The following is a 281,614-nucleotide window of genomic DNA, read 5'->3' as shown; positions in this document are numbered from 1 at the left end:
ATTGAGCAGGGCCCTCAACCCCTCTGTTCCTGTGTTTCGAACAAATACGTGTCTGTTAGTCCACCCATTGTACAGTGCTACAGAACTTGTTGGCACTTTATAAATAATAATAATAATAATAATAATAACATCACCGAGAGCCACCAAACATGAAGACGAAAGATGAGAAATATATATTATAAGGTGTCATTTTTTTTTTACAGTTATTTTCCACATACCCAACAGAGGCCCCAATTTAATATTGTTGGATAACCTTTTCAAATGATTTCATAACTTTGGATAAACTTTTTATATAGTTGGTTTTTTTTCAAAACATTAAAATGTAACAAATATATCATATATAACAATTTAAGCTATATATATATATATAATCAAAATATTACAATATTGAAACATATTTAAAAAAAAATATTAAATCATTTGAAAAGCTTATCCACAATCATTAAATCTGGGCCAGAATTATCACGGTACATGCACCGTTGGTCAGTCATTGACTGCTAATCCTTGGGTCAGTTTAAAGTCTCATTTGAAGTTGCCAGATGTACCATTTCAAAAGTCAAATATACCAGCATATTTCAAGAGCCATTCAATTATTTATAGTAAGGTGTGCAGATAGACCAACCCCGTATTATCATAATATAGGCAGTACAGTAAAATACGAATCATAGTTTTACCCATTCTCCTTTAATGAGTTAACCCCTTAAAACTAAAATGTATAGTATCAACAACATGGAAAAAAGATGATGGTAATAAATTGCAAGCCAGTAAGTGATCATAATTAATTTACATTAAGCCACGATATAACATTTAAGAAAAGAAATACATTTTAACTTCTTCAGAGTCAATCCCTTTTTATCACACAGTCCTGAAGAGTTATTGGTATTGAAAATGTTAAAAGGTATGTTTTCTGGGAAGCTGACCGGCACATGTTTTTTCAAAGAAGCACCAATATATAGAAAGGGTCATGGGCGTCCGCAGGAATTTTTCCAGGGGGGGCATAATTGTAATGCATCTATGCTTGGCCCCTTTTTGACAGTGTCATGAAGGGGAGGAGCATAGTGATTATCACATAAAGCCAGGGTGAATAGCGTTTTCACAACTATGGTGTCAGGAATACATGTTTGTATTCATGACACTATAGTGTTCCTTTGAGCAAATTAAAGGAACATTCTGGTCACCATAACAACTTCATCTAAATTAAAATGCTATGATGCCAGGAAGCTCTTTCCTTTAAGGGGTTAAACCGCTCTCAAATGGTTTGACCCCATAGGCTTCCTCCAGCTCCAGGTCCCTCAGTGGTATTCGGCATCTGAAACGGAGTGTCAGGAAGTGCAGATTAACGTCAGGCATGGGTGCCGCTGATTGGCAAGAGTTGACAGTTGACGCTCTAAGCCAATCGCTAGTTCCCGGTTCATAATTATTTTTAACTTTTTTATGAATGGGGAGCTACTGATTGGCTTAGAGTGCCAGCTGACCGCTCTAGCCAATCAGCAACACCCCTACCCAGCGGCACTCTGTGCTTCCTGACACTCAGTAAATAAAAGTGAACACATTAACACTGATATTTTTTTTTACCTGGGGAGATGAGAAGGTCCAGAGTTTCCTACCAGGCCCAGGTACCAAAGCCTTATGATGTGGTGTCCAGAATAAAGTAGAGGGTTCACTTAATTTGTCCTTCCTGCTCCAATCTCCTTTTCTTCTCCTTTATTTGACAGTCTTCTTTTTCTTCTGACACTGTCTTCTATATTTGGCTCCTTCTGCTCCTTTACGCTTATTTTGCGCCCTTCTGCTCCTTTCTCATTCTGATTCCTTTCTGCTCCTTGCAGACCCTTTCTGCTCCTTCTCCTACTTTAGCTTTGTGCTCCTTGCTGTCCCTTTCTGCTCCTTCTTCAACTTTACCTTTGTGCTCCTTCTGATTCTTTCTGCTCCTTTACCTTTGTGCTCCTTCTGTCCCTTTCTGCTCCTTGCAGACCCTTCCTGCCCCTGCTCCTTGCATACCCTTCCTGCTCCTTGCTGCCCCTGTTTCTTGCAGACCCTTCCTGCTCCTTGCTGCCCCTGCTCCTTGCTGACTCTTCATTTAGCCCCTTCTCCCCATGCCTCACTTGCCTAATCTATAGGCTGCCCCTCCATGCCTCACTTGCTTAATCTTTAGGCTGCCCCCCCATGCCTCACTCCCCTAATATATAGGCTGCCCCCACATCCCTCACTGCCCTAATATATAGGCTGCCCCCCCATCCCTCCCCTAATATATAGGCTGCCCTCCCATCCCTCACTCCACTAATATATAGGCTGCCCCCCCATCCCTCACTGCCCTAATATATAGGCTGCCCCCCCATCCCTCACTGCCCTAATATATAGGCTGCCCCCCCCATCCCTCACTCCCCTAATATATAGGCTGCCCCCCCATCCCTCACTCCCCTAATATATAGGCTGCCCCCCCATCCCTCACTCCCCTAATATATAGGCTGCCCCCCCATCCCTCACTCCCCTAATATATAGGCTGCCCCCCCCATCCCTCCCCTAATATATAGGCTGCCCTCCCATCCCTCACTGCCCTAATATATAGGCTGCCCCCCCATCCCTCACTGCCCTAATATATAGGCTTCCCCCCCATCCCTCACTGCCCTAATATATAGGCTGCCCCCCATCCCTCACTCCCCTAATATATAGGCTGCCCCCCCATCCCTCACTCCCCTAATATATAGGCTGCCCCCCATCCCTCACTCCCCTAATATATAGGCTGCCCCCCCCCCCCCATCCCTCACTGCCCTAATATATAGGCTATTTTAAACCCCTCCACTCCATGCCTCACTTACCTGATCTGTAGGCTGTCTCTGGCTGCATCTGTTGCTCCCCTGCGGTTTCAATCAGCAGAGAGAAGCAGGGATAAGATGCAGCTTCCTGTCCCTGTCTCTCTCCATACACAGCGCCACCTACTGGCCGGCGCCTGTATTGCAGTTCATTTTAAATCACACCACAAATAGCAGAACAAGCTGAAAAATCCAGGGGGGGCAAGTGCCCCCCCCCCCCCCCCCCCTTGCCCCCTCCTGCGGACGCCCATGGAAAGGGTAGTGTTTTTCTAAAACAGCACACCAGGTAAATTTGTTGAGCGTAATACAATAAACATATCACAATAATTGTATTTTTTTAAAGTGTTTGAAATGCTCCCTTGATTTCACGTAGGCAATTTAATTATGCATTTTCCCTCCGGTTTATGATAGAATGTTTCAAATATATATACAGTTATTTCGACCATTTCCCTATGGTTTTATTCTGTCCTCTCTCACTTTCATTCTGACCTGTATTCTAACAAACTTTCTCTCACAAACTTTTTTTTAATTTGTGCAAGCATTTTATAGATAATAAAAGCTGTCTAGAGATTGTATTAAAAACAAATATAAAAGCAACATCATGTTTAAGTCATTAGGTGTTAAAGACTGAGGGGTTGTGTCACTAAACAGCAAGTTATCTGACTGATGTACATGGATGTAAAAATCTTTAACTGCACTGCATTACAATACTTTTTCAAAATGTATCCATTTGTTTGATTAAAGAAACACAATAGGATCAGGAACAAAAACATGTATTCCTGATCCTACATTGTTAAAGACACCATCTGGCCCCTCCCCCCTAAATATAGTAAAATCATACATTTGTTGCAGTCTGCTGCAGCTGCTGGCTCTGCCCCTGATCTGCTTGCTTTGCTGACATCATCAGAAGTGTTGATCAAAGTCGATCACAATGCTTTTCCATAGGAAAGCATTGAATTGGCTTAGACTGTTAAGGAGGCAGATCAGGGCAGAGCCAGGACAAGCCAAACACAGCCCTGGCCAATCAGCATCTCCTCAAAGAGATGCATTAAATCAATGTATCTCTGTGAGGAAAGTTCAGTGTCTGCATGCAGAGGGAGGAAACACTGAATGTAAGTCACACTGTGCAGCACTGCCATAGGAAGCACCTCTAGCAGCCATCTGCAGAGTGGCCAGTGAAGTTATCACTAGGCTGTAATGTAAACACTGCATTTTCTCTGAAAAGACAGTGTTTACAGCAAAAAGCCTGAAGGGAATGATTCTACTCACCAGAACAAATCCAATAAGCTGTAGTTATTCTGGTGACTATAGTGTCCCTTTAAAGATTTGTGCAAAACTAATACGATTTGGGCCTCACAAGTAAAGAGAAACTCCAGGCACCATAACAACTTAAATGTAATGAGGTTGTTGTGGTACCAGGAGGTCCCTGGCACCAGCTTACCTTTAGAGGTTTAAGGTGGTTTACACTATAGTTTCCCTTTACGAAAAGCACAGAATTGTTCTCGCCAGTTTTTATGTCTATATCAAGCCTTGGTTTCAGTGTGTTGAAAAGTCTTTTTTTGTACATTGAATAAACATCCATGGCACCTTTACACAGTGTAGCTGAGCTCGTTATTGCTTACAATCAGAGAGAATACGCTCAAGTACCTGTACAAGGAATACCATATATTTAAATAGTGACTGTCTTCCCAGTACTTACAATTATCACACACAGAATTTTACGGCTACAACACATCAAATTTGTTTAAATATAAAATTAGCCTTTTTCTATATTTTCATTTAATAAGCTGCTGCCTGAAGAACCACAGTTGTTATCTTTATCGATTATTTGTGTCCATTTTCACTCACTCATTTACAAATGCCTTTAAATCTGACCACACCTCAGACATATCGCTGGCGAGAGTTCTCTCCGAGGAAGATATGCACTATGTTTGGCATTGGACTCGAGATCTCTGATGTGAGGCGTGAAAGGGATCAATCACACTTCATATTAAGACATCTTGCTTCACTCAGTGCTCCAAGAATTTTGTAGAAATGCCAAGAATGCAAGACTGACCTTATTGGCATTATATGGTTGTCGTAAGTCTAAGTTTCCTCATGTGAATGTGAAGTGCAACAAAGTGTCCATGTGAATGTATGTCTGTGCTTCTTCTCTGCATCCATGCAGTATGGCAACCTTTCTATTTGCTAAAAAATATAATCTACCAGTCGCACAAATCTTTTCAGGTGACTGAGAGCAGTGCCAATAGCCAAAAAATTAGGATGTCTGTCAATCATCATAGAGCTAGAGGGTCTTACAGCCAATATTGGACCAATAGAAAGCCATGATCATCATGCTTCTCAGAATTACAAGGGAAGAAACATATTGAATCATTAAAGGCAGATACCGGTTGGGTGGAGAGAACATATCTTCTGATGGTACATTACATATTACAATTTGATAAGCAAAGGAAAATTCACAAAGAGGCCTAATGGGATATACAATGGTTTCAGGTGATGTTGAAGTAGCATTTTTCACAGATACTAATACTCTTTGTAAATATATCACTAACCCATTGTCAGGGCCGGATTTAGATGAAAAGAGGCCCTAGGCTATTCCGCTTATGAGGCCCTTTCACCTCCCATTTTTAAGTTTGTAAATTACATGAGAGACAATAAAATACATAATTACTGTGATATATATCAATATGTTAAATGAAACATGTTGTGATTGGTACTAACCTTTATAAAAAATGTGGAAGGGATAATAAATAAAAAAAAAAGTCAAGTTGAGGAGAGGAGGGGGGGGGGTGATTGTGAGAGGGAGGGGGGTGATGAGGAGAGGGGGGGTGACTAAACAAATTACCTTAAATCCCTGGTGGTCCAGTGGGGGCTGCCTGGTGGTCCAGTGGGGTCCCTGGTGGTCCGGTGGCCGTCATTTCCGGTCTGCAGCTCTGCAGAGCTGCAGACCATGGATCTCGCGAGACCCAATCAGAGCGTTGCCGTGGTAATCCGCGGCAATGCTCTGATTGGGCAGTGCACACGAGATCCATGGTCTGCAGCTCTGCACATTGTGGAGCTGCAGACCGCTGATCTCTGCGATCGCGGCAGGAGGGGCATTGCAGTCTGCCCCGGGCACCCCCCTAGTAAGTGGCACCCAGGGCGGACCGCCCCCCCTTAGTACGCCACTGGTCATATCATATGCGTAGAATTTCTCCTTATTTTCGGTTCAGTGTTTTAGTGCTCACTGTTTTTAGAATAGTGTAATTTTAATTTTGCTAACAATTTGAATGTAGGCCCCGCTTGATCTTGAGGCCCTAGGCTGAAGCCTAGTTAGCCTACAGGAAAATCCGGCCCTGCCCATCGGTTGTTCTCTCAGCACCATGCCAGAACTGAAAGGGCTGTTCAAGTTAATTCATAGTCTTTCATTAGTGAGCAAATCACGTGCATGTATGATACAAACACATTTGATCATGGCTTCTTCATTGACATGAAATGATGAACTCGATAGTGAATTAATTTGACTGGTGCCGATCACCTAGTGGCATCTTACACCTGGTCTCACAAGGCCTAGCAATAATGCCAAAAACATATTCTTTATTATGTCCTTAAAACTGCAATACTATTTAGTAACTCACAAATGACCTTGAGGTTGCTATGTTTTCATATGTAAAGATTTCACGCCAGTTGAAATTCTTATTTTATTTTAGTTTCACCACGTTATGCCGGTTAGTTGAAACCATGCTGGTATCATTTTGTGGCAATGCAAAAGGAAGAAACACCCCAGCTGTGGCATAATTCTGATGTCATGCATATACGGTTGTATCCAAGTCTTTAAGAAATAATTAAAAAACAAATCAGCTTTGTACCCAGTAATTCAAAATGGCAGGCTGCTAAAACGTGGCACAAGTCTATGAAAAACAAATGTTAACATTGCTGCCACATTTTCTTGTCTATCTTGATAAACACCCATATCAAGTCGAAATAAAAAAACAAAACAGCTCAGCAACTATTATTTGTGAGAAACCGAGGCTCAATCCATGTTCAGATGAGGCTGTAACAAAATATATACTTTATTCTCCATTAAATGATTGGATAATGGATCTTGTCACAGTGACTGGTAGACTTGTAGAATGCATGTTAAGAAGGACAGGGAGCTTTACATGTGCGTTTGTGCATTATCATTAGGCGGTGCGTTATAATCATCAAGGGTTGTATCGAAGTCTCTTATCCTGGTGGACTTCCAAAGTAATAACATATTCTGCAGGGAAACAGAGTTAAGACCTTTGTTGTTTAGTTTATAACCGAGTTGAATGTTGCGTAACATTTTTAATTACAAATGTTTTGTTTGATTTCACATATCGCCTTCTTTCTTTTCATCACTAAACTCTACAATATCAGTTTCTTTGGCATCTATATGCTTTAGTAAATTTATCATTTCCTCTGCAGTAGGTTGACTTGGGTCTGGACTGGAGTCTCTCTGAGCAGCAGGCTTTATATTCTCCATAGTCAATAAGAGAGGAATGTTTAGTAATGACTTCCTTTTTGGTTGCGAACTTGTTACAGAACTTTGTGAATGATATACTGAGTCGCTCCATCTATGGAATCTCCTTGGATGGTCTTTTCTGTCAAGGTGGCGCTTCTCATCATCTGTGGTCAACTGTTTTTCTACCTGACTTACCTCTTGGACATCTTGTTCAGCCACTGTTTTCTCAGGCATAATATCGTGAACAGTTTGGTGGTTTTCTGTATTGTCTGATGTCTCCGTGGTGGTAAGTGAATTTGATTGCACAGGAATAGAACACTGTGAGATTGGTCTTGTCTCATCAGAAGTAGTTATTACGACTTCAGGTACACTTCCAACAGAGTTAGGTGAAATATTACCCTCAGTGGATGTTTTTCTGTCTGACGTGTCAGATCTGCTGGCCTCACGAATTGTTGATAGATCTCCTAATGGGCTGATGGGCACTGAGGTCTTGTCTGATGATACTCGTCTTTTAGAATGCATAAAATGAGATCTTCCCCGAGATGGCACCTCGTGGTAGTTACCAGTATAATTTGCTTCAGGACTGGGGAAAAACATATTAGAGGCATCACTTCCTTGTCGACTGAATGCAGCTCTACTCGGAGAGTCAGGATGCTCATGAACACTCAAGAATCGTTTGACTCTTCTTAGAACAGAATTCTGTCTTCGATGTTTCTCCTCCTCCAACATCCAATCCTCACGTAAAAATACAGAATCCGGAAGCCTGCAATAGACATAAAAAAATCACTGATTATTATTATTATTTATAAAATGCCAACAAATTCCATAGGGCTGTACAATAGGTGGACTAACAGACATGTATTTGCAACAAGACAAGCTGGACACACAGGAGCAGATGGTGCTGAGTTCCCTGCTCAAACAAGCTTACATTCTAGAGGGAGTGGGGTAAAGTGGTACAAGAGGTAAGGGTAGGATGTATTTCATATATGGAAAAAAGTAGGTTGCTAGAACAGTGAAGTGTTGGTTTTTGGATGACACGGTTGAAGGAGTAGAAGTAGGGTGGGTAACCAAGGTGTGGGGAGTGAAAGCTATTAACGGTTAATTGATATACTTTCTTAAAGAAGTGAGTTTAATCATATTTGAATAAACTGAGACTGGATGAAAGTCTAGCAGAGCAGGGAATGGAGTTCCATTGGAATGTTGCAGCTCTAGAGAAGTCTTAAGGGCGGGAGTCAGAGGTGCGAGTATGAACAGGTAATAGACGCAGATAAAAGATATACGTGCTCATGAATACTGCAGATTTGAAAAATACTAAACCAGTGTTGGACAGTCATGATATTTACCCCATGTGAACAGTTGATCCCAAAAATGAAGGAATACAGTAATCAGCAGCGGCAAGTGTATAGGGTGGTCGTGGATCTGAATCATTCCAGTAAATGTCTTTACTCATCTTTGGTAGATGCATATGCATTTCATCTACAGCCATAAGTGAAACCTAGACACAATTCAATGCAACAAATCATTAATAACATATCATGTATACACAATTTGCTGGATTTAGGGCTTAATGGGCTTATAGTGGAACAATTTGATGGGCCTAATGGGAGAAGATACATTTCCATTTCTATTATTGCAGTCCGTATGTGACATACAGTTAGTCTACTGCTAGGCCACATGGTGCCTCTCTGAGACTGCAATATCACATATCTGTGCTTTAATCTGCACACACGGCATGACACTCAGCCTCCACGCAACATACAGGCAATAAATTAAAGAGACAATTTGATACAAGTGGAGAGGTTGCAGCCTATTGCATAATAGGACAATGAGAAAATAAACATAACTTTTATATCCTGGACACTTCATTGTACATAATCGTTCTACTAAATATTTGCTTTATTTGAAATGTATATTAGAAAGATTTAGCAATTGGCATCAGAAACCATTTTAGACTATTCACAGTCACTTCACACATTGCATCAGAGGAGGATAAAGAGAAACATCGGGAAAAAGTTATCAATGATCAATTTGATAGTCTTTTCCAATAATTATTATTGATTTTTCCGTAATTTTATTTTCATTTTACTTATTAATACATAAGCATATTATTGCATCAAAAAAGCAATCTGTTTCTGGTTTTGTCTTATATCACCTTTCTATTGGCACTTGCTTGAGTAATATTCCCGCAATAGAGTACATGCAATTTAGATGCCAGGATGGATAGTAAGAGAACCCCCTGTAGGAGGTCTATGCTGACTCTATGCATAGACATTTTTGTGTAGTTGTATTTAAAAGGACATAATGTGCACCATAACAACTTAATTTGAATGAAGTTGTTATGGTACAAGGATGTCCCAGCTTAATTGAAGCCTATCAGCGTTGCTCAGTCCGAGGCTACCTGAGTGAAACAACAGACAGGGAGTTCACAAACAGACCAAGTTGGTGCCAGATTAAGCCAGCACCCGGGACCTCCTCGCAGGATAACAACTTCATTCTGACAGAGTTGTTATGGTGCTCAGGGTGATCCTTTAACATTAAGGTGTTGTGATATTTAAACACTATACTGTAATGATTTCCCCCTCACATTCCCCACAAAAAACGTATCTAGTCTGCTTTCTTCTCCCATAATTCCCACTATAGAACTTACTGCACAGTTTCACAATATCTAAGACAAAAAGAGAATGCACAGTTAAATATTCCAGTTATTTTAATCAATGTGGCTCAATGCAAATGCACATTGATATAGAATTACACAAATGGTTTTTTTTTTTACAAAAATGGTTTATCAGTGTACAAAGAAAAATATTTGTGTGCACTATATTTTAAGAAAGAAAATAACGACAAAACTGACCTGTAGGTTTCTGTCTATACACCAATTAGTTTCAAAATCATCATCATCTTCACCAAAGGGGTTGATTAGTTGCTCAGCAACCTGTATAGGGAAATGATTGATTTTGAGACATTGTTGCAAATTTAATGTGTTGGCAATATTTACGTGAATATTTTACATAACAACAGAAATCGGCATTTTTTAAATTAACCATATTTATACCTCTTGGTTTTCAAGTAGACAATGGGTCCTGTTACTTCCTGGTTTGTTTTGCTAATCTCAAGAGGCAGGCAATTGCTCAGAGCACCTGCCTTGCAAAGACTTCTCATTGAACTGCATTGGAAAGTCTGTGATTGGACAGCCACAGAAAGTCTGGGCGGGGTTAGAAGGGGAGGGATTGCAAAGGTTCAGACAATAGATCTGCAGCTTTTGCAAGCTGTTTTTAGATATATCCCCAATGAAAAAAATGCATAATTAAATGTATGCATGTTTTCATTTGGGGCATATCTACTTTTTCATTTGGGCAGTGGAGTGTCTTTCTAATATCACACATGTTCTGTCCACTAAAGATTTTTTTATGACCATGATAAAAATAAATATAGAGTTCGCATTTAATATATTATAAAGAAATATAGGAAAAATAGAACACCCTATTTATTAAACAGATTACATTTACCTTTAGCCAACCTGCATAGAAAAAGAACTGCAGGAGAGTGAAAACTGGAATGTATAGGTCGAGGTCATGGCCAGCATATGATTGACTGGGGTCTAAGAACTGGCGTCCAATTAAACAAGCAAAGAAGAAAGTATATACTGCTAGTGTAACTACCTGAAAAAAACAAACATATTGTTATATGAAGACAATGACAAAACCAAATGCTACAAGTTATCTTATTATACAATTTATACAATATATCTTTGCATACCTGTGTGTATACCAGTGGAATACCGACCCAGTCATAGCCAAAAAGGAGACCACACCAGGATCGGTAGCGATTCATTTCCTGAAATAAGACAGTAACAGAAAATGCACAAGTGGTTCCAGCCTGTGAGTATACAATACATATACACAAGCATTGTATGCCTACAATGTTTAATGGTACATGTTTTAGGACATCAGAAAATAATTAATGACTAAAACTAAAATCCTGGACGAGTCCAAGCCTGTACACGTGCCTTCGTTCTCTTTTTATTACTTTACAGAGAGGGTAGTGGACCAGCTGACGTGGTAGAGGTTAACACAGTGAGGGAGTTTACGCATTCGTGTGATAGGCATAAGGCTATCCTAGACTTAAGATAAGGCCAGGGACTAATGAAAGTGATTAGAAAACTGCTCCCAAAACAAGTATTGTAGTTTGCACTCAGGGGTAAACCACTATGATCCACAGAAAAAATATACAGATTAAAATACGGAAAAGGTGCACATTTATTTGATATGAAAAAATAGATTGAGCACCTTAGATACGTTTCGCACTTCCCTCGAGGTGAGGTAGGTGCGAAACGCATCCAGGGTACTCACTTTAATTTTTCTGGGAGGCGGTGTAGGTGGTCTCCCTCTTGTCTGGCAGTAGCAGGTATTGCAACTATTTCGACATTGCATCAAGTGTTCCTATTTTTGCAAGTTTGTTTCCTTCTCCTGGATACTTGTACTATTTTGGACAAATTCATACTGTTTGCATTATTCATTACACCTGCTTGAATATTCAGTATACACGAGTGCTGCCATGATAATTTAATGCCATACATTGTTGCTATTTTTTCATATCAAATAAATGGGCACTTTTTCAGTGTTATTATCTGTACATTTTTTCTGTGGATCATAGGGGTTAACCCCTGGGTGCGGACTACAATACTTGTTTTGGGAGATGTTTTCTACGTTTGGGTAAAGTCCAGCACCAGGATTCAACCCCATCACCCATTTAACTTTAGGATTATTCAATCCATCTGACAATTAAGACATTCTAACTTGGAGTTGCGGCATCAGCTGTGGGTAGGATCCTATATCTCATCCACATTTTCTTTGTTTCATTATTTAGAAAATTGGTAAGACTAGATGGGCCGAATGGTTCTTATCTGCCGTCACATTCTATGTTTCTATAAAAAGATAATACTTAGAGAACACGAAAAAAGCATCTTAAATGCAACTTATCATGCGTTTCCATTAAGTTTTTTCTCCCTCCCCTTGCTGGATTATTGTATGAATAATTGTGTATTTTAATAAATTAATTTAATTAATTATTTATTTTTTAACGACTTCAACTAACATATTAATTTACTTTAACAGCATGCATTTTAGTTCACTACAGTTGTCTGTTCACCGAATGAGTCCCTGTAAAAAGTAACAGAGCTTGTAATAATTAATAAACACATTAAATTAAAGGAACTCCCCGACCAACATAACAACTTAATCTCTGACTCTCCGTCACAAGTTCAAAACTTCTGCACTGAGGGGAGGAGACAGAGGAGGAAGGAAGCCATACGGAGCAATTTGTGATGAGATAGTTCATAAATAGTTTAATCTTTACAATAAGATGGTGCGCAGGACCTCTGGGCACCATCACAACTACAGTGTTCCTTTCACTCTTTCTTGCTTACATTCATCATTATTTGTAGATCTACGCTGTCACGGATTCGCCCTTCGGCTCTTGACTTTGATGCCAAATTTCCGAACCAGATTACTGGAACCCAGTATTTAAGATGTGGCGACTGAAGATTATCAAATACTTTTCTTTCATCCGCTGTCATAAATCCTGTGTAAAAATAACCCCCATATATACATTAACAGAGTACAAAGGCATCATAACAAATAAACTTTCTATGTCGGGGAGGTATAGTTATATTTGGACAGTCTAAAGGATTATCAATGTTATTTATCAGCTGGGGCATTTCACAGCTTAACATTAGAGTAAAAAAAGAACATACAATATAACAAATGATACATTTACTGCTGCGTTAAGAGCAAAACACTGGCAAATTGCTTCTTTACATTCTATAGGAACATGCCTGTGTTGTGCTCAATTGGGTTCCCTAGTTAGATCACATAACGAAGCTCCTGTACTCAGACTGAGTACCTCTGTTTGGTCAACTTCATCGCCAATATCAGGGGACTCTAAAGCGCTGACCCAGTCGCCAAAATTGGACCTTTTCTACTGGAAGGGTTACAGTGGTTATAGTTATTTTCTCTTGATGCCTTCTATACTGTACAGCAGCAGTGATTATAGCCTTTTCCTCCACACATTAGCTGAGACTGAATAGCCTGCTAAATCCTCTCCATGAAACTCAATCTGACGCTGGGGAGGGAAACCGACAACCTCCTCTTCCCTGAGTCCAGGATCAAGTTAGAATTTTCTAAGTTCATGTGACTCTACATTTATCATTAACCCTGACTATAATCTTAACTGTAGGGTATTGTGTATGCCACTAGAGGTGTTTAATGGAATCCTCCATTACCTTGGTAGATGGAGAGGACTGCAGGTCAGCCTCCTTCCCACTAACTATGGGCCCTGGCCTGGAATGGGATTCTGCTTTTCCCCCTGGCTTGGGTTTGCAAGGTTGGGATATCCTTGTTTTAAAAGGGGTTTCTCCAGGCTCTCCTTTGCTTTGTGTTGTTTGGCACTGAAAAATGCATTGTTGGCATAATCACAATATGCAAATTAGGATATTGTAAAAATTGATAAGTTGCATCTAGATATATATATTTTTCCCATAGTTTTGAAAGTTGTAATTATGTTACATATTTGAGGCAATATTATGTTGCTTGTACTTCACATTATGTATGTTGTTTATACTTTTATGGTGTTCACTACATGCTTAAGGACTAGTAAGCAAAGACTAGTCCTAGTTCAAAAATAAAGCACTGTATGTTAGCTGCTTTTGGAAGAGAGATGCCACCTGGTCGGGTGGAAGAGTTCCTGAGACCCCAGTCAAGCTTCTGCGACTGAGTCTGAAGTGCTCTATGGTCCCATGAAGCGGACTTAGTGGAGGTACTTGGTTGGAGTACAAGAGCTGTATCACAAGGTGTTTCTTGGCAGTATTGTATTTCTCTGAAAAGGCAGTGTTTACATTAAAACGCCTGCAGGGACAGGCTGTAGACACCAGAACAAATACATTAAGCTGCAGTGGTTCTGGTAACTACGTTGTCCCTTTAACATTATTTTTCTTGATGGACTTGCTGAGAAATCGACTTTAGCCACTGTGCATGTGGGTTCTTATGCCATCAAGTAACCTCTATGGGGAACAGGCTTGAGCATGCCACCTGTCTGAATAGTAAACCTTGCAGAACATTACCCCACCTCACCCTCATCTGCTAAAAAAAGTATAATATCAGCTGGCAGGGAAACAGAACTATGAAAGGGTGGCCTTCTGTTCTCCATAAATAGGATGTTTATCGAACTCAACATCAACTATTGTTTATCCGGTATACAAGTTCTGATCTAATATAATTATAATATAATTATTAAAACCATTCCATTAGAGCCCCAACTAAGCTATTATAACTATATACCTGCTTCTACAACATGGTCCATGGTTGGAAATCTTTTGTAAACAGCAGTACTGACAGAGCGGAAGATCAGTAAAGATGTTAGGTTCACATAGCGCATAAGTGTCCGCCGGATCAGGCGTCCGTATTCATCTCTTCCATGTACATTACTGGAGATTAATAACATAAGTCTGTCAGGCCATGGAAGATTCACAAATTGGTTCCACCATCTGTTTACGACTAGAGTGACATAAAAACCTGTATAATTGAAAGAAAGGAGAATTTTGTTCACGACACAAAAGGGGACTCATTGGTTTGGGTCATATTTTATTTAGCTTGTCTACGGTTGTCATGACATACATTCTTAAATACCAAGTAAGGTGAAACTTCTGCTGGCTACCATAGTGCGATGTTGGCTGGGACATAACAAACGGATCTGTATGTTCTATCTGGGTGTTCCAGCTTTGTTGCGATGCCAGTACTGGACAGTATAGTTTTATGCTGAAATACCTACTTTGTTCAGCTAATGAAAGGGACACTCTATATACCAAGACAACATATATTAAATCAAAGCCAAAGTCAATAATAATATATTGAAATGCTTTAATTTTATAATTGGTGTTTCACCCTCGAGTCGTATTAATGGAGAAGTTTTTTCTAGCATAAGAACAAACAGTATTAAGTTTACAGTTGTGGACCAATCGCATGAGACCTCCACCTCTTGGCCTACAACTGCAATATTTAATTAAATAAATTAAATTAATGAAATTCATCACAACTGAACTGAAAAATGTACGAGATAATTTAGAATAAGAATAAGTATCGTCAAGATCAGAACTGACCAGCAAGTGAAGAAACAAAGTCAGAATTATCACGTACAAGTTTAGTAGATTTCTTTAGGAAAACAGAAGTCAAATCATTTTTTTTTCAGCTAATTTTGTCTATTAATGTTGCATTACATTATGCATCGTCACCTGTTTGTTGATTTTGTACAAACAAATCACATTGTACTTTGACATTGGCTGTATGATATTAGTTACAAACATTGAAGTACAATAATGTCATTTTATTTGTTTTCACATGCCAAAATAGATTCAACGCTGGATGCATACATTCCACCCTGCGTGTTTCACATGATCATGTATGTTAACATATCTGGGGTAACATATTTAAAGTTTCTGTAAGCGATGTGTACATTTAGCCAATGCATACACTGTCTCTGCAAATTAAAATTTTAATTATAAAATAGTAGATTGTAGCACATTGAAGTCCTAGTGGTAACATTTAGGCAAACACAGCAGAAAATTCTACAACTGAGCTATAGACAAAGCTTGGCTATTTTTGTTTGAATTTTGCCATTTGGATTCCAGCTCAGCATGATGTCAGATTTAGTATACAATTAGTTTTTTTCATCTTGATCAAATAATCCAGAAACCTTGAGTGAATGGGATTTCTCCATGAGCCATTATAGTGGCTCTGTCATCTACTGAATATTTTCTTAACTACTCGTTGGGAATAAACAGCTCCTATTTATCAATGGTGTTAAGATCCAGAGTATACTGTTGATTCTCTTATATATGTCCTCTAAACTCAAATTGCTAATATTTTGGGAAGGGGTATAATTTGATCTGTCTAACGTAAAGTTAATACACAGTGTCTGAGTGGTGTCTCTTTTGGGGCTCAAAAGGACAACACTATCAAAAAAGTAAAGAAGGGTCAAGGCACTCCAAGACTTAGATAGGCATATTTATTGAACCTAAATGTCCAGCAGCAACGTTTCGATCCAAGGGTCTTTTTCTATCTTGAAAAAGATCTTTTGGTCAAAACATTGCTGCTGGACATTTTGGTTCCAATAAATATGTCTATCTAAGTTTTGGAGTGCCTGAACCCTTTTTCCTTACAAACTACTGTTTGGGACTTGGTGCTGGTCCTTGGTTCAGTTGCACCCAGGTCTATACATGAAGGAGTGCAGTTCCTCGATTGGCTGGCTTTTGAAACACTAACAAAAAGTCTTCTCTTACTGGCTAGTTTATGCCTCTCTTGCCCATCTTCAGCATAGGAAACTGACCAGTGCAGTGCAAATAAAATATCCACAGGACGAAAACCATGAATTCTAAACATGCACAAAACACACAAATGCTATTGTCTTCATGTTATCTTTAGGCCACTTCACATTATCTTTATGTGTAATTGATTTACAAGTTTGTATTGTGTACAGTTACCTACTCACGACTTTCTAGACAGATTCTTTAATACAGGTATAATTGTGTATTTATATAAAAAAAGATGTGTATATTTACTGAAGGCAATTTTAATGCAAATTTACCTTTTGATAATATCTCAGTTTGTTTTTGTAATACAGGCCAAGTTGGATTTACTATAAAAAAAAAAGCAAATTGCAATGGATATTCTTGCAATTCCAGGCTTTGCATGCTCTTTATAGAGTTATATTCTACATTACCATAACCATCAAATAAATATCCCCTCAATGAAGTCAGTTTAGTAATTGGTATAAAATTGGTGTAAAATCCAAGTAGCAAGAAAATAAAATATATTTAATTATTATATGTAAAAGGTCAGAAAAAAAATCTTTGTTGTTATGTTTAGTATCACAATTCGTGTCTGTTTGCTAGCACAAGTCTCTGACTGCCAAGCCTAAGTTAAGTCTTCCAGACATAAGTACAAAGTTTGCATGATGCAAGCAGACAACCTGGCAAAAGTGGTTAATTATAGCTGCATCAGCAAAAATCTTTGTAATCTTGTATTAAATGATGAAGATCTCTCTCTTTCAAACTCATAATGATACAGTGTGATGCAAGTTTATCTTAAAATCGAGCTGTTCGCTGTTCAGGAGATAATACTATTTTGAACAACCAAAATTATGGTGACATGGTATATGCATCTGTGCCACAAATTCCCAGATTTTACTAGTAACATGACGTAAAGTCAAGATTTTATTAAAGACACGGAGGCGAGTATTATGCATAACTCTTTCTTTATTTCCTCAGCAGCAAAGATAGAGGAATATAAATATTATCAAAAACGAAAGAAAAAACTGTACAGGCACAACAGGCAGCCAATCACATAATAGAGGAAGTAGCTATATAAGTCCTGTGTCTCCCACAATCCCCCTCTTTCTTGCGAAAACCGAAGACCAGGTAAGATTAACGATGTCCCACTTGATCCAAACAGGAAACGGGAAACAATGCGAAAACTTCAAGCTAAAAAAGATAGAAAAATATGGTAATTTCCAAACTCAAAACTGTAGACTTACCAAACATAACCGTGAGGAGTCCTACATGAAACTGGATTCTGGAATAGAAAATATATAAAATTAGAAACCAATATAAAACTGTCAAAATCATCTAAACATGATAAAATTACATGATATAGATACATGATCCAAATACAGACCTAATTGACAACATACCTGCATAGTCTCGAAGCATCTCCTATCCCAAATCCACACCGGGAGGGTGGGAGGGAATAATACTCGCCTTCGTGTCTTTAATAAAATCATGACTTTACGTCATGTTACTAGTAAAATCTGGGAATTTTATTAAAGACACGGAGGCTCATATTATGCAAGTTCAAAGCTGTGCTATCACCTGAGATGCGATGTGCTCAATTGGTCTGAAATAGAAGTCCCTGAAGGTTGATTCTCGGGACCAGTCCGCTGCGCGCATGATGTCTTCCAGACGGCAACCAACTGTGGATGCCTTCGAGGCCATAGCACCTCGTACAGAATGAGGTGTAAAGATAGACGTGTCTATACCCGCTAGGGATAAAAGCCAACGAATCCAACGCGCTAGCGTCGGTGTCGAGACTGGGCGATGAGGAGCCTTAAACGAAATGAATAGGGGATGTCGGTCAGACGAACGCAACGGTCGCGTAGCATCCAGATAGGCCTTCAAACAATCCACCGGACAGAGTGCTGGTCATAACGAGAATCTAGGATATATGAAGGATTTGGATGCCGACTTAGTCCTCCTAGATATGTTGAAAGTAACGCCTTCAGGAGTAAACACAAAGGCACCCCAGTCAAGGGCCCTGACATCGGAGACTCTCTTACAAGAGATCAGGCAAAACAGCATAACCATCTTGGAGGATAGTTGTTTAAGAGTCAAGTCATGGTTAGGATACCACTCCGACAGGAACCGCAACATTATGTTGACGTCCCAAAAGGCCGAAAAACGCGACCTAGGTGGACGGACGAGGCGAATACCCTTGAGAAGACGGCATACAAAAGGATGTTTACCGACGGGTAAACCTTCCAAGCCTCCGTGACCGGCAGATATGGCCGAGCGAAAAACATTGATAGTTCTGTACGCCTTGCCCAAGTCGAACAGGGCTGTGAGAAACTCCAGGATCAAATGGAGAGGGGCAGATACGGGATCCATTGCCCGTTCCATGCACCAATCAGACCAAGACTTCCATGCAGCTCGGTAAGCTGATCGCATGCCCGGAGCCCAGGCGTTATCGAGGAGCAAGAGAGTTGTCTGTGGAACGTCAGGGACAACCCAGCGTCCCCTGAAAGGAACCACGCTACCAGGGGCAACTGGTGCCGTAGCACCAATTTGTGCGAGTTCCCATCCGGATCCAGAAGGAGGTTCTGAAAGTTCGGTAATAGACGAGGGAAGTCTATGGACAACTCCATCAGTCGAGGGAACCACGGACGGGATCTCCACAGAGGGGTGATCAGAGCCAGACAGCAGTCGTGACGAACCAGCTTTGAGATCGTACGAGCAATCATGTTGAATGGAGGAAAGGCATACAGGCGGCCCTGTGGCCATTCCTGAAGAAAGGCATCCGTCGCCACAGCCGCCGGGTCGGGTCTCCAACTGTAGAACTTCGGCAATTGAGTGTTCAGGCGAGAGGCGAATAGGTCCATCTCGAATCGTCCCCACAACCCGGTTAGGCTTTGGAAGAGCGAGGCGTGCAAGCGCCAGTCTCCCGAGTCTCTTAAATGCCTGGAGTTCCAATCCGCACCTGAATTGTCCAGACCCGGAATATGTTCCGCCGTCACCGAAACGTTGTTGAAAAGGCAGAATTTCCAAAAATCCTTCGCCAAGAGAGCCAACATCCTGGACTTGGTGCCGCCCAGGTGATTTATGTATCGGACCGCCGATACGTTGTCCAACTTGAGGAGAACACAACAGTTCGCCCTTCCAGGGGTAAGGCTGCGAATCGCAAAGGCTCCTGCCAGAAGTTCTAGGCAGTTGATGTGTAACGACTTCTCTGCGTCGGACCATCTGCCTCCTGTGGAAATGTTGCCACAACGAGCCCCCCAGCCGTGCAAGCTGGCATCTGATTCTATGATCACGTCCGGAATGGAACCGAAAATCGCCCTTCCGTTCCAGGCTTCCATGTGTGCTAGCCACCCTACCAGCTCGTCTCTGGATTCCTCATCCAGACATATCCGAGATTCGTAGGAGTGACCCGAACGTAGGTGCGACCCCTTGAGCCGTTGGAGAGCCCGGTAATGCAGAGGTCCTGGGAATATCGCCTGAATGGAGGAGGCCAGTAGGCCGATGATCCTTGCCAACTGTCGAACCGATAAGTCCAAAGCACGAAGAGCTCGACGAAGCTCCTTCTGGATGGCTTTTATCTTGGATTCCGGCAAGTACAGGAACTGCCGTACGGAATCCACCTGGAACCCCAAAAACTCCATAGACTGGGCGGGGTTCAGGACCGACTTGTCCCAGTTGATCAGAAAACCTAGGTTCTGTAAGAGATTGACTGTCCAGTCCAAATGCAGTCTCAGGCATTCCAACGATTGGGACATGATTAGGATGTCGTCCAGGTAAATAATCAGTCGAACCCCTCGGGTACGGAGGTACGACACCACCGGCTTCATTACCTTGGTGAAACACCAAGGGGCCGAGGAGAGACCGAACGGCAGGCATGTAAAACGCCAACGCCGTCCGTGCCAGGTGAAGTGTAAGTAGTCCCTGGACTCTACTGCTATTGGAACCGTGAAGTACGCATCCTTCAGGTCCAACTTGGCCATCCAATCCGACTGTCTCAGAAGGTCTCTGAGACAATGAATGCCTTCCATCTGAAAATGTTGGTAGCGTAGGAAGGCGTTGAGAGGGCGAAGATTTATCACTGGGCGGACACCGCCCCCTTTCTTGGGCACTAGGAAGAGATTGCTCGTAAAGCCTGGAGTGGCGAACGGCAATTCCTCGATGGCGCCTTTGAGAACATCTCCTCGACTTCCCCAGAGATCATCGCGTCCTGCTCCTGTGGGAGAGACAATTCCCTGGGGGCATACATTTGAACAGGCAGGGAGACGAAATCTAGTTGATAACCCCTTACGCATTGCAGAACCCAAGCATCTGAGGTTATATCTGCCCACCTTAGGTAGAATAAAGCCAGCCTCCCCGCCACCCGAACCTGATCGAGAGGGAAGAAGGGGTACTCACCATAAGGGCGTCTGCCCGAAGACCCACCACGGGGGTATCTGGAGCCCCACGATCTCCCTCGTGCTGGGAAGAAGGGAGGCGTTTTCGGATCTTGAAAACTTCGGGAGGGAAAAAAGGAACCTCTGGTGGCACGGAACGAGCCTCGGAAACCACGGCCGGGTGGACGGTTCCTGCTACGCCCGGCCCCACCGAAAACCTTAGGCGCGAATACGCGCTTCATATTTGCCTGCGCATTGTCAATCGCCGTAAAGGTCTTGACGTAAGATCCCATATCTTTCACGAAGGATGTGCCAAACAACATCCCCTCATCGGCTGAATCAGGCTCCGCCACGGTCATAGCGGACAGCTTAGGGTCAATTTTCAAAAGAATAGCCTTACGTCTCTCTGAAGACATAGCCGTGTTAGCGTTCCCAAGAAGGCAGATAGCCCGCTGGACCCACCCGATGGCCACATCGACATCTAACACAGAGTCGCCAGTTCTAGCGTTGTCAAGAAGCTCATACAGCTTCGACAGGGGGCCCAACGTATCAAGGATCTTGTCTTGACACCCTTTCAGGGAGTGGTCGAGACCCTTCTTAGGCTTCCAGCCAGATTTATTTAAAAATTGGGCAATTTGGGGATCAACGTCTGGGGTCTTACAGGCAGCGCCAGGGAGGGAAGGCCGTGGGCACTCGGCGCGCAGCTTATTGCGGCCTTCTTTGGATAGGGGTGTGCGTATCCGTTTAGCCACATATTGGGCGATATGGTCCGGAGGGACCCATTCAGCGGACCGCGGGTGACGGAGGTCGTCCGGGTCAAACAGGGGGTTACCCTGTGGATCTACAAGTGCTACATTATCCCCAGCGGGGTCTGGCACTTTCCCTCGGGGGTTGGCAGAGGACCCAGAAGGGGTGATACCCGTAGGGGGTACGTCCTCGCCTGACTCGCCCTCAACAAAGGAGTCATACTCCATAATATCGGAATCATCTTCCACACTCCGGTCGGTGTCCGACCCATCATCCAGGGCTCTAGCCCGTTTCCACAATCTAGCCTTTTTAGCCCGGCCAGGGGCTCTTGTGCGCGTGGGAGGCGCGCTATCTGCGACCGCCAGAGGCGTGTCAGTCATGGCAGGCAAAACCTGCATCGAGGAGTGGGAGCCGATATGGCGAGATTTTGCCTTCGCCTTACGGGCGCCAGGCACAGTTTGGGCAGGGGAAGGGGACCCCACGCCCAGGGCGGCAGGGGTAGCCATGGAGGGCAAAAACACAGAGTGCAGTGACTGGGTGAAGGATGAGGAAACAGCCCCCATCGCTGAGGCAATAGCCTTTTGAAGGGAGGAAGCCATAGTGGCCTCTAATAAGGTATGGAACTCTTGAGAGGCCAAAGCACTCTCAGGGTTATCAATTGGCAAATCCCCAGAGGGATCAGTAGGCCCATCCACCCTATCCTGCATAATGGCAGAGTCACAATAGAAAAACGGCACTAAGTGAACAGTAAATAAGTACTAATTAAAGTGGGTTGATTAACCCAGCAAGAACACAAAAAGCAGTATGACCTGATCGTTGGTGTAGCAGGGGGGACCCGGAGAAAAAAGTGACTGACCGCACGGCAGGACAGTGAGCGATGCAAATGATCGCCCAAGATGGCCGCCGCACGTGTAAGAGTGCGGACAGGCTCCCGGCGGGGGAGGGGGCGCGTGCACCCACCCACGCAGGCAGCCCGCGAGCGAGGAGAGAGCACACTCAGCCGCGGTCGCAGGGAGAGAGGACCGCCGCGGCAGAGGGTAGCGCTGGGAAGCGCACGAAAGCAAACCGGGTCGGGAGGGAAGGGAAACAGAGCCCGCGGCCGCGGGCAAAGTTCCAGGGGAACACCCAGGCCCACCAACGATACAGGTGACAAGTAAATATCAAAACAATAAGAAGTAAATCACAGCAATAAGCAAACAACAATAATCACAAGTAAATATCACAAATAAAATGCAATGAGTAGAGAGCTCAAGTAAGATACTTAGCTGTCTGAGGAAGCAGCAAAGAAAGAGGGGGATTGTGGGAGACACAGGACTTATATAGCTACTTCCTCTATTATGTGATTGGCTGCCTGTTGTGCCTGTACAGTTTTTTCTTTCGTTTTTGATAATATTTATATTCCTCTATCTTTGCTGCTGAGGAAATAAAGAAAGAGTTATGCATAATATGAGCCTCCGTGTCTTTAATAAAATCATCTTTGTTAGTACAATTTGTTATGCTCCTTTATTGTGCAATTTCAATACATTGCTCATCTTTGTTATATGTTGAAACATCTAAACTAGCTCACACTTACAGGGTCAGTCTAGATACCATAACCTCTACAGCATGCCTGGAGTCCTGTGGTGCCATTACCCATTATAGAATGGCAGGCATATGTGATCCGTCTTCCTTTTCTGATATATTGAAAGTGGAAGTTCCTCTTCTGCATTACTTACTGTATATCAATTTCACATCTGTCTGGAGTGAATCCATTGGCTTTGAGCATGAGCTCATTCTACCAGCCTAAGAATTCTGTCCAAACGTGGGTGGACTTGATGTTTCTAACATGAAAGTATACATTTATACTTTGGAGATATCTGAAGAGGGAGCAGGACTTGGGGACCTAGGTTAACGTCAAAGAATTCAACAACAGGACTCTTATCCTAGGGATGGTGCCAGGCACTATTGCCGCGAAATAGTGATTATGGTGTCCAGACTAATCCTTTAGATAAAGACATACTCTTTACTTGTCTAGTGTGGTCATATGCATGCTCACCAGTTTGCCGAGTGTGTCTAGGCACACCCTAATGCAGCCGGAGTGCTGGATGCCGAACAAGCTGGCAGATAGATTAAAAGGTCTCCCCACCCGCGCCCGAAAAGTAAAGCCACATCTTCCACTACTGCTCCTATCCTCCACTACTGCCCTAACTCTCCACTATAGCATCTAAACCCCACAATGGCCCTACCTCACCACTATTGCCTTTATACCCCACCACAGCACCTATCCCCACTACTGCACCTAACACAGCTCAAGGTCTGGGCCCCCGGGTGCCTGCCTCCAAACCCCGCCCACAGGAATACACACAACCAGACACAAACACAGACAAAAAAAGAGACAGACACACATACAGAAAAATACACACATACTAACAGACATACACACATACAGGCATACTGACACACACATACGCATAAGGAGATACAGATACACACATATATGCTGACATACAGACACACACTGACATACATACTCACATACACAGATACTGACACACATACATACTGACATGCATACATACATAATGACATACATACTGTTATATACATACATACATACAGTCACGGTTCTCACCGTGGCAGACAGACACGTTGGAGTTCCCAACAGGGGACTTGATCCTCCTGGCATGTCTACTACACTGGGGGCTGCACCTTGACTTGGCTGTGCTTCACCTGACCCTGATCAGACATCAGCAGGGTATTTAAACTCAGCCTCGCCCTGTGCTCAGTGTCAAGTCTTTGATCCTGTTGTGTATTTTGTACCAGTGTTCCTGTCATTTAATCTGCTTCTTATTATTGACCCCGGCTTCTGACTACGTTTACTCTGACCTCTGGCATCCCTTGACTTCGGCTACTCCTCGTTGTTCCTGTCCTCTGGCATCCTTTGACCTCGGCTATCCCTCGACTATCCTGCTGGTTGAGTCCTTGCCTGTCCTGCGACTTGGTACTTCATCCTGCACAGCCCCCGTGCACAGACCCACAGGCCAGGTGAATTCTTACCTGACCACCTTGGTCTGTGGCTATCTGCAAGGGTGAGCAACATATCTGAGCTACAGACTCCCAACTCAGGTAAGACCCTGACACATACATACTGACATACATTCACACATACTGACATATATACATACACACATACATACTGACACACACACACAGACATACATGCATACTGACATACATACACACATACATACTGACATATATACATACACACATACTGACATGCAGACACATATACACATACTGGCATACATACACATACATTCTGATATACATACAGACTGATATACACATATATACATACACACATATTGACATACAGACACATATACACATACATACATACATACTGACAAACAGACATACATACTGACATACATACACATACATACTGACATACAGACACGTATACACATACTAGCATGCATACATACATACTGACATACACAGACATACATGCATACTGACATACATACTGAATACTCACATACATATAAACATACACCTCATTTTTCAGCCACCCTCCTCTTCCTTACCTTTTTGTTGCAGGAGGGTGGCGTGGGATGATGGGAGTCGACTGCCTCTCCTGTCCTAGTGGCCTTCAAGCTGTCTCTCCTCCTTCCCGCTCGGAGTAAGCCGGGAGGAAGTGACCGGCCTTCACTTCCTCCCAGCAGCACTTGCGGAGCAGCTGCAATTTTTTAAAGGAGCCTGATCGTGCTATTACAGTGCTGACCGGGCCCCTGAAGATTTAGGACTCATCGGGTGGCCCTAAATGCTTGGACCACCCAATGGGCCCCATCAGTGTGTGGTCCCCAGTGCAGATGCACTGGCAGCAATTCCGCCGTTCCACGTGGGGTCCAGGCGGCCGGGCCCCCCAGGGCCGCCGGGCCCATGACAACCATCATGGTTGTCACCCCCTGATGGCGGCCCTGTGTGTGTGACTATCAGTGTGTCTGTCAATCAGTGTGTGTCTGTCAGTGTGTGTGTGTCTGTCAATGAATGAGTGTGTGTCAGATCAGTGAGTCTGTGTCTGTCAGTAACGTCTGTGTGTTTGTCATTGAGTGTGTGTGACTGTTAGTGTGTATACACCACTGAGTGTAGCATGGCGGAGCGGAGCGTGGTACAGGAGCTTCTGTTTCCTGTACCCGGCCAGACTGACAGGAGGTGCTCACTGAGAGAGCACTTCCTGTCAGTCCAGCGGGTAAAGAAAACTGAAGCTCCTGTAGAGGATCTGCTCGGCAATGCTACAAGAGAGGTAGGAGGCACACCAGGAAGGGGAGTGTGACCACTAAGGGGGTGGGGTGTGCACCAAGGGACAGGGAGGGGAGAGAAACACCAAGGGACAGGGAAAAGAGGGGGAGGGGAGAGGAACACTAAGGGACAGGGAAGGTAGGGGACCACTAATGGACGGGGAGGGGAGAGGGGCTGGTTAAGAGGCACATAGGTGAAGATGTTATTTTTTGGGGGGTGGAAAAATGCCTCTTCGCCTACGTATTCAAAAATCCTTGCACTGGCCCTGCCCCTAAATCTCACTACAGCCCCTAGCCCCCACTACTGCTTCTATTCTTCATTCCAGTCCCTATCCCCTCACTACAGCCCCCCTTGCCTATAACTGCCTTAAGCATCCTACTACAGCACCTAACCCCCCACTAGTTATATTGGGCTGAGGGGCAGCTAACTTGAATCTCCCTTTCCTATTTTTACTACATGGACATTCCACCAATTCCAACATGTATTTATTATCATATGTCTGTATGTTTCACTGTGTATCTGTATTTCTAAGAGTGTATATCTATGTGTATGTGTCCCTGAGTGTGCATTTGAATATGTTTGTATAACTGTGAGTGTGTGTATGTTTGTGTGTATCTGTGAGTGCATCTTCAGGTATGGCTGTGTGTGTCACTATGCCTGTTACTGTTTGAGTGGTTAGTTATGGGAGTGAATAAGTGACTAGTTTGTTTACTAGCAAAGAAATTAGCTTTTAAAGAACATCTGTAGGTCATTGTCTCCTTGAGGAGGGAGGAACTTACTCAATGTGTAAAAAAAGAAATATATATATATATATATATATATATATATGTGCATTTGAAGTAGTGACTAAATTTCAGCCTGGCTAGTAGCCCAGGACCTGAAAATGTTGAACCTTGCCTATATGTATCTATGAATGTGTTTGCATGTATGACTGAATGTGTATCTGTGTATATGTATGTTTGTACTTGTATATGTCTCTGTGAGTGTGTATTTATGTGTGTATCTGTAAGTATGTCTGCATGCATGTGCATATTTCTATGTGTCTTCATAGGCGTGCACAGCCTATTGCATTAGGGTGTGCACCCTAAAGCACAAACACACCCCGTGTGTATGTGTGTGTGTGTGTATATATATGTATATATATACACACACATACATACACTGCTGTGTGTGAGGGTGCCGTTAGTGTGATGTGTGTGTGAGGGTGCTGGTAGTGTGCTATGTGGGTGAGGGTGTTTGTGTGTGTGTGTGTGTGAGGGTGCTGTTTGTGTGTGAGGGTGCAGGTAGTGTGCTGTGTGTGTTTGAGGGTGTTTGTGTGTGTGTTTGTTAGGGTCCTGTTAGTGTGCTGTGTGAGGGTGCTGTGTGTGTGAGGGTGATGTGTGTGAAGGTGCTGTGTGTGTGAGGGTGCTGTGTGTGTGAGGGTGCTGTGTGTGTGTGAGGGTGCTGTGTGTGTGTCAGGGTGCTGTTTGTGTGGTGTGTGTGAGGGTGCTGTGTGTGTGCTGTTAGTGTACTGTGTGTGTGAGGGTGCTGTATGTGTGCTGTATGTATGTAAGTGCTGTTTGTGTGCTGTATGTGGGTAGGTGTTTGTGTGCTGTATGTGTGTGGGTGCTGTATGTGTGTGGGTGCTGTATGTGTGCTGTATGTTTGGAGGGATTGCGGGGGTGGAGGTGGGGGCAAGGAGGGGGATCCTTGCTGCCATGTGCCATTCCTGGTGGTCCAGTGGAGAGTGAACTCTAGCCTGCGGGGCTAGAGTTCACTCTCACGAGATCTGAGCAATGCCGCGGCAACGCTCAGATCTCGCGAGAGGAACCCAGTGGAGCTGCTGGCTGGAGCTCCCCGGATCCTGCCTCCGTCCATGCTGCTGTCGGCCGGTGAGGTAGATCTTTGATCTCCCCACCGGCCCATGGAGGCTTAGAGCAGAGCCGGTGCTTGGATAGCACCAGCTCTGCATGAGCCGACAGGGGAGATCCTGAGATCTCCCCTGCCGGTCTCAATCCATGTCTCTCTAAATGAACATTTCAGTGACTGATTGCAGTCTCTATATATGTATATTTGTTTTAGTGAGGTTGTCTTATTTATATTATTGAAATCTTAAAGAGAAAAAGTTGCATTTCTAAAATGTGAAAATACACCACTACTATGTCATAAAACGTCTAGAACTATTTTATCTCCCATGTCAGCCTTGAAGATACTCGTACTCAGCCACAAACATCACTCCAAGCTACCCACACACAGTAATGCACATTAATTACAGCAATACACACATCACACTTTGTCATTACATATACCACTCACAGCTACCCACACGTAGCCACACATCACTCACAACTATACTCACACTACACTCAGAAAGCCACTTTACACCTACACAAGACACACATCTACACTACGTATCCACTCAAAATTTAAATTAAAAAGACACTGTAGTCACCTAAACAACTTTAGCTTAATGAAGCTGTTTTAGTGTATAGATCATTCCTCTCAGGTTTCACCGCTCAATTCACTAACATTTAAGAATTAAATAACTTTGTTTCTGTTTATGCAGCCATTGCCACACCTCCCCTGGCTCTGATTGAAAAAAAACTGGTTTCACTTTCAATCAGATATACTTTACCTTAAACAATTGTATCTCTTTTTCTGTAAATTGAACTTTAATCACATACAAGAGGCTCTTGCAGGGTCTAGCAAGCTATTAACATAGCAGGGGATAAGAAAATCTAAATTAAACAGAACTTGCAATGAAGGAAGGATAAACATTAGATGACTCTTTACAGGAAGTGTTTATGAAGGCTAAGCAAGTCACATGCAGGAAGGTGTGACTAGGGTTCATAAACAAAGTGATTTAGCTCCTAAATGGCAGATAATTGAGCAATGAGACTGCAGGGGCATGATCTATACACCAAAACTGTTTCATTAAGCGAAAGTTGTTTTGGTGACTATAGTGTCCCTTTAATATGGACATTACATAACGTTAAAATATAACATTGGGGAAGAATTTCCCGTTGCACAACCTAACGAAATGGGCTGCGCATTTCTATGAGCCTGGTAGACATATTTAGAACATTTCTATACTACTTGAGAAGAATACTCACTCCATCTGTCCAGCTGTGCACATCACCTCTAACCTACCGTTCACTGTAAGGAACGTAAGGAACGTTTCCTCATTACAAAAAGGAAATAAATCAAATAGCTTTCTCCAAAAGAATTTGCACAGTCTCCCACCACTCTGTAATATTCTAAAATATTTCAATCCCTATATCTACAATTAAACCTAACTTGTAATGAAGTTTACCTATTTGTTTTTGTTCTACATATAATCTTGTAACCATATTTTATTGTTTGCACTCCCTAGTGCAGGGATAGGCAACCTTCGGCACTCCAGATGTTGTGGACTACATCACCCATAATGCTCTTACACACACAATGCTGACAAAGCATCATGGGAGGTGTAGTCCAAAACATTTGCAGTGCCGAAGGTTGTCTATGCCTGCGCCTAGTGCATATTCAAAAATGAGAGAAATATTAATATATCTTCTTCCAGGGTAAAAATCTTAAAATATATAAACATGCCACTGTCACCAACAGCCCAATTTACCCTGTACGGCTTTTATATTTAATGTGGCCAGAGAGGGGGAAAAAAACCAAACGAATAACTCTTTACTGCTAACCTTGCACCATGTTGCTCAAAGCAGGGTTAAATCCAAATACATAAAATAAAGAAATGAAGGCAACGCAGCTAGATACCATTTTTGCACGGCGAGTTCTACATACAGTTTATTTGAGGGACCAAACAGAAAAAAACATTTTGGGTTTCCCCTTTGTAAATTCTAGAATGTCCTTATCAAGTAGGGATGTAAGGAAATGTTGGCATTGACAAAGGGGAAACCCAAAACATTTTTTTTTCCATTTTGTCCTTCAAATAAACTGTGTGTAGCACTACCTTTACACAATTGGCATCTAATTCCACTTGCTTTGGTTTCTGTATTTTCTGTACTTGGCTTTTATTTAAAGATGTTTTTAAAAAAAATGAGACGAAGCTTGGTTTTGAGGTACCACCATGTCAATCTGCTGGAATTGCCCAAAAGACAGAAATCAATTCGTTCGACCCTCGTCACAAGTGTCTTTCGTCCAGGGAAAAGGGTTTCCATTTTTGGAATGGCTTTCTTGCACACACTGTTTACTTTAGATGTTGGAGTAATATTCAAACGAGAGAAACAATTACAAAGTGTACCACTCAGCCACTTGAAAAAAATAGCTCTGCTTTAAGCGTTAAGTACGCTGCTGGACTGCTCGTTTTAAGTTTCAGCCATTTGTCCAAGGAGCAATGTTATATGACAGCGGCTATCAGTGCAATGGAATGGTCTTTAAATTAAAATTGCTGAGCTTATTGCATTTAAAATTAAAAGGCCGTCTTTGCTGAAAAACTAAAATACATATCGGAAAGGTTAGTAAAGCTATCGAGAGAAATAATAAAAATAAACCAAAATATTTTGTGTGACAGTTTGCATACGATTAAAGTGACTCTAAAATATACTTTCTGAGTATGTCATAAATATAAAATCTTTATAAAATACTTATATTGACCTAGTAAAAATTGAATTGAAATTCTAATGCAATCAAAAGATACCATAAGACATTCTGAAGTTTATCTATAGTTCTATACCGAAACATGTCTTTTTCTGTCACTCTGCACATAGAACTATGACCCTGAAACATTTCTACTTAGTTATAAAAAGTGCAGCAACTCTGACATTTTATGATACTTCTTACTGTTGTTTCTGTCATTTGAGAAATGTCTATGTAACCATGCTTTGTTACTCAATGCACTACAAAAATAAAGAACTAAAAAAAAAAAAAAGATACCATAAGACAAAGCAGGGACTACTTTGTCTATCAAATATTGACAAAGCGGGCATCATCTTGCACATATCGCGAGAGTTAAACTACGGAGGATTCTGCTTTCTCATTGGTTCCTCCATAAACCTCTGCGTTGTATTCTTGCGCACGTGCAAGAGTACTGCAGTGGAGGAAGCATGGAGGAAGCATGGAGAACTGAAGAAGGAAGATGGCAGAGTCTGTGACGGACGAGAGTCCTAGCTAAGTATATTTGCCTTTAACTTCACTGCTTATCCGTCAACCAGGGATGTCACCTTCGGGCATCAATACAATAAGTGCAAAGACCCCGAAAAGGTGACAGGGCCTCTTTGAGCAGCATATCAATTGTTTTTCTCATAGCACTAAAGTAAAGCAAGGTTTTTATTCTGGGAACAGAAACCACTTCAGTTTCTAGGATACATTGTGTAACTTAGACACATTGGTGCTGCTCAAAAAATGTAGCAATCAGCAAGTCAAAGTATTACAGTGTGTGACAAACAGTATTAGTAATCTGGATTCAAGGGTAGGCTGGCTAAAGCCTTCAGGGAGAATATTAACTGCTCACTACAATACGGTAAGCTATAGCTGCTTATTTGCTTGCAATTATAAAATAATCCTCGCCTATGTGGGCATGGAACTCTGTTGCATAAGATTAATTGACAGAAGAATACGAGCCAGCCTGCCCCTGATGTATGATATTCCTCCACGGAGGGGATACATGCAAAATGGGATAGGTCTTCTCAATGTAAGCAGTATGTGGCATGGACTGCACATGCAGGCAGTACTTACCTAACACAAATGTTACTGGGATTTGCTCAGCATATTTGTCACAATAAAGTGCGAGTTTTTCAAAGTAACGTTTGTGACTTTCTGTAAGAAGGAATCTGTAGCAGAGATAAAATAAATTCACAATTTCTACAATTATTTTTTTAAATTAAAAAAACAAAACAAAAAACATGCCCAGGGCCCCATGGGATCTTAATCCTTCTCTGGAACTTTTTTTTTCTTTGCGGTGAACAATAAATTATAATAGATTTTGCACAGTATTTGTCACTCCCATTCTCTGATGGCCAACCTTAGTGACAGCAATGTTCCCGTCTGAAGAGTGACATAAAAAATAATCGTTTAATGTTACATTTGGGAAATAATAATCAGTGTATTTCTATATCTAAAGGCAGGATGACTTTGCACCTGACAAATATGTAAAACAGAGGCTCTTACATTTTTTGTCTGGGACTCAAATTACATTTATGACATTAGCTTGGCGACCCATTTTTCTATCTGAATTTTACTCAGTGACCCATTGTCCAACTGTGATAAAAACTGACATTGACATTTACAATTAAGTTTCTTTACTTTCATGACTATTAGACATGGGCATTCTTTTTTGGGTGAATTAAAATCAGAATTTTCTTTCATATATTCGTTTATCCGTCCGAATTAATAAGGAACTTAATGGCACATCGATGAAATAAACTAAAAATTAATCATGACTTTAATCAATCCATTAGATGTGTTCATTCTTTTCTCAATGTCATTAGACCCTTCCCTCTATCAAAGTATTTTTCAGAACACTGGGGTGCACAATTCTGTTACAAAGCTGTGACAGTAACCAGTTTATTGTGACAGTTGCCTGGGTCCTGATAAATATGCAGTGCCTCTTTTTATTAATGGGGATCCCATTTTAAGGTCCTGACCTAGAAGCTAGGAACTGCTGATACCGAACAACTAATACAAAGTAACCCACTATCTCAATCTAGATAATATTAACACTTAGCTTGTGGCGACCATGGACTATGGACACTGTATTTCAATTATAGTTGTGTGATTCAGTTTTAGTTACTGCCCATTAATGGCCATTAGACATGATCATTCTTTATTGGGTGAATCAAAATCTAAAAGTCTGAATTTTCTTTAATTAGTTGATACGTCCAAGTTAATAATTGGCGCACTACTAAAAGGCGCAACAATGGAATAAACTAAAAATGTATCATGAATTTAATTAATCAATTCATTAAATGTGTGCTTTTATTTTTCGCTGTAAAGGGGGGGAGGGGAGGGAAACTGGTTTTCTCTTTGCAAATAAATACATTAGATTGCAATAAAGTACATGTGATCCTTTCATTTTTCCAGTGTCCCCTGTCCAAACCTGACACAGTATAGCCATGATTGATGTTGATGTAAATGTTGATATTATCACACAGGCTTGAACAGTCATGTTAAGCTTTAGGGAGGTGGAAGCGTGTTACACAGGATATATTTTAAAACATCCGTGGAAATAGGATGAAGGATGGAATTTTGGAGGAGAGAGGAAGGATGTCCTAAAACATCCACTGTATATACAAAAAAAAAAAAGAATATGGGGAAAGTTACAGGCCTTCATCTCCCACAAAATTGCCCTCTTCCAAGAGGTCTGGGAGCCATGCACAAGATTCATGTCCAAACCCAACACTGATATGTAGACACCACAACTAGGCACTTCTTCATCTCTCCTCACCTCTTCTCAAACTAGACCTCTTCTTCTTTCTCACTACCCTGCGCTACAACATACATACTCAAACCTTAAGTTCAGATACAGATGATTGCTGGCCACTAGCCAATGGGATACGTTATCCACTACCCACTACTGGTCGTCTAATGACCTCAGCGCCTTAATAACTGACCATAAGAATGGTATGAGCACCATAGTACAAGCTGGGACTATAATGCCCCACTACCGAATACCTAGCCCCCACCTAGCTGAGAACCTGGAACTCGAGTAGCCTTTAATGCTAACAGATTATTGCCAAACCATCTCCATACATGCGAAAATAACGAACGCAACCAGGGTACACTCTGCTACGGGCAACACAAAACAAAACATGCTTGTACAAGAAAAACCCTTGGGAAACTGATACAGACACAGACACCTTAAGAGCCGAGTAATTACAGAGGAAATCCAATTTCACTATACTACGAAGTGTCTCTGCTACCTTATCTACTACGTGAGTTGCATAACGCCCCTGTACTGTATGACGAATCTTGTATAACTGACTTTTGTATTTCACTGTACAACTGAATTTTCAAAAATAAATAAAACTATTTAAAAAAAAAAAAGAATGGGGGGGTGGTGGGGGGTAGGGGGAAGGGCCTGGCAGTCAAGATGGTCCAATGTGTTTTCAGCTCAGCTCCTGCACAAGTAGGTTGAAAAAAAGCTATTTTTTGCCTGCTAACAAGCTACAAATAGCCTTGCCTGAGCACCAATCTACAGCAACACCAACTGGCAGCTCCAGCAATCGTGATACACACTGCACAGCCGCGCCATCGCGCCGTCTGGTCATGAGGTCTGGAGGGAGTGACGGCCTGGCAGACGGGGGAGGCAGCGGATCTCCCAGCGCCGGGTGTGCATCGTTCAGCAGCAGCGCTGGTGCCCCGCAACCCCCCCCCCCACTGAACCCATGGGCTCAGGTCGACATGCTTAGGGAGAGATGAGTGTGTTGACCCCCGCCAAAAGTTAGAGACTTTCAGGCAATCCCACCACATATGTGCGTATGTTCCCTTAGACCCTGAGATCCGTGGGGGTCTTTTCATATGGTAAAGTTTTACTGGGGTGGTGTACCATCTAAACATAGTTTTATAAGAGTGTCCTTGCATTATGAAACAAATAGATGTTTTTGAATTCGCTTCCCATATATCCTGCCAGTCCACCCCTTACAGAGACTCACCGAGTTCAGACTCCCATTTATCTATGTAGTGGAGGTCGCCCCAATATTTGGCACTGGAGCAGAGGTGAGAGTAGAGTCTATTGATTATGCCCTTTTGGTAGGTTTCAGCATTACATTTGCGTTTAAAAAATGTTGGTTTGGTGTGTGCTGCCGTTTTGACGGCGGATTAGCCTGCAAAGTCACAAAATTGGAGGTATCGAAAGAAATCTGAAGGGTTCAGAATAGTTCTAGATTGCAGCTCTGAAAAGGGAACTATGGATCCCACTTGGTATAGGTGGCATACCCTCTGTAGCCTCGCTGCTTCCATGCCCCTAAAGTTTCTGGCCCTCATGTCTGAGATAAAGGCCCTTTTTCGATATATAGGGGTAAGCGGTGAAGTAGAGGAGATCAGCCTGTATTTACTTGCTGCCTTATACCATATCTGAATAGAGTTAGTTACCGAAGGGCAAGCAGTCCTCAGGAGCACTCTTTGGTCTCTGGGAGTCCAAATATAGAATTGTGTGAGGTCTGATCCCATCAAGAGGGATTCCAGGTCCACCCAGCGTCCGCTGTTGTGGGGGGGTGGGGGGAATGCCAGAGGGCTATTTGCGTCAGTTGGGCCGCTAGTTAGTAAAAATGGAGGTGGGGGTAGACCCAGTCCCCCTCTGTCTTTTGGTCTATAGAGGGTGTTGCGAGAGACTCTATGTCTTTTGTCGTGCCATATGAAATGGCCTATGGCTTTCTGAAGGGGAGCCAGGTCTTGTTTCAAAATAGGGAGAGGCAGGGCCTGAAAAAGAAAAAGTACTCTAGAAAGTATATTCATCTTGATGGAGTGAATCCGGTCCATCCAATATATAGGTTTGTCTGCCCAGGTCTCCATATCTGAGATCAATGTGTTTATCATGGGTATATAATGTAATTGGTGGAGTTGAGAGAGGTCTGCCGGGAGGCTGATCCCGAGATATTTAATGAAGGTGTCTGATATTTGGATACGATAAGAACTTTCAATTTATGCGATGTCCATCGCTGAGAAGGTTAGGGGGAGAGCACTAGATTTACTCATGTTCACTTTGTAGCCTGAAATGGCCCCATAAGAGGAGAGAAGGGGAATGAGGGCCTGTATTGATGCCACCGGGTTGGTCAGCGTGAGGAGCACGTAATCCACGTATCCCGATATAAGGAACTGTTGGTTCTGTATGACCGCTCCCTGGATATGGGGATGTTCATGGATCGCCTGGAGTAAGGGTTTAGGTGTGACGATAAACAACAAGGTGGGCGGGGGGCAGCCCTGACGGGTGCCATTTCGGAGAGTGAGGGGTTGTGAGGGAGCGCCTGCTATATTGACTTGTGCTGTGACATCAGTGTATAAGGCTCGTATTGCCGTAATAAAGGGGGGAGAGAAACCTAGATGGCTTAGGAGTTCGAACACATATGGCCACTTGACACGATCAAATGCCTTTTTGGCGTTGAGTGATAACACTAAGGAGGGAGTTTGCTTTGATGCTAGGTTCCAGATGACATCTATGTTACGGCGGGTATTTCCGAAAAAGCTGTCTTCCAGGTATAAAGCCTACCTGATCTGCATGGGCTAAATGGGTTAGTAAAGGGTTCAATCTCCCCGCAAGTATCTTGGCCAAGATTTTGCTATCGTGGTTGATTAAGGAGATGAGTCATGTCTCTGTCAGGCGGTTTTCCGGCTATTAGGTCATTAAAGAGGGATTCCAAGTGTGGAATCAGTTCGTCACGGAAGACTTTGTAATAGCCTCCCTCGAACCCGTCTGGACCCGGGGCTTTATCCCTTTAGGGCTGAGATGGTCAGATTTATCTCATCTTGGGTGATAGGAGCCCCCAGTGCATCGATTGCTTGAGTATAGAGTTTGGGTAATTTAATGGAGGAGAGAAAGTCTTTGATCCACAGGAGTTGGGGATCCTCTCGGGTGTCATGATCTGTGGAATGGTTATACAAAGTTTTATAGAAGGCCTCGAAGACCTGGGCAATATTGTCTGGGGATGTGTGTAATGTCGGGTGCTTTAATGGACGGATATGGAGGTGTCTGGGCCTTGGCCTCAGGGTGCATGCCAGCATAGTATCCATTTTATTGGATTTCTCATAATAGGTCCTTTTGGACCACAGAATGGAGCGCGCTGTGTTATCGATCAGGAGTTCCCAAATACAATGTCGCAATGTCTGGAGTTGTGTTAGGAGTTTGGGGGTTGGATTGGTTTTGTGCCTTTGTTCCGTTTTCTGCAGAGTTCAGGAGCTTTGTGAGTTTTAAAGATTTTTGCTTCTTTTTATCTTTAATGAGAGTGCCTATCACTGCTTTATGAGTGGCCCAAACTGTGGCTATGGAAACATCGGGTGTCAAGTTCTCCTGGAAGTATGTGGAGATTTGGTGGGGAACGGTTTCTACGATGGCCGTATCTTTGAGTAGTGAGGTTTTTAGTTTCCATGTCCATGGGGAGGAGGTGTGTAATCCTTCAAGATATATTGCCACGTCTGCGTGGTCGACCATGCTATCGCACCTATTTACGTTTTCGATACTTTGGTTGGTGAGAAAGAGGTCAATGCGTGAATATATGTCATGGGGAAAGAATAGAATGTAAAATCTCAGCCCTCTGGGGGTTGAGCCCTCCATGCATCTATGAGCCCTGTTCTCTGGATGAAGCGATGTAGGAGTTTATCCTGTCCACCCATGCCATGCGATCGTGTGATGCCTTGGCGAACGCTTCTATCGGCAGCCGGAATAGGTGCCGCATTGAAGTCATCCCCAACAGCAAAACACCCGGTGAAAGGGATTCAACCAATTCGGCTATTCAATCCCAGAAGTCTGGTGAAGGGGTGTTGGGTGCATATACATTAGTGAGGTGTTTAGTGCGCGAGTGGATCCGTCCTATAATTAGAATGAAACGGCCCTCAGGGTTAGAGGTTTGATGGGTGATGAGTAGTGGGCATCTTTTTTGTATTAATATAGCCACTCCGCTGTGTTTGTGGTAGGCCCAAGCCTCTATGGTGACTGTATAGGTGTAATCCCGAATGGAGACCTGGGCAGATTTTGGGAGGTGGGTCTCCAGAATGAATGCAATGTCTGAGTCTAGATGTTTGAGTTCCTGCATAAGTGTGCGGCGTTTATGAGGGGCATTTAGGCATTTGGCATTAAGTGCAGAGCAATGGCTGGGGATCACTGAGAGCCACTATTAGCGTTGGTAAAAATTGCAGGTGGTAAACATGGTAAACTATTTGGTGGCTCCCTCCCACCACTGCTCCAATACTTCAGAGCCCCATGTAGAGGCGTAAGGGGATACGTCGGCTGAGGCGAGGGGGATAGAAGATGAAAGGAGTGAAGAGAAAGGAGGCAACCAAGCAGAGTAGAAAGAGAAGAGGAAACAATGTAAACCATCACAAAGTGAGTCTGGTCTTAGACAGGGATGTATTTACCACAAGGCAAACAAGGCATTTGCCTAGGGCGGCACTTTCAGGGGTGGCGCCAAAAAATGCCACCCCAAGCGCCCAGACAAATGCCTTGTTTGCCTCGTGTTCTGGGGCTGTCCACCTTACTGTGAGTGAGTGTAGCTGTCAGTGTGTGTATGTGAGTGAGAATGGGTGTGCCTGTGAGTGTGTGTCAGTGTGTGTATGTCATTTTATGTGTATCTGAGAGTGTGTGCCTGTCAGTGAGTGGGTGTGCCAATGACTGTGTATCTGTCAGTGAGTGTATATCAGTGCATGTATCAATGAGGGCATGTGTCTGTCAGTCAAAAAAATAGCCTTGACACGAATTGGGGGGGCAAATTTAGATTTTGGGGGTGCCCAAATTTAGTCGTGCCTAGGGCAGCACAAATCCAAAATACACCACTGGTCTTAGACATTGCCAGACTGTGGCGGGGGAGGGGGGGTGCATGAATCTTGCCCTCTGGAAAGAGAGGGGCATGGACCGGCACACCGAGAGGATCCTCCTAATACATATATAGGTATATCATAAAACATAATGTTATACAAATAAATCAGCAGTATAGTATTTCGCCCAAGAACCATGGGGTTTAACAGACTAGACCCTATGTAATCTCTCAGGGAGACTGACCACAGTGGTATACCGGAACTAGATTTGGGGCAGTTGGCCTGTTCCCTGTTCCCGGTTGGGGAGAGGGGAGGGGGGTATGAAGGGCAGGGATATGAGGGGGGCGAGAGTCTCCTGTGTATTCATTCTAGTTAGGAGAGAGACTGGGCCCCCTGAACCATGCGTGCCTGGTTATTGGGTAAGGATGGACCACTACCTATGTGAGATGGAACCTTAATTATTTTGTAACGCAGTGTAATATGGGAGTAATATGGTCCACCCAGTTAACCCAGCTAACATTGCAACCGTAACTATTGTCCCCCAGGTGCAAGGGTCCCAAAACTAACAAGGATTTGAGTAACATATAGACTTCCACAGCATGTCCTGGCATCCAGAGTCACACCACTGCACCCTGCCAGGCTAAGAAGCTGGAGGTGAGTTGAGGTGCGGGGGGCCAAGCCCGGGAGGACCAGTTCTGCGTCAGAGCCAGGTAGATGAAGGCACCAGTCCACATCCCATCAACCCACCCCAGGGGTAGGTGGGAATCCCTGCGGGACATAGGTAGATGGTGGTGGGGGAGATCCAAAATCCTGGTGTCTGCTGGCGGAAAGTAGGGCGGAATATAGGAAGGAGAAAAATACCAGACCATGTGTGGACCCTTAGATCACTTGGAAGGGTCAGCAGCGCCACGGTCATCTGTTTCAGCATGATGAAAGACCATAAGTTTAAAAGGGTGGCCCCATGCATACTTGAGCCCATAGAATCTCAGTAATGGGCTTCTACTCTCTCCTTTTCTGCAGAGTGGAAGGTGCGAGGTCTTGATAAAATGCGAGCTCATGGCCTTGATACGTTATAGGGCCTTCCCGACTCCACTTCAGCACTGCCTCCTTGGTCTGGAAGTGGAGGAAGTGCACGGTTATGTCATGGGGTTATAGGTTATCTTCTCTCCATGCCGGAGAGCCCTATGGACCCGTTCCACCAGCCACTGGTTAGGAGGTATGTCTGGAAGTAAAGGCCACAGGATGGATAGAACGGACTCCAGTCAGGTGGTTAGATTGGTAACATGGTCTACGGCCGTATTGTGGGCCATAGACTTTGTGTCTAGGCATTGTTCCAGGGCCACCGTCCGTGCGCCCAGGGAGTGTATCTCTGCCATCACGGCCTTGGAGGACCGCTCGATCTCCCGGGCTAGGAAGGTCCTTACGTCCGCCAATTTTGCCAATAACTGCGGTGCTTCCTCAGATAGGGTGCCTGGGGGTTGGGGGGCTATGGCGCCTACAGGGGAGTGCAGCACAAGGAAGTTGATTTTGCTGCCATCTGGTGCCTCATGGCGCGAAGCGTGGGAGGCCGCAAACAGGACTGTGCACCCCTATCTGAAGGTTTTTTGGGTGGTTTGCGAGGAGTACGTTTGTCCATGGTACCTCAGGAGCTGGTAACCTGGAGAGTAGGTGCCTTAGGTAAGCTTAAGTGAGTTTTTTATGAGGAGGTCGGAGTGGAGCTCTAGGCTTACACGTCCAGCTCGGTACTCGGTCAAGCCACGCCCCCCCCAACAACAGTTTTTAATTCAGATTTTTTAACTAAATATAGTTTTGTGTTTTTTTTGGACCAATGGCAAGGTGTACTGTGTAGAGCAAAAGAGTTCACAACATATCTGATTGCACAAGTGCAGATGACGATTGCTCAACTCCAACTGAGTACCTCTGCCCAATCTGCTTCCTAACCGTTGAGAAGGGAGCCTGGAACGCTTCAGCCCCAGTCGCCATAGCTTGACTGGGGTCTCTCCTGAACTCTTCCACCTGACCAAACTGTTCTTCCAGGCAGGTATTATCCCCTCTGCCTATCCCTCTGCAGCATCCTTCCAGGCAGGTATAGTCCCCTTTCCAGCTCTGCTTATAGTGATTGCTATTGCCTTCACAAAGGCACTTGCAGCTATCAGGCCTAGTTTTCTTGATTTATCCCAGGGCTAGAGGGACCGTGCAGCCAGCCAACAGGTCCAAAGACTGTTATTGGGAACCATAGAAATCCACACAGAACACTCAGTTCCAATAGGAACTAACGTGCAACGCTTTATTTTAATTTGGGGCTAGCCCATATGCTTATTACATTAAGTATTAATAAAATACAAATAACCAAAACATGTCATTCACCAGTACTACATTCAGCACTGGCTTGAAGACAAACAAGCATTGATGTCTCTGCTTCACTACAAACCAATCAGAGAGCTTTGAAAGTCAAGTTTAACTTCTCTTGAGCCTTGAGTGAGAATATCAAATCAGCGATGCTTTCAGCTCTATATTGGATTAAAATTGGAACTTCACTTGGCATTCCTAAAATGTTTACTAAAAACTATCAGTGTTATGCACTAAAGGGGGAATTATTGAAAATTCTAAATGTATTAAAAGTGAATTTCAAATTTAAGGTGAAAATGGCTGAAATTGAAAGATTGTTAAAGTCAGCTATGCTTTTAAGGTTGGCTACGTTGGCCTTAACTTTAAAACTGACTTTGCAATAATTAGGAATTATTAGACACAGATAGTCATATTAGGGGCTCATAAACCCCAATAACGCCTAATAATGCAGAGTGTGGAGGCACATTATAAGTGCTAAAAACAGGCGCCCCTAGTGGACAGGTGTCTACTCTGCCTATAGGGAAATCTGGCCCTGAGTACAAGGCACATCATAACAGCAAGGTAGAGAGGAACAGATGGGACATACCAAGTACGATGGGATGGCATAGTATAGAGTATGAACTCTGCAGGAAGCACTTTACATCGCAATATATATGCCAAGAACGCGTATCCTAAAAATGTAGGTTTTCACTCTACAGCAGTTAGTTAAAATAATTAGACTGAGAAGAGAAACAGACCATTACAGCATGTTTGGTATAAAGTTTGTTTGTATCTCCAATCATACCATAAATTGCATGGACCATGATCATACTGCATACTTTGTAATATGAGATTATTTTTGTCTGATTACCTTTTGCTGAACACCCTCAAAGTGCTGTTTTAGAAGGGGACAACGAGGTATTTTTGCACAAAGGAGAAAAATAGCAACTGAATTACGTCAACACATTAGTAAGTGATATATGACTATCTCTGCTTACGTAGGGTCCAATTTCCACAGTCACCATAGCTGACATTGCAACGGAATTCTATGCACCAGCCTGAAACTCTATACGTGTTAGTGTACATTCTGAACCTGTACTCATTGCCACCAGGCACACAATGTAGAATCCTTCTCAAGAGATATACAAATGACTGAATTATAATAAATCAAAGAATGGACCAGCACCAAAAAAAGCAATAGAATACACATTCATAGATTTGCTTGTTTTAGGATTAAAACTGCTGAATTTGTGAGGTGGGGTGCATAGTGTGTGGGGTGCTTTCAGTGCAATGCTCCAAGGTTCCTCATGTTTGAAGGTGGATTACTCTGTCTGAAACTTCCGTGGATTCTCTATTCAATTACACACTCTATTAGCTTGCTAACAATATTAGTGGCAGTAATGTGAACTCGCCCAATCTCTCTCACAGCCACCATTGAGTTGCATTAACCTGCCATGCACTTCATAAGAGATTGGGAGTATGTGACAAACTGTTACCCAGACACATTCACCAATCCACACGCATACACCCTGTCACATACCCCCATACATCATATACAGACACACATATAGTCAATCACCCCACCAACTGAATTGTATCTCCCTATTGCCACACTTGACCACTCTCTTAAATATTACCCATAATCCATTTCCCTCTTCACATAGTCTGACTGTCCTAGTGACCTACACCTACCAACCCACCAAGTCAAGTACCACCCCACACCCAAGATTATACATTTATTTACCAACACAGACAAATATAGCAGCCTTCTCACCAGCCATTTCCTTATTACTTTATGTACAGGCCCTCAAACACACGTTATACAAAGGTGCGCAAACGTACACTGTCACAAGAAATCTGAATGTTTACATTGGTTTAGAATAATGGGAATGGGAAGTGTGTTCCACCAAACTTTACAGTGTTACTAGTGACCACGATTCCGTAGATTTTTTAGGGCTGTGGCCTCAATTTAATTATAGCGATCGTGTTTATCGGCTTTCGACAAGCGATTTAACGTTTCGGATTGATTAAATTATCGCTGTTAAAGACTGGTGGCAATTTTACTAAATATGAAAGTCAAATTGAAACACCATAGGCTTTTAAAAAAAAATATATATATTTTTTTTATTAAGTAAAAGGGATAGTCACTGAAAAAGGCAGATACATCTGTGTCCCAGGTACATTTATCTGCGATTTTATTTTGAGCTGCTGATTGCTGATCCATTTATTGGGTTAATCTGCTTAAATTCTGTCTGGCATTAAATCTAGCAATTTAAAAATTAAAAAAATTACCAAAAACAATTAATAACTATATATTGATTTTCTGAGGTAATATCAAGAGGACGCTGCTGTGTACCCACAAGTAGGAGATATGTTCTTCTTTTCTCTTAAACTTGTGAGGGCATTATACACAAACTCTATTTATGTTGAATTCAGTACTAGTCTGTGTACATTTTACTTTTTTTGTAGATTGTTGATTATTGAATGGTTTATACCGATAAAATGAAAATGTTTCTTATAATGCACCTTTTTATGAAAGTGGTGGGTAATATAAAAGGAGAAGACATATAAAGGGAGGAGAACTTTGCACTGGAAACCCTTGGCTGACACTTGACATGCAACCTTGTTTGTATTATATCATTTGCATATTTGGATATGCAAATTAGTCATATTGCTCTGACTCTGAGAAACAAAACCTCTGCAACCCATTTTCACAGCATTTTCAGCCTAATGTTTGACATTCTACTATAGACGATCACTCTCCTGTTAGGTGAGAAGGAGGCAAGGAGCCATCCTGTAGGCATCATGGGGGTCCCGTGTTTCATTTAATATTTTAAATGGTTTGACCAAAACTGGGGTTATGACACCCAAAGACTCTTTGCACCATAACCATTACAATGTTATTTCCAATCCCATTTTGACATACCTGTATATGACGCTCAGTGCAGTATATAAGCTGATGAACATAAAGAACTCTCTATATAGCAGTTTGTAGATGCTGCCCCTCCATTTCACGAGCAGCCTGTGGAACCCAAAGAACGTGGCGTTGGCAACTTTGCTAGAGTAAGTGACAGTCATTTTCAGTATACGCTGTTTCTGGAAGAGAACACAATACCAAATGGCTAAATTTGCAGCAGACAAAAAGTGACATGTCATCTGAAAACATCAGGGTGAATTGTTGACGTACCCATGTCAAGTCATTATTAGGTTTATTATATATAAAGCCAGAAATTTTACAATAAATAAGACAATTACAAATGTTACAACAAGAGGCCATAGGCTGTTCTGATGAGATGGGTTTAGAGGGACTTCTTAAATGATTGAAGACTAGGGGAGAATCTGATGGGCGTAGGCGGCTGTTCCAGAGGAGAGGACCAGCTCAGTAGTAGTCCTACAAGTGTGAGTTAGCAGTAAAGGTAAGAGCAACAGACAGCTATTAAGGGGAGAGTGTCAGTCACGACTTGAGAGCTATATTAGCTGCATACGTTGTTTATTTATTTTTATGGACGTTGTTTGATGAGTCTTTAAGAGCTATGCGTAACCCCGTAATGACAATACTTTAGGAAAATGCAATTGTATCATGGTGGATGTGCAATCTGTCATGACGGCCAGGGCTGATCTCAGGTTTTCAGGTGCTCTGTGCAAAATGTAGAAGTGGGGCCCCCAATGTTATCCGTCATTAGCCCTTAACGTACGGTAATAGTAGTAAAAGCCACTTATGGCATATAACAGTCAATCTCTCTTAGACACATTTAAAGAAACTCTATAGTGTTAGAAATACAAACATGTTTTCCTAACACTATAGGGCTGGAGTGGCTGTTTAGGTATCCAGCACCCTCAGACTGCAGTTACAAAGTAGTTCTACTAACCTTTTCTCCATCACAACACTGGTCCCGCCTCAGCTGGCCCCGCTTCCATGGTTGAGATCATCATTCTTGATGACCTTAGCCAATCCAAAATGCAGTGCTGCGCCAATCAGAATCTTCTCACAGAGATGCATTGAATCAATGCATCTCTATTGGGAGCGTTCAGCGTCTCCACGTTGAGCATGAAGACGCTGAACATCACTGTAAACTGTGCTGCACTGGACTACAAAGTACCTATAGTGGCTGTATGAGTAACTGAGGTGTTACTAGACAGCCTCTGAAAAGGTAGCGTTTACAATAAAAAGCCTGCAAGGATAGGCTATAAGCTGTGGTGGTTCTGCTGACGATAGTATCCCTTTAAGATTGTCTGAGTGATACTGTTAATGTCATAAGTGACTTTGAATTACCAGGAAAGTTTCAAGGAACTGAACATGTATAGGTTAACACAGTAAAGGAGTTTACGCATGCATGGGATAGGCATAAGGCTATCCTAGCTATAAGATAAGGCCAGGGACTAATGAGTATTTATAAAACTGGGCAGACTAGATGGGCCGAATGGTTCTTATCTGCCGTCACATTCTATGATTCTATGAATAAATAAATAATTTAGTTTTCACAATCTGTGCAAATGAGAGTTTTTGTGTCCAACCATTGTGAATACATGTGACTGTATCTTTGAGTGCAATATAACTGTGTACAGTCTATGCAGTATCAATATGTGTCAGAGATTCTGTGTGGGAATTGTCAGTAGATGTCAGTGATCTTGTATGTGCATTGTCAGCATGTGTGTAAATATCAGTGTTTCTGTGTGTCGAGAAAATAATGAGTGTCTGTCGCCGTTACCTGGTGTGTGCTTGCAATGTGCATATGTTGTTCCTGTGCTTAAGTGTGAAGAATGTCAATATAAGTTAATAATCTAATAGCAATTCCCAAGATGCTAAGCCAGCCTTAAGGGTTAACTGTCATGGTAATTGCATATCACATACATGTTTTAAATACAACTTTAGGTATCCATTGATCTCTCCTTAGCCCACCCTTGCATTTTCTCTTATAAGCCCCCTCTCCCCCCCCCATATGCATCTCTCTCCTTAGTCCTCACTTATATTGCATATCTCTCTTCCAAACACCCCATAGTACTTTCTCTTTGTCCTACCATAACTTTCTTTATATGGCTATACTGTTGTAAGTTCAGGGCCGGTGCCAGGATTTTTGGGTACATAGGCGAAGATGCATTTTTCCGCCCCCCCTCTAAAATTAACATCTTCACCTATGTGCCTCCTAACCAGCCCCTCCCTCTTCCCCGTCCCTTAGTGTTCCTCTCCCCTCCCCCCTCCTTTCCCTGTCCCTTGGTTTTTCTCTCCCCTCCCCTCTCTGTCCCTTGGTGCACCCCCCACCCTCTTAGCGGTCACACTCCCCTTCCTGGTATGCCTCCTACCTGTCTTGTAGCGTTGCGGAGCAGACCCTCTACAGGAGCTTCAGTTTTCTGTAGCTGGCTGGACTGACAGGAAGTGCTCTCTCAGTGACCAGGTACAGGAAACAGAAGCTCCTGTACTGCGCTCCGCTCCGCCACGCTACACTCACTAACAGCCACACACACTCAATGACAAACACACAGACGTCACTGACACACACTCATTCATTGACAGGCACACACTCAATCACAAACATAATCTCACTGATTTGACAGACACTCACAAACACACACTCATACACTGACAGACACACACATTCATACAATCATTCACAGACACACATACACACACACTCACAGACAAACACATACACAGACACACACACACACACAGAAACACTCACAGACAAACACATACACAGACATACACTCACAGACAAACACATACACACACAGACACATACACACACTCACACATACACAGACACACACACTCACAGACAAACACATACAGACACACATATACAGACACACACTCACAGACAAACACACACACAGACACATACACACACTCACACATACACAGACACACACTCACAGACAAACACATACAGACACACATATACAGACACACACTCACAGACAAACACATACACACACATACACACACTCACACATACACAGACACACACTCACAGACAAACACATACAGACACACATATACAGACACACACTCACAGACAAACACATACACACACAGACACATACACACACTCACACATACACAAACACATACAGACACACATATACAGACACACATATAGAGACACACACTCACAGACAAAAACAAATACACACACAAAGACAAACACATACACACACACACACACACTGACAAACACATACACACACACACTCACAGACACATACACACACACTCACAGACAAACACACACTCACACATACACTTTCAGACACACACACACACACTCACAGACACACACATACACAGCCACACACACACACACACTCACACATACACGTTCAGACACACACAAATTAATAATAAATATCCACCCAGCCTCCCTACCTGGAGAGAGCTGGTGTGGATGTGTCCCTGGGGTCCAGTGGGGCTTCAGTGCAGCGAGCGGCAGCAGTTCTAATGAGAGGCGGCGAGGGAGCTCTAACCTGTCTGCTCTGCTCCCTCGCGGGCTGTCTGCTGATGCCGGGAGCCGGAATATGACGTCATATTCCGGCTCCCACAGAATCAGCAAACAGCGCGCGAGGGAGCAGAGCAGACAGGTTAGAGCTCCCTCGCCGCCTCTCATTAGAACTGCTGCCGCCCGCCGGGGGTCCAGGAGGTGACCTGGCAGGAGGGAGCGCTTCCCTCCTGCCGGTCACCGAAATCTTGCGCCCCCAGAGCCGGTGCGCCCTAAGGCGGCCGCCTGTGCCGCCTTATGGACGCGCCGGCCCTGTGTAAGTTACAGAGAATGTGTGTTTTGATAATGGGACAGAGCAGTGGCAGATCAGAAACGCTACAACAGATAACATGCAGATGGACTGGAGCCAGTGGGTTTGGTAGCCAGACAAAGCAAGGACGCATCCTGTTTGTTGGTCTGTTCTCTCAACTCCACAACAGCCTATTGCTAGCAATATGGCTGCATCTTTTATCTGTGTGTGCGCCCTATACAGTTGCACAAGTCCTACCTAAGCCTAGCCTGGCACAGATGTAATAGTTAAATTGTGTTTGTAATTAAAAATAGAAATATCCCAGCTTGGTTGAAGTATAAACAAAAATGGGACAAAGAATACTATTACATACATTTCCAATAATTGCACATTAAAGGGACACTAAAGTCCCCAAAACAACTTTAGCTTAATAAAGCAGTTTTGGTGTATAGATCATGCCCCTGCACTCTCATTTCTCAATTCTATGCCATGAATGAGTGAAATCACTTTGTTTATGCAGCCTTAGCCACTCCTCCCAGTATGTAACCTGCACAGCATTCCTATGCACTTCCTGTAAAATATGAGATAATGTTTACACTTCCTTTATTGCCCAGTAAGGTTATTTATAATTTCTTATCTCCTGCACTGTTAATAGCCTTCTACGACTTGCAGAAGCCTCCTGCGTGTGATTAAACTTCAACTTACAGAGCAGGAAAGTAAGTTAACATCTGATTGAAAATGAAACCATTTTTTTTTTCATGCAGGCTGTTTAAGTCACGGCCAGAGGAGGTGTGTCTAGAGCTGCATGTACAGAAGCAAAAGTGATTTAACTCCTAAATGGCAGGGAATTTAACAGTGAGACTGCAGAGGCATACTCTATAAACAAAAAACGCTTCAGCTAAAGTATATGTGTCCCTTTAACTATTGCTCTAAATTGCAAACTGCATGCTATTTGTTGTAATACTTAAAGTGAAAAATGAAATTGCAAAAATAATAAAAAATAAATAAATACTTAGAGATATGCGCACAAACTAAAGTTAAACCACACCTTTAATACAAACAGCATGTAGCTTTTAATACAATCTTATCTAAATTACACACTAGCCATAGACAAACTAACTACACATTTGGTTGAAGCTGCGGCTGCATGTCCCTCTGTTTACAGTAACAAACCGTGTGACCTGCTGTAATGCTTTACATGCACCATCATAGAATGTTTGACTAAGCATTGTGGGAGCAGACCTAGTGCTGCTATTTTTGTGGCCATATTGGTAGAGGTGCAATAAATCTATGAGCATGTATCATGCTTAATCTACCTAACCTGGCAATTCTGTTTCCACAATCTATGGATTGTATATTAATGTTTTACTAGAAGTTGTGCCTTGACATTCACACATGTAGTGGATAATATTTCCACTTTAACATACTATAAATATCTGATGTTTATTCACTCGTAAAACTCATGATGATTGGTCTGTAGAGAAAAAACATTTAATATATTGAGCAACAATGTTAAAGAGATCGTAAACCCCTATTTTCTTACAGTTAAATGAAGAAAATTATGACTCAGAATATTTTTAATTCATTTAAGTTTATCACCACAATTCCATTTTGAAAAAAACAAACTCTACATTGTTACATACCTCACACATCGCCCATTTACCTCCTGATACATTTTAAACTGATATATTTTTGCAATAGCAAAACATGTCTGAGCTTTTACATTCTACCTATATCTTTATCTAGGTGGCCAAACTAGTAGAGCATTCATGCCATCATTTAAAAAAAAAAAAATACCACTAAAACTGTTTAGAGTTTTTATTATTATGAGGTTTTTTTTATGTTGCTCTCTTTTATCAATATATTTATTTTAAATAGCAATTTTCTTTTTAAATTTTAGAAATAGTTCGTACACCCCCTTCATCATCTCCTTAAAAAGACACTGTAGGCACCAAGACCACTTAATTTCAAGTGCCTCCAGATATAACCCTGCAGCATAAAACATTGCCTTTCTGCAGAATGCCAATGTTTTCATTGCAGCGATTAAATGCTTCTAGTGGCTGCCATTAAGACAGCCACTACAGGCACTTCTGATGGAATAGCAGAGCAAATTTCTACTATTTCTATCAGATGGAATCAGAGAAACGTTTGCCGCACATGCGCACTAGTCACCCAATGCTTTCCTATAGGTAAGCATTGGATTAGCTGAGATCAGCGAAGATCGGCACTGCAAGGGAGAAATGGTAAGATATTTTTTTTTTAATGCCTGCATGCGGTGACCTGTGACCCAAACAGCCAACAGGGCATTTTATTCCAAACACTATAGTGTTCCTTTAACTGTTTATGATTTTTTTCACATTTGCAAAAACTAAAAATTCTTGTGTCATTTGTGAATCCTCATACATGTACCTCCAACAGGAACTGCATTTTGGCCATACATTTGTTTTGTTAACTCGATTATATGTACTATAAAGCTTTACATCCCAATAACATTATGCAGGAGGTCAAATGTAAGCTATCAAGGTTACAGGTGGCATTAGCAAGTGACTTTTTGGAAAACAAGATTGCCCAATATAAGCTACATGACTTTATCTTAGAGCCTAGCCTGAAATTTCCCTGAACTTGCAAAGCCTCACAAAAATGAGCCATCATTACAAACTACTAGCCAACAAAATATGCTCAAAACCTGTTAATTTATAGTACATCCATTTATAGTAGCACTATCATTAATCTTGCAGTTAATATCGTCATAGTATTCTGTACGCTTCTATTCTTTATGGCTGTCCATATTGCCAAATACATAAAATCATTTTATAATTCTGAAAATGTTGGCCAGTATTAACTATAACTACAAAAAAATGAAATGTCAACCGTCATATTTTTCCAAAACAACAAAAAAGCGCTCAAAGATATCATTATATTATTCTCAAACTCACTTGGTAGAATCTTTTGGTTGGTAAAAACACCTGGACTTCACAATGTTGCTTGTACACCCTCTGACTGCTGGTAATCGAGGCTTTCTAAACAGATCTAAAGACTTTCCTTGGCGAAGAGGCTGTCAAGCACCAGGGGACAAACGTCTTTTCTACTTGTAGCCTGTTTGAGCCAACATACACTCTGTCAGTTACATCAGAAACTGTTCTAGGGGATACAAACAGGCAACAGCTGCTGCCCGTGCTCTGTCTTATTCTATATTTATATATCCATCTGCCCTCCAAAGAATACCTTTGGCTAAAGACCTTTGACTCTAGATGTCAGTAAAACCTTTCTAGTGATTACACAACATTCTATATTCCCGAAAAAAATTATATTTCTACTTTAAATCTAGACGTTTTTGTAATGTCTCATTGTGTGAGATGATTGTTGATACCAATGCACGTAGAAGTATATTTACTAAACAACTTTGATATGTTGACAGTCGAATCACATCATTTAGGCCAAAATAGCTCATTTGGGAAAAGACGCACCGGCGGGCACAGTATAATGCATCGCACTTGCCAAGTAGGACTGCATGCAATTAGAAGAACCAACAAATGCCAACATCTGTCATTGCTGATAGAAGTGAAACGATGAAGACTGAACATAATTAAATGACTATAGGTAGATACAGTGGGTTGCCATAGGGATTTCACCATGATAACTTTATAATTGATTAATCTCAACAACAATATCATTTCTAATACATAGTATCCATGACACATTAGGACGTTGGCAGGTTGCGACTTTTAAATGACTATTTCTCTTGTTTGTTGATTACGATACGATACGATATACCTCTGCCCACACAGTAAGAATAAGTAATAACAATAATGCTTATTTAAAATGGCATTGCTCTTAAATCTTTTTTAGATTGCCATTAAGCTATTTTTGTCAGTTCACAAACAGAGCCCTGGAATAAACATTTCATAATAGTCCCCGTTTAAAAGAACAGTCAAATTGCTCTTGTTGTAGACGTATCACTGGCTGTATAGCAGCTAGAGTCTGGTTATCAAGAAGTGGTAGTGACCCAACAAGAAAGACGTGAATCCAAACACTGTCCTACAAGAACAGGTAACACAGGATAGATATGTATTACCGTTTCTTGTGGTTCTGATGACTATAGTGTCCCTTTAACATAGTGCGCACAGAGTGGCAGGTCAGGAAGCCAAGGCGTGCCAAGTGTGATGGAAAAAATTAGAGCAAATTGGGACAAATACCAAAAGATATGCAGCACAAAGAACACGCTACTGGGAATTCCACTAAGCCATAAGAGAGCAATGACTATAACATCTGATGGGTTTATATAGATGTCTATCATTCCTGCTTTCTGGAACACATGAGTTTGTTGGTGAGCAGAAAAGTTGTAAAATTCGCCCACTTTCTGTTAGGAAAAAAAGGGGCAGCGTAACTTTGTCTTGCACAAGAATGGTCAGAAAGACGTAATACAGAGAATCCAGCATGGCGGTGCACATAGCAGGCAGCCACCGGTAAGGCCAGATTCAGACTACGAAAGTTTTCTGCTAGTGTTCACTTTTTATCTGGAATATATATGTAAATGTATTATTTATCAAGTTACACTATGGATAATGTTTTTGCTTGTTTTCAATACATGGGGCTATGGAGAATATAAAGAACACGGCCCAACAGAATCATTCAATTTAAATTGTCTGCATACATATATGAAGCTAGATGTCATTACATCTCAATTTATCCTGTTTATTAACGGGTTAGGAATATCATCTTGAAAGCTAATACCCCATTAAACTAAGCCGTTTACACCCCGTCTTCCCAACTTCCAAAACTTAAGCCCCAACTTTAAATCTAAAACTGGCAAAGGCAACCTAACCAATCTGACAAATTTCAATAAAAAAAATCAAGCCTTATATTTGACCCTGTAACTTTCACAAACACTATAAAACCTCTACATGTGGGGTACTGTTATACTCAGGAGACTTCGCTGAACACAAATATTAGTGTATCAGAACAGTAAAATATATCACAGCAATAATATCCTCAGTGAAAGAGCTGTTTGTGTGTGAAAAATGCAAAAAACTTCACTTTCACTGACAATATCATCGCTGTGATATGTTTTACTGTTTTGAAACACTAATATTTGTGTTCAGCGAAGTCTCCCGAGTAAAACAGTACCCCCATGTACAGGATTTAGGGTGTCATAGAAAGTTACAGGGTTAAGCACAGTGCTAGCAAATTAAATTATCTGGACTTTTGGCCTGGGTTGGCAGGCAGGTCCCTCAAATTGCAATCATTAAAATTACTTAATTAGGTAAAAATATTACATAAATATGCACGTAGAATTTTAATATATATACATATTTATATATTTGACGTCTACGTGTATATTTATGAAATTATTAATGTAATTTTGTATGTGGACATATGTATATTTCGTATTATTTTTATTTATTTATTTATACATAGATATATATATCATTACATTCTAAGTGTATTTTGATATAAATATATATATATCAATATCAAAATACTGTTAGAATAAAATTGAATATATATATAATTTTTTTTTAATTATTAAAAATTATTTTTATTTTTTGTTATTTATTTTTATTAACATATTATTTGTATTTTATAATAATATATATACCATATATATAGTTATTATATATATTGTATATATTCGTGTGTAATTTAAATATAAGTGTATTTTTATATTAATATACGTATATATAAATATAAAAATACACTTAGTGTGACATTATATATATGATACATATACATATATTATATATATAGATATAATACATGTATATATATCATATATATATACACATATTATAATTTTTTTTACACTGATTGTTTTTTTTTTTAACTTTATTTTATGATTTTACACTTGCAGGGAGACTGCCTGTCAGCACAGACAGTCCCCCTGCAGGCAGATACAAAGACCCCTATTGCGGTCATGTGATCGAGTGATCACATGGCCGTGGGGTCCTGATCTGCCGAGGGGGGACTGCCCGGGCAGACAGGCAGTCCCCCTGGACCGGGAGGAGAGCTGATCGCCGCCGTGGGACCGACGGCGATCAGGTAAGTAGCCCAAAACCGTTATGACGGTTCAGGACCGTCAGCGGTCCAAACGCACGTTTTACCGCTGACGGTCCTGAACCGTCAGCGGTCCTGAAGGGGTTAATAACAGAGCGTCATCGCAGCATCGTTCAAATGATACCCGACCTTTAAATATATCTATATATATATAATTATATCTATAATAATAGTATATGCATGACTCTCAGAGAGCAATAATATTCATCTAATAAACAGCTCGTTATCATTCTGCTCTCTATAAAGCTGCTTTGTGCTCACATCATTCTCCTGGAATTTTTAGTCACTCCTGAGTTCCAGTAAATATTTTACATGAACACAAAAATTGTCATTACAGACATTCTGTCTTCGGATCATTCTGTCAACAGCGTCACAATTCTGGTATGTAGTCCTCTCCGCGTCCTTAAAAGTCTAGTGCTTTAATAGAAAATACAATATGGAAATGTGCATTGTACAGCACTTCAAAGTAACTGCTCTCAGCGAGATTATTTTCAGACATTCACTGCAAATCCAGCATGCAGCCTTCCAGAAAAGCTTTCTTGTACTTGTGAATGTTTTAGTTACTCTTTGGTTACTTTTTGTACATGACCAACACCTTTTTTTTATTCTACATTTTGCTGTTAGTTAAAACTCCTGGCTCATTTCATATCTCCTTCTTGATCAGCGTCTCAAATTTAACCTGTACAGTGCTCTACACTCAAGAAAGCAAGCTATAGGTTAAAATGCATTTAACACAGTTAATGTCCTGTCAATTTGGATGTTTCAGTCTAGAAATTAGATGGAAGGTCAACAGCAAACTAACCCTTTCTCTGCCGGTAATGTCAACAGATCACATTAAGGGCTGATTTTGCCCCCTAGTTACATTTACAGTTGGTTCCAATAGATCCCTGTATCTGCCATAACACCATAACATGTAAACAACAGTATAGTAGAATAGATAACAAGCCGAGGTCAATGAATATACAGAAATACACTCAAACAAGAAACGGCCAAGGATTTCAGAATTTAGAAAAATCGAATAACAGAGCTAAGTCAATACCAGGAAAACCATCAAGCAGTAAGAGTACAGTATTGGGTAAACTAAGATCACAACAGGGCACTGAACAGAATGTAGACGGTCTTAAATAGTTCAGATAGAATCCTATTGGATGATGTCAGAATTGGGATTCCAGAGCATTCGTAACTAAAGTTTGTAGAATGATGCCACTTGCTGCAGCTCTGAAATATGGTGCATCCTGGCGATAAGGTGTGTCAAGAGGGGGGTGGTCCACACCAGAATCGACATGGGAATGACGTATGGTGTCATTATGTATTACATGGCAGCGCCCAAATGGGGCAGGAGACATGACAACATGACCCACTAACAAAAACTCAAAATACCCTATTAGTTAAATGCAGATGATGATCAAAGAAAGAAGTTTGCAAAACCCTATAACACCCAACATAGTCACAATCATATATAAGTTGATGGAGGAATTAACAAAATTAGTTCATGATATTTCAAATTGAGGTCCATGGCTCGCCCACCATCATCTTCCTTATTTGTCTCCAGTGCCCTAATAACTACTTGCCCTTTTTTTTTATCTCTCTTTCCTTTTTTTCTCTTCTTCCTCCCGTGGTCAACCTTTTCTCCATGAGACCTTATCCAGGCCTCCAACCCTTCTGTATAAATGAATAACCTTTAGTTTCTATTATGGTTGACTCCCATTTTAATCCATTAATAGCCAACCTTGCTGAGTCATCTACTTGCTGCCCCTGGATTTATGATTAATTCTGGAGCAGTTTGACAAAAGTTCTCATTGGTACTAGACATGTGCAATTCGTTTCGGTCCGAATATTTATTCGGATTAATTTTGGGCAATTAGGAGATTCGGGTACTTCCGAATGTCCGAATTGCCGAAGTGCCGAATTGCCGAGGTCCTGAAGTTCCGAAATTACCCAATTTCCGAAGTGTCAAAGTGTTGAAGAGCCGAAGTGCTGAAGTTCCGAAGTTCCGAAGTGTCAAAGTGCCGAAGTTCCGAAGCACAGTATTGCCTAAGTACTAATATACTTACCCAGTGAAAGAAGAAAAATGTTACATTGTATACAATTTTAAATAAAAAGTATACAAACATAGACAGGATTCAGCTGTAAGCATTTGCAACACTTACAACAATCAAGTAACATACATTCATATAAAATGTAAGTTACTTGGCCAGTCAATGTAATTACAGGAATGAATAAGTAGATAACTCCCTAATTCCCACGGCATTAGGGAGCTATCTACTAAAAGGCTGAAAGACCTAAATTGGTCTTTCAGACAAATTTACTAAAACTAAGTAAAGATTACTTAGCATTATTAAATTATGCCCCTACTCGCTATTTCGCGAGTAGGGGCATGTCTATTAAACAGTGAGCAGCCTGTGGCAGCCTTGGTTACTTAATCCACCAATCAGAGAGTTATCAGAGAGTCAAATAACACAGCGTGGGAAAATTCCAAAGAACTTTTCAATTTCAAACCAACCAATCCTGTCAGTTACCTGTCAGTCTCTTCATTTACCTGTCAGAACACTCTGATTGGATGGCTTAAACCCACCAATCAGAGTGCTCTGAGCCTAATTGCAGGGCGTGGCAAGGCTTTATAAGCCTTCCCCCGCCCTGCAGAGCTCAGTCTGCGCGGAGCCCTCCATGGGTGAAGAAGGATTTTTTTTATTTTGCGCTCTTTTTTTTTTTTTTAATTGCGTCGGTTATTATGGTTTTTTATTTGGCCTTTTTTGGGGCTGAAAAAAGAAGATTTTAGAAGAAAGAAAACATTGAATGATAAGTTATTTTTTTTTACAGGTTCTTAGTTAAATGTCCCCCCTCATTATTTTTAGGGTGAGGGGGGTAAGTAGGGGGATCATTTTTTGGGGGAGACAATAGGTCCGCTCAGGGGTGGGGGCCGGGGGGAGGACAATAGGTCCCCCCTATTGGTATTTAGGGCCCCCACCCGCCGCTCAGGGGTGGGGGCCGGGGGGAGGACAATAGGTCCCCCCCTATTGGTATTAGGGCCCCCACCCGCCGCTCAGGGGTGGGAGCCAGGGGGGAGGACCTTAGGTCCCCCCTTTTAGGATTTAGGGCCCCCAACCGCCGCTCAGGGGTGGGGGCCAGGGGGGAGGACCTTAAGTCCCCCCCCCCTTTTAGGATTTAGGGCCCCCACCTGCCGCTTAGGGGTGGGGGCCAGAGGGGAGGACATTAGGTCCCCCCCTTATACCAATTTAGGGCCCCCATCCGCCGCTCAGGGGTGGGGGCCGGGGGGGACAATAGGTCCCCCCCATCGTTTTACTTTAGGGCAGCCTGTTTTTTTTAAACAGTGAGCAGCCACAGGCTGCTCACTGTTTACTAGACATGCCCCTACTCGCAGTATAGCGAGTAGGGGCAAAATTTACTAATACTAAGTGATTTTTACTTAGTATTAGTAAATTTGTCTGAAAGACCAATTTAGGTCTTTCAGCCTTTTGGTAGACAACTCCCTAATACCGTGGGAATTAGGGAGTTATCTACTAAGCGGCTGCAATAGAAGTGCCGAAGTTCCGAAATGCCGAAGTTCCGAAATGCCGAAGTTCCGAAATGCCGAAGTTCCGAAGTGTTGAAGTTCCGAAGTTGCCGAAGTTCCAAAGTGCCGAAGTTCCGAAGTTGCCGAATTTCCGAAGTGTCGAACTGCCGAAGTGCCGAAGTTCCGAAGTGCTGAAGTGCCGAAGTTGCCGAAGTTCCGAAGTGCCGAATTGCCGAAGTCCCGAATTACGAAAATTCCGAATTTCGGAATGCTGAACCGAACTGAAAATTTTCCCCATGCACATGTCTAATTGGTACCAACGCCCACTACTACAGCCGCACAAATAATGCAGAAATTACACTTTTCATGAACAAGTATGATCACATACAATCTTGGATGGCAATGATAAGCTAAACGCTTTGGGGCTCCTAAACATCCCTGGGGTCTTTGCACTTAGCCCGTTTGAAAGAATAAACTGAGAAGTCTCTGAGCTACCCATATCACACGATAACACATCATTAGACCTGTTGATAAGTTTATTACTTTAAGCCTTCTAACGAGATGAGAATATTCAGCACCTAACCATTATACTGGTACATCGAGTAGTACTCTGGTAAATACACTTCAACAGCAGCCTTGAATGGAGACATCTAGTTCTCTAGAAAGTCGTTGCATTATGTGAGGTTTGTTTTGGTAAACTGTTGAGGGACCGTAACATTTCAAAGACAGACTTTTCAGACTTCCCAGTCTTTGTTCAATAGAGGAATTACAGCACATTATGCAAGATAATATATTTTAGGTTATAGAGACCGAATGCATATGACATTTATTTATATATTTTTAAACAAATTCACAAAGTGATCTGTGCTAAACAGGCGCTTAAAACAATTTCCAAAAAGGTTCTCTTAATGCAGCAGCTCACACACAAAAATAGGAACCCTCCAATCCTATTGAAATACAGTCAAACAGGTGCACTATATACATAGACAGTATGTAACAGTGACAGTGCGTAGCGCTCAATAATAATCACTTACTCCCCAGCTGTTTTCTTTGGGGTTTGTAAGGTATATGGGTGTTCTTTATTCCAAATGCAGTATATTCCTCAAAAGAAACAAAGGGAAAACAGGGAAAACTCGCCCTGGTGTTGAAATCCTTATGATAATATTTATACAAATAAAGGTGAAGAATGCCTCTCACCTGGATCAGAGCCTGTGACCTGGCTCTGAGTATGTTAGCTTTTGAGTCCTTTTAATGGGATGACTCCTTCCCTCTTTAGCAGGATAGAAGATGTACCAGGTGTATGTTTAAGTGGTCAATTGATAAAGCCGGGAGGAATCGGCGAAACGCGTCTTGGACTGAAACTTGGACTGATACCAGTGCTATGTATGTATTTTATGATTTTATTAATTTGTAAAATAAAAGTTTGACCACTTAAACATACACCTGGTACATCTTCTATCCTGCTAAAGAGGGAAGGAGTCATCCCATTAAAAGGACTCAAAAGCTAACATACTCAGAGCCAGGTCACAGGCTCTGATCCAGGTGAGAGGCATTCTTCACCTTTATTTGTATACATATTATCATAAGGATTTCAACACCAGGGCGAGTTTTCCCTGTTTTCCCTTTGTTTCTTTTGAGGAATATACTGCATTTGGAATAAAGAACACCCATATACTTTATATATTTTTAAACATGCCAAACCTTCTGTTTTGTTTTTTAACTGGAAAGGTTACCAGTGCAATATGAAAAATAAAAATTTAAAAAAAATGTTGTTTTATTATTTTTCTTGGGGGATCAGGACAAAGATAATATAAAGCGCAACAAATATGTTTTTTTTTTAAAACTGCCATTCCATCCAAAGTGACATCTTTTCAATGCTTCAACTAACTCGTCTCTCTCTCTCTTAATAACGGTGCTTGACTTTCTCTGTAGACTTAATTGTTAGCTCCCTGTGCTTTGTTCTGTTCTATCTACAGTGCGCATTGCAATTTCCTTGTCACGTATTCTGAATCCCAGTATTTTAGCTGGCCCTTAGCTCTGGAGGATATTTCAGTAAAAGCTAGGAATGTTCAGTATAGATCTCTTTGTGCCACAGACAAACTTCTATCTTACAATTCAAAGCTCGTATGTAAGCAAAATGGCTTCTCTTCTAGCTAGCTAGAAATTCATTGGGCACACATGGAGTTTTCGTAAGGATACACTCTGCCATCTAAATGTTTGTATGGCACGTGTGCACAGAATATGAAATATTAGGTCTAAGATTAACCAAACAATCAGGCCAAAGTTAGAGAGAACTAAGTAATTGTGAGCTTAGTCAGTACATGGTATACCGGAACACTGGAACATGGGACAAGGCGTAGACAGAGGCAAGAACAAACTGGGTCTGTTACACAGAGAAACAGGAATAGCAATCAAGTTCAGAACAATGTGCTTAAGGGCCTAGAGATCACGAAAGGACACTGTCTACAAGTCTGAAGGGGTTTCTTTAAGGCTAGACACCTAAGTCATAATTGTGACAGTTTTAAAAGTGTGCATTGCACTAGGTACGATGCCAAACAATGAAGGCTAAAGGTGCAAAGATCATGGCTTGCCTCACTTTAGGATAGACGGTGGCAAGAATGATGCAAGTGTGATCTAGTAATAGATTGAAACAGTTTGACCTGAATTTGGCGCAGATACCAATTTGAGAGCCCAGTCTATGACTTTGACGCAAGTGTCCAGTGTGCTGAGAGTGAGATGTCACTGGTGCGTCGTTGTTGGTAAGCACCCTCATATTGGGACACAGATATGTGGAATGTTGATTAATTCTTGGTTTTGCCATGAGTACATCAACAATGGAATAGGAACTATCATTACTAAGTTTAAACTGAGATGCGTCCTTATTGGACGTGGATCTTACACACTCATCCTAAGTGATAAATGGAACTGCTATAGTTAGCTGAACTTTATATCTCAGTCACAACTGAGGATTGAGATAGAGAAAATATATCTGGGACGGCAAGACATGTTACCCAAATCTGGAGTCTATGACCAGATCCAGAACATGCAAGAGTAAAAGTACATTATAAGAACTGTTTCTAACTATTGCTGTACGTGACAAATATTAACATAATATAATCCTTAAAGCCACTGACTGGCATGGCACACTGCTATAGTCACATCCGATTTTCTACCTGTCCTCCCAACCACCCAACATTCGGTGTTGGGTGGACTGTGGGAATGTGCATCCCACTAGCAGTTAAGGCCACCTCTAGTGCATGTCACTCAGAGAGCCACCAGAGGCTCTTCCTGTTAAGGTCCTGCAATCTTTGCAAGACTGGCGTTTGGCATCTTCAAGCTTTGCATGAAGATACTCCCCATAGAGATGCATTGGTATAATTTCTTAACCATTTTGGCTGTTTACCCTGGGAGAACGCCATGGTACCCCTGGCATCTTAACCACTACAGTGAACTGAAATAGTTGTGGTGCTTTGAAGTGTTTCTTTAAAGGATACAGGATCCACACACAAAAAGCACTTCAGCTTGAATAGAAATCTGCACTTTTATCAGTGGGGTAGAAACAGCTTCCTGGCTGTCAATTAAATAGCAATCAAGGTTTTCTTTTGCATCCATTAGCTCCACACAGCTAACAGATCCAGAACATGCACTAATCAAAGCACATTAAAAAACTGAGCTAACGGAAGCGTCAGACATGCTGCAGGGCTAACATGCGCCTGGCTTTCCCCTTGTCAATGAGCTATACTACAGTTGACTGAGAGGCATTGGAAAGTCGAGATCGAGGGTGTGTGCGATTGTGGTGCCAGAAAGTCTGTGCTGGGGAAATAGAGGAGGACTTGCCAAGGCTGCAGACAGCAGGTCTGCAACATTTGAAAGCTGTTTTTAAATAAACTTCCAAAGAATAAAATGCTGAATTAAATACATGATTTTTTTTCATTGTAAGTATATCTCTAAATATTTTTTTTTTGCAGTCAAGTGTTTTTTTTAAAGGAGAACTCCAACCACCATTATCACTACAGTGTGCTGTAATGGTTATGGTGCCGAACTACCTACGCAATCATTGGAGGGCTGGCTACAAAAGGCCTAGGGCCTAGGGGTTGAGGGGGCAACAACAAACAAATAGCAATGTGACCAGCAAACATGAAATGTTTTATACCACTTGAAGAGAGGTCGTAGCCTCCTTATCTATACTTTCCCAAAATCTGTTTATTGTACTGCCAGACTCTGAAATATCTCCGTTGCCCCATAGGTCAGGGAACCCATAGATAGGTCCGGAAAATTAAAAGGGCACCGATCGCTCCAACTAATACTTCATCCTACTCGAAGATAGCCTACGACTAGTCATTACTTATGAAATATTGTGCCTATCATTGACATGTACGTATACGATGTACCGTTAAATTTCAGTATGTCACTTTGTTCTGTTGATGTACGCATAACACCCGCAAAAATAAAGAATTTAAAAAATAAAAAATAAATGTTTTATATCAATACAGCAAAAAGTGTAAATCAATAACAACATTTAATATTGTGCTGTGAGGCAGCAGCCCACAAACTTCTCTGGGCTAGTGGCCTGGGGAGCAATGTAAGGAGTCAATACACATTTATTACTGTATGGCTCCATCATTGTGTCTTTTTATTATTATGTTTTTCTCATTGACATGTCAGACAGTGCACACAGTCTGTCACTGGTCCTTGTCATGGCCTCAGTCAGTGTCAGCATCCTGACATGATGGCCACGGGGTGCCAGTAAGCAGGCAGCCTCTAGCCAGCACTGACGTCACGCACATCAGCGGCTGACCCCCCCCCACAGCCCTCCGAGCCCTGGACGCAGGTGCGCGCCGCCTCCTCGCTCGCTGATTGGTGGCTACGGCCTAAGTGACGTCAGCGAGCCGGACTCCACCCAGAATCGCCGTGCCTGTTGTCTCCTTTGCCTTTGTGCACCTGCCCGTGCACGGGACCGCGCAGCGCGGGCACGCACCCTATCCCCGTTTGTTCTGTGGACTCGGGAGAGCCGTGCGGCACAGACAGGTGAGAGAGGCCGGGTGGGTTTCCGGGTGTGGGGCGTGCGGGGTTCCTAGGGGCCCCTGGGGCTGTCATTCTCAGTCACCGCTCTGTGATGGCTCCTGCCAGGGCTCTGTGAACGCGATGCTGTCATTGTGTACACCGGCCCCGGGATCTGGGACACTTCCTGGTTTACTCTCATTCCCAGGCAGGGCTTGGGGTCAGTGGGAGGATGCCACATGCCCTCTCCACCCCATGCAAACAGGTCCCCCTGGGTCTAAAGTCAGGTAACCCCCCACCCCCCTGCAAGTCCACCAGACTGCCATAACTCAGTGCTGCTTGTTGGGGGCCCCAGGCTGGACTCTGTGTGCCAGCTAGGTATGTCAAATGTCACCATGGGATATTCTGGACACATAATTCTTCATGCTGTTGGGCAGTGCATGAAAAGTGCTGCCCTACACTATGTGGTGTTCATGGGCTGCAAGAGGATTCCTTTGGGATTCCTCCTTGATAAATTAATTTACCTTCCAGGCTCATTAAAAAAATGTGACCTACAACAGGGCAGCACTCTTCATGTGATGGACATTCATGGGCTGCAAGAGAGGACAGTTTCTGTAAGGTTCTTCCTGGATAAATGAATGGATTGTCTTCCTGGCTCATGTGAAGTTCACATAATGCAGGGCAGCACCCTTCATGTGATTCCCATATCAGTGTAAAATTGACTGCACAGGAAAACAGGTGGATGTAGAAACCCTAGTTTCAGTAGAAATCACCTTAAAAAGTATTGCTTTTAGCACTGATGTTGGTAAATTGAAAATCTCCAATGCACCCATTCATAATATGCAGGAAATGTACCATGAAATTCTAATGAGAGAATTTGAGACATTTCAGCATTGCGTTGCCATGGCATTATGCACACAGGTTTAGTGTAGGGGGCCATGTTTAAGGCTGTTCTCCAAAGCATTTACATATTTATTTGTAGACATGTGAATTGCTGGGAATTCAAAATGAATTCAGTTTGAATATCAAATTTTTGTCCAGTGAACCTAAACAAACAGCATCATTTGGAGAGTTTTCCAGTAATTAGACTTAATATTTCATTTTAAAAAGTTTGCTTTGAATTCCTAACAATTGACTCTATAAGAACAACTTTATTAGCGAAAAATCCTCTCATTGTGGCTATGGGTCTGCTTGGAGATATGTTTGGGCTGTACCAATAATATTGCTGAATCACTTCTATATACTTAGAGACTGCGTTTTGTAGGTAATTTACAATTCATAATGTTACAGATGCAATATAAACAGTATGGAACTAAGTCAAAACAATGTGTGACATTGCAGTGTAGCCAAGGTTGTTCTCCGTGACTAGCAATATAATTTGTATCGGAATTTGAAAATATGTGCATAATTTTCAAATTAGATGAACAATATCCAAATTGGATATTTACTAATGGCAATTTTTTATACCGTAGTACCTGGTTCCTTGTCTTGCGTGTGATTTGGTGCAATCCATAAGATCAAATTTCGTAAAAACTACTTCAACTTTGTCACTTCAAGGAAAAATGGAAAGATTTGAGTTTGAAAATTTTACACAAGCATTCTAATTACCAGTAGAGAACGAAAGTTGGGCCCATCCTCCTACAGGCTATGAACAAGGGGTGCAGGGTTCATAAAGCTTGCACAGGTCCCCAGTTTCTCTTGCAATGGCATAAGTGACTATATTGTGGAACTCTCTGTTCCCCGTTAGAGCTAGGTAGGAGTGCTCAATAAAACAAAATAAGTGCAAGGTCAAAACTGATGTATTTTCAGGAGCCACATAGTGCTACAATATGGGTGTAGTATGATGGTAAAGGGGACACTGTGGGCACTGTAACTGCTTAATTGAAGTGGTTATTGTATCTGGAGTTCTCTCACGCCAACCTTTTGATCAGAGTTAAACTGTTTTTAATATTAAACAAGAGCCACCGCATTCCATTAAGTAATCATTAATCTGAGCAGCAATGGGTGGCAGTGTTTGTCTGAGAGTGTCAAGTAACCACTTTCAGACTATCACAGCACCCTTTACTCATATGAATTTAATAGGGTAATCTTTTCTTAAGTCATGCCTCCAGGGTGGGCAGCCAGGGACCCTCAGTCTGTGATAAACTGCTTGAAAATTATTTTACACTAAATGGCGGGGACAGCACCAGGGTACCAAACGCACTAAAACCACTTCAATGAGCTTTAACAAATCTGAGTCTGTATGTTTCCCTTTCACAGATTGCATTGTGCTGTGGTGTCTTTAGTTATTGAGTGTAGGCTCGCATGGATGCACCCTCTGATTATGTACTCAACCAGCATGATGGGTGAGGATTCAAAGTAAACCTGTCATGGGCTCGCCCTCCAATCCAGTGTCGCCATGTCCTCGCAGGGGTGGTGTTATACTTTTGTAACACCCACCTCTAGTCAACCCGAACTCAATCTGCAATCTCCAAGCAGGACTAGCCTCCTTTGTGAAGCTGACTTCATTGCCAGTATGCAGGCGTCTGAACGAAGTGACGTCAGTTACTCTGGTCCTATTCTCTATAGTCAGCGCATGCAGTGTGGTTGCTGTGCTTGGAGAACAGAATAACCACTTGTGGGAGATCTCTTCTATTCTGCCTGTCACTCAATTCTTCGGCATAGTCTATAATGAAGAATTGATTGACAGAAGGGAGACCAATTTTTTCAATGCAGAGTTGGAATTTTATGCTCTTTTAAAAAAACACAAGTTATAATAGGAATGACAAGTAACCTCAAAACACAAGAGAAGCTGATTTTAAATTTATATATGTGTATATATAATATAAATTATACAGGAAAGTAGATTGGTGGACATTTGGAAATTTCCATGTCTGGACAGAAAAATTACCTGGCCAGAAAGCTTAACTGTGTATCAGCGGAAGTGCTACGTCCACCATCACGTGAGACTGTATGTATACTATACAGAGGCACATGGTTATTCTCATTTATCTTAAACATGCTATTGGGGAAATATTTTTTGCCTATATTCAATATATTTTTTTTTTTTGGCCAGCCAGACCTTTTAAGGTATTGCTCTGCCTGTATGAATTACGGTACATTGTGCTGTACAGAACCAATAATCTGTTTTGGTTTATATTGTGTATTAGTTCTGGTAGTATTGTAAAATATATTTTGTATGGATAGAGTTTTATCCTTTGATTTTGCAATGCTAGTTTACCTTGTTATCCTACATTGTTTTTTGGTGTGTATAATATGGAACATGTTGCCAGTAAAAAAAATATTATTTCTCTTTAACTGCATCATCCTGAAATGGACCACAGATATTTGTGTAAGGTTCAAAACAACAAATGAGGTGCTATTAAGTTAATATGTTTGATGTGACTTTATTCTTTATCTAGGGAACATTTAGTAATAATATAAATATATACGAAGAATGTGTACATTGTATCGAATCAGCTTGACCAACATGTGGATGCAGTTTTTCCATATTTTTTTTTTTTCTTTCGTATTTAATTGACCTTGGTATTTACTTCTGTTTGTGTGTATCAGAATTGTCCATTTGAATTGCCTTGTAATAACGAACTGAAGTATTTCTGGAATTGCAGATTGAACTTGTGTTACTGTACCAGCAAGTGTCCTTGGACAAGACACTGAACAATACATACCTACCTTCCTCAAATCCTCACAGATTGCAAGCTTGTTTGAGCAGAACCTTCTTCACTTCCAAATATCCCCCTTCAATATTTGTAAAGTGGCATGGTGGTGCAGTGTTGGCAATATAGACATGCTAATAACAAATACAATTCTTAGAACAGACTGACATTCAATATTAAGTCTACAGAGAAAAATACATTGGATAAGTACAGAATTAAAGGACCAGTAAAATACCCAGACAACATTATCTCAATAAAGTGGTCCATTAGTTGTTTAGTAGATACAGTAATGCTTACATTTTATAGTTAAATATGCTTTTAATGGCTCTATAACTGACACTTTTTGCTGTTAGAACTGAACCAAAGTTGGTTCCCACAGCAATAGGAGCCCATCACAACTGCGCATGCACTTTAAGTCCACAATGCTTCTCAATAAGGAGCACTGGATTGGACTTTAGAAGCATTGGCGTGATGACGCAAGAGGCAGATTGAGTGCCTGCCAGGACACTGTTTTGGCACTGGAGAAAAGGTACATAGAACAATTTCTTTTTTTTTTTTTAAATGTTATTTTTGAATTAAGGGGAGCCCTAAACTGAATCTAAATATAGAGAACAACTGTAGCTTTAGGAATACAGGCTTATTTTCCGTTCCTAACAGTATAGTGTTCCTTTAAATAATCACTATAGTGTCAGGAAAACAAACTTGTTTTCCTGACACTATATAACTCTTGGGTTCACCCCCCCCCCACCCTCAGGGCCCCCTCCTTTGGCGTTGAAGGGGTTAAAACCCCTTCAGTTACTTACTTTAATCCAGCGTCGGGCTCCCTCAGCGCTGGTGACCTCTCCTCCCACTCCGACGTCTGCTCCCGAGTGAAGCGGAATGCGCATGCGTGGCCAGAGCCGCGCGCACATTAAAAACGCCCATAGGAAAGCATTTCTTAATTCTCTGAAACTGCTATGTTTACATCTGAAGGGTTAAAACCAGGGGGACCTGGTACCAAGACCACTTCATTGAACTGAACTGGTCTGGGTGACTATAGTGGTACTTTAAGTTAATTTTGTAGAACCAAAATCCATGTAGATGCAGCATTCCATTACTAGCCAAATCCATCTTGGTTATTCAGTTAGTCATGAATTGTCAGGCAAATAAAATCTCCAACTTTGGTACGTTTTCAGTTCAACTGTTTTTGCCTTCAGCCTGAAATTTCCTGGTTAATCTTCACAATTCACATTCTTGTGAATAGCCCTGCATTCACTGCTTACACTTAAAACTTCTAAAGGTGTGGACTATTGTTTTATTTTGCAAATACACTCCTGAGGGAGAACTGTACTTTGTTTCTGGAATGATTATCTACATTTATAGTCTTCCCCAGCTATAGTAGGAAGTCCAGGATTTATGTTGATGGATGGCTGTGCATTTGGTATTGGTGGCAAGGGGTTATGGAAATCTGTGTATACATGTGTGCTCAGCAGTGGTGTCACCTGGATGCACACAGCAAAACAGCTGAACGCCCAGGAGCCATTTAAATCACAAGGGAAAAGGCAGTCACTTAGTGACTCTGTAAGAGGAATAGAGGCTGCATCGGTGTTGTTCTTTCACAGTACAATGGATGGATGCAGTAGGAAGTGACAACAGCCCCTAAACACAAAAATAATGGTTTGCTTGCTTAGTAAATATAGGAAAACTACATAATACATCCTGTTGCTATCTCCAGCCAGCCGCCCCAGGTGTATGTCTGTCTCTGTAGCTACTATTTAAGCATCAAGCACCCAAAGCAAAACGGATCATAGTCTGCTGAGCTCACTATTAGTGCCCCAAATAGATGTGGTATTATAGGATGATAACTGATGTGAAAATGTCATCACCCTATAGTACAACATCTACACACCTTTCTTCATGGGAGGAAGCCATTTTCTTTGTGCATTTAGGACGAATAATAGCACAATGGGAAATATAGACGTTTCGGGAAAGAATTAAACTATAAAATATTACCCAAATTTCTTTGCATTTGATTCTGTGTTTGGTTTGTCACCAGTAGATAAGGGAGACTGATTTTATTAAATGTCTAGATTCTGAAAATCTGTTGACTTAAACCAGACATAGGGGAAATAGAATACATGGTTTTATTTTGGATCATGGATGCAAGTAACCTTTTGAATGTGACCATGAAGCCCCTTTGGTAGAGAAACATGATATTCTCTCTGAGACTTGGCTAGAATGTTTAGTAGTTTTCCTCCTGTGCGTTTTGAAAAGCAGCTTTGACAATAGCACTACTTAAAGTGTCAACAGGTATTTTACATTTAGAATATTGCCCTTAAAAACGGCATATTTGAATGTCAACATTTATAGTGGCGCAGTAATATTGCTTTGTTCTTAAGAACGTATCAGCATTACATTCCAGCCAATAAAACTGCTAACAATGGCAGTCATGGTTTTGGGGTTCTCAAGCCGTGGTGACTTTATGCTGGGATTAGTTCAGAGTTTAGAACACATTGTGTGTGTTGTCAAAGAACTGCAAGTCATGCTTTTTTATTTTTAACTTTAAAGCCCCAAAAGGCAGTTAATAATCGTGGCAAAATATAGCTCTCCCCTTTCTTGAACTGTACCCATAGTACACATCCAGGTATTTGTCAGATTTAAATGTCTATAATTTCATGTACGTTTACTAAACAATCTACCTTTGTGGTCTGGTAAACATTGTAGTAATCTGTTTTGTAAATTTAACTTTGAACACAGTTGGTTGTATTATTAGTATAGCTGAGATTCTTTGTTGCATGTATTAAATTCAGGTTATAATCATGACACGTTTTAGAAACAACAAGGTTTAAAATCAATTATTGATTTGTTTGCATTTTGTATGTGGACTTTTCTCTTGTATATTTGTATAACTGGAAAAGTTTCAATGTCGTACTGTTTTGCTTAGGCAAAGTACATTAGTCGTCTCTGTTCCACATTATTCTGAATGTACAAATAAGGATTTATTCACTAATAAAAAGTCAAAAATGAAAACCCACATCTAACTTTTAGTTGGCTATTTACTCTTGTACCATATTTTATATCAAGAGCCTCATTCATTGCCATTGATAGGTGAGCCAAAGGTTTGTGTCATCTGCTTTCCGATTTTAATTTTTATTATTTTTCTTCAGTGCCTGTGTGTGTGTGTGTGTAGTTACAGTAGTCCTACCTCTTAGTGTCATTGCAGTAACACAAAATAAGACACACATATTGATTTGCATTCATAGACACACTTACATGTTCACACAAACACCTGCATCCATAACAAGTGCATGTGCAAAAACACATTCATTGACATACAGTCAGACACACGTACAAGTATACACTCAGTCTAAAACTCTTCATAGGCACACAGATACAGAGACACAGTCGGAAGCACATAGGTGGGCAATCATTCCTGTCCTACCTTTACCTCTGCAGCCCCCTTAAGTAAACGGCACCGTGTGTATTCCATTGACACTGCCTATGGCATGTCTGGGTCTGCTGAATTTCCTTTCCCTTCACTCAGAGCTTCAGTGACCTCACACAGCTGACCGGAATGGAAGTGCTGTTGGATGAGAAGCTGTCTGTTTGGGAATGAAATCTGGTGGTCTCCAGATATGGGTCTGCGCTGTAGTTACTGCACCTTTCTGGACATACACAACTTGCCTTACCAAAATGAGAAGGCCTTGGAAAGGATGGGTATTGAGGGCGGTCACCTGATAGTGGGTGCACCACTGTTACTGTTTTAAGAACTATTTACATGTAGTGGAGTTTGGAATCCTGGAACTTTTCATTCCTTTCAGAATCTGTAGGAGCCACATTGTCAGCTGAGGCACATGCACCACTTTAGCTCACTCCTGTTACCATTAATCACAAGATGGAACCTTCATCTGTGTGTTCTGACATAACCTTCTGTTTAAGTCATGTATTTCATATAATAAATGAAATGCATGACTTTATTAGAAGCTTGTGTGTGTGTGTATATATATATTTTTTAACTGCAACTGATTGTTGTTCAATTTGTAGTAATGTTTGTTGCATGCCCTCCTCCCTTAACTGAATAAATAATATTTATAAACCGTGCTCATTTTTTCTTTTTTTGTTACAGCCCGATGCTTTATTTCTCAAACTTACTGTAGCTTACGTCTATTAGATTTAAAACGTACATCCTTGTGGTCATTAATCAAGCTTCCTGCATTACCCAGTGTTAATCCAATTATCCCTGCATTTAACCTATCTTGTTCCTTGCATTACTTCATGGAGTAAATTCAATTTCTACATCCCTACATCTTATATTTTTAGGTGCACACCCTAAATAGGAGTGATTACTGTGACTGTTTCTCTTCAATGCTGTACATGCGTGTGTGTAATATATAACAAATTTAAATTTTACTCTTTAGTCATAAAAAGTATAAAAACCCACCAGTGACAGGATGCTTAGCAGACCAAATTCGTTCAGTCATTACAGCAAGCTGCCACTGGACATGGGGGTGGGGGTTTAAAGTAATTTAATACTTTTAATGAAGGGGGATGAGTGTGAGAGTTAAGTGAATTTGACAGGGCATGTGGCAGGGTGAAGGGTGGCGAGTGTGACAAGGTATGGGTTGAGTGTGATAGAGCAGGTATAGCCTATCGTCTGATGCCCGTAGCACACAATTCTGGGCAGATTATTTTTTTTTTTTTACCCTTTAGCCCTTTTGCGGGCAAGTAACAGGGCTGATACAGGACCAGGGACTGTGTGAATAGAACCTCCATCAGGGCAAAGCACAGTAATCACTCCCTCCCAGTGCTGCACTCCCGAATCAGCACTGCAATGTGAGGGAGCTATTACTGTGGTTTGCACCCAAACTTATGCGGGGAATTGAGCTATATGTATATATAAACATTTGCTCCTTCTTAATTACCTCATGGGCAGGAAGGGGGGCAAAAATACATTCCCTGATGGTATGGTTGATTCCTGATGCAGCTGCAGTTTTTGTGGTCTGGCGCTATGTGAGGAAGTCAGAGTTCCCGACCCCGCACTGTGAAGAACCATGGACCACCACGGTAGGATTAAAAAAAAAAAAAAAGCTTTATTTAAAAGATAGGAAATTTTGTGTTACTAAGTGCCAAGATACAAAAAAAAACACGTTCATAAATTCCCAGAATTGTGAAAAATGAGAACAATAAAATAGAACAATCAAAATGACGAGATTAAATCATTGTCGACGGATCATTACACATTAGCATCTAGACAGGCACTAAAAGGTGTGCGTAACTGAAATCTTTGCCACATTGTAACTGTCTTTTTTGCTACACGTTGGTAAACACCGAGCACGGAAGGGTTTCTAAAGGGCTGTGTAGTGAGATCTTTTGATCTCCCTGCTTGCTAAATGGTGGCCCTATCAGAACTGTTTTCTGAGCCTGGCCACTAAGTGTTGGCCTTGGGTAACTCCGCTATGGTGGCGGCGGCCCTCTTCATCTAGGTCACATGCACCAACAACCCCCCCTCCTTGATTCGCAGATGGTCCTTGTCCTATTGCAAAATGCATCAGATGCAAAGTTAATTGATCTATTTTCATTCTTAATGTATAATTGCAGGCAATTGTCTCCTGGGTGCCTACTATGAAAGCTATGTTGCTCATGTTCTAAGTCCATTCTTCTCTTTGGCAGCTGTTGTGTATTGTAGCTGTTGTCTTTTGGTATTGAGTCTTTGGCTTGCTGAAACCTTGCACTAAATATTCATTAAACATGTATAAGAAGCCTCTCATCTTTGCTTTATTTCAAAACTGGGTAATTCTAGCCTTGCTTTTAGACCGATTTGCTCTTCTCCCCAGGGACGATAACTCTCAATTGCAGTTGCTTGAAACAGGATCAATTCGTAGAGTTTGCTGTCGATTAGAAAGTTAATATTTGTCACATCCAGCAGAAATTGCTCTATAGTGGCAAATATTTCAACTACTTTAATTAAAAGTATATTTTTAATAATTTGTTGGAAAATTTGCTGTAGAAATTTGATTTAGAAAAAATATATATAAATTTGAATATTTTTTTTGGTATGACACAACTTTTGAGTTTATTATGAATTAATGGGAGCAAATCTGAAATGTTCTGATTGCCATTTCCAAACTGATTAACTCCATTTTGGTCCCATATCTCATTTAAGACATTTTAGTAGGCACCAATTCACATTCCCTTCATAAACATGTACGTATTTGTAAACCAGACATCATAGGATAATTCACATTGGATGTTTCGATTCCATAAATATAACTTATTTACCGCCGTCTTTCAAATTTATTTAAAAAAGTCCCCTCCTGTATATCTATGTATCCATTTTTTGTGAATTTACACTGCCAAACATTTCGTTTTTAGATTTGGAATTCAACATTGTTTCTAGCATACCAACCGACCAATTCAAATTATCAGTAGAAATATACTGTATACAGTTTTGGAAAATATTGACACCAAAATGTTTACATGGGCTGTTGTATTACTTTTTCATGGAGTCATTTTGCTACCATGATTTGTGTTAATAGTGGCTTTGTATTTCAATGACAAAACTGTATGTCGTCTGCTACAGACGAATCACAAATGAGATCCTAATATATGAAACATCCCACTGTTCTTTTGTTTACGGCAAATATGCCATTTCCACAGTGGCCAGGAAGTGGCTAAATTTTTATTTATCAACATACTATTTTTTTTAAATGGACTCTGCATATCTAATAGACATTTTCCAAGCAGTTGCTAGTTTCTCAATTTTTGTAAAAATAAATAAATATATATATATATATATATATATATATATATATATATATACACACCTATGTCTGCCCTTCAAAATGTTTTTTTTGAAAACTTGTTTGTGAATGCTTTCAACAGTATCTAAACGCTAATGTTCTTTCCCAACAAAATACCAGTGTAATCTTGACTGCTACTATGTACTGTGTCCATATCAAGTGTTTTTTTCTGTTTGGTGTATTTAGGAGGTTACCAGCTGAGTTTGTCCTTGAAAAGTCTGTTTGTCAATGGCTTGTAGTTTTTTTTTTCTTATTTTCATTTGTAGTTCATCTTTAGCTTATGGAGCGAATTAAGCGCTTAACTAGAAATCATACACATTAACAGTTTGGATTGGAATTTTTTATTTTTATTTTTTTTTTAATTAGAATTGTTATACTAAAGCAGTTTAATATTTTCGTCTAATTCCATTTTACCACCAAACCACTATATTTGTGGAATTCTGTTTGCAAATAGAATATGCAATTTATTTAAATCGCTGAACAATTAATAAGTAACTAGTTTAACTCCATCTAGTAGAAGTTAATAAATTATTAATTGTAAATGGCTGACCTGAAAACACCTTTTACAATCTATTTTTATTTATTTTTACCCTTACTGTACTCCATCTCCCCCTTCCTCTCCCCCCCCCCCCCCCACGACTCCCCAGTTTACAGGTGCAATTGCGCCAATTTGAATAAAGCTTTTAGGCCAACACTTCGTACTGTTTCTTACACGTGACATAATTAATATACTTGTGAAGAAAATAGACTTATGTTTGGTATTTTCTTCTTTCATTCATGACTTTCTGCTGTATTTCGTTTTTTTATTTTTTTATTTATTGGTTCGGTAGATTAAACTACCGAACACCGACCACCCTCCTGGTTCATTATCTTCAAAGGGAACAGTCTATTAAGCGCTCTCTGGGCGGCCGCCGTTCGTATAGTCGAATGCCACGTGGAAGAGAAAACGGCGGCCATCTTGTTTGCACAAAAGGAGGCAGCGGGACTTGGTCGTAGAGTGTCTGGAACTCAAATCAGACACTCAACGTACCGAACACCGCTGAAACATACGAATGCCTGCTTCCTTTTGTTGCCGAAGAGCTAGGAGAGTGCCATTTGGTAGTTTGATTCATACGAACACTGGGAACAATCGTTCCTATGAGCCAGGAGGTGCTTTTATTCGTTTTTATGCTGTTTTCTGAATTGACCGACCGCACACACTAAATTCGTGGAACTGTTTTGGGCAGGAGCCTCGTGTGCGGTTGGTGAACTAAGACTAACACACTTTTTGTGAACCCCTGAACCGATCTGGGTGAAATTTGAATATGTTGGTCTCCCAGATCGGGGCTATCAGGGGACATGTCATTTGTGGGGATACCTTGTGTATAAATGGGTGTTCCAAGTTTTGGGGAAATTGTGTGCCCTTTGCCTGGAGATAATTGGGTTATTCCTTAACTTATCTCATTATCTCCCAGGCAGAGGAAGGGAGGGTTTTAATGTAAATCTGTATTATGGTTGGTTGTTCCTTTTGTTTATTGTGGAAGGTCCTCTTGCATAAGGATTTCCATAAAAGCCAGTGTGGCATCAATAAAACATTATTCCTGTTGTACCCTTCATAAAGTCTAGGGTAACCTTTTATTTGCTGGGAAGATTCGTCTTCGAAGATGCATTCATCTACACTATTCCTCTACACCCTAACTGCAACTGTAATCACTTATGCTCCGCTATTGGGAAAGGAATAGAAGAACTCAGTACCATAACCACTGAGGTTCTTAACAATACTGTAAATGTATCTGTCTGTCAATTTACAAGATGTGTAAACTGTGCACGCTTTTTCTTAGGGTATACATATAACACTGTTCATGCATCCATTTTCTACTATATTCTGTGTGGTCTATGGTAATCCTTTTTATTTATTTATTTGTGCTCCAAGAAATAACAGTAAAGCAATATGTGTGTGTTTTCTTCATATTTGTTTATAGTAGTGGATGTATACAAGTGCAAAATACAATCAATTTAATTAAAGAAGATTTTCTGGATACTCGGAGAGCTGTTGGCGAGCAGTCTTTATTGATTCAAAGCAACGTTTTGGCTTTATAATGCTTAATAAAGGCTCTAGCATAGAGCCGAAACATTGCTTTGAATCAGTAAAGACTTGTGTGTCATTTAGCAGCCCACAGTCTTTATTTTTTTAGTGTGCACAACCCCTGACAGATCACTTGAGACATTTAAAGAGTTTATATAATGTAATTTTTCTGCCAGTCATGTATGTATCCACACTATCATACTTCCCTGCGGCTGCTGCCTACAATCCTCAAATTTATAAAACAACTTATTTCAACTGCAGGTGTGTAACGAACTACAACTAGATTCGTAAACCATATCTTTAAAATAAATTTTATAAAATTATATGTGTGTATACATACAACTTCCTGGTCGTATGAACTGCATGGAAAAAAATATATATATTACACCAAACTAACAGGAGTCAAGGTCAACACACTTAAAAAGGCCCACTAAAACATTAGAGCCCTACAATGTATTTTCATTAAATGATCACTATAGGGCCAGGAACACAAACATGTATTCCTGACCCTATGGTGTTAAAACCACCATCTAGCCCCTCATGCCTCCATAAATATAGCAAAAACTTACTGTATTCAAGCCTGAAGCTGTAGATCGGCATGCTGTTTGCCTCAGAAAAACAAGCAGCCTGCTTACATCATCAGAAGGGTAGCCTGATCCAATCACAGTCCTTCCCCATTGGATTGGCTGAGACTGACAAGGAGGCAGATCAGGGGCAGAGCTAGCATGATTCAAACACAGCCCTGGCCAATCCGCATCTCCTCATAGAGATGAATTGAATCAATGAATCTCTATGAGGAAAGTTCAGTGTCTGCATGCAGAGGGAGAAGATACTGAATGTTTTGATGCATTTTAGGCAGCCATGACCCAGGAAGGATCTCTAACAGCCATCTAAGGAGTGGCCAGTGAAGTTATCACTAGGCTGTAATGTAAACACTGCATTTTCTCTGAAAAGACAGTGTTTACAGCAAAAAGCCTGAAGGTAATGATTCTACTCACCAGAACAAATTCAATAATCTGTAGTTGTTCTCGTGAATATAGTGTCCCTTTAACCCCTTAAGGACACATGACGTATTCCAGAAGTTTGGTCCTTAAGGGGTTAAACATAATTTATTCATAAACATGTATTCCTGACCCCATAGTGCAAAACCCAATATTTAGGTGATTGCCCTCCCTCCCCCTTAAAAGTGAATAAAAACCACCTTATTTCCAGCGCCGCACGGTTCCGCCGGCACTGGCGCCGCTTACTTGGTGACATCATCAGAATTGACGATTTTTAGCCAATCCAATGCTTTCCCATGGGAAAAGCATTGGTTTGAATAAAATTGGCAAGGAGGCAGGGCCAAATGCCATTTTGGCCAATCAGCACCTCCTCACAGAGATGCATTGAATCAATGGATCTCTATGAGGAAAATTCAGCATCCTTATTAAAGAGTAGAGACGCTGAACGGCAGGGCTGCTTACTGTGCAGCACTGAGCCAGAAAGCACCTCCAGTGGCCATCTGAGTGGCGGCCACTTGGAGGTGTCCCTAGGGGCAATGTAAACACTGCCTCTGAAAAAGGCAGTGTTTGCATTAAAATGCCTGCATACAATGATTTTACTCACCAGAACAACTACATTAAGCTGTAGTTGTTCTGGTGACTATAGTGTCCCTTTAGCTACTGCACAAGAACAAAGAGAAGAGGAGATCTCAAAATATATTAACGAAAGTAATGTTATGGGTATCCATCTTTTCTGGGATATTCTATGGATGACGAGGGGGACGGGTTAGCCTTTACATACATTAAATGCATTATACCTAGTGATTTATCTATTACAGGTGTCTGGATGATGTGTTTACTATGGCCAGCGACCCTCTGGAAGGCTTTCACGAAGTGAATCTTGCATCCCCTACGACTCCAGATCTTGGCGTGAATGATATTAAGCCTCAGGAACCAACTACCTCACCCAATGTAATTTACAGACCCCATTTAAGTGTAAACGCAAGTACTATTCAGCCGAATACTCTAAATGCATCAGACCTACCTACACAACCTGTGTACTCCTCTCCAAGGCATCTCAACTGTGGGGACACTTCTGGGAAAAGGTAGGACATTGTGCTACTAAACTAATAAGGAACAACTTCAGAAAGAACAGAATGTCTTTGTTCCAGAAATATGCCAACTATTCCATAAGCGGATTTGCATTTGGTAGCAGGTTTATGTAGCACTCTTAAGAATCCACTAACACTAAGAAGCTCAGAATTAACTCTTGTGTTTCCTGCTTGGAAGCAGGAAGCTGTTATTTTTGTTGGCCTTCACGCAGCTTTTTGGGAAATGTTTTATCCATTGGCTTTTAAATGACCCCAGTGTTATTCACTAAATTCATAATATGAGCAAACGGAAATCCGAATGGCAATATTTAACGCTATAATAGCCAAACTGTCTGTGACTATAAGATATAATGCGTTCTCCAAAATATTTATGCATATTTTTGCACATTGAGCAACAGATGCTCATTGCTTACTCAAACAAAGCTCTTTGTAAGTTACTCCTACCCCTAGTGAGATCTAAGATTCTAAGATTTTTAATTCTCAGGCTTGTGTAGTAGAACATTTTGTTTGTGTGCGTTTTGTATGCCATAAGGGAGGAAGGAGATGGGTGAGTAGTTTTCGCCCGACCATTATGGGTGCCACCATAGAGGGGACGTGTGGTACAGAGGTGGATACTTCTCAATAAATGCAAACACCACAACTGGTCAGTCAACTTTAATTAAGAGATGGCAGCCATTTTTATAAAATTAAGGAATATCACATGCTGCCCAGTTAAAGTTTGTGGCTTTAATTTTGTTTGGGAACACTCTAGTTAAAAAATAAATCCAGTAAAATATTCTACTGCCTTAGTAGGCAGAATTTTCTTCAAGTAAACCGTTTCTGACTAATCTGTGTACGGCACTGCACTGTGCATGTGACAATTACAGTAACGAAATATCCTACAGGGAAGCAAAGCTAAAGTTGTTTACATGACTACCAATCAGTTTTGTTTTTCTTAATTTTGTTTGTAGCACCATACTAACGGATACATGTTCTACCTCTGGATGCCAGACATGCTCTCCCAAACACAGCAGAAGAAAGGACAGCAACCGCGCAGAGAGAGAGTTTCTGCAAGGTGCTACGGTGACCGATGTTGTGGATGGGACAGATGATGTGCTCGGATGGAGTACCGACAGCCTGTCCCACCTACGGAGTCCTTCTGTCTTGGAAGTGCGAGAGAAAGGATATGAACGGCTAAAAGAAGAGCTGGCCAAAGCTCAGAGAGTAATTATACTGGCTACATTTATATGGGGATGCTCCAGTTTCACTGACGTAGAACATCTTGAAACTTTCCATTGAATAGCTTATTCAGTTCCTTAATTATATAGGCAAAACGAAATTACAAAAATGATAGTATGCAGAACAAAATTGTTGTTTTCCCCTAAATATTTTGTATTTAATCAGAATTACCATTTATTTATTTATATATTTTTCGGCCTTTATTGTAATATTTTATACAACCATGAATTTTCTAATTCCTTCTCTTTTCTGCATCCTACAATTTCCCGACTTTATTTATGTAACCTATTAATCAGCTTATTTTTATATATGTCAATTAGCAGCTTATTTAATGTTCTAGAACACTGTGGTAGAAATCTGTAGCAAACCAGAATGTGATGCAAATTTTTAAGTGGAGCAATCCCATGAACACAAATAAAATGTTCAGGCTGATTCAATTTCTTTCCATGGTGATTGCTTCACTAGAATTTCAAACAAGCTGTTTTAAAAAATGATCTCCCTTTGAATTGCATTGGGGGGGACGGTGGTATATTGAAGAAAAATTATTTTTATTTATTTTTTGTTTGTTTTTTTACTTTTTCTGTTCTAGTAATGATGCTGTGGCCATGTATGAATGGAAGCCCTTTTATTTTCTACTTGATCCTTTACTACAAGGATAATGTTAGAAGCATCTTCTGGAAGAGATATACTCAAAGGCAACTGGTCTGGGCTGCACAATCTGACATCTTTCTATTCTTGATTGCCCCTAGGAGCTGAAATTAAAAGATGAAGAATGCGAACGACTTTCAAAAGTGCGTGACCAACTCGGTCAGGAGCTCGAGGAGCTTACAGCAAGTCTATTTGAGGTAAGATTCTGATTGTACTATAAGAAGTGCAAGTAGTTCATACGATCAAAGTTTGTGTCAAGGTGAATGCCTAGCTACACCCTCTAGACCATGATTGGACTACAGGACGTTCTGCAGCTATTGGTGAACTTGCAGTGATCCTCAGTCATCTAAAAGCAAGTACATTCCATTTCCCATAGCCATAGATTGTAGATCACTAGCAGTGAGAGCTACAAATGAGATTTTCTTGACCTTGACGAAATGCTTATGTACACAAAGCTTAGCAGTAACTTGCCAGTGTGCGTATAATCTTCATATTTGATAAGTTAACTATGTAGAGGTTATTTTAGAGGTATGATGACAAGTTTTTGATAACAGACTATGATCGAAACAACGCAGTGAGGGTGAGTGCTTCTTTTTCCAATTTTATTTATAAATAGGTTCTTGTTTTACAGTTAGAACTTTTATGGTAATGTTGAACACTGCTTTATTTGTCTGTGTAATAACTACATTCGGAATATATTTGAGCAGTCTTTCTGTATAGGCTAAGTGCTATTAGTTATTAAATAGTGTCCACTCTTTTATTGTAATATGCATTGAATTTATAAAGTAAGGTAATTGGGGTTATTCACTAAAGTGTGAATTGTCAAGAATCCAAAGTGAATTTCAAAATGTAAGCCAAAAATGTGAAACTGGAAAAAATCTTCAAAGTGCTGTGGTTTCAGTTCGGCTGTTTCTGGTCTAAAATGTCACTTCTATGAGTTTGCATTGAATTCCTGATAGTTATTGAATAACGCTGAATATAATAAGAATTATGATGAATTGGCAAACAAATTGCATTTGCTCTCTTATTGTATTTGACTTTTTTTTAATGTAATGGACTATTTCCATGTTGAATTTATGCCATAATCATTATCAGCATTTTCCTTCGGTGTTGGGGATGAGTTTATGTCCTCTGCCCCACATCCAGTATAAGAGGATGAGAGCGAGCGGAGCTTGTTTTTACCACTTAATGTACCTCCAGCTAGTTAGACCGTAGAGGGACGTTATTGCCTGCCCCGTGCAAACCTAGTGCCTGCTTTAACCAGGCATTCGCCAAACTTTCAGACAGCTGAAATTAAGCTCCTCCAAGAGCAAGGGAGACAAAGGGCTTCATTACAAATTAAGTCAGTGTATGGTAATTGCATGACATTAAATGGGAACAGGGAACCATTTTAATTTTGAATGATTTAGATACCAGGGTTACTTATATTTATCTATATTTGAAATGCAATCTTCCCTAATAGTGGCAAAGTCCACATGGCACCCCTCTTTATGTGTGCGTTCCCACTTTCAAATGAAGGGTTCCATAATTCCCTCTGCATTTAAATGCATTAGCTTCCCATTCATAAAAAACAAGTTGTGTGTGTGTGTGTGTGTGTGCGCATGTATGTACCGTATTTTTCGGACCATAAGGCGCACTTCAAATCCTTTCATTTTCTCAAAAATAGACGGTGCGCCTTATAATGCGGTGCGCCTAATGTATGGTTGTGCTCTCTGTCCTAGAACCGATTTTATGTGGTACACTGCGCTCAAAAATCTCATGTCAAAAAGTCAACATGTTTTAGCACGGCCTTGGTAAGCTACGAAGCTGCACTGCTTGCAGGGCCGGACTGGCCCACCAGGATACCGGGAAATTTCCCGGTGGGCCGCATTAAGCTGGGACTGGGCTGTCAGCCCTAATGATTATTATAATAAATCCTCCCCTCGGACTGTGCCAGCCTTTCAGTCCGAGGGGAGGGAGGAGCTGGGGGCTGGTGTGGCTGCCAGCAGCTGCAGGGAGACCTGTCAGTCTCCCTGCACAGTCTCCAATAATTTTGTTTTGTTTCATTTAATGCGTGCGCCTTATAACCCGGTGCGCCTTATGTATGAAAATAAACCCGTTAGCAGTCGATCAATGATATTGCGCCTTATAACCCGGTGCGTCTTATGGTCCGAAAAATACGGTATACACACTGCTGAAATATATCCCATAAACTCCATAATAGTATCTGCAGATAGGAAAAAGAGGTGCATTCAGGTGTTTATTTTTGTATATATTTTTTTCTCTCTATTTTTGATCCCTTTTCTGAGATCATATTGCGTTCTGATGCACAGCTAGGTATTGGCACAGACGTTGAACGTGTGCTGTTCCAGGAATCCCTGTGTTTAGCTGAAAACTGCCAGCACACCCTGAGGTCTAAGTGGATTTACTTTGGATAATGTGTGAATCATGACAGTTGTAGTTTTAAAAATATTTAATCTTCCTAATCAGCTTAGCTGAGGTTGCTTTGTTTCTAAGCGCCCATTTAGATATATCTGTTCGGGTGCCAAAAATGATTATGTACATAGTCCATAACACTCTACATTTGTACAGTGTAGATAAGAAACAAGTGATCGACAGACAAAATAATGTTGACTGTTAAAAAGAGTGACGAGATCTGTTCATACAAGACTACAATCTTCTCCCCATCCTTTAAGGGCAATGGAACAATTTTGGTTATCTTAAAAATGTATTCTGGTCCTGTTTTCCATGTTGTTCAGTGTTTAGAATGTTTATGCTTATTGAGTTCAGTGTGCCACTCAGCCATCTTAAAGCTCTCTCTAGTGTCCTTTTACTGTTGGTAGTATAAATAATAGTGTTGTATGAGATTCATTTGCTGAGGTTACATTGCATGTTTACTTTTGTTAATTTCTTGGCTATAAACATTCTGCAATACTGTCATTTCATATTGTTAAAATCTAGATGCATTAGAAGTACAGTATGCAAATAGATTTATACCATACGTAGAAAACCGGGTGAGTTGCTGATTCATCGCTTTTAGGCAAACAATCACTTTATAATGGTAAGACAACTACTTTAAGTAAACCACAGACTTAAGGTGTTGTCGACATGCAAGTTAATCGTAGGGAATGAAAGAGAAACTGCCATTTGTGTGTGTGTATTTTTTCACTTTAAATCCTTATAGTAAAATGCATTTAAGTGCTGCCTTGTAGGCAAGTAAACGAACACTTACCTTAGGAAAATAAACCTTATAAGCGAGTTCTACCTTTCTAATTCTTCTTTTATTATTCCTAAATGGCAGTTTTGTGCAATTTTAAACTTATTGAGTTCATGAATTGGGTCTGCTTTGATGTAGACTTCCTACATATTTAATTATTAAAATTGACGTTGTATATTCTTGCTCATGCTGACATTTTCAAAACTTGCTGATCACATTTTTTAAAATTATTTTTCCACCCAGGAAGCACACAAAATGGTCCGAGAGGCAAATGTTAAGCAGGCAGCAGCTGAGAAACAGTTGAAGGAAGCACAGGGGAAGGTATGTAGTAAAATCTACAGGTTACGGTATTTTGATATATTGTGATTTTATTTGTAACCAGAGTAAATCTAGTAGGTTTCCCGTATTAATTACAATAAGTTAACAGGAGCAGGAAAATGAATCGCAGTGTTTGTTAAACAGCATTAACAGCTATTGACACATTTCCTTTTCTTCTTTCCATTTATCGGAACTAGCACTCCTCCTCCACTTATAGTGACAACACAATGGCATATACCATTTTGCACATTGCACTTACATTTCCAATCCATTGTAACTCCACAGGACACCAAACAAGTTTTACAGTTGTTAACGTGAAATTTCCTCTTTATATCTGGACGAGGCAGGTGTGAGTTGTACGGTCTTGCATACAAACCAGGTGTTACTTCATTACCAGTATTTATCATCTTCTAATAGCTATATAAAGTCCACCTGCTCAGTCATTGAATGTCATTAAAGGATGGAAAGTGGAACTTTCAGCAAGGGTGGTGATTGGGCTAGGGCTGTTGGTGTCTCATTATTTTAGTCAACCCTTTTCAAATGCATTGTTCTAGAATCTGGTTTGGTACCTGCATATTAATGACATAACGACTACGTCCCCAAGTCATTTTTTGATTTTGCGAACTTTCAGGTTTGAGACTAAAATCTAAATAGGCCTTTCACGGTTTTTGCAGGTCTGTAAGCGTGAGTTGTGTTGTGTTTTTTTAATTCATTAATTAATTTTAAATTTATTTTATTTTTTTTCTAACATTTTTCCGTTTGTTTTCTAGATTGATGTGTTACAGGCTGAGGTAGCAGCGCTAAAAACTCTTCTGTCCACCTCCCCAACATCTCCTTCAAAAGATTCTCAGCCAGGTGGAAAGATTCCATTCAAGAAGGGCCATGCAAGGAACAAAAGTACAAGCAGTGCGATGGGGGCTTCCTCCTTGGACCTCAGTGTAGTGCAGCCAATTGTCAAGAAAAGCAAGGAGGTAATTGAAAAAGTGTATGCTGACCCTTCACAAGCGACCTTGATCATTTAACAAACAAAAAAATTACTTTACAGTAAAAGAGTGTATTAATTGTATTATTTCATGAATGTATATTATTTTTCTATTTTAGGAAGAGAAGTCTTGGTTAGCGAACTTTGCTTTTGAGAAACATTAACATAGATTGTTATAAATCGGTATCTATCTATTTTGCCATCTGTCTAAGCTATCCTCTCTTATTTTGACCCAAGATGGGTATAATTTATTCTTTAATATTTTCCAGAAAAAAAAATTTCATGCAGGATGTCGTCTATTTTTTCCCCCTCTCTCTGTATCCTGTACAGCAGTATACGGACTTGGCTCAGCTCTGACATTAAAGAAACACTATATCGTTAGGAATACAAACCTGTCTTTGTCCATAGTGGTATTAAGCTCCACCACCATTTACCATAATATTTTTAAAAAATAAGGGGTTTCTTTTTTTGCTCACATCTGCGCCTCCCGCAATGTCACAGAGGAGGCATGGGGTCACAGGAGAGCATTGGGGACTTAAAGCACCATGCCTGTCGTGTGCACATTCAATCTTCCCCATAGGACAGCATTGAATCATTGCTTTTCTATGAGGTTATTCACATCACGTGACAGAGTTTTACTTGGCCAGTGCAGCAGAGGCGACTCTCTAGTAGCTGTCAGTATGACACACTAGAGGTGAACTTAACCCTAGAATGTAAACATTGCAGTTTTTAAAAAGACATGGTCTGTTGAGCTGAAGTTGTCTGGATGACTATAGTGACCCTTTTAAAAAGCTGAGTAAGTCCTGAACCAGCTGCAAAATGCACTGTGCTTGTTTGTTCCCACCTATTTTTTGTATCCATTGTTGAAATTAGGAAAACATTTTAAAAAGATGAGTCTAATTTCATCTAATTTCTAGCTTTTCTGATGTTTGTTCTCAAAGGTTGTCTGAATATTACTCCGTACAAGGCAAGCAGACAAACTGCGTCCATCATCACGTTAAATATTTAAGGCTTTATTTATTTAAGCCAATTATTATGTCATACCTCCTATTTTCTTTGTTAGATTGATCCAACATTATATAATGAATTCAAAGCATGGAGAGAAGATCCTTTGATGGCCAGAACTTGTCCGTTTTTAGAAAGGATATATCAGGAGGACATCTGTCCATGTTTGGCTTTCCCCAAACGTGAGGTAAAGCATTTTAATGTTTTTTTTTCTCTCTTGCATCACATTACAGTTGGGACATAGTTTTGAAATCCCCAAGTTTTATCACCCACCCCTTCACATAAGCAAAGAAGATGCTTAATGAGAACCAGGTATACAGTATCTCCACATCTCATCAAGGTTCCAAGTAGTCATTCAAAATATCTCTTTACACCACAGGTCATGTTAACACTCCGATGTAGTGATTCCCCTCCAGATCTTTACTGCATACTTAACTACCAACAAAGTACCCTTATTAAATCAGATAACAAATTAACTACTATTTAGAAGCAAAATATTTTTGAATGGGATTCGTAGGCAAACTTCACATCAGTGTTAATTTTGCTGACAAATTTAAATTTAGTTTTAGTCAGTCTTTTGACTAAAAAGCCAATTTAGTTTGTCATATTTTAGTCATCTGAATTGTTTGTTTTAGTCGACTAAATCTAAAAATGTTGTCAACTAAAATTGTTAGTCGACAAAATTAACACTGCTTCACATAGCATGCATTTTATCTCAGATGGAGTCCTAGTAAATACACAGACAATGTAAAGTATAATTTGATCTATTACAAGATAAAGTACTCTAACAGAAGAACACAAAGTGCCCAACAATACTTTTGACATGTGAAGAGGAATTTCACGGTATATATCCCTCCAAAGGGAAAATCCGCATCTAACAGATGGTGTGGATATAATATATTCTTGTAGTGTTCGGACGGCTTACTATTTTAGTAAAACGCAAATGACCTCAAAGAGCTAAACATGCCTTTACAATGTCTTGGTTTATTTCACAAGCATTATATCAATCAAATATAGCTTGACCATCTTCAGTTTGTTCCTGGCATTGTGATTTATTCTTAAATATTAACTGGTTAAAAAGACCAAAGCAGGTCTTTGGTCTTAAAGTTTCACGTTATTATGACAACAATGTCCATGTGTGATGTCCTATTTATTTGGTGTTGGACGGTTTCCATAAGGCTGCTAATATTAAATATGCAGATCATTTCCTGCATGATCCAAATTCCGATAGTTGGAATGTAAGTGGTATAAAACTATTGGCAAACTGACTCTCTCTTTTTAGAGTTCTTTGAAAGTGCATTTTAACAGGTATTTGATTAGAGAATGAAGAAAAAAATAAAATAAAAATCGGTTATCTGAATTTTCCTGGTAGTTGAAAAATTTATATCGGACCATGACCAAGTGAATCCAAATCCATTCACATAGGTAATGTTGGTTACCAATAGGGGGCATAGATAGGGCAGGGCCAGACTTGTTTTGTAACAAGTTAAAAAAAAAAAAAAAAAAAAAAAACGTATCAAGTACTGAAACAATATCATTCTATATCAAATAAGCTTTTCATAATGATGCTTTAATGTTGCGCTAGTAGATATATAGTAGAGGAGAGGCTACACAGAGGCTAGCAAATTTTATAAAAGGCATGGATGTAACCATCATTGCCGTCGGTCTATCCCTAGAGATAATTTCATTGCTCTGAAAGCACATAATGCAGTGCAGTCCTCCACAGGTTTGAGAGGATTTATATATTTTAGCTTATCTAATGCAGTTGAAATCAGGTGATGGACTTGAGCCCAGAAGGGGGTTAGTTTAGGACAGTACCACCAGGATAGACTGGAAGATCACATCATTCCACATCCCTTCCACACAAAAAATAATCAGGAGACCAATATATTTTAAATAAGCAACCAGGCTTTCAGTATCTTCTGCAGTATGATTTTGACAGCTTGCTTTATAAGGAAGTAAGAAAATTATTTTCAATGGTACAGACCCTTGTATATGATACACTAGAATTCCATCGACTTCAATTTAGAGATCTCTGCTTTTACCTAAACCTTATTGATTACAGCGCTGGGGGAGCCCCAAATGTACGATACCACACACACACGATTGGTTCACAAAGAACTGCCTAAGATTTTAGTACGTAGCAACATAAAAAAATTGTATTCATGTCTGGGGGCGCGATGTAACTTTGTACCAATCAAAGGTTAACATATTTTCAAAGTACTACATTTTGCTGGGAAAACAAAGTATGAACAATGTCCGGGAAATGTTAGTAAAGCATAAATCAAAGAAAGGGGCTATCGCCTAAACATGGTTATATCAAAAGGTAAAATAAATCAATTCCATCACTTACTTACCTTTTAAAACCAATTTGGATATTCTCAAAAAGCAAATTTGACCGCACTTCCATTTGACCACCATTTAGTTAGCAGTTAAATCAGTCAGCTTGTTACGCAAGTTTACTAATTTTGTCTTTTGAAATTGTTGAGTACTGGGTATGCATTTTTTTCCGTTCTCTTTTCTTTCTTGTAAAAGGAATATGTGGCTGCAATTTGTTTTAAAATTCAGGTGAAATTCTGCTGGACCTATTTTAAATGAATCTCATCGCTGCAATGAGGTCATTTTGCCAACAGCAATTACTTATTTGGCTCTGTTTGGTTGACAGTGACTAAAATAGCAGACATATAGCTTCCACAATGAAGGCCATTGAGCCGTATGAAAGTGACAAAATATGCTATAATGTTTTGTAAATATCTTTTTACTCAAGATTATTATTATTTTTTTGGCATACATAGAATAGGTAGGTGTATGGCGAGACACCCAGGTCTTGAATATGATGCATAACGTTTGACATAATGAGACACGCAGATCTCCAACTGAACCATTACAAATGTGACTCGCTGGTAGCAAAATAAGTGTGGGAGCGGTTTCATTTAGAATTCAGTACACTCACATTCTACTAAACTCAATATTAACGTGCATATTGTCCCTTAGATTGCTGCATGACATACTCTAAAATAAATACCGCTGTGTTTAATCCAGTGACCTAGGGTGTTGGTCATCATGTTATTTGTGAATGCGTGAAGTCTATTCAAATCCAAAGCGTGAGAGATAGTTGCATAGAGTTTGGGTAATAATATTTGCGAATTAGCCGTTTGTGTTGTCTTTTTATTGTTTTCGTTTTGAAAGTAAGGTCGGTGGGGATCTTTAGAGTAGAACTAAATGTCCCGTAGGTCTAAGAGTACTGAAAGGTGTACCTTTGGGATTGTAGGGGAAGATATTGCAACTATACGAAATCTGATACAAGCTCTACATTAGGACTGAGACAGATATTTCATCGCTGGCTAGTGTCCCGGATATATGCTATTATCTAAGTACTTCGTAGAATACCCTACAGAGTGAAATTAAACTAAAAAATATCTTCCCATTCGTTCCTTCCTCATCAATGCTCAAGCAGAATTGTTTTGATGATTGTTCCTTCAAGAGGAAACTTAATATCCTGGCTTTTCGCAGTGTGGAGTCTTTATAAAAAGGGAGGTTTGGCTTCACAGTCTGTGTGGAAGCACAGAAAGGTATCTGGAAAGTTTCATGTGTCATGCAAATAACTGTAGATTGCGCTGTACCCGCCAAGGTTACGAGACATAAAATAAATACCCGCCTCCTCTCCTCTGCTGGTGGTGTTAAATGTTTTGTATTCCCTCAGTTGGCAGACGCTGTCCTGGAGGCCGTGGAGAATAATACACTGAGCATTGAACCTGCTGGTCTGCAACCTGCTCGATTCGTGAAGGCATCAGCTGTTGAATGTGGTGGATCAAAGTAAGCAAGGGACAGATGTTTATATGCAGTTTGGTCAGCAAATGTAACATGTTTTAGATGCACAGTGAAGTTGGGACAAGACAAGTTAATCACATGGCTACATTTCTAACTTTCTATTAGTTGGTGTGCACTCTATTAACCCTTTAAGGCAGTTTGCTGGTTTTGTACTTAAAGGAACACTGCAGTGTTAGGAATACTTATCTGTATTGCTAACGCTTCATGATCAATTAGGTTCCTCCTCCCGTTTAAAATAATAGAAAAAAAAATAGACTAATCACTCCCTTTCCTCCAGCACCGAGTCTCCCTCGTCTCAAACTGCAAACTCTTCCTCTGATTGCGTTGTGATGACGGGCAAGGAGTATTGGGGAAAGTGGGCGCATGCACGCCGCTCGACACAATGCGCTTGCGTTTCTTCCATGGAGGATCAATTTATTTAATGAATCTCAAAGACTGACCGTAACTGCATTTGTGCATGACATCACATTGGAAAGTAAGTTTCCCGGCTCTCAAACCCCAAGAGTTTATTGGGTAGTATGGAGGGGCAGGACTGCAGACACTATACTATATTTACATTTTTTTTTCTAAAAGTGCAAAGCTTTAATGTTATGTGATTTCAGAATTTGGTATGTTTTTGTCTAAGTTTAATAGCCGTCACAGAAAATTGCCACAAAAATTTACAATTATATAAAGTACACATCACGCGTTATTTAGCCAAGGGTATTTTGACACTTTATTTACAAAGCCATTTAACTGCCGATCTCTGTCAAATACTGTAGTAAATTTTCAGATTTTTAACAAGGTATTTTTAATGTGCATTTCATAAACCCGATGTGTGCTACTCCTATACAAAACACCTCTTGTGTCCCGCTACATCGTCTGAGTATAACAGTACCTGCAATGTATGTATTTGCCTCTATCCTAGTGCCATATAGGAGACCTGACCATTTCAGTTTCTATAGTTGGTGTTTGAGCCTGTGTCTCATTTTGTGGCATTATAGCAGTTTGACTGTTCAAATTACCCTATAAAGGCCTACTGTTTGTGAAAGTAGACACTCCAGGGTATCTCTTATGGTTACTGTAGTGTTTCTTAATGTGCTGCCATTTTTTTTTTTATCCCCAAAAGTTTTTTTTCTTTTTTTTCTTTTTGCAGTCCCCCCCTTCCCCCCCCCACCCCAAAAAGAATAAATAAATCTGATATGTGCTATTGTGAAACCGTCCCTGGTGGTTAAAGTTTAATTAGGCTTAATAATTCCATCATGCATCCTTAATGGCAGGAATTATGCTTCCCATATCTCATATCAGTGAGTTTTCGTATGTCAGGCACGTTGAGGGACTCTAAAGTATTTTTTTATTAATATTTTGTTATTTTTTAGGAAATGTGCTCTCAGCGGACAAACAAAAAACTGTAAACACCGAATCAAGCTTGGAGACTCCAGCAATTATTATTATATTTCCCCATGTTGTAGATATAGGGTGAGTAATAGAATCTTTCAATGCTTTGTCCTTGTCTTTTACGTTGTGTTTACATTTAATGACGGCATTTCACTGTGTGTGTTCTGCAGATTACCTCTGTTTGTAATTTCTTCACGTATATCCGATATATCCATCAAGGACTTGTAAAGCAACAGGACGGTAAGTGTAAGGAGATCATGTTGTTTGGTTCTTTTGCACTTTTTTTGTGTCTTCCTAAATACTATTTAAATATTTTCAGTGTCAGATTTATATTATTAATAATCTGCTAAATTATCTAATTTATCAATCTGCTCCAAGATCCATTAGGCAGTTTGGTGCCGGTAACTTACATTCATCATGCCAGGTAATATTGGGTAAGATGAAGGTAATCTTCTTGCGCATAGTGCAAGTAGTACTGTGGATAATTCTGCCATTTAATGGGATCCCTCCGTAAAACTCTGTGCTCTAGCACACGCTAGCAGAAGATGCCCATAGATCCAATGGAGGTGCATGCGACCGTTCAGGTAAGTATATGTTATGTTCGATTCTTACCCTGGGCTGCTGCATACCAAGTGGAGGTGTTACCTTCAAGAATCTTCGCAACATATGCAGGTTTTCTAAAAACTGCAAAAAATTCTGTTCCATTTAAAGTTTTTTTTTTTGTGTACATTATTTAAAGAAACGGAAATTGTAAATTAACCCCTTAAGTACCAAACTTCTGGAATAAAAGGGAATCATGACATGTCATGTGTCCTTAAGGGGTTAAAGGGACACTTTAGTCACCCAGACCTCTTCAGCTCAATGAAGGGGTCTGGGTGCCAGGTCCCTCAGATTTTAACCCTTCACATGTAAGCATAACAGTTTCAGAGAAACTGCTATGTTTACATTTGGCGTTAATCCAGCCTCTAGTGGCTGTGACGCTGGAGTCGAATTTCCCCTCCATCGCGCACAGCGTCCATAGGAAAGCATTGAGAAATCGCGCATGCACATTCAGCTCCAGTGACGTCGGACAGGAAGAGAGGTCACCAGCGCTGAGGGAGCCCGGCGCTGGATTAAGGTAAGTGGCTGAAGGGGTTTTAACCCCTTCAGCACCACGGAGGGGGGCCCTGGGGGGGTGTGACCCTTTAGGATTGAAACCTACCAAAAATAGTGGGACGTGGACCGGTCTGAAGGTGAGGCTATAATTATATAAGGAGGTGGGAGTTATTGTTGTCTCCTACCCATTGGCGATGGGTGCATAATTTGCATAATGTTCGACAGTGAAAGCTTTGATTTTAATACGAACACCAACTGCATCTGGGTGATTGCTGCAGGTTCACGCGAGCCGATCATATTTGGCTTTAGCAAATGAGGATTGACATTTCACTTGAATTCAGTTGTTTACACACAAAATCTGGTGTTTAGTGAATATCCCTGTATGATTTTCTCCTGCCTGTGACTAGCCTACTGCTGTGAGAAACAAAGCACTTTCTTTTAACAACAAATATTCTATTTCTTTTTCTGTTTAACTGATTAATATTACAGGCTATATGGCGCATGCATTTCTATTTTTTTAAATTTAATAAATAAAAAAAATGAGTATGTAGGCAGTATTGTGAAAACAGAGTCATTGAGTATGTACATTGAGTTAACATTTTTCTTTTTTCTTTCTTTTTATATTTTTTTTCTTTAGTTGAACAGATGTTCTGGGAGATTATGCAACTAAGAAAAGAAATGTCGCGGGCAAAACTTGGCTTTTTCAAAGATGACCTTTAATAAACACAAAAGAATGAAATACACCTGGAATTCAATTTTCTTACTCTAGGCCAGTGGAAGGCACATTACAGCACAGTGTGTGTGTGTGTGTGCGTGTGTTACATGTCCCTGCCAGTGAAGTGACTCTGTATTGAAAACATTTTTATTTTTAATTTTTTTCTCTGTACTTTGCAAATTGCACTACTGAGAAATAATGTGATATCTTATGAAAATCCTATGTGCGCTTGCAAGAGACTATTTGCTGCTCAGATACTGACCATCAGCTGCAGGCGTCCTCATCTGTAAACTGTTGCAAATTCTAAGAAATAAATGGTAGTTTGAAGGACACTGTGAGTTTATTTATTTTACTTTTAAGCTGTGTTTGTCTGTTTAATGACACTGCGCTGGTGTGTATGTAAAGGCTGTTCTAATTCTTAATCAGATTCTTAGAGGTGATTGAAGAAAAATAATTTGAATTTTTGAAGACTGTATCATACTTATGATGCCTACGTTTTTAGTTCATTGAGAGCGAGATTCAATCACTATTTCTTATCTATTCAGTACTTCTCTGTTTTAGCTTATATGTACAAAATGAGTCAAGTTAAATTCAAAGAATATTAAAATAGAAAGTTTATGAAGTCTGCGCAGGAAATTGAAGAATAGAAGTGGTAAATGATGAATAACTATATTGTTGGTAGAAAATAGAACATGTAAAAAATTACCAGCTCTGCTTCTTGTGTTACAATTCTATATTTTATAGATCATTAATCATTGTAGAGTGCAATATACAATGGTAATGTAATCTCGATTTTTTTTATTTTTATTTTTTTTTTGCAAACACTTACAAAAGAAAAAGATTTGTTTCCTTTACACGTTTCTTAAAATTACATAACCAAATTCAAAGGATTGTACATTGTCCTTTGTCTTGTATTTCAGATAATGTCGTGATCACACTTGGGGGGGAAAAAAAGACCATACTTTTATTATTTAATCTTTATTAACGTACAAGCAATATAAATGAATAAATCATTTCTGTTGTATGTAAGCAAGAAAAATGAAAATACCTAAGTACAGTACACAAGATATTTACTTGCATTTTCCATTTTTGCACTTGGCAGCCATTCCTTTATCAAAGATAAAAAAAAAAATTGGGAATGCAAAGTGGACAGAAGCTATGGTGCAGTAGCTATCACCTTGCCAATAACGCTGTTTTTATAAAAAAAATTTGTTTGTTTCGCAGTATAAGTGCAGATTGCGAACTGGTTCATAATAAGGCAAGTGGTTGCCCACGCAGGGGCTTAAGCAGTAACATTCAGTAAGATGAACAGTCGCCTGCGCATAGGCTTAATTGTCAGCATATAGGGCGAAATGCAGATTATCGCCTGCGCAGAAGCATATTGGATCAAAACATATAGGCGTATTCGAACTTTGCATGAATATACTTACAAGCATTACAGCAAAAATTGCAAAGATTATGCTTGTGCGATTACATATATCTAACGCAGTAATAAGCGTATGAGTAATAGTTGTGGAGCGCAGTTTATGCGAGGCTGTAAATGGTGCGTTGCACTAAAAACCATATCTAAACTCATAATAACAATTTCAATGCTGGTGGTAAACATAGCACTTTAACGTTCGCTTAGCCCGGGTAGTAGTCGCATCAGGTCTGCATGAAAGTCAAGCCGTATACAGTTTATCATTACAGTATTATTGAAGGCAGTCATAATGCTGGTAAGAGCAAGTATTCAAAAATTTGCCTACACAGAGGCTCATTACGCTAGCGTATGACCACCATTTTTGCGAATTGAATGGAAACCTTAAATAACATTCATTAAGATCAAATAATATAAACTTAACGATATCTAATGTAGTCACCACGTAAACCCGTCTTTTATCATATTCAGTTTTAGGCCAAGGTGCACGCACCTATGCAGATGTTCAGTATATAATGCCTCAATCCGGTGTATACTCTTGCCAAATACACTGTAAATGTGAAAAGCTAAAACACGCCCAGACCACATTAGTTGCGCACGGGCTCAAATAATTGCTTAAACGTATGGTGTGGTAAGCATATGTGGCAAGGGTATTGCTCCAGTCAGGCAATAGTAAATCATGCTGTGTGTGTCTGAGGGTGCTGGGTGCTGTGTGTGTCTGGGGTGCTGTGTGTGTCTGGGGGTGCTGTGTGTGTCTGGGGGTGCTGTGTGTGTCTGGGGGTGCTGTGTGTGTCTGGGGGTGCTGTGTGTGTCTGGGTGCTGTGTGTGTCTGGGGGTGCTGTGTGTGTGGGTGTGAATGTATTTTTATTTAAATATATATTTTTTTAGTAATAAAAAAAAAATGTTTTATACCCCACCCCCTCCCTTCTTACCTTTAGCCTGGGAGCCGTTCTGCCTGGGAGGGGGGGGGGGGGGGGAGCCGTTCTGCCTGGGGGGGGACCATGCTTCTTTCCCTGGTGATCCAGTGGTGAGAGTGAACTCTAACCTGCAGGCTAGAGTTCACTCTCGCGAGATCTGAGCGTTGCCGTGGTTACCGCGGCAACGCTCAGAATCCCGCGAGAGGACCCGGCGGAGCTGCTGGATAGAGCTCCGCCGGTCCTCTCCTCCCTCCCTCCCTCACACCCCAGCTGGCGGCCGCATGTAACAAGGTCTCTGGGCCGGTGAGGGAGATCTTTGACACAACAGGGCCGGCGCTCGGATAGCGCTGGCCCCGCAGCGGCCGGCCGGGGAGATCCTGTGATCTCCCCTGCCGGCCTCGGCCCCACGGCCATTGCGGCCCACCGGGCATTTGCCCGGTATGCCCGATGGCCAGTCCGGGCATGAACAAGAGCATGGACCAGCACCTTTGCCTAATGTGTTACACCAAACCACCAGCTTTAGCTGAAAGACTCCTGGCAAAGCTTAGTGTAAACAACACAGGTGACCGTTTTTGGTGTGCATTGTTAGTATCCCTCGATTGTGGACGATTTATTTTAAGTAGTTTGACCATCCAAATTGTTATACTGTTAGAATGCAAAACAAACGCTATCTGTTCTGGTCATATGGACCAGTAGATGGCAGTATGACATCTGCTCTAAACCTTGAAGATCATGTCTGCTTTACTTGTAGAAACAAAATTAACAACATATTAATTAAAATGTGTGCGTGTGTGTATATATTATCTATCTATCTAAATCTATGTATAAATAAAATATCCTCCTATCTGACTTGAATACTTCAGAAAATTAAAAATGCCATCAATAACCTTACCTGTAATCTAGCACAAAGATAGACTCATCTTCTAAGCCCGATACTCCTTTAAAGTAGTCCTCCACATTGATGACTTTTGTCTAAAATGATGCTTCATAGACAACCATTGCAAGTTGATGGTGCGTGCACAGCAATTGTTGCAATCTGCTAATCTAATGCTTCTCTAGTTAGGGACAGCATCTATGCCCCAAAATTCCTTAAGATGTAGACTTTGGAGAGTATCCCTTATTTTTCTTAAATGACTCGAAATCGTGACAACATTTGTCAATGCTTTACTGTACATGGTAAAGCTGAGAGATGATAGGACCATGTGTCACTGTATGAGCATCAGTCAACAAGATCTTATATAACCATGGTTTGTGGTAAGACACATTTGAAGAGGATTTGTCATCAAAAATAATATCTGCAATATCATATAGCTTTTTAAAAAAACTAAATTTGAAAAAAAAAAGCATAGGTGACTGTTAAAAAATAGCAAGAAGCGCCTCTAGTGGCTGTCGGGTAGACTACCGCTGGAGGCAGTCTTAACCCTGCAATATAAACCCTGCTGTTTCTCTAAAACTGCAATGTTTTACAGGACAGGAACACTGCACCCAGACCACTTTAATGAGATGAAGTGCTCTGGGTGCCTATAGTGTCCCTTTAATAATTTCAAAGTATTTTTGGACACTTATAAAGTGACTTCAAACAGCCTTTAATAAGACTGAGCAGGTGAGTTTCTAGGACTTGTAAACATCAGAGTATCCAGAAGAGCTAAAGTGCATTCCATGCCATGCAGGTAATCTGTAAGGAATGTAGCCTTGGAGCTATCAGCCAATGTGTGACCTTATTTACGTGTGAGATAAAAAGTAATTGAAGTCAACATAGTCATATATCAAAGTAAAGCACAGTAAACTATATTTGTCACTTCACATTACAATTTGAATATGTGGTGGCATTGAGAGTGAATATTGCGGTAGATTCCATGTGTGAATTGTCATCATTTGTGATATTGATCCAGATTCTGTGAAGCATACTCATTTAAATGTTCCTCCTCTTGTGACTTATTAGACGCGATGTGGCCTGTGATATGTGCAGCAGCCAGGACTTATGTTCCTTATATTACTTTCCTAGTGGGAGCAGTAGGATATCAGATTGAATGGTTCATTCGTAGGACCCCAAAACAGATTGAGGAAGAACAAAGTATCTTGGAAAGGAGAGAAGATATATAATATTTTTTCCAAGTTTACATTTCGGCCTTTATACACAATTCTTAGTTTTCCTAAAAACAAACTTGTTATTAACATGTAAGTTAAGAAAAGCACAATCACACACATTCATTAAAATGTTAGCTATGGCTTGAATTAATAAAAAACATACAATACTGCTGAGAAAGGTTAGGTTAAAATCTAATAACACCAGGGGGGCGGGGCCTGGGCTTCATGGCGGCTGGACGTGCATCGTGGGAGCTCCGAGCTCAATTTGCTTATCGAGACGAATTAAAAGCACTCCAGCCAGCCTGAACACACAGAAACACAAGAAGACTGAATCGACTTACCCCAGAAGCCAGCCGAGGTGCCCCGGGTCTGCCGCCCGTGGGTGCACGGGACGACTGGAGTGAGGCCTAGTAGTATCGCCGGACGGGTGAGGCGGCCGATCCCCTGCTCTGCGCGACCTAGTGCCCTCCCAAACGTACAACACAGCCCTGCTCCCCCCCTCGGACCGGTGGGGGAGATCCCGGTCCGCCCCAGCTTGTACCAAAACCGGTGGGGGTTAACCCGGTCCCCACTGAACTGACCTGCCCCTATTGCAAGCGCCAAACGCCCGATCGGCGAACAACGCACCCCACAAGATGGCGGACGAAAATGCCACTAAGGTGCAGGGCCGACAATGGACCCAAGGCAAGCAACCACACCGCATTGAGCAACAGCCTGAAGAAAACTATCGGTGCCCCATAGAGCGATTCCTGCAGAGGTTTGATGAGCACCTCCAGCACTTCTGGGAAGCTCTTGAAAATCACAGAGCCAGATCGCCACCCCAAACAACGGTGGACGTACAGAGGGGTGAGAGTCGGGGGAAGAAGGGAGCCCCCTCGGGCCTAGCCAATACCCGCACATCGACACCTCCTACAGGCCTACCCGGGCTGAGGGCCATCAGGGGTGTAACCCCAAGACATCGGCCACACCGACGGAGGGCACCCCGCCGCAGGCGGCGGAACACCATCAGAGCCCCCCGCCATAGGCGGCGGAACACCATCAGAGCCCCCCGCCACTCCCGTTCCAGGGGGGGCCCGGCCCATCAAGGTTCCCGGGTCCGTGGACCGGAGATGTCGGCCCATATGCAGGCCCGGGGCTACAGGGAGCAACCTCACCGCCCCCAATGTGCCACCACCTCTGACTGTTACCGGGCAGAAGAAACCACGGAGCCCAGAGAGAGCATGATGCTACTCGGAACCATGTACAGTAGGCGCAGCGGAACACCCTCTGGAGGACCCAACAGATACTCCCAGGTGGTACCCAGACGGGGGGTAGGGTGAAGAGCCTCAGCAAAAGAAACAGCCTGTATACCTGCCGCCGACCGCCTGCTACCCCAAGGGACTACCAGAAACCAACTGATACCCAAGCCCTAGAGGAGGCAACCCAAGACCCACTAGGACTATCTCATGTACTTTCGAGCATATCCTGACTAATGATACATGTTGCATACTACTTGCCTGCTTAATCCTACTCAGTAGTCAGTTGTACACAGCGACTAGGTCATATAGTGACTACCTAACATGTTCCAATATGTTGTCTTGAACGAGTACCTGTGACCAACGTACTGCCAGGACTTGGGCAAATGCAGTTGACCGTTGCATAGTTAAGCTTACTTTATTTACAGTTAATCCTTGGAAATATTGATGAGCCTTTCGCCATTGTTTGTAGTGTACAGTCGATCACCCAGGGACACTCATACACGTTTACCACTCAGCCATCCATCAGTTAATCATACAATAATGTAAAGCCTAGCCAGCTACCAAGCTTAGTCAGCATGCATACTACAGGGTCTAGCGAATATGTCACTGCTGATCTGTACGTCCTGTTAACTCATCTAAACCAAACGAGAACATAAGCTGTCGAAATATCGATCCTATTACTTTAAATATGTAGCTGATAACACTGTTAAGCTGGAATGTACCTACATATTTAGATTTAATTAATTCTCATAACTAGTCTAGCAACGACAAGCAACGGTATTTTTCTTTGTTTTACATTTGTTTTCAACTGGTTTAACTCATTTAACTCTTGATGATACAATCGCTTAGTTAAAACTACCTTGATAACTGTTTCTCTATGCGTGCTATTAACCTATTGAAAAGTTTGCATAATATAAAATATAAAATGAGGCTGTCATTAGAAGGAGATGTACTACTGTGTTAAAGCAATCCCACTCTGTACAAAGCTGTGCATCCCCTCCTCTTTATTCTGTACCCCATTTAACTCCTGCCTCAATAAAAGAAAGATTGACCAAAAAAAAAAAAAAAAAATCTAATAACACCAAAACCTTGTTTCCCAATGTGGGCAGGGCTTTATTGCTTATAGGAAGTAAGGTAATATATCACAGATATTTATCCCATACATATTTATACTGGTGTTACTATAGGTCAGCTTAACATGTTCCTATTTTTACAGGTGATGTAGAGTAGGGCATCATTTAATGTGTAAAAAGGGACACCTCAAATTCAATAACATTCCATTACTGTTGGGGTTATGGTGCCAGGAAGCTATGGGTACAGTCTGTGTTTTCAGGGTTCAGAGCCTGTCTAAACAAAAAAACTAAATGTACACAATCGGGATCCTATTAAGGAGGACACCCCTCCCACAAGTGCGAGATATACTAGGGCAGGGGGGAGCAGTGCAAACAGTGGTGGAACTCTTCCTCAATAAGATCCACACGCTACTCAGCTCACTGACAAGAATGCAGATCACTCATTACGTTTCATCACAGAAACCTTGTATAACCAGGGACATGACAGACTTTGAAAATATGTGCCTACAAGATTCAATGGATCCCAAACGCATTTCAGCAAACTATAACATGTTAGTGACGATTCCACATCTCCTGAATGCAATTGGTAATGCCAATTTACTAGCGGCAAACACGCAAACCTCCGCTTAGACCTGGGGTAGGCAACCTTTGGCACTTCAGATGTTGTGGACTACATCCCCCATAATGCTCTTACACCCATAATGCTGGCAAAGAATCCTGGGAGGTGAAAAACATCCAAAACATCTGCAGTGACGAAGGTTGCATATGCCTTACTTAGACAATGGATAGACAAGGTGGAGGACATCAGAATATATAAGGACCTGAAAGCAACTTCTGTCTGTTATAGAGAGAGATATACCAAGCGATGGTACTACTGGCTAGAGTTTATGTCCTTGGCTGACTTCACTAATTTCCTAACTGATTAACAAGTGGATGGCTTCCCCATCCTGGACTCCTTCCCCCTGCCTACCTGCCTCTCCCCCCACTTTTATTCTCCTGTTCTCTTTCTCTGTGTACTTGTCCTCTTGCTAACTCCCCACCCCTCCCCCTTCATCCCCACACCTTGAGTTGCGCGGCCAACTCCTGATGTATCTTTGGATTGGCACGCCCACAACCCCTGTTTGGGGCAGTTTGAGATGGTTGTAGTGAAGTATAAAACACCACCTTCTGACTACTTGACTCTAAAATGACTGGACACTAAATCAGTCCATTTCCAGTCTGAAGTCTTTTGGGAGATTGGTGTAGGCGGAACGGGGAGAGAAAACTACTGAATTTGCAAGCAAAACAGTATATCTGATCTTCCTACTTATTTGGGAAGTGTTCCATGCTAATAGTTTACTATGGTGTTTCATATACCCAAATAGCTCACTGTTCAGGGCTATTATACTCCTGTTTCCTATTATTGCTAGATTGCAAGGATAAGTTAATGTCTCTTTGCCATAGTGATCCTTAGCCATAACGAGTTGAGATGGAGTTTTTGTTTCTAAATTTACAGATTTTGTTGGGTTTTGAAGCTATGTATTCTTTCTTTTACCTATCCCATAGTTTTGTATGGGATAGAAAATCCCCTGAAGGTGCTTTCTATTAGTGAGGGTGAGGATGTTCAATTGTATGTCAAGAAATGGTTTGAGGTTGCTAACTCTGTTTTACTGGACAGTTTTTCCTAGTAATGATGGTCATCGTAGCACATTTGCCATTGACCATGTATAATCTCTCGGATTCCATCTGCTGATACAATATTGCTGCCTCATGTCATGTGTGCATGATAATTTATTGATATGTGATTTGTATTCCTTATTTAAAAAAAAAAAAAAAAAAAAAACATCATCAATCTCTTGGCTAGCAGTTTTTGTTTTTTCTTAGCAACCGAGTTAAGTTCTCATGAAGTTCCTCAGTTATTAAAGAACAAAAACAAATAAAAAAAATCCCTACTTATTTTCTACAGAACAATATGTAATGGCTGTAAGGATTTCATCAATATCCACGTACATTACATTTGATGGACTTTCCAAGAGACATTTGTTGTTTTGCGTAAAAATATAAGACATTTTATGACGTTTCAGTTATCCTTGCGGAGGCGTAGAAACACATATGCATACATGGTAAAAAATATATTTTCTGCATGGAAGGACAAATGTTAGATAAGAAATTCATGTTTATTACTTTAGTGTCTACGCATGAGCTGTGAGGATCACAGAGACCAAAGGTCCTTAGAACCAGGAAGGGATGGCCAATTCAGGATTTTCTACTTTCAGTGATACAAAAAATTCTGTATTTTAAACAAATATATAAAAAAAAAACGATGCTCCCAATATCAAAGTAAAAGGATGATCGTCAAGCAGTGAATGGTTTATTAAGAAGACAGGACTTTGGAAGCGTTATCTGCCCAGCTGTATAGCAGTACAAGTATGCATCACGGATGTTCAACTGAGAAACATGAGCTAGCAATCATGGAACTGTAGCTAAAACTTGCAATTTCAGATTTTCTTTCCGAAGACCACTAGAAAAATTTGTCATGGATCGGTTGGATGTAATAGGGGAAAATGAAGCCTTACAACAATTCTTTGAAGGTATGTATTCAGTATTTTACGCCTTTTGAGCTAGTTATAGTTTATAACATGTTTAAGAAGTCTTCTCTTCTGATATGTTATCTATATGAATTTTTTTTTTAAAGTGTACTTATGTTAAAATTAGATTATTACATATATTTAAACAAAACATTTGTATGCATGGGGTTTTGGGAAAACATGAGACAAGTCTACTAGGATGCTTGGGTTTTAAGAGACTTACCATCAGTAAGTAACTGTATAAATGTAAAAATAGATTATTAACGAATAGTAAAAAGCACGCTTCAAACTGTTTTATTTTAAATTAAGGCACAAAAATATAAGAAGAGAGAAAATCTTTTTTTTTTTTTTTTTAGTAGTCTTGAAAAACAAAAACTTCATGTTATGTGATAATTTTGGAGTGCGGTATTCTATTATTTTAAATAAGACAATTACCATGGTGCATAGCTGGCCTAAAAGGGCACTGACAAAAAAACACCATAACATCTGCTCATTGCACTTGTTATGGTAAAAAAAAGTCTAACTTTTTAATTCCTTTCTCCTTGCACACAGAAAAAATAATTTACAAGACTGCCCCTTCCATTTCTGATATCACAGGAAGAATGCATACTTCCTTCTTTGCCACTTTCTTGTACAAACTGTGCATGCCAAATGTGTTCATGCAAGTCCCTATTGCCTCTCCTATTTCTGGTTCTTGACCGTAATAGGCTGCTAGTTTATTTAGTAGATCTACTCTTACTATATAATGAATGAAAACGTTTGGCTGGACATGAACTACATATCCTATAAACGCCAACCTTTTTACTGCTTTAACTTGCCTGTGACTGCAGCATTTAGAGGAAGTTACCAAGTTTCTTTTAATATTTTATGTTTTTTTTTCTAAATGTCTACATTAATACAACATCTATATATTTTATAATATTTAATACATAACATATATATACAGCACCAATAATGCATTAATAAATGATGCACATAGCTTCCATCTTGGAGTGTCCCTTTAAAAGACTGGATACATCTATAAATTATTGGCTTACTTGTGCCGCAATCAAACCATTTATATTTTTATTTGTTGCTTAGCTTGCATTTCAGTTAACCCTAAAATAACATTTTATACATAATATATTTTGTGGAGGCTTTTAAATATTATTAATTATCCCCCCAAAACATACCCTTAAATGTTTTCCCCTAATACATTATATATTGTTGATCTGTTTGAGACTAGTTAATTATTTTATTACTAGACCAGTGCAAAATGTTGTGTGAGTCAGTTCGTCCGAATCATATTTCCTTTTAATCGACACACGAATGAATCGACCCATATGGCATTGAATAAGACTCCACAGGTAAATCCCAGATGAATCGATTCATTCGGGGTGTAAAAGGAAATTGATTTGCACAAACCATCCCAAAGAGATTTTTGCACACTTCTATTTATTATCATTATCCTACATGGAATAACTCATCATATTGTTTCATATATGCTATTAAGGGGGGAATGTGACTTAGAGTTCACATGTAGATTGGTTACTTTTTCCTTTTTTCAATAGAATTTTATTTTTGCATTATATGCAACGGGGTAAAGAAAGGAAGAGGGGGGACATACAATTGGGAGTAAACCACACAAATTACAATTTACAGTCTGCAGATGATGTGGGGGTAGGTACATTCTTAATTGCATTAAAGATATACAATTAATCCGTTTCATTATTTATCTTGAATCAGTTCGTAGAAATATGGTCACTAAAAGATAGTTGTTTTTTTACATTTATTTATCTTTTATTATACCTGATGTGTCTTTCACCAAATTGAGGTAGCCTGAAATCAGTATCCCAAGAGAAGGAGGGACGTGGGGGAGGGGTAGGGTACAAACTAGGGAGGAGAGGAAAGAATCAAAAGTAAAAATAAAGTGAACTAACAGAGGATGTCCATTGGACTTGTGACATGTATGAGGATAGTACAGTAATAGTTAAGGGTGACCGTGTCCACTAAATAAAGCGGAAAATACCAGAATGAACTTGGTGTGTATATGGTGATCTTGTCACCAAACTACTACTTTTTCAACTGACTGTACTGACAGCTTGTTGGATAACCCGCACTTAGAGATCTCTGAACTAATGATCTCGCTTTACACCATAGGGATTAACGATATAGGACTAAGGACATAGGAGCTGGTTTGCTGACAGAGCTCTCCTCTAAAACTCTGTCTAGATTCAGCGTTTTCCACACTGCTTTGTTTCTTCTACCCCTCATCTCTCTGTCCTTTCGATTTATCTCCTTTTGGCAATATTAGACATATTAGCTTTTTCACAACTGGAAGCTGATTATTGATTGCACCATAGGAACTTTTTGGAGTTATTAGGGGTAACTTGGGTCCTGTTTTTCCCTGGGTTGCCTATTAGGGGAAGGCATATATGATTTTGCTGTCTTCTGGCTATAACAAATTACAGATAGGCTGATTATCCTTGGGGGATTTTTTCTCTGCAATCACTTCTTTAGCATCTGCAACTATGATCAGATGTTTAATATAAACCATATACTAGTTGCATTTGTGTGATACATTGTTGCAGTTTCCTCTACATAAGGATTATGCCTTACTGTTTTGCCAGTTTAACTTACAGTCCTTTTTCTCTTTTTTAATCCTCACGATTTGGGGTGACAGTGTATGTTTTATGTATTTAGAAAATATATTCTTGTTTCATTAAAGTTTTCTTATTTTTTAGTTTTAACTGTTTGATATTTGTCCTGGGGGTAGTGGGTGTGAGGTGAAGTACCCCGTATCTACGAGGAGCTTCCCTCATCACCTTTCTTTTTGACTGTAAATGGAATGAGTTGGAGCAAGGCAGAGAACATGTCTCCACTAAGAAGATTCCATGTTCCCAAGCCAACAAAATATGTCTAAATGTATGGCTCATTGGTGATCATCTCCAACCCCACCTTGAGGTATAAACGTTATGTTGTTACATCTCTACAGATGATGGTTTGGAGAGGTAGACAATGTCCTGTGACTCATTTATGTTTGCATCCCTGTAGTCCAACCAAGGCTGCCAAGACTCTAAAACTTGTAAGGAACAAGTCACTGTGTCAGAAGACATTTGTTTGTAAATATAGTATTGGTGGATTTTGTTAATGAGTTCTGTGTGTGGGACAGGCAATCTGCTTCCAAGACGAAGCAGTAAGGTTGCAGGCTGTGAGTATGATATGAGACGCCAATTGTTTAGAGGCGAACGGTGATAAGAAGGGAACAGGAGAAAGAGGTATGTGATAATGGAGACTGGGATGTCTAGGATGTGCAATTTTTGAAAGAGTGAATGGACCACTCTGGTGGCATAGCCACCAGAAATGAGTCATGTTACCTTCTTCTATGCCACATCGTCCAAAACATTTTGGTTACCCCGTGTATATTTAATGTAGACGATTAGGTGTAAGGTACCATCAATATATTAGTTTTTTATGTGCCACAATGTGGGAGTAGCAGGATGTTAAGCCTTTAAGTGCAGTGAGCGTTTTATGCCACTATGTACTATCAAGAATTGGTGTACATTCTGCTGCACATTGTGACATAAATTTGAAGTCTTTCTTTGACACGGCATCTACGAGAGCATTGTAGTTTAGTGATAGGGTTTTGGGCTTTAACTGCGTTTTTTTGGATCTTTTATATAGCAGTAGTGGGTTGCTCTTAGGAGCGGATACCAAGTCTCCTGGGAAGTGTACCCAGCTAGATAATATGCTCTTCAATTTTATGTAAGAAAAGACATATCCCTTGTCATATAGGTCTCCTATGTGGGAGATGCCTTATTTGCCCACAGGTTAATCATTTTGTGTAATCCTTGGGTAATCTCAATTGATCCGATATGTGTATTGTTTCTTGCGTAGTAATGATAGAGAGCTCTGTCATTCTCCATATCCACCCATTGTAAGGTGCCTATGGGTGCCACCTCCAAAAGGAAGGCTTTGTAATAACCCATCACATTAGGCAGATCAAGGCCGCCTTCTTTAGTTCGGACTTGTAAGAGGGAGGCAGATAGTTGCTGTATCTGAAGGAAGGCAAGATAGATTGTATTTGTTTTCATAAAGAGGGAGAGATAGATAGTGGTAGCATTCTTAAAATATATAGGATTTTTGGGATGGTCATCATCTTTACTGTGTTAATTTTCCCAAGCCAACTAAACTAAACATTTTTAGGTAGGGAGGGAAGAAATAATACAGGCACAATTACCACTACAGTTCTGTGTAGTGGTTATGGTGCCAGGAGTGCCTGGACCCCCTCTTAGAGTAAGTAGTCAAACCATTTAAAAACAGTGTGACAACTTACCTGGGGTCTTCTTGGATATGGGGATGTAGTAGGGCATAGGAGCAGTGGCATGTGTGTGAGTGGTGTGAATGGTGCAGTGTGAGTGTGTGAGGGGCCAGTGTATGTCAATGGTGGTGCAGTGTATGTGTGATGGGTGCAGTTTGTGTGTGTGAGGGGTGCAGTGTGTGTGTATGGGGGGAGTGTGTGTGGGGCAGTGTTTGCATGAGTCGTGTAGTGTGTGTATGGGGGGAAGGGTGTGGGTGGGGCAGTTTGTGTGTATGAGGGGTAGTGTTTGTTGAAGCATTGGTGGCAGACTAATGCACATGTGCAGCAATTGCTATACTGTGTCAATCAGCATCTGCACAGGCAGAATGCATCTCTATGGGAAACTTTTGGCGTCTTCATGCTGAATATGAAGATGTCGAATGCTGTTCCTGCTAAGATTGCAGAAACACACCAAGAAGCCTCTCTTCTGGCTGGCTGAGTGACAGCCAATAGAATTGGCCATAGGAAGCAATGTAAACGTTGCCTTTTCTCAGAAAATGCAGCATTTGCATTGCTGAGACTGCAGGGGCAGTCTCTTTTCACCAGAACTATCTCATTAAGCTGTAGAAGTTCTTGTGCACAGAGTGTACCTTTTTATCTCTTATAATTATTTTATGAGAGGTCATTGCAGATACAGCTCCTAGAATTTTTTGTAAGAAATTATTATTATTGTTACATATAAAGTGCAAACAAATTCGGCAGCACTGTTCAATAGGTCGACTAACAAATAGTAAGACATGTTAGATGTACAGGAACAGTAGGTGATGAGGACCCTGCTCAAACAAGCTTACATTCTAAGGGGAATGGGGTGAAATGATACCAGGGTAATGTGTATTTTACTTTGCTAGAAGAGTTTCCCCATTCGGAAAGCATTTAATTGGCTTAAATCGGCACAAGGGCGGGGCCAAATGCCATTTCGGCCAATCAGGACCTCCTCATAGAGATGCATTGAATCAATGCATCTCTATGAGGAAAATTCAGCGTCTCCATGCAGAGCGTGGGGACGCTGAACGGCAGTGCTGCTTACTGTGCAGCCCTGAGCAAGGAAGCTCCTCCAGTGACCACCTTAGGAGTGGCCACTTGTAGGTGTCCCTAGGGGCAATGTAAACACTGTCTTTTCTCTGAAAAGGCAGTGTTTGCATGAAAATGCCTGAATGGAGATATTATACTCATCCGGAACAACTTCATTAAGCTGTAGTTGTTCTGGTGACTATAGTGTCCCTTTAATAATCATGCTGTTTGTTCTCAACTGGCATTTTTTTTTTTGTGCCAAAAATAATGTAATATATGTGGATAAGTTACCTAACACATATTTCTGGCATGAAATCTTGTGAATTAAATAAGAAAATAAATAAATATGTATTTTTAATTTTTTTTATTTTTGTGTGTTTACCCCAGATTGGTGCGTAGCAAATGTTTTCCTCGGTTGTGTAGAGGCAAGCAGGAAAAGAAACTCTATTTGTTCAGGATCCATTAACTTGAGTAAAGATGTGTTTTCGCAATTAGCAGTGTTATGCAAATGGACATAGCTTGATATACGCCACTTACTGCAATAACTGTGATTATTTTGTAATAACACTAATAATCCCATATGTCCGACATCACATGGAGCAGTTATACAACTGAACAGATGTGTTTGCTGTTGTGGACTTCATTTCCCTCTGATGACCATCTAGCCATAACAGATATGAATGATGGCTATTCTTTGTGACTTTATTTCTGTTGATGCCCAGTAAACCTAATGGCGGGCTGCCGTAGCATTATGGTATAGAAACTCCACATTAATTACAATCACAAATATATGCAGAAGCCACATAATTAAAGCATATGTGTTTTTCTGTTGCTGGTGTGTGTACCTTTTCCCCTACTTCCTCCACTTCTGTGTGACGTTGACATGGGAACGCTCAGATAAACAAATTCTAGTTACCAGGCCCAATTTATGTGTCGCCATGGTGACTTGGCTTAGCTGTGCTCTAAAATCTCTGTTTATCTATATCTCCAAGCATTTGATCCAAACAAGCACCTGAGCATCTCAGATATAAAGCATGCTATAACAAGTTTTACTTTAGGCCCGGTTAAACCCAATGACTGTGGTTGTACTGCATTGAGGGCTTGTTATAATACTGTGGAGACATTACATGGCCATTCAAATGTGTTGGGGACTTTCACAAGGAGTGGGCTGAGGCTGGAGTCAGTGCATCAAGAGCCACCACACACAGACGGATCCTGGACCTGGGCTTCAGATGTCGTATTCCTCTTGTCAAGCCGCTCCTGAACAACAAACAATTTGCTTAGCTGTGCTCTAAAATCTCTGTTTATCTATATCTCCAAGCATTTGATCCAAACAAGCACCTGAGCATCTCAGATATAAAGCATGCTATAACAAGTTTTACTTTAGGCCCGGTTAAACCCAATGACTGTGGTTGTACTGCATTGAGGGCTTGTTATAATACTGTGGAGACATTACATAATTTGGTACAATACATAATATTCTATGGAGGACAGGCAATGTGAAGAATAAAAATGGTTTCATTGGTGCCAATGATTTGTAGAACTGTTTTTTTTTTTTTTTTAAACCAGTATTGTGTTTCCCATGCCTGCATATAGTTTGTCCTTCTACATAAATTTCAACTATTGATTGATAGGGTATTGAAATATTGACATGCGGCCATTGCAATACACTAAACCATTTAAAAGTAAGACATGGCATAGGATAGCATAGCTAGTTAAGGGTTGGGGTAGTATTGGAAGGACATGATGATAGGGCTTTGCCAAGTTCAGAATCAAACCCACACACCTTGAATGTAGGTACCCCCTAACTCCACGTCCCAAGTAGACATTAGCTCCACTAATACTAAACCCCAATACTCCCTTGTTCTAAGTCCCAGTACTGTACTCCACACATCCTTTTAGTGCTACATATGGATTTCAACAGTCTAATAACATGGAAACCATGGCATCATTATTGCATGTGCCTGTGTGTGAGTTTACTGCACACCAATAGGAGGAGGAGGTGGGCGACATGGGATGAATCTCCCTTTATTAAGAGGTTTGAAGTTCAGTTTAACTTTAGGCCCTGACAAAGGTGCATGTATAGGGCTCTGAAATTCGTGTCATTGCTTTAGCAATTTGCACTTTAGCATGGAGCACTTACATAACTGCAGACTAGCGCCCGGTGCCATCAACCTCAACCCGCAAAGATCAGAGAGCCACCTCCCCCCTAACACCTCTCATAAGCCGGTGTCAGCGCACAGGCGCATCTTACGACTGCTCCTGCCCCTTCCCCTGTACTTGGGGGTCAGGTGGGTGGGAGGATAGTGAAGGGCAGAGCTGAGAGGGAGTCAAGGAAGTCAGGCACAGTCTACAAGCCTGTGACCCACAGAGAGCTAACATCAAATGAAGGCAAGAGGGGAACTTAATAGTGTGTGTGTGTGTGTGTATGTGTATGTGTGTGTGATTCAAACAATGTGTATCAGCCTGCTTCAGTTAGTATGTTTATGTGTGCTTGGGTCAGTGTGTGTGTGTCTGTGTGGATCAGTGTGTGTGTATGTCTGATTGGGTCAATGTGTGTGTCTGCTGGGATCATGTGTGTGTGTGTATGTCTGCATGGGTCAGTTTGTGTGGGTATGTGTCTGCATGGGTCAGTTTGTGTGGGTATGTGTCTGCTTGGGCCAGTGTGTGTGTGTCTGCTTAGGTCAGTGTGTGTGTGTCTGCTTGAGTCAGTTTGTGTCTGCTAGGGTCAGTGTGTGGGTATGTGTCTGCTTGGGCCAGTGTGTGTGTGTCTGCATGGGTCAGTTTGTGTGGGTATGTGTCTGCTTGGGCCAGTGTGTGTGTGTCTGCTTAGGTCAGTGTGTGTGTGTCTGCTTGAGTCAGTGTGTGTCTGCTAGGATCAGTGTGTGTGTGTGTGTGTCTGCATGGGTCAGTGCGTGTTAGTCTGCATCAGTCAGTGTGTGTGTGTCTGCTTGGGCCAGTGTGTGTGTCACTCTGCATGAGTCAGCAAATTTGTGTGTGCATTGGTCACTGATTGTGATTGTGTGGACCATTGAGTGTGAGTGAGTGAGAGAAAGAGTGTTCGTGAGTGTGTGTATGTACAGGTGATACTCAAAAAATTAGAATATTGTGCAAAAGTTCATTTTTTTCAGTAATGCAATGTAAAAGGGCAAACTAATATATGAGATGGATGCATTACATGCAAAGCAAGATAGTTCAAGCCATGATTTGTCATAAGTGCGATGTTTATGGCTTACAGCTCATGAAAACCCCAAATCCACAATCTCAGTAAATTAGAATATTGTGAAAAGGTGCAATATTCTAGGCTCACAGTGTCCCACTCTAATCAGCTAAGTAAGCCATGACATCTGCAAAGGGTTTCTTAGCCTTTAAATGGTCTCTCAGTCTGGTTCAGTAGGAATCACAATCATGGGGAAGACTGCTGACCCGACAGTTGTGCAGAAAACCATCATTGACACCCTCCATAAGGAGGCAAAGCCTCAAAAGGTAATTGCAAAGGAAGTTGGATGTTCCAAAAGTGCTGTATCAAAGCACATTGATAGAAAATTATGTGGAAGGGAAAAGTGTGGAAGAAAAAGGTGCACAAGCAGCAGGGTTGACCGCAGCCTTGATAGGATTGACAGGAAAAGGCCATTCAAATGTGTTGGGGACTTTCACAAGGAGTGGGCTGAGGCTGGAGTCAGTGCATCAATAGCCACCACACACAGACGGATCCTGGACCTGGGCTTCAGATGTCATATTCCTCTTGTCAAGCCGCTCCTGAACAACAAACAACGTCAGAAGCGTCTTATCCGGGCTAAAGAAAAACAGACCTGGTCTGTTGCTCAGCGGGCCAAAGTCCTCTTTTCTGATGAGAGCATCTTTTGCATCTCATTTGGAAACCAAGGACCCAGAGTCTGGAGGAAGAATGGAGAGGCACACACTGCAAGATGCGTGAAGTCCAGTGTGAAGTTTCCACAGTCTGTGTTGATTTGGGGAGCCATGTCATCTGCTGGTGTTGGTCCACTGTGCTTCATTAAGTCCAGGGTCAACACAGCCGTCTGCTAGGAGATCTTGGAGCACTTCATGCTTCCTTCCGCAGACGAGCTTTATGGGGATGCTGACTTCATTTTCCAGCAGGACTTGGCACCTGCCCACACTGCCTAAAGCATCAAAGCCTGGTTCAATGACCGTGGGATTACTGTGCTTGATTGGCCAGCAAACTCGCCTGACCTGAACCCCATAGAGAATCTATGGGGCATTGCCAAGAGAAAGATGAGAGACATGAGACTGAACAATGCAGAAGAGTTGAAGGCCGCTATTGAAGCATCCTGGTCTTCAATAACACCTCAGCAGTGCCACAGGCTGATAGCTTCCATTCCACGCCACATTGAGGGAGTAATTGCTGCAAAAGGGGCCAAAACCAAGTACTGAGTCCATATGCATGCTTATACTTTTCAGAGGTCCGATATTGTTCTATGTACACTCCTTGTTTTATTGATTGCATGTAATATTCTAATTTACTGAGATTGTGGATTTGGGGTTTTCATGAGCTGTAAGTCATAATCATCGCACTTATGACAAATCACGGCTTTAACTATCTTGCTTTGCATGTAATGCGTCTATCTCATATATTAGTTTCCCCTTTTACGTTGCATTACTGAAATAAATGAACTTTTGCACGATATTCTAATTTTTCGAGTATCACCTGTATGTATCAGTAATTGCATTTAGGCAAAATGGACCATTTTAATAAATAAAAAAAATAGGAACAATGCTTTTAAAAGAACACTATAGTGTTAGAATTATAAACCTGTATTTCAAATACTGTAGTGTATCTGCCCCTACATAGATTTATGCCTCCCTCTGCACTGCTTGCCTCCTTACCTCGCTCAATGTCACTGATGGGGCAACGCTGGTCCAATCTAATGTTCCTCATGAAGGAGCATTGGGGACCTCATGCGCATCAGTGGCAAGTGCTATGCACTTCCAAAGCTTCTCATAGTTAAACATTACATTGTAGCAGAGGCGCCTCTAGTGGCTGTCAGTGTGACAGCTTCTAAAGGCTTGTTTAAACCTTTAAAGGGACACTCCAGGCACCCAGACCACTTCTGCCCATTGGGGTGGTCTAGGTGCCAACTCCCACTACCCTAAACCCTGCAACTGTAACTATTGCAGTTTTCATAAACTGCAATAATTACCTTGCACGGTTTACTCCTCTTCTAGTGACTGTTTACTAGACAGCCACTAGAGGGCACTTCCTGCTCCATAGCACAGTTTTCTCTGCTAGAGCGTTGCTGAACATCCTCACGCTGTGTGAGGACCTCCAGCGTCTCTCAATTCCCCATAGGAAAGCATTGAAAAGCATTTTCATTGATTTCCTATCGAGAGCTCTAATGCGCATTAGGTCTCCTCAGCCGGCGGGCGGGATCAGTCTCCCTCGCCGGCTGACGTGATGAAGGGGAGGAGCTGCGGCGATCCGAAACCACCGACGACGGACATCGGCGGGGGTCTCAGGTAAGTCACTGAAGGGGTTTTCACCCCTTCAGCAACCGGGGATGGGTGGTGGGAGGGAGAGGGGACCTGCAGTGCCAGGAAAACTGATTGTTTTCCTGGTTCTGGAGAGTCCCTTTAAGGCAATGTTTTATCTTGTGGGGTTAAACTTACAGGAGCCCTGTGGAGCGAATGGTGCAGCAATTTTTTTTTTGCCTAGGGCGGCAAAAATCCGACCTATTTATAAACATAGACTTATTTCCCGACAATGTAAGGCATCGTGTATGATGTCTGGATTCATGTGTACAATCAACATATGCACATTGCCAATAACAAACTGACTATACAGTTATCCGCCCACTTATTAAATATCTCAAATCTCTTTATCGATTTAATATTTCAATGTAGAGATCCTGAAATAAGTTGTAGGTTTGTAACTATAAAGACATCTAGCTGTTGTCCCTAAACTGTATGAAATGTGTACTTCAAGAACATTCCCATTCATTATTTTTAAATGATTGTGGCAGTATTGCTCCAGAATGAGCAGTTTTTGTCTTCCATATTGGAACGGAGGATTGGCTATTTATGCGATCTGTCCAAGTTTCTTGTCAGGACCTGCAGCATTGGCATTGAGAAACCAGGGAGCTTTAAGGCAATCTGCATAATTTATATTATTCATTTTTTTTTAAAGGATAACTTAAAGAATGCATATAATTGCTGGTAAAATATTTTACAATGAGATATAATATGGATCTATGCTTTCTCTTGATTTTTTTTCGTCATCATATTGAGTGGATTAGCCCGTTGGCCAGCGTGTTTTCATATATCACTCCTGAATGCTTGGCTTTAATTCACATTTAACATATAAACATACATTATTCTATATTCAGTTAGTTTTATTTTTTGTCCTCCTTAAATATGCAAAACCACGAAAATTAATATCCCTAATACTGTCTGTAGTGGTTATGGTGCATAGAATGCTCCTTAGGTATACTTTCCCTCCAAGCATCACTATGCAAGAAGATTGGTCACCGACACCTGGGGTTTATTTAAAAAAAAGAAGCAGGACAGAGGACACTACTTTCTTGCGGATTTCCCCAACTCTTCCTACATACCTGACATAATCTTAGAATATCCTATCAGATGTCACTAAACCAATAACACCCTCTCCGTGTAGAAACAGATTAAGCAAATAATAAGTTATTGCACAACAACGTAACCCTTCTGTCTGTTTTTCACAAAGAGCTACAACCTCCCAGTAATCAGTTAATAAACCTTCAAGAGACTGACTTAATCTTTGCTTTTCAATCACTTTCCAGACACACCCTCTAGGACTAGGTTAAACCTTGTTTTTTTATTAATAGGAAGTTTTTAATAAATTATTTTTTTGTACGAAAAAGAGAGAAAAAACATGGCCTGCATAACATGTAAATTTATGGTCTACACTAAAATGAATTGAGACATGAATGGGTCCCTAATTGCTAGTGTAGCGTGAGCTCATAGGTTAAAGTATCTGAAAATAATGTAAATTTAGGGGATTGGATATTACATGCAATTCTATGACTTATGCCCTTTGCATATGCTCTTTCTCAGAGGTAAGTGTATTTTTACTTATACCTGCTGCATATTTAGTAGTTACATAACTTATGACTTATTTACTTTTTGTGTCAATCATAATTTAATTCTTTTTGAACGGTTCATTACAAAAAGGCAAAGGCATTTAAGACAGTTAGCGTTTTACAACATAGTACATTACACGTCATTGCAAAGGCGGAGAGGCACATTGTGTTTGTTTCATATGGGTATTGCAACATGTTTAATCGACATGTTGTGTTTGTTCCCCAGGTGGGTAGGAGCCCCATAGTGTACCTGTGTTGCGTGTATCGTGTCCCCAGGTTCTATGGTTCAACGATGGATATGTTTGCTCTCGAGCGGTGCTGATGTGTGGGGAATGTAGGATGGGGACTATGGCAGACTTAAGGCTTAGTATATGTGACATCTGTCTTGCGTAATCGTGGGGGCCTAGTCCTTCTCCAATCCTAAGGCTAGGAGACTTCAGAACCTGACAGGGTGTGGGTATAAAGTTGCGTATAGCCTGGGGGTGCCCCGGCGGGCCAGGTTGAAAATAGGAAGCTCATAGTGTGTGACCTGGTGTGCTATCTATGTGTTCAGGGCCTCATGCGTGAAGGGGATCCCCAAGTAAAAGTGATCCGGCATTCGAACCTCCTGGGAGTGTAATGTGGCACCTCAAGTGGTCGAACCCCCATCTGTTGTTGAGGTGTGCGGTAGTTGGGATCGTTGCTGGTCGACAATGCTTGCGATCTTACATCTGGTGCCCTTGTCCAGGACTATCTGTGGGTTATCGTCCCGGGTCTGTCTGGTGTGTATGGGTGTGGATATACTGTTAGTCCGTTAGTTTTGCAACAGGGAGGGGAGGTGAAGGTTCTGGGGATTGATGGGGGCTAGGGGGGCAGGATAGAGATAGCAAGGAGGGAAAGGAAGAGGGGTGGGTGGGAACGAGAGTCCTCGGCTGGTCGCCCAGCCCTGAACAGGGCGCCCGTACCTCTCTGCATGATTGTCTGTCCCAGGTGTGTGTCTGCAGTCCCATTTTTGGCTACGCTGTCCCTCCAGATATATAAGCCCTCCATGTCAAGGCACATTTGTCTGAGCTTTCCCGGAGGGAGGCAGTCATCATCTCCATGCCATAGATATCTTCAACTTTGTCCACCCAGTGCCTGAAGATAGGCGCTGCCAGGTGTTTCCAGTGTAGGGTGAGGAGGTCCATAGCTGCAGGGAGTAGGTGTACGGTGAGGGATTTTTTGTATGTCTGTAGGGGGATGGGTGTGTGGTGTAGTAGCATCGTCAGGGGCTATAGTGGTAGGCCCGTGATTTCCTTGATCTTTGTGTTAATCATCTGCCAGAATGGTGTTATGAGGGGGCACGACCACCAGATATGCAGGCTGGTCCCTACCACCGCTCTGCATCTCCAGCAGTCACCTGTGATGGAGTTGTGTATATGTCTGAGAATGTCTGGGGTCCTGTACCAGTGTGCCAACAGTTTGTAGCTTGTTTCCTGGTACTTCAAGCTTATTGAGCACTTGTATGTTATCCCATTCTTGGTCTGTGAGCTGTATCCCGGTCTCCCTCTCCCATTTTATCCCAGGCTTGGTCTATGAGCTGTATCCCGGTCTCCCTCTCCCATTTTATCCCAGTCTTGGTATATAAGCTGTATCCCGGTCTCCCTCTCCCATTTTTCTGTGAAACCCAATGGGCAACTATCCCCTCTGGTCAGAAAAGCGGCATATAGGTATGATACGCCGTGTGCTGTGTGTCATCTGGTCGTGCATAATTGTTCAAAGTCTGTCAGTGTCCTATGGAGATGGTCTTTACCTCTCAAGTTTGTGTGGTACGTCCTCACTTGGTGGTATGGGATTCAACTAGTTGGGTTGGTTGTCGGTCCGTGAGTATGTCTGCAAGTGGTTTGAGTGCTCCCGTGGAGCACCATAGATGCGTGTATATCCAGTCTGTTGCCTGGAAGTTTTTTAGTGCAGCGGGGGGCAGGCCCCCCCCAGGTCCAGGTTGTGCATAATTGGGGTAAGCGGGTTCGGTGAAGTGGTGAGCTGTCGGGCGTAACGGAGACTCTGAGGGTGGCGTCAATCATGGGATTGCCATTCTTAGTTCCGAGTCGGGAGGCAATTGTGCCCTGAGATTGCTGACCTACCATGGTCAGCCATCTTTTAGGGCTCGGGCGGGCATGCCAATCCGCTATTCTGTGCAGGTGTGTCGCTTGGTAGTACATTATCATGGACGGCAGCCCCATGCCCCCTACTGACTTTGGCCGTTCCAATATCGACCTGCGGTCGTTGGTTCCACATGAACTGGCGAATGGCTGTCGATAAGGTCCAGAAGAATGCCTGCGGGACTGTTGTAGGTAGCATCATGACGGGATACAGCAGTCGCGGCAGTACATTCATCTTGACCACGTTAATGCGGCCGAACCAGGTGATGTATTGCGCTGACCAGCGCTGGAGGTCCTTTTGTAAGGTTGTGAGGAGGGGGAGGAAGTTCATCTGGTAGGGTTGTGTGAGGTCGTTTGGCAGCCACATGCCTAGGTAGCATAATTTCATGGTGCACCAGGTAAAGGCGAATTGGGTGCTGAGACGGTTGGCAAGCTCTTCACTCTTCATTATCGGCATGGCCTCGGACTTGTCTAGGTTAAGTCTCAGGTTGGATACTTGGTGGTAGTCCTTAAACGCATGTAATAGGTTGGGCACCGAGATCAGTGGTTGTTCCAGAAAAAAGAGCATATCGTCCGCATAGGCCACCACCTGGTGATCTTCGGTGCCCATGTGTACCCCAGTTATGCCCTTGTCCTGTCTGACCACCTCCAGAAATGGCTCGAGAGAAAGAGCAAACAGGAGAGGAGACAGGCGACATCCCTGCCGCCCCGAAGTCCTACGCCGTGAATGAGGTTAAGTGCTCATATGGTATCGTCTCGGTTAGGTTAGGATGTATGAGGCCTGGCAGGATCTGAGAGATCCTCTGAGACAAGGCCTTGGTGAACAACTTCAGGTCTGCATTCAACAACGAGATTGGTTGGTAGCTGGAGCAGTTGGCTGGATCTTTGTCTTCTTTGGGGATAACCGTGCCTATGGCTGCGAGGAAGTCCGCTGGTAATTGTCCACCTGCCTGTATTGAGTTCAGGTCCATGAGGAGTCTCGGCAAGAGGGCATCTCGGCATGTACAGAGATTGGTAAGGGGCAGGCCACCCGGACCCGGGCCCCGGTGTGGTTTCAAGTTTTTCAATGCGCCGGCAAGCTCCTCCAGTGTCAAGGGTCGCTCTTCTGCTACTTCTGCGAGCTCTGGTTTGAGTTTCTGGGAGACATACTGTGCCAGGTAATCTGTCACCTTTTGTCGGTGTGTCTGTGTTGCGACTCCTTGTTTGGCTTGCGCCTGGTTGTAAAGGTCCATGTAATAAGCCCGGAAGTCCTCCTGTATACCCTCTGGCATTCGAGTGCTCCTTCGGTCCCGGGTATTGATCTTGTGGATATGCTGGGTCCTCCTTTTCTCCTTTTTTGCCAGGAGTCGACCACTCTTGTTAGAGTGTTCAAAGAAGAACCTGGCAGATTTCCTCAGGGTGTGTAGGAGCCCCTGGGATAGATGGTCCCTGAGTTCCCTGCGAGTTTCCATCAGTTGTAGGTACGTGTAATCGTCCAGGGTCAGTTTGTGAGTGTGTTCTAACTCAGGTCGTCAGTTATGAGCACCTCCTATAAAACGACCTACAAATCCATTTCTCTATTATCCTGTGCTGGCCATTATGAAGTTTCATTGTCAATTTGTCACTAAATAACTTTGCTTTGCATCAGTTTAATTTATTTCTTCTGAATTCTGTATTTTTGCAGGTAGAAGGATAGCTTGAAGTCTTTTTCTTGTGCCTCTAATAAAACAAATAAAATAGTCATTCCATGTTATGAAATAGATACTATTCTAAGCTGCAGACTCAAGGGCAATGAACTTTTCTCTGTTGCTAAGATTACACCAATGAATGATCCACTTTTCAATGCTTTTATGTCTGCCTTATACAGGATTTTTTATGTTTAACTCAGCAGGACAGATTGAAACACAATAAGGGAAATGGGACGGTTCATAAAACACTTGAACTGGCACACCTAGCGACTAATGCAGCCTGTTTAAAGACAGTTAAATATTACCCATTCAGTCCGTTAATGCTCTCTGCACACAGTACACATCCCTTTAATGTCAAGGCTTAAAAAAACTTTCATTAATCCATCATATTCTCTTTATGTACACTGATTACAATATATCGAATAGGTTAAATCAACAAAGAACCATCACTTTGTGTAGGTTCATCTCAACAATCTGTTTCAAAGGAAAGGCTGAATTATTATTATTATTATTATTATATTTATATAGCGCCAACAAATTCCGTAGCACTTTACAATGGTGGACTAACAAACATGTAATTGTAACCACACAAGTTTGACGCACAGGAACAGAGGGGTTGAGGGCCCTGCTCAATGAGCTTACATGCTAGAGCATGGGTCGTCAACTTGGTCCCTACCGCCCGCTAGTGGGCGTTTCAGGATTCCAGGTAGGTGGTAGGGATTTCCTGATTTTGAGAGATTGTGTGGGTGGGCGGGCGGGTGCGAGCCGGCGGTATTCCTGCGACCGGGTACTGCCGTCCAAGGGGTCCATCGGGTGGCCCATGCTGTCAGGGTCACCTGATGGATGTGGTTTGTAAGGGGGCCCTGTCAGCGCTGGGCGCTTTAACAGCGCGACCGGGCCCCTGTGATGACATCACAGAGCTGGGAGGAAGTGACTGCACGTCACTCCTCCCAGCTAACACACAGACTGCGCGGGAGGAAGCAGAGGGAGTCAGAGTGGGAACTTTGACTCCCATCCACCTGAGCCGCCACTGGACCCCAGGAAAAGTCACCCTCCTGCACCTAAAAGGTAGGAAACAGGAGGGTGACTAAAATATTTTTGTGTGTTTGTTTGTGTGTAAGTGTCTTTGTATGTATGTCTTGTGTGTGTGTCTTTGTATGTATGTGTGCGTCTTTGTATGTATTTCTTGTGTGTGTCTGTCTGTCTGTATGTATGTATGTGTCAATATGTGTCTTTGTATGTATGTGTCTTTGTATGTATGTGTGTGTCTTTGTATGTATGTCTTGTGTGTGTGTGTGTCTGTCTGTCTGTATATATGTGTGTATGTATGTGTGTCTTGTCTTTGTATGTATGTGTTGTGTGTGTATGTGTCTTTGTATGTATGTGTGTCTTATGTATGTGTGTATGTATGTGTGTCTTGTGTCTGTCTGTATGTGTGTATGTGTCTTTGTATGTATGTCTTATGTGTGTGTCTTTGTATGTGTGTCTGTATGTGTGTATGTGTGCCTGTCTGTGTGTCTGTCTGTTTGTATGTATGTGTCTTTGTATGGGTGTATGTGTGTCTTGTGTGTGTGTATGTGTGTCTTGTGTGTATGTATGTATGTATGTGTGTGTGCCTGTCTGTTATAGTGGGCTATAGTAAGTAGTAGTAAGTGGGCTACCTAGCTCAGCCTTACTACTGGGCATTGCTATAAGGAAGGTTAAAAAATAGAAAAAAGGGAAAAAAAAGTGGGGAGGGGAATTGAGGAGGGAGAGGAGGGGAGCTGACGCACAGTTGAGAAATCATATTATACGCAAACAGAGAAATCGTCTGAATATCACCGAAACAGGAGACCTTCGTTTGTTCCTTATGAAAATCGAACCAGATATCAAATATTTAGTCTCGCAGCATCAACCTCAAGGATCTTATTAATCACTAGTAAAGGTAATTTCAATTTACTTTATTTTCTCATTAAACTTTATAAAGTTAAAAACATTATAAACGGGGGCGGGGCCTGACTGCCATGCTGAGCAGACGTGTCTCGCTAGAGCTCCTGAATCTCCAGCATTGAAATGAGAATTTATGCCAAAATAAGAACGGGATAATAATTAAAAAGGCAGCTTATCATCACAAGCGGTAACGGGGACCAGCATAGGCAGTCTAATCAAAACCACAAGCGAATAAAACCCCGGAAAGCAGGATGCCTGTCCTGCAGCCTAGTGAGGCATGGAGATGCGGCTGACCTCGCAATGGGGAACTCTCCGAACGTAGCGAACAACGCCATCCTGTGCCCCACTGCCCCCCCCCCCTATGGACCGGCGTGGGATATCCCGGTCCGAGAGGCAACCCAGCGGTGAACAGCCTCACCACAAGGCGGCCTCTATAAGCGGAAAACAAATCGACATCTCCAACATGGCGGGCCCCACGAGTGCAACGTATAACAACAATACAACCCGAACCTCGCCATCAACTGGGATTGATAGAGCTTTTGAGGTCTTCTGGGCAAAGCTCAACCAGGTAATGCAAGCACCCAACCTGCACAGGCCAAGTCAAGGCGCTCCACTCCAGCAGGTGAGGCTCCAGGCCAGCGGCGTCTTCCAGAACAACCTCATGCCGCGAAACATGGCAAAGCCACGGCGGGTGAAACGACACTTAGACGGAGGAGTGGTCAGACAAAAGCAACAGGCTCTCAGCCTTACACCACCATGCCCACGGACAGAGAAACCCCCAGACAGCGCGAAACAAAACGCACCAAACCAGCGTCATCCTCCCGATGCCCTCCAGCCGAAGCAGGGGCAAAGCGACTCCATGAAAAGCACCTGAGGGGACACTCACAGCCCAGCGGCACCCAGTCCGAACCGCACAAGACGACTCACAAGAGGGCGCCGCAGCAGGCTATTTGTGGAACTGTCACAGCACCGGAGGTACCCGGGGCAGCCCCTCTAGAATACAGGGCAAAGGCTCAACTTGGGGGCCTACTTGACTCACACTACTGGCACCACAAAGGTAGCAGAAGAGGCATAGGGTGAAATACGGGCCATAGAGGGACTTGCCCACTCGCTCAGGGAGAGGACTCCTGCGGATTGGGGCCCACCCCATACTGGACTGTCTGTTTTACTGCATATACAATACCATAGGGATACATTTACTTAAGCGCGCAGGATATACCATAGGCTTCGCTACATATATTATGCCACTAGCCTAGCCCAGTTATTTTAGCCATGGAATGTACAAATTGTTCTTGTGTCATCTCCATTAGATGTTGCCTGCTGTCTACCATCTATTTGTTTATTTGTTTTTTTTTGTTTAAACTGCTAAATAGACATGTACCTTACATATTAGCTTGCTGAACATTGTATACTGTTACCTTTTTTAGAATATCAGCCTGTCAATCCTAATATTAGGCTCTCAAAGGCATTTATGTTATATCGCTAGCAAGTCACACGTTTATAACCTTAAGCGCCACCAGCATACCTATAAGCGACTTTACCTAAGCAGGTTATTCTATATTAGCAAACTGTTAAGCATTTTCTAGGCACATATGCACAAGTTACGAGTTGTCTCTAGCATTTTAAAACTGCAATACTTGTATTATTATTATTTAGTTATGAACCTAGCTCACGCACTAACTAATCCTCCTTGCAGGCTATACTTACATTTAAAATCGTAGATCCAACGTTACACTACTTAAGCATGATAAAATAATAAAAACTGTGCCAGTCAATCATATACCCCACATGTTACGCGAGGGAAAAGCCAGAGGACTGCTTTCGGGGCACCTCAGGCCTGCCTGTATCGTTTACGTGCACTACAAAAATAAAGAAAAAAAAACATTATAAACATGCATTAAGTAGAAAAAAAAAGAGAAATGTACGTACATTTATTTTTTTTAAAACACCCTCCTTTCTAAAAAATATTCTGCACTTGCGCGAAAACTGGTGGGCGGTAAGGAAATGTTTCCATCAAGAAAGAGTATGGAGGAGAAATGGCCAAAGGGCAGTGGGTCCTATAGGACAGACCAGGGGTTAACCCTAAATGGTGAAGGTATTGAAAGAAAAGAACACAGTCTGTCCACACGTGTATGCATACATACATCAATATCAAAGCAACAGTCGAAAAAGAATAATAATAACTTTATTAAGTAACACAAAAACTGAACTATGTACAAAAAAGTGGGGGAATGGGAGAGAGACAGAAATATGTCTGATGCGAAAGCACCTGGGTGGTTAAAAATATATATAGATATAGAGCTATATATATGTACAAAAGGTTTCTTAAATGATAGAAACCGCTAGCTGGGGCACTCCAATAGAGACAAGGGCTACTATTGTAAGGGGTACCCACACACTATGCAAAAGGGCTGCGTGCAATCTCTGATGGCCGAGCACACGAGAGTGTTTAAACGAGTGGTGCACTCAAGGTGCCTAAACCGAAGTCACAACTCTAGATCTCCTTAATACCGTGAGAGGTTTGCCGAGTAATACAGAAATAATACTGTGTGACTGGGCAGGGTAAGCAGCTATATGCAGGACCACTATGATGAAAGGTATATAGCCAAAGTTAGCTTACTCATCGGTACACTGGATTCTTACCGAGAGAGAGAGGGTTAATAGGCTCTGTAATAGGTCTAAGCCAACTCAAGAAAATATATAGCTCCTCGGTACAATAGGTTCTTGCCGAGAGAGAGAAAGTGAATCGCCTCTATCAGGGTGATGCATACATCAATAAGTGGAACCTGGCTGCAGATACCCTTTTAGTCTCCTAGGTTGTCAGTGATTCTAACGGAGTGAGACAGTGGTAGTTACACAGGATTACTTGTAAAGATAGTAGTTTCTGAAATATACGTTGGGGCAATATAGCTCCGGTTTTCCCCAAAATCCTCCTCGGAGCAATAAAATTCTTGCCGAGAGAGAAAGGAGAAAAATAATATACAGATTAACTGAGCGGTTCACATAATGTCTGTGAGCTCAGTAACTACGGTTGTCCCCACGGTTCTCCTCGGGAAAGTAAGGTTTCTTACCGAGAGAGAGAGGGGGGATAAATGTAAAAGTAGGCTGAGCGGATAACAAAGTAATTAGACTGTGAACTACAGGGGATACAATGTCCCAGTCCTCCAGAATGTAACACTCCGTGCAGTGGGCCTAGTCAGTTAGATATCAGTCTTTAGACTCATTCCTGATCGTTGCCAACCTGACGAGGATCACTCAATGGGGAAGAGTGTGTCCGTTAATACACCTCCACTCGACACCATACTACTTTGGTCATACACTGAGCCCGGAATAATGTAGAATAAGGACTAGGGTATCGTATGTAGCCGTATGGTAGTGAATGGTGTGATAAGGGGCCAAAATCACTCCTCGTCATGTAATGAAGTGTAAAATACAGTGGTGGAGGAAAAAGAAAGGTACCTTCTTGGGTACCCGGTATAGTAAAGAGGAGAAAATGGAGGACACAGATAAAGTGTGTCCTAAGTCTTTAGCAATCGTGCCCATGTAGTGCTCAACAGTACTGTATGTTATGCCTTGGTCGGCAACAGAATCCTGTGAGTGAGTGCTAGCTTGTATGGGATCGGGTATTTGGTCTATCCGATCAAGATAGGTGTTTAAATAACACAAGCCCAACTTTAGTAGTAGTGGGGCGAAAGGTCTGGACACCCAAAAGCAGGTGTCAGACGGTAACGTTTAGGTAGGATCTCTCCAGCGTCTTGCCCAAGGTCTGAACACCCAAAAGCAGGTGTCAGACGGTAACGTTTAGGTAGGATCTCTCCAGCGTCTTGCCCATCAAGAAAGATGCACTAGTGGGCGGTAGGTAGAAAAAGGTTGACTACCACTGTGCTAGAGGGAGTGGGGTAAAGTGATACAAAAGGTAAGGGAAGTATTAGGGAAGTAGATTGGTAGAATAGTATTCAGTGAAGACTTTGTGTTTTTTTTTTTTTTGGAGCCATTAACAGTTTAAATACGCTTTTGTGAAAAAGTGAGTTTTTAATGATTTTTTGAAGGAGTGGAGTCTGGGTGAGCATCTAACGGAAAAGGGAAGGGAGTTGCACAAGATTGGCGCAGCCCTAGAGAAGCCTTGAAGGCGAGCATCAGAGGTGGGAGTACGAACAGAGGATAGACGCAGGTCTTCGGCAGAGCATAGGGGCCTAGACGGGACATATTTGTGTATTAGGGAGGATAGATAGGTGGGAGTAGTATTATGTAGAGATTTGAAAGCAAGAACCAGAATTTTTTTTTTTTAAATTCTTTATTTTTGTTGTGCATATAGGAAAGAATACAGGCAAGCTTACTGTATGCCACATCAGCGTGAGCAAGCGTCAATAAACACGTTCAATGCATTGAATGACATATGAGGAACATGCACATTTTTGTAATTTATGGTTAAACAAGCTTCAACATTCTATGTGTCTGAGAGGGGTTACAAGATAGGATGGGGTATTAGGGCACGTGTAATATTATAGTGTAGCTGCTTTAAACTAGGTTGTGGAGGGTTCCTGGGTTAATGAAGCATGTATACAGGCTTAACAAACAACCCTAATACTGCAGCACTCGATATTGAGGGTGGGTCGAGGTTTAGGGACCCAGTGGAGGTTGTGGGCGCATGCAGTGGACTTAAATCATAATAGCACTGGGGCACATTTAAAAGTAACAAGCTCTAAATAAAATGAACTGCGGGCATTTTGGACTGAACCTGCTTCAGTATATTGTGGAGCGTGATTAATCCTTGTGATAGTTCATGTGAGTCACCCCACGCCAACTCTGGAGGCTTGGTGCAGGAGCCCTGTGTGTGGGCCATGGATGGGCCATTGCTGACCTCTGTCCCTGTGTGAGACCACCCTTGTGAGACCGCCGTTGTTCCGATCATCCCTGGAGGAGATCTGAGATGGGGCGGTATGTTGTGGGCTTTGAATCCTGGGTCCCGCCGGGTGGAGCAGGTGAGTATGTCGGGTTTTGCTTCTCTTCTGTGCCATGTGCCTCCGGTGCCGTCTCATGCGGTGTTCCTGCCTCTTCTGCAGCTTGGTCCGCCACCATGGTGGTGAGGCCTGTCCTGCGGGTGAGACCTTCGGAGCGTTCCTCCGAGTTGGAGGCAGCCGTTTTGTCGTTTGGCTGTGTGGCTGTTGTGAGGTAGGAGGCTGTGTTCTACCCTCTATCTTGAGCCAGAAGCTGGCGAATAGTGCGTCAAGCTTCTGTTCGAGTCCGTGGCTTGTCCCCGTTGGACCGGGAAAGCGCGTGGCGGCCGCCATGATGGGTGTCACGCTTGGTAGTTTGCAGTTTGGAGTGGCTTCGCCCTGCGCACTCACCGATCCGGGTTTGCTTCTCTGAGTTGGACCGCGATCACCCCCGACGGTCCAGGGGGGGGAGTAGTGGGGCTGTTGCTCATTGTGCAGCTTCACCATGCGGTTCCTGACCGGGAGGTCGGCCGCCCCTCCCGGCTGGCGCGCGCTAGGCCCTGCGTCTTGAGGAGTACGGCAAGCAGGCTTCAGGCGGGTCACGGACCACTCCATCGGTCCCCATCCCCATCGTGGGTCAGGGAAGTAGAAGTTGGGCTTCATTTATAGGCTTTATGTAGCTGTAAGTGCCGTTAGTCACCCCGTTTGCTGAGGAGCTCTGCCTAAGCACGTCTGTCCTCCATGCTCAGAACCAGAATTTTATAGTGAGCCCTATATCTTACGGGAAGCCAATGCAGGGACTGACAGAGGGGTGAGGCATGGGAGGCGCGGGCGGACAGGAAGATGAGCCTCATACCCGCATTCTTTATAGACTGCAGTGGGGCAAGTTGGAAACATGTAAGACCACTAAAATGCGGATTGCAATAGTCAAGGCGAAAGAGGACAGTGGCATGGACCACATCTGGCGTTAAGTAGCGGCGGATGCGCGCAATGTTTTTGAGATGGAAGCGGCAGGATTTGGCGATTGAATGGACATGAGGGATGAAGGAGAGGTCGAAGTCAAGGAGAACACCTAGGCAGTGAGCCTGCATGGTGGAGCTGATGGTAGCACCATTAACGTGGAGGGAGACAGAAACGGGGGTAGCAACACTTGAGGGAGGAAAGGCCAGAAGATCTGTTTTGGACAAGTTGAGCTTAAGGAAGTGGGAAACCATCCAGTTAGAAATAGCAGAGAGGCAGTCAGAGACACCAGTCAAGAGGGGCTGGGAGAGATCAGGGGAGGAGAGATAGCTTTCTGTGTCATCTGCATAGAAGTGATATTGGAAGCCAAAGGAGCTGATGAGTTTACCAAGGGAGGCAGTATAGATCGAGAACAGTAGGGGACCAAGGACTGAACCTTTGGGGACACCATATTGCCTGTGTTATGCTTGCAATATGGTGACAAGCATTCCACTGGCACATCACCATTATCACAAAAGTGTAAAAATATATCAGCACTAGCTGAGGGAGTTCTACTTGTAGTGGTTTCATATAGAGAGGGGGGCTTTGGGTGACAGGCAGGACTCAGGAACTTTCAATTCCTCTTTATTCACTTTTTTATGGGACAGGGAGGATGAGGAAACAATATAATACTAGATCTATTTATTTAGCTTCCCTTTACATAACACAGGCTATTACATTTTATTGCAAATACAAAATGGATAAATCACACCTTTTTTACAATCATAACACAGGGACTTCACACCATATCAGTGCCGGACTGGGGATAAAAAAACAGCCCTGGTCACTAACACCCACCCCCATTAGACAACCCCTGTGATGACCCTCACATATGTTCTTATTCTTCCCGGACCCCATACCTACGGCTACATACCTGTACGGACTTGAGACAACCTGACACTGACACTAGTAATGCTAACTGCACACAGGCCCGCTGCCTGAGAACCACACGCACAGTTACAGACGTAAGATCTGCACCCAGACACGACCTGGTACCCGAAAAATGAACCTCTGTGACCGGCATGACTAAAATAGAGCTCCCAAACATACTACCCTCAGACAGAAGACCAGCTACTATTTTGCAATCAAGCCGGTCCACGCTCACCATCTGACTTAAAATTCATTTCCCTGGCCATATGCAGCCGGATGACCAAACAATCCTCCCGAGGTACTGACCTCCTCACCCCTTCCACGGAACGTCTCAACCGCTAGCAGAGGAAAGCTCATATGCGCCCCGTTAGGTAGGGACGCCCCAATTCCCCTTTACCCTGTACGATTACTGTCACCCATATTTGAAAGGTGGTGAACCCAGTTACAAGTTTTAAATTTATTTGGATGTTACCGTACACAAACAACATGTAACTCGTTGAATCTGTTATCCTGAAATCACTGTTGGACGCTTCACCTAACCATTCTGTTTTCTTTGACTATTGATATGTGTACAATTGTATCATCCTTTCGACATATGTCATATATAAAACGAAAATAAAGATTGTCAAAAAAAAAAAAAAACAGCCCTGGAAATAAACGCAAGCCTATAGCATTGCGTCATTATGCCAGCCCCATCTTATAACACTATATTCTTGTTCACAAAAGGGTAACCATGTATTTTAAAGTACCGTACATTTGAAGAGTGTATTATTATTTATAGATACGACTGATATATAACCTTGTACGTGATGAGCATGTGTGTGATTATTTTGTGCTGTCAATGTGTGATGGGAACTACTTGTGTTTGTGATGGTTTTGGGCTGGCTGTGTATGGTGCTACTGTGTTTATCTTAGTAATAACCTGATGAGTAGATAGAATAATGTAACTGGCTATCTGTGCTGTCTGTGACCTGTATGAAAGTTGGTGAATCTTTGTCAGGATCGGGACAGGGATCCAACACGCAGAGTACAAAGAGTAGATAGATACATATACCGGACCTTAGAATGGCCGGACTAACGTAAGAACTACGATTAGAATGGTCAGAGACAAGCCGAGGTCGAGGGAACGAGAGGACAGGTAAGCGAGAGACAAGCCGGGTCAAAGGAACACAGAGAGACAGAGTAGTAACAACAAGCCGGGTCAGAACCAAAAGATAATCAGAATACAAAAGCACTGTGCGACTAGACTAGCTAGAACCACGACAGGGCAATGAGCAAATACTGAAAGCTCCATTAAATACCCTGTTTAGGTGAGTAATCACGCCTCCGCCGAGTGCTGATTCGTCTCCGGAGTTTGATTGACATGTCGGACTGGATTTGCGTCATGACGTCGACTATTGAACGTCACGTCACAAAACGGCGTCCTCCCGTCGCGGCCGGCATGTAAACAAGCGGAGGGACCGCGAGGAACGAAGGGAACATGCTGTCTGCAGGGAAAAACGTCTAAGTCTCTGTCTCTCTCAGAGACAGAGACCGCAGGTACCCTGACAGTACCCCCCCTCTCAGAAACGCCCACCGGGCGGAAGGAACCGGGATGAGATGGAAAGCGGGAGTGAAAAGCCCTGCGAAGACGAGGAGCATGAACATCCTCCTGAGGTACCCAAGTCCTCTCCTCAGGACCATATCCTTTCCAGTCCACCAGGTATTGAACCCTCCCGCGAGAGATACGAGAGTTGACGATGGAGTTGACCTCGTACTCCTCCTGGCCCTCAACCTGAACAGAGCGAGGAGATGAGACCTTGGAGGAGAATCTGTTACAGATTAACGGTTTCAACAATGAAACATGAAAAGAATTAGGGATACGCAAAGCAGAGGGAAGCGCTAAGCGATACGCCACAGGATTAATTCGAGTCAGGATCCTGTAGGGACCAATGTAGCGAGGAGCGAATTTCATAGAAGGTACCTTCAAACGAATGTTTCTAGTGCTCAGCCATACCCTATCCCCAGGCACAAAACTTGGAGCCGCCCTTCTGCGTTTATCAGCGTGTTTTTTGTACAGTACGGAATTATGTAGAAGAATGTGTCGAGTCTGATCCCACAACTTCCTCAGATTGGCAACATGAACATCAACCGACGGTAACCCTTGGGAAGAGGGGACCGAAGGAAGAATGGAAGGATGAAAGCCATAATTCATGAAGAAGGGGCTAGAATGAGTTGAATCGCAAACGAGATTATTGTGTGCGAACTCTGCCCAAGGAATCAGACCGACCCAATCGTCCTGATGTTCAGACACAAAACAACGCAGATATTGCTCAATTTTTTGATTGGTACGTTCAGCAGCTCCGTTAGACTGAGGATGATAGGCAGAAGAAAAATTAAATTTGATGCCTAATTGAGAACAGAATGATCTCCAGAAACGTGAAACAAATTGGGAGCCTCTATCAGAAGTAATTTCAGAAGGTATCCCATGTAAGCGAAAAATTTCTCTTGCAAATATTTCCGCCAATTCAGGAGAAGTCGGAAGTTTAGGTAAAGGTACGAAATGTGCCATCTTGGTAAACCTATCAACCACAGTGAGGATAACAGTCTGTCTCTTAGAAGCAGGCAAATCCACAATAAAGTCCATAGCCAAACAGGTCCAAGGTTTCTCTGGAATCTCCAAGGGATGTAAAAGACCATATGGAAGCGAATGAGGTAGTTTGGTCTTAGTACAGACCTCACAAGCTCCGATGAAATCCTTAACATCCCTCCGTAAAGAAGGCCACCAGAAATCCTTAGAGACCAAGGAATATGTTTTGCGAATACCCGGATGACCAGCTACCTTACTCTCGTGAAGACACTGTAAGAGCTCCAGTTGGAGTTCAGGAGGAACGAAGTGTCTTGACGCAGGAGTCAGTCTGGGTGCCAGATGCTGCAACTTCATGATTTTGGCAAGCAGCGGAGAATGGATTTTGAGAGTTGTGTTAGCGATAATATTACACTTGGGTACTATAGAAGACAAAACCGGCTCCGATACAGCAGCAGGTTCATATTGGCGAGACAAGGCATCGGCTTTAGAATTCTTAGAACCAGGTCTATATGTGAGTATGTAATTGAAGTGAGTAAGAAATATAGACCAACGAGCCTGCCTAGAGGATAATCGCTTAGCCTCCCCAATATAGGACAAGTTCTTATGATCCGTTAAGATAGTAACAGGATGCAAGGTCCCTTCCAATAAATGTCTCCACTCCTTCAAGGCCATGATAACCGCTAGAAGTTCCCTGTCACCAATGTCATATCTGCTCTCAGTACCGGACAATTTTTTGGAAAAACACCCACATGGATGTAATGGTTTATCCACACCTAACCTTTGGGACAGGACAGCACCTATCCCCATCTCAGATGCGTCAACTTCGAGTAGGAAGGGTAGAGTAGTATCAGGGTGAACTAAAATTGGTGCGGAAGCAAACAATTCCTTGAGAGTCTTGAAAGCAAGAAGTGCTTCAGTAGACCAATTCTTAGTGTCAGCCCCCTGTCTGGTCATATTGGTGATAGGAGCAATAATAGAAGAGTATCCCTTAATGAAACGTCTATAGTAGTTGGAGAAACCAATAAACCTCTGAATGGCCTTGAGACCCTTAGGTAAAGGCCAATCTAAAATGGATTGGAGTTTCTCCGGATCCATCTTAAACCCCTCCCCAGAAATTACGTAACCAAGAAAGTTTGTCTGGGATTGGTCAAAGCTACATTTCTCCAATTTGCAGTACAAGCCGTGTTGAAGGAGTTTGTGCAAAACCCTTCTGACTTGTCCGTGGTGAGTCTCAATCTCTCTAGAATGTATAAGTATATCATCGAGGTATACAATAACACAGTCCTGTTGAAACTCCCTGAGAACTTCATTAATTAGGTCCTGAAACACTGCCGGTGCATTACAGAGACCAAAGGGCATCACAGTATACTCATAGTGCCCATAACGAGTATTGAACGCAGTCATCCACTCGTGTCCCTGCTGAATTCTGACCAAGTTATATGCCCCTCTGAGATCTAACTTAGTGAAGATCTTGGAACCCTTTAATCGATCAAAGAGCTCGGTGATCAATGGAATCGGATAGGCATTCCTAATGGTTATCTTGTTCAAACCTCGGTAGTCAATGCAAGGTCTTAAAGAACCATCCTTCTTTTTAACAAAAAAGAATCCAGCCCCAGCAGGGGAGGAGGATCTCCTAATGAAACCTTTGTCTAGGTTTTCACGAATATACTCCTCTAAGACTAAGTTCTCATTCACAGACAAAGGGTAAACATGACCCCTGGGAGGCATAGTACCAGGAAGTAAATTAATTTTACAATCAAAGGACCTGTGTGGAGGTAAAGAGTCGGCTTTTCTTTTGTCAAACACTGCCTTTAGATCCAGGTACACGGGCGGTATCTGTACCTGAGTAGGATCGGTAGAGTTAGTAAGTGTGTTAACTAGACCAAGCGATGACACTCTCTTTAAACACCTCTCCTGACAATTCTGACCCCACGAGATTATCTCCCCTAACTCCCAATCAAAACTAGGGTTGTGTCTCCTCAGCCACGAGTATCCCTGGACTATGGGAACAGAGGGAGACGAAATGAGTAGTAGAGTTATCTCCTCCTCATGTAGGATACCAGTAGTTAAGTTGAGAGGTGTGGTTTCACGAAAAATCACAGGCTCAATTAAAGGTCTACCATCTATGGCCTCAACGGCCAGGGGTGTCTTCCTTAACTGGGATGGGATAGCGTGTTTAGTGACAAAAACCTGGTCGATAAAACTCTCAGCAGCCCCGGAGTCTATCAATGCCATAGTCTCTAGAGTTCCCTTCTCCCAAGTTAAATAAACGGGTAATAGAAGCCTGTGATCTTTGTAATTATGAATAGAGGACAAAATAGAAACACCCAAGGCCTGTCCTCTAGAGAAACTTAGGTGCGAGCGTTTCCCGGGCGATTGGGACAATTCAACAGTAAATGACCTCTGGCTCCACAGTACATACACAGTCCCTCCCTTCTCCTGTACTGCTTCTCCTGCTCTGAGAGGCGAGCATGGCCTATCTGCATAGGTTCCGGAAACAGTGGAGTTTTGGTCTCAGGACTTTGGAATGATGGAGCTAGTCTAAAGGGAGATCTACAAGTTCTATCTCGAGTGTTCTGCCTTTCTCTTAGACGTTCGTCAATGCGGGAGATAAAAGAAATTAAATCCTCTAAATTCTCCGGAAGCTCTCTAGTCGCTACCTCGTCAAGTATTACATCGGATAATCCGTTTAGAAATACATCTATATAAGCCTGTTCATTCCACTTAACCTCTGCCGCCAAAGACCTGAACTCTAGTGCGTAATCCACAAGTGTTCGGTTATCTTGTCTAAGGCGCAACAGTAATCTAGCTGCATTGGCCTTCCTGCCAGGAGGGTCAAAAGTTCTTTTAAAAGCAGCTACAAAGGCATTATAATTATATACTAACGGGTTATCATTCTCCCAGAGCGGATTAGCCCATCTCAGGGCTTTCTCAACGAGTAGGGTGATAATAAATCCCACCTTTGCCCTATCAGTAGGATAGGAACGAGGCTGTAACTCGAAATGGATACTGATTTGGTTTAAAAAACCACGACACCTTTCAGGAGAACCAGCATAGCGTACAGGTGGAGTAATTCGGGAAGAAGCACCTACAGTAGCTACCTCAAGACCAGAAGTCACCGAAGGAATAGAAGGATTACGCATCTCCTCTGGTGGATTATTAGGACGGGATAATAACGCCTGTAGTGCTAGCGCCATCTGATCCATTCTGTGATCCATGGCGTCAAACCTAGAATCAGAAGAACCAATCTGACTGTTTGTACCTGCAGGATCCATTGGCCCAGTCATAATGTCAGGATCGGGACAGGGATCCAACACGCAGAGTACAAAGAGTAGATAGATACGTATACCGGACCTTAGAATGGCCGGACTAACGTAAGAACTACGATTAGAATGGTCAGAGACAAGCCGAGGTCGAGGGAACAAGAGGACAGGTAAGCGAGAGACAAGCCGGGTCAAAGGAACACAGAGAGACAGAGTAGTAACAACAAGCCGGGTCAGAACCAAAAGATAATCAGAATACAAAAGCACTGTGCGACTAGACTAGCTAGAACCACGACAGGGCAATGAGCAAATACTGAAAGCTCCATTAAATACCCTGTTTAGGTGAGTAATCACGCCTCCGCCGAGTGCTGATTCGTCTCCGGAGTTTGATTGACATGTCGGACTGGATTTGCGTCATGACGTCGACTATTGAACGTCACGTCACAAAACGGCGTCCTCCCGTCGCGGCCGGCGTGTAAACAAGCGGAGGGACCGTGAGGAACGAAGGGAACATGCTGTCTGCAGGGAAAAACGTCTAAGTCTCTGTCTCTCTCAGAGACAGAGACCGCAGGTACCCTGACAATCTTAGAGCGAAACAAACAAAAATTACGTTTTTCATTCTCATACAATATGTAACCCCGGGTACATACATTTCATCTATCTAAAAGCTGCACTTTAAGTTACTTACTGTCTCCCCCCCACTTCCATGTCTCTCCCCCACTTCCATATCTCGCTCCACCCGTCATCCATATCTAGCTCCCTCCTTCATCCATCCATGTCTCTTCCCAAATTCCATCTCTCTGTTCCTCTTCCATGTCTCTCCTTCCTTCCATGTCCCTCCCATTTCATTCATATCTCGCTTCCATCCATATCTCTCCCCCATGTCCCACTGCATGTCTCTCTCCTTCCCATGTCCTCCTCTTATCCATGTATATACATATATTGGTAGAAAATACGTATATGTTTACCCTAGCAGGAAACAAAAATAATACAGTAACATAAGGATAAAATAAGTCACATTTATTGTAATATAATAAAATATCTTACACGCAAGAGAAAAAAAAACCTGGTGCTTTCCAAATCACATCCACAGATAAAATGAAGTCCCAAATGCACAACAAGGAAGATGCAGATTGTTGTTGAAACGATTGTGTATAGTGTGTCTATATGTGGGAATTCTAATAATATATTGTTTTCTGTACACAGCCGAACTGTGCTATGTTATTGTATGGTTTTTTTCCCCTCCTACTCGTTTAACCATCTGGAAGGTACATGTATGTGTATTTTTTGTTTATTTAGTCTGCGCTGTTCACTTTAGTTTGTTTCGGTGTGTTTTTGTAATTTGTGAGATTTTAGTGATGGATTTCAAGGGAGATTTTAGCAGCACTCATTATTATTCACTCTCACTGTTTATTTATTGCTATAGATCGGAGGAAGAGAGGAAAACTCTCGAAAGCTTATCTTTTTTTTTTATAAATTCTTTATTTTTTGTCGTGCACAAGTTTAACAAAACAGCCTTGGTCCGCCACAACAGTGGTATCAAGGTATGCATAAGTACGTTACATAACATAGGTTGTGACATTCGTTAGACAGGCACGTTTTTAAGTTGAGCATAGTGACATTGTAAAATTACACCGCTAATTTTAAACTGAGTTGGTGATTAATTGCCCGCTCCCAGCTTAGTTTTAGCAATAGCTGCCAAAATATCAGCACTTGCGTACCATTGGTTAGCATGCCTGGTATGGGGTAACCTGGGTTGACACATTAAGAGTAGGTCTGAGCTATTATCGCAGCAGTCTCCTGCAGGATAACCCGGTGTGTGCAGGGTAACCTTTTCTCGTTTAGTTTGCTAATTCGCTGCAGAAATATTAATGTCAGCGCATCACTGGTCTTTATAGCTATGAGGTAACATATATAAACAGTAGGGGTAGGTAAAGAAGATTATTTCAGCATCCTCTAAACAGATAGCTAGGTAGGAGCAGATTAAATTGTACTGTGAACAATATGGGTTCAGGCAACATGAGGTTATGGAGCCCCAGGATGGTAGCCCTCACCCAGCTCTCCTTGTGGGATCTGTGCGAGGGGTAAGTATTGAGTGTTCCCAGATAACCGGGAAAGGGCACCATGCCCGACGCATACTAGACCGGACACAAGGTCCCATCCCCGGCAGTCCGGTTGCGTTCTGGCCATGCTGGGAGGCACGCAATTACTCAGTCACGCTTGATTAGCTAGAAAGATGTTACATATTAAGCATTTGCACAATACGGCATTTGAGTAATGGTACATTTGTGGGTAAATGGTTATTCAGCGTTCATACAGTACTGTACAGGTGAGTGATGAGTATATAGTACAACATTTTTGGCTATAGATGCACGGGGATTAGACAGTGGAAAAACCCAAACCTAGTGTGTAGAACAGGCGTTGTGTGTAACGTGGATGGAACGGTTCCAGAGCAGTCAAGTGTCGGTTGGCCTTCCTTTCAAGAGGGCACTGCACTAGTGTGGCATAATTGCTAGAAGATGTGCGGGATAGCGTGCCTATGTATTAGGGCGCTGTGAGGGTCGCATCGATTGGCCCGTTCCTGTGCACTGCTCTGGCGGTCTGTTTAATAGAGGGGCCCAGTCGGGGTCTATACCCTTGTGGGTCTGTCAAAAGCGTCCGGTGAGGTTAACTGGGGGAGTGTATGGAGCCAGTTGGTTCCATGAGCACTTGTCAGTGTGTGATGCCTTAGGTGTGGGTCTCGGGTGAGATCTTAGTGGTTGCTTGTTTGATCAGGTGATACCTCGCTGTTGGCATACGGGTGTACGTGTCAGGTGGGCCTTTGCGGCCGCAGGGAGATGACGGCCTCCAGCTGGTCGTGTGTGCAAGTGAGTGATTGACGGTATGGGGGTAAAAATGGGGTCGCTCAGTGTTGGCGTTGCAGTATTATGGCCAACAGTTTTCTGGGCCTTGGAGTCGCTATGGCCATTACAGAGTGGTCGTGTACGTGGTGCTAAATTGCATAGCTGAGGCAGTGGTGGAACAGGTAGCTGAAGACCGGGAGAAAAAAAAAAAAAAAAAAAAAAAAAAAGGGAGGGGGGGGGGGGGGGAGGGTTGAAGTAACGACTGTACGCAGCCGTGGTAACAGGAGAGAGACCCCGGTAAACCAATATGATATATAACATTTGTGTTGAACATCAAAAACAGGCGTCTCAGTAAAATTAAGGAACCATATAAGCGAAGATAACCTGTTAGTCCTTTTGTCCTACGTGCGGTTATCAGATTGTCCTTATTTTTCTAGCACTGTAGGCCAGAGCGTTGTCTTGTCTCTGCTACTAGAGGCTTTAGGACTATACCTCTGTGTTTCTCCGGTTTGTGAGTATTCTATCAGTCCGTGTCCAACTGAAGGGATGGAGTCCAGGGGTGCTTGGGGCCATGTGTTGGTAGGGGTCATCCCGGTTTCGCCGGGTCGGCCCTCAGCATGATCAGGTTGCGGCCTCAGCTTGGGAGGTGTGGGCCTGGACCCTGGGTACAAAGTCCCGCGTGGCCTCGGGATTCCAGCCGTGAGGGTTTATTGGGCGTAGCAAGTCCAGTGGCAACCCCAGCGCCTGCAGGTGATTTGTTGCATCTGGCAGGTCTCGAATGGTGATGACTGTTTCTCCGTGAGGTATTAGAAGTGACCGGGCTTGGCTCCAGCGATAGCTGATGTTCTTCGTGCGTAGTTGAGAGGTAAGGGGTCGAAAAGACCGTCTCCAAGCGAGGGTTCCCCCGGATAAATCAGCGAAAAAGGTCAGGGCCATCCCCTCGAAGTTATATGGGGTTTGTCCCCTGAGGGCCGCCAGCACGGCTGCCTTGTCCTTAAGGTTGTGGAACTGCAGCACTAGGTCTCCCGGTGCTCCGGGTGGTGCCTTGGCAGGTAGTGGTAGTCGGAATATTCCCACTAGTTGCGTTGCTTTGGCTTGCTTTGGCGTAAGTATGGCTGTCAGGAGGCGCCTGGCAAAATGCGGGAGTTCCTCTGGCGGTACCGACATCCCAACTCCCCTGAGTTTTAGGTTTGTCTGCCTCCGCTTATCTTCGAGTGTGTCAAATTTGTTTTCATACTTGCGGCTCTGTAGTGTGAGCTCTTCTACTTTCTGCTGTAGTTCGGTGATTTGTTTTGTGTGGGTCTGAGTGGTGTGTTCCATCTCACCGAGACGGCCTGTCAGTCCCCGCAGGTCTTTACGAAGCAAGGCCACATCCGCCGAGATTTTCGTTTGGAAATCCGCCATGATCTCCCTGATGGCCGCTAGTGTCACTGGGGCGGCATCGGGTGTCCTGTGCGGGGGCTCCGGTTTCGCTGCTGGCTGCCTTACAGTTGCCAGTATGTGGTCTCCGTCTTCCTCTTCCGACACTCCGTCGGAGAAGTCGGAGCAGCCTCCATGAAGGGACGCCATTGCGGCCTCCTGGGCGCCGCGTGCCTGCTGCCAGAGGTCCCCGATGCTTCGCCCTTGTTGGGGCCGGTCGGGTTTGAGCCTTTTCGTTTTCTTGCCCATTAAATCTGTAGTAGGGGCTATTTGAGTGCCCTTTGCCTCGATTTTTAGGGGTTTTTAGGGTTTTTTGCTGATCGTTTGGTCGGAGCTCAGAGGCCATGCGACTATCCGCTCCTGTGGTTAGGCCACGCCCCCCCCGAAAGCTTATCTTTTAAGTATTATGTCCGATAAAAAAAAAGGTATCATTGCATACTGTAATACTCCTGTATTTTGGGATCTTGTCTACTGGACTATAACCGCTAATCCTATCTATCTATCTATATATCTATCTATCTATCTATCTATCTATCTATCTTTCTATCTTTCTATCTCTCTCTATCTCTCTATCTATCTATCTATCTTTCTATCTCTCTCTATCTATCTATCTATCTATCTATCTAGCTAGCTAGCTAGCTATCTATCTATCTTTCTTTCTTTCTATCTCTCTCTCTCTCTATCTATCTCTCTATCTATCTTTCTATCTATCTCTCTATCTCTACCTGTTACTAAACAGTAAAATTTGTTGAATCAACATTCAGGCATTGGGGATAGGAAAGTCAGATGCTGTGATTACTATGTGTGTAACAATATCTGGATTGTGAATTTACGGGTGTAGTTAAGATAATAATAGCTGGTGAGGTTAGTTGTACATGTGAGGTGTCCTTTTAAATGTACTGAAGAGGGCCTCTCGCAAAAGAAGGGCTGCATAAAATGTTTCTGATTAGTTATGTTGTGTGCTTTAGGATTTGGAGATTGTTCCAGATTCCTTTAGCTCTTGCTTATTAATCTGCTTGATTCTTGAATATTTTTTTTTGGATTGCTATCTTTATTGTCTTTTTTTTAGATTTTGGTAAAATTGCCAAACCTCACTAGCCAAATCACAACTTTGCAACTCTACTCCCTAGGTTGACCTTCTTGCATAATTTGAACCCCCTCCACAAAACAAAAAAATAATACGTTTTACAAATACTTCAGAACTGATATTGATATTAATTTTCTGCTACATTGCTAAAGTATATATTATTACTCTGATAATTACATAATTGTCTTAGGGTATCATTTAGCATGAAATAGTTTCTGCAACACAGGCCATTTACAAAATCCTTTCCACAAAGACTTTGTAAAGGTAAAAGTGAACATTTCATAGGGGCTTTTTATTCTCGATGGGGCATTGGTTACCAACCCTGCCCTCAACAAATATCATCAATCCATGTTTTGCCAGTATACCTATAGGAACAAAATTGGAAAATGTCTAAATCCTGGACTGTTGGTGTGTCTCGAGGACTGGCTTAGGTCCTTCTGAGATAGAGGACCAATAAAAAAGCCTATAAATAAATGTAGATAATGTCACAAACAACAATGCAGCATTTAAATCATCTTGTAAAAAATAATAGTAGGCCTCTATGAGTTTGCTTTGTTAATTAAAGGTTTATTTAAAAGCTTGTTAACTTTTTATTCTATTATTCTGATTAAATCTCTATTCAGCCTAATGCATTAAAATAAAATGTGATAATTCTATTTTTTTACAGGACAGGATATGCACAAAGCACTGGAGAACCCCATGGTGGATACAAGCATGTTAGAAGAGTATATCAGCAGTGACTTTGCATTTGGAGCCTTGTAAGAGGGCACTATTGAGATTATATATAGATATATATCATTTTAATGTATATTTAATGTTATCTTAAAAGGGAACTGTCACTTTAACATTATGCTTAACTATTCCCTGTACTTAACAAATATATATTTGTGAAATCCGAAAAATAAAATTTAACGTACAAATTCATACCACTTTAACCTGCCAATTGCTCCAAAACTAGAAATAATGATTTTTGTTCCTTCTACTCGGATGCACTGTATGTCTGGATGTGTTATATATTAACATATACAAGGAAAAGTAAATCAATGTTCTTCAATAGCAACATTGCAACATGTTCTATGAAGTGACTGGGTCCTTTCAATTGTGGTGTGCCTTGCATTTTTCCGTGTGATTTAAAATTACGTAATTTAGAAAACAAAATCCCAAAACATATTTTTTTATATTACCAAAAGATATCAGCACATAAAGGTCTATGTGGTGTAAAATTGGAGTTTATCTTTGTAATACATCCTGCTTTGCAGTGACAACTATCTGGCAGCTGATCAGGCGACTGGCACACACATTTAACTGTGGACCCTTTAACTGTGGGTCCCAGCTTCAGTCAGGCAATTCATATTTTTTTTTTGTTTTAATTAATTTTTACTCTAAGTGGCTTACAAAGCATCACAAATGAGGAAGCATAAGGTAACAGTAGGCAAATGTTACAAGGGACCTAGTTAGGGTCTCCTCCAACGATAAAAACATGTCACTTCCAAAACAGACACACTTCTGGGGAGAAGTTGACTGTAAACCACAGAGTAACATCTTTGCATACCAGCCATTCATTTTCCAGTTTTACTGAGGCATTTAACTGTGAAATACAGGTAATTTATATGACAGTGCTTAGATGTGCCGCCACAATGTCAAAATTCCGAGTAGGGTTTCAGGAGTAAATAATTTATTTTTTAAATTAATGAACCAACTTTTATGATATTACATACAATGAATGCTCAATGTATGGAGATTTAGTTGACTAGATACGGAAGATGACATCTTTTAAATGTGCTCCATTTTCCACCTCAAGTCCGGCTCTTTCGATTGCATTGTTTATAATACCAGCTCATGTTTGAGGCTTTAGCGCTTACATTTATGCTCGATAACTTGCTGCGAGGTCACCCCATACCAGACTGTGCATTTGGTAGGGTGCAAGTGGCGCTGATGAATTGTCTGTGGATTTTCTATACCCCAGAAATGACAGTTTTGTTTTTTGACTATACCATTTCAATGAAAATCAGCATCAGAAAAAAATGATGAGGTCATGAATAAATTAACTGTTTTCTCTAGCTAATTCATTGTACGTTCGTGAAATTTACCCAAGACTCAGTTATAATATGTACGAGCAACAAAAAAAATGAACTACTTACAAGTAAGTTACTTACCTGTCAAATCCTACTTTTGTCAAATCCTGGATTTTGTCCCACAGACAATGCATTAAAAAACACCCACTAATTTTGTATATTTTAAACAGAATATTTACAATTTATATTCAGACAGCGTGAGTCTTTGAGTGATGGAGGTTGACAGGGAGAGTGACTGGTACCTACTGACATGGAGTTCAAATGGGCTTGGAGTGGATTGTGTAAAATGGCCGACAAGAGTAAAGAGATTGGCACTGAAAGAAGAGAGGGGAAGGGCAGAAAGGGCAGCAGGGGAGTATGGATTACTCAGAGGAGGTAACGGGGAGTAAGTTATGATGGCTGGAGGAGCAATGCCCACACAGGTACCTTCCAGACAAACATATGGATAAAAGCCTCACAGAGGAGTAGTGGCTTAGAGGAATACACAGGAGAGCAAAAAGGTCACACAGGCCGCTCAGATAATGACAGAATCAGGGCAGTCATATTTATCCCTGAAGGAAAATGTGGTACTGAAGAACATGGGGAAATTAAACTGCTCTTTGGAGGGGACAAATGCTGTTAGAAAATGGAGGCGGAAGATTGCCAACAACATGAGAGAAAGTAGACACAGTCAAATAGAGACTTTCATGAAGATTCTATCTTTATGAAAATGTTCAAAACTGACAGAACTGCTATAAATCCAAATAATAATTGAGTGCAGAAAAAAAAATAAAACATGAATGTGTATTACTACTTATTATGCACAAAACAAGCATATAATAAACAAAAATATAGTTGCACACTTTCCTTTTACTTGACCTCTTGTAGTAAGGAAGAAAGTAAATGGAATAGATTAATTAGTGTGACACTTTTGTTCCGAAGTGTTATCCCCTTAACCCCTTAAGGACCAAACTTCTGGAATAAAAGGGAATCATGACATGTCACACATGTCATGTGTCCTTAAGGGGTTAAAAACAACACTATATTCACCCAGACCACTTCATCTCAATGAAGTGGTCTTGGTACAGTGTTCATTTTAACCCTGCAATGTAAAACATAGCATTTTTTTTTAAAAAAAACAGCAAGGTTAAGGCCATCTCTAGTGGCTGTCAGTAACTATATTAACAGTGTTAAGTATTTGTGAAAAGTTTAGTAAATGCATACCATTTTTTTGAAATATTAGATATAAGCATTAAAATTTTTAAAATATCATTTGTGGTATGTTTGATGAAATGGGAGACTGTATTCCAAGATAGTGCAGTTTTTAAAGGACCACTACACACTTATGTAGCACTTCAGCTTCAGCATTTCAATATCCCATTTAAAAGGCACTTTATACAAGTGCTGATTTCCAGAAGAAATCAATCAAACAGACAGAGACGATTACTTCCTGCTTCTGTTAGCTCCCCATAGCTCATTAAAGGGGCAATTACACTGTACCTGAGGGCGCCTGCTCGGACCTCAGATCAGACCAGTGTTCATTGCGAGCGGTGCGCTTCCCAACTCTAGCTTTTTGCAATTTGCAGTGTGAAGTGTTCCTTTAAGTCTTACTATTCCTGTCCAGGTCACTGTGCTAATATTAATGGTTATTGCTATAATTACAGCTATAAAATGTTAACAATAAATGGGTAATGTTTAATACAGTTAGTAATTAAGCTAATTAAGATATTATTGGTTTCTTTAATATGAAAGGTTACCCGACTCTCCACCTGATTCTGGATCAGAACCGTGCTCCCCGCCACAAATAAATGGTAGGTAAAGTCCATTACCATTACACCTACTTCTAGGAAGGAACAGTCATAAAATGTTGTAATTCTGAATAAATGATAGGACTAAGAATGTCTTCCTGTACCTTGACCTGGTCGCTTGCGGTGGCATTGGATATAACGACAGCTTATATCGTTTTTCTAGTATGTGGTGAATATAATTGTTCTTCTAAACAATCCATAACATAAAGAATACTCAAAAAAACTTTCAGTTTCGTCAATATTGGCATATGCAAACAATTCTCACTGATGTTCCAGCCATAAAAACAAAGCTAGCTTAAAGGTTATTAGAAGTTCATGTGGAAATGATTTATCAAGAACTAAAAGCATAGAAAAAAAGGTAAACAATGTCGGTTTGCTGCCATTATAGCTTACACGCAAAATAAAATTTTTAATGCCCGAGTTAAATCATTATATCAAGAGGTGTTACGGTGAGGTGACAATTAAAATTCCATGTAAAGGCCAAAATAGACAATTTTGACAAACAATATCAACTTTGCTAAGCTGATTTTTTTTTTGTTTCATGTATTTTGAACCCTTTTATTGAACCACTACATAATTTTTTGTGCTGTGTCTAATAAGGATCAAATGAGCAAATTGCTTTTTATTTCTGTTTAATTATGTTCTTTACAAATGTAACATATTCACAATGTTTTAACTAAGCAAAAAGAGTACTGTTTCTTTCCGTACCTGAATACCTGCTACCACCTTGTCAGTAACCATGTTTCTTTCTTTAGCTAATAATCTAGGACAGGAAAAAACAGTGAGAGCTAAATTTTTGTATTTTGTTTCATTTATGTATGATCACCATTCCACTTTTCCTATATTTGTAAAATAATATTTGTAGTTTTATTTTTTTAGAATTCTTTATTTTTCATGCAAGCATGTAAAAGTCATACGTGTAGAGCCACGACAGCAATAACACGTTACAGAATAGCATATCATAGGTAATACAAGGCGTCATGGTGGTACAATTTGCACATTTTTTAATAAAATGGACTGATAAGTTATAGTGAGAGATTAAGGAGAGTATAGTCCACTCGTCTGTGTAGCCGGTGAGATAAAGAGGGGCTATATATTGTGTCCTGGTGTTGCAGGTGTTCCTTGACCTTACAGGATTAGTGGCAAGTGAGTTCTATGTCGTTTGAGTTTTGTAAGTCTAGTCTGTATCAGGACGTAGTATCATGTGTCGGTGGAGGTTCATGTTCGGTTACCAGGTCTCTGGACAGTAGAGGCTACTGGGTTTGGCTTAGTGGATGTTCCTTTGGTTTATGGTGTGCTGTTTCCTAGAGAGTGATGCCTACATTAAACTGGGCTAGGACAGGCTGTGAGGTGTAATCTGTTTGTGGAATACTACAAGTGGAAGTCTAGTTGAGTAAACGGTTGAGTGGGTCGCACGGCCTAGATGAGCCATGGTATCACTATTTATTTGTTTAGTGCAGGCTCCTATGGGGTTGAGCTCCTATGTAAGTAGTACCCTGTAACCATGAGGTGATGGTGGGCGGGGGGTTATGTCAACTGGGAATTGGTTCAGGTCGTGGCTCCTCTCTTCTCTCTGGGTCTGAAGCTAGCTGTAGTGCCTGTGGTTTGTGGTTGAGGGTTAGGCAGTAGCATAGAGTCCTCATTTTGTTGGGGGAGTCCCAATGGTGCCAGTAGTACTGGGCCGTCTTTTGGGTCTGTAGCTTTGTAGTGTTGTCTCTCTTTTGTCACCTAAAGTGTCCAAGGTGTCACCCATCTGTAAGCGATTCCTGATGCTTGTAGTGGTTTGGTTAGCGATTGCATATTTTTGCGCCACATTAGCATAGCCCTGCTTAAAGGACCACTCTAGGCACCCAGACCACTTCAGCTTAATGAAGTGGTATGGGTGCCAGGTCCAGCTAGGGTTAACTAATTTTTTTATAAACATAGCAGTTTCAGAGAAACTGCTATGTTTATCAATTAGTTAAGCCTTCCCCTTTTTCCTCTAGTGGCTGTCTCACTGACAGCCGCTAGAGGCGCTTGCGTGCTTCTCACTGTGAAAATCACAGTGAGAGCACGCAAGCGTCCATAGGAAAGCATTATGAATGCTTTCCTATGCGACCGGCTGAATGCGCGCGCAGCTCTTGCCGCGCGTGCGCATTCAGCCGACGGGGAGGAACGGAGGCGGAGAGGAGGAGGAGAGCTCTCCGCCCAGCGCTGGAAAAAGGTAAGTTTTAACCCTTTTCCCCTTTCCAGAGCCGGGCGGGAGGGGGTCCCTGAGGGTGGGGGCACCCTCAGGGCACTCTAATGCCAGGAAAACGAGTATGCTTTCCTGGCACTAGAGTGGTCCTTTAAGTCCTGAAAAAATGAGAGTTGACACATTTCATATTCAAAGGGTGTTTTTCTCTTTAATGCAGCCAGCAGTCCCAGTTTGTCTGTCATCGATTGGCACCCCAATATAAGGCCCCGTGGAGCTGTGTTAGGGGTTTGTGGGGATTAAGAGATCCTGTAGACTCAGTTGAATGAGAAGGTTTTGGCCTGTCTCATTGGTAACACTAGGCGTCTGATAAAGTGATGTAGCTAGCGGTATTCAGTCTCTGACCCCTCTAATCTTGATGTTCTTGCATCTGCCCCTATCATCAAGTATGTTTACTTGTCTGACCATGGTTGCCTGTGTGGATTGCAGTAGCCGTACGCTTTCCCCCAATGTGTGGAGGTCCTGTCTCAGGTCTTTTACTTCTTCCTCGGTCGTGTGGCTGCGTGCGGTCACCGCTTGCACTTTGGTAGTAAGTACCGCCAGATCTGCTTCCCACATCTGCCTGTCAGCATGGCTTGTATGTCACTTTTTAAAGCTTGTGTGCAGTCCTGTGTGTCCTGTGTAAGCTCTTGAGGTCGGGAGCTCGGTAGAGGGCTGTCATGTGGGTCCCCATCTTCCGATGGTGGTGGGGAGGCCTTTTGGGGGGGTTGGAGCCTGTGTTACATTAAGCGTTTGTAGCATTTGGCCTATATCACGCTGTGGCTTCGGGGTGAGTGGGGGCGGTTTTAGCGATCTGCGTCCCATCTCACCTTGGTTATGTGTCCCGGGTGTCTGGTCCTCCGAACTTAAGATATTCCATAGCCAGAGCCCTCCGGCGATGTCTCCTTGTTGTCTGCCCATGAGGTAGGCCTTGCTTCCTGGGCGTCTATTTTTGAGCCTGGGGACTGAGAGAACGGAATCTGCAGTATCCGCAAGATGTTCTGTAGGTGATTGCGTGTCAGGTTGCCAGTTATTCAGCAAGATGTGCTTAATTTTTCACAGATTAGGGTACAAATTCTCGGAGCTCAGAGAAATGACGTCTGCTCCGGTGTGGTGTTAGGTTTCGCCCCCCCATATTTGTAGTTTTTGTGTCAGTGTTGAACATTCTGCATTATCATTATCAGACAAATTAGAATTGTCATGAAGTCAATTTGATTTAAAAATTTAGCCCAAAAAAGATGAATTAGAACAATTCTCGGGCATGCTGGCCACCATCCCGCGAGACATACTTAGCTTGCGTTCTAAGAGAAAAGCAGAATTTTATGTCTATTAAAGGAGTTTTTTTATGATTCTATTTCCTGGTTTTGAAGTTAATTGTATTCCTCTGTAAAGTTAAGGGCTTGAAGATATTTCCGATCACTTTTGGAAGATTTCTCTCTGGACAGACTTGCTGCCTACGTTGTGACATAGGTGTAAACGAGGTGGACAATATTTCCACCCACGGTTTTCCTGCAATCATCGCTGGCGTTTCCCATTTGGGACTTTTTCATAAGCATATGATTGTACAATGTATCATTCTTTCTAACCTTCAGCTTACTTATGGCAGCTGGGCAGGAGCCATAAGGCACAAGGAAGGCCTATACAGCTTCAATATTGCTTCCTATTTGCCTTCTACCTCCCATACTCTGCATTTTTTGACCAGATGAAGCTCTGGTCCACTTAACAAGAGCAAGTAAGGTATTCTCAGACACATCTACAGTCCCAGCAACTTGACGTGAGTCAGCGACGGCAGAGGGCCTCAAGGGTAACTTATCCGAGACAAAGCTACGGCCCCTATTATTCCTCATGTGAGGAGCTACCATTGTCAGTACTCTCTACACTGCCATTACCCCAGAGGCGACAATAGAATGTGGAGAAACAAACTGGCACATTATCACCACTTTCTATCACATCATCAATCTTGGTCATATATGGGGACAGTTCAGGTTTTAGGATTGTCCGGACTGGTCGGCATTGTGTACCTGCTCGTTTATCTGTTTGGGAGATGGTTGGTAAATATCCTTGCTTGTACAGTAGTGTCACTTTGCAGTTGATCCTTTTTTCCTTTATAATTCAGCTTTCCAGCTGGTAATTGGTTAAAAAGCCAGCAGCTCTACATACGCCTGTTTCCAAATCTACTGGCAGGTCCTACTACTCTAGGCATATGCCTCTTACCGTTTAATATTGATTCACATATTTACTGTTCTTTTGTTTTTCATTTGCACACTTGTGCTGTTTCATATGGGTACCAGCATCGTTCTTTTAATGGGCATTTATATTTTATTATTATTATTTATAAAGCGCCTCTGCATATATATGCTTATTATATTTCTCTAGCTTTATAAGTTAGGTATTGCTCATTCTTGCGCACTTGAAAAATTTACAATATTGCTAAGACTTATCTTGCAATGTCTACTTTATCTGTTATGCATTTGCTTCAATAAAAAATAAAAGTCAATTGTGTTTTGAGTTTGGCTATTTTCGGCCTTAAATTTGAAATTCACTTTGAATTTGCTTTGATAATCCATTGATTTTGACTTTTCTAAATAACCCAGTAAGTGTTCCCAGCTGTCAAATTAAAAGCAATAGTGGCTTGTCTCAGATAAACAGAGATTTGATTACATATCGCTGCTGATAGAGTCCTCTCTAATGAAAAGTGACCCAGTATGCTCTATACGCCACCCATAGGCGTGCGCAGCCTATTGCATTAGGGTGTGCACCCTAAAGCACAAACACACGCCGCATGTGTGTGTATACATATGTGTATATATATATATACATACATTTTAAACATACCAAGCCCAGCATAGAACTCAGAGCTCCATCAGCTGTTCCATGGCCATTTGAAACAGGTAGCCTTCTGGAAGACTCACATTTCATTCTATATCTACATAACCTGTTAATTTTGTTGAATGTGTAATGTTTTTATATTTCGTGACTATTATTTAGTTTTATTATTTTCAATGTATACATTTTCATGTCTTTGTAACTATAGCCTGTGCTAATCATGCAAAGTATTTTATCACCTTTGTCTTTGTCCATCATGTTAAGTTAGTTTAACCAGCTCAGGCCCATATATCTTTCTTGTTCCTTGTTTAATGGTTTTATTTCCCTACTTAAATACCTCTGTCTTATCTCTGTAATTCTCAATCTTGCTTTTGATTTTCCTTAAATGACCTTAAATCAAATGTCCATCTATGTACCCCCCCCCCACTCTCTTAGCCCATCTGACCCTAATATACATCTCTCTCCCACAGTCTGATTTTTAAACATACCAAGCCCAGCATAGAACTCAGAGCTCCATCAGCTGTTCCATGGCCATTTGAAACAGGTAGCCTTCTGGAAGACTTGGGCCCCTCCCACCCTACCCCTCGCCCACCCACCCCATGCTTAATTCTACATTTATAGATAGTCTCCCACATAACTTTCAACCTCTTGAAATTGACAGGTGCAAACACTGATCATCACACCCTTCCATGCTTTTAACTCTATAGAACACATACCCTCTCTCCCTACAAATAGATATCTCACACACTAATACTATATACTTTTTGTTTAATTTTTGTTTTTCACAATTTCTGTTTTTCATTTTCAACTACACACCTCATACCACTAACATGAATCCAAATATAACCATACTGATATTCTTAATAACCCTTTTTTCAATTCAATTTTGTTCACACCACTACCAGCATAAGCACACACCTCAAATTGGAAAACAAATTATCATACACCATGGCATGCTTTGTTCCTGTAACTTATCTGCTGAGTGCTGGTGGAGAGTTCTAAAAAATAGCCCTCCTACCCCCACCTCACAAAATTATAAAGTATCCCATTCACTATGTGCCCAAACAAAAATTATGTCCAAATTCCTATTCCTTATGTTACTCGCCCTTGCAAATGATGTGGAGTCTAACCCAGGTCCCCCAGCTAATTCTAGTCCTAATCTCCCCACTAAAAAAGGCCTCTCTTTTGTGCACTGCAACATCCGTAGTTTACTCCCTAAACTGGATGCACTGCAAGCCTGGTGTTCCCATTACAAACCACAAATCATTGTGCTCTCAGAATCTTGGCTAACAACTAAAATACCAGACACCGCTATTGCAATACAGGGGTATTCATGTTTTAGAAATGAAAGAGCAAAGAGAGGAGGAGGCATTGTTATTTATGTTGACAATTCCATAAAATTTACCCCTTTACAAAAGCTTAATCCTCCTGCAACCTTTGATTTCCTCTCTGGCACAATTGAGATCCCGTGCAGTAAATCAATCATTGTTGCAGGAATCTACCGCCCACCTAGCTCCCCTGTGCATACTCTTTCTGACATAGCCCATCTCCTTAGTGAAACCATTGCTCAAAACCCTAAAAGTGAACTGTTGGTCTTTGGAGATTTTAATATTGATTGGCTGAATCCTAAAAATAATAGTTCGTGCACCCTTTTTAAGACTTTGCAGCTAACACAATTAATCTCCTCCCCAACTCGCATAAACATTAAAAGCCTTAACCATACCCTGCTAGATTGGATTCTCTCTACTGCTCCTGATAGAATCCAGGAGGCCGGTGTTCTCCCAAACACTTTCAGTGATCACTGTTTAGTGTACTGTGTGCGCAAAATTAAGGCTATTAAATCCGCTCCCAAGGTTAAAATAACAAGGTCCTTCAAAAAATTTAATCTTGAATCCTTTCTAAAGGACATCAAGAACCTCCCATGGCACAGATTAAACATTATCCCGGATCTAGACTGTGCTGTTGAATTCTTTCAGTCTGAACTCCTACAAATTTGGAATCTGCATGCCCCGCTGCGTAAGGTGAGAGTAAAAGGAGCACATATGAACTGGATCACAGCTGACCTCATCCAAATGTACCAGTTTCGGGATTCTATGTGGTCAAAGTTTAAGCGTACTGGCTCTATGAATGATCACTGTGCATATAGACAATGGCGAAATATATGCACAAAACAAACAAAATTGGCCAAAGCCCAATATTTCTATGACAATCTGAACAATAACATCTCAAACCCTAGAAACTTTTGGAAAGTCATAAATAAACTACAAACTCCCCCAATCCACTCCCAACCCTCCACTGTCAAAGTGGATAACCAAACCCTGAAACTTCCCTTAGATGTAGCAAATGCCTTTAACAATTATTTTGTCGGATGCTCTACTGCCCTGATTGCCAAGCTAATAAATGGCACGCATCCTGAAACTACAAATGTGGATCAGGTCTCACTAAATTTGCAAACGCCCAATATAGACAAGTTCACTTTTAGACCTGTACCTGTTAGTGTCATTGAAAAACATCTTAATAATCTAAAAATGAAAAACCAGTCCGGACCTGACCAAATCCCAGCAATGCTGTTGAAGCTCAGTGCACCGGCAATTGCTAAACCCGTCGCAACTCTAATTAATGAATCCTTGGTGTCTGGATACTTACCCAAACTTTGGAAGACTGCAAGAGTAGTGCCTATCCATAAAAGTGGTGACACTACCTTGGTTTCTAACTATCGCCCTATATCATTGCTCCCGGTATTGTCAAAAATCTTAGAAAAATGTGTCCATACGCAACTATGTGAGTATTACCAACAATCAAACTATCTGACCCCTGATCAATCGGGCTTTCGCCAGAATCACTCCACTACAACTGCCCTCTTAAAAGTTTGTGTAACGGATCACCTGGCACCCCGACTTGGTACCTCCGTTAATGGATGCTCCTAGTGCTTCCTGAGGACTCCAAGCACTCTGGCAGACACCACAATCACCGAATCCGAGAAACCTTTTAAATTCTCCCAAGCATATGAATGCTGTAGACCATTGAATAGGAACCATACGAATAGGCTTGTACTCCTAGCAGTCAACTGGAACAGCATACAATAAATCCTTCCCCCAATAATGAGACGACACATCACTTTGAGGTTAAAACAGGAACTCTGGACTGTCTCATCCAGCCTGGCTTTTATTACAATAATACGCATACAGGCCACACCCAGGGGGAGGCATAAAATAACCAATCACATACATGGTTCAGCCCACACATCCCCTCCCCTCAGATAACATTAAACCCAATTATCCGGTACACTTTTTCAGCCAAGTTCTGGATGTACCCCAAAACCCGGGGGTACACCTTTAAATCCAGCATCGCTGGATAGCCCTTATTCAGGGGGACAACATATCCAAAATTCAAGTAATTCGGATGAATGGTTCGTGAGATATGGGGTTCCAAAGATTTGACCGACCGCATGGGTAAAGTATCCGAAAACAGTTCCATGCATTTTGGCCCTGCGGTCGGTCACAAACAAGGGAATGAAAACAGGCGAATTGCCTGTGTTATAGAGCCTGGAGAGGGTTTGAATTAATTCCCTTGTTTGTGGGGTTCTTTCTACCGAACGGCGGGTCATTCGGTAGTTTCCATACGAATTTCTGGAAGTATGGAGGTCTCAGCGGTGTTTGCCTAGTCAAGTGTCCGATTTTAGTTCCAGACACTCGACGGCAAAACACCGCTGTTCGGTAGTTTAAGATGGCCGCCGCCACGTGTTTGTTTCCCGAATGGCGGCCACCCAGAGGACAAAGAATACATTACACTGATTGCCAATTACCCGTTTGCAACATTGTTGCAAACTGTAATTGGAGGCACACTTATTCCTGGGTGGTCTGGTTGTTCGGTAGTTTCACTCAATATAATAAATGGAGTGATTCTACCGAACAATCAGATGAATGCTGCATACATATCACCCAGGTTAAACTTAACACACATATAATATTACAGGCAGTACACTAGCATATGTATCACAGTCTTAAAGGGACAGTAGTCCCAAAAGTCCCAATATGTCCATAGATGCTGTTAAAAGGGCCAGTAGCAGCAATATACAGTACAATATGCCCCAAATAACCCAGGGGCCATAGTCAGCAGGTAGGAGGCTAGCAAACAGGCTTCTCCAGGGCCCAGTGGCGAGGTTGGTTTCGCCACAGTTTGCAATGACATCCAAACTGGCATGGAACAAGGAGACCTAACTGGAGCTATTTTCCTTGATTTTGCTAAGGCCTTTGACACAGTAGACCACGACATTCTACTGCACAAACTCAAAAACTCAGGTATTGGTGATCATTCGCTAAACTGGTTTCGATCGTATGTATCGGAACGCTCGCAATATGTGTCCATTTCTGACAGCGACTCCCTCCCTCTCCCAGTCACGTGTGGTGTTCCCCAAGGTTCCATTCTCGGCCCCCTACTATTTTCATTATTTATAAATGATCTGCCTAATGTCTGCAAATCCTCAAATGTACACATGTACGCAGATGACACGGTAATCTATGCGAGCAATTCCAATCTACCGCAGCTTGAGGCTGTGCTCCAAGACCAGTTTACAGAGGTTGAAAAGTGGATCGCAAAAAACAAACTGTTCCTGAACACTGACAAAACTGTCACAATGATCTTTGGAACAGTACCTAAATTACACAAATTACACAATTCTCACCTATCCATCAAAACAATTTCAAATGGCACACTGACCGCAGTCCACTCTTTCAAATACTTGGGTATGATGTTAGACCCCAATCTATCTTTTGGCCTGCACATAGAAAAGCTTGCATCTAAACTTTATCCAAAACTAGGTGCCCTGTACAGAAACAAATCCTGCCTAAGCCCTTCAGTAAAGGAAAAGATTGTACAGCAAATGCTGATGCCAATCATTGATTATGGGGATGTAGTATATGCATCTGCATCGCAATCCCACATTAATAAACTCAACACATTGTATAACTCGTTCTGCCGATTTGTGCTACAATGTAATTACAGGACCCACCATTGTGACATGCTAAAAGAACTAAACTGGCTGTCGCTGGAATCCAGACGCACCCTTCATCTTTCTAGCCTTGTGTTTAAGAGCTTTTCTGGGAAACTCCCACCCTACCTGAACGCAATGCTTTCCCCGGCTGTTCCCACTTCCTACAACCTCCGATCCAGTACCAACACTTTACTTAGTCTACCTCAATATAAAAAGAAAGCAGCCCGATCCTCCTTCTCCTACAGAGCACCGCATTTGTGGAACGACCTCTCGCACAAATTAAAATCTTCCCTAAGTTTAAAGTCCTTTAAGAGATCCATCTCTACATACCTCAAAACAGAATGTACCTGTCATGGTTGATTATATTTTTCCTACCTGTTCTATGTTAAATGTTGTATATATTGTATATTAATTTTGTATTTTATTGTACACTAACTGTAACAATGCAATGATTTGTGGACCCAGGACATACTTGAAAACGAGAGAAATCTCAATGTATCTTTCCTGGTAAAATATTTTATAAATAAATAAATAAATAAATAAATATATACATACATACACACATACATATACTGCTGTTTGTGTGTGCGTGTGCTGTTAGTGCGCTGTGTGAGGGTGCTGTGTGTGTGTGGGTGCTGTTACTGTGATGTGTGTGTGAGGGTGTTGATAGTGTGCTATGTGGGTGAGGGTGCTGTTTGTGTGCTGTGTGTGAGGGTGCTGGTAGTGTGCGGTGTGTGAGGGTGCTAGTAGTGTGCGGTGTGTGATGGTGTTTGTGTATGTGTGTTAGGGTCCTGTTAGTGTGCTGTGTGTGTGTGAGGGTGCTGTTTGTGTGATGTGTGTGAGGTTGCTGTTTGTGTTGTGTATTTGTGAGGGTGCTGTTAGTGTGCTGTGTGTGAGTGTGCTGTTTGTGTGAGGGTGCTGTTAGTGTGCTGTGTTTGCAAGGGTGCTGTGTGTGTGTTTGTGAGGGTGCTGTTAGTGTACTGTGTGTGTGTGTGCTGTATGTGTGCTGTGTGTGAGGGTGCTGTTTGTGTGCTGTGTGTGAGGGTGCTGTTTGTATGCTGTGTGTGAGGGTGCTGTTTGTGTGCTGTGTGTGTGAGGGTGCTGTGTGTGCATGCTGTTTGTGTTAGGGTGCTGTATGTGTGTAGGTGCTGTGTGTGTGTGCGTGCTGTATGTTTGTGTTGTATGTTTGGAGGGATTGTGAAGGTGGGGGCAGATTAGTAAATAACACCCTCCCTTCTTACCTTATGACCCCTACTAAAAGGGAGGGAGAGTTCACTCTGCGGGGCTACGCTCAGATCTCGCGAGAGGAACCTGGCGGAGCTTCTGTCTAGAGCTCCCCGGGTCCTCTCCTGCCTCCCTCCATGCTGCTGTGGGCTGGTGAGGTAGATCTTTGATCTCGCCGCCAGCCCATGGAGGCTTAGAGCAGAGCCGGCACTCAGATAACGCCAGCTCTGCCTGAGCCGACAGGGGAGATCCGGAGATCTCCCCTGCCGGCAGGGGTCAAGTCCTGGGGAATAAAGTGTGGGAACTCTCCCAATATTCCCACCCCCCAAAAACAAAAATATACACTCGTGTGTATATATATATATATATATATATATATATATATACACATATATATATATACACACGTGTACACACACATACACTCACACACACATATATTCACAGACACACATACACACACACACACACACACTTACAGACACATACATTCACAGACACACACACATACATTCACAGACACACACACACTTAAAGAAACACACACATACATTCACAGACACACATACACACTTACAAACACATACACTCACAGACACACATACATTCACAGACACACACACTTACAGACACACATACATTCACAGACACACACACACACTCACACACAGACACACACACATTCACAAATTATTATTTTTTAATTAAAAATTGTCCACCCAGCCTCCCTACCTGGAGAGCTGGCGTGGACTTGTCCCTGTGGTCCAGTGGGTCGGGCACCTATCTCCATACAACAAGCGGTGAGGGAGCTGTGTGCCCTCTGCTTCCTCTCACCGCGCGGGCTGTCTGCTGTAGCTGGGAGCCGGAATATGACGTCATATTCCGGCTCCCGGCATTAGCAAACGGCGCGCGGAGGGAGGAAGCAGAGAGCACACAGCTCCCTCACCGCTTGTTGTATGGAGATAGGCGCCCGACGGGGGGGTGTCCATCAACTCTTACTCCCCCCCCATGACAGGGGGAACACGGGGGGGAGGAGCAGGGCATTTGGGGGCGGCAGAGTGCCTGCAGGAACAGCGGGAACGCGTTCCTGCAGGACTCACAGGCGTGCCGCGGGGATTAGGGTGTACCCAGGCACACCCGGCACACCCCGTGCGCACGCCTATGACGCCACCATACAATTTAAATGGTCTTTTGACTGACCCTTTAATATGTCTTTTTGTCTTTATACAACATGCTATAGAGAACTGTACCTTTTAGGAGATTTTACTAGTAACAGGCCGTTATCTAAATATTGGAGGAGTGACATTTCAGGCAGTACCAGAAAGTTAGACCTATAAATAGTGATACATATATTATTTAATTGGTATGACTCTTCAAAGAAATCACATTTACAAAGTGTAATGTTTTTAAAAAGTTCAAAAAGTCAAGTTTTCATTCAGTCTATATTTAATTTCTAACTTTTACTTGACTCACATTGCGGTTTGGTCTTGTTTACCACTTCCTATATATATAATTTTTCGCATATATATATATATATATTATATATATATATATATATATATTACGCTTATTGATAGTTTAAATGGGTTTTGACTCTTTCCTTCCACTGTTATTCAGGATCCTGCCGTTATATTGAGAGATCTGTCGATAACGTATCTGGGGCTCATCCCTTCATTGCCTCCCAGGAGAGCTGCATGAAAATCAATAGCCCCGGAATATCATGGCAAAGTTCTACTCCACCAAGCTGCATGAACTATAGTTACCCATACTCTCAGCAAAGGCCATCAGAGAATTCCAGGTAAGGTGATCCAATTATTGGAAATAGGTGGGCTGTAAACGTTAGATATGTTTTATGTTTTTGACTCTTGCTTTATGTGCTACATGTCGTACATGTCGTCCAATTTAATATAACACACTCATTCAAATATATCTGAATATAAAAAAAAGAATTCAGGGCTTGGATATTTACTGATGTAGTCAAATTGAAGATTATACTAGCTTTAGTGTACTAATAATCTTAATTTTAGTAATGACAGGAGGCGAATATTTGCATATCTTTCTTTACTGAAAACTCCAGCAGCATAGAAACAGTAACAACCAATCAGAGAAAAGATATGGTGCCCATAAAAGGCCCTGTCTATGACATCACTTCCTCTTTCTTTGAAGCGAAACAATAAATAGCAACAATAAACATAATCATATTACGTCAACAGTTCCACAACATATTAGAATAATCAACTCCAGTAGTTCCGTGATGTAGAGTTATGGGAGGTGAGTCTTTGTCTTGAGGAGAAAACGTTCATGCTGTAAGAAAAAGAAAAAGGTGAAAGGACTCTGGCGTGATAACTTGTCCGCATACAATAAACATTAAGAATCTGATATACCAATGGATACTAGAATGAGTAACATATCAATATATATTAATTCTAAAGCAATGATATTTAAGAATCTATAAACACAACATAATTCAAGGTACATGTCTAATTATTCAACCTATACAAGTCTCTCAAGCCACATATCTAAGTAGCAAACATACAACCATAACGTACTTACCTTCCTGAACATAAAGTGTATATTCTGTTCAATACGAGAAAACATGGGAGGGATCCTATAGGGTGGGAAATATTCGCCTCCTGTCATTACTAAAATTAAGATTATTAGTACACTAAAGCTAGTATAATCTTCAATTTTACCACATGACAGGAGGCTTCATATTTGCATTTTTAAAGCTTAGAATTGACCAGTGTGAAGGAAGTATGAGATGTTTGCCGAAATAGAGCGGTCTAAACGTACCCTCTCGTGCTCAAACTGCGCATCGTGTAGTGTCGGTTAGGGAGGCGTCGGCCGAAAAAGACTTGTGGGGCCACCGCTCCCTTGACCGAGTGGGCTCCGAAACAAGGGCTCCGAAACAAAACACGCCCGCCAGATGCAATAGCCAGCGGCTCCATCTGGCCAGTGTAGCGGTAGACACCTCTCCATGAGGTTCCACGTAAGAAGTCAGGGGTAGACCCGTCGCATGAATACAAAGGGGGAATGATTTCGGTATACTCCATTAGCGTTCCGACCACACCTAGTTTGGTGTCTGACACAAAGTATGGGTATGACACCGAAGATGAACTGGACTTAGTTTGTCTCGATATGGTAAAGGTAATCCCATCTGGTGTAATAGAGAAAAACATTAATATCGAAAGCCCTAACGTCCGTCCCCCGTCTAAATAAGACGAGGCATAACAAGAGGGCTAGTTTGGCTGAAAGTTGTTTCCGTGACAAACAAGGATTGTCCTGCTATTCCCTCAAGGAATCACAGCACCACATCCACCTGCCAGAGGTGTGAACACTTGGGTGCCGAGTCTCGATAATTCGGCACCCCGTAGTAGTCGACAACCCCGTGGATCTTGACCTACTGGTCCGCCCTGGACCGGAACGTGCGCCACCGATATGGCGGATCCGATCACGTTGAGGGATCGATATGACCGCCCCAACGAGACCGGGTGTGACAGATAGTTAAGGATCGGTGGGGCAGGTGCGGTAAAGGGATCGGAATCCCTTTCCACCCTAAAAACACTCCAGGCCGGTCAAGCAGAAAAATAGCATTTCCTGGTGCCAGGGACCTGAGTCCCATCAGAGGTCTTAGTTGATGCAATAGGTCGTGGACATTTCGGGAGGCCCTGAAATCGTCCAGTCCACTAGTGCCAGTCGTCCTTCCCTGACAAAGGAGTGGGCTTCCCCTGAGGTCCCGTCAAAAGCAGAGGGAAGGTAGGAAGTGGTAGAGGGTCTTCGCGAGACGTCCCCAGGCAATCCGGGAAATCACGGTTGGCATTGTCCGAGGGGTGTCATGAGCATGAGCGATATCCAGTGTGTGTGTGTGTATCGAAGCACCCTTTCCATTGTGGAGAGCGGTTGGGTCCGTTTGCATGGGTTCATCCGCCACTACGTATCCGGAGGAAGAGTTGGATCCAGTGGTCGCATGAGTGACCAGCGTGTATGTATCTAGCCAGCAGTCATTGCATGGCCCCGTAGTGTAGTGGGCCAGGGAATATCGATTGTATGGAGGAGGAGAGGAGGAGAGGGATCCCACCATCCGGTGAGTATTCTGAGAGGAATTGTATCCAACCTTAGAGCGTGTCCGACATCCATCCATATAGGGGTGATCTTGTCGGGGACCGACGCGGAACGTAGTTCTCCAAGCCGATGTCGAAACGAGGAATTGACCCGACACAGATGGGGGAGCGATTTGTCTGCGTACTACCAAAAACCCGTGGAGTCCAGAACGTGGACGTCACTTTGACTGCAAACGTAGCCTGGATTCGCAGAGGGTCAGCAAGTCTTCCAGGTACCCGAGACATCGCACGTCCAAATTCACGGATGTGAGCCCTCACCGGCTTCAGTAGCTTTGTGGGTACCACGGAGTCGTAAACTGCTGTGTTAGTCCTCATCACTGGGATCGGAGGAAAAATAGGTAGTGTAGGGTAGTGGATATTGACAAGTATGTGTCCTCGGGGTCCAGATGTGTAAACCAGTCGTTATCGTTCAGGAGATCTAGTAGAAGGTTGATTTTCTCTATCCTGAAGCGCTTGTATACCACGTAGGAGTTCCCTTGATGATAGGATGGCTCACTAGTAGATGAACCAACCAGTCTTCCCAAAAAACACCTTACCCCAAAGGGGTGTGGAGGATTTGCTTCAGCAAGGGTTGGACTAAAGTTAGTGTGGTGGGTAAGTTCCCACTGTCAAATAGTAGGTCTTGTGCTTCTGGGCCGAATATTAGTCGTTCTTACGTTCCACTTCCTCAGAAGTTGTCTTTGTGTGAGTGATCTATTATTGTCCAACGTGCGTGGTGGATTCTTCTTTGTCGGAAGATTGTGGTGGACCGGGTCGCGAATTCCCGGTGTTCCGTCTACTTGGTCTGTTCAATGGGCGACTTGCCTTAGACCTTAGTGGCAGGGTTGGAGCCCTTCTCTTGCCGTTTTTACATGAAGGCTCGTGGGGCTGGGATTCGAACCCTCGCCTCCAGAGAGACTGGAGCCTAAAACCAGCGCCTTAGACCATTCGGCCACGCTACCTTGCTGCTGAGGTCTCCAGCAAGCAGTTTGGGGCAGAGCTCATAACAAGAAAAACCTTCTCCACTGAGGCCGCTACTGCGTCGTTTATCAATGCCCAGAAGTCCTAGGGGTTGAGAGTGTTCTTCATGACCCGTTCTCGTCCTGTTGGGAGATAGTGATAGTCAGTGGGAGTAGAGTTTGAGGGTCCGCACGTAGGGGTGCTAGACTCCTGGTAGCACTGGGGATCACCCAGGTAAAGCGGCTTGAATTGCCTGCATCAGATTGTCAGAGTGTATGAAATACTCGTGTCAAGTGTAGAGGGGTAACCTCCATTAAATTAATCTGGCTATTGGGAGCTGTGGCGTAGGCGCGATTGACCGGTAGTGCTGGTCTGGTTAGCCGGGTTCACCATAAATGCACGCCAGAGCTGTATGCACGGATGTAACTATACAGGCTTATTATAGAAGCCCGTGGGACCTGTTTCCATAAAGTCTGCAGTCGCAGGGCCCACGTGTATTCGACTGGGGTCATCCCAGGTGGTGTGCCATGGTAAACCCAGAGGACACCCACATTATAATTGTTGGCACTTTACAAGCATTGCATGCATGTCTGGGGGTCACCCCAGGCAGTGTGTCATGAGAATCTACTCAGAGGACACCCACGTTCAATATGTACGCCAGGTACAGTAAATGTACAGATATGTATACCTGTGATAAAGTTGAGGCGTAGGACTTCGTGAATTTCATCGGGGTTCACCCCGGGTGGCGTGCCGTGGTAATCCAGAGGACACCCACATCAACGTAATGGTCTATGAATGACCTTGCGTGCATATCTGGGGGGTCACCCCAGGTGGTGTGCCATGAAAAATACCCAGAGGGCACCCACATCAATGTAATGGTCTATGAATGACCTTGCATGCATATCTGGGGGACACCCCAGGTGGTGTGCCATGAAAAATACCCAGAGGGCACCCACATCAATGTAATGGTCTATGAATGACCTTGCATGCATATCTGGGGGGTCACCCCAGGTGGATTGCCATGAAAAAATACCCAGAGGACAACCACATAAATTTGCACCGTCAGGTACAGTAATATAATATGACCCTTTGTAGGGTACAATAATATAATATAATATGCCCTTTGTAGGGTACAGTAATACAAAATGCCCTTTGTGGGGTATATAGATGATCTTGTAATAGGTACAGTATATGTTTTGTATAACAACTGTGATGTTGTATGGCTTCACAATAATACCTAAATTGTGTGCGTGCTCAACATATAGTCATCCAGTGTAAAGCACCATGAGAGATATATCCATGAGAATACAAATTATAATTGTATCAATAAATGAATGTGCCCAGGGAGGGGAACCCCTGAAGGGGTTAATCCAGATGCAGGGCGCGGTGATCGGGTGATTCCTGTAGGGAATAGTAATACAGTATGACCCTGGATAGAGTATAGTAATATAGAGTGACCCTGAGTAAGGTACAAAGACATAAAGATCCTGGGGTATAGGAAAAACATTGTGTCTCCTTTAATGCCTGCCTGTAAGTATTTGTTCGGCAGAGACTGTTGGCAGGCACTGTGGTAAAAAATCGCCACAGGGAAATGTTAAAGAAAAATCAGCACACATGATCCTCTAGCCAGTGTGTAATTCCACAGCAGATTGAACTCTTGCTGTACAGGGGAGTTGAACTCATGGAGGAGAATGCCCAGTGCAAGCCTGTAACCACTGAGCCACCATACAATATGTCATGTCCTGCATGTCCTCTCCCATAGCACACCTGTCATGTGGGTAACATTTCATAGTAAATTATCAAACTCAATCATATAGATGTCAAAATACTGCATGTCACTAGCATGATATACAAAGAGAGGCAAATGTATGACACGTAAAGGGGGAAGTTGTAATCTCTGATTTAACAGATTTCGTTTTCTTTGCTTTAATCAGTGGTAGGTGAATGGTTAATTAAGCCAGACATTGCATTGTGTTGAAAAAATGTGTTTGTCTCTTTAAATGCATGCGTGTATTGTTTTGTGGGTCTGGAGACATGAATGTTGTAAAATATATGTAGCCCATGGATCAGCGCAGCTAAGAGGAATAGGCCTTGACAGAGCCAGGAGGTAGGCATAGCAACCACAGGAAGTGAGTGACAGCTAGCATGCTGGGTAGGGCGGAGCCATAAGGGGAATATTTACACAAGCCATTATATGAAGTGGCCATTTTAACTGAACCTAAGCTTACCTGTCAGTTGTCCCTCCCACCCTCCCTGTATTTGGTTAGGTTAGTTGATTTCCCGTTTTTTCACAGCGGCGGGGAATGGCCTGGTTAAAACGGAGGGTAGATGGAGGAGAAAGAGGGCATCCTGAGATTTAGTGTGGATTGGGCAGTGTTGCACGTGGTTGGTAGGTTCGAGCCCGTCGGTGGCTCCGAACCTGGGGGTGTGGTGGTGTCTTGGTACACCCTACACTGGAACTGATGGGTAGCGGTGTCTTGGTACACCCCTACAATGGATATGGTGGGTAGCGGTGTCTTGGTACACCCCTACAATCGATATGGTGGGTAGCGGTGTCTCGGTACACCCCTACAATTTAACCTGGTGGAAATGTGGTCATATTGGACAGCCAGTTTCTGTATTAACATGTTTTTTAGATTGTTATCTATTGTTATTATTGTGGGGTCATTGCTAGGGGTATGTTATGTATATGGGGGGATGTTAACTTTAATAAGATTTGTTGGCAATGACCCCATTTGTTATTCCTTAATTATTTTATTAATAATTTAATAAAGCTGTGGACTAATTATTTCCAACAGTATAACCTGTGTCCGTGTTTTAATGGGGGTTTGGGTAAGGTTAGCGCATATGCCGGCAAATCCGACTGTGCGCCTGTCATGTCTCTTTAAATGCATGCATGTATTATGAATTCAAGGCAGAATATACATAAAGGTAGGAGAAATGTAAATCAAAATATAGAAACACCAAACTAATTACAATAAGAATTGCCAGAGAGGCAAAATACTCTGACCTGATGTTGGCTGGAGCAGCAAAGAAAGAGGAAGTGATGTCATAGACAGGGCCTTTTATGGGCACCATATCTTTTCTCTGATTGGTTGTTACTGTTTCTATGCTGCTGGAGTTTTCAGTAAAGAAAGATATGCAAATATGAAGCCTCCTGTCATGTGGTAAAATTGGGAGCTCATCAACCAAGTCCAGCGTCTCTCTATTCCAGATGAACAAACAACAGGTAAATCAGAGGAGGAGGTGCAATGCCTTGAGTGTCCTTAATAATTTGTGAAACAACAAAAAGGAGAGATCGAAAGCTTTATGGTGAAATGCATTAGTGTATTATTGAACATTGTTTTTATATTATCCTTTTTTTATAAATAAAGTACTTTTTTAATCCAGACCTTACTACTACTGTTGCTTCCTGATCTTTATATCCCTTGTGGGAATATAAACCACATATGTGTCAGGGTACCTGTAGTCTCTACCTCAGAGGAGGTGAGAGACTTAGACGTTTATCCTCCCAGAGGGGAAGTTTCTTCCGTTCCTCGCGTTTCCCTCGGCCATTTACAAGCCGACCGCGAGGGATCCACTTCCTTATATGACGCGACGCTCAATAGTCGACGTCATGACGCCAACCCGGGACGACCTGTCAGTCAACTCCCGAGCACTAATCAGGACTCGTCGGGGGCGTGATTACCCTCTAGAACCAGGTATAAAGTAAGGCTTTCGGCATCTGCTCATTGCCCTGTCGTGGTTCTAGCCTGTCTAGTCACTCAGTGCTCTTGTATTCTAGTTGTCTCTTTGGTTCTGACCCGGCTTGTTTGTACTACTCTGTTTATCTCTGTTACCCCTTGACTCGGCTTGTCTCTCGCTTACCTGTCCTCTCGTTCCCTCGACCTCGGCTTGTTCCTAGACTATTCTCTGCTTACTCCTTACGTTAAGTCCGGCCATTCTAAGGTCCGGTATACGTACCTACCACCTGTTTGTACTCTGCGTGTTGGATCCCTGTCCCGATCCTGACAATATGCACTTAGTATTGAGCAATCTAAAATTGCTCTATTCCATGCAAGTAAGTTTTAATTTGCTTCTATATTTTTATATCACGGTGTACACTATATATTTTTTGTTCTCTTTTATACCTGCACGGAGAGGATTTGCACTACCTATATTTCCCATAGTGGGGAACATACCACTCCACGCTTTACCCTAGGAGCCATTGCTGGGCTCCAACACATGTGAGCGTAAACATATATACTTTTTACCTCTGGAATTTTATCCTATATACAACACTATAATCTTTTATCTTGTTCTCATTTTATGCACAAGGGACCTCTTATAAGGAATAACTACTAGATACACAAGACCACACTATATCCTCAGGCGGGGATCATATCGCCCAAAAACTGAAGTGGGAGCTGAATTCTAGCTCCTGAAAGTGTAAGTGCAGATCTTATTCCTTATTTATCACTAAAAAAAGAGACTTACTACACTATCAGCCTTTGCTCTCTCCTTTTTTGTGTGTCATAGAATCACTAAGGAGTAAGGACACTCAAGGCGCTCCACCTCCTCTTCTGATTTACCTGTCATTAAAATATATAACTGACGTCCAAATGCTCTATTATTGATACCGGAGAAACTGACGGAAGCGAAGCACAGAGAGATGGACACAGGTTTCTTCAGGAAGGAAGAGATTCTTTATTGGATCACCGATCGGGACTCAGAGGGACTAACGTCACCAAAATACAGCAAGTTCTGAGCCCCGGACAATAGTGCAGGCTCCTTATATAGGCACATAACTCCTCCCATATTAAGCTCCACCCGCACATTCTCTTGACCAATCAATACAAATAAGAATTAACTTCCTGCTTGACCGCATGGCTTGTCCAGCACAGTGGAGGAGGGGAATACTACATCCTGTATTCTTGCACATGCTCCGTACACTACTGATCGTATCTTGCCTCGTGCAACCAACTGATCGATACGTCAGCATATGCACGTACACATGCCACGTGGTAATCTCGGCCTACTAAATTTATTTTTACCGAGATTCCACCACATTCCCCCCTTTGATGCCTCTTGATATTTCACAATTACTTGAGGCATCACTTAACCTTAGTTTGCATACACCGCAAGTTACCTTGAACCAGACCAGACTTTACTTATGATGTGAATCTTCAACACTCATCTTCCTGCATTGGTTCTCCCTGATCTAGAGCCTCATATTTATAAATTGCCATTATCTGTGCAGCAGCCTTCCTCTCTGCTATATTTTCTATCAGGCTTTGCACAGACCTAACTACTAAGGGTATAAGACACGGCAGGAGTAGACACAACATTAAAATCAGTAGGACTCCACCTACCACTGCCTTAAGCCCTCCAAACCACTCATACCAGCTACCAAACCAACTACTTGGATTGTACCCTTTCCATACCTGAGTAGGCACATGCGCTAGTTTAACCATATGGCTAGTAAGCTCAGCTATTGCTTGCCCTTCGTCATCTATTTGAAGACAGCAATTGCTCAGGTTAAACTTCCCACATACACCTCCCTCTACTGCCAAAAGGTAATCCAAGGCTAATCTATTTTGGTAGACTGCTGTCCTCATCCTGGTATTATGCTTCGCTAGAAGATTGAGCGCTTGTGATGTCTCGTTAGTAATTATCTCAACCACCGCCTGTAATCTTATAATACGGTTGAGCATATAAATAGGGGTTCTATAACCAAAGGTACCATCTTCTGCCCACGTAGCTGGCCCATAATAATCTATAATACGCTGGGGAGGCCATTCATTATCTTCCCAGGCGCCTATCTCTATGGGTCCCCTTTTCTTCCTATGATTCACATCATATACTTTAACACCTAAAGTCTCACCTGTTTCAATAGGTAACAAGAAGAAGGATGGTTTGAGCATACCCAAGACACATGCCCCTTCCCAGTCCTGTGGCAACTCCGAATAGGCTTTCTTACCACAGATCCAGTACAAATTTGCTGGGGCTCTCCAGGTAGATGTGATGGATAAATCAAACCACACATCCTTTAAATTGGCGTATCTAGCAAACGGGTTAGATGGTTCTGAGACATTTGAAGCCGACCACCAAGTTGTATTCTTTGTATCATCATCATAAGCTTTTTGCCCTAGACAAGTTAATTCTCCTACAGAAGTATTATACATCATTCCTTTCCTTGCTATGCAAACATAACCTATGATGGAGGTCTTTAATCTCCACTCAGATTTACCTCTAACACTCATATGATAATCGGCTTGTGTAGATATTAATTGGTCAACTGCCTCAGAACCGGACATTACCTCCTTTGCTTCCCAAGGCCATTGGTCTCCCATGTTAGTACCTCCACACACATAGCAGTTGGTAACATTAAGACTACCGGCAATACTTTCGGCTAAATCAATGAACAGGTTTTTAGCATTATGGGGGATCTTATTATCTATACTCATCTCTTCATAAAAGGAATCGTATACTTGATGAGTTTGGGAGGATACCGTATCAGTCTCTATCCCTATAAACAATACTGTCCCAGGATCTAAACCCGTCCCGTATATTTGAAACCCAAATAAATTACCATATTTGTCTAAGAACTTGTCGGGGTTATTTATAAGTATATGGACTGGATTGCATTCCATAGACTTACAATATGGGCTGGTAGGCAACTTAGTCACTATCATGTCTTTGTCTACTGTCTGTCCCCAAGTTGCCCACCCCACACAAGACCAATATGGGCAAAAGTTATAATCTCTATTTGGGCATCTAGGACTCACATATTTATTTTTACTACTGGGACAAATATATTTATCGTTAGACCCATACGTCCTCTCCCATCTAAGATCCCCACATACATTCCACGGCTTTCTACCACTTGATATCGCCTTACATGCATCAAATAGCAGAACACCCGAAGAATGTACGGATTCTAACACCGTCTTATTAATTAGGGTCCCCTGAGGATCTCCATTCCTGAGAGTCAACCAAATTGTACGAGGTTGATACTCTGGACTGAAGCACTTAGGTTCTCCTACTCCTAAATGGCACACACTATATTCTATATTTAGGTATCTACATCTTGATACATCTCCTTTACACTCGTATTGTGAATGCCAAATTAGGGTTTGGGAAATATGGTTACCTGTTCTTGTAGTCTTAATGCATACCTCACAGCTAGGAGTGTCGGTACCTCTACCTTCCTGAATATAAAAATACACATAAATAAACATTATCAAGAACACATCTTTCGTCGTCATCCTCAGTCTTCGTCCGTGCGAAGGCACCTCAGCTTCCAGGATGTAAGGGCTGCAGGGAATGGAGTTCTGCTCGTCTTCACAGGAGTCCCTTCGAGACTTTCCCTGGCTTATATACTATACGTCGGTGGGCGGACAGGCTTTATTATGGCCTTCTCACTCACGCACCAAATCCCTAAAATAATAAAATTTTGTAATCCACACAAGTTCCTCGTTACTCCGACTGAGTAGTGCGTTTTAACCGGATCTTGCAGGGATTCTCTGGATCTGCTGTAACTTGCCAAGAATCGACTGCTGCTGGTTTAACCCTGGAGTGATGTATCCACGGAGTCACTTCGGCTACTTTTATCGCTGTAGGGGTAGACAAAAGAACAACATAAGGACCTCTCCACTTGGGCCCTAACGGTACATTATTCCACTCTTTAATCCACACTTGGTCTCCTGGATGGTAACTATGAACAGGGGGATAAATATTCACAGGTAATCTATCTTGTACCCATTTCTGTACCTCCTCCATAGTCTTACCCAACTCTACAACCTGCTGCCGGGTAATTCCTTCTCCCAACTGACTCAAGTCCCCCCTTAAGTTACCAAGTACGGGAGGTGGTCGCCCATACATGATTTCAAAAGGAGAGAGGCCCATCCTTCTGGTAGGGGTACTGCGGATTCGCAATAGAGCTATGGGTAAGAGAACGTTCCACTTAAGTTGGGTTTCCTGACACATTTTAGCCAACTGATTCTTAATAGTTCTATTCATTCTCTCTACCTTACCAGAACTCTGGGGTCTATATGCCGTATGAAGCCTCCACTTTATACCAAGCATATGAGTCAGTTGTTGTAGGCACTGATGAACAAAAGCTGGACCATTGTCCGATCCTATAGAACAGGGTAGTCCATATCGGGGTATTATTTCTCGTAGCAGGAATCTCACAACTTCTCCTGCTTTCTCTGTACGAGTAGGACATGCTTCTACCCAGCCTGAATAGGTGCACACAATTACCAGCAGGTAACGATGTCCACCCGATTTAGGCATTACTGTATAGTCAATTTGTAAATCGGACATGGGGAGTCCCCCCATAAACTGGACTCCTGGTGGCTTTACTGGTCCTTGTCTTGCATTATTTTTAGCACACGTTACACATCTTCGTACAATGGCCTGAGTCAAGTTGGACAATCTTGGTATGTAGAAATGTTTTCTGAGAGATTCTTCTGTGCTGTCTCTCCCAGAATGTGTCCCGTTGTGATAATTTTGGACAATTTCTACCGCTAGTGATGCTGGAATGACTATTCTTCCATCTTCTAACTGATACCATTTGTTCTCCAAATACTTTCCAGGTTCAGTCTTTAACCACTCCTCTTCTTGAGCTGTATAAACTGGAGTCCATTGAGACAGTGGAGTTGGTATAAGGGCAGCTATATGCCCCACATATTCCTGTCTTCCCGATTCAGCGGCACGCTTAGCTGCACTATCTGCCATCCGATTTCCTTTGGTTACATCACCATCTCCTCTCAGATGCGCTCGACAATGTATGATACCGACTTCTTTCGGCTCCCACACTGCTTCCAATAGTTGTAGGATTTCAGCTGCATATTTGATTTCTTTGCCTTCTGAATTCAGTAGTCCTCTTTCTTTATACAAAGCTCCGTGGGCATGAGTGGTTAAAAACGCATATTTGGAGTCCGTGTAGATGTTCACTCTTAAACCTTCAGCCATTTGTAACGCTCGTGTCAGTGCTATCAATTCTGCCTTTTGTGCTGATGTTCCTTTCGCCAGTGGCCGAGCTTCTATCACCTTGTCTATTGTTGTTACTGCATATCCTGCATAGCGGATCCCTTCTTTCACATAACTACTGCCGTCGGTATAATATTGAACATCGGGGTTCTGGATGGGAAAATCACGAAGATCTGGTCTACTTGAAAATACTTCATCCATTACTTCCAAACAATCATGTTGACTTTCAGTAGGTTGTGGCAAAAGGGTAGCTGGATTTAAGGTGTTTACAGTCTCTAAATGCACTCTTGGGTTTTCACACAACATTGCTTGATACTTAGTCATACGGCTGTTACTAAACCAATGATTTCCTTTGTAATCCAACAACGTCTGTACTGCATGTGGGACTCGTACATAAAGTTCTTGACCCAGAGTGAGTTTATCGGCTTCAGCTACTAGCAGGGCGGCTGCAGCTACGGCTCTTAGACAAGGTGGAAGTCCGCTGGCCACTGCATCCAGTTGCTTAGACATATAGGCAACAGGTCTTTGCCATGATCCCAAGTACTGTGTCAATACTCCCACAGCCATTCTTCTTTGCTCATGTACATACAGGTAGAATGGTCGTGTGTGATCAGGTAGACCTAATGCTGGGGCACTCATCAAAGCCTTCTTCACATCTTCAAATGCCGTTTGCTGTTCTTGAGTCCATAAGAAGGGGTCGTGCTCTGTACCTTTGATAGCTGCATACAGAGGTTTTGCCAGTATCGCGTAGCTGGGAATCCATATCCTACAGAAGCCTGCTGCCCCCAAGAATTCTCGCACTTGTCTTCTATTCTTGGGTATCTGTATTTGGCACACAGCTTCTTTTCTCTCTGGCCCCATAATTCTTTGACCTTCAGAGATATGGAATCCCAGATATTTGACAGTTGGCAAACACAACTGAGCCTTCTTTCTAGACACCTTGTATCCTGCCTTCCAGAGAATGTGTAGTAGATCGTGCGTTGCTTGCTGACATATTTCCTTTGTAACTGCTGCTATCAACAAGTCATCTACATATTGTAACAATACACACTCTCCTGGGATGGACTCGAAATCCAGTAGATCTTGACTTAGAGCTGAACCAAATAGGGTAGGTGAATTTTTAAACCCTTGGGGCAGTCTTGTCCAGGTCATTTGGCGTTTTGAGCCCGTTACAGCGTTCTCCCATTGGAAAGCGAAAATACATTGACTTTCTGCGGCAATTCGGAGGCAAAAGAAGGCATCTTTGAGGTCTAAGACTGTAAAGTAAGTAGCCCCGCCCGGAATTAAAGCAAGCAGGTTATATGGATTGGGCACAACTGGATGTATACTAACAACCGCATCATTGACTGCTCTCAAGTCCTGCACAGGTCGATACTCATCTGTACTGGGCTTTTGAACAGGCAGCAATGGGGTGTTCCAGGGGGAAGTACAGAATTTTAGGATACCATACCGTATGAACTTATCCAGATAAGATTGGATATTCTTCTGCGGGATGTGGTATTGTCTTAGGCTTACTGGATAAACCCCAAGTTTTAGTTCAATTTTAATAGGTGGAATATTGCGGGCCAGTCCTGGTGGGTTGTTCTCTGCCCAAACTCCTGGTATGTTGAATAAGGACTCATCACTCCTAGGGTTTTGGCTAGTCATCGCTGTATTAAGTCGCCACTCTTCTTCCTTTGGTACGGATAATGTCATAATACCTGAGGGTCCATTAAACTTTAAGGATGTTGTTCCATTTGGTAGGAACGTAATCTGCGCTTGTAATTTAGATAGCATATCACGTCCCAGCAATTGGACTGGACATTCAGGCATATAAAGGAATTGATGTTTTACTACGTGGCCTCCCAATGTACAGAGTCGACTTTTAAGAACCGGTTTTTCAGCACTTCTTCCAGTTGCTCCTATTACAGTAATAGTCCTTCCAGATGGAGGAGCAACTAGATTAGTCACCACTGAATGTTCAGCACCAGTGTCGATCATGAACGCACTCCTTTTTCCCCCTATTGATACATCGACCATAGGCTCCGCTCGACCAAGGGGGATGGAGCCCGGTCGGTATCAATAGTCCTCCATGACCGTGTCAGCCAATCCTACAAAGTCCCTGCCTTCTCTATCGCGGGACCTTTGCGCTGCTGGTAAATACCTATCTTCCCTAACACTTCCTCTGTTCCCATTGCTCCCTCTATTACCATTACTCCCTCCGGGGCCTCCTCTACCTCTCGCTCTGCCTCTAAAGTTTCCATAACCTGCCCTGGGTTGGTCTCTCTCGTACTGCTCTCTTTGTGGACATTCGTTCCTCCAATCAGGGGAGGGCTGGCAGCCTTAGGCCTGGGGGGCAATACCAGTCAAGTGGCCCATTGCGCCACCCCCCCATGTGACATCACAATGCCCCACCCATATGATCTGCCATATGAACTAACGCCAGTGCTGCACACAGTGTGTGTTTACATTAAAAAGCCTGCAGGGACCAGCTATAGACACCAGAACCACTTCATTAAGCTATAGTGTCCCTTTAATGTGAGGTAAATTATAGATTAGTGTCACTAATAATATACTAGATTGCCTACTTACAATTGGATGAGGATGATGATGGGCTGCAGTTTGGCTCCACTGGTCTGGTGTAGAACAAAATTCAACGTTCTGGGAGAATTGGAAGCAGCTCCATTTTTTGGGGGCCTCTTACACAGCTCAAGGTCTGGGCTCCAGTGCCTGACGGTGAGTATGCCCATAAGGCCCACTCATAAGTCCACTTATATGTTCCACCCACCCATGAGCTCGCTCACAGGGAGTGGAGTGTGTAGGGGATGTGTTATGTGTTATCTAATATGTGTGCTTATGGTATGTAGTGTATAGGGATACCAGTTTGTGCAGGTGATGCAGTGTGTTTGTGTGTAGTGGAACAGTGTGTATTTGTGTATAAGGGATGTATTATGTGTTTCTGGTTGTGTGTGAGGGATGCATTGTGTGAATCTGTGTTTGTATGCATAAGGGATGCAAGGTGTGTGTCTGTATGTGTGTGCATTGAGTGTAAGAGATGCATTGTGTTTCTGTGTGTATGTAAGAAAAACAGTGTGTGTGTTTGCATGTGTGTGTAAGGGTTTGCAGTGTATGTTTCTGTGTATGTGTGCAAATGATGCATTGTCTTTGTGTGTAAGGGTTGCATTGTGTGTGTGTGTAATGGATGCATTGTGTGTTTCTCTGTGTGTAAGGGAAGCCTGTTCTGTTTCTGTGTATGTATAGGGATGCATTGTGTGTTTCTGTGTATGTATCGGGATGCATTGTGTGTTTCTGTGTATGTATAGGGATGCATTGTGTGTGTGTGTGTGTGTGCGCGCGGAGTGTTAAAGACCTCCCTGTCTTGCCCCCTGTCCTATAGAGCTGTCCCTTCTGTCCCTTAGAGCTCTCCCCTGCCCCTTAGTGGTCTCTCCTCTCCCCCACCCTCCCCTAGCGGTCTCTTCTCACACTCACCCACCCTCCCTGTGCTCTTCTCATCCCCCCTCCACCCTCCCTGTGTTCTTCTCACTCCTCCCTCTGTGTGTTCTCACCCCCCCCCCTGTGTTCTTCTTACCATCCCTCCTCCCTGTGTTCTTCTTACTCCCCCCCTTGTTCTTCTTACCCCCTTCTTCTTATTACTCCCTTCTTCTTCTTACCCCCCTTCTTCTTCTTACCCCCTTCTTCTTTTTACTCCCCCCTCTTCTTCTTACTCCCCCCTCTTCTTCTTACTCCCCCTTCTTCTTCTTACCCCCTCTTCTAATTACTCCCCACTCTTGTTCTTACTCCCCCCTTCTTCTTCTTACCCCCCTCTTTTTCTTATCTCCCCTTCTTCTTACTCCCCCCTCGTATTATCCCCCCTCCCCTCTTCTTACTCTCTCTCTTCCCTCTTCTTACTCCCTCTCTTCCCTCTTCTTACTCCCCCCGCCCCTCTTACTCCCCCCGCCCCTCTTACTCCCCCCTCCCCTCTTCTTACTCCCCCCTCCCCTCTTCTTACTCCCCCCTTCTTCTTACTCTCCCCCCTCCCTCCCCTCTTCTTACTCTCCCCCCCCTCCCCTCTTTTTACTCTCCCCCCCTCCCTCCCCTCTTTTTACTCTCCCCCCCTCCCGTCTTTTTACTCTCCCCCCCTCCCCTCTTTTTACTCTCCCCCCTCCCCTCTTTTTACTCTCCCCCTCCCCCCCCTTCTTCTTACCCCCTCCCCTGTAGGTGGCCGAGCTGCACTCCGGTCCGCGGTCCCGGCCGGAGTGATAGGAAGGTGCTCAGTGTGCACCTTCCTGTCAGTCCGGCCGGGTACAGGAAACAGAAACTCCTGTTCCGCGCGGAACAGGAGTTTCTGTTTCCTGTACCCGGCCGGACTGACAGGAAGTGCACACTCAGTGTGCACCTTCCCATCACTCCGGCCGGGACCGCGGTCCGGAGTGCAGCTCGGCCACCTACAGGGGAGGGGAGGGAGGGAAAAGCTGCTGCTCGGCGGCTGCAGCATTTAAAGGGCCGGCCCGCCGCGGCCGGTCCTAAAAGAATTTCGGGCGGCCTGGGGGGCAATTGCCTCCCTGCCCCCCGGCCCAGCCCGCCCCTGCCTCCAATGCCCTTCTTCCTTGCAATACGCGCACTGATTCCTACTCAAGGCTCCCTACTCCATCTACTATCGCCTCTATCTGGGCCCCGTCTATCTACGCCTGCGATCGCTACCGCTAGCATATCTGCCTTTTTACGCATCTTGCGCTCTTCCTCTTTCTTATTTTCTGTTTCCCTATTCATATACACCTTATTCGCTACCTCCATTAGTTGGGTGATGGACATACCTGCAAACCCTTCTAACTTCTGTAGCTTGCGCTTAATATCTCCGTAAGCTTGGCTGACAAAGGCGGAGTTCACCATTCGGGAATTATCTGCGTCTTCCGGATTAAAGGGGGTATACAAGCGGTATGCCTCCAATAATCGGTCATAAAAGACACTGGGCGCTTCATCACTTTTCTGAATCACCTCAACTGTCTTCGACATATTAATGGCTTTCTTTCCTCTGGCTTTCATGCCAGCAATTATAGCGTCTCTATAGGCTCTGAGTTGAACCATATCAGCACCATTTACATTCCAATCGGGATCGGTGTTGGGATAATGTGTTGCGGCCCATGCTGATGGATTGGCTTGATTCAAAGTACGGGCTTTATCCTCTAGCGCTTTAATGGCCGCTTGATTAATTCTTGTCCTTTCCTCATTGTTAAACAAAGTCATTAATAACTGCTGGCAATCAGCCCATGTCGGGTTATGTGTCTGTACTATTGAGGTGAACAGATCAGTCATAGCTTGTGGTTTCTCAGTATACGAGGAATTGTGGGTCTTCCAATTTAAGAGATCGGTTGTCGTGAACGGGACATATACGAAGACTGGGTCAGCATGTGCCATTTGGCCTGCGGCATCGATATAGGCTGACCCGGGATTCAGACGAAGAGGCATCTGATAATGTTTTAATTGTTGGGTACCGGTCAGTTGTCGGGTTTGTATGGGGCTACGTAGAGGGGCGTCAGTTATGGGTTCCAGTCGGGGAGAAATAGGGCATGAGGATGTGGGAGCTTGGTTTTGGGAAGAGGTAGTAAATAAAACACTTCGAGCCGAGCTAGAAGAAGCTTGACCGGAAGTCTGAAGTGGCGCCAAATCAGGATATTCGGATCTAATGGGGATTGGCTCTGGTTCCGGAAGGGGAGATTTAGTACGAGAGGGGGTGGATTCTGTACTGGAGGAGGAAGCGGAAGTGGATGAGGGCAATGAGGGAAGGGTTGCAGGACTTCCTGCATTTGCGTCACTTCCTCTTAACGGAAAGTAAGGGGGCGGCAAAGGGATCTCGGACTCAGGGGGCGTGTCCAAAATGGGCCTAACACCAGTCCTAGTGGACAAACAAGTCCTAGCCACCATGAGGCGACATTGCTCCTCGTGGCATGTCTGAATCCATTTTGGCGAGTCATTTACGGCCTGTCTCCAACAATCAATATAAGGAAACTGGCCGTAAAGTTCAGGCCTACCCGATACAGCCACGTGTAAGCGCTGTACCAGAGTTGGATCCAAACTGCCACGTGGCGGCCATGCCGCAACCAAAGTAGGCCACTCCCTAGTACACAAAGTGACCAAACGTACAGGAGACATTTTAACCCCAAAATCACAAGTTTTGAATCCCTTTTTAAAATTCTTCACCATACAACCTAAGGGATCCGGAATCGTTGACTGTGACGCGCCCATACTTGTCAATGGAACGTCGCTGACAACGAATACTATGCACGCGTACTATTCAACGGTCACACCCGTTTCCTCTGGCAACAGCACCACGTGGTACAGTTACCAAGTGAAACGTACACGATAACACAATAAACACTCAGGGAATTCCCGTACACACACAGCTGTTACACCAGTCACTAGATAATCAATATTATGCCCTTTGGCGAAACTATACAGTCACCCACGCTATAATTCTCTATATACGAATTACCCGTCTATAACACACCCCAGTAACATCGTCTTTTACAAATAGCGGTTACAGTACGGTTAGCATAGGTCAAAGCACAAGTTAAGGTCACAATACAATTATTAGTGGTTATGGTGTTAAACATGCAATGGACGACAATGATTAGTACTTATATACAGTGTCAGTAAATATACAGGGTTATGGTACCGTGCACTATAATACAGCAACACACTATTAACACTCTCACTAGACGGCTGAGCTCGCGCTATCTAACAAGATATACACTTTACTAAACAATCTTTATCACATTTACAATTCCCAACTAAACTATTGGCCAGTACCTTGAATGGACTACCTAAAACTATATACACCCATTTTGGTTAGCCACACTGCCCAAGCACCACATATAGCGAGCTAGAGGACCGAATTTACACAGGCGCCTCTTAGTCGATTACTATCAAAAATCTAGTGGGTTCCAAATTTACACGCCTTCCCACTTAGCCAAGATAGGTTGAGAGCTAGCGAACCGAATTTACACAGGCGCCGCTTAGTCTCCCGGTCCCTCCGACCTAGCGAACGTAATATACACCCTAGAACGCTAGTCTAGACAAGACACCGGTGTCCGGCTAGGGCTATTTACACAGGACCCCGCCTGACTAACCAAATCAAACGGTCTGACTAAAGAGCGTTCGATTGAGCGGTGCGCCTTCGCTCCTTCCCTCCGACAGAGGGGGCAGATTCCATACACAAATAACCCCTTATGGGCCTACCGCACAATCGGTATACCCCTAGTGGGTCTGCCGTCTAAAACAGCAGTTGTCTTACCTCCTCGTTCCTGAACCTGAGTTCACACTCATCGACGGGGACACCCCAGCACTTCTTACGTAGAGGCCGATGATCTCCTGGACAACAGACCAGTGGCGCCGAGACGAAGGGAGGTCCACGCAGAAGTTCAGGGGTGCAGCCGTAGAGAACGTGGGCAAAGATAGACCGTCTCACGCCTCTGGCTCTCAGCTACCGTTGAACGATGAGCTTCCCGGCCAATGCACCAAATGATACCGGAGAAACTGACGGAAGCGAAGCACAGAGAGATGGACACAGGTTTCTTCAGGAAGGAAGAGATTCTTTATTGGATCACCGATCGGGACTCAGAGGGACTAACGTCACCAAAATACAGCAAGTTCTGAGCCCCGGACAATAGTGCAGGCTCCTTATATAGGCACATAACTCCTCCCATATTAAGCTCCACCCGCACATTCTCTTGACCAATCAATACAAATAAGAATTAACTTCCTGCTTGACCGCATGGCTTGTCCAGCACAGTGGAGGAGGGGAATACTACATCCTGTATTCTTGCACATGCTCCGTACACTACTGATCGTATCTTGCCTCGTGCAACCAACTGATCGATACGTCAGCATATGCACGTACACATGCCACGTGGTAATCTCGGCCTACTAAATTAATTTTTACCGAGATTCCACCACATTATTACATTTGAACACTTGTCAATCAATGTATACTATGCATGTCTGAATTACTGCACTATTTTTAAACACTTGAACACTTGCCAATCAATGTATACAATCTACATGATGGGTATTTTTTTTATTCTTTACTTTTGTAGTGCATTGCAGATATCACAGAATATCAAGGACATCTCAATGGTTAACATTACATATTATTATTATCAACAACAAGTGATCACTATGCATGTCTGAATTACTGCACTATTTTTAAAGTATTTAAGTAGATAACATAAAGCATGGTAGGTATGGGTTTTAGAGCAAAACTAAAACATGAATTTAACCCATGCTAGCTAGGACTGAGTCAAAGGCTGAGAAGGATTTACTGCTGGTCGCCTGCTGGTCGCCAGTAAGACATACTTAAATCTCCGCAGGCTTCTGTGGGCCTAGGAGGCAGGGACACGCCATGTCTCAGCTATGTCTCTGCCACAGGAGCGCACCATCCACCATGGAGATGCATAAAATGCTCGACCCTTCATAGGTCCCTCGAGTCGGGTTCGCAGGCAGCTTGTCGTTCGCTGGAGGATGCTTGGACCAAAAGACAGCAAACAATTGGTCCAGTTTGTGGGAGCCAGAGTGGGAGAGTCCTGGTCTCTGGTGCCGTCCACCATTACACAAAAGGTTTCCCTCCTGCAGCCAGATTGTCAGAATACTCAGCACAATGACACGAGAGGTAAGTGCCAGGATAACCCTCACCAGTGGGTGGGAGAGAATGACCCCAGGCCGTAACTGCGGATCAGAGAGTCCAGTGGTAGAGGGATCGTCAGCCTCACGCCACTTGAAGTAGAACACACATAGGCCGCAGGACCGGCATGGATGAGAACCACCAAGTTTAACCTGGAGCCCACAAGAGTACCAGGCCTCAGGCAACCCGTGGAAGATCAGAGATACAAGTAATAAGTAGATAAAATCACGGACTTACATCATTTCTCTCGGCGTTCGCTTGTGATGTGTCCGATCGTTTTGGTGGTCAGGCCCCGTCCCTACATGATGGGTCTTTAACGCATTAAGTAGTTTTACAGTTTTTTCTTTCTCAAATATGCCTTTCAGAAAATTCCTGTAGAGGGATATTATTTATTTTATATAAAAAAACAGTAAGCCACAAAACTTCATTATCATTCGTGCCTAGATTGTCAGGAATTCAAAGTAAAATTCAAAAGTAATTTCAAACTTTAAATAGCTGAAACGCAAACATTCTCCAAAGCAGCAGCTATGATTCTTAAATTCACAATGAATTCCCAGCAATTCTCATAATTAGTGAATCACAAAGCATGTCTCTTGATTGCATAGAGTGTTACCCCCTCAGCTGTGCTAAGCACAACAGAAACAATTTGTATATCTTGCTGGGTTTTGGAAAGACTGACAATAGTTGGTTAAGTTTATCAAATTAAACATTTTGTATTTTTTTATTTTACAGTTAGTTGTACATACTGTAAAACCATAGTAAGAAAAATATTAGTATTAGCTCACAAAATATATTAATTTAATAATATATATTTAAAGATTTGTACTTTGTCTAGGAGACAATGATTCAAGATTGAGGAAGATTAGCTGTTTAATTTGTTTTCTTGGCACCGGTTTCTCTATAGATCGAGTAAAAATCTTCTCACTACTAGTAACTGAAGCAGAAAAGATAAATATCAAGAACCGCTCAGTAAATAAATGTAAAATAGCGATAAAAAGTAATATCAAACTCACATTAAATAAATCAGATTCTGAGCTAATATTGGAAAGAAAGCATAGTGAAACAAAAACCTGAACATCTGACATATGTTTATAACGCCAAACAATATGAAAAAAATTGTCCAAAAATATATAAATTGATCTAGCAAATAAATAAAGTGAAAACCCAAACCTGCAAAAACTCTGCAATCAAAGGATTTGTAATTGTTGCATTTATATTCATCATATTGAAATCAAATATTTCGCAGACAGACAGACATACATTTACTAGTAGAGAGGCAATTTGTCAAATATTCCCCTACTTCTCTGACTATGACGTAAGGGGAAACACAGGTCAGCGACTTGGCCAGTGTAAACTTCTGTGGTCTTCTCCCTCACTGCCCTAGAGATATATATTATATCCATAGGAGTCCATATAGGGGGCTCCTGTTTTCATTACTTATAATGTGCTTTTTTGAACTTACATAGGCTGGTGGAAAGAGATAAGTACCCAGAGCCTTGGATAGTGTCCTCTGTAGTCCAGCAAGCCGTTACAGAAGACCTACAGGAACAGTTATAGAAGGTGTACAACTTAAAGCTGTCCCAGCAACTCCAGTCTCTCTGTGTGAGGCTGGACAGGAAGTGGAAGGGATCATTTCCCATCTGCCCAATTATAGCCTCTCACTCAGTAAATGCCTTGCAGGAGTAGCAGGTAAAGCTCTGAGTGATTCAAAATGTATAACAGCTCCTGCAACTCAATATCAATCTAGGAGACTGACTGGTCTACGGAAGACATATGAGTACTTTGCAAAAGACTCTTCAAACTCCAGCACTCAAAGCCTAAACCTAAAAATAAACCTTTTACCTTAATCCTATGTTTAAATCCTCCTAAAAACTCATCACCCCTGTACCAAAATAATGAATATAAATTCACCGACACTAAACCGAATAATACTAAACAGCCTTTATACTAACCCCTCTCAAGCTGTCAAACTTCTCAGCACTGAACACCCTATGCAATCTAACCCTGACAATAACCGCTATCTAAACGTATCCCCCCTTTACCATAACCACTTCTAAGAGTATCGTTAACCCTGCATGCTTTTACACAGCTACATGCACTCACTAAACATTACTGGCAGAGCACAAATAATCACATATATATTTATGAATATGTAGCTTTTAAATATAAATATGATTTTCATTGTTTTTTTAGGCCTGCAATGTCCAGTTAGTAAATTAAAGGGACACTCCAGGCAGCTAAACAAGTTAAGCATAAATTAAAGCTAATGAATTGAAATACCTCTGGTTAGTTTCTCTTCTTTCCATTCTGTGTAGTTTTCCTGCAGTGCTGTAAAATGTTTTGCCGATTTCAGCAGTATAACCCAGCCTCCTTAGCCACCCCCTCTTACATTTCAACATGTTCCTGATTCTCAGTCTCTGAAAGAAACGTACCTTTTGCAGCCAATTAAAATAGAGAAGTAGACCTAGATAGGTCAAACGAGATAGGGCGCCCCCTAGTGCATAGCTATATATATGTACAGTGAATTATAAAACGTAACCTTTAATGGTGGCTGTTGAATAAAAAAAACCCCTTGTGGAGAGTTTTAGACAAAAGAAAATAATAGTAAACTTAAAATAGGAGGATGAGTGTCTGGATTGGGGATAAATATCCTAGGGGTGTTGCCCACAGGATGTAAAGCTCAGTACAGCTACAGATCCCCCCAACCTGTATATTCCGTCTCACAGAAGCAATCCTTCACGGGATTGTATAATGTAAAAATGAAGAAGTTAAACCAATCCTGTAGTCACTATGTACAGTCCCAGTGTGGTGCTTGCTTGCAACACCAAGTATATATACACATGGGAAAACCTGTGACAAAAAATAGTGACAGAAGCGGTTTTATCAACAATGTAATCGAAGGCTAGTCAGAGTTTAGCAGATCGATGGATACAATGTAACAATCTGTATACCATCTACTGCACTGCTGTTGCTGGAGGACGGGAACAAACAATGGGAGGGGAAAACTTCAGATCTATTGGTCAGTTCTCCACAGAAATAAACCAGCATGGAGAATGACGAGATCTGACGAAAAATATACCAAACAACCCCGTCACCCACGATTTCCCCGTCCCCTTATTCAAATCGTTCAAAGGTGCATAGCCCAGAAAAACTGACTAGCTAATCTTCCAAGGAAAGGCGAAGGCGCGTTCTGTAGCGCCGAAACACGTGTTAGGTAGCAGTAGGAAGGATAGTTCAAGTCTGGTAACCGACCTGTATAGTTTCCTTGGAAGATTAGCTAGTCAGTTTTGTCTAAAACTCTCCACAAGGGTTTTTTTTTATTCAACAGCCACCATTAAAGGTTACGTTTTATAATTCACTGTACATATATATAGCTATGCACTAGGGGGCGCCCTATCTCGTTTGACCTATCTAGGTCTACTTCTCAACTAACACATGCATGTGAGGGTTACCCCCTGTCTTGGTCGCCCCCAGACACACACCCAGTTGCTTCCCCTTTTTTTGGGTATCCAACTACTCCATTTATTCAATTAAAATAGAGGCATGTTTTATCTAGTGTAAGGAATATACACAGCAGAACTGAATAGAATATTCACAGAAAGAAAATAAAGCAAATCAATCAGATTAAAGCGTAGATCTCCCACAAAGTATTTTCAGTGAGTACCAGTTAATAAGTTGAAAGGTTTTACAACAATGAGGGAGGGGGCAAAAATCCTAATATCCTCCCCGAATAGCTGGGGGGTCAATATGAAAATACATGAGTGGACATGGGCATAAGTGTCCTTAAATGCCCCCCCCCCTCAGGTAACTAGTGCCCCCCAAGCCCTAAGTCACCCCTCCCATTCAAATAAAAGTTCCCTACCTACCCTCTTCTCGGTAATAATGGTGAGGGGGCACAATGAAAATAATACCTGAAAAAAATGTATATTTACTTCAGACGTCTTTCTTTTTAAATTTTTTTTATTTATTTTTGTTGTGCACGCATTTGTAGGCCATGTGGGTGATTATAAGGCACAGGGTTGTGCGCGAGAGATCAGAGTAGAACGTTAAGTCCATGTCTTCAAAGCGGTAGGGATTCTTTCCTTTGATGGTGCCCATTAAAGCAGCCTTGTCTTGCCCATTTTTAAATTTGACCAGGAGTTCACCTGTTGCAGAGCTTGCGAGTTGTGGTGACTTGGGTAGGCAGAACATGCCATCCAGCTGCACCCCTTTAGCTTGTTTAGGGGACAAGAGGGCCGCAAAAAGCCTTCTTAGGAGATGGGGAAGCTCAGCTGGGGATACAGCATCTGAGAGCCCACTAATTTTGATATGCTTCCACCTCCTTTTGTCTTCCATAGCTGCTAGTTGGTGGGTGAGTGTAGTGTGAGCTGAGGAGAGGTCTTTGACCTGATTCTGTAGCTCTGTCATTTGTGCTGCCTGTGCCTGAGTGGTTTGCTCCACTGCTGAGAGGCGATCAGTGAACCCCTTAACATCCTCCCTTACCTGGGAGATCTCCGTGGAGAGTGACTGGCGTAGGTCGATCAGGAGAGAGGTAAGTATCTCTGTGGTAACTGGGAGACCTGCCGTCGGTTGTGTGGGTTTGGAAGGTCCCTTGAAGCCCAATGTCTCAGGGCAGTGGAGGGATGTGTCGTCCAAGCTCCCAGAGTAATCCTCGAAGTCAGACGCCATGTTGGGTCCCGCCGCACCATGCAGTCTCCTCAGCAGGTTGCCGATATCGGCCGTGAACCGCGAGCGATCCGGGCGCGTTTTTTTAGTTTTTCTCCCCATCGATGGAGGAATGTTAGCAGGCTGTCTGCAGTGTGGTAGGGTCCTTCTTGCGGCTGATTTTGGGCCTTATTGGGCTGCGGTCGACAGAGAGCAGTAGGTATGCGAACGTTCATGCCGAGAGCTGGCTCTGCCCCCAGACGTCTTTCTTTTGACATGTAAGCCAACCAATCAGAATCTCTGACAGGTAAGTCTCACTTCTCTCAAGACTAGGCAGGTAGGGGAAGGGGGTGAACAGTGATTTGTCTACTCCCATTATTTAATTTAAAGTCCCTCACCTGATGCACATGGGTGAATGTACGGGTGGGGCTTGGCTCCCTCTGTTATTTAAAATTTCTAGCAATGGCTACCCAGTGGCTAATTCTTAATGTTCAGTAGATATGCCCCCACCTGCTGCTACCAGTAGGCAAATAGTCGAGTTTTACCTAAATCAAGTTTGGATTTCAGGCGTCCAACAGCTTTCGGTCCAGCTGAAATCCACGCCATATTTAGGTACATTCAAAGCCTTATTGCAAAACCAAGACATTGTTAAATAGTTGGAACAATATCCCAATGTTGTATTCTGAATGGCCCCATACTGGATGGTTTAATACCATTTGGAATAGTGGTTTATGGTGATTTAGAGTTTAATGAATTGCCCAGTATATTGTTGGCTTCTGCCTGTGGAATTTTACTCCTCACACCAGACAAAATATAATATACCGGTACATAGTTATTATACTACTAAATATTAAAGCATAATCTATATGTGAAAGCGATTAGATTTTTGCGATGATTATAAACTTTTTTGTAACTTTATTTTGTGATGATCAAAAGGTACATATCAGATTTCTTAATATTGTTCATCGTGTTTTTTCCCGAAATTAGATTTGTTTTATTATCTATATAGAATGCAAGATTGAGGGTGGTCTTTCAAAATCGAATTTTTTTATTTTTTTTTGCAGTGCGTAAAGTAATTACATACACGCCTGAGGTACCCCAACGGCAATCCTCTGGCCCCATAATAAGCGTTACGTTTGGGGTATTACAGTGAGCTTGCACTTTTTTTTTTTTTTTTTTAATATTGTGAGAAACACGAGTGCATACAACAAACATTCTGAACTTTGCTTAAACTTAAATATAGGTGTGTCAAACAAGAATTTGTTAATAAGATTTGTTTAAACGTGGTTTGACATAGCCTCCTATAAGTAATATAAAACTTGGTAATATTTAACCCCTTAAGGACACATGACATGTGTGACATGTCATGATTCCCTTTTATTCCAGAAGTTTGGTCCTTAAGGGGTTAAACATCTGGTACATATTAGAACCTTACACATGCTGAACCTGGATATAGGTATATCTCTACGTTTAAGGGTGTGTTAGCCCGAGTCTTATAAACCAGGCGTGTCTGGAATGGGGTTCTTAGGGTTAGGCTGTGGCAAGTTAAAGGGAAACTCCAGTGCCAGAAAAACGATCCGTTTTTCTGGCACTGGAGGGTCCCTCTCCCTCCCACCCACCAATCCCCGGTTACTGAAGGGGTGAAAACCCCTTCAGTCACTTACCAGGGGCAGCGACAGGTCCCACGTCGCTGCTTCCTCCTCCCCCGCCGCTCCTCCTTCTGGTTACGTCGGCCGGTGGGCGAGACTGATCTCGCCCGCCGGCCGAGGAGACCTAATGCGCATGCGCGGCAATGCCGCGCATGCGCATTAGCGCACCCCATAGGAAAGCATTGAAAATGAATTTCAATGCTTCCCTATGGGGAATAGAGCGACGCTGGAGGTCCTCACACAGCGTGAGGACGTCCAGCGACGCTCTAGCACAGAAAACCTGTGCTATGAAGCAGGAAGTGTCCTCTAGTGGCTGTCTAATAGACAGCCACTAGGGGAGGACTTAACCCTGCAAGGTAAATATTGCAGTTTTAAAAAAACTGCAATAATTACACTTGCAGGGTTAAGGGTAGTGGGAGTTGGCACCCAGACCACTCCAATGAGCTGAAGTGGTCTGGGTGCCTGGAGTGTCCCTTTAAGTGAGACATACACAGCCCGTGCAGAAGCAAGACAAAAACCTTGTTTAGTCGCATGTTATATACAGTATAATGTATGAGTGCTATCTAGGTAGGTCCTCTTGGCTGCTATTTAAGGCACAGGCTAGTTATAATAATCATATTTTGTGTCAGCACCATGCCAAGCGACTGATCTGCAAAACATTATAGGCCACATGTACGTTTCAGTTATCAAAGGAGACTTAACTTGTCTACATTAGTTCAGCATCTAAAACACCATAAATACACACATTAAGCTAGTCAGCGTTTGTTGCCTCTAGTAGGTGGAGAGAGTCCTCACTGTGAGAGCCGGGTCAAAAGCTGTGGGCCACATAACGAGACAGTCCATGCCGTTTCAGCCAATGCCCACTCTGGAGGTCTTGTTGGCGTGCCTGGAAAGGATGACGGCGTGCCCCTTCAGCTGCGCCCTGATATCCTGTGCCTCCGCTTGAGCTTCACAGCGCAGTGCCGGTGAAGCACCCCTCCTGTTCGGGGACTTTCTGTGAGCCTTTACCACTAGTCCACGGACTTGCCTCTTTACTGGGGCTGAGTCCTTCCCCGGTGTGGGGCTGCATATTTCTGCTGGCGTCGCGCTCTCCTTTGCAGGTGTGGGTGGTGATTGGGGGATGCCCCCCGGGTGGCTCTAGTCCCCAATGGGCCATCATGGTGAGAGTAGGTAGCTCCGTTGGATGCTTTGCCTGGTCGGTGCCCCTCCGGCTGCGCCTCGGTCTTTAGCCATACTGAGGACAGCTTCTTGGCTGGCTGTTGTGCCTGTGTTGCTCTGGTCATAAAGCAGACCTGTGTTGGGGCTGGTGGCTGGCGCCTGTTCTCCAAGCGTTCCCAGAATCACTGGCATACAGTGTCAAATCGTGCTTGGAAAGCTGCTGCCTAGTCGCTGGGTGTGGATGGCATCGTGTTGGAAGTGGTGCCGTCGGCCATCTTGGTTCGGCTTCGTGGCTTCCACCTATCTGATATGTGCCCAGGAGTCGGTTGTCAGTGAGTGCTCTCTTCCAAAAGGCAGACCGGGATGACCCCCACCCGTCCAAAGGCAGCAGGAGAGCGGCCACCTCTCCTGCGCCTGCCCTGCTTGTAGGCCTCAGTCTCCTGTTGGGCGAGGGTTGGCCCAACTGCTGCTCTGGTGATATCATTTTATGCTGCTTGAAGTCACCCCTCATTTGATGATCTTTCTGCTTCGCTGAATTGTCATTAGGGTAGTTAAATTCTACAGTAATCATTGTACTCAGGAGGAGCTGCTGAGGCTTGCTTCCTCTCAGCTCTGCAGTCAGGCCCCGCCCCCCATCTAATGCTTATTTTAAGTTTAACTCAACAGATATTAACCACCTGAACGTTTTCATGACTGCTAGGTTATATAATTTGTGATATTGGGAGGGCTCCTCATTAAAAAATAATAGTTCTAAAATGTTCTTCGAGATAATACATTTAAAAAAAAAAAAATAATTAGATAATTTGATTCCTGGCAATGAGGAAAGGGGTGATCCAGCATTACATAACACTAGTGTACACCCTGATATCATTAGGGTGCCAATACATGCCCTATAAACTCTGGTGGGATAGAGCAATGCAGTGCTATCTGTATAGCATGAAGTTGATGTAAAACCATCAGGCTCTGGGGTCAAGAAGGTCATAGAGGGACAAAGCAGGTGCTAATTGGGTGCAAAATGCTAAATACTGCCAGACATTCTATTGGTTTTCACAGTGATTGCTCCTTATTTAGCTCTTTGTCCCGGAATAGCACCTGCTCTTGCCGTAAAAAATTCCACCTATTGTAAGGCCATACTGCAGAAACTGTACTACATAAGTAGTGGGTACAGGACCAGTGTAAGGTTCCAAAAAAGAACTCCTATTTTACTTTCTGCACCTTACTTTATAAAGGAAAAAAAACAAAATAAAAATTTATTTTCACAAAAATCTCATGATACATGCAGTATGTTTTTTAAAATCTTTTTAGTTTTTTTTTTTTAATTTCAGGATGTTGGACATAAGGGATTGTGTTATATGTATCATACTTGCGTAATAGTTTTGATTTTAAAAATGAGTCTATTTGTGAATTTTCACCTGTAAATCTAGATTGGGGTAGTATATATTTCACATCTGAAATAAATTATCTTCCCTGGGAGCTGTTTTTAGAAGACATTTGTAGTAATGATTGGTCTAACACATCATTTTTATACACCGACCCAAAATCTGAATAATTAGTTATTAAGCATAACGATAGGACCTGCAATATTATCTGTTTCTACGAGAATACATGCATCGACTGCGTATGATGCAATATCTTTTCATCTCCACCAGATGGTACTGTTTAACTTTCTTTCTTGAAAACAGAACTTTAAAACATGGGTTTAACATTTTAAGCAAATTCTTTAGAATGTTGAAGTGCGCACAAGAACCACAGTCTGTGTCTTAAATATCAAATCCTGATCAATCAATAAACTTGATGCCTCTATGCATGGTGCTTTGCTTGTTCACAATGTGCTCCCTCGTGAATAGACACTGTTTTGGATTATAATAAAATCTATGAAAACAAAATATGATCTTCAATATAAAAATTGCAAATAACGCTAGCACATGAAATAAGTGGCATCTTGCTAAATAGCGCTGAATTTTCAGCGTACAAATAGAAGGCTGCAGAAAGTTTAACGCTATGGCGATGTCTGGAATTGGTTTTTGGTTAGTGCGTTGAATGTGTTGTTTGATCAATTGCATGTCTGTTGCTAAGTTTCAAAAATACCCAGGACTTTTGACTGATGATGGTAATATAACAATTTCTCCTACAGCCACTCCTTTCTCCAACATCCTTAACCATTGCCCAATATCCTCCAAAGTCATCACCCTTCACCCACTATCATTGAAATCCACTCCCTTTCCCAATATCACACTCCCTTCCCCAATATCCCACACCCCACATAGCAGCATCTGAATGTTGGAGAAGGAACAACTGGGCCCTGTACCCATGTTAGGTCAGGCTGTGGCTTTGTTTTCTCCTTACAGACAGTTTTATTCTGTCCCTATCTGCTGCTGAGTATGCAAGTTAGAGACCTATGTTTCTTCATGTTTGGGTCTTTGGTATTGCAGCTCCGGTTGAGGTGACAGAGTCTTCACGCTATCCCACTGGTATTCACCACCACCATAACTGTATTAGTATAAAGAAGATGTGTATGTATCTAACTCAAAGATTCCACAGCAAATACTTCATCCACGTAGAGAAGGAGATAAAAAGGGTCCGTATCCGCCCTGAAAAGGATATATGGCTAAAAACCCACATTTAAGCTTCTCCCCAGCAATGCCCATGATGTACTGATTTATGTTATATATATTAAATCAGAATACTTTGTACTTCATCAGATTTCAAAAAGCATGCCCACTGGCAATATTAAGAATTAAGAATAATCTAGAACAAGACTAGGCAACCTTCGGCACTCCAGACGTTGTGCACTAGTATATATTATCATTCACTACAAGTGTGGTATCAATGCATGGCCGTGCAAGATGGTCCCGTTGAGGTTAGGTTTTTGTGACAAAAGGGACTTTGATGTGTCACATGGCACAAGAGGCATAGCCTCTCCCCTCCAGCGGGGACCAAAAAGAGCTTGTGATACAGACTGTCATGCTAGATATCTTCCAAGCCGATCTAGAGAGCCCTTTGGACATGCAGAAAGGTGGAAGAGAATTGTAACGAATAATATAGGTGTATATTATGTGCTAAGTGTTTAAAAACCATGGTTCCTGTAAAATAGTCAGTAGCTCCTACTTGCAGCAAGAAGACACTTGTTTGACTCTTTCTTGAAGTAACTATTCCTACAGTCATCTATCGCCCACTATAGAGTATTACTAGTTCAATAGTAGAATATCCTGTAGTATCCAGAGTCAACTCTGCAGTATATCCTGGATTGCCAGTGGATACGCTACCAAAGCTGAGTCCTAGCATTAAGTGGAGCAGTTAGTGGTGCAAGTTAGGTAAAAGAAACCCAAGGATGATAGCATGCATGAACTGGTGCACCTTCAGTGCCAGAGACACCAGGCCCGTATCGTCACAGGATTCATGTGATAAAAGGTCCTCTTTATCATTTAAACATTACACTAACCGAGTTTGTCAATAAAATATTATTTTGCACACAAAAGCTGTTGAATAATTGAAATTTTATTAAAAACCTCAGTGTCTCATATTGTCTTTTTTTATGTTTTAAGTGTGTCGTATTCACCAACAAAGAAAAGGAAACATTCTCATTTAGACGAAAGAGAGAATTTGCAGACATGGAATATGAATATAAGACAAAGTAAGGAATCAAACGAATCTAACAGGCAAAAATGTACTTTACATGTAAGAAATCAAATCAAATAAATCCAGATGCATTCGATTTACACGTGTGCTCCATTTTTTTTATTTTATTTTGGTACATCAAAATCTACTCGGTGTGCACAATCATCCAACACCTAACTGTGATTGTAGAGGTTATATTTGTAAATTAAAAGAACGATTGTGTAAAAGAAGTTAATGGTGATTCAGCATTGTAAACTGCGGCTTTCTAATCCATAGATATAATCTGGCCGGATAAAGAATATAAACAAATATTGAAAGCACAGAGGGTGAATTTTGTCTGCCCTTGAGGCCCAGGTTTTTGTGAAATATGTTAAAAGCAGATTGGCAATAATCAAAAGGCCTGTGTTCATAATTCCCTTGCACCATAAACACTATAAGAAGCTTTAGTTGTTATGGTGCTTGGTGTGTCCCTTTAATTTGCTTTTTTTTCTTTTTTATTAACTGAATGACACCAAGTTGCAGTAAGTTATGGTGGTCATTGTCTGTCCCATACATGCTATTCGAATCCAGGGATTGGCTGAGCGATCTCAGACTGCTCATGGTTTCAGTGACAATCAGAGAAGGATGATCAGTTTCCTGAAAAAAAACTGCAGAAAGGAACGTTTAGGGGTACATAATTAAATGATATTATACAATAAAAATAGGCAGTATATTTACTTAGTGGATTTCCCTCTACATATGAACTTATCAAACTTTATTACATTCATCGGCTTATTTGCAAGTTTCCTAACCTGAATTTTACCCAAATAACAAAATACATTTTAAATACCACTTCTTTGAATTTACTTTCTACAAATTCCATGGCAATGTATTTATAGTTTATTATGCATGACACAGTTACTTAGTAATTTAAACTTTAACTCCAATCCATTTAAGATATTAGCAAAATAAATGTAAATCAGAAGGAAGATGTAATCCTGGCTTTATATATAAACATACTATTCTGATACTGGGTCTGATATCCAATACTCAACTTTGAAATTCCAACATTTGTAGCAAATCTCCAGGGTCTGAAGCTTCCTGACTAGTATAGGAAGTAACCGCCGTCAGACATTCTAAATTCTTTTCAATGGGAGTCCCCTGAACTTGCCAAGTGGTTTGTTAGATGTATAGCCCGATGCAGTACATGGTTTTGTATACACAATGTTTTGTTGTTTTGTTTTGCAAATAGTTGCAGTAATAAGTAATTAGGCCCAGAGGAGGCGGGCTGAAAGCTAGCCGGATAGGAGGCATGTGTGGGTGTGGTGGGTGTGGGTGTAAAATGGGTGTGGCATTTAGGTTAAGGGTTTGGGTGGGGTTGTATAAATAACGGACATTTTGTCCCCTTCACCTCAGCCATCTTAAAATAACGGCAAGGTGACAATCTCTTTCCTATTATTGTGTTGCTTTGCTTACCCCACGGCCAGAAGCATGGATATTGACGGAATCCTTGCTGCTCTTCGGGCTGAGGCCCTCCAGGACGGTGGCCGGCACCTGCAGGCCCAGCTGGTAAGGCTGCAGGGTGCCTCCCTGGTAGCTGCTCCCTCTGTCGGCAGCCAGGGTACTCCGCGCCGCCGGGCGCGTCCTCCTACCCGTTATAGCCCCTCGCGGGAGGGTCGGGTGAGGGGTAGGAGCAGGAGCCCCGTTGCCGGCCCGCGCGCCAGGTCCCCCGCGGCCGCGGGCGGCAACGTGTCAGTGCAGCCTGTCGCCTCCTCCCCGAGGCGGTCTAGAGCTACCCGTGCGGCTGCCGCTTCTCGGGGAGGTGATGGCCATCCCGCGCCGGTTCCTGCTCCTGTGATCTCGCGGGCCTCCAGGAGGTCGTCCGCGAGATCACTCTCCAGCTCAACAATGGCGACAACCCGAGCACCTGACAGGCGCTCGGCTCATGGTGGATCCCAGGCGGAGCGCGAGCAAGTGAGGTCGGCGGCCGGCTCTTCTTCAGGAGTGGTGAGTAGGCCGCGAGGCGGCAGGGCAACCAGTAGGGGGTTGGGGGGTTCGGGGGGTCGGGGCATGGAGCCAGGTCCGGCTACTCGTGGGCACAGCCCCCCCCCTTATCATCCTCCCCGCTCTGTCTCCCCTGGCCCGGCCACTACCACACTCCCATCAGCCTCAGCCGTTCAACAGGCACTCCCATCAGCTTCATCCGGCCAGCATGCACTCCCATCATCCTCATCCGGCCAGCATGCACTCCCATCATCCTCATCCGGCCAGCATGCACTCCCATCATCCTCAGCCGGACAGCATGCACTCCCATCAACCTCATCCGTTCATCTTGCATTCTCATCATCCTCTGCCGCCCATCAAGCTCTTCCAACACTATCTCCTGCCCATCCTACCCCCCTTGGCCCCCTCCCTATGGGTCTGATGCCCTCTGCATCTGCCCCGCCATTACCCATGGTCCATGCTGCCCCCTCTGGGGCTCCTCCTGCCATGCCAGTTTTACACACAGTATTTACCACTTCTGCGGGTCCCCAGTTACCTGGGTTGGGTGGGCAGGGTTCTTTTTCACCTGTCCTGTCTTCACAGGTCACCCCTGGTCGGCTGACAAGTCGGTCCCCCGATGCTGTGACTGGTGCAGTGCTTCCTGCGGTCGCAGTTCCCTTGGGGCCGTTGCAGCCTGGTGGGCATGTTGAGGTCCCGCTACTACCTGCCAATTCAGCTCCTGCAGGTGAGTACTCTGGTATAACGGGGTCGGGTTTGGGGGGCGCTGGCGCAGGGGAGGTGCAAGAATTGGGTTCTGTACTCCAGGCGATGAAGCAGGTTTTGCTAACCCTTGAGCGGGGTTATCGCCCCGGGGCTTCCCCCCCGGTGTCGTTAGATAACCAACTTCGGGCGGGTTGGGCAGGTTCCGCAGGGTCTGATCCTTCTGCAGTCGCGGCGCCAATGCCCGCTAATATAACACAGGCCCCCATCCCCTCAACCTCGGCGTTACTGCCGGTGACGCCGGAATCTGCAGTGGGCACGGCCGGGGACGCCGCTGCTCTCTCGGGTCTGGGGGTTGCTCCGGCTGCGCACGGTGCGGCGTACATGTGCTGGTCAGGCCCTCTGGGCCTCCATCTCACGCCGGAATTGCGCGCCAAAATAGACAAGGGGGAATTTGTTGAAATTTTTTCTCTCCTCCCTATGGAAGATCTTCCCCGGGTTGACGCTGACGCTAAAGAGTCCGAAAAGGACAAAGAAAAGTTTCGGTACCGGAAGATTCCGAAAACTTTCGGAAACTGGATCCGAGCCTTTTCGATCTTAGCCAGCGTGATAGGTGAGAAGACTCCCGCCAAATGTTCTTCCCTATTCTGCTACCAGGACGTCATATGGACCGCTTGTCGGGTGTACGGCGGTTTAGGTTGGTGGCGGTATGATGAGCAGTTCCGCCAACGTTTAGCGGTTCGGCCTTCCATGGGCTGGGATCAAATGGACATTGGCTTGTGGTTAGCTATCATGACCCGCCCAGCCTCACATCAAGGGGGCCTGTCGTCCTTTCTTGGGGGGGCCGGCGCGGGTTCTTCAACCGCAGCGTCGGCCGGGCAACGAAAAACAGGCTGCTGTTGGCAATATAACGATGGCCAATGCAAATTCGGGTCTAGTTGCCGCTTCAAGCATGAGTGTTCGGGGTGCGGTGGGTCTCACCCCGCTTCAAAATGCTTCAAACGAGCCAAAACTGGCGACAAAGGGGACTCCGTGGGCGCTAAGAGCGAAGACGCCGGTGGACGTCGACGCGATGCGCCCATGGCTAAATCGTTATAGGAATAAGAAGGCGGCTGCCTTATTGCTAGAGGGATTTGGGCAGGGGTTTTGGATCCCTCACCGGCCTCGGCAGGTCTCCGGTTTTTGCAGAAACCTGAGATCTGTTTCTGAATATCCAGGGGTGGTCAGGGAAAAACTGGCGAAGGAAGTGGCGCTGGGCCGAATGGCGGGCCCATTTCGGGATTCGCCACTCCCCGATCTAAGGGTGTCACCGTTGGGCGTGGTGCCCAAACGGGAACCGGGAAAGTTCCGGCTGATTCATCACCTGTCGCACCCTCATGGGTGCTCGGTAAACGATGACATTGCAGCTGAATTATGCCGCGTTTCCTATGCGTCCTTTGATGCTGCTGTGGGCATAGTCAGGGCCGCTGGCCCCGGGGCACTTATGGCGAAAACTGATATCGAGTCTGCCTTTCGCCTCCTACCAGTTCACCCAGAGTGTCATCATCTCTTGGGATGTGCATTTGAAGGTCATTATTACGTGGATATGTGTCTCCCCATGGGTTGTGCTATATCCTGTTTTTATTTTGAATGCTTCAGCTCTTTTCTAGAATGGGTAGTGAGAATGGAGTCCGGTTACGATTCCCTGCTTCACTACTTAGATGACTTTCTGTGTGTGGGCCCCGGGCATTCCCCGATATGCTCCCAGATCTTACAAGCAGTGTCGGATGTGGCCTGTATGTTCGGCGTGCCGCTGGCACCTGACAAGACAATTGGCCCTTCCACGTGCTTGAGCTTCCTCGGGATCGAGATTGATTCGGTCATCGGGGAATGTCGGCTTCCGTTGGACAAGTTGGCTGATCTACGTGGGGTGGTCCAGGAGGCTAGCTCCTTGCGGAAGATCACGCTGCAACGTCTTCAGTCCTTGTTGGGCAAATTAAACTTTGCCTGCCGGATTATGCCCATGGGTAGAGTATTTAACCGACGCCTGGCGGCTGCCACGTCGGGGATACTGAAGCCGTTCCACTTCGTCCGCCTGACCAAACCGCTCAGGGAGGATTTAGCGGTTTGGGCGGTTTTTCTGGAAGAGTACAATGGTAGGTCTTACTGGCAGCTGCCCGAGGTAGCAAACTCAGTGCTGCACCTGTTTACGGATGCCGCGGGTTCGTCGGGTTTTGGGGCTATCATGGGAAAACAATGGTGCGCAGAACCTTGGCCAAGATCGTGGTTCGACTCGGGCCTGACCAGGAACATGGCGTTCTTGGAGCTTTTTCCCATTGTGGTGGCTCTCCATCTTTGGGGACCGGAGATCAAGAACAGGCGTGTCGTGTTCCACTGTGACAATTTGGGCGTTGTCCAGGCCATTAATCGGTTGACAGCCTCCTCTCCTCCGGTGGTCAGGCTCCTGCGGAGCTTGGTACTGCGTTGCCTGTCTTTGAACGTTACATGTCGCGCTGTGCATATTCCCGGTGTAGAGAATACCACGGCTGACGCCCTTTCTCGTTTCCAATGGCAGGTGTTTCGTCAGATCGCGCCCGAAGCAGATACGATGGGCCTTCCCTGTCCCAGAGAGCTATGGTCCCTTGGCCTGAGCGAATAAGGGAATGGATTCGGTCTTCAGTGTCGGATGCTACTTGGGCCCGGTACGGTAAGGCATGGGGTGACTGGGTCGCTCTAGAGCAGGACCAAGGTGGGTTTTCTTCATCTGCGGAGAGGGTTCAGGGGGTTTTACGGTTGCTCTGGTTTTGGGAGGCTAGTGGTTGTTCCCCAGCCACGGTATCAGGGAAGCTATCAGGTCTGAGCTTCTGGTTCAACCTGACTCGCGTGCCGGATGTGACCAAAGATTTCATGGTCCGGCTCGCTATGCGTGGCTGGCGTAGAGGTCCGCAGCCTCGGGATTCCAGGAGACCGGTTTCTGGCGCTCTGCTACTTGGTATTGCGTCGGTCTTATCCAGGGTCTGTTTGTCCGATTTCGAAGCGCGTTTGTTTCGGGTGGCTTTCTCTTTCGCCTTCTTTGGTGCTCTGCGGATTGGGGAACTTGTGAGCCCTAGCAAGCGGATTCCAGGCGGCTTGTTGTTCCATGATGTGTCGGTCGTGGATGATACGGTGCGTTTTCTGGTGCGAAAGTCGAAAACTGACATTTTTGGTAGGGGGGCATGGGTGTCCCTTCGCGCCATTCCCGGCTCGGCTGTCTGTCCCGTCGCAGCTTTTCAATCTTACCTTCTGTGTCGCCCGGATGTTGTAGGCCCATTGTTAATCCATGGGGATGGGTCTTTTCTTTCCCGCTTCCAATTTCTCCGGGTTTTCCGTCTGGCACTCGAACATCTGGGTATTTCGAGCACAGACTTTGGGGGTCACTCTTTTCGGATTGGGGCCGCTACGGAAGCCTCTCGTTTAGGTTTCTCGGACCAGGCCATTCAAAGGATTGGTAGATGGGAATCGGGGAGGTTTCGGTCCTATGTTCGGCCCACTCGGCTGATCGGTATTCCCCTTGTGTTTTCTCCACAGGGCCCGGCCGACGGATCTGGATAATCGGTCATTCCTACATCTACTGGGCCCACCTGCGGGCTGGGGTTCGCCCGGGTGGGACAAGGCTCGGAATACCTCGGGAGCTGGCGGAGGTCCGGTGGTTCGGGTTCCGGGGCATGAAATGGGGTCAGCTGTTGCCTGAGGTCGTGCAGTTATCCACGTTATTAGGAATCCCGGATATCTTGGTGGTGCATCTGGGAGGGAACGATTTAGGTTCGCTGCCCGCGTGGGGCTTAGGGGAGCTGATCAGGCGAGACTTGGCGCGCTTGCGAGTACTTTTTCCAAAAATTTGCTTAATATGGTCAGGAATAGTTTCCAGGAACTATTGGAGGTGCGCACGCGATCAGGGTGCTATGGAGCGCTGTCGCATAAAGATTAATAAACGGGTTTCCAAGTTTGTGCTAGGTATCGGGGGCTTGGCAGTTCGACACCGTACTTTTGAGCGGGAGGCTGCTATCTTTTTCCGCCCGGATGGGGTCCATCTCACTGATGTCGGTTTGGACCTGTTTAACCTAGAGCTGCAGGATGCGTTGGAACAGGCCATGGCGTTGCTTGGGGGCCGCGCCCGCTGATTTAGGCGTAAATGCAGCGGGGCTAGTGGCGGGTATGGTCCTTGCCGAACCAATTGGGAAGAGGAGTACAAGAAAAAGAAGGATGCTGGGTCGGGTCCCCTCCCCTAACCTCGGGAAAGGTTTGGGTATTTGCGCGTGCCCTCTGTGCCAGGAATGGTGGCCAGGGGTTGGCATGTGGTATTGGAAGGCCAAGGTGAAGGCCAGGTATCATGGACGAGGGGGGAGGGCTGATGCCTCGGTAGGGCGTGTACCCTAGAGGGTTGGTGGTACGGTTGGCAAGGACTAGTTCAAGTTAAATAATGTTTATACCTTGTTTTATTTATGGTTGGTTTTATAAATATGTTTGATAAATTATAAACGAAATATAAATAAAAGCTGTGGCCTTTTTATACCACACATATATGTTTCCTGGTTTTGATTGGGTTAAGGGTTTGAATGGGGGTGATGTATTGTGTCGCACCACACGTAACCGCTACCTACACACAAGGCCCAGAGGAGGCGGGCTGAAAGCTAGCCGGATAGGAGGCATGTGTGGGTGTGGTGGGTGTGGGTGTAAAATGGGTGTGGCATTTAGGTTAAGGGTTTGGGTGGGGTTGTATAAATAACGGACATTTTGTCCCCTTCACCTCAGCCATCTTAAAATAACGGCAAGGTGACAATCTCCCTCCCTCCCTCCCCTTTTTGCTGTTTTTGTTTCCTTCCTCTGTAGGTGTTCAATATCTTGTCACAGCTGGCGGGTATGGTCCTTGCCGAACCAATTGGGAAGAGGAGTACAAGAAAAAGAAGGATGCTGGGTCGGGTCCCCTCCCCTAACCTCGGGAAAGGTTTGGGTATTTGCGCGTGCCCTCTGTGCCAGGAATGGTGGCCAGGGGTTGGCATGTGGTATTGGAAGGCCAAGGTGAAGGCCAGGTATCATGGACGAGGGGGGAGGGCTGATGCCTCGGTAGGGCGTGTACCCTAGAGGGTTGGTGGTACGGTTGGCAAGGACTAGTTCAAGTTAAATAATGTTTATACCTTGTTTTATTTATGGTTGGTTTTATAAATATGTTTGATAAATTATAAACGAAATATAAATAAAAGCTGTGGCCTTTTTATACCACACATATATGTTTCCTGGTTTTGATTGGGTTAAGGGTTTGAATGGGGGTGATGTATTGTGTCGCACCACACGTAACCGCTACCTACACACAAGGAGAAGGTAGACCTCTTGCACCATAACCTATGTAAGGAGCATACATTGACACAGTGTCCCTTTAAGCCATCTACAAAATTAAAAGGCTAGTATGCACAACAATGGGCTGGATTCTCTTAGCAAAAACTAAATTGTAATTCCTCAATCTGAGTCTGTGGGTAAAACTGCTAATCAGGAAGCAGAGTAAACCCTTACTTTGCTAAGAGAATTCAGCCCAACGTATAACTGTGTTTTCATTTCATTTTTATTTTTACATTAACACTAATTTCTTTTGCAGCACCTTCAGCAAATTGTATGGTTGACGCAAACGGATATGAAAGTGATGAGCAAACTATATCTTCATCAGACAAATGCTACCAATCGTTAACCTGGAAACCATATCAAATGACTCACTGGGGCGTCTTATGCAATGCCAATTCTGAGACACTGTAGGTATCACTCTGTGGCAGGGAACTGCAGTCCTCAGAATGCAAAGTAGAAAAAGCTGTGATCGCTATAGAATATTACTTTTTTTTTCTAGAATATACTGTATCAGGAAAAGGCTAAAAAAAAAACACTTTTGAACATTGTAGATCTTTAACCCCTTAAGGACACATGACATGTGTGACATGTCATGATTCCCTTTTATTCCAGAAGTTTGGTCCTTAAGGGGTTAAATAGCAGTGGACATGGCTTTATTTTTGCTCTCTGTTATTGGGAATGTATTTTAAAAATGCACTTAGGTATAAAAGTGTAAGGCGTAAAATAACTATAGTATTGATACCGGAGAAACTGACGGAAGCCAAGTACAGAGAGATGGACACAGGTTTCTTCAGGAAGGAAGAGATTCTTTATTGGATCACCGATCGGGACTCAGAGGGACTAATGTCACCAAAATACAGCAAGTTCTGAGCCCCGGACAATAGTGCAGGCTCCTTATATAGGCACATAACTCCTCCCATATTAAGCTCCACCCGCACATTCTCTTAACCAATCAACACAAATAAGAATTAACTTCCTGTTTGACCGCATTGCTTGTCCAGCACAATGGAGGAGGGGAATACTATATCCTGTATTCTTGCACATGCTCCGTACACTACTGATCGTATCTTGCCTCGTGCAACCAACTGATCGATACGTCAGCATATGCACGTACACATGCCACGTGGTAATCTCGGCCTACTAAATTTATTTTTACCGAGATTCCACCACATTCCCCCCTTTGATGCCTCTTGATATTTTACAATTACTTGAGGCATCACATAACCTTAGTTTTGCTTACACCGCAAGTTACCTTGAACCAGACCAGACTTATCTTATGATGTGAATCTTTTAACACTCATCTTCCTGCATTGGTTCTCCTTGATCTAGAGCCTTATACTTATATATCGCCATTATCTGTGCAGCAGCCTTCCTCTCTGCTATACTTCCTATCAGGCTTTGCACAGACCTAACTACTAAGGGTATAAGACACGGTAGGAGTAGACACAACAGTAAAATCAGTAGGATTCCACCTACCACTGCCTTAAGCCCTCCAAACCACTCATACCAGCTACCAAACCAACTACTTGGATTGTACCCTTTCCATACCTGAGTAGGCACATGCGCTAGTTTAACCATATGGCTAGTAAGCTCAGCTATTGCTTGCCCTTCGTCATCTATTTGAAGACAGCAATTGCTTAGGTTAAACTTCCCACATACACCTCCCTCTACTGCCAAAAGGTAATCCAAGGCTAATCTATTCTGGTATACTGCTGTCCTCATCCTGGTATTATGTTTCACTAGGAGATTGAGCGCTTGTGATGTTTCATTAGTGATAATCTCAACCACCGCCTGTAATCTTATAATGCGGTTGAGCATATAAATAGGGGTTCTATAACCAAAGGTACCATCTTCTGCCCACGTGGCTGGCCCATAATAATCTATGATACGCTGGGGAGGCCATTCATTATCTTCCCAGGTGCCTATCTCTAAGGGTCCCCTTTTCTTCCTATGATTCACATCATACACTTTAACACCTAAAGTCTCACCTGTTTCAATCGGTAACAAGAAGAAGGATGGTTTGAGCATACCCAACACACATGCCCCTTCCCAGTCCTGTGGCAACTCCGAATAGGCTTTCTTACCACAGATCCAGTACAAATTTGCTGGGGCTCTCCAGGTAGATGTGATGGATAAATCAAACCACACATCCTTTAAACTGGCATATCTAGCAAACGGGTTAGATGGTTCTGAGACATTTGAAGCCGACCACCAAGTTGTATTTTTAGTATCATCATCATAAGCTTTTTGCCCTAGACAAGTTAATTCTCCTACAGAAGTATTATACATTATTCCTTTCCTTGCTATGCAAACATAACCTATGATGGAGGTCTTTAATCTCCACTCAGATTTACCTCTAACACTCAAATGATAATCGGCTTGTGTAGATATTAGTTGGTCAACTGCCTCAGAACCGGACATTACCTCCTTTGCTTCCCAAGGCCATTGGTCTCCCATGTTAGTACCTCCACACACATAGCAGTTGGTAACATTAAGACTACCGGCAATACTTTCGGCTAAATCTATGAACAGGTTTTTAGCGTTATGGGGGATCTTATTATCTATACTCATCTCTTCATAAAAGGAATGGTATACTTGATGAGTCTGGGAGGATACCGTATCAGTCTCTATTCCTATAAACAATAATGTCCCAGGATCTAAACCCGTCCCGTATATCTGAAACCCAAATAAATTGCCATACTTATCTAAGAACTTGTCGGGGTTATTAATAAGTATATGGACTGGGTTGCATTCCATAGACTTACAATAAGGGCTAGTCGGCAACTTAGTTACTATCATGTCTTTATCTACTGTCTGTCCCCAAGTCGCCCACCCCACACAAGACCAATATGGGCAAAAGTTATAATCTTTATTTGGGCATCTAGGACTTACATATTTATTTTTACTACTGGGACAAATATATTTATCATTGGACCCATACGTCCTCTCCCATCTAAGATCCCCACATACATTCCACGGTTTTCTACCACTTGATATCGCCTTACATGCATCAAATAGCAGAACACCCGAAGAATATACGGATTCTAACACCGTCTTATTAATTAGGGTCCCCTGAGGATCTCCATTCCTGAGAGTCAACCAAATTGTACGAGGTTGATACTCTGGACTGAAGCACTTAGGTTCTCCTACTCCTAAATGGCACACACTATAGTCTATATTTAGGTATCTACATCTTGATACCTCTCCTTTACATTCGTATTGTGAATGCCAAATTAGGGTTTGGGAAATATGGTTACCTGTTCTCGTAGTCTTAATGCATACCTCACAGCTAGGAGTGTCGGTACCTCTACCTTCCTGAATATAAAAACACATGTAAATAAACACAATCAAAAGCACATCTTTCGCCGTCATCCTCAGTCTTCGTCCGTGCGATGGAACCTCAGCTTCCAGGATGTGAGGGCTGCAGGGAATGGAGTTCTGCTCGTCTTCACAGGTGTCCCTTCGAGACTTTCCTGGCTTATACACTATGTGTTGGTAAGCGGACAGGCTTTATTATGGCCTTCTCACTCACACCTGTAACAATAAAATTTGTAATCCACAATAATTCCTCGTTACTCCGACTGAGTAGTGCGTTTCAACCGGATCTTGCAGGGATTCTCTGGATCTGCTGTAACTTGCCAAGAATCGACTGCTGCTGGTTTAACCCTGGAGTGATGTATCCACGGAGTCACTTCGGCTACTTTTATCGCTGTAGGGGTAGACAAAAGAACAACATAAGGACCTCTCCACTTGGGCCCTAACGGTACATTATTCCACTCTTTAATCCACACTTGGTCTCCTGGATGATAACTATGAACAGGGGGATAAATATTCACAGGTAATCTATCTTGTACCCATTTCTGTACCTCCTCCATAGTCTTACCCAACTCTACAACCTGCTGCCGGGTAATTCCTTCTCCCAACTGACTCAAATCCCCCCTTAAGTTACCAAGTACGGGAGGTGGTCGCCCATACATAATTTCAAAAGGAGAGAGGCCCATCCTTCTGGTAGGGGTACTGCGGATTCGCAATAGAGCTATAGGTAAGAGAACGTTCCACTTAAGTTGGGTTTCCTGACACATTTTAGCCAACTGGTTCTTAATAGTTCTATTCATTCTCTCTACCTTACCAGAACTCTGGGGTCTATATGCGGTATGAAGCCTCCACTTTATACCAAGCATATGAGTCAGTTGTTGTAGGCACTGATGAACAAAAGCTGGACCATTGTCCGATCCTATAGAACAGGGTAGTCCATATCGGGGTATTATTTCTCGTAGCAGGAATCTCACAACTTCTCCTGCTTTCTCTGTACGAGTAGGACATGCTTCTACCCAGCCTGAATAGGTGCACACAATTACCAGCAGGTAACGATGTCCACCCGATTTAGGCATCACTGTAAAGTCTATTTGTAGATCGGACATGGGGAGTCCCCCCATAAACTGGACTCCTGGTGGCTTTACTGGTCCTTGTCTTGCATTATTCTTAGCACACGTTACACATCTGCGTACAATGGCCTGAGTCAAGTTGGACAATCTTGGTATGTAGAAATGTTTCCTGAGAGATTCTTCTGTACTGTCTCTCCCAGAATGTGTCCCGTTATGATAGTTCTGGACAATTTCTACTGCTAGTGATGCTGGTATAACTATTCTTCCATCTTCTAGCTGATACCACTTGTTCTCCAAATACTTTCCCGGTTCAGTCTTTAACCACTCCTCTTCTTGAGTTGTATAAACTGGAGTCCATTGAGACAGTGGGGTTGGTATTAGAGCAGCTATATGCCCCACATACTCCTGTCTTCCTGATTCAGCAGCACGCTTAGCTGCACTATCTGCCATCCGATTTCCTTTGGTTACATCACCATCTCCTCTCAGATGCGCTCGACAATGTATAATACCGACTTCTTTCGGCTCCCACACTGCTTCCAATAGTTGTAGGATTTCGGCTGCGTATTTGATTTCTTTGCCTTCTGAATTCAGTAGTCCTCTTTCTTTATACAAAGCTCCGTGGGCATGAGTGGTTAAAAACGCATACTTAGAGTCCGTATAGATATTTACTCTTAAACCTTCAGCCAATTGTAACGCTCGTGTTAGTGCTATTAATTCTGCCTTTTGTGCTGATGTTCCTTTTGCCAGTGGCCGAGCTTCTATCACCTTGTCTATTGTTGTTACTGCATATCCTGCATAGCGGATCCCTTCTTTCACATAACTACTGCCGTCGGTGTAATATTGAACATCGGGGTTCTGGATGGGAAAATCACGAAGATCTGGTCTACTTGAAAATACTTCATCCATTACTTCCAGACAATCATGTTGACTTTCAGTAGGTTGCGGCAAAAGGGTAGCTGGATTTAAGGTGTTTACAGTCTCTAAATGCACTCTTGGGTTTTCACACAACATTGCTTGATACTTGGTCATACGGCTGTTACTAAACCAATGATTTCCTTTGTAATCCAACAACGTCTGTACTGCATGTGGGACTCGTACATAAAGTTCTTGACCCAGAGTGAGTTTATCAGCTTCAGCTACTAGCAGGGCGGCTGCAGCTACGGCTCTTAGACAAGGTGGAAGTCCGCTGGCCACTGCATCCAATTGCTTAGACATGTAGGCAACAGGTCTTTGCCATGATCCCAAGTACTGTGTCAATACTCCCACAGCCATTCTTCTTTGCTCGTGTACATATAAGTAGAATGGTCGTGTGTGATCAGGTAGACCTAATGCTGGGGCACTCATCAAAGCCTTCTTTACATCTTCAAATGCCGTTTGCTGTTCTTGGGTCCATAAGAAGGGGTCGTGCTCTGTACCTTTGATGGCTGCGTACAGAGGTTTTGCCAGTATCGCATAGCTGGGAATCCATATCCTACAGAAGCCTGCTGCCCCCAAGAATTCTCGCACTTGTCTTCTATTCTTGGGTATTGGTATTTGGCAGACAGCTTCTTTTCTCTCTGGCCCCATAATCCTTTGACCTTCAGAGATATGGAATCCCAGATACTTGACAGTTGGCAAACACAACTGAGCCTTCTTTCTAGACACCTTATATCCTGCCTTCCAGAGAATATGTAGTAGATCGTGCGTTGCTTGCTGACATTTTTCTTTTGTAACTGCTGCTATCAACAAGTCATCTACATATTGTAACAATACACATTCTCCTGGGATAGACTCGAAATCCAGTAGATCTTGACTTAGAGCTGAACCAAATAGGGTAGGTGAATTTTTAAACCCTTGGGGCAGTCTTGTCCAAGTCATTTGGCGTTTTGAGCCCGTTACAGCGTTCTCCCATTGGAAAGCAAAAATACATTGACTTTCTGTGGCAATTCGGAGGCAAAAGAAGGCATCTTTGAGGTCTAAGACTGTGAAATAAGTAGCCCCGCCCGGAATTAAAGCAAGCAGGTTATATGGATTGGGCACGACTGGATGTATACTAACAACCGCATCATTGACTGCTCTTAAGTCCTGCACAGGTCGATACTCATCTGTACCGGGCTTTTGAACAGGCAGCAATGGGGTGTTCCAGGGGGAAGTACAGAATTTTAGGATACCATACCGTATGAACTTATCCAGATAGGATTGAATGTTCTTCTTAGCCTTCTGCGGGATGTGGTATTGTCTTAGGCTTACTGGATAAACCCCAAGTTTTAGTTCAATTTTTATAGGTGGAATATTGCGGGCCAGTCCTGGTGGGTTGTTCTCTGCCCAAACTCCTGGTATGTTGAACAATGTCTCATCACTCCTAGGGTTTTGGCTAGTCAACACTGTATAAAGTCGCCACTCTTCTTCCTTTGGTACGGATAAAGTCATAATACCTGAAGGTCCATTAAACTTTAAGGATGTTGTTCCATTTGGTAGGAACGTAATCTGCGCTTGTAATTTTGATAGCATATCACGTCCCAGCAATTGGACTGGACATTCAGGCATATAAAGGAATTGATGTTTTACTACGTGGCCTCCCAATGTACAGAGTCGACTTTTAAGAACCGGTTTTTCAGCACTTCTTCCAGTTGCTCCTATCACAGTAATAGTCCTTCCAGATGGAGGAGCAACTAGATTAGTCACCACTGAATGTTCAGCACCAGTGTCGATCATGAACGCACTCCTTTTTCCCCCTATTGATACATCGACCATAGGCTCCGCTCGACCAAGGGGGATGGAGCCCGGTCGGTATCAATAGTCCTCCATGACCGTGTCAGCCAATCCTACAAAGTCCCTACCTTCTCTATCGCGGGACCTTTGCGCTGCTGGAATATACCTGTCTTCCCTAACACTTCCTCTGTTCCCATTACTCCCTCTATAACCATTACTCCCTCCGGGGCCTCCTCTACCTCTCGCTCTGCCTCTAAAGTTTCCGTAGCCTGCCCTGGGTTGGTCTCTCTCGTACTGCTCTCTTTGCGGACATTCGTTCCTCCAATGCCCTTCTTCCTTGCAATACGCGCATTGATCCCTACTCAAAGGCTCCCTACTCCATCTATTATTGCCTCTATCTGGGCCCCGTTTATCTACGCCTGCGATCGCTACCGCTAGCATATCAGCCTTTTTACGCATCTTGCGCTCTTCCTCTTTCTTACTTTCTGTATCCCTGTTCATATAGACCTTATTTGCTACCTCCATTAGTTGGGTGATGGACATACCTGCAAACCCTTCTAACTTTTGTAGCTTGCGCTTAATATCTCCGTATGCTTGGCTGACAAAGGCGGAGTTAACCATTCGGGAATTGTCTGCGTCTTCCGGATTAAAGGGGGTATACAAGCGGTATGCCTCCAATAATCGGTCATAAAAGACACTGGGCGCTTCATCACTTTTCTGAATCACCTCAACTGTCTTCGACATGTTAATGGCTTTCTTTCCTCCTGCTTTCATGCCAGCAATTATAGCGTCTCTATAGGCTCTGAGTTGAACCATATCAGCACCATTTACGTTCCAATCGGGATCAGTGTTGGGATAATGTGTTGCGGCCCATGCTGCTGGATTAGCTTGGTTCAAAGCACGGGCTCTATCCTCTAGTGCTTTTATGGCTGCTTGATTTATTCTTGTCCTTTCCTCATTGTTAAATAAAGTCATTAGTAACTGCTGGCAATCAGCCCATGTCGGATTATGCGTCTGTACTATTGAGGTGAACAGATCAGTCATAGCTTGTGGTTTCTCAGTATACGAGGAATTATGGGTCTTCCAGTTTAAAAGATCGGTTGTGGTAAATGGGACATATACGAAGACTGGGTCAGCGTGTGCCATTTGACCTGCGGCATCGATATAAGCTGACCCGGGATTCAGACGAAGAGGCATCTGATAGTGCTTTAATTGTTGGGCACCAGTCAACTGTCGGGTTTGGATGGGGCTACGTAGAGAGGCGTCAGTCATGGGTTCCGGTCGGGGAGAGATAGGGTATGGGGATGTGGGAGGTTGGTTTTGGGAAAAGGTCGTAAATAAAACACTTCGAGCCGAGCTAGATGAAGCTTGACCGGAAGTCTGAAGTGGCGCCAAATCAGGATATTCGTTTCTAATGGGGGTGGGTTCTGGTTCCGGAAGGGGAGATTTAGTACGAGGGGGGGTGGATCCTGTACTGGAGGAGGAGGCGGAAGTGGATGGGGGTAATGAGGGGAGGGCTGCAGGACTTCCTGCGTTTGCGTCACTTCTTCTTAACGGAAAGTAAGGGGGCGGCAAAGGGATCTCGAACTCAGGGGGCGTGTCCAAAATGGGCCTAACACCAGTCCTAGTGGATGAACAAGTCCTAGCTACCATGAGGCGACACTGCTCCTCGTGGCATGTCTGGAGCCATTTTGGCGAGTCATTTACGGCCTGTCTCCAACAGTCAATATAAGGAAACTGGCCGTAAAGTTCAGGCCTACCTGATACAGCCACGTGTAAGCGCTGTACCAGAGTTAGATCCAAACTGCCACGTGGCGGCCATGCCGCAACCAAAGTAGGCCACTCCCTAGTGCACAAAGTAACTAAACGCACAGGAGACATCTTAACCCCAAAATCACAAGTTTTGAATCCCTTTTTAAAGTTCTTCACCATACAACCTAAGGGATCCGGAATCGTTGACTGCGACGCACCCATACTTAACAATGGAACGTCGTCGACAACGAATACTATACACGCGTACTATTCAACAGTCACACCTGTTTCCTCTGGCAACAGCACCACGTGGTACGGTTACCAAGTGAAACGTACACAATAACAATAAACACTCAGGGAATTCCCGTACACACACAGCTGTTACACCAGTCACTATATAATCAATATTATGCCCTTTGGCGTAACTATACAGTCACCCACGCTATAATTCTCTATATACGAATTACCCGTCTATAACACACCCCAGTAACATCGTCTTTTACAAATAGCGGTTACAGTACGGTTAGCATAGGTCAAAGCACAAGTTAAGGTCACAATACAATTATTAGTGGTTATGGTGTTAAACATGCAATGGACAACAATGATTAGTACTTATATACAGTGTCAGTAAATATACAGGGTTATGGTACCGTGCACTATAATACAGCAACACACTATTAACACTCTCGCTAGACGGCTGAGCTCGCGCTATCTAACAAGATATACACTTTACTAAAACAATCGTTAACACATTTACAATTCCCAACTAAACTATTGGCCAGTACCTTGAATGGACTACCTAAAACTATATACACCCGTTTTGGTTAGCCACACTGCCCAATCACCACATATATAGCGAGCTAGAGAACCGAATTTACACAGGCGCCTCTTAGTCGCACTATCAAAAGTCTAGTGGGTTCCAAATTTACACGCCTTCCCACTTAGCCCAGATAGGATGAGAACTAGCGAACCGAATTTACACAGGCGCCGCTTAGTCTCCCGGTCTCTCCGACCTAGCGAACGTAATATACACCCTAGAACGCTAGTCTAGACAAGACACCGGTGTCCGGCTAGGGCTATTTACACCAGGACCCCGCCTGACTAACCAAATCAAACGGTCTGACTAAAGAGCGTTCGATCGAGCGGTGCGCCTTCGCTCCTTCCCTCCGACAGAGGGGGCAGATACACAGATTCAAAAACCCCTTTGGGCCTACCGCACAATCGGTATACCCCTAGTGGGTCCTGCCGTCTAAAACAGCAGTTGTCTTACCTCCTCGTTCCTGAACCTGAGTTCACACTCATCGACGGGGACACCCCAGCACTTCTCACGTAGAGGCCGATGATCTCCTGGACAACGGCCCAGTGGCGCCGAGACGAAGGGAGGTCCACGCAGAAGTTCAGGGGTGCAGCCGTAGAGAACGTGGGCAAAGATAGACCGTCTCACGCCTCTGCCTCTCAGCTACCGTTGAACGATGAGCTTCCCGGCCAATGCACCAAATGATACCGGAGAAACTGACGGAAGCCAAGTACAGAGAGATGGACACAGGTTTCTTCAGGAAGGAAGAGATTCTTTATTGGATCACCGATCGGGACTCAGAGGGACTAATGTCACCAAAATACAGCAAGTTCTGAGCCCCGGACAATAGTGCAGGCTCCTTATATAGGCACATAACTCCTCCCATATTAAGCTCCACCCGCACATTCTCTTAACCAATCAACACAAATAAGAATTAACTTCCTGTTTGACCGCATTGCTTGTCCAGCACAATGGAGGAGGGGAATACTATATCCTGTATTCTTGCACATGCTCCGTACACTACTGATCGTATCTTGCCTCGTGCAACCAACTGATCGATACGTCAGCATATGCACGTACACATGCCACATGGTAATCTCGGCCTACTAAATTTATTTTTACCGAGATTCCACCACAGTATGATCTAACTTCCAGAATTAAATGCAGTCTTTATTAAACTGATTTCAGAACATTAGAGTCTTTTCTCTTTAAGGTGCTGCCTGTCTTCAATACCGCATTTGAATTTAAATTAAAACATAAATTAGGACATTTTCTTTTTTTATGCCTTTCAGGCCGGTGATTGGATACCAGGTCATCACAGATAAAGGATTTAATTTCTCAACAGTAGACGAAGCCTATGTGTGTCAGAAGAAGAATCACTTTCAAGTCACCGTTCACATCCGAGTACTTGGCAGTCCAAAATATATCAAGGGCCAACTAGGCCTGAGTCCCATTGAAAGTTTTCACCTGAAAGTCTTCGGTGTCAAAGTAAGTTATGTTATGAAGTTGGTGGTAGCAACTGGTGAATCTGATAATAATATGCAAAGTAGCATAAACTTCTATTCCTATACCATTCTGAAATATGGTAATGTGGTAACATTGTATGACAGATTGTATCAGTTTACAGTTCATTTAAAGTTACTCTATAGTCACCAGTAAAACTACAGATTAATGTGAGTATGGAATGTCCCTGCATGCATTTTGCTGCAAACACTGTCTATTGAGGTAAAAGGCAGCGTTTACATTGCTTCTTCGTCACACCTCCAGGGGCAGCCACTCAGATGCTGTGAATGGAGATGCTGAACATTGATTTAACCCCCACCCCCTGCCCCACCTCCTTGACTGAGATAATCAGAATTGACTATCTCATCAATTTGTGGGACTCTATACCATCTACGGAGGATTTTTGTTTGTGTCTCATTTATATTGGTACAATGTACGTACTGCTTTTTTTTTTTTTAATTCTTATTGAGCTATACCATACTTCCAGTGGGCATTCCTCCATTGGCATTATTTTTTAATCCCTTCCCAAAACTTTGATGATGTCAGCCAAGGATCGGTGGACTCGCGTGACGCTGGTATAATGGTGAGTTTGAACAATTTTTAAGGTGGGCAAGATGGAGCCAGGGACCTAAACTGCATTTTTACCCCAATAGAGTCAGGAATACATCTAAGTATTCCTGACCCCGTAGTGTTCCTTTAAAGGGACACTAAAGTTACCAAAACAACTTTAGCTAAATGTTGCAGTTTTGGTGTAGAGACCATGCCCGTACAGTCTTACAGCTCAGATCTCTGCCATTTAGTCCCACCTCCCTACATGTGACTTACCTGAATAGAATGATCAGTTAACCCTAGTTTTTGCAATATGTAATATATATATATATATAAATAGATATATGATCCTGAAAGAGGCTCAAACAAGCCGAAACGTCGATTTATATCCACAGCTGATTTGGAATATTATCACGTTAAAATAAAACATCAATGAAGATTGAAAAGACCTGTGAGTGTACCCTTTGTTTACAGTGGCTATATATATTACGTGGGTTGTAGCACCAAGGCATTTTTTTACTTGTTGATTTATTTTTGGTGGAGTGCCAAGCCTACTTAGTTGTTATATATATGTTGTAAATAAATGAGCACTCCACAGGATTTATATATATATACTGACTGATTATAAATGTTATTCTTGGGTATTTATGTTTAGGCATGTTTTGAATCAGTTTCAATCTTTAACCCTTACATAAAGGGTTTCACAAGCCCTTTACACTTTTTATTGAATAATGCCTCATTGGCATTATTTTTTTTTTATGCTATTTTTTTTATTTAATTATGATTTTGTTATTTTCGTATTTTAAACACAACATAAATATACATACAAGTATAAATACAAATAACAATCAGTGATTATTATATGATCATTATCGTATATGATTAAACTATCTGACTAAAGGATGATCATATTACAACCTTACTTATAAGCGCTACGGAATCTGTTGGCGCTATATAGATGGCAATAATAATAATAATAATATACACCAATTATGTCATACATCCTAGGCGTAGAAAAGTTTGATATCAAGTGCTCCGAAGTATAGTGGAGGGAGTCAAGAAGTATATCTTTCTCTCCTTGTCTTTCCCCACTGTCTCAACTACAAGGTATATAAATAACAAATAACCATATATATTAAAAAAAAAAAAATTAATTAGTAGGGAGCTCGAAAAAGCGCCCAGGGGTTCCATATTTTTTCAAGTTATTTATTTTCCTAAACACATATTTTTCCATTATTAATTGATAATTCATTTGTGTGTTTATTTTCCTTTTACTGAATCCATTCTCCAGTAACGGGCCAAGCATACTTTAACGGCCATCATAATATGTATCATTAAATACTTTTCTGATTTTACTTTTTGTGGGTAACTTAAGGTGAAAAAGAAAAAGTTGGGCATCCAATGCTACCTGTAAATTCAAAACTTCTTTGATAATTCTAATTCTTATTTGTTTTGTATCTCTAAGTAGCTTACAGCTCCACCATATATGATTTTGTTTCCCTATTTCTACATTAAATCTCCAACAGAACATATTATTAGTGGGATTACATTTATGTAAACTTTGTGGGACTATACCATCTATGGAGGATTTTTGTTTGGGTCTCATTTATATTGGTACAATGTAGTGCTTTTTAAAGCATTCTTATTAAACAATACTTTATTTCCAATTGATTCCTCCATTGGCATTAATTTTTTATCCCTTCCCACAAACAAAACCCCGCAAAAACACAAATGCTCGATTTTATTTTATTTTCAATTTTATTTTAAACAGAAGATATTACTTACCTTAAAGGACCACTATAGGCACCCAGACCACTTCGCTCAGGTCCCCCTAGTTTTAACCCTGCAGCTGAAAACATAGCAGTTTCTGAGAAACTGCTATGTTTACACTGCAGGGTTAATCCAGCCTCTCGTGGCTGTCTTCCTGACAGCCACGAGAGGCCGCTTCTGCGATCCTCAGCGTGAAAATAGCATTGAACTCATGCAGCGAGTTCACATCCCTAAATGAAAGCATTAAGTAATGCTTTCCTATTGAGTAATGCTTTCCTATGGGCGGCTCTCCACTCGGGTGCTGACGTCAGCAGGGGAGGAGAGGTCACCAGCGCCGAGGGAGCCCGGTGCTGGATTAAGGTAAGTGGCTGATGGGGTTTTAATAATACTTGCGCATGCCATGTGCTGGAAAGAGGAGCGGGAAAGGGAAGGAAGGAGAGAGAGAAGGAGGAGGAAGGGTGCAGAGGAAAAATAAGATTACAATGGGATAAGGAGAGCTGCAGAGATAAGGTGGGAGAGAGGACTCTGTCTGTAAGGGAGAAGCAGATTGTATCTGCCACCAGCATACATACTACTCAAACTCAATGGTAAATCTTAAACTGCAAATAAAGGCTTCAGGCAAGTGGTTTGGAACACTGTATGTCAGGAACCCAAATTACACACATGACACCAGTGTGCTAATCTTAAACTATTGATATATAACAAAATGTATTCTGAAAACCCCTTTATTAGACTATTCTGTGTGTTATATAAGGGTCTCTGTAGCCCTAGGGATGTTATGGCTGCTACAGTAACTAGTTTATTATATCCAGTTTCCTGAGGCCTGATCAATATGATCTGTAAACATGGGGGATCCACTGAAATAACAGGGGGGGGGGAGGAGGGGCTAATTTTGACCCCCAATGCTGTAGTTCAGAAACTCTAGTTTATTATTTTTTTAACCTCAGAGTTAATTACATTATTTCTATTATTACTCCTTCCCATCTAGGTGGAAGCTGCAAATCAGACCATAACTATTGAGCAGTCACAGTCCGATCGCAGTAAGCGTCCTTTCAATCCTGTCGTGTAAGTTTCTCTTCATCTCTTTTTGTGACATGGTAAAACGCATCCCACACAAAATTCTTAGAAGAATATTATTATGAACAACAGGAGTTATTATTTATCATTTGAGTAGTGTGCGGCACATTTTTCTCACAGTTGGTATGTTTAAATAATGTATTATTCATGAAATATATCGTCTCGTTCTTACTGTTTGTATACTGTTTTCCCACCTGCTTCTGCCTCCCTCCACATGTAATGTAATTGGTAAATCAAATGTGTGGGAGTCAAAAAATTACACAGTGACAACATAACGAGCATGTTATAAATAATTGTTTGTGATGTTAATATTAAATGATGGCTCATTATTATTATTATTATTATGGTATATATGCAGGGTTGGTGACAATACATTGCTATTGTAATAAACACAGTGTAAGTTAATGTCCACCTCCTGAGACGGTTCATGCTGTATTCCAAGAATTTCTATTTGCTTTTTTTATTTTATTGTTACTTTGGCCATTTTCTTAGAGACAACGAGAGTTTATGTATCAAACTCAACAGAAGAACAAGACACTAGTGGGTTGAACATTTACCATGGAAACCAATGAAACTGTTATAACAGTGTCGATAGCAGTGATGATTTCTGAATCAATAGGCAAATTATTTGTCAGTGTTCCACAAAGCCACATTTTTACACACTGGCTTTGTCTCCTGGTCCCTCTACGTCACACCGATGGGGGAACCTAACGCGCATGCATTGATTCAATGCTTTCCTCTGGGGAATTTGCAAAGCATGAAGATGTCCAACGTCATTTCATGGAGTAAAACTCAGTTAGAGACCAGGAAGTGCCTCTAGTGACTGTCTGGAAGACAACCAACCACTGGAGATTGCTTTAACCCTGCAATGTTTTACACTGCAGGATTAAGGGGGCAGGGACACTTCAATGAGATGAAGTGGTTTACATGCTTATAGTGGCCCTTTGAATAGAGGATATACAGTTTTTATGTATGAATATTTCTACATCCATTGATATTATACTTTCATAATTGTGTCTTCTGGCTTACATAACTAATTATTTTTACTTTACCGTCAGCCTTTTCCTTTACAGTAGAGGTTTCTCTTTTCTAATCATGGCTATTATATTAGAGTGTCTGTCATATCACATCACTAATTACAACTTTTTACCTGTTCGAAGTAGACACAAGTCCCTGTTCCTATTTTTCAGGTAGAGCCATGCAGTATGTTGACTCAAACGGAACAGTATACGTATCTGATTTTGCAAAACGTTATTTGACCTGTGTATTACCTACTTCTTTTTCAGGGTCAATCTTCCACCAGATCAAGTCACCAAAGTTACATTAGGAAGGTTACATTTCAGTGAAACTACGGCTAACAACATGAGAAAAAAAGGGAAACCAAACCCAGACCAAAGGTAAAGAGATTTCAATGCGTGGATAAATGTACTTAAAATAATCAATTACAATTTCATGCAAACATGTATGGACTATAGAGCTCACTGCTCCATTCTCCGCCATTTAGGAGTTAAATCACTTTAGTTTCTTTTTATACACTGCTCTGTAAATTGAACTTTAATCACACACAGGAGGCTGCTGTGAGGTCCAAAAGGCTATTAATAGAACAGAAGATAAGAAATACTAAAATAAACATTAGATCATTAGATTAGAATTGAGTAGTAAGACTATAGGGGCATGATCTATACACCAAAACTGCTTTATTAAGCTAAAGTTATTTTGGTGAGTATAATATCCTTAACACCATCCTGACCTTTGACGTACCAGGTACATTCGTCAAAAAGCGGTCGTTAACGACCTCAGACGTACCTGGTACGTCCGCGCCAAATTATTCACTTACCTGATCGCTGGCATCCCAGGCAGTGCCCCTGCGGCTGATCCGGTCCTCCCCCTGAGCTATGTGATCGCTGGATCCTTGCAATCACATAGCTGGAATATCTGGCTTGTGAAGTGCCTGCAGGGGGAGTGCCTGAGCTCTCAGGTGTGTGTATCTGGTCCAAGGGGCCCAAGCAAATGTTTGCCATGGATCCAATCACTAGTAAAGACGGCCTTGGCCATATGGTCTCAAAGGCAACATAGGCCCATCAAACCAATCTGGCAAATTTCAATGTGCAAACATGGAAAAGGGGAAAGCCATACATTTGACCCCTGTAAGTTTGCAAAACCCCATAAAACCTATACATTGGGGGTACTGTTGAACTCCGGAGGTGTTGCTGAACACATATTGGGGTGTTATTTGTCAGTAACACATAACAGAAACTGAGAATCCGTACATAAAGTACAATGTGATAGAAAAATAACACAAAAAAAAACGACTACCTAAAAGTTTGACAAAGACTGATGGTAGAATTAGTGCATGGAAAGTGTTAAAATACCACCATTTGATACCCTAGGGTGTCTAATTTTCGAAAATATATGTTTGATGGAGGTAAATCACATTGGCCGGCTTCAAAAATGTCCCAAATAGGACATGGGTGCATAATGAACAGCTGTTAAAATTCCAAGTTTGAAAACTGTAATGCGCACCCGCCAAATAAGGTCTTTTAGCCCCCAGAGAACCCAACACACCTACACATGGGTAGTATCACTGTACTCAGGAGATATTTCTGAACACATATTGGGGTATTCTTTGGCAGTAACCCTTAACCCCTTAAGGACCAAACTTCTGGAATAAAAGGGAATCATGACATGCCACACATGTCATGTGTCCCTAAGGGGTTAAAGTTCTCAGTACATGTATTCTTAAATTGCTATGTATGTCAAAATAAATCACCAATATTTTTTAATTTGGCATAGATTGGCGGAAAAATGGTTGCATGAAAAGATTCAAAATACCCCAAGTTTAATACCTTAGGTAGTCTTCTTTTAAAAAATATATACATGTAAAGGGTTATTCAGGGATTCAGGACAGATATCAGTGTTACAATGTAACTTTCATTAATTTTGGAAAAAAAAATGGTTTGGGAATAGCAAAGTGCTACTTGTACTTATTGCCCTATAACTTTCCCAAAAAAGCTAAGAACATGTTAACATTGGGTATTTCTAAACTCAGGACAACATTTAGAAACTATTTAGCATGGGTGTTTTGGGGGGCTGTAGATGCGTAACAGATTTTTCATCATATTTTATAATTTGTTTTACAGTAAATTATATGATATGATATAAATAATGGTATCTTTATAAAGACCATATAATGATGAGAAAAACAGTATATGAGTAAGAGGAAAATGACAGCTAAACACAAACACCGCAGAAATGTAAAAAGAGCCCTGGTCCTTAACGGTAAGAAAATTGAAAAACGGTCTGGTCACTAAGGGGTTAATATCTATAGCAGTTTGGATGCAAGCTCTAATGATTTATACTGAGTGGTCCATAAGCATTTAGAAGACATTGTCACAATTTTCAGAATAGGTGTAGGAAGCCCACATGTATTTATGTGTGCATGGTAAATATGCTGACTCTCTCACTGAGACCTGTTCAGTGTTCAGTGTTATGGCAACCTTCAAGCCTCTGGCTTTATTAATCTTGCATTGTCATTACACAGGTATTTTATACTGGTAGTTGGTCTCTATGCTCTCTGTCAAGAGCAGACATACCTCGTTGTGTCTCAAGCTTCTGAAAGAATCATTGTGAGGGTACGTATATTGGTCTATTTGTCTGTCAGTTTATTTCTAATCAGTTTCGCAAATAATCTCTTATCCTCTGTTACCTAAGACGTGACAGTTATATGAATCTTTTACTCTATAGCTTCTAAAGTGGAACATTCTATGTTCCTGCCCCTTTGCATTCTTTGCTGTAATAAGGGATGTATTGGTGTCACTACATTATCTTGTGATTATTTAGAATATATCAAATATGTATGGAATAGGAAAATATGAGTTACCATTTCCATCTAACCCAATTAGTACTATCAAATAAATATCTACTTACAATTCAATGGGATAGTTCGGTTGGTAAATACTCATCTACAGTATTAAAACTCATTATTTCATCTGAATGATTTACCTGTCTGTCTATCTATGTATTGAAGTACATCAATAGCTTAAAGGATCACTATAGTATCAGGAAAACAAAGCGGTTTTCCTGACACTATAGTGCCTGAGGGTGCCTCGCCTGTGGCGCTGAAGGGGTTAAAACCCCTTCAGCAACTTACCTTATTCCAGCGCCGGGCTCCCTCGGCGCGTGACCTCTCCTCCCCCGCCGACGTCAGCTCCCTCTGCCGACTTCAGCTGAGCCGAAAGCGCATGCGCGGCAAGTGCCGCGCGCACATTCAAAGTGTCCATAGGAAAGCATTTCTCAATGCTTTCCTATGGACACTCTGCGCGATGGGAGCATAATATGCATCCGGAAGACAGCCACTAGAGGCTGGCTAAACGCCAAATGTAAAACCTGAGGGACATTGCACCCAGACCACTTCATTGAGCTGAAGTGGTCTGGGTAACTATAGTGTCCCTTTAAATGTATACCATTTTTTCTGACCACGAACAGGTTACTCCATTCTGCTGCATTAACATATGAAAATGACCATTTTAACTTTAACTATTAAGTATTATTTTTTTCCTGAAAGTGGCTTATGTTCCATTTTATTGTCCTTTTGACATTTGCATTTCTTAGGCATCCAACCCTGGGCAGTTTTTAAATGATAATGATGTCCTGTGGCAACGTGGTCACATCCCAGAAACAGTTGTCTCTCATGGTCGGATAGGAATTAACACTGACACTCCGGATGAAGCCCTGGTTGTTTGCGGTAATGTGAAAGTAATGGGGACGGTCATGCATCCATCTGACATTCGAGCAAAGACAAATATCCAAGAGGTGAGTCCCTAGGACATATTCTGTCATTCTGATTTATAGCACTGTGTTCAGGCAGTCTTCAAATGACACATTAGACGGGCCAGAGACAAAAATCAAAACACTGACTTTTTAGAAGAGAAAAAATTAACAGGCTTAAATAAACATATATAATACAACCAATCTATTATTTTTCTAATTTACCTAACTCAATTTACTTTTAGATAAATAATTAAATGATTTACTCAGACATACAGAGAAAATATTTGCTTTAATTTCAAACACTTTATATACCTATTCATTTAGTCTTGCCACGTTAAAAGGGCACTAAATTGATAAATTTTCAGTGCATTTTATAGAAAAATATGCAAAAACAACAAATACAAAACCCTAAAATATAAAAAAGATACTTATTTTTAAAGTTCTTTCTTTTCGTCCAAATCCCCAAACATTACATCATCCACCTTGAACTTGGCCCATGCAAGCATATAGCTTGGTCAATCAGGAGACTCTCATTCTGATCTATGGAGTATTAGTGTTTGGGCATGTTTAACCCAGTACTTCAAGGGATAAAGAGGAGGGAGTAAGTGATCTTCCAATCATGAAGTCATCACGGCTTCTTCATAGAAAAACTCTGCAGATATACAGCACATGTGGGGCATGTCACAACAATCCACCAATATAGTGCTTCTCTATGGGATGCACAGAATCAAATGCCTCTCGTAGAGAGCCATTAGCTGTACACCTGTCATCTATCAGCAACATACTTTGCATGGAGAGTAAATTGATTCAGTTATCAAATCTATTTTAGTCAAAAGCCTCTAATGGATATCTGATTGGCAGCCTCTAAATGTGTGAGAATAGCAAAACAAAAACAGTTCCAGGCTACACAGGCAGTATAGATACACCAAAACCACTTTATTTAAAAAACTAAAAGTGATATTGGTGCTTCCCTCTTTAAATAAACTGATGGCGCTATATAAATAACATAATAATAATAATAAACCTTTACTTCTATTCAAGCTTCACTTGTCAGTTAACGGCTTGGTATACAATAAGTCAAACTATGCCTAGCGACATGACCAGAATAGTACTCTGGGTTACCCAAACCTTGATGTCTAAACCCGTCAGCGAAGTTCCCTTTAAATTCATAATCGGTTCCCTTAAGGCGCACTGAACCAGACGAGTCATTTAGCAAACTGTTTATGGTAACTCATTCATTACTGTCTAATCTATCACCATGCTCTTTTAAAAAAAAAAAATTGTGCAATTTCTTACTGCCACTGTTTTACTTGCTTATGTTCCAATATAAATGCACGCTGTTGTGGCGTATGTAAACTGTATGTACTCACCTGCACACCAAAAATAAAGAATTCAAAAAAAATAAAAAAATAATAATAATAATAAACTTGATATTTAAACAATCTACACAGAACTGGTAGACAAATATGTTGAATAAGCTGTACAACAGAGACAGTCTTGATTGCCACAATGATACATTTAGAATTACAGCAGTTTTAAGTTAAATATGTTGATTGATTGGCTGAATGGGGCAACTGTTTACATTTTTGGAGTTTGCGTTGAGACTGTTTCTTTCCCCATTCAGGTTGACCCGATGGACCAGCTCAGAAGGATAGCACAGATGAGGCTTGTCGAATATGACTATAAACCTGAATTTGCAAGTGCAATGGGAATAGATTCTATGCATGAAACAGGTAGACTGTGTTTTTGTTGTGCACCAAATGTGCTGTTTGTGTCAATTTATCTGTCGGAATTCTGCTTTGTACGTAATACGCAACCAGAGTTATCTACTAAAATGAGAATTCAAAGTGAATTTAAATGAAAACCATAGCGTGAGGAATACAAAGCTGTATTCCTAATAGTATAGTGCACCCTGGCATCCCCCTCCCTTGCACCCCCGCCTGGCACATAAAGGGTTGAATAACCTTTTATTCATTTACCCGATTCCAGCACTGATCTCCCTCTCTGCCTCCTCAGACGTCAGCCACTGGGGGGACCTATTGCGCATGTGTAGCCGAGTGCCACACACAAAAGGTCTTCCCCATAGGAAAGCATTGCCTCAGTGCTTTCCTATGGGGTTTTCTCTGATGCTGGATGTCTTCATGCAGAGCGTGTGGATGTCCAGTGTTGTTTCACAGAGTTAAAATTCCGTGAAACTCCAGGAAGTGCCTCTAGTGGCCGTCTAGGAGACGGCCACTAGAGGTAGTCTTAGTACTCAAAAACTTCAATGTTTTACATTGTTAGACTACGGGGGACAGTGACAATGCACCCATACCACTTCAATGAGCTGAAGTGGTCTGGGTGCCTATAGTGACCCTTTAAAGCTAAAGTAGCCAAATTAAAGCTGTAGCGGACTGGGTCCTATACCAGAGTATGCCCCAGTTTCCTGGAGGGGGCTGATGGCTCACCTCCTGCCCAGTGATTATGGCCCGGGGGGTATTGCCCTTTAAAGACAGTATTTGGGCATGATGGATTTGTATTATGTGGCTACTGGCCCTTTAAGCACAGTGTATGGACTTCTATTAGACTGTGTATAGATTGTCCCATTGTTCTCCAGCAGGGCGTTGTCCCAGGCACACTGCCAGACTAGTTGGAACTGGTTTGGGCTGGAAAGTTTGGGCTGGAGAGCCATGCTTCAGTGGAACTAAAGGAAAATCCACCTAACTTTTAAACCCCATAACTTCCGAACCCCTGGTCCGATCTGGGCGATTTTTGAATATGTTATTCACCCAGATCAGGGGTGTACCCTATGTATTTGGGGTACATCTAGAAGTTGCAGAAAAATATGTACATTTTAATTCTGTTAACAGATAAGCTGATGGGAGGAGATGTGTGGGTTGTACCTTGTACTTTATTGGTTAATGTACTAATTATTGTGGGTGGCTCTCTTGCACGGGAGCATTGCATAAAAGCAGGGGTTGTGTGATTAAAAGTTAGTTAAGTTCTACTCCTGATACTGTGTGTCGTCCAGTGATTGGGAAAGGTGATGGGATATTATTGGATTGGATTGCTGACTGTGCTGGTTATTCTCTGGGATTTACTAGATTTACTACTTGTTCCTGCATCCTCTGGATGTATTGGTGGAGTTAAGCTGTGAGAAATCAGCTCTCCGCTTCAAAAGCATTGCTGACTTAAATAATTTTTTCAGTTCAACTATTTTGACCTTCCATTTGAAATTAACTTTGAGTTCACTTTGTATTCTCACTTTAGTAGATAACACTGTTTGCTTACATTTATATATTAATAAGGAAGTGTAATGATGTTATCCAATGATCCTGTGACCCTGTTTGGAGAGCACAGACATTTTTTTAGTATAGACAGAGAAAAAAAGAATGGGAGATAGGAAAGTGTCTGAATTATATTTATTATTGATTATTCAGAAATGAAATATGAATATTTTCTTGGTCCACCTTGAATTAATTTTTGCTAGGCAGTTCCATAAACTGTTTGCTTAATTTAATTTATTTTCTTTTTTTTTTATCCAGGCATAATTGCTCAGGAGGTACGAAATGTCTTTCCTCAAGCTGTTAAGGAAGCTGGCAATGTTACATGTGATAATGGCACAACAATAGAAAACCTTTTAATGGTTGATAAGGTAAAGGAAATATTGACCAAATAATCAATAGCCATGCTTACACTGATATTATTTATACAGTTCTTTGTAGTTCTAAAAAAATATTTAAATGAATTTGGCCGAGTTGTAATATTTAAAGAGACACTCTAAATACTCATTATCGTTATCAAGTAGTTTTAATGTATAGATCATGTCCCTGTAGTCTCACTGCTCAGTTCTCTGCATTTTAGGAGATAAATCAGATTGCTTATGCTGCCCTAGCCACACCTCTCTGACTGTAACTCACACAGCCTCCCTGCTCACTTCCTGAAAAACAGTAAACACTTTAAACTTCCCTTATTGTGTAGTATGCTTAACCCCTTAAGGACACATGACATGTGTGCCATGTCATGATTCCCTTTTATTACAGAAGTTTGGTCCTTAACCCCTTAAGGACACATGACATGTGTGACATGTCATGATTCCCTTTTATTCCAGAAGTTTGGTCCTTAAGGGGTTAAGGGGTTAATAGCCTTATAGAGTCTACATCAGCTTCCAACAGAGCAGGAGATAAGAACTTCTAAAGTCAACACACTGTGTTGTAAAAATTTAACTTTTTCATTTTTCATAGATGATGTATCTGTCACGGGCGAAGATGTGCAGCTAGGGCTACATAAACAAAAGTGATTTAACCTTAAACAGCATAGATTTTTATGCCAAAATGCCTTAAGCTAAAGTGATTTTGGAATATCTCTTTTAATAAAGAGTAATGCCAATGTCAAGAGAAACCAGACAGTGAACTTTCTCCTTCAATAGAGAATCCTACAATTTAATTAATTATTTTCTATGGTATTTCCCATCATCTACAAGAAAGACCAACAAGTATTCCAGCAAGTACTGGGAAGTGTACAAATATTTACACAAGATCCCTAATGAATCAAATTAAGTTCCTGTCCAAATGTTATTATAGACTGTTAAAATGAACCAGCTTTGTGTTCTGTTAATATTTTTATATAAGAGAATAAAGAAAAACAGATTAGTTATCACCTGCAATCTTCAAGATCAGGATGTGGGTGGATATCTGTAACAAAATAGTATTTTTACATGATAGGCTTTGTAGCTGTTCTTCAATCTCAAAGTCACTTCTCCTAAAAGAGTCATTCCACCCACCATGACCACTTCAGTTATTTCAAGTGGTCATGTTGGTAGGGGTCTGGACATGCAGCAACTCTACCTGAATCACTGCACATCCAGAGATATTTGCACTTACGCGTCTGGGGTTAGTTACACCCCCGAGAAACGGAACCTTGGCAGCTCTGAACTTTGTTCTGTATTGCCAAATGTCAATTCTGGGCATATTTTACATCTGTCATCATTGCACGGTTGTCAATGCTGGCAGCAGACTTACCTTCAGGGTACCTTCAATTGGAAACTTGCTCTTCATTCCCTTCCTTTGTCACTCCTTCTCCCTCCATTACTTATATTGCTTATTTTAAAAAAAAATAATTGATGAGCACTCCATCCCTCCTACTCCTTTCCCCTCCCTTCCTGGCTCAGAGGTCTCACATGCACTTGGAGCCAACAAAATGGTTCAATAACAGACTTCTCTATGAGAAGCCTTTGATTGGACCTCAAACTGTGGAGATAATTTGGCACCGGGAGCTTTGGCCAGCACCTATTTATAGGTAAGTTTAAACACTTTTGTTTTACATTTTATGCGGGGACCTATTGGCAATGCCCAGTAGTGCATTGTAACACCAAAAACGTAAACTGACCTTGATTTGTTCCATAGGTAAAACATCTCTAACATGTTCTATTCATACAGAACATTTCAGATAGAAAGGATACAATGTGGATATGATGTAACACTGTTACCTCCATCCTAAAGTAGTGCACAGCTAAGATTAGTGGTTTTCAAGATACAGTTAAGGAAAGCACCCAGCTTTTCTCCATTTCCTCCCCTGACTCTGATAATGTCTATTACTTTTCACCCTTAGCTTTGTATAGATCACAATCTCTTATTTCACATTGTTCTGGCTATTTAATTCTCAGATTTTATTCTTAGTATTCTTTATTTTTGCTGTGCTTGAAGTAACAGTAAAGCTTGCTATGCCACAATAACAATAAAAATAACAAGCGTATCCAGAGCATACAGTGATATGGCATATAAGAAAAAAAGCACAATTTTAAATCGAAGTGGACATGAGTATCAAGCTAATCAGAAAAAAAAAATAGAGATATAACAGGTGAGTTAGTCTGATAGATAAGCTTAACTATAGATGGAGCAAACTATACTAACTCTTTCTATAAACTCAATAAGTTTAACCACTGGGTATGAGATGTCAGTAGGAGACCTCAAGGTATAGAAAACAGGATAAGTGTGCCTTACTCTACAGACATAACTAAGTGATTGAAAACAGTGCAAACAATTACAGAAGTTCTCCCTTGCGATCATCCTACACCGTATAGGGGTGGTTGTGGAATAGTAAAATGCCAGATTAAATGCTCTTAATGCGGTCAGCTGAAATTGTACGAGGCACCCCGGTCGGTTCCCAAAGCAGGTAAATGTCAGATTAGGGCTTTTTGGCGAGCTGGGACGCATGTATGTCACAAAATATGATGATTAGGCTTGGAGCGCACACGATGTGCATCCAGTTGCCATGAGGAGCAAGCCCCCCCCCCCCCTACCCCCCCCCCAATTCTCAGATTTTATGGTCCATTTGAATGGCACAATTACTCATACTCATGTCTTCATATGAATCGACCTATGAATGAAATTAGATTGCAAACTTGTAACTGTTTATGTTGGTTTGGTTTTGGTCAGTCTGTACAGATTTAAAGGGACAATATAAGCATTCAGACCACTTCAGCTCATTGAAGTGGTCTGAGTGCACTGTCCCAGGTCCCTTAACCCTGCAAAGTTAATTATTGCATTTTTTTTTTTATAAACTGCAATAATTAACATTGTGGGGATACTCTACCTCTAGAGGGACTCTATGCATGAGGACATCCAGCGTCACCGGAATCCCCGTAGGAAAGCATTGTTTAATGCTTTCCTATGGGGAAATCCTAATGCGAGTGCGGCCACTGCTGCGCATGTGCATGAGGTCTCCCCCACCAGTGGTAGAGTAGCTGAGGCATACCCGAGCCAGCACTGAGGGACATTAGCGCTGGACCAAGGTAAATCACAGAAGGGGTTTTTAACCCCTTCTGCACCATGGAAGGTGTGGTGGTGGGGGGGAAGAGGTGGGCACTATACGGAGGGAGCTATAGTGTCAGGAAAACAACTTTGTGTTCCTGGCACTATAGTTTCCCTTTAAGAAATATTTCAATTGTGTCTAAACTTAAGTGAAAGTTAACTTTGTATTCCTAATCATAACATGTTTGAGTGAGTATTCTTTAGCGCCCCCATTGGGAGATCTTGTTTGGATAAATTGTGTCTTATTGATATTAGCTGACAGAACCGCTAATTAGCAGCAATCAAAAAGGCATTGAGGAGTGGGAGGCTCTGTCAAATAATATATGTGTGTAGAAAACAAACATCAGGAAAACAAACCACTGATTGCATGTCTAATTGTCCTCTTGCAGGATAAAATTTTCATGGAGAATGTTGGGGCTGTGAAGCAGCTTTGCAAACTCACAAACAACCTTGAGACGAGAATCGAGGAGCTTGAAGTGTGGAATCAAAAGCTTGACAAGATGAAAAGGATGAATAGCTTAAAAACGGTCCAGAATGAAAAGTCTCCCTCAAGGTTAGACAACATTCACATAAACTGGTTTTGCACTTTTTTTTTTTTTTCTGTGCATTTTCTGTGAATCTGTTAGCATTATCACATGAACTTACACAACCATACCTGGTCATCTGAAGTCACATACGCCTGGATTGAACATGTGTACAGATCTGCTCTATTAAAGAGAAAAATGCAAACATCTAGCCGGCACAATATCACTTCCTTGAACCAAGAGGAATTATCCTACTCATTCTATTGTAGTGGTTGTCTGAGATAGTTTCATGAAACATGTTTAAATCATTCTACTCCTCGGGCAAACCTGCCGATGTTTTGCATGAATTATTTACTGTTTACAGTTTTGCTATAACATAAAACAGGTGGAGAGCACAAGGATTTTTTTTATAAATTATACAAAAGAAAGGTAAAACATTATTATATTTAAAAGGAAACCGGTCGGTAAATAATAGACAATTATATCGGGGCTTGGTAAATGTTAGCAGAAAGGTGTGCTCCTGACTCCATATGGAGTAAAGGTAAAATCAGAAAAATGGGGGGAATTTTTTTTAAATATAAATATGTATTACTGGCAACTAGAGACCAATAATAAAGACAAGTCCTCTACAGAGAATATATTTCCAGATACGATGTCCCTGAATATAAAAACTTGAACGTTTTAAGTCCACATGTGTGCTGTCCCTACAGGGTTTTTTAATGTTATTTTAGTTTAGCTCAAGTAAAATAGCTATTGCTGGCTAAAACAGGGGGGATGGGGAATGAGGAGGGGGGTGGGAGGGACTCTCCTTAGCTGTACAGAAAATGATTGGCATTCAAACCAAAACTAAACTTCCATGAATTTAAAAAAACACAATAATTAACAAAGATCAATGATGTAGTGAGAAGGATTCTTAACAGAGAAACAAACCCCTCAATATTGAGCATAATAATACATTATAACATAATACATAATAAATCATAACTGAACATTCATAATCAAATATACAAACAAATGTGGAATTATAAAATAGACTTAAAAAGAATGCATCTCTACCTGAAATATGACATAAGTAAATCTAGTTCCCTATTTAGTCCCTCTAGCCTGTAGATTAACTTTCAGTCTGTAAGAGATGTCTCCTCCTATCTAACTGAGGCCATAAAAGAGGGATCAATTTTAGTCCCATCATACATACTGCTGGTATTGTTTAAAGCAGTGTTCCCCAACCCAGTCCTCATGGACCACCAACAGTCCAGGATTTATGTGTGTCCCTGTTTTATTCCAAAGGAGATACTGACAAAACCTGTACTGTTGGTGGTCCATGAGGACTGGGTTGGGGAAAACTGGTTTAAAGGGCTTGGATACTGAACTGGTACAATGACTTGCAAAATAAACCTCCAATTTTCCCTAAAATCATCTTTTAACTTTCAAAAAGTCTGCCTGTGCATTGTATCCCCCATTTGCAAGACAATAGATAAACTGCACACTATTGCAATTGATCCTATAAGAGATATTATAACTAGTAAAATAAGCTATAATATGGGAGCAGGTGATGCATCTGGCTGTTCCACATTTGAAACAGCCTTCATTGCCTACATTAGAGTGAAATTGAGGAGTATTACAGGTTTTAACCTAGTTGGGGACTAGCCCATAGGCTCATTACATAAAACTTATGGTGACATATTAATAAAAATACAAACAATCAAATCACATCTGACAACATACAGGAAATTATAATAACATATTAAAAGAGGGGTGGGGAAGACAATATTTAACACAACATATCTATCCTGCCTGCAGAATTGATAATATGCAAATCTATCTGAATATGCAAATTAACAAGCCTTGCTATTCAGGTAGTTCATATAGCTGTTGCTACCAACATAGGGTGCTGTAAAAGCTCCACAGCCAAATCCACCTTGTTGGTAGCAAGCACCAGCGAGACAGGAGAGCACACAAAACATTTAACAATACACAAATACATACCCTGAACCTATAATGGGCAGAGGGTGACTTAGACATAAGAACAAATCAGTAAAGTGTCCTTCTGCTTCCAGTGATGGTGACTACCATTACAGGTGTCTTGTGATGTAGGGTTTTATAGTAAGATTAAATCTAAAACAGGGATCCTCCAGTAGGATAACCCAATGATGGTTGAAAATCTCTATTATGAGATTATGCCAACAATTAAATGTGGTAAGAAACAGTGGTCCCTCCTCTTTATTGATATTTTTTCCAGCTATCTTATGAGAATACCTAAGCTTTATAGGACAAAATAAGGAATCTTAAAGTTCTAGAGTAGCTTTATGGGTATCTGAAGGCTCTCTCATTACAATTAATACTCATAAATCGGGCAGATGTACTTCTAGAGGCCAATGATTATCTATTGCGATTTCTGGCCTGGGTATAGGGCTCAAGAATAGTCTCTGCATCATATTTCTGTTCAAGAAGTCTACCTATCAGTGAGAAGGACTTACAGTTTTGCTAACTTGGAGAGTTATGGCCACATTGTCCTCAAATGTCCTCTGGAGTTTGCTTATTCACTTAGTGCACATTTAGAGTATATTTTCAATTAACAATTTAAAGTACATGTTATGTTTTATATTTCCTGAATTAAGTGACACCAACAGTAGGGGATACGGATGTGAAGATGTGAAGTGATTCACAAGAAAATTTAGAATATAACCAGGTTTCATTTTTTGTTTGGTTTTACCAGGGCATATAGCAAAATAAACAATACTCCACAGAAAAGAAGAACAAGCCCAGTCAAAGTTAAACAGGTTAGTGCATGTCTGCTTAAAGTTTAAAAATAGAGATTACGCCTTAATCTAACACAAGAGACCAAACATACTACAACATGTCTGTACTACAACAGGATTTATCAGAGTTTGAGTGATGGTTCTCTAAATTGTCAGAGCATTGCCACACATTTCTTAAAAGGACACTAGACACAAGAGCCACTACCGCTTAATGTAGTGGTCCTGATCAGGGCCGGACTGGGGATACAAAGCACCCCTGGAAAAAAAATATATGCCAGCCCCATAAGTCAATGCGCCATATATTGTCGCATGTAATATGTAAGGCTATGTCTTGCCACCCCAGATGATTGAGTAATATATATAATATTGGTCCTTTCATAGTAAAACGTTTAATTATACAGTAATCATACCGACATGCAGACACAGACAATCTCACTGACACACACAAGTTCATTGATACACAGCCTCATAGACAAACAATCTCACTGATATACATAAGCTCATTGACATAAAAACACAGGCTCACTCACTAGCAGACACACACACATGCAAGCAAGCAAGCTCACTAGCAGGCGCACACACACACACACACACACACACACAGCTTAATGTAGTGGTTCTGGTGTCTATAGCCTGTTCCTGCAGGCTTTTCAATGTAAACACTGACTTTTCAGAGAAAAGGCAGTGTTTACATTGCTTCCAAGTGACACCTCTAGTGACAGTCACTCAGACGGTCACTAGAGGTGCTTCCTGTGTCAGTGTGCAACTGTTGGTGGTCCATGAGGACTGGCATTTGGCACCCGGGGCGGATCCTGAGCTTGGCACACCCTCAGCCCCCCTCTCCCCCCCCCCAAAAAAAAAATAAAATAAACCTGTAACATTTTTTTTAATGGTTTCCTTTTTTTTTTATGTATTGAACAAATTTGGAAACTTTGCAAAACCGCTGTCAGCCCCCTTCTACAAAACTCTTGTGTGCCCCACCCCCTCCTACAAAACCCCTGTCCCGTCCCATCTACAAATCCTGTACTGCCCTCCGTCTACAAAACTCCTGCAACCAGGGGCGGACTGAGAACCCTCAGGGCCCCCGGGCAAAATAAATCAAGGGCCCCCTTACAGGCCCCACCCATACTCCGCAGCAAGCGCCACTCTTGTCCCGCCTCCATGCACCGCTTCTAGCCACACCCTACACAATCTTTAGACACAAGGAACAAAAGTGCAATAATCCCTTTGAGGCCCCAGTAGAGACTACAATTGAGGGCTAATGGGCCATGGATGGGGGGTCTTTCTAGCAGAGGCTATCTCAGTGTCCTTTAGAGTGTGTTAGAAAGTATCCCCTCCAGGCCCCATTAGAGACTACAATGGAGTCTAATAGGCATGGAAGGGGGTCTTTCTAACAGAGGCCATCTCAGCGTCCCTGCTGGAAACAGTCGCCTCCAGGCCCCAGTAGAGACTACAATTGAGGGCTAATGCGCCATGGAGGGGGGGTCATTCTAGCAGAGGCTATCTCAGTGTCCTTTATAGAGTGTGTTAGAAAGAATTTCCTCCAGGTCCCATTAGAGACTACAATGGAGTCTAATGGGGCCTGGAGGGGGGTCTCTCCAACACTCTGGTTCCTATTCACAATATAGCAACACAACATAGCTCGCTGATACCTAGGCCAAGTTGGCTCCTCTTACCTTAATTACTGTTGCTGGCTGGCAGTCTGTGGGCTTGCTGGAAGGCTGTGGGCTTACTGGCTGCGGCTGGCAGGCTGTGGGCTTGCTGGCAGGCTGTGGGCTTGCTGGCTACTGCCGGCAGGCTGTGGGCTTGCTGGCTGCGGCTGGCAGGCTGTGGGCTTGCTGGCTGCGGCTGGCAAGCTGTGGCTTGCTGGCTGTCAGGCTGTGGCTTGCTGGCTGGCAGGCTGTAGCTTGCTGGCTGCGGCTGGCAGGCTGTGGGCTTGCTGGCTATAAGCCTGTGGCTTGCTGTAGGCCTGTGGGCTGGCTACTGGCCTGTGGGCTAACTGGTGGCCTGTGGGCTGGCTGGCTGGCTTCTGGCCAGCCTGTGGGCTGGCTGGTCGGCCTGTGGGCTGGCTGGCTGGCCTGTGGGCTGGCTGGCTTGCTGGCTACTGGGGCACTTGTAGATTATTTAAAGAAATAATCCATGCACAATAACCACTACTGCTCTGTGTAGTGGTTATGGTGCCAGGAGGGCACCCCCCTCCCCCTTCTTACTCCCCCCTCCCTCTCTTCTTACCCCCCCTTCTTGCTCCCCCTCCCCCTCTTCTTACTCCCCCTCTTCTTACTCCACCCTCCCCCTCTTCTTACTCCCCCTCTTCTTACTCCCACCTCCCCCTCTTCTTACTCCCACCTCTTTTTACTCCCCCACCCCCCCTCTTCTTACTCCCCCCTCCCCCTCTTCTTACTCCCCCCTCCCCCTCTTCTTACTCCCCACTCTTCTTACCCCCTTCTTACTCCCCCCTCCCTCTCTTCTTACCCCCTTCTTACTCCCCCCTCCCCCTCTTCTTACTTTCCCTTCCTCTCTTCTTACTCCCCCCTCCCTCTCTTCTTACTCCCCCCTCTTCTTACTCCCCCTCCCCCTCTTCTTACTCCCCCTTTTCTTACTCCCCCCTCTTCTTACCCCTTCTTACTCCCCCCTCCCTCTCTTCTTACCCCCTTCTTACTCCCCCCTCCCCCCTCTTTTACTCCCCCCTCCCTCCTCTTCTTATTCCCTTCCCCCCTCCTCTTTTCTTACCCCCTCCCCCTCTTCTTACCCCCTTCTTACTACCCCATCCCCATCTTCTTACTCCCCCCTCCCCCTCTTCTTACTCCCCCCTCCCCCTCTTCTTACTCCCCCCTCTTCTTACCCCCCTCCCTCTCTTCTTACCCCCTTCTTCTTACTCCCCCCTCCCCCTCTTCTTACTTCCCCTCCCCCTCTTCTTACTCCCCCCTCCCCCTCTTCTTACTCCCCCTCTTATTCTTACCCCCTCCCCCTTCTTACCCCCTCTTATTCTTACCCCCTCCCCCTTCTTACCCCTTCTTACTCCCCCCCTCCCTTTCTTCTTACTCCTCCCTCCCTCTCTTCTTACCCGCCCTCCCTCTCTTCTTACCCCCCTTCTTACTCCCCCCCCTCTTCTTACCCTCTTCTTACTCCCCCCCTCCCTCTCTTCTTACTCCCCCCCTCCACTGTAGCGTGGCCAAGCTGCTCTGCTGTCCGCGGTGCCCGGCCAGAGTGATAGGAAACGCACAGAGTTTCTGTTTCCTGTACCCGGCCGGACTCACAGGAAGTGCACACTCGGCCACGCTACAGGGGAGGTGAGAAGCTACAGGGGAGGTGAGAAGCAACTGCAGCCGCCTGAGCGCTCTTAACAGAGCGCTCAGGCGGCTGCAGCATTTAAAGGGCTGGCCCTGAACGCGGCCGGCCCCCTCAGAGTGTGCCGCCGGGCCCCCTGATGGCGGGCCCCCCTCCCGGCCGGGCCCTCAGACCATGCCCGAAGTGCCCGACCGGTCAGTCCTCCCCTGCCTGCAACCCCCATCTACAAATCCCCTTATAAAGACTCCTGTCCCAATACAAAACCCCTACCCCCTTCTAAAAAATCCCTGCAGCCCCACACACACATTTACAGGCAGACAGTCACACATACAGTCAGAGACAGTCATGCACACAGTTACAGGCAGACAATCACATATACATTCACACACACACGCTCACAGGCAGACAGTCACACACACACAGTAAAAGGCAGCAGCAGACAGTCACATGCACACAGTCACAGACAGATAGTCACACACGGTTACAGGCAACATCAAACAGTCACAGGCAGACAGTCACACAGTCACACACACAGTTATAGGCAGACAGTTACACACACAGTCAGTTACAGGTAGTCACACAGAGTCATAGCCAGGCAGTCACACACACAGTTATTGGCAGACAGTCACATATACAGTCACACACACACACACAGTCACAGGCAGAGAGTCACACACACACACACACACACACAGTCACAGGCAGAGAGTCACACACACATACACAGTTACAGTCACACACACAGTTACAGGCAACACCACACAGTCACAGGCAGACACACACACAGTTACAGGCATGCAGTCACACACACACATACACAGTTACAGGCAGACAGTCACACACACACACACACACACAGTTACAGGCATGCAGTCACACACACACACATACACAGTTACAGGCATGCAGTCACACACACAGACACACACACACACAGTTACAGGCAGACAGACACACACACACAGTTACAGGCATGCAGTCACACAAACACACACACATACACAGTTACAGGCAGACAGTCACACACACACAGTTACAGGCATGCAGTCACACACACACACACAGTTACAGGCATGCAGTCACACACAGACACACAAAGGTCCGTCTTAGTCCGACGAGAGAGAGAAAACGACATTCCTTCCAGAGTGAAGGAAAAACGTCCACGTCGAACCCTCAAACATCCACAACCCGTCGAAAAAAACAAAGTTTCCACAGAAATTTACATTTCAGATGTTTGCCAAATTTATAGTGGCCACTTTTCGAACTGCATACTTTAGTTTGCTAATGACATATTCCACGCATGGTCTCTGAAATAGTCTTCTGCTTCTTTGGATCTGGAGTAGATGGGACATGACCCCCCAAAGGGGACCCTCTCCTATCGCTCCAAATTGCCTATATTGTATCGGCATTGAATTGCAGACCTGCGTGTCTCACTTTTGCGTTTATCCATTTTCGTAGGTACCTGCGTGTACCCCAGTGTTAGAACCTTTGGTATGTTTGCTTGATTAACCCACAAAAGAAAAATGGAAAAAAATACTCCTGATAAACAGAAAATTATTTTAAAATATTCTGCCACGTTTCTGTCACAAAAAGGGGCAGAAAAAAAATAATAAATCCATTGTGCTGGAGAAATAAATAAATAAATGAATATATTAAAACATTGATGGAACAGATGATAAAATCAGACAGATTTTATAAATTGTGCCAAAAATTCACTGAAAAAGTTAGCGGAAAAGTGTTGGCAATGCTTTAATAATTTTCTCCCAATGTGTTTGCGAATCAATACTCATAAACGTTTTTAATGTAGAAACACGAATGCAGTATTTCTTACATAACGAATGAGTTATTTACCGATGACAGCTGTTAAATGGCATGTCTTCGTGCATTTCTCTCTTTCTAGGTGGAATCCAAGCAGCAGCAATGCCCAAAAAAGATATTTCAGATTACAGTATTTGCTCTGATCTCTGTTATGATGCTTTGGTGAGTAACCATCTTAAATATAAATTCTACAAAAGTACTTGCTTACTCAAAGGGACACAGTAAGCAAAATAACTACTACAGCGGGTTGTGTTGGCTATGGTGAAAAGAGTATATGAATAATTGTATTTACGTATGTGACTGTGTGTGTATTTGTGTGACTGTGTATGCTATGTGACTGTGTCTATGTGTGTGGTTGTTCATGTGATTGTTTATATATTTACTGTATGCATGTAACTGTGTGGGTGATCGTGTGTCTGTTATAATTATTTACAAAGTGCCAGTAAATTCCCTAGCACTGTACAATAGGTGGACTAACAAACAACAAGTTACAACAAGACAAGTTGGATGTAAAGGAGGGCCCTGCTCAAACAAGTTTACATTTTTGTATGTATGTGACTGTATGTCAATGTGTTGTAGTGGTTATGGTGTTTGGTCCCGTTGCGTTAAAGTAAAAGCAACATCAGCACCTGCGAACATACTTAAAAACTGGAGAATGCTAAAAGGGTTATTTACTAAAGTAAGAATTAAATGTGAATTCAAATCTAATATCAAAGTAACCGAAATGGAAGCAAGGCTGAATTAGAGAATGCATCCAATTCTGCTAATTTTACCTGAAATTTTAAATTCACTTCACTTTAGTGAAGAAACCTATAAATGTGTCAATTCCATACTTTTTAAAATAAAGAAATGAAAATAAACAAAGTGACATTTCAAAAACATGCAGAGAAACACAAATTGATGTCTTTTTCCATAGCGATGTTGGGACGGTCACTGTAAGTCAACTTCAAATTAAATGAAATTATCTGAGGTCTGATTCAGAGAATGAATTCTATGTTACAATGCATTTAATGATGAGAAAGCTCTTTCTTTCAGTGCCTTGACCATAGCTACACTATACACGGTCTATGTGCAAGAGGAAGCCGTAGAAAGGGAACCTCCAATACTGTGAGTCATAATGCTGTGTGATTATATATTTTCTGCCAATTCGAGACTTACATATAACTAAGGTATTAATATGTTATAGTAAATATTCTAAATATATTTTGGATGAGTTATTGTATGTTACCTAAAACATATTTTAATGGCTACAGAGATATCATACTTTACAAATACCCATGAGATCATGGAAAGAAATAATAATTATAATTTATGATAGATAGATAGATAGATAGGCACACAGACAGACAAACAGACAATGGGCTTGTGACTATCATTTGAAATGACAGGGCAGTATATAAGACCTTAAAACATCAGAGTTAATAAAATATGTTGTGATGTATTATTATTTACAGCCTGGTAACAACAGTAGATGATAATTAAAATAACAACTATGCCTATGGAGTTGCTCTAGTGATGCCTCTAATCTTATTGGATGTCGCATTCCACTTTAGATGACTGCATTCCATATTGCATGTTAGCACTTTAAATGTGATGTTTGCATTCTGTAGAAACTACTGTGTAAATAACTAATCAAATAAAGGTGATACGTCATTTAAATTGTTACCAGCATTTAAAGCTTTTACTAGGTTCCAAATATATTTTTTTTAAAAGGCACTTGATTTCGCTTATTCTTATTGAAAACTGTGTTTTATTCCCCTCTATACAGGAATTACACAAGCATTACCAGCACAGCGACGTCTACTCTTTATACAACCATGATGGGTATGTTGTGATACTTAAGAACTTAAGCTTAAAGGACCACTATAGTTACCCAGGCCACTTCAGCTCAATGAAGTGGTCTAGGTGCCAGGTCCCCCATGTTTTAGCCCTTCAGATGTAAGCTTAGCAGTTTAATCCAGCCTCTAGTGGCTGTCTTTTTGACAGCCGCTAGAGGCGCTTCCCCGACACTCAATGTGAAAATCGCATTGAGCACGCAGAACGTCCAAAGGAAAGTATTGAGAAATGTTTGACCCCTTCAGCCCAGTGGGAGGGGGGCCCTGAGGCTGGGTGGGACTTAAGGATTTTATAGTGCCAGGAAAACCTTACCACAGCTAAATATGGAAAGGGCATCTTTTCTATTCGTTTCCATGATTTTGCAATCCTGTCTATGATATTAATATTAATTTCCTTTTCAGAGGAGGAGGGAGGATTGTGTTTTTCTATTGTCACTTTTATTTTATAATAGATTTAACAGACCTGATGTCACTAGGTCAGAAAAAAATGGTGAAATTACAAGTTTCTAAAATTTTATATCATATCTCTTAAACATCTATAAATGTGCTGGCTTCTGCTGAATGTTAAATATATACGTTTGCCGTAATCCATAGCTCCAGCACAACTGGAAAATTTCACAGTCACCTCGCTATGACAAAACTCATTTGGGCCCACTCTTAAATAGTTGTACAGTGTTACCATCTACTCTAAACATTGACATTTTTTCAAGTGCTGGAGAGGTAAGTTATTGGACTGTTCTAAACATTTTTGATTGTTTAATGTAAGCATTTGTTTACAAAAGAGCAAATTGTGATATTTTAATAATGGTCGATATTCAGAAAAAACATCACTCTGTCACATGAAAGCATGCATACATTCAGAATATTGTCACAGTAAAAGCACATTGGATGGTTTTAGAGCTATGATGAGATATCAGTTCAGCTGCTAAATTTTGAGTAGAGATGTTGAATTGGAACTTCTGCTGGTTACCAACTGTTTTCTTCTTTACAACAGTAAGGGAGACTACACTTACAACACATGTAAGACCTACCCAAGGATTGTTAGAGATGAATTTCTGTGGAATCCTACCCTGTCACGAAGTACAGTGTTGTCAAATTCAAAGAAAACTGAGAACGGAGAATGATGATGAACCGAACACAAATGTAAAAAGTAAGGGAAATTTTTCACCGCACATCCCTTCCCATCACTGGTTTCTTTGATCCTATTCTTTCACATCTTATAGGCACTGTATCCGTCTCTTGCTCGGTCTATAAAATAAATATATAATCTCTTCCACTCGTTCGGTGTATTTCTTACATCCTACAAGCATGCGACCATAACCGCGATTCTAAAAAACCTTGACCCAAGATCATCATCCAACAACCATCCTATCTCCCTACTGCCATTTGCCTCCAAGATCCTTGAGGCTCACCAATTTTCTTGAATCTAACTTTTTGCTTGGCCTGCTTAAGTCTGAACAGTCTTATCAAAGCATCCAATTACTTAATTGCTACAAAACCCAATAGTCATTACTCTCTTCTAATTCTCCTTGACCTCTTGGCTGCTTTTGACACTATTGATCATCAACATCTTCATCTCGTTCTTCACAAGCTCAATCTATGAGACTCTGCTCTTTTATCCTTTTCTCACCCCTGCGGTCCCTCTGTTGGTGTTCCCCAAAGTTTTGTCATCGATCCCCTACTGTTCTTAATCTATATTGCATCCCTGGGTAAACTAATCAGTTGGCTTCCAATATAATTTCCAAGTATCTTTTTATTTCTCCGTCTTGTCTCTCGTGTCTCCTACTGTCTCTCTGATATTTATAACTGGAAGTCAGCTCATTTCCTTATACTTAATCTCTCCAAAACAGAACTTCTCCTCTGACTTCCTTCAACCACTACTCCATCTATCTCAATCCACGTTATCATTTTGATTATCAAAACGACTCTATAAAGTATATTTTATATATTATGTCAAATTCAAATAGAGTGAGGGATGTAAATTCCATAGGGTAAAAACACGTTTTTTTTAATACAATCAAATATCTGAAACTGGACATTTATGAAAAAGATGGCGGGAATCAGAGCTCTAAACTCGCATATAATCCCTGGAATAAATAAAATCTATGTAGCAAACCAATATATGGGTGGTCATCAATTATGGAGCAATCTTTAATTTTAAATGGACCAATGACTCTTGCTTGTGGACAAGTCTTCATGTAGGGAGCAATGGACTACTGTAGGGAGCGAACTATGACTGTATAGTTCTTGCCCTTAAAATGACCAAAGTAGTCCGATGCGTTTTACTCTATTGCAAAACTTTTTAAAGTGCAAACATTTTATGGCCTAGCACTGTAACATTTATTTGTTTATACTGAATACATTCTGTTTTATAGGAGATTTAACCAGTCTTTTTCCCATGAACAAAAGACTTGATGACCCGGCATTTGCACGTGACTGTAAGTTGACATTGTAACAAAGCATACTAGCTCACTGCTTTCTTGCATTATTTAATGAGATTGTTACAAACAGCAAACAGAGATAAACTCACAAAAAAATCAAATGTTATGGCGCCGAAGGTGGGTAGAATAAGAAGTTTACTTGAGTTCTCCTCTCCATTAGGAAGAAAAAGAAACATTTATTAGCATAAGTTTAGTATGGAGCAGTATTTGAAAAAAATAATTAAAAAAAGTTCACGTAACATAACATATCATGGACATGTACAGGTTCTGCTTAAATTCATATTAATATGAGGTTTCATAATGGTTTAACTAAAATATGGGCTCTTTTACAGCCTTGATGGTAAATAAGCACCGTAAGGTGTTGCAACAGCCGATAGCATGTAATGGTTACTAATTAGCACCAGGTTTCAACCTTGATACTAAATGTTTTAGCTTATCAACATTAATAGTTCCCCTTTAGCTTGTAACAGCTGCTGCATTATCCGACTACTCGCATCTTAGCGGCTGCTGGTAAAGCACAGGCACCCACAATTAGTGAGGTCAGTAGCGACAGCTAAGTAGCAACTGGCTTCTGAACCTCAGCAACATAGCTGGAACAAGACTTTTTGTTTCAATAGGTTGAGTTGGGATTTAGCTGTCGTTAATCACTTTACACCAGGCTGATGATAATGTTTTTGGTTTAGTGGCTGCAGGAACATTTAGATCATGCCCCTGCAGTCTCACACTGCTCAATTCTCTGCTATTTAGGATAAATCACTTATGCAGCCCTAATCACACCTCCCTGCATGTAACTTACACAGCCTTTACTTCCTGTAAAAAAAATCTAATGTTTACACTTCCTTTATTGCAACGTATGTTTAATTAGAGTTTCTTATCTCCTGCACTGTTAATAGCTTGCTAGAACCCAATGGAACATCCTGTATGTAATTAAAGTTCAATTTACAGAGCAGGAGATAAAAACTTTTAAAGTAAGTTAACATCTGATTGAAAATCAAACCATTTTGTTTTCATGCAGGCTGTGTCAGTCAAAGCCAAACATCCAATAAAATCCTAAAAACAGATTTTTATATGGAGTACAGAGTCACTCTTCTATGAGCAGGGCCGGTGCTAGGATTTTTAGTTACACAGGCGAAGATGCATTTTGGCGCCCCCAACCCTCATTAAAAAAAAAAAAATGCATCTTCACCTGTGTGTCTTTCCTCCCAAGCCACAGGCATAATTTTTCAGTCACACAGTCAAAGTCATACAGGTACACTGTCATACAAAGACAGAAATAATCATACAGAGACATACAGACACATACAAGCAGAGATATACATGCATACAGAGACATGCAGGCATATAAAGACATACATGCATACAGAGGCATACCGTCATACAGACACGTACATACAGACAGGCATACAGAAACATACATACAAAGACATTCAGGCACATACATACAGACATACAGGCATAAAGAAACATACATACAGAGACATACAGGCATGCAGACACATACATACATACAGAGGCATACCGTCATACAGACACATACATACAAAGACATACAGACATACATACAGAGACACACACATACGTACATACAGAGACATAAAGGCATACAGTTACATACATGCATACAGAGACATATATACAGACATTCAGAGACAAACATACATCCAGTTACATACATGCATACAGAGACATACAAAAAAATACGTACAAGACATACAGACACATACATGCATACAGAGGCATACCGTCATACAGATACATACATACAGACAGGCTTACAGAAAAATACATACTCACACACACAAACTCACAGACACATACTCGAACACACACACACACACACTGACAGACACACATACACACACACACTGACAGACACACACACACACACACACTCACTGACACACACACACACACACACTCACTGACACACACACACACACACACTGACAGACACACACACACACACACTGACAGACACACACACACACACACACACACACACACACTGACAGACACACACACTCACTGACAGACACACACACACTCACACACACACATACTCGAACACACACACACTGAGACACACACACTCACACTCACATGCACACACACAGACACACAGTAATTAATTATGTAAATTTAATGTAAATTTCCCACCCAGCCTCCCTACCTGGAGTGCTGGCGTGGGTCTCTCATTGGTGGTCCAGTGGGGCTGCTGGGAGGCGTGCGGCTGCAGTTGATTAGGAGGAGGCGGCGAGGGAGCTCTCTGATCTCTCTGACCGGCTCCCTCGCAGGCTGTTTTCTGATGCCGCGGGAGCCGGAATATGACGTCATATTCCGGCTCCCGCGGCATCAGCAAAAGGCGCGCGAGGGAGCCGGTCAGAGAGATCAGAGAGCTCCCTCGCCGCCTCCTCCTAATCAACTGCAGCCGCACGCCTCCCAGCAGCTCCGGGGATCCAGGAGGTGACCAGGCAGGAGGGAGCACTTCCCTCCTGCCGGTCACTGGAATTTTGCGCCCCCAGAGCCGGTGCGCCCTAAGGCGGCCGCCTGTGCCGCCTTATGGACGCGCCGGCCCTGTCTATGAGTCCCAACTGAGGTCCTGACTTTCCATACAAATTCTTCATCACACACAGAGGCTTCCTTATGGTCCCTTCTTTTTAAATATACAAAGAATGTTGTTAGTAGGACATTCCCATTGATTTTACACTTAAATGCTGTATATCCTTTTTCATTAGCCATTCTGAAAACTGGCAGAATGTATGAAAGTAATAGGATATTATTGTTAATACATTTTACATTTTCAGAATGTCTGAAATAGATTAATGAATACATTTGAAGGAACTCCCCCCCCCCCCCCCCCAGCACCATAACCAGTGATGTAGTGGTTATGGTGCCAGGATAGAGCCACCCCCTCCACCCACACTGTAACTAATCAAATCTCTGCACACCTCCACTACTAAGCCAAAGTGCCAAAAGTTACCAAGCTTGACCTCCTGTTTGCTCTCCTGCAGTGCAGGGCTTAGCTTATTGGCTTTTAGCAATCAGCTGACACTCTCAGCCAATGATCTAATATCTACACTACAGGTAAACTAACAGGTTAGGAACTTCTGGATCTTTGGCGTTTGTATTGGAGCTTTAGACAACTTTGGGAAACAGTTTGAAAGTGTTAAGAAAACTTAAAGTATGTCTGGACTTGTATGGTCAAATACATAGTACAACTCCTGCCCCTAATATCTATTTCTATAACCAATCATTCTGTTAGGACTCCACGTGTAATCCATAACAGAATGACTGGTCTGTGTTTGTTCTACCTCTTGTTTTTACATTAATCAATTAGGAGGAAAAAAAAGAAGTTTCAATACATTTATTGAGTGACACACCTTTAATCAATGAAAATTTTGTGAGTGCAATGCATACGAGTTTATTGAGGTTCTGACATTACTGCTCTATATATTTTTAAATTTTCTCTGTCGATATTGTTTGTTTTTGCATTGATGAAGATTTAAGGGGTCTTTTCTCTATGGGTGGTAATTTAGTTTTTTTCTTTTGCACTGATTTCCACTGGTACACTGGTGTTAGATTTTATATAAGAACTTGGATCTGTATGAGAACGTGTATTCATAGGGAAGGGAATGTGTTTATATATAAGTATATGTTTAGATAGTCTTCATTATCAATGTGTCTATGAGACTGCCCAGCAGAGAGTGCTATTGCACTGAACAATTATATTAAAGTTTTTACCATACCAATAATACCAAGTCATCTGTTCTTTTGGTTTTCATTTATTTGTTTATATCTGCTTGTCTATGCAGTTCAGTGCATATTTTATCTCCCTCCAACCATTATAAAGGCAAGCAGCCCACTCCCTCTAGATAATGTTAGCTCGTTTGAGCGGGCCTTTGTTCCTGTGTGTACAATTCGTCTTGTTACAAATAAATTTTGTTAGTCCACCTATTGTACAGCGCTACAAAACTTGTTGTAAATAGTAATAAATAATCATAATTTGTTCTGATAGCATGTTCATATAGCAGGATATATTTAACGGAGGAGTGAATTAAGGGGAGAGCATTTGTCAGACAGCAAGATGTTAAAATTTAATTAACGAAATTGGTGAATAAAAAATTCCCCTCTTGTTGCATTTAAATCTCTCAGTATTGAGGATAAGCTACAGTGTACAAACACCAGTCTATGACCTTGGCATGGATAAGTATAATGAGTGGCAGACATATTTTATTAACATTAATAAATATTTTATAAAATGTCACGCGCAGTCACCTACCTACACTTCGCAATACTTTGGTAGTGATTCCGAACCCAGGTAATATCAGGCCTTCTCACTTTCTCACTTAGTATCAAAAATAAGATAAGGTATAAAAACATAGCTGCCACCATAAAAAGTTAAAATACTCATACATGTGAAGGTTAGGAGAAAACCACAGAGTAGATTGGGATTCCATAAAAGCATTCGTTATGGAACAACGTACAATCAGAGACAATGTGTACTAAAGTAAGAAATTACTGCCCTCGAGGACAGAGGCCAAATACAGTGTGTGATCATTCAGGGACAATGCGTAAGAGTAAGTTGGAATATTGAAGAGAGACGGCAACAAATGGCTCAGATCTCTTTTATTTGGATTTTGGTGACATACTCCCATCCACACGCATATAAAGATACCATCACAAGTCTCAATAAAGGTTGCATGGCATCCTTGTGAATACATTGTTGACAGTGATGCTCCAATTGTTAAATATGTGCTGGAAAATGCTTAAATAGGCCACAGACGCTTACAATTCTTTACTGAAAGGCAACATCAGTATTGTGATTTGTAAAGTAAGATCAACATTAATAGTTCCCCTTTAAAAGCCTTTTTTGTTTTTGTGGTGATTGCATGAGCTTATCAGTGATGAACAATCATCTACTTTTTTGATGTTTGTAGACTATTACTTTGTTACCAGTCATATATGTCTACTTAGAGCTGTAATTGTTTCATACACTTTGGTGTTATTCCCTTGTCATTTTAGGGATTGATACATCGATCAGTTCAGTACAGATTCTGGAAAATCAGCAAATAATAGACCACCACTATTGCAGTAAAAGCCTTCATTGCAGGTGAGTTATATCATACAATTTAATGTATAACCGAAACAAATTGCTTTGACTGTATATTACATAGAGCTAAAAATCTTTTTTTTTTCCTCTCTATACTGAATTTTTTGTTGTATTCCTTGCAGCTTTCTATCACTTTGCCTCTTTATTGACTTGTTACTCTATAAAAAAACCAAAACATACCGGGTATAAAGCTGAAGACTTGCTAATTACGAGTAACTCATATTAATTGATTTTATTCTTTCATTAGTCAGTTTAGGTATTGCAATGTATTGAAATACATGTGTGCTCAGTACATTTGCAACTTTTTATTTTTATTTTAAATTGTATTCACCTGCCATCTTAATTTAGTGAAGTGTGTTTATGGTAATCATATGCTTTTCTCTGATTGTATAGATCCGGAAAGTACAGTTATGTGATCCCTGTGAATAAGTATACACCGACCAACATGAGGATATCTTTAGAGATAAAGTAAGTGTTAAAATAAAAAGTGTCGGGCACAGAAAAGTAGGACTAATGGTATGACCAAATAAACCATCAGCCTGAGACTTAACATAAAAACCTTCTAAAAATTCTAACTTTAAGGTAGTCATGTCATGCTTGATGCCAACTTGGCCCCAAATACAGCAAAACACGTAGAAAATCGTTTTATAATTTAGTAATCTACACATTTATACATTGTGAAATCATTTATATACGTGTTACGTTCCAGAGTCATTGATCCAAAAACGGTAAGAGAAAAAATACAGTCTCTGCATAAACTTAAAAAATGTGAAGTATGACATCCTCAGTGTCCTGTGCACTAAGCCATAGAAGTAGACAAAGATGGTCCATCAGTTATCCTGAAACCATGTTGTTTATTGCATTGGTTTCTGATTAGTTTTAATAACCAATACGTGCCAAAATCTTTAAAGGACCACTATAGTGCCAGGAAAACATACTCGTTTTCCTGGCACTATAGTGCCCTGAGGGTGCTGCCGGGCTCTAGGGGGTGGAAGGGTTTAAACTTACTTCTTTCTTCAGCACTGGGCGGGGGACTCTCCTCCTCCTCTCCGCCTCCTCTCGTCCTCCTCGGCTGAATGCGCATGTGCGGCAAGAGCCACGCGCGCATTCAGCCAGTCTCATAGGAAAGCATTCACAATGCTTTCCTATGGACGCTGGCGTCTTCTCACTGTGAAAATCACAGTGAGAAGCGCGGAAGCCCTTTAGCGGCTGTCAATGAGACAGCCACTAGAGGCTGGATTAACCCTAATATAAACATAGCAGTTTCTCTGAAACTGCTATGTTTATAGAAAAAAGGGTTAAATAGCTGGACCAGGCACCCAGACCACTTCATTAAGCTAAAGTGGTCTGGGTGCCTATAGTGGTCCTTTAACCCCTTAAGGACACGACATGTGTGACATGTCATGATTCCCTTTTATTCCAGAAGTTTGGTCCTTAAGGGGTTAAATGTCCTACGCTGTATATAAGTCCTCAATCCCATGGCCAAAGCCAGCTTAACCTGCCAGGCACAACTGACTACCCATCACTTGGTCCAACATCTCTAGAGTAGTTAATTATTTGGGATTGTATTCAAAATGTTAGACTTGATGGGAAAGCATGTTTGTATCACCATATCTAAGATTGTAGCTTACATTTAAGTGAATTTAAGTGAATTTGTACACAAGCTAAAATAAGTCAACTCCTGCTGTTTTTACTTTGTGCATTTCACCAAGCTGAACAGAATTCTTCATGCAGACTGAACATTGGCTCATTTCAAAGTCACTTGAGTTCTGTCTAATACCGTTGTAAACTTCTTATCAGTCCTACTTGTTGTGGTTTTACTTTTTATTAGGAAATAAATATTACACAGTTAACTGATGTTTATTTATCCTAAGGTTAGACGAGACAGCTAGAGCAAGGCGGTGGTTATTGATGGTGATGGCAGGAGAAAGAATATTTGAGATGGGGACTGATACAAATGATAAAACATAAACGGGGTTAGGACACGTAATAAATATAAATCATGTATTTTCAAGGCTACCTTAGGATAAGATCTTGACTTCTGTTGTTTTAAGGAATTTCAGTAATAACCAAACCCAATATCCTGGTAAGGGTCTTACCTCTGATGCTCGGTGAGAACAACAAACATAAGATGCTATATCTCTATTGACTTACAAATGGATTGATACTAAAGGCTGGTAAAGGGATTTTCTCCTGAAACACAACCACTGTACTAGATAATATCTCAATTGAAGATGAAAAACTGGTATAGGAATTGTCTCATGAAAAAAACTACGACAAGACAACTGACTACTAGAGACATACAACTGTAATTTCAGCATTTCAGAAACTCACCTGGTTACTGCTCTGAAGGACCCCCTTAAAGTCAGATGAAGTTGGATCACATAATTTGTTGGTCAACAGTGACAACTACTGGTAACTGGTGTATGTAGAAGATGTTGTCCTCCTAAAGATGACTGGATGTAAACCCAGGAGCTGATTGGCTGGGACTGTTGTTAAGGTGTGGTATTGTAGGATATAGATATAGAGTAAGAATAAAAGTGATTAAGAGAAAGATGACACACAAAAAATGAGCAAAAGGGGAAAATTAATTGAGGCGATTGAGCATTGCCAAAAAACAGAAAGGCAACGGGAGACTATACTAAAGAAACATGGAAAGGAAAATGGCTTCTTCGAACATTTTAATCTCTTACTGTAGAAGATTGGATAGTTTAGCTTAGAAATATTCACCACCACAAGGCTAGAGGAATTGGACGATGTGTATTTGCATTTAGGGAGCTGTATACTGGTATACTGAAGACTTTCATAGTTGGCAGCAGTTTTGGTGAATTAAGAGGTATGAGTCGGTCATTTACACATACACCTTTGGGATGAATTGGAATGCTGATTATGGAAAAGGAAGATTAAGACAAATGCTGGAAGTTTCTAACTAATCATGTTGCATAGCAAGATGTGGATCAATACCTGTAAGAAGATAGACCTGGCAGGCTTGGCTTATGGACTCCACCCTTGGAAGCAATCTTAATCCAGTTAATATTTGACAACACCTAGAGGAAACCTTCACTCAAAGATCAGTAGCACAATATTATCTTTATTCAGACTTAGGCAGCATGGCAAATGGGATGGGAGTTGGAGAGAAACCAGTCTAAATTGCCTTGTGCATCTCCAACTTTTTAAAGGTATATGTGGAAGATAAGTAAGTAAGGTAAGATAAAACAATGTTAGGATGGTTCCTGTCTCCCTCTGAGAGCTAGACTGTGTTAGTTTCTCCTTCACCCTTCAAATGTTGAGTGAGTATTTATTGACCTTCAGCACTCTAGATGTTGTGGACCACATCTCCCATAATGCACTTACAGCTGTAATAGTGGCAAATGAACAGGGGAGATGTATTCCACAACATCTGGAGTGTCGAAGGTTGCCTAACCAGATTTAGGGCTTAGAAAAACTTGTGCAAATTTCAAGTATTTATGGAGACAGATAAAGTGGAAAACATTTACAGGGTTATTCCCCAAAGTGGGAATTCAAAGTGAATTTCAATTAAAGTCAATATAGCCAAATTGAAAAAAATATCTAAATTAGCTATGCTTCCAGTTTGGCTACTTTGGACTTAAAATTTAAATTCACTTTCAATATAACTCTCTGTGTGTTTTTAAAAATACTTAATTTCTCACCCTTAACCTCCAAAGTATTTTTTCTTTTCCCATTTGTTAGAATTATTAAGAGTTCCTTAGATGTTCTTTGTGGGAATGATAGCCTGTCGCAAGTCATAAAGTGGTTGCAAATAGTTTTTTGAGTAAGTGAGAGGTCCATTATACAGAAGATGTTGCAAACAGTTAAAATCTCCAAGTTATAAATAATTTTCAAGGTAAAAAAACCCTGTTACTGAAAAGTACTTTTCTATTCCGAAATTACAGCCTTTGTAATTTACCCTCCCATAAAAACACAATTTATTTTCGGCTCCATTTCCAAATAATGTTTATCCTCTGTCTACCAAACAGTGTGGAAACTACTTATATTTTTGGCAGTGAAACTCTGTAGCTATCCTGGATTTATTTATTTTTTTTGTGCAGAATTTTTTTTCTTTTTCAATTTTGTGGTCCATTAATTGAAATTGTTTTTTATTGTATGAGCTCCCAAACACTAGCGTATATTTCTGGCAATGGCTTTATAACCACATCTGTGGGTGAGCATTGCCAAAAAGATATGTTGACTAATCTTTCTTTGTCTTTGTGCCATTTTTAACAACAAACCAATTAAACAAAAAATGCAAAACAATAATTGAATTGAGTAACCCTGCATATAACAAACTCATCTGTTTGATCCATGATTTAGATCATATTGCAAAATATGAATTCCGGAGGAATTTAGGTTATATAGCTAATTGGGCTGTAACTAATTCTATTTCACAATGAATAGCTAATTTAATGTATAAAAAAAAAGAGAGAAAGAAAACCCCTACGAAACCTAATTTGCTGCCTTCCCACAAAATGAAAAGATTTTCTTTAGAGAAGCTACACTCTTAGGAAACATTCATCTCCTTTGTAGGCAATGATGGTAGCCAATGAAAGTGATTAATGCATCCGTCTTGCTTGCATCTTGTCTGGTAATTGGCGAAAAGGCCACAGCTTGCTTTTATTTGCAGTAATCTTTTTTTAGTGTGGCTTTTTTAAGGCTGCACAGTTCCCAAGTGCACCGTAATATGCTTCTTTTTTCCCCTGATTTGTATTCTTAACAATTCTGCTGGTTTTGAATTTCTACATGAGTCACCTGGGCCGGTGAAGCCATTAAATGAACGTTTACATGGCCTGTTTGTCTGATGCTGACTGTTAGGTGTTGTTGTCACTAGGTTTGTGTATCACATTAAAATAATATACTCTCATAAAAATTGACTGAACCCATATGTGGCTCTCCATATATAGGGTGAGGTAGAGTCAAAAAATGCCTACAGAATTCAAAGTATAAACAAAGAAAATTAGACCTCTGCTGCAGAAACTCCACACTGAAGTCCCAACAGTGTATATACAACAGCCAAAAAACAAACAAGAGTCCTGTGCATCCAGTATAGGTGTGCACAGGGCCGGATTAAGAGCCCAGTGGGCCTGGTGCTGACAATTATGAGGGGCCTAAGTACAGAATCTTATCGATCAAAAACACTGAAACAGACGCACCTCTCAAGCATTATGTATCTGGTGGAGATGTTGCAGGAGGGAAACTCAGAGGATGCAGCTATAAAAAAAACTCTCTTAAAATATGCTAATCTCTCTCTAAATTATGCTTTCATCTTTCAAGTAAATCCATACTCCCTAACAGCAGTGTCCAGTGAAGCAGGAAATCAATGGGCGGGGTAAAAGGGTGGACCAGTGACGCGGATCATGTAACCAGAACTTCCAAAAGGGCTAAACATGCCCCAAAAGGAGGCGTGTCTGCCCAAAGAATTGGAAGGCTAGTCTAGCATGAATGCATGTCAGGCTGCCTGCCAATCATGCATGCTGGCCAACAGCTTCCTGAACTTGGCATAAATGCATCTAATGATGTGCTAGCTCTATGCTTTCTAAGGACTGTCCCCTAGTACTCGCTGGTCCACTTCTATCCTAACCTACTTACTAGAAGGAAGAAGCTCCTGGTATACAGTCTGAGACAGAGAAAAGGTGGATGTAGTGAGTGTAGAAGAAAGGGAACATGCCACAGTGTTAAAGAGACCAAAGTCGGCATTACCTTAACTAATTTCATTTCAGCTAGTCCACACAAGTTTTGTTCATCTATATCTCTCTTAAGTTTCCATACTTAAGCAAGAGTATGTGAAGAGTAATTAGGGCTACCACCTTTCTTGGAAAAAAATTACAGGCCTTGCTAATTTGCATAACTAATTATGTATGCGGGACTTCACATGGTGTAAATCACAAGGAGTGACAGAGAAAATTCTGTGAAATCACCAAAAAACTACTTAGTTTGATTCTGCTGTATAGATGGATTGCTCCCAGTCTCCCAGTGTCCTCATGTCGCCCAGTGTCCCCTAGTGTATGTGTCCCCATGTCTTCCAGTGTCCCCATGTCACGAGCGGACACTGTGAGACACGGGGACACTGAGACTATGCATCACACTATCTCTGTATCCCCATGTCTCTGTTTCTCCATGTCTCCCAGGGACACTGAGAGACATGTGGACACTGAGAGACATGTGGACACTGGGAGACATGGGGACACAGACACTGGGAGACATGGGGACACTGAGACACCTGGGAGACTAGGGACACTGAGACACTAGGGACACTGGGAGACATACAGACACTAGGGACACTGGGAGACATGGGAACACTGAGAAACTAGGGACACTGGGAGACATGGGGACACTGAGACACCAAGGACACTGGCTTGGAGACATGGGACAATGAGACATTTGGGGACATTGTGTTCCTAGTTTCTATGTCCCCATGTCTCCCGGTGCCTCAGTGTCCCCATGTGTGTCTTTGTCCCCATGTCCCCTAGTGTCTCAGTGTCCCCTAGTGTTTCAGTGTCCCCATGTGTGTGTTTGTCCTTGTCTCAGTGCCCCATGTGTGTCTGTGTCCCCAAGTGTCTCAGCATCCCCAGAGGTCTCCATGTGTCCCCATGTCTAATAGTGTCCCCTAGTGTCTTAGTATCTCTGCAGGCTGGGAGCTGCTGTCTGGACTCTTTGTGCTGTGTAGCTGCTCCCCCGCGGATCAGTGAGTAGAGCAATGCAGGTATATGCTGTAACTTCCTATCCCCGCCTCTCTCCACCATTACCGGCGACCCCTACTGGCCGGTAATGGTATTGCAGAATAATCTCTTTATACTAAGAAATAAATCTGTTTATACTGAGAAAAATACAGGCATTTGTATTGCCGGTATTACTGGAATATCGGCACTGGCCAGGCAGCCTCAAATAAATAAATACTGGCCAGGTGAACAACCCTAAGAGTAGTGTGTAAAAAAAAAAAAAAAGTAAGAAAAAAAACATTTTTTTTTTTTTTTTAAATCAATGGGCCTATTCCATGGGCCTGGGCCTGGAGCTGCAGCTCCATCAGCCCCTATGTTAATCCGGCCCTGGGTGTGCACACCTAGGTGCTACCACAATTTATTTGAGGACAAAGTTTAAGCAGCAAACGTTTAGGGCAGTAGCCCTTTCTCAATGCTAATTGGACATAGGACATTAGCATATACTGGATGCACAGGACTCTTGTTTGTTTTTTGGCTGTTGTATATGTGGCTCTCTACCAGCACCACAAAAACTACCTTCTTTCGCCTTCAATAAGCCCAAAAATGTTCTATATTTGTACAAAATTGGGGGAGGGCTAGAAACTTTTGGCTTGGGGAAATGCAAACAAGTAGCCTCTTTTTTTGCACATGAAACTCACAAATCTCTGTCTGTCTGGGCCTACTCACTGTACAAATAATAAATAGGATTGACAAGTGGATGCTGCTATTTATGCATATATGTGACAAAACTGTCCAAACATAAAATGTGAGACTTGAGATAGCAGACAGAAGAGGCTGAGATATTAAAAAATAGAGATAAGGTCAGGAGACTGAGTGCGAGGAGGCAATACATGAGAAATAATGGGATTGGTTTGATGGTACGTTGTTAGGAGGGTGGGATATCTTTATGATAGTAAGAAGATCATTGTGAAGGAGCAGGAATTAGCCAAAGAGGGGATGTGATAAATAGGCTATGGGTAAATATTATTAGCATAGAGTTTGCTTAAAAATAGGATGCTGGAGGTTGTTTCTGAGGAGGTGGTGAAGATGTCCCGGAGGAGTGTAAACATCCAACTTTTACCATGACTGAACCAATGAACATGTTTTAAAATGAACATATAGTAAAACATAATTGCAAAATTGTGATACTATATCTTTGAATTCAACCCTGTAAAATCTTAGGAGCACTTTTTCTCAAGAAATTCCCGTGCAAATAAAACAATTCAGATTACTTAAAGGATACTCCAGTCACCACAACAACTTCATAGAATTGTATAGTCTTTAGAGGATAAACAGTTCACGAATGGTTTAACCCCAAAGACTGTGTTCCAGTGCTGATCGCTCTGCCTCCTTATCCTTCCCCCATCTGAAATCTTAGATAATGGAAGGGTCGGCAGCATTGGGCCGAGCCAATGCTGCCGACCCTTCCATTATCTAAGCCAATCCGCAGCACCCCTGTCTGAGCCCTCCTTTATCTAAGATTTCAGATAGGAAAAGGACAAGGGGTACAGCGATCACCCACGGATCACAGTCTTTAGGATTAAATTGTACATGAACTGTTTAACACTTAAATGTCAGCCGGTGCCAGGGATCTCCTGACAGCATAACAACTTAATTTCTATAAAGTTGCTATGGTGTCCAAATTGGTCCTTTAATGATATTGCATAGTTTTGTGTACTTGACTTAGTTTATCTGATTTTTTTTCTTCATATTTTTGTCACATTAATCTAGGGACCTGACAATTCCATTTCTCTGTGAAGGAGATCATTTTAGCTTTTCTACAAGTAAAAAATTGTTTAATATTGATTTTGGAGTTCTCAAAACCCCAGAGTGAACCTGGCAGAACTCAGTGGAAAAGTATGAAATAAACTTCAAAACAGAAAGAAATAAAGTGTTTATGTATTGCTTCTGCTATAACATTCCTGGCAAACTAGTATGCTTTAGTCAGCATGTTTGTAAACTAATGAATCTAGTTAATAGGTTTTCCCAAAGCATTTAATGTCTACTTGATTGTAAATACAGTTCATACATTTGTAAAATATATTGTGATTTATTTTGTGTCCCCATAGCACAACAGAGCCTTTAATTGTTTATCGATGTAAGATGACTCTTGGAAATATTTGCAATCGGGGTACACTCAAAAGGAAGAAAAGGGAGGATTTTTCAGAGACAACACAGGTTGGATTATTTAATTAAATTGGGTAACAAATGCTACATGCAATGCAATGCAAACCTAAATGTTGTTAGTGACGTTCCTTTGCATAGTACAAATGTCACTGTACTTAGTTTGTGTGACATAGTCTGGTGGCATGTTGAGCTGCATTGCCAGCAGTGATATTGGGTTCCTTAGGAGTCCGAGTACCCATAGGGTATTTGACCAATTTGTTTTTTGTTTATTTCAAACTTTGTGTTTATGCATCTATACTAATTTTTCTAATGCTCTCTCAATTATAAGAAGATATGGGGCACATTTTTTTTTTGGTTTCCATGAATAGCAGTCACTACCCAAAATGGTTGCTTAATTCTATCTTTATGTGTTAGTTATGTATCCAGTATAATTTTTACAGTATTAAGAAAGATAGACAGAGGAGCATTATAAACAGTAGTTTGGGGATATCTTAGACCCCTACATTTCATTATTTTTCTCCAACACATGCTTCATTTTTGTTGTATCTATATTACTTATTATTATTTTTTTTTTTTTTTTAAACATATATTATTTATGCTGTGAGTACAAGGCTATTTTTATTGAACCTTGAACAATGGCACTTAGAAAACATTTTGTGTTAAAGGAGCTAATTACTACTGTAATTCCTAAAATATAATACAGGACTTCCTGGTACTGATGATGATCAGCATTTTATTTGGGCTTGTTTTAAGGCTCAGACTGGCGTACGTTGGAGTAATTGGGGGATTTAAATAATGCAACTCCCACAAATCCCTCATTTAACGTGTACCCTCTAACATCTTGTTTCTCTCTCTACATCGTTCTATATTTACTACAATTAGGCAGGATGATACCCCTGTGTCAGGTTCATTTTACCACTTCTTTATAAACCACAAATGTATGACATTTACTATTCTCTGTCTGATTGCTGTCCTCTTGATTAGGCCTGGACGATGTCTGCTATCACTGTATATCACAGTTTGATTTATGGTCTGCTAGGTTTACTGCCCTGCCTGACATGGAGAGCACATTAAACCTGCTATATAATGAATTGATGGTTCTATTTTTTTATGAATGTTTAGTATTTAAAAGCATTGCAAGGCCAGACCAGGACATTTCGCTGCATTCCCCTTTGCCAAAACCACGTTCACCAAAACAAGCTCACATTTATTGTTACTTTTGGGGCAGTGCGTGATGTTTGAATAGATGTGAGCGATGTATGGCAGTGCTGCTAGTGATGTGTGTGAGTAGCTGTAAATGGTATTTGCTGCTGTATGTTGGTTGCTGTGAGTGGCTATGTGTGGGTAGCTGTCTGGGCTAGACTGGGATAAAAAAAAAAACTGGCCAGGGTATTTCGTGACCATTTTCAGATTTTGCATATACAACTTTTTTCTACAGATCCAAAAATTAATTAGACCTCATTAACTCACACAAGTACACACATATAAAGACTGAACTCAGTCACAGAGGCATGCATTTGCAGATGCACACAGACACACTCATGTATGCACACATACGAACACACACAGATACATAAGTCAACTTCACAGATACAGATGCGCACAGATACATAAAAACAGTGTCACACTCTACATAACTACAGACACATACAAATACATACATACACTCGCAAAAACATAAATATATAGAGACACAACTACACGTACAGACAAATGCAAGTACACACTAGTAGATATACTATTGATACTAACAGATAAACACACTCACTGAGACACAATCAGTCATACATGCAGACACATTCACAGACACATGTAGGAATAAGACAGAGGGTTGAAAGTTACACTTTCCATTTGCTTTACAATCAGAGATGAAAATTAGCTTCCGAAACCTCATTCTGTACAGCCCTTCTTAGAGCCATGTAATTTCCCCATGCCCACCTCCAAGACCAGCTCTCTATAAAATAAACAATATTGCATTGCACAGCACTGAGTAATTTGTTGGCGCTATAGTAATAATAATAATAATAATAATAATAATAATATAATCTCAGGTCCCAGTTCCCCACCTAAAGCTACACACCTCGCCCAAGTGTTACAAACATAGAGGGAATGGCAATAAGGCAAAAATCCTGCCTTGACATTTCTCAAGCACAGGATGAGGAGAAGACAATTTCAAGACAGTGTTCCAATAAAGCAAAAATGATAATGGCAATATAGTATCTACAGGGAGAAAAACCAATGTGTTCCTGGAATAAAGATCTCATGTTTCTCATCAGTCTCCCATAGCCTGAAAGAATTATGAGTTTTAGTCAAATTCATGGGTTAGCAGTTTTACATCAATCACCTGACGAGCAATATTGTCTCCCTGCAACTGAGAGAGGTGAAACCGAGGCTGGGGCCGGAAGTCGAGCACTTTGCTGGACTTTGCTGGACTGAGGTCACAGACTCGCTGCAGTAAACCATCCTGTTTAAATACTAGCAGCCCACTTGCCATTTGATCGAGGAGCACGCAGCTAGTCAGGGAGATCTCTGACCTCTCTCTCTGCTTCAGCGTTCCTCAGAACTAGGCAAACCGCAATTAGTACAGTTAACGTGTACAGGGGCGCAAAATTCTGCCCCATAAAAGTTCTGCATGGGGCTATGGCCTCATCAGGTCCAAGACCCATGCAGTGGTCAGCTCTGGGTAAATGCAACTACACTGGTCAAAACTGCATAGCTAGCACTATGCGAAAAAGTCTAACGACACATTGACAGGAGCATGCAACGCAACTTAATAATTATCCCATCCGCTGAATGTGAGAAAGTATTTAAGAGCACAAACAGAGCTGAAAACGTCAAGTAGCTCACGGCGCGGTATGAACAGTTGATCAATAGACGGTGGTGTAATTAATCTGCGATTCAGACATCTACTTCACAATTGTCATCAGTTTTTAGCAGTCTATGAAATATTGATTTGTTCTAGAAAGAACTGTATGCTACCAAGTCTTTCAATGTTTTATGTTGGCAATTTGAAAAGAGGATTTTAGGCTTGACATATGCCGGATTAATTGAATGGAATAAATTGGGCTTCCTGTCCTTCATTCCGTTAGCTGTTACTCTCTATGTATCGATCTTTGAAAGGGATTTTCTTGGATAAGAAGAGCGTCGTAACAGTAATAAGGTCGTTATTCTTGGAGTGTCACTACCCAGCTAAAGATCCATGTCTGACGTGGCTGCTCTCAGTTAAAAAGCTTTTATGTGACTTTCTGAGCTACAAATCATAAAAAAAGTGCAATTCGATTATCACAAATACGACCACAAACCACGAATAGAGTGTTATTGTCCTTATTGCTGCGGATTCTGGAACCTTTTGTAATCTGATGTTTTTCCAAAACCAACTTTTAACAAAGGAACTTGTTCATTTCACCCAAAGAAAGGGAGCAAGATTGCACATAGGAATGATAGCAAAATAATTCAATGGTTTACACACACATGGTAGAAACAAAACGCCAAATGTTTATACAATCACTGACATTCCCCAGGCCTAGAAATAAAATTTGTTGAGAGAATCTCCCCAGAATTTCTTATGAACCAGACAGGAGATTCTGGCAGTAAGCAGGGTTCAGTAAAATATTTGTGGGAACGGGGCACATTGAATAACTCTCCTTTAATGGGAGATTGCGGCACTCTTAAGTCAACATTGGGTCTTGTAAAATATATATATTTATTCATTCAAAAAAAAATATGCATGGGTATTATATATAGAATAGTAAGACATGACACGGAAATACAAAGGGTAGGTGGTCAGAGGAACTGTGAGTTACTACTCACTAAATATTGAAATTGGTTGGTTTGTTGGTTGTAATTTGTGCTGGCAGGTTCTGTCATGTTCGAACCTCCAATTTTCACGACATCAAGGGAGGATCGATCTCAGTGGTGTCATAAGATTCTCATATGACACTCAACCTTCACTACCTCATGTGGTTTAGTAATGAATTCTCCTACTTTATGTAGAGGCTATGGGTACCATTACACCCTGACAATGTTTTATGTATAGAAACATAGAAACATATAAACATAGAATGTGAAGGCAGATAAGAACCATTCGGCCCATCTAGTCTGCCCAATTTTCTAAATACTTTCATTAGTCCCTGGCCTTATCTTATAGTTAGGACAGCCTTATGCCTATCCCACGCATGCTTAAACTCCTTTACTGTGTTACCCTCTACCACTTCAGCTGGAAGGCTATTCCATGCATCCACTACCCTCTCAGTAAAGTAATACTTCCTGATATTATTTTTAAACCTTTGTCCCTCTAATTTAAGTCTATGTCCTCTTGTTGTGGTAGATTTTCTTCTTTTAAATATAGTCTCCTCCTTTACTGTGTTGATTTCCTTTATGTATTTAAATGTTTCTATCATATCCCCCTGTCTCGTCTTTCCTCCAAGCTATACATGTTAAGATCCTTTAACCTTTCCTGGTAAGTTTTATCCTGCAATCCATGAACCAGTTTAGTAGCCCTTCTCTGAACTCTCTCTAAGATATCAATATCCTGAAGATACGGTCTCCAGTACTGCGTACAATACTCCAAGTGAGGTCTCACCAGTGTTCTGTACAATGGCATGAGCACTTCCCTCTTTCTACTGCTAATGCCTCTCCCTATACAACCAAGCATTCTGCTAGCATTTCCTGCTGCTCTATTACATTGTCTGCCTACCTTTAAGTCATCAGAAATAATCACCCCTAAATCCCTTTCCTCAGATGTTGAGGTTAGGACTCTATCAAATATTCTGTACTGTGCCCTTGGGTTTTTACGTCCAAGATGCATTATCTTTCACTTATCCACATTAAATGTCAGTTGCCACAACTCTGACCATTTTTCTAGTTTACCTAAATCATTTGCCATTTGGCTTATCCCTCCTGGAACATCAACCCTGTTACATATCTTAGTATCATCAGCAAAAAGACATACCTTACCATCAAGACCTTCTGCAATATCACTAATAAAAATATTAAAGAGAATGGGTCCAAGTACAGATCCCTGAGGTACCCCACTGGTGACAAGCCCAAGCTTCGAGTATACTCCATTGACTACAACCCTCTGTTGCCTGTCACTCAGCCACTACCTTACCCATTCAACAATATTGGAATCCAAACTTAAATATTGCAGTTTATAGATCCAGGGCCGCCATCAGGGGGTGACAACCATAACAGTTGTTACGGGCCCAGCGGCCCTGGGGGGCCCGGCCGCCCGGGCCCCACGTGTATCGGCGGAACTGCCGCCGGTGCACTTGCACCGGCACACGCACGCTGATGGGGCCCATCGGGTGGCCCATGCACTTAGGGCCACCCAATGGGCCCTATATCTTCAGGGGCCTGGTCAGCGCTGTGGCCGTGGTATAGCGCGACCGGGCCCCTTTAAAAAAATAATAAAATGCCGCCGCAGCACAAGTGCTGCTGGGAGGAAGTGGTCACTTCCTCCCAGTGCACTCCGCGCGGGAGGAGCGCGCGCCCGGCAGTGAAGAGGGAGAGCCAGCCGACTCCCAGTCCCATCAGCCCCAGCCACCCTCCTGCAAAGACAAGGTAAGAGACAGGAGGGTGGCTGGAAAATGAGCTCTCTGTGTGTGTCTGTATGTCTATGTATTTCTGGCTGTATGCATGTCTGTCTGTATGTCTATGTCTGTCTGTATGTCTATGTCTGTCTGTCTGTATGCATGTCTGTATGTCTGTATGTCTATGTCTGTCTGTATGTCTGTCTGTATGTATGTCTATGTCTGTCTGTATGTCTGTCTGTCTGTATGTATGTATATGTATGTCTGTATGTATGTATGTCTATGTTTGTCTGTATGCATGTCTGTCTGTATGTCTATGTCTGTCTGTCTTTATGTCTATGTCTATCTGTATGTCTTTCTGTCTGTATGTATGTCTATGTTTGTATGTATATGTCTGTCTGTATGTATGTCTGTCTGTATGTATGTATATGTATGTCTGTATGTATGTATATGTATGTCTGTATGCATGTCTGTCTGTCTGTCTGTATGTCTGTATGCCATTATGTGTGTATGAATGTCAGTGTATGTATGTCTGCATGTCATTATGAATGTGTGTATGTATGGATGTCAGTGTCTGTATGAATGTATGTACATAGTTACATAGTTACATAGTTACATAGCTGAAAAGAGACTTGCGTCCATCAAGTTCAGCCTTCCTCACATTTGTTTTTTTTGCTGTTGGTCCAAAAGAAGGCAAAAAAAACAGTTTGAAGCACAATTTTGCAACAAGCTAGGAAAAAAATTCCTCCTTGACCCCAGAATGGCAGTCAGATTTATCCTTGGATCAAGCAGTTATTACCCTACATTGAAAGATTATATCCTTGAATATTCTGCTTTTGCAAGTATGCATCTAGTAGCTGTTTGAACATCTGTATGGACTCTGATGGGGCCCATCGGGTGGCCCATGCACTTAGGGCCACCCAATGGGCCCTATATCTTCAGGGGCCCGGTCAGCGCTGTGGCCGTGGTATAGCGCGACCGGGCCCCTTTAAAAAAATAATAAAATGCCGCCGCAGCACAAGTGCTGCTGGGAGGAAGTGGTCACTTCCTCCCAGTGCACTCCGCGCAGGAGGAGCGCGCGCTCGGCAGTGAAGAGGGAGAGCCAGCCGACTCCCAGTCCCATCAGCCCCAGCCACCCTCCTGCAAAGACAAGGTAAGAGACAGGAGGGTGGCTGGAAAATGAGCTCTGTGTGTGTGTCTGTATGTCTATGTATTTCTGGCTGTATGCATGTCTGTCTGTATCTGTATGTCTGTCTGTATGTCTATGTCTGTCTGTCTGTATGCATGTCTGTATGTCTGTCTGTATGTCTGTCTGTGTGTATGTCTATGTCTGTATGTCTATGTCTATGTCTGCCTGTATGTCTATGTCTGTCTGTATGTATGCATGTCTGTCTGTATGTCTATGTCTGTCTGTCTGTATGTCTATGTCTGTCTGTATGTTTGTCTGTATGTCTATCTGTATGTCTGTCTGTATGTATGTCTATGTCTGTATGTATATGTCTGTCTGTATGTATGTCTGTATATGTATGTCTGTATGTCTGTATATGTATGTCTGTATGTATGTATGTCTATGTATGTCTGTATGCATGTCTGTCTGTATGCATGTATGTCTGTCTGTCTGTCTGTATGTATGTCTGTATGCCATTATGTGTGTATGAATGTCAGTGTATGTATGTCTGCATGTCATTATGAATGTGTGTATGTATGGATGTCAGTGTCTGTATGAATGTATGTACATAGTGACATAGTGACATAGTTACATAGTTACATAGCTGAAAAGAGACTTGCGTCCATCAAGTTCAGCCTTCCTCACATTTGTTTTTTTTTTTGCTGTTGATCCAAAAGAAGGCAAAAAAAACAGTTTTAAGCACAATTTTGCAACAAGCTAGGAAAAAATTCCTCCTTGACCCCAGAATGGCAGTCAGATTTATCCTTGGATCAAGCAGTTATTACCCTACATTGAAAGATTATATCCTTGAATATTCTGCTTTTGCAAGTATGCATCTAGTAGCTGTTTGAACATCTGTATGGACTCTGATGGGGCCCATCGGGTGGCCCATGCACTTAGGGCCACCCAATGGGCCCTATATCTTCAGGGGCCCGGTCAGCGCTGTGGCCGTGGTATAGCGCGACCGGGCCCCTTTAAAAAAATAATAAAATGCCGCCGCAGCACAAGTGCTGCTGGGAGGAAGTGGTCACTTCCTCCCAGTGCACTCCGCGCAGGAGGAGCGCGCGCTCGGCAGTGAAGAGGGAGAGCCAGCCGACTCCCAGTCCCATCAGCCCCAGCCACCCTCCTGCAAAGACAAGGTAAGAGACAGGAGGGTGGCTGGAAAATGAGCTCTGTGTGTGTGTCTGTATGTCTATGTATTTCTGGCTGTATGCATGTCTGTCTGTATCTGTATGTCTGTCTGTATGTCTATGTCTGTCTGTCTGTATGCATGTCTGTCTGTATGTCTGTCTGTGTGTATGTCTATGTCTGTATGTCTATGTCTATGTCTATGTCTGCCTGTATGTCTATGTCTGTCTGTCTGTATGTCTATGTCTGTCTGTCTGTATGTCTATGTCTGTCTGTATGTTTGTCTGTATGTCTATCTGTATGTCTGTCTGTATGTATGTCTATGTCTGTATGTATATGTCTGTCTGTATGTATGTCTGTATATGTATGTCTGTATGTATGTATATGTATGTCTATGTATGTCTGTATGCATGTCTGTCTGTATGCATGTATGTCTGTCTGTCTGTCTGTATGTATGTCTGTATGTCTGTATGCCATTATGTGTGTATGAATGTCAGTGTATGTATGTCTGCATGTCATTATGAATGTGTGTATGTATGGATGTCAGTGTCTGTATGAATGTATGTACATAGTGACATAGTGACATAGTTACATAGTTACATAGCTGAAAAGAGACTTGCGTCCATCAAGTTCAGCCTTCCTCACATTTGTTTTTTTTTTTGCTGTTGATCCAAAAGAAGGCAAAAAAAAAAACAGTTTGAAGCACAATTTTGCAACAAGCTAGGAAAAAAAATTCCTCCTTGACCCCAGAATGGCAGTCAGATTTATCCTTGGATCAAGCAGTTATTACCCTACATTGAAAGATTATATCCTTGAATATTCTGCTTTTGCAAGTATGCATCTAGTAGCTGTTTGAACATCTGTATGGACTCTGATGGGGCCCATCGGGTGGCCCATGCACTTAGGGCCACCCAATGGGCCCTATATCTTCAGGGGCCCGGTCAGCGCTGTGGCCGTGGTATAGCGCGACCGGGCCCCTTTAAAAAAATAATAAAATGCCGCCGCAGCACAAGTGCTGCTGGGAGGAAGTGGTCACTTCCTCCCAGTGCACTCCGCGCGGGAGGAGCGCGCGCTCAGCAGTGAAGAGGGAGAGCCAGCCGACTCCCAGTCCCATCAGCCCCAGCCACCCTCCTGCAAAGACAAGGTAAGAGACAGGAGGGTGGCTGGAAAATGAGCTCTGTGTGTGTGTCTGTATGTCTATGTATTTCTGGCTGTATGCATGTCTGTCTGTATCTGTATGTCTGTCTGTATGTCTATGTCTGTCTGTCTGTATGTCTGTCTGTATGTATGTCTATGTCTGTATGTCTATGTCTATGTCTGCCTGTATGTCTATGTCTGTCTGTATGTATGCATGTCTGTCTGTATGTCTATGTCTGTCTGTATGTCTATGTCTGTCTGTATGTTTGTCTGTATGTCTATGTCTGTCTGTATGTCTATGTCTGTCTGTATGTTTGTCTGTATGTCTATCTGTATGTCTGTCTGTATGTATGTCTATGTCTGTATGTATATGTCTGTCTGTATGTATGTCTGTATATGTATGTATGTCTATGTATGTCTGTCTGTCTGTCTGTCTGTATGTCTGTATGTCTGTATGCCATTATGTGTGTATGAATGTCAGTGTATGTATGTCTGAATGTCATTATGAATGTGTGTATGTATGGATGTCAGTGTCTGTATGAATGTATGTACATAGTGACATAGTTACATAGTTACATAGCTGAAAAGAGACTTGCGTCCATCAAGTTCAGCCTTCCTCACATTTGTTTGTTTTGCTGTTGATCCAAAAGAAGGCAAAAAAAACAGTTTAAGCACAATTTTGCAACAAGCTAGGAAAAAAATTCATTCTTGACCCCAGAATGGCAGTCAGATTTATCCTTGGATCAAGCAGTTATTACCCTACATTGAAAGATTATATCCTTGAATATTCTGCTTTTGCAAGTATGCATCTAGTAGCTGTTTGAACATCTGTATGGACTCTGATAAAACCACTTCTTCAGACAGAGAATTCCACATCCTGATTGTTCTTACAGTAAAAAAACCTTTCCTTTGCTTTAGACGAAATCTTCTTTCTTCCAGTCTAAACGCATGGCCTCGTGTCCTATGTAAAGTCCGGTTTGTGAATAGATTTCCACACAATGGTTTGTATTGGCCCCGAATATATTTGTATAATGTTATCATATCCCCTCTCAGGCGACGTTTTTCTAAACTAAATAGGTTTAAATTTGTTAACCTTTCTTCATAGCTGATATGTTCCATTCCTTTATTAATTTTGTAGCCCAACTCTGCACTTTTTCTAGTGCCATAATATCCTTCTTTAGAACAGGTGCCCAAAATTGCACAGCATATTCAATATGTGGTCTTACCAGTGATTTATAAAGAGGCAAAATGATATTCTCGTCCCGAGAATGAATGCCCTTTTTCATGCATGACAATACCCTACTGGCCTTGGCCACTGCTGATTGACATTGCACATTGTTGCATAGTTTGTTGTCTATAACAATTCCCAAGTCCTTTTCGTGTGTTGTTATCCCTAATACGCTTTCATTAAGGGTATATGTTGCTTGTGTATTCTTTACGCCAAAGTGCATAACTTTGCATTTTTCAACATAAAATTTCATCTGCCATTTGCGTGCCCAGTCCTCCAGTCTATCTAAATCCCTCTGCAGCAAAGTAATATCTTGCTCACATTGTATTATTTTACAAAGTTTTGTGTCCACATTGTATTATTTTACAAAGTTTTGTGTCATCTGCAAACACTGAAACATGACTTTCAATGCTGTCTTCAATCATTTATAAACATGTTAAATAGAAGGGGTCCCAGAACAGACCCCTGAGGGACACCACTTGCCACCTCTGTCCAGCTTGAAAATGTACCATTAACAACAACTCTTTGTACTCTGTTTTTAAGCCAATGTTCTACCCAAGAACAAGCATTTTCATATAGACCGATTTCCTTGAGTTTGAACACTAATCTTTATGCCAGTATGAATGTATGTCTGTATGTCATTATGAATGTATGTCTGTGTATGTGTGTGTGTATAGATGTCAGTGTCTGTATGCCAGTATGAATGTATGTCTGTATGTCATTATGAATGTGTCTGTGTCTGTATGTCCTTATGCATGTATGTCTGTATGTATGTTAGTATGTGTCTGTCACTATGTATGCCTGTGTGTCTGTATATGTGTGTATGTCTCACTATGTGTGTGTCAGTATGTATGCCTATATGTGTAGCAGTATGTGTGTCTGTTAGTATGTATCAGTGTGTGTGTGTGTGTATCTGTCCTTTTGCATCAGTGAATGTGTTTGTGTCTGTGTGTGTATTCCTGTGGGCGGGATTTGGAGGCGGTCTCTGTGGGCGGTTTTGGAGGTGGGCCCCTGGGGGCCCAGACCCTGAGCTCAGTTAGGGGCCCCAAAATTTCTGGTGGCGGCCCTGTATAGATCACAAATTAAGGAACTCCCATTGCTTCTCACTGCCTCGTTCCACACAATTATCAGGGCACAAAAAATACCCCACCAAATTCTTCCACTTCCTCCCCCATGCATTGGAATTTGTCATATATTTCCGTGAGGAACTGCATCACAAAAGGAAAATTAAGATTATCAGCCTGTAGAAATGTACCAGATCTGCTATGGATTTATAATTCCTTTACTAGCACCGTTGTCATTAATTACCAGTATGGCTTCCATTGTAAAAATCCTTTAAAAGCTCTGAGATCATTTAAAGCAATTTTTTTTTCTATATGGTGACTTTGTCATCAGCCTTGACTTTCTTTGTAAGTATTCTCAGTAAATACATACAGTTCAAGATTATATTTTAAAATGTATCATGTATGCAGATTAGGCCCCTTCTCCAGTCCCGGTACCCTTACTATCAAACAAGTATCTGAACAAACAATCATTAATATATGATTTATATTTTGTTATACTCTATTTATTTGGACAGTGACATACTACACTATATATTTTCCCTTTTTTTCTATTAATCCCTGCTTTTCTATATATATATATATATATATATATATATATATATTTTTTTTTTTTTTTTAAGGACACTTTAGGCGCTGCACCACTCCTTGTACTTTCAATCATTAATGTATACCTCTATTAACATTATTTTCTATCCTCTAACATTAACATTTTGAGTTAAACAATTAAGCTATTATAACATCCCGATGAGCTAAGTCGAGCACAGGTCAATGAATGCTGAGTTACTCTGTCTCCATTCAGACTTATTTTAAGGAAATTAAAAACGGCTTTATTTGAAACATTTCCATTCAAAATAAAGCAATCAAAAGAAGGAATTTATCGTAAAGATAAATAAAAGTATGTCAAATCTTTAACGGCGCCATTATCCCATTTCTGAAATTGATCATGACCTTCAAGTATAAATTGATCACTACCACTTAGTATCTTACACTTTGTTAAATACCGCTGCATTAATATATAACTATTGGCAGGCGTTGTATCTTTTCAATGAACATTCTTACAATATCTTTCTCTATTAACAATACAAATTGTTGGTGGTCGATCATTATAGCTCTTTAAATGCAACCATGCTTTTTGTTATAATAGTTAATTCGTTCATCTACTAAAGCTGTTTTGAATTGCTCTCTTCCATTGTACCTTAAAGGGATACTCCAGGCACCCAGACCACTTCTGCCCATTGGAGTGGTCAGGGTGCCAACTCCCACTTGCCCTTAACCCTGCAAGTGTAATTATTGCTGTTTTCATAAACTGCAATATTAACATTGCAGGGTTAAGTCCTCCACTAGTGGTTGTCAACTAGACAGTCACTAGAGGAGACTTCCGTGTTCATAGAACATGAAAAGTGGTTTAAAACGACGCTGGACGTCCTCACGCTATGTGAGGACCTCCAGCGTTGCCGAAATTCCTTTGGAAAGCATTGAAAGCATTATTCAATGCTTTCCTATAGAGAGGTCTAATGCGCGTGGGGAGGAGCGTAGGTGGAGCCTGACCCAGCGCAGAGGGACATCGGCGCTGAACTCTGGTAAACCTTAGAGAGAGTTCAGAGAAGGGCTACTAAACTGGTTCATGAATTGCAGGATAAAACTTACCAGGAAAGGTTAAAGGATCTTAACATGTATAGCTTGGAGCAAAGACGAGACAGGGGGGATATGATAGAAACATTTAAATACATAAAGGGAATCAACACAGTAAAGGAGGAGACTATATTTAAAAGAAGAAAATCTACCACAACAAGAGGACATAGTCTTAAATTAGAGGGGAAAAGGTTTAAAAATAATATCAGGAAGTATTACTTTACTGAGAGGGTAGTGGATGCATGGAATAGCCTTCCAGCTGAAGTGGTAGAGCTTACACAGTAAAGGAGTTCACGCATGCGTGGGATAGGCATAAGGCTATCCTAACTATTAGATAAGGCCAGGGACTAATGAAATTATTTAGAAAATTGCCCAGAGTAGATGTTTCTATGTATATGAAATAACATTGTCTATCAGGTAAATTAAACGTTAATCTTTTTTTAGGGATTTCACCATGTTTGGATTCTCCCTGTTGCCCAGATGTACGACAGCGAGTATCATCTCCGTGTTGCTACACCAGTGAGTTGATTCAGTTTGTGAAGATTCTTAAAATACATGTGCATGCTTCTATGTTTGTATACATATTATAGAGCGTTTTAAAAAGGTACATTTTCATAAAACTTTTAAGAACTATAGAAGACAAAAGTGTGCTACAATATATACATTCAGGAGTTAAATATAATAGGCAATTTAGTGCTTTTGTAGAATATTTTTTCTCCAGTAATAGTTTATTTTTGTTTCATTTCTCCAAATGTTTTGAGTTATTGGGAATAACCACCAGACAGGTTCAAATGTTCACTTGAATTAAATGTGCACTCCAAACACATAAATCACTTTATATGTGAAGAGTCTGTCCTCTTTTTTCATTTCATAAAAGAGCAAACTTCAATAGAAATGGGCAGTTTTATAAATGCACCCTGTCACACCTCCACAGGCTGTCAATCAGACAGCTATACATGCGACTTCCTGGTAGTTTAGCTCTGTGGGCAAGCAATTGCTCAGAGCACCTGCCTTGCAAAGACATTTTTGAATGACTTTAATACAGATTATGTAGACGGGTTTGATTACACAGCCACAGAATGTCTGTTCTGGGAAGAAGGGGAGGGCATGCAGTAGCGGCAGGTACTAGGTCTGAAGCTGTTGTAAGCCAAGATTTCATATAGCCCCCCCCCCCCCCCCCCCAAAGAAAACGAAAAACAAGTTGCATGCATACTTTCCTTTGAGGTATATATACAAAATTGTTATTGTTTTTTCCGTTAATGGAGTGTTCATTAAAACAAAAATCTGACTAACTCCTAGTGATATTGTATAGTAATAATATACAGAACTAAAAAAATAAATAAACTCTAAAAGTAAAAAGCTCAACATATTGTTCTTTATTTAGGTCATTGTCAGATTCATATAAAATGTTGTAGTTTACAAAATTTTCTGCAATAAAGCTCTATGAATCTGCCCTCTTACCGCACATGATGCAAGTACTGAAGGAATACACGCGCATTATTCCTTAAAAGGAACACTATAGGGCCAGTAACAAAAACATTTATTCCTGACCCTTTAGTGTTAAAAACACTATCTAGGCCCCCTTAATCCACCTAGCCCTCCTAAATACAGTGAAATCTTACTTTTATTCCAGTCTGTCATGCCAACTCTACTCCCGATCCGTCCTCCTTGGCTGAGATTTGATGATCTCAGCCAATCACAATGCTTTCCCATAGGAAACCTTGGATTGGCTGAGATCATCAATTCTCTATGACGAAAGTTCAGTGTCTCCATGCAGAGGGTGGAGACACTGAATGTCAGTGCTGCACACTGTGCAGAACTGCCCCAGGAACACCTCCAGTGGCCATCTAAGGGACTACCACTGGAGGTGTCCCTAGGCTGTAATGTCCATGAAGAGACAGTGATTACAACAAAAAGTCTGCAGGTACTGACTATACTAAACTATAGTGTCCCTTTAAGCATTTCAACTTGCTATAGTTCTATTTCTATCGTTCAAAGCAGAAGTGGATGCCTCTCATAAAGAATCACCAGATTCATTATTTCTCTACAATAAACATTGGACTGGTGGATTGCCACACACGCATCACATGTCCATAATGTTTTCCTATATGAAGCATTGGACAGGACAGAGATCACAGAGGGCAGATTAGACTGCAGCCCTTTTGCTTATCTTTTTTTAAGTTCATGTTTTTTTGTTTTTTTTGTGGTTTTTTTTTTACTAAAAAGTGGGGCAACGAATCTCATTAAAAAGAAACTGCACAGAAGACTCTGTGAAAAATATGTGAAGTGTTTGTTTGATTATGGGCACAACTAAGCAGCAACTAAACTAGGCTGTATATCGTTAAAAGGTTGTCCTTGCAAGATTCCAGATCACCTGTACCTACAATGTCACCTGTATGCCTAAAATGATCCCAGTTTTATATTTCATTTGAGTGTAATCACACCTGCTTTACTATGTCCTTTTTTTATACCTAGGACCTTGCGAATTGCTCAACAGACCCAAACTTTGCTGGGATCCTCTTCACCGATTACCATTTTTACTTCTATCGGAAGTGCACTTAGGACACTTCAGAATGTCCTTGGGAGCAATGCAGTTGTACACGTTCTCTTATACTCACTTACAGGGAGTGTTGTTCCCTAGTCTCTCATCTCTGCATTAACTACAAAGAACTATGAAGATGTATATTAAGTCAACGTTGTTAATGTTACATTATTTTCCAATTGACCTGTAAAGTAAATACGAAAGTCGAAATGGTTATTTGCTGTGTAAATACGACCAGATCTCAGAATGACTGTACATGACTATTTGTGAGACACGTTTATTTTTGGGGTGGAAGCAGGTAAGATCAGAGAGATTAGCTCTTTTCATAAATTACTGTATCATATGTTTGCCCATGTAAATAATAAAATGTAAAAAACTAAACCAAACCCCCCCCCCCCCCAGCATTTATTGTTATGAGCTTGCAAAACGAGGTATTCAGTCAACATTTGTATAAGAAAATAAAGTACAATTATCCAAATTCCATGTGATATAAATTTAGACTAGGACAGATGGCTCTCGAAATGCCTCAAAAGCCCATATGAATTTTGGGATAACTATTGTCTTATCTTTAGATTTTAAATGGTATGTGACATTGTGCATGGAAGTTGAATAACATATTTATAAGCAAAAACACATCCCTAATTCAGCTTAAAATGGAAAAAATTATATAAAATCAAAGATATTTTCTACGCGTTATGAAGGTCAAGCCGACCTTTCTATCTTTTAACATGAATCTTTGTTGAAATATGATTCTGGCGAGTGAGTAGAGGAGAGCTCTGTACTGGAGTGTCATAATTTGCTTTTCTGCTATTCTCATTTTGCCACATCGGAGACATCATTTGCTACACCGGAGACCCTCGAGCATTATTACACATGTTGTGCACGGCAAAATTTGAAAAGAAACTATGTGAATATCTGGCATATCAAATCTTATTATTTTCCTGATGTGTAAAAAATGACTTTTCTTTGTGTATGGTAGGGATTTTTTTTTTTTATAATTTATCATGTATAAATATTTTACTATAGAAATGAATATTCATGTATTGGAGTTTTGTTAGCTATAATCGTAATCCTTAAAGGGACGCTCTAGGCCCAAAACAACTTTAGCTTAAAGTGACACTGTAGGCACTATAAATATTTCATATCATTAAATTGGTTATAGTGTCTGAAGTCCCCTGGCATTGTCTCTCCATTCAAAGTTAAACTATTTTCAAGCAATGTAATATTAAATAAGGGTTCCCGGCCACCCACAGCACAGCTCCTAATGGAAGTATGACTAAGGCAGAGATTACACACTTCCTTGTAGTCCAGGGATAGGCAACCTTCGGCTCTGCAGATGTTTTGGACTACACCTCCCATGATGCTTTGCCAGCATTATGTGTGTAAGAGCATTATGGGGGATGTAGTCCACAACATCTGGAGAGCCGAAGGTTGCCTATCCCTGTTGTAGTCACACCCATTCATACCAGCAACAGGCACTATGATAGGCTGAAAGCTGTCAATTCAAACTCTCAGCCAATCACAGCTACATAGATACTATTAAAATACTAAAATTGTTTTAACACTGAATAAAAGGACTGTGCCAAGGGACTCCGCATGCTATATCCACAAGAGTGCGGGATGAAGCTGTTAAAGTTCCTACAGTGTCTAATGAAGTGGTTGTGGTGCATAGATCATGCCCATGCAGTCTTAATGTTAAATTTTCTGCCATTTAAGAGATACATCACTTTGTTTATGAAGCCCTATCTACACCTCCCCTGGGGCTTAGAGTGTATCTTTAAGTAAAGTTTCTAGTGTGTCATTGACAATACATGCGCAATGAATTGTATCGTACAGTATAATTAAAGATTCCAGGTAGAACATGCTCTCTGAAGTAGTGAACCAGGAACCTCATCAATTTTCAAGCTCAAATGCCAAATAGGAACCTTATGTGACAACTATTCCCTATATAGGTGAAAAAAATAGTAGATATACCTCTTAAGTGTTTGTTAAAGAATAAAAAAACTAACTCAATTTCCGATGACCTGTCTATCGAATTGGGCTTATGCGATTTCTTAGACTGTTGAATCACCGGTACAGTTTGTTTATCCAACTAGAATTTATACAGCGTGCACTTGTAGACGGTATTTTGAACTCTTTAGTACAAGCATAACAAATAAGATTTTGGTAGTTACTTGTCAATTACAGTTTCTGTGTTAGCGGTCAAGTACATTTGGGTTTATCTTGATAACTATAATAAACCATACTAAATTCTACCAAGAATGTTTCCTTGATTGTCAAAAAAATTGCTTTAACCGCTCTATTCAATATCAATAAACAGTCATCTCAAAACCACCAATGACTAATATATAAAAAAGAATACTTGAGTGCATTATTGCAACATATCATTTGTATGAGTCTACCTTCAGTGATTATGAAACTCTGTGCTTTTTGGTTTTTCATCTTTATTCACCTGTATAGCTCAAACCCTTTTCAGTGTTTCAGAAATGTATATTATTGTCAAATGCTTAAAGGCTACAGCCACAGCTGTCAGTTGTAATGCACCACTAAGCATTATAAAACATACATGCTGTTTTTATCCAAGTATCTAGCAAATCATTTTCAGCTCTTTGACTCCTGTGACATGTCGTTCCTGCAAATTAGTCGCCTAACTCATACAATCATAAATATAAAAAGAATAATAAAATAAAAATAAAGACAGCCATTGGAAAGGAAAACCAAGACTAACATCTAAATTAAACTGCTTAAGAAAGGTTTAAAAAATGCAGCAAGGTTTAGTAATTAGCAATAGGAATCCCTTAGTTCCACCAGGCTGTAAAGTACCATAAAAGATGAGAAAAAAATGTCCCGTACCCTTCTGGTGAAATCATCACAGATTTATTGATAAAAATGTCAATAGTTCATTGTGAGCATGGGTGTCCAAATTTAGCCATTCTGCTGTTGTTTAGCAGAGGGTTATGGGAGATAGTCTAACACTCTAAATGACCAAAGTTGACTAGTTCACACATTGAGATAGTGAATAGTGTCAGTGAAATAGTTACCGGTATGTCTCGTGCATGGCCTTTTATTATAAAAAACCTAGGGCATAGAACACAGTAACACTACACACCAAGGGTAACTCGAAGGTAAATAATATATTAGTTTAGTTTATTTTCCATTAATATCTGGTACCCTCATTTTAGCACTTCACAACGTATGCAATCAACACAGTAAAGGTGGAGACTAAATTTAAAAGAAGCAAAACTACCACAACAAGAGGACATCGTCTTAAATTAGAGGGACAAAGGTTTAAAAATAATATCAGGAAGTATTACTTTACTGAGAGGGTAGTGGATGCATGGAATAGCCTTCCAGCTGAAGTGGTAGATGTTAACACAGTAAAGGAGTTTAAGCATGCGTGGGATAGGCATAAGGCTATCCTAACTATAAGATAAGGCCAGGGACTAATGAAAGTATTTAGAAAACTGGGCAGACTAGATGGGCCAAATGGTTCTTATCTGCCGTCACATTCTATGTTTCTATGTATTATTGATTGTTATTGATTATTGATACTGAGGTCAATAATGAGAACAATAAAGATAATTATGTTAAAGAGACACTACAGGCAAAATAATAAAAACGAATTGTGCCATGTATATTGCATCATATTAAGGATGAGCTGCTTTATGTTTTTAATACAATTTTGAAAAAAAGTACAAATATTTCAACTTTTACTGCAGCACCCAAGGCTTATTCATCCACTCTAATGTCAAAATAGGAATGATTGGATTTAAGGATGGAATATGTTCTAGTGTTAGGGGTTTGAGGAAGGAATAAAGCTCTTTTGATTTACAAATAATGCCACACAATGGTTTGGATGAGTGTATTACAGAGTCACCTAGGGCTATTTACTAAACTTAGAATGGTCAGGATTTCTAAGTGGATTCTAAATGAATAAAAAATTTAAAACCAGAGCATCTGAACTGGAAACATAGCTGACTTGGAGAATTTTTTACAGTTAAGCTATTTGGGCCTTAAAGAAATTCCATAGTGTTAGTGTTAGGAATACAAACATGTATTCTTAACTCAATAATCCTGGATTGTACTCACTTTGTCTTCCTCGCTGTGGCTGGCCCAGCCTCCATGGCTGAGATCATCAATCTTGATAACCTCAGCCAATCCAGTGCTTAGCCATATGAAAGCATTGGGATGCAGTTGCGCATGTGTGGAAAAACACAGCCTATGAGCATCTCCTCGTTGAATCAATACATCTCTATAGGGAGCGTTCGCACATCCCCATGCAGAGAGTAGAACGTAGTAGGAAGCACCCAATGTGGCCATCGGAGTGACTGCCACTAGAGGTGTTCCAAGGCAGCAACTGCATTTTTTCTGAAAAGGCAGTGTGTATACATTAAAAAGCCTGCAAGGACAGGCTATAGACACCAGAACCACTACATTAAGCTGTAGTGGTTCTGGTGACTACAGTGTCCCTTTAATGTGAGGTAAATTAGAGATTAGTGCCACTAATAATATATTGGATTGCCTACTTACCACCAGATGAGGACAAGAGGATGATGATGGGCTCAGGCTGCAATCAGGCTCCACTGGTCTGGTGAAGAACAGGCTCTCTGGAGGCTATTTATAACAGTTCTCACAAAAACCAACGAATAGGAAGCAGCTACATTTTTTGGGGCCCCTTTCACAGCTCAATGTCTAGGCCCCCAGAACCTGTGAGTATGCCTACAGGGCCCGCCCATAAGTCCACCTACATGGCCCACCCATGAGTTTGCTCACAGGGATTGAAGTGTATGTGTGTAGGGGAAGTGTTGTGTGTTACTGTAGAGGATGTAATGTGTGTGTGTTCTTATGGACTGTAGTGTATAGGGATACCAATTTGTGTAAGGGATGTAGTGTGTGTTTGTGTGTGAAGAATGCACTGTGTGTTTCTGTGTGTGTGTGTGTGTGTGTTAGGAATGCATTGTGTAAATCTGTGTTTGTGTGTAAGGAATGCAAGGTGTGTTTCTGTGTGTGTGTATGTAATGTACTGCAGTGTATGTGTCTGTAAGAGGTGCATTGAGTGTGTGTAAGAGATGCATTTTGTTTCTGTGTGTGTGTAAGAGAAGCAGTTTGTGTGTGCATAAGGAATGCATTGTATGTTTTTGTATGTAATTGATGCATTGTGTGTGTGTGTGTGTCTGTGTAATGGATGCATTGTGTATTTCTGTGTGAGTAGGGATGCATTGTATGTTTATGTGCATGTGTATGTGTATGTGTGTAGGGATGCATTGTGTGTTTCTGTGTATGTGTAAGGATGCATTGTGTATGTGTGTAGTGTAAAAGAGAGGGTTTGTGGGGTAAGATAGGGGCTGAGAGGGGAGTAGCTCTTTATTTGTGTTATTATATTTATTTTGTCTCTCCTCTGCGTGTCTGTCTCCCCTACCAGTCCTCCCTCTCCCCCCTCTTCTTTAGTGATACTATTCCTGTCGTCCCCCTCCCCTTTAGTGGTCCTGTCTCCCACTCTCACCCCCCTCACCTTTAGGGGTCCTGTCTCTATCTCATCCCCCTCCCCTTTAGTGGTCCTGTCTCTCTCTCACCCCCTCCCCTTTAGTGGTCCTGTCTCTCTCTCACCCCCTCCCCTTTAGTGGTCCTGTCTTTCTCTCACACCCCTCCCCTTTAGTGGTCATGTCTCTCACACCTCCCCTCCCCTTTAGTGGTCCTGTTTCTCTCCCCTTTAGTGGTCCTACCTCTCACCCCCCCATCCCCCCCCCTTAGCTACCTCCCCCTTCATGGTGGATATTTCTCTCCACCTTCAGTGGTTCTCTCCCCCCATGCCTCCTACCTATCTTTGTAGCATGGCCAGGCGTCGGACCGCAGTACAGGAGCTTCTGTTTCCTGTACCCGGCCGAACTGACAGGAAGTGCTCTAACTTCCTCTCAGTCCGGCCGGGTACAGGAAACAGATGCTCCTGTACTGCGGTCCACTGCCCGCACCGCCCGGCCACGCTACACTGAGGGACTGGTAGGAGGGAGTGCTGTGCACTTCCCTCCTGCCAGGTCACTCAAATCTTGCGCCCCCTGGGCCGGTGCGCCCAAGGTGACTGCCTAAGTCGTCTATAGGACTCACTGGCCCTGATTGTGAGTCTGTTGAAGAACTTCACAGTTTTGTGCAACGTGCATAAATGCAATACAGATATCTACAATATTGTGCAGTGTTTATGAGCTTTGAATTGTTAGAAATATTTTTCTTTCTGTTGCACAACCACCCTGCAATCTAACCATGCATCTCTCAAAACTTCATTCTGGATATTTCCCATGTCTGGCAGTGGCTTTTTTTCACTGTGGAAATTATATTCCCTTTGCAAATATAGGAAGGGAACAATGTCTATATACATTGCCCCCCACATTTAAGCCCCCCTCTTATAAATATCCTATGAATATCAAACAGTGGGAAATAAGCTCTAATAGTTGTGCTACTCATTGAGTCTCTTTAACAAAATAATTTTTTAAAATAAAAAATACATTTATATATATTTCAACTGCAGCTATCTTTAAAATATGTCTAGTTAGTGGTTTAAAAAAGGCCAATATGGGGAAATTAGCCATAGCATCATCAAGCTCATGGTAAGGTCAGCCTATGCACACTGTGCCGTAATGATAACGAGTCACAGTTGCCAAGCTATAAAGTTTCAACACAAACTGTTGGCTCATTTGAAGCCATTACTTCAACTCGTTACAATCAAGGCCCACTTTCCTTTCTGTAGCATAAAATGCAACCATAAACACTCGCCATAGATGATTAATCACAGAGCAAGGCATTTAATCAGCCGTGTAAAATGTTTACTGCTTTTATTACAGGCTTTAGTGTGCTGATGTTGTTATACTTCGATTAAAAATGCATGTGGTATCTAGAACACACTACAAAAAGGAAACCTAAAAGTAGCGAGTTATAAAATGTCTATTAAACAAACAATTTGCCGAGATGCTATAATGAACAAGCCTAGACAAATTGTGATGCATAAATAATTCAGGTTAACCTTAGAAATGTCACATTAAGTTTTAATGTATATTCATGCATAACCTTAAAGGAATACGCCAAGAACCATTAAGACTACAGCTCAACATAGTAGTTGTGGTGGGTGGACTTCCATGGTGCTGTCCCACCTAAAATGTCAAGTCATTTTGGTATGGTTTGACAACTTACCTTGGTCCCCTGGCCACTGGCAGCCACATCCTCCGTATCCAGACGTCTCCTATAGGAGAAAGTGGATGTGTCTGTAGAATAATGTGCAGTCCATTAACATGTAGTGGTTATGGTGGTTGGAGTATTAAATAACACAAATATTGGTGTCTTTTTATTTCAGTGCTATGTTATTTTTTATATATACAGTTGTTATCAAAATTAGAAGTTGCATTTTTTTGAGTTGAATTTGGGAAAACCACATGTAGTGTTTGTTGTGTTGAGCTATTTCAATTGCTTTTGTTTTATCTGTTCATTGCAAACAACTGAAAGTCTGTACATTTTGACACAATCTGATTTTCAATGGGGGTTGAATAATTTTGATTACAACTGTATCTGTCAGGGGGTTGATTACTAGTGACGTTATAAGAATAAATACTTGGATGTGCCTTGGATAAATCCACCTTGTTTAGCGATTTCCACATTTTATAATGTTACAAACTGTAATTAATATGTAATTTATTGGAATTATTACTATTTAATATACAAAACATACCAAACACTTTGGAGGTACAAAATATTTTTTATTGATTGAGAAAACTATTTTCCAATAGTCTCCAACCATATGACAGAATTTTAAACATGACCATTTGCCATGGTCACACATGTGGGATCCCAATAGGAAAAGTTAGTAAAAACATATCTCAAAGAATCAACGCTATAAATGTAAACAAATATGGATTTTCCGAATACTGACTACAGGGGTTGAATATTATGCAACCATCAAATTTATTTTATTCCTTTTGTTTATTTTTTTTTGAATCACAAAATTAGTATTTTCTTTCTTTTATTGAAGCATTTGTGATGGGGTACAGAAGAGAAGAGGGAAACGTTTAGTTTGATTACATTAGAGGGTGTAGACATTATCAGAGTTATACTAGTACATTTCTTGAATAACAATGCTTCGTTTTTTGTTTTTTTAAATTATGAACTTGTCGATTGGGAACAACATAATGTATTCAAGAGCACTGCATGACGTGTTAAAAAGTCAAAGGAATAGCAAAAGACAATATAGTGTCTAGGCATGCAGTCAATAAACATAGCACGATTCAGGCTGGATTTACTCCAATTTAGGGGACATAAACACGTGTGGGTTGTCGGTAGATTAAACTACAAGTAGGCAAACATTAGACTAACGCAGCAAACGATAATATTAACGTGTTATGAGGGTCGCCATCTTAGTTCGGCCTACAGTATATATTAACTCAGGAGGCATAACCCTGTTCTGCTCTAGTAAACATACTTGGGTCACATAGTGTGCCCTGACATGCGCCAGGAGGCTAATGGAACAGTAAGTGGACGCGTAGCGTGCATGGTAACGTTACAGTGTGTGCTGGTAAAATTAACTGTGTGACTGTGTGGGTCAAGAATATAAACATATCCACCGCTCAGGGTGAGTAGTACTAAGTAGAGATAAAACCAATGCACCCCCAGTCTGCGGCCTTATCACAACTGTAGTTGAAAGTACCCGGTATAGGTCTGAGATTTATATTGGTAACTTGCTACCTGAAGAAGTGACGTCTGGCTCAGCTAACGCCTTCACAAAATATAAAAACAACAGGTAAAACTTAGGTGCATTGAGTAGTAAAACAAAACATAAGGTTATGCATATCTCGTGAGTATATTGCCAAGGTAATATTGCGCCAGGTCGTGAGTGTCCGTCAGCTTGTGGTCTGGCCTTTTATGATCAGGATCTAGGATTCAATCAGCCGACCCCTGTCGGTCTCATGGCTTTGCGTTCTAAGCTTAAAGATGAGAGGTCTAGTCAAAGCAAAATCAAATAATAATAATCAAGGGTATCCACTAGCAGGTAGGTGCAAAACAAGGTATGGTTTGTTGGTCACAGTTCAGCTGGGGCACATGTGGCCAGGTAGGTATCTAGGCTGTAGGTCGTCGTCAGCAGTGATAATGTCCCTGAGGGTGCCAGGCATGTAAGCTGGGGCCTTGCACTACTAGCTGTTGAAACTCATCCCCTTCAGCCTATGCCCACCGGGTGTACAGACCTGTCCATCTTGAGGGTGGCCTGCCCGGGGGCGTCGTTGGTCTGAGTGTGGAGCTTCGTGTGAGCTTGGTCATGAGGCTTCCATGGTGCCCTTAGAGGTGAGTTCTGTCGCGGGTGTGATGCATGGGAGTGTGGATGACCCCTCTTGAGCTGTGGCACCGGTCGCTCCCGGTTTCCAGCTGGGTCCGGTCTTCGAGAGAAGTGTGGCTGGGGAGACTCCCGCTTTTGCTGTGAGGCTGGGTTGGGCTTTGGCTCTCGGAGAGGTGTTCCTGAGTGTCGGTGGTGTCGGGCTCCGGTTAGCCGGGGGCTTCTCTGGCACGCTGGCGGGTTGTATAGGGCCACTGCTGTGCGGGTGCGGGGAGAGGTAATCCTCCAGCCCCAGGCTGGTGAGCAGGCCTGCATCACTGTGCCACAAACCCGGTGACTGCCAGAGTCCGAGTTTACTCCTCTTATGGGAGAGCCGGGGGGTCTGGTGTTGTGCTGCCGCTTACGGCGCTGGGACCTCCGCCGATGTGGGAGATGCGTACGGGCTTTAGCCCTGGTGGCCTTCAGCCCAGGTGGGCTACGTGGAGTAGGGATTTTCGGCTGTGGGACCGCTGTGCCCGAGGACACCCTCCTCACTCCCTGTCGCGTGTGCCCCGACTCACCGGCGTGCAGCTCGGATTGTGGGCTGAACTGGGCTGACTGCATGCGCTGCTCCAGCTTCTCCCAAAACCGGAGAAAGGTTTCTTCAAGACGTTGCAGGATGTCTGTGTGAGTACTGTGGCTGGGCATGCAGTTTTGAGGCTGGCTGCGAGTGTGAGGTGAGTCTATAGCCGCCATCTTGAACGTGCCTCGAGGCGAGCTTGTTTAGGGCCTTGCTTTTCGCTGGTGGTAGAAGTTCTCCACTGCGGTTCTGAGTGGTCCAGGATAACCCCCACTGGACCGGGGGGGGGGGAGGTGGGTGAGTAAGAGGCTGCAGTCGCCGTACCTGTGCCCGGAGAGCGGCCGTCTCCCCGTGGCTCAGACCCTGGTAGGCCGCAAGCCTCGGTGTGTCCGTTCGGCTGTGCCGGAGCTTGGAAGAGGCACCGATCGATGCAGCAGTCTCTCCTAGTCTCAGTCGTCGCGGTTTGCCGGCTGTCAGCCACGATTTTCATGCAGAATTCCCCGTTTTATCGTCCCCAAACGTGGGAGCTCTCGCCCGACACGTCTGGGCTGCTTGGTTGCTTAGCTCCGCCCCCCACAAAATTAGTATTTTCAACTCAGCATTGGTAACGTTGTATAAAACTATGGTAAAATGGCAAAAACAATCAAATCACAGTTTGTAAAATGCAAAATGTGGATTTGTTACAAACAAAAATATGTTTTCAAACCTTAATGGAGAACTTAAAATCACCTATTTTTGCAAATAAATATTGAGATTTGACCGTACTATGATTAAGCCCAGCACTGTATTTGGTCAGAAATGCATCAATTGGCACGTTGGATGCGGGTTGACTTGCTGAAAGGGAATTGTCTTTTAATGCCCTGCTTTTGGATTGATTTTAGTTCTGTAAGGGGTGAATTCATTATATGCTGTTTTAATTTACTACAGAAGTTGAGTTTTAATCTTCAGTTTTTAAGGATGTTTTTATCTGGGTACCACTGATTGCAAAGTACCCCTGTATCGATAGGTCCTGGAGTAAACTTAACATTCAAGATCAGCATGTGCACTGAAAAAATGAGTGCTTCAACACGCTCTCCTCAAGTATATGTTTTCCTGTTGACACCTCTAATAGCGCACCTTGAGTGGGGGAGTGGAGTACCCAATGGGGTAAGTACATTTTTTTGGAGTGATAGAATACTTCAATAGGTACTTTGAAGTGATAGAATAAGGAACTGTTGCCTTCAGTACCCTCATACTAAATAAAAACCTTGTATATGTACGCATATTCTGTACATGTTTTGTTTGATTTTTAACCTTTTATATGGTGTTTTACACTTTTATCTTTCGATTGCCAGCCTGGTAATTAAAACGATTCTTAAGACACCATAACCACTACAACTAATTAAAGTAATTATGTTCGCAAGAGTCCCTGGGCACTGCCCCATTTTCAAATGGTTTAACAGTGAATGAAGGTGCCTTGCAGCCCACAACCAGGGCTGCATTGCCCAGGGCACTGTACAGGGCAGATGGCAGACAGCGTGTATGGCGTAGTGTGGGTGAACGGTTTGCTGATGTCAAAGTTGTGGATTGAGTGGCCCCTGGTGGCACTGGGGTTATGGCATGGGCAGGCGTATGTTATGGACAACGAACACAGGCGCATTTTATTGATGGCATTTTGAATGCACAGAGATACCGTGATGAGATCCTGAGGCCCATTGTTGTGCTATTCATCCACGATCATCACCTCATGTTGCAGCATGATAATGCACGGCCCCATGCTGCAAGGGTCTGTATACAATTGAAAACATCCCAGTTTTTGCATGGCCAGCATACTCACCGGACATTTCACCCGTTGAGCATGTTTGGGATGCTCTGGATCGGTGTATACGACAGCGTGTTCCAGGTCCTGACAATATCCAGCAACTTCGCACAGCCATTGAAGAGGAGTGGACCAACATTCCACAGGCCACAATCAACAACCTGATTAACTCTATGCGAAAGAGATGTGTTGCACTGCGAGAGGCAAATGGTGGTCACACCATATACTGACTGGTTTTTGGCCCACCCCCCCGATCCCCTGTGGCCTCCCCAATACTGTAAAACTGCACATTTTAGAGTGGCCTTTTATTGTGGCCAGCCTAAGGACCACCTGTGCAATAATCATGCTGTCTAATCCGCATCTTGATATGCCACACCTGTGAGGTGGATGAATTATCTCGGCAAAGGAGAAGTGCTCACTAACACAGATTTAGACAGATTTATGAACAATATTTGAGAGAAATAGGCCTTTTGTGTACATAGAAAAAGTCTTAGATCTTTGAGTTCAGCTCATAAAAAATGGGGGCAAACACTAGGGATGTACATGGGCAACTAATTCGGTTCAGTTTGGAAATTCAGGTAAGTAAAAAAATGTGTCTGCTTTCGACAATTCAGACCAATGGCATTCGGTTCGGTTCCGCACTTCGGCAATTAGGCACTTCAGACATTCAGAACTTTGGTAATTTGGACCCTAACCCTAAACCCTAACCCTAGCCCCTAACCCTAATCCTAACCCCTAACACATAACCCTAACCACTTGTTTTGCCACTTTTCAGAAATCCAAAGCACTTTGGAACTTCTGCAATTTGGAACTTCGGCAATTCAGTTCGGTACGGCACTTCGGAAATTCGTCACTTCGGCCATTCTGAAATTCGAACTTCAGACATTCATAAGCATCCAAATGACCGAATTTCACGAAATTCGGCCGAATGTACATACGTAACAAAACGAATTGCACATGTCTAGCAAAAACAAAAGTGTTGCGTTTATAATTTTGTTCAGTGTATATTTCAACATTTACACCTACAAGTAGAAAACTAAATCTCAGGTTCAATGTTGTCACTTTTAGTACTTTATTTAGTACTTTAGTACTTTTTTAGGATTGAAGGTTTTACCCATAGGACCGAGTATTGTAATTGCAATACTCTCAAGTGTTATTGTAAGTTTTAGGCCAAGCTAGTGGAGATGGAGAACAAAATTATCAAGTTAGAGAGTTTTATTCAAGTGCGCTATCTTGATCCGAAATGTGAAATTCCCTTTGAGAATTGTAACGGACCGTTTTGCTCACCAGAGGTTAAAAAACATTTAGGCGATAATCCCCTTCCAGATAGACAAGCAGCTACTGCAATCACCAATCTCCCGAACTGCAAACACACAAAGTCACCAACTCCCGAATAGGAAACACACGAACACAGGAAGCAGCCGAACAGGAAAAACCATACGAAAGGTTTACACTCCTGGCAATCGGCATACAATCCAATTCCCCCCAAGAACGAGACGACACTTCGTTTTGAGGGTCAAGCAGAATCTGGCTGTACTGGCACATACAGTCTCTTTTATTCCCAATCCACAAACATAGTACAGCCCACAGGGTTTTACAGAACAACCAATCCATCCGTACAATACACACAGACACTCCCACACAAAATCCTCCCCTCTGCCTGTGATATGATTACTGAACACAATGGGTAATCTCATTATCACAGGCAGAGGAATACAGTTTTTACACAATATTTATAATTTCTAAGATATACATGTCACAAACATAAAACATACATTTTCATAATCAGCATGCGAGAAATAGAAACATAGAAACATAGAATGTGACGGCAGATAAGAACCATTCGGCCCATCTAGTCTGCCCAGTTATCTAAATACTTTCATTAGTCCCTGGCCTTATCTTATAGTTAGGATAGCCTTATGCCTATCCCACGCATGCTTAAACTCCTTTACTGTGTTAACCTCTACCACTTCAGCTGGAAGGCTATTACATGCATCCACTACCCTCTCAGTAAAGTAATACTTCCTGATATTATTTTTAAACCTTTGTCCCTCTAATTTAAGACGATGTCCTCTTGTTGTGGTAGTTTTTCTTCTTTTAAATATAGTCTCCTCCTTTACTGTGTTGATTGCATACGCTGTGAAGTGCTAAAATGAGGGTACCAGATATTAATGGAAAATAAAGTAAACTAATATATTATTTACCTTAGAGTTACCCTTGGCGTGTAGTGTTACTGGGTTCTATGCCCTAGGTTTTTTATAATAAAAGGCCATGCACGAGACATACCGGTAACTATTTCACTGACACTATTCACTATCTCAATATAGTCTCCTCCTTTACTGTGTTGATTCCCTTTATGTATTTAAATGTTTCTATCATATCCCCCTGTCTCGTCTTTCCTCTAAGCTATACATGTTCAGATCCTTTAACCTTTCCTGGTAAGTTTTATCCTGCAATCCATGAACCAGTTTAGTAGCCCTTCTTTGAACTCTCTCTAAGGTATCAATATCCTTCAGAAGATATGGTCTCCAGTACTGTGGACAGTACTCCAAGTGAGGTCTTACCAGTGTTCTGTACAATGGCATGAGCACTTCCCTCTTTCTACTGCTAATGCCTCTCCCTATACAACCAAGCATTCTGCTAGCATTTCCTGCTGCTCTATTACATTGTCTGCCTACCTTTAAGTCATCAGAAATAATCACCCCTAAATCCCTTTCCTCAGATGTTGAGGTTAGGACTCTATCAAATATTCTGTACTCTGCCCTTGGGTTTTTATGTCCAAGATGCATTATCTCTGCACTTATCCACATTAAATGTCAGTTGCCACAACTCTGACCATTTTTCTAGTTTACCTAAATCATTTGCCATTTGGCTTATCCCTCCTGGAACATCAACCCTGTTACATATCTTAGTATCATCCGCAAAAAGACACACCTTACCATCAAGACCTTCTGCAATATCACTAATAAAAATATGAAAGAGAATGGGTCCAAGTACAGGTCCCTGAGGTACCCCACTGGTGACAAGCCCAAGCTTTGAATATACTCCATTGACTACAACCCTCTGTTGCCTGTCACTCAGCCACTGCCTTACCCATTCAACAATATTGGAATCCAAACTCAAAGATTGCAGTTTATTGATAAATAAACACATACTCAAAAATCAGGGCAATTGGTTCAGGGGTTAAAAAGTTATATTGAAGTCCTTTAGGACCGACCGTAAGCACATTTTCCTGCCCAAAACAGTTCCATAGATTTGGGCTGTGCGGTTGGTCTATTTCAGGCTGAAAAAATGACTAAGTCCCATTCAAACAAGCGTTCGAATCTTCGAACGGGACTTAGTCTCTGCGGCTGCAAAATCACCATGGGAGAAGGTAGGGCTCACCGGTGTTCACGGAACTGTGTAGCCGATTTCAGTTCCATGAATTTGGCTACACATACCGCTGACCGCATGGAATGAACCAAGATGGCCGCCGCCACGTGTTCGTTTGTCGAATGGCGGCCACTTCGACTACTTCGGCACTTCGACGGCATTCGAAGTGCCAATTTAAAAGTACAAACCCTTTCTCTGGGAGTTAAAGGGCCAGCAGCAGCACATTAAAAATCCTTTATGCCCCAAGCGTGGCTTGGACACGGAGCGAGCTGGACGTGTTTGCCTAGAGCTCCGCTCCACCGCTCCACCGCACCGCTAATCAGCTAACTTTAGCGTTTATACACATCTGAAAGAAGCCTAAACTGCTCCCGGGGATGGACAAGAGGCCCCAGAAGAAGAACCCTAAAAAGGGCCAAGACTCCGGTACCTCCGTGGCAGAGTTCTTCACCGCACAAGCTACGGCCGCAGATCGCCAAGATGGCGGTCGGCGTCGGGAAGGAGGGAGGTGAGGAGCCGGCGCTCTGGACTGGTGCTGCGGGATCTCAGAGCATTGCAGATGCAGCCCAAATACTCACCTCACTCGCAGAGGTAAAATCATTCCTGGCTGGTGAGATAGAACGAGCCGTCAAGCTCCTCCGGGATGAAATCCAGGCCCTGGGAGACCGCACCACGAGGCTGGAAACGAGGCTTGAAACTACAACAAAGGCCCACAACACGGCCGTCGCACAACTTAATCAATTGACGGCCAGAATGGTGGCGGCTGAATTAACCATCGAAGACATGGCAAATATATCACGCCGCAATAACCTTCGTCTAAGGGGCCTCCCAGAAAACGCGGGAGAGGGCCCTGTGGCGGCCATAGTGTCTACAATTCTGAAACCACTACTGCCCGATATCCCTGACCACCAGTGGCACATTGAAAGAGCCCACAGAGCTCTGCGGGCAAAGAGGCCTGACGCCAACTACCCAAGGGACATTATCATAAAGTTCCTGCATTACCAAACGAAAGAAGCCATCCTTAAGAAAAGCAGAGAGGCCCGGATCACCTTCCAGGGAGCTGAGCTGTCCGTATTCCAGGACTTAGCGCCTACTACCCTACAGAGGAGACGGGAATGGAGGCCCATTACAGAGTCACTGCGAGACGCAGGTATCCGATACGCCTGGGGGTACCCCTTCAAGCTCCTGGCGTTCAGGGAGGGGAGAACGCACGTCCTTCACCCAGGAATGGATGCCCGATCCTTCTTCACGGCCATGGAATTGCCGGCCCCAGAGGGGATCCCTACAGTGGCGGCGGAGTCTGGAGCCCTACAGCCCCTACCAAGAGAATGGCATACCATCGGAGAGTAAGGTACAGGGGCACAATATACATCAAGGGACAGTGACTGTCCACACAAAGTTCAACGGGGGTTGAGGAGAGGCCCAGGTCGACCAACTTGGGGGGGGAATTGGGAGGGGGAAAAACACTTCATCAATGGGTATGGGAGAACATTTCCAGTTAACCAAGGGTGGACATTGAGCGCTGGACATACCGTATAACAACGTTTGGGTGGGGGATGGGGAGGGGGGGACTGGGTTGCTGAGATTGGGTGTCGGGGTACTGGTATCTGATAACTCAACCCAGAATTATGTATAGTATTATATTCCATATATTATATGTATTTATTTGTAGATCCAGACCATAGCCCTGCTGCCAGGCCCCGGGTTTTTTCCTACGCTATGCGATCCCATACAAAAAAAAAAAGTAATTAAAAAAATTGAAAAAGGGGTAAAATTAGGTAACATTGACCCTATTGACCAAGGAGCCCCCTCTATAGCGGGTTACCTAGGAGAGGTCGCGCCCAGCGACGGCCCTCCCCTGAGGGCCCGGGGGTCCTGTCTCCCTGTTCCTGGCCCTCTTACATTCACTAGCACCCGACAATAGGGGTATCTACCAGCCGAGCAGGGGACCACAATAGCTATACTAGGGTAGACGGGCTTAAGTGATAGAGCTATGGTTCGGGTGTATGGGAGGGGGTGGCCGGATGGAATGGGTTCTGGGGTAGCAATGTATATACTGTATTTCTGTTAAATGTATGTATTCGCTGGATGTGATCTACCTGTATGGGAGCCACGCCGCATTGCCTACAAATATACACTAGGTAACCCCGTAGCGGCCAAGCGACCCGCCCAAAGGTATAAGGAGGGATGCCCCACTGGCCAGCATAGACAAACCTGAGGGAAGGCTATGTGTATCTCCCACCTTTTATTGCCTAACCAGTTTATCAATGTTCAAATGCTTACACTGATTGTACAATGCTTCCCCACTGGGTAAATGTAAACGTTACAGTTACTTCTAGGTCGCTGTTCCAATTCCCACACCTGTGTCCCCTCTCCCTGAGACCCAGTTCATATGCGGGGGGATGGACCCCCCCTGGCTCCCTTTAATACCCTTGCGCCCGACAGAACGGGCATTTACCAGCTGAGCATGGAACTGCAATAGGTGTACTAGGGTTGTCAGGCCTAGGGGATAGACCCATGGCCCGGATGTACGGGAGGGGGTGGCCAGATGGTATGGATTCTGGGGTAGCAATGTATATACCACATCTCTGTTAAGTGTATGTATTCGTTATATATGATTCACCTGCATGGGAGCCTATTTGCGTTGCCTACAAATACACACTGTGTAACCCCGCAGCAGACGAGCGCCCCACCCAGGTGTATAAGGAGGGATGACCCAATACGGTACTCGACTAAATAGTTAATTACTGTTCAAGTGTATATACAGATTGTACAACGCTCCCCCGCTGGAGAGCTGTAAATGTAAATGTAAAAGTTAATGCTAGGTTAATGTTCCACTTCCCACACATGCATTCCCTCTCCCTGAGACCCAGTTCATATGCTGAAGTTGCCCCCCCCCCGTATCAAAATTACGGCCTCTCGCCTTTTAACCCCACGGAGTCACGCAACCCAGTCCCTCCCTGGGACGCACATACACGTACAAGGGACGCACACACCAAACTGACATATAGCGATTAAAGCGGTGCGGTTCCGCCACGGCTTTGTAACCCGAAGTCCATATAGTACCCGGCTGGGTACAGGCTGTGGACGCGAGGACGACACCCCAAATAGACCTGGCAATTAGTAAGTCCAGTCTTTTTTATTTTTCTCTTTCTTTTCTTCTCTCTTTACTCTTATCTCTCTTTCCCCCCCTTACCTTACCCCCTTCCTGCCCCCCCCCCCCGGTATGCGATGGTCTCAGAGGCGGAGGCACACATCATAACACCAGTAATCGGTAACTATTATAGCAATAGTGACAATCAGAGAGGGAGCCCACTGACGGGCAACGAGCGACAACCACCGCGACAGATATGGCTCTAAAACTACTTTCCATAAATGTCAAGGGCTTGAACGCCCCTAGAAAGAGACGCCTCATGCTCAGGGAGATCAAACGACACAACCCTGACGTAGCGCTCATTCAGGAGACACACATATCTCAGAACACGACGTTCCGCATTAGAGACCGTACGTACCCTACATCCTATGAGGCTAGATCTCACCGCAAACACAACGGGGTGGCTATCCTTGTACATAGCAGGTGCCCGATACAAATACAATCTGAGGACATAGACACAGACGGCAGGTACGTCATACTGTCAGGGACACTGTACTCCCATCCAGTGCACTTAATCAATGTGTATGCCCCTAACTCACCAGACTCAACATTCTGGGGGACAATGACGGATAAAATTAAGGCCCTTCCATACGGTATGTTAATCATGGGGGGCGACTTCAATGCCGCACCGTGCCCAGCGGTTGACAGAAGCACCAGGACGGGTATCCAGAGGTCGCAGGGCAGGGGGGGTCAGGACAGAATGCTTCATGGTTTTCTCCAAAGCACCAGCCTGATTGACGTGTGGCGGGCCCAGCATCCCGGAGAACTCGATTACACCTTTTACTCCGCACCGCATGGTACCTACTCGAGGATTGACTATTTCCTCGTTAACGACACAAGCATGGCAAAGGTAAAAGAGACCGCAATTGGTTCAATCACATGGTCAGACCATGCCGAAGTCACCCTGACGCTGGATCACCTGTGCGCAGCAGCGCCTTGGAACTGGAGGATGAGCCCACACCTGTTACGCGATGAGGGCTCCAAAGCCGAAATACACGCCGACATACAAAACTACTTCAACGAAAACGAAACTGCTGATATTGCCTCAAATACAGTGTGGGCGGCCCATAAAGCTGTGATCAGGGGCACATGCATTAAACTTGCAACGAGAAAGAAAGCTCACAAGACCAAAGAGGTGAACAGACTACTGGGAGAATTGAGGAAAGCAGAGCAGAGACATAAAACCGCTCCAACCCCCCAACTCACGGAGCAAGTACAAGAGATCAGGCGATCCATAACCGCTGTACTGATGGATGATACCATAAGAGCCCTTAATTGGACCAAGAGAACGTATTATGAACACTCAAACAAAATGGACACCTTATTGGCCAGAACCCTAAGGCCAAGGCAAAACCGAGCCCCGATCACTGCGATCAAACACAGTGACGGAAAAATAAAAAACACCCCAGCAGAGGTGGCACAGGTCTTTACCGACTATTATAAAAAACTTTACAACCACACGCCCCGATCTCAAACGTCTCAAGAAGAAGCGAGCATGCACATGCGCAACTTTGTGCAGGACCTTGACCTGCCAAAACTCTCAACAGCGTCGGCACAGCTCTTAGGCGAAGCCGTAACGAGGGAGGAAGTAGATAGGGCTATTGCGGGCCTGAAAGGCAGCAAGGCACCGGGACCAGACGGCTTCGATGGGTCGTACTACAAGGCCTTTAAAGAGGAACTATCCCCACACCTAGCGCGAGTATTTAACGACCTCATGGAGGGCGGCGACACAGAAAGCAGTATGTCTCTAGCTAACATAATACTCCTCCAGAAACCCGGCAAGGATCCACTACTCCCTGACAACTATAGACCCATTTCGCTGATTAATCAAGACATTAAGATACTGGCGAAGATATTAGCAGACCGACTAAACCCCGTGTTAAAAACTCTGATCCATCCTGACCAAGTGGGATTCGTGCCAGATAGACAGCTA

At 42.3% G+C, this 281,614-nt stretch overlaps 3 protein-coding genes across 4 annotated transcripts; 2 read left to right on the top strand and 1 right to left on the bottom strand.

The window, feature by feature from the left end:
• Positions 1-6,369: 6,369 nt before the first annotated feature.
• On the bottom strand, positions 6,370-50,565 carry BEST3 (bestrophin 3). The gene is made up of 10 exons (XM_063447018.1): positions 50,403-50,565; positions 43,667-43,836; positions 31,687-31,781; positions 14,610-14,843; positions 12,701-12,855; positions 11,032-11,109; positions 10,782-10,934; positions 10,127-10,207; positions 8,619-8,770; positions 6,370-8,038 (listed from the first exon to the last, which is right to left on the bottom strand). Exons 2-10 carry the CDS (start codon positions 43,816-43,818, stop codon positions 7,144-7,146), a joined length of 1,995 nt encoding a protein of 664 aa, XP_063303088.1. The 5' UTR covers positions 43,819-43,836; positions 50,403-50,565; the 3' UTR covers positions 6,370-7,143.
• Positions 50,566-61,924: 11,359 nt separating this feature from the next.
• On the top strand, positions 61,925-91,344 carry RAB3IP (RAB3A interacting protein). 2 transcript variants are annotated; one of them, XM_063447016.1, is made up of 11 exons: positions 61,925-62,062; positions 76,355-76,621; positions 77,578-77,830; positions 78,595-78,690; positions 81,933-82,010; positions 82,778-82,978; positions 84,053-84,181; positions 87,698-87,810; positions 89,184-89,283; positions 89,373-89,442; positions 90,935-91,344. In XM_063447016.1, the coding sequence occupies exons 2-11, from the start codon at positions 76,377-76,379 to the stop codon at positions 91,015-91,017; spliced, it is 1,368 nt and encodes a 455-aa protein (XP_063303086.1). In that variant the 5' UTR covers positions 61,925-62,062; positions 76,355-76,376; the 3' UTR covers positions 91,018-91,344. The 2 variants fall into 2 exon arrangements, with proteins under 2 accessions (XP_063303086.1, XP_063303087.1); XM_063447017.1 differs by lacking the exons at positions 61,925-62,062; positions 76,355-76,621; positions 77,578-77,830; positions 78,595-78,690 and adding an exon at positions 78,888-79,073.
• Positions 91,345-99,988: 8,644 nt separating this feature from the next.
• On the top strand, positions 99,989-261,548 carry MYRFL (myelin regulatory factor like). Its single transcript, XM_063447015.1, has 26 exons — positions 99,989-100,315; positions 137,124-137,214; positions 138,724-138,732; positions 140,263-140,321; positions 153,191-153,371; positions 185,262-185,350; positions 193,625-193,775; positions 204,285-204,480; positions 207,803-207,879; positions 209,178-209,288; positions 211,433-211,523; positions 212,503-212,703; positions 214,286-214,394; positions 216,186-216,295; positions 219,842-220,005; positions 222,693-222,756; positions 227,924-228,003; positions 228,877-228,948; positions 229,610-229,665; positions 230,671-230,826; positions 232,052-232,114; positions 237,140-237,227; positions 237,621-237,695; positions 246,010-246,118; positions 259,400-259,474; positions 261,431-261,548. The coding sequence occupies exons 1-26, from the start codon at positions 100,261-100,263 to the stop codon at positions 261,515-261,517; spliced, it is 2,619 nt and encodes an 872-aa protein (XP_063303085.1). The 5' UTR covers positions 99,989-100,260; the 3' UTR covers positions 261,518-261,548.
• Positions 261,549-281,614: the final 20,066 nt, after the last annotated feature.

The sequence above is a fragment of the Pelobates fuscus genome, chromosome 3 (assembly GCF_036172605.1).
Source record: "Pelobates fuscus isolate aPelFus1 chromosome 3, aPelFus1.pri, whole genome shotgun sequence".
Classification (NCBI taxonomy): Eukaryota; Metazoa; Chordata; class Amphibia; order Anura; family Pelobatidae; genus Pelobates; species Pelobates fuscus.
The sequence above is the reverse complement of the archived record's forward strand: the minus strand, read 5'-3'. Positions and strand labels throughout refer to the sequence as shown.

Bases quoted from the DNA above. Each gene is read 5' to 3' on its own strand.
- BEST3 (XM_063447018.1), bottom strand. From the start codon at position 43,818: ATGACTGTCACTTACTCTAGCAAAGTTGCCAACGCCACGTTCTTTGGG. The intron at 14,844-31,686 runs GTAAGTACTGCC...TCAATTATACAG, and splicing joins CCCAGTAACATTTGTGTTAG to GTTTTTATGTCACTCTAGTC. The intron at 10,208-10,781 runs GTAAATGTAATC...TTCCCTATACAG, and splicing joins TCTATGCAGGTTGGCTAAAG to GTTGCTGAGCAACTAATCAA.
- RAB3IP (XM_063447016.1), top strand. From the start codon at position 76,377: ATGGCCAGCGACCCTCTGGAAGGCTTTCACGAAGTGAATCTTGCATCC. The intron at 78,691-81,932 runs GTAAGATTCTGA...TTTTCCACCCAG, and splicing joins TTACAGCAAGTCTATTTGAG to GAAGCACACAAAATGGTCCG. The intron at 89,443-90,934 runs GTAAGTGTAAGG...TTTTTTCTTTAG, and splicing joins ACTTGTAAAGCAACAGGACG to TTGAACAGATGTTCTGGGAG.
- MYRFL (XM_063447015.1), top strand. From the start codon at position 100,261: ATGGATCGGTTGGATGTAATAGGGGAAAATGAAGCCTTACAACAATTC. The intron at 211,524-212,502 runs GTACGTATATTG...TGCATTTCTTAG, and splicing joins CTGAAAGAATCATTGTGAGG to GCATCCAACCCTGGGCAGTT. The intron at 228,004-228,876 runs GTGAGTAACCAT...TCTTTCTTTCAG, and splicing joins ATCTCTGTTATGATGCTTTG to TGCCTTGACCATAGCTACAC.